This window comes from Neolamprologus brichardi, chromosome 4, assembly GCF_056152115.1.
Source record: "Neolamprologus brichardi isolate AB-2024 chromosome 4, ASM5615211v1, whole genome shotgun sequence".
NCBI classification, from domain to species: domain Eukaryota; kingdom Metazoa; phylum Chordata; class Actinopteri; order Cichliformes; family Cichlidae; genus Neolamprologus; species Neolamprologus brichardi.
The window spans coordinates 19970396-20225602 of NC_142107.1; the positions used below are offsets into that span (position 1 = coordinate 19970396).

General features: G+C 40.2%; 2 protein-coding genes across 2 annotated transcripts; one reads left to right on the plus strand and one right to left on the minus strand.

The window, feature by feature from the left end:
* Positions 1–24724: 24724 nt before the first annotated feature.
* Positions 24725–40445, plus strand: LOC102792032 (neurexophilin-1). The gene is made up of 2 exons (XM_087839993.1): positions 24725–25253; positions 37813–40445. The coding sequence occupies exons 1-2, from the start codon at positions 25197–25199 to the stop codon at positions 38584–38586; spliced, it is 831 nt and encodes a 276-aa protein (XP_087696119.1). The 5' UTR covers positions 24725–25196; the 3' UTR covers positions 38587–40445.
* A 71415-nt stretch (positions 40446–111860) lies between these two features.
* spop (speckle type BTB/POZ protein) lies at positions 111861–217559 on the minus strand. The gene is made up of 11 exons (XM_087839999.1): positions 217495–217559; positions 202337–202472; positions 169727–169930; positions 166266–166387; positions 162673–162824; positions 151645–151772; positions 133157–133334; positions 121518–121573; positions 118420–118542; positions 116543–116685; positions 111861–113916 (listed from the first exon to the last, which is right to left on the minus strand). Exons 3-11 carry the CDS (start codon positions 169811–169813, stop codon positions 113772–113774), a joined length of 1134 nt encoding a protein of 377 aa, XP_087696125.1. The 5' UTR covers positions 169814–169930; positions 202337–202472; positions 217495–217559; the 3' UTR covers positions 111861–113771.
* Between the last annotated feature and the right edge of the window lie 37648 nt (positions 217560–255207).

Here is a 255207-nt window from a genome sequence, read left to right on the forward strand (position 1 = left end):
TAGTTATGATGTAACATCACCTCTTCTGCCTCATCTCTTCTGCTCATTATTCCAGAAGACTTGCTGCTCGGATGAAACTTTTCAGTTTCATGTAATTCATCTTATTCCATGCAATATTAGGGGATACAGCTGAGCTGTCTGTCTGGTAACTCAAGTCACTGATGCTGACTAAGCTTCTCAACTGTGTTTGCAGTGGAACATTTGCAATTATCTAACAAAGGGGGGGGGGGGGGGGGGGGGGGATTTAACTGGATTACTGGAGAACCATCCACGAAGTCTATGCTCCAGTTTTAGGATGCTGTAGTATTCTGCTATATTAGTATATTGCTTTACATGTACCTGTGTCCGTGCAATGCACCAGTGCAATGCACTAGCCAAGCTGTTAGCCTGTTAGGCTTAGACCAACTAATGTGTGACGTTAAAGTGGAACTTCTTTCACATACAGTCTGTGTTTTTTTTCTTTTTCTGATGTTCTGGTGTTTAGAGATAATACAATTAACTTTCTTTTTTACTTTAAAGCTCTGGTTTTGAAGGATATTCACTTGATTTGGCTGATTCATACAACTAACTCATACCAGATTTACATGAACTTTTAAATGGACTATTGCTCTGAATGATGGATATGGATTTTCACTCAACAAGTCACTTAAGAAAGCAGCCAGTATAAACTCAGGGAATGTTTATGCCGAGTAAAAGCAGGTTCAATGTTCATTTAGGTACCTGACTTTTGTTTTAAGATAGACTCCAAAAATGTTGAACTGCAATTTAAACAGACTGAGAGCACTGATGGAAGTCTACACAGGCATTAAAGTTAAGGCTGCCCTCAGTGTACTCAGTGGTTCCTCACATATTAGTGACTATGAGGTTGTAATTGGACCTCAGATGTTACAGTAAACACGCACTGAGCACACACCTTAATAAGGTCTTATGCACTTACTCACACTCACACACACACACACACAAAAGTACACAAATGTAAGTGTACATTTTCACTGCAATGTACAGACGCACACACCTAAGAGCTAATTCTGCTGGGAATTAATACTGTATAATATTACAGTAATGCATTACATTGATATGTTAATATGATATATGATGGATGATGTTTACATTTTTTACGTGATATGATCCAGGAGACTAGTGCTACACTGTCTAAATGGCTTTGGATTTCTGAATCGAGTCTCTTGAAATCAACATTTTTGGAGAAATGATTAACTGTGTAACAAATTCAAGTAAAAGAATCACTATCTTCAAGTGCTAAATTCTACTGAATCTACCTGCATACACACAGCATAGAAACTAAAGTAATAGCGTAGTATGATCGCGAAATTAATGCCACCCAACACCAGAAACTGCAGAAGTGTGTACACCTAATGTGATTTTAAAAGTACAGTGGCGCCCAGCAGTCAGTGAGCTAAGCATTCGATGTATGAACATGTGTATGTGTATCTCCACCGGGTTGCCCAGATGGATTTTTCTAGTCGCCATAGATTAACACACAGAGTTGAAATATCAGCCGAGCCTCAGGAGAACACCTCCCAGCACTGCCAACTGTGCAGAGCTGCTAGCTGCAGAGCTCCAGCCGAGGAGATCTGCAGGCTGTGGTATAACATTTCACTCTCATGCAGCAGTGGTCTGGATTGCGGTCGTACCCCTTAAACCCACCGGTGACAACCGTTTACATACCAGCCGAATCGACTGCATTATCAATCACACATGTTAAAACTGGATCGCCCGCTGTTGTGACAAGCAGCAGATGTATTGTATCTGCAAAATGGCTGCGGGTAACAATGCAAAACTCTGGAAGTTGAAATAGAATCCAGAGTTTAACTTTAGTGAACTGCCTTTGCATTTTTGACGTGGTTTCTTTTTTTTTACTTATGCAGACAAGGTCGAGCCATCCTACTGGTTGTTTTCCAACAACAGCTTATGCTCACAAAGAGACACATTCAGAGCTGAGTGCTTCTCAGTGCAACTACGGACCTCAGTGAATCGTTTAGCTGCTCCGCTGGAGCTGTTTAGTTTGGAGGTGTTTTCACACTTGAACTGATTAGCATGTTGTGCACTTAAGATCACTTGAGAGGTGTTTTCACCCTCAGAAAATTGCTTCCATGCACAAGAAAATAACTGTAAATCACATCACGTTTGTGTGTATCTCTCCATGTCATCAAAAGCACTTTTTGTAATTTCACATCGCAATCACTGAAGAAAAAGATGATAGATGCTATTTTTTCACACAAGATTTTATTACAGTCAATTTAAAATCATGTTACAGTTATCGTATGTGCTTGGCTCTCTATGCATGAAGGTGTGCCTCCAGAGCCCAAACGTGAAGTCAACACAGACGTGCCAAACGTTAGGGTTCCCAGAATGATTAGTTGAGGCCTAAAAAGTAAGTCAGTCCTCCTGACCTCTCATGTTAAAGCTGACAGCTGAAACAAACAAGTTTATAGCTTGAAATAAAATAAGGATTTGGTTGTTGCTTCATGACAAGAGTAGAGATGATGGGTTTTTTATACTATTGAAATTTTTTAAGTTAGGGAAGTTGTTGCTCAGACTGACAGCTTAGCTTACATAGGCCATGTATTAGCTAGCTGTCTGCAAGACTTAACATCTGCTAAATAAACTAATTGAATTGGATTTCTCATGTCTGTTTATCAACCTATCAACCTGCATTCAACTCCAGGCTGCAGCGTTTCTGTGTAAACTTGGTCTCCCCATGCTTGTGTGGGTCTTCTCTAGGTACTCCAGCTTTCTCTCACAGTGAAAAACATACGGAGGTTAGGTGACTATAATCTGGCCATAAATATGAATGTGAGAGTGAATGGTTGTCTGTCCCTCTGTATCAGCTTTGCAACCTTGCCTTTTGTCCCATGACAGCCAGAATGCGCTCCTGCAACCCTGAACTGGATAATAAGAGGAGATGCATCCAAGTTTATGTGTTAATGGCTTTCAGGGTGATTAATCGTACTAACAGCTGTCACAAAAATCTGTACTCCACTTTTGGTGAATGAAATTAAAGTCTCATTTGAATGTTACTTAGAACTAATTACCTAGTATGTGTGTGTTAAGCAAGCTTGCTCATGACTTTGTCCACATAATCATCCTGATACAGTATGCCCACATCTGGTTCCAAAAGATCTAGGCTTCAAGATGGAAATCCACAATTCCACAAACAACATTGTGACTACATCCATAGTTTCAACACTGTAATCTTTTACAGTTTCATCCTCTAATGCGTACGCACACTGCAAAACTTTGCAGTACCTCAAAATATTACGCACAGCTGCTTTCATCCACGCATGTGGAAACGGCGTTAAAAAGACGCTGGCTACACCACAGCACCCTTTTATTATCAAGAGTTTTGAGACCAACATACACACAGACTCAAATGCAAAAAGCACCCTACAGAACTTTGCTCAAAGACACCGGAAGGACAATTCAATTAATTTCCCCCCACCTACCTTTAGTCTGGAGATTCAGACACAAAACCATCCAGTTACAAGCACTCAATTAAAATAAATCAAATTCTCTAATGCATAATGCAGCAAAGCACTCACTTGATTAGTATTACACTTCAGTAAGACCAGTGCTATGCATTAAAACTGTCCCTTTTGCATAATTAATGAGACACTTGGTTCCAAGTACCAATTACGAGGGGTACAACGGCAGAGTCCAACTGAACACTGCAGCCATCTGGTCCAGAGCTCGCCTGCCTAACCAGGAGAGAGGCATAAATAAAGCTGGAGCAGCCGGCCCACATGCAGACTCACACCAGCTGTGTCTTTGTCAATATGCAGCCATGAACATGATGTTTCCGGCTTGGATGCAGGGACAGGAGGGAAGATGAGAAAGAAGGGGAATGTTGAGACAAATAAATGGAGAGAGGATAGCAGACAAAAATTAGATAGAGTTACAGTAAGGACACAGGAAATGCAGTGGGGGGGAATTACTAAGAGAAAAGAGAAGTTTTACCCACGTTGAACAATTATCAAACAGAATGCAATAACACTGTGGTGTGCCGCCAGCATCAAACCGAGGATTTCTTTGACACTGCTGTTTAGACACAAAGAGAAAAATATGCATAAAGTGCCACACTTGTGCATTTAAAAATGATGAGTGTTCATGAAATGCAGGTTTTCTCAACATCCAATCAGAGCAGTTCATGTGGGAACAAACAAAAAAAAATAAACAAAAGCACCGACATACACATATCAGCTGAAGCATGTGGACAAACAAGCGACGGAAAAACAAATACTCCTGAGGGCCACAGAAAGGCCAGACCGTATAAAAGTACCCTTGATTACAGACACGCTGATGAAGAGTGGCTCACAAAACACAAAGGTCGACGCTGTGGCAGAAGAAGAAAGAAGGTAAGAAAGAGGGGAAAATACAAATACGCGGCTCTGTTGGGATACATCAGTGTGTGTTTTGGGGGTGGGTGCTGGAATGTGTTTGACAGTAAGGCAAGGCAAGTTTATTTGTATAGCACAATTCAACAACAAGGTGATTCAAAGTGCTTTACAGAGACATTAGAAACAAAAACAAATAAAAAGCATGATTTAAAATTGATTAAAACAAGCAAACAAACTAACTAATTAACAAACAAACAAACAAAACAGTATATAAAATCAAAACAGATAAAATCAGAACAGTAGATAAAATCAGTAGTTAAAATGTAAGTTTTGAGTGCGGATTTGGTGCTTTATTCAAATGCAGCTGAGAACAGGTGAGTCTTCAAGCTGGATTTAAATAAACTGAGTGTTTCAGCTGATCGGAGGCTTTCTGGGAGTTTGTTCCAGATATAAGGAGCATAAAAGCAGTAAATCACTTCCTGTGAAGGAAAAATGAAAGCGTTAGAGGATCGGAGGAGAGAGGAGACAGCTGGCAGGGAGTGCTGAGTAAATCAGGACCATCTTTTTTATCATGTCTCTCAACAACTGTCTAAGGTACCTTGTTAAGCAAGCAGAACTGCAGTGTGTACATACACTGAAACACGGCAGTGATGCTTTGTGTAAAGGGAAAGAAATTAGATGAGTTTAAATTGAGATAATCAACTATAATCAGTGTTCAGCAGCAATCTTCTTTGTCCATCAAACAGCAACCCAAGTCATAACACTGCAAATCCAGCATGTTCCAATCAAAGAGGAGGCTTGGGAATTAAGCTACACAATAGTCATGAAACCCATTAATCTGTAATAAACTTCGACCACCTACGACTGAGATCCATGCTGAGGGCCACTGCAGTAAACAGACAATTACAACAATCACAAGCAGAGCTGTACTATTGTGCAGCATCAGGTATTTAGATCAAAAGTAGTCTAATATATGGAGAACTAACTGGACTGGGTGATTTTTCACAAAACAAACAACTACAATAGATGTTGCTGCCAGCTAAGGGTTTTCTATCCTTTTTTTCTCCATCCTTTTTTCTTCTTGGATGGCCGCCTAGCTCGGTTTAAACAGAAACAGAAGCCTTTAATGAGAGCTGACTGCCTTTTACTAAACAAAAGCATGAAATGAAAATAGTCTAATGTCCCTTTTTCACTTTGGTTTTTTATCATTTGAAATCTAACGCTGACAGAAAAATTTTACACTCAGCTGTGAAAAATCGTGCGTATGCATGTGTGCTTTCACGTGATTCTTTTCTTTTCCCCCGATTCTTGTGTGTGTTAGTTTCTATGGTGGTGTTTTGAGCATGACATTTAAATGTGTGTGGAAGACGGAGAGCACCATTAGGTGCTCTGATGCACATCCTAAACCTATTGTCTAAGCCTGATCATCGTTCACTCTGATCGCCCTCTACAGCAGAACCTTGTGAGCCTTTAAAAACAGATTAATAAAAATAATTTTCTCCTTCTTCTGACAGCAGCCTGGAAGGCATTACAGCAGGCAGACCCCGGACGATCTCCAGGAGCAGGATTAGCAGCATTAACCAGACAAATTAGGGTCTCAGTGCCTTCACAAAGCCGAAAGAGAAACTCTCCCTGATGTTCATAAACAAATCTCCCCAAGTTGTTAATCTAACTGCTATTCCACTTTGAGGCCACCCGTGCTCAGCATGCCCTTGCCACCTCTGCATATTGACTAGCTGGCTGAGCGTGGCAGAGTCAAGGTTGTGTTAACCTATTGGAAGTGATGGAAAAACAAACAGGGGAGCACAAGTATATAGAACAAAAATGGATGTGAAAATAAACAACAACAGTGCTTCAGTTTTAGCACTAATTGCACTTTCCTGGTCTTATTTGCTTTATGAGCCAACGTTTAAAAAACTCTCCAAAACACCACAGATGTGACACTGAAAGATTTTAAGCTCAGAGCCATTTACATTTGCAGTGAAAGGCCTGCGCGAGTACCAAGAGGTTGTATTACGGCACGTATCAAAGAACATAGGTCATACCACATCTGCTGGTGTTGCTGCTGCAGATTATGTGGCTCCAAAAGAGCAGGAGGTTTGTTTCAGCAAGGTTGAGTTTCTGTGGATCACAGTCAGCGCACCTAAGCTCTATCCATCATGCCACAGGGCAACACTGCTGCTAGAGCAGGGCAGAGGCCTCGACCCAAATAACACCAGATAACAAAGTATAGGAAGCCTTGCTTGTGATGAATAACCCTGGTGAAAATCTTCCCCTCTACCAGTCGGTGGCTTGTAAATAAAACTTCACCCTTCGGCTTGTTTCGCTCCGTCCAACATACCTCCTTCATTCAGCTCATTTGTCACATTTTCACTCTTAGTGCTAACAGAGTAACTAAAGTTCAGTGAGTGGTTTATATAAGCGGAGAAACTTTGCTGATCCATTAGATGCTATGAAGCATATTTTCTTTGCATACTTTATACTTTAATGTAATCAAAATGCAAGCAAAAACAAAATGTAGATAAAAGTTGTCGTACATGTATATATACCTAAATTAAATCTTATGAAAGCAAAACTGTTGGCAGCGAAGATTTGAGTTGGTGTTTGGAAACTAAAATCTACAACAAGCAGGTACATAAACTGGAGTGACATGCACATGTTATAGGTCATGACCGCGTACTGGCAGGATTCTTACATAATGGGCTTAAAGCAACGCAAATTACAGCTCTCAATACCTGCTGTGATAAAAACATATATTTCATAAATGTTTTCCAGTTAATACTTCTCCCATATATGCTGTTTTTCATTTCCTCCAACTCCCTCAAGCTGCTGTTTCTACACTGAAATCGGGACAATTGTCTAAAGACGAAAGTTGCATTTTGCAAAATCTTATGACAGTTCTGACAAATTCCAATTTGAACGCTGACAAGCATGCAAGTGGGATGCAGACTTTGGGAACCAATCTTGTATCTTAATCCCCTATGGTCCAGATGAAAATATAAAATTAGCATATAATCTTGAATGTCACTTTTCTCCCATTAGAAAAGAAAAGCTCTGTCTCAGTTTGACAGACGTTAACAACTTCTCTACAGTGTGTCAGAAATAGGAAGTCGCTTCTTGTCTAACATTATGAAACTATCTCATTTGGCATTTTGGTGCCAGTTTAGCCTTTTATACTAATAACCACAAGTCGTGTACTTTATACCGCCAGATGTTTAGGCATAACATATTTTTTTAGGGGGGAGGTAACAATGTTTAAAACAATAACAATAATAATTTATAACAAGGTGCAATAATAATTAATGTGCAATAATAACAGTGTGCAATACAAATACACTTCTTCTTCTTTTTTTATTACTAAGTTAATATACTGTGTTGTGTTTTTGTGTTGCGTTGTGATGTGTCGTATCGTGTCGTGTTGTGTTATATGTAGTGCCGACGTAGGACAGTTTTCCAATTTCATTGTACTACTGTACTATGTATGACTGTGCAATGACAATAAAGAGTTATCGTATCTTATATTATCTTATTGCACCCCGTTATTATTTATTTAACAAAAACTAAGTGAAAATGCAGAAACATTTGCATTTTCAAAATGCAAAGGTCACCCCGTAATTTAACAGTAGAAGCAACTAAAGCAGTAATGACTTGAAGGTTTTCTGTATGACTTTATCAGTCTCTCACATCGTTGTGGAGGATTTTGGCCTGCTTGTCTTTACAGCATTGTTTCATTTCATTAAGGTTTTTGGGCATTTGTTTATGTACAGCTCTCATAAGGTCCACCCACAGCATTTCAAATGGGTTGAGGTCTGAAATGTGACTTGGCTGTTGCAGTGCCTTTCTGTCATTCTGTTGTAGATTTGCTGGTATACTTGGGATCATTACCTTGTTGCATGACCCAATTTTGGTCATGCAGCAGGACAGGCATCCCAAACAGATGACCTCACATTTGACTCCAGAATACTTTGGTGTACAGAGGAGTTCTTGGTCAAATCACTGATTGCGAGGTCCTGTGAGTGCATATGTTCCTTTCTGAGAGAAGAGGTTTTCTCCTTGCAACTCTTCCAAACAAGCCACACTTGCGTAGTGCTTTTCTAATTGTACTGTCATGAACTTTAACATTTAGCGTGCTGAGAGTCTGGGGTGTTCTTTGAGTATTGCACAGGCTGACCTTGAAGTGAGTTTGCTGAAACATTCCCTTCTGGGAAGGTTGGCATTTGTCTTGAATGCTTTTTTGAAAAAAACATTTTTACTGTAGAATAATAGATATCAAATTGTTCGGAAAGCTCTTATTAACGCTTCTCAGATTGACAGGGAGCAACATTTGCTCTGCTACCACTGCTGATTTCCTCCTTGGCGTTGTGTCGACACACACATGAATGCTCCACATCAGCGAACTACCAAAACTGCTGCATTTATAGAGGTGGTCATACTCACTGATGATCATTTAATCAAGTGGATTTGATTAATTGGCTGCTACTGATCCTTTTTATGGAAACAGTAGAGGTGCACTTGGTTTTTCATAAACTCTTTCTGCATTTTGATTTGTGTTAAATAAATAACTGTGTAATATGTCATGTTTTGCAGTTCAGCTGAGCTTGTATTTACCCAATTTTAGGACCTGCCAAGAACCAGATAACTTAATTTGTCCTGATAAAATCTTATAATTTAAAAAACCATGTCCTTTATTTTTATCATAACAGCAAACAAGAGTGGGTTTAAAGGATGTGAACATGGAGCTGAATGAAGAAAGCAGAAATAACATTTAGTGGACAATAAATTTCACAAATTTGTTGGAGAGTAAGGAATAAACTGCAGACTTTAAGAAAGACTCAGTGATGAATAGAGAACAAAGTAACTGTGACAAGAAGAAGGTCATAGGAGAAGATGGTATACCAGGGTCTATGTGATGCATATCCTGCCAAAGCAGAAGAATTACATTGATAAGACTGGTCTGCAGCAATAAACCACCCCACCCCCCCACCCCATGCCCTAAATGCAATCAAATGACTCTACAGCCACTTTGTATTCTTTAAACACAGCCACACTGCAGTTGATTTTTGCTGTAGGATTAATCAATCACACTTGTGAGTCACCGTCAGCATCATAAGCACCTAATGAGTCTCACAGTGACAAAGTGCCTAGATAACATAACTCCCATAAGACAGCAAGTCACGTACAACTTTTTCATTCATCACCACGTGGAAATTGTTCAAAAGCCACACCAGAGGCCTATGTTTAGCATCTGTATGCACACAAACAACATGTACACAAAGGTAGAAAGTCAAGGGCCAAAACTCCGCTCCTCAGATTCTCTTCCATCACTGCTGCTCATGAAGAATCACTGTTTCTGAGCAATTTTATACTACGAGAGCGAAACATTTCACATCCTCTTATGTTGCTCACCAGGTAATCCACCTGTAATCTAGGCCTGAGAGCCATCAAGAGGGCATCTCTGCGGGATCTGGATGCTGTCGTCATGCTTGACTTTATCACTCGAGCCACTTTCATGCCTGACATAGTGTGGAATGCAGTGCAGATTGCTTTAGCTACCATGCAAGAGACAAACCCATCTTTGCGACCACAGAAAATAAGATATATATGATGATGTGATATAAATATAAAAAGCAAATTATATAAGAGGATAATATGTGAACTTTGCTGCACTGCACTTCTTTGTCCTTTGTTGGAGTAGCTGTGTTTACCCTGGAATCATCTGTGTGCAGTTCAAGGGCAAAGGTTTGAAGTATAAAATAGCTGCCAGATATACACATGGTCAAGATTAGCACTCTGGGAGAAGTGTGTGTGTTAATGATAACAAGGATGTTGGAATAGAGTAAGACTTTTCTTCATTTGTTTTTTGATGTGGCTATATTGGCGAGGCACTTTGTGAAAAGAGTGAAAATACGTATACGCATAAACCCACTCGCAGAAGTGAAGAAAGGCTGATGATCCAGTGTTGACAGTAAAATCAACAGCTTGGCATTTTAAATTGTACTGGGCAGCTTTTCAGATGAAACTTTCACAAAAACAGTTTCAGCTCCACTAAAAATTGTGTAACTCGTCACTAAACTGTAAATAACAAGTGGGTGTACGTAAATGAAGCATTTACTGCGGACAAACATCTGAGGAGACCAACTCTTTTGATATGGAAACTAAAATTTTGCAAACAGAGTATTCTCATTTTGTCACACATGCACTTGCAAAATAAGACTAAAGTGAGCAACAGGACATACAAACAGTCTCAAGGTTAGTATCTTAGCTGTTTACCTTCTTCAAAACCAATACCACATTTTAAAAATAAAGTAAGGACTGGCATAAGGGGGACCTATGTAGGCTAGTTTTGCAGCATGGTTTTTGGGAAGAGTATTTCTGCTTCTTGGCACTTTCAGCAAATTGTAAAACCGCTAATAACAACATTTATATTTTAATGTTCTCACTGCAGTCGGTCCAGAATCGTTTGCACCCAAGTGAAGAATCCAGTTAAATAAATGGTCGCTTAGACATAATCTTCAGTTGTTATATAAACCACTGTGACCTCACAAGCCTGTCACTTAACCACTTTTACACATATAAAAACAAAAAACAAAATAAGATTTTAAGAAGCAGCTTAGCTACATTTATTTATCCCGTAGTTTTCACTGATGCTATGATGAGCAATTTGCTGTTTATTTCACTTTATAGAAGGATACAGTCTTTTCCTTTTACTGTTACCATTGCCAAAAATTCAGCTTTATAGATTTCGGTAGTTGTTTGTCTAAACAAATATTCTTTTATCTTGTTCTTTAGAAAGCCAAATTAAACTTCACAGTGTCGTGAGCATTTTTGATTAAGCCTGGAAATATGCAAAGTGTTCAGCCAGGCTGAGTGGTTGAAGAACGATCCAAATCAGACACAGCGTGTGCATTTGTGGGTGCTTTGAACACAGTTCACAGCCTATACTATGCAGTTCTGTGAAAAACTAAGTGAACAGGCATGACCGAGACTATGAAGGCAGATGTTTTGACAGTTTGATGGTCTGGACCATTCAGGTTACCAGGAGAAAGCCTCTTTTCTCTAAAAAGAATATGACAGCATGGTTTAAGTTTGCAAAGTTGCAACTGAACAAACAGCAACACTTCATAGATTGGGATAAAAGTGGAGCTGATTGGCTAGAGTGCACAGTACGACATCTGGAGAAAACCAAATACTCATACGCAGTATATACGATGTTTTTAACTTTGGGATCTGTAAAGAGAAACCAACTCTGAAGAGCTTTAAACCAAGAAAGTGAAACATTCATCTCAAGGACTCAAAACTGGACTTGAGAAACCAGTGGGTGACATTAGAGTAGCTTTGTTCAACTTTTATAATGTCAATGATAATAATGTATACATGTTATTTACCAGAAAAAAAGGAAACCACAATAGCTCCATTTTTGATCCAAAAAGTCACTGCCAGCATGGTGAAAGAGAGCGATGAATTGAGTTAATAATTCAATTTTATGACAGTCTTCCCCCGTTGAACATTTGAAAGGTCACTGGTTGTGATTGTGCATTGAACTAAAGACTAAACTCACAGAACTCATCTCAACATCGGTTAGATGCCAGCGTCGTGTTTTGGTCCAGGGAGCTGCACGGGCAGATGGAGGACATGTCCTCCCCACCGACCACGACTCCACAGGACTCAGTGCACAGCATGCTGGGACAAAACACAAAGATCTGACCCTTTGAAAAACTTGGCAAACTATTTCTTTTTCTCCCCAGCCTTGTTCAGTAAGGCTGTTTTGTCTGCAGAATAAATAAATACACTTCAGTACTATCGGTTTTCCATACAGCACAAGTCCCCTGGTCAACAGAAACATGTCAAACCAGGCAAATAAATAGCTCCCCTGTAACCCAAATAAGGTAATTGCTCGAATCCTGTACCCCTGCCTGCTCTTTTCCTGAACATGAGAACCAGTGTAAAAAAAACCCAATCCCCCACCTGGGCCTGAGGACAGGAGACTCAGTCTGCCCTAAGCACTTTAACACCTCCACCTTTATCCACTCGCTTATCCTTTTCCCATTTATGGAGCAAGATAGGCTACTCCAGTCGCCCCACAAAATTCATGCCAAATACTGTGCAACATTAGTTTAAATGAATGCTTAATAGATATCCACAGGGAATTATGGTCATTCAAGGAGCAGATAATAGGACACAGTAAAAACAAACAAACAAAAAAAAACATACACACACACTCACAAAAAAACCCTTATAATAGCATTGCAGTAAGTAGGATTAAACATACAAAAACCCGCAATTTAAAGTGAAGCAAATTACAGTATATAAAGGGCACAAATTAAAACTATGTGTGGTTTAAAATATGATGTGCTAATTGGCAGCTTGCAATGCTGCATGATTACACAAGCAATGAGGTCAAGACGTTTTTTAAACTTGAAATCTCAAGCGCAGACATAAAAAACACATTATTACATGCTGCATGCCAAAAAAAAATCCACATTTGTACTTTCGAACCAAAAAAAAGCAAACGTCAAAGCTCAGCTGCCCAAACAGCATAAAGCCTGACTGCATTCACAAGCTTGTCACTTGTAGTTGAATGTAAATAAAACGTTACGATGGATAATGAGCGTAGAGGTAGAGGTTGTCCAATGCGCACACCTTTAACCTCAACCTTTCTTTAACACTGACCCTTGCCTGAACCCAAAGCTCACACCTTCTCCCCCCTAAGTCGCTGCACCAACCAGTAAGCAGATGATTCCCCCACCCCCCACTTCTCCCTGGCGGATATTCAATAGGTTCAGTGGAGATAAACTGTGGTGCACAGTAGTTGTACACACCGGGCTCGGAGCTGTTTGACTCTCTGACCTCCTCTATATGACCCCAGAGGCCACAATAACGTAGGTCTGCTCCACTGGACTGCTGCGAAAGAGTGGAATCATTTACCTTCATACAGGGACAAGTGTGAGAGAGTGACGACTGGGGTGCTCTTCATTTCGGGGCCTGAGGAAATGAAAAGTGTTTTCAAATGTTTTCACAACCTAGGAGGAGGGGAATGTGGTGATGCTGGGTGGGGAGGATGGGCACAGTGGCGGTGGTGGTAGCGAGTGGTCAGAAACACACTCTATTACAGTATAGTCTCAGCTGTACGTATGCCAGTGCCAAACTCTTAAACACAAATCTGTTTTTGATCAAATAACCAAAATCAGCTAACTTTAATTTTGTGTACTGGAGCCACTGTGTAATATAATCCAAACTTCTGTTTTGCAAGTCCAAAATCTCATTTATACTATCCTCTAATTCAGCCTCTCCCGTGGCTCTAATGAATATTTATGCGTTCTAGTGTGTTTAGATTCAAATTTTACACGGTTATCACTTGGGGCATGTCCGAGTCTTGTAATTGTTTCCATCCACATACAAGTGTTTACGTTACAGAGCTTTGCCAGCAAAGTAAATGTTTTCTATGCACATAAACAGAGCCTCTAATGGCATCAAGGATGGTTCAGTAGTGTTATGGTCAGGCCAGGTATACAGTAGTGTGCCACTTTAGATAATTAGTGCAAAATTGTGAAAACTGTTGTAAAGTTTTGTCTGAATCATGGACATGCTGGTGAGCAGTGACGTACAAGCTACATGCCCTCAAGTTAAAATCTTCTAAATACACTTTTTCTTCTTTCTTCTTGTATTCCACTATATACAAAACCTGATTATAAAATAAGATATTTTGGTTTTGTTTGTATCTGTGGTTCGCATAACCCCCTAGGAAACCAAGTTTAATGCCCCTTCATATACTGAGCCATTTACTCTTATTTATTTACTCTTATTTTTTGAGTATAGTAATTTAATTTTTGCTCAATAACAATTCCTGTTTTTTTTCTTCTCTCCAGAAGCCTATACATCCTGGACTTTTTGTTGTCTGAAGAAATTTTGTTAAGGCTTTTCACAGCCTTGCTCCCATCTAAGAATTCAGATTTCTGTGACTTTAAAGTACAACCCTGTTCACTGTTAAGGATTGGCCGTAGCGATAAATGGTTGTTCTACAGAACTTTCAAATTCTGACCATTTCAGCTGCCTGTTACAAAATTTTACTGTTTTTTTTGTTCACTCTCGCAAGTCTAACAGCATTATTTTTGACTGCAGCAAATGGCTGTTTTCAGGGAAAAACCACACTGCACGCTATCTGCTCACCACCGAAAAAGCATTCAGACACAGTTAAGAACTTTCAGTTCATCACAGTGACTCATTAAACAGCTAAAGTGATGTTTTCTCCAAGAGAAATAGATAGAGACCAGTAATGGGGGTTAAAAAAATGACCGTTGGACTCGCTTTATCCGATACCCAGAAATTATAATTTTGTTCTGCAACAGCCAGCTGAGAAACACAGTCGGCATACACAGCTTTCACTGCCCTAATGTGACCTAAAAAGGTTTATAGCATACATCACTTTCAGTTTAGTCTTGATATTTTAATATGCATTTTCAGAATAACAAGCTATTCAGCAAGGAGAGGCTCATCATGTTCCAAATAACTGTTTAAAAAGTAGACATGCAGTCAGAGGGCATCACATTTTCTGTCATTTTTCCAGCATGCCCATGCAAGATGAGCTCTTTTTTCAGCAATCAGTAGCACTGATTAGTCTGCTACTCGCACCAGCCCAGCATCGCCCCCACTGTGGTCCCTTCAGTGGCACGCCCTTCTTTAAAAGCTTTTTTAATTATGGCAGCCATTAAAGCAGGCTGGCTCTGGGCTCTAACTGATGGTAGTGCATGCACCACTGCTCCTCTGAGCCAGCCACATGCTTACTAGCACTTACACGACCATACACACATACATGTATAGTGCACACAATGACTTGCACACATGCATACAAAATGCACTTATGGGGACAAAATGGTTTGACCAGACAACCGAACAGGCTCCAATGTCATTAAATCTGTCAAGTCATCTTTTTTTTTTTAAGGCTGCAAGAGTGATGGTGGCATGGCCTTATCTACTCAAGAGACGTGGAAAGGAAAGCAAGAAAAGAGCTGCTCCCTTGAGCCAGACACATGCTTACAAGCACTTATATGGTCATACACACAGACATGTATCGTGCATACATCAGACTTGCAAATGCACTTATGGGCACGAAATGCTTCGACTGGACAATCAAACTGAATTATGACAAACCGATAAGGTAACTAAAAAGCAGCAAGGAGCAGTGACATAAAGCACTGATGTCGAAGTGCGTGTCCGCTACTATTCTAGCTGTTCCACATCAGAAAGTATAAAAAATAAATATAGCACTAAGATAGAAAGGGTAGCCAGGTGTACTGGATGTCTCATCCACAATAAACACAGCACACTTTCAATTATTGATCTCCTATCATGAAATAAAATTGAAGAGCCTGACATCATGTTCTTGATGAGTTGTAGTGCTATTGCCAGAATATCACAGGGAACCCCAAAGTAAGCTTGAGTGCCTCAGAGCCAAGCAAAGAAAAAAACATGAGCAGTTCTTGCTTGACCATGTAGAAGTGCAAGTGTAAGTGCTCCCAGGCCAGTTCAACCTATGTAAATGCGTCTGAATGTGTCTGGGTTTATAGGATCCCATGACTGTCTGGTCTACATAAGTAACTAATCCAATTGTCACTGTTCTAAGAGACATATTTGACCCTGGGGCTTCAAGGGGTCACGCTTGCTTCCTGTTTGGACCAATGGGAAGTCTCTAACAGCGGTCTGACAGGCTGCTACAACCACTCTCAGGTTACGCCGCCACGGTCTGTGAGCCACGGTGCTCCCGAAGGGTAGTTTTTCGGAGGCGTCCATATGTGATGTGCAGAAGAAGGGTGGGGTTCTGAGAGGGTTGCACAGAGCTGCAACCCTACCCACTTCAAAGGGTCACTGTCATTCACGTCCCTGAGGGCATCCTGCTGTTCTCTCTCTGTCGCTGCTCTACCGATCTGCCAAATGCATAAAGGCGTTTACGCAGGTCCAGCACAAAGGCCTTGAAGTTGGACACCTTCCCACTATTCCCTCTTGATGGCCTTCTCTCTGTGTCCCTGATTCTCAGAGCATTTCAGCTGATGGTGGCTCCACTTTGATCAACCCTAAAAAAGCGGTGTAACTTGAGGACACCACATTAAGATCTATGTTAGCCCTTCAGATAAAGCTACATAGAACATATGGAGCAACCTGCTGGGGCTATACTCTGTGTAAAAGTGCACTCATTTTATATATAGGTTGAGACATATTGCAGGCTTGTCTGTAATAAGGGTGGATAGAAGAAAAGAAGACGGTCACGACAAAGCCTCTCTTGTTCGTGGTTTTATAGTTTAGCACATGGAAGAGCATGCTGACTGATAAGACGTTAAGAGGTTAGACTGACGATTTACATGGAGACAACATTCAGAATTTAACACTTTAGGTCAACTGTGTGACTTCAGATGGAACTATAACCTTGACAGAAAATGATATTGATTCAATGGAAAATAGAATCCTGATTTTACCACTTACAAGTCTGATTTATTGCTGTTTCAGTGTGTCAGTGACAGCACCATAGGATGTAACATAGAACAGACGTACGAGTTAATTGGCCATAACTCTTAATCCTGCTTATATGCTCTTTTAATCTCACGGTTTCCAGGTGATGGATGTGTTAAGCAAGACAAACCACTTAAAGACGCCTTCGTTTGGAACACTGGGGGATGACCTTCTGACACAGCTTCCATTTTTCTCTGTTGGTTAACCGATTCTGATGGCTAATCACTCGTGCTGATTAAGTAAACCTCAGTGTTAATAGAAGCAGTTCTGACAAAGGCTCAAATGTATTCAAGCTGGGCCCTGGAGGCACTCTGGCATAATACATTGCTCTAGTAATGATCCAGGAAATGTTTGTGAGTGGACCAACTGGCTTGTTTAAGGTCAAGGGTTATATAAAAGTTGGATTGGTTTAAAATTTGTAATATGATGGACACAGGAGAGTTTCAGTGAATGTCATGCATCTCAGTGGGTAATCCTAAGCCGGCCCTCTGGGCTCCCTGAGATGTTTATTTTTAGTATTCAAGGGAGGTTTATCATTATAACTAAAGGGAAAGTGCCAGAACTGGAAACCAGCGGTGTTAAAGTTTAGCCACTCTCACCTCCCATGTTGTGAAAACCCAAGCAAACCGATACACAACCCTGAGCCACTAACATCTTTAGACATGCTTGCCCCCAAACACATGCTGCGAACAGGTCAGGTGGCGCTCTGTCACCAGTGATCAGGAGCATATGAGCAGATCCCAACGTATCCTGACTAAAACCATGAAAATGGTTCATGGATTATTCCAGAGATCAGGTGACATCCAGTCCAAGCATAACACTGTACCTGCTTTCATTTAAACTACATCCCTGACAGTTTGGTTTTATGTTGTAACACTTTAAGAGTTGCCACGAAATATTTGTAAGTTGTCATGTAGTTATGGTGCTGCTGTTTGGTGTGTAACAGTTTGGTTTTAATCTTGATGACAAGGCATTTTTGACAATTTCCAGAGGATTTCAAGAGAGTTTTATGGAATAGAAAGTTTAAGGAGTTTCCACAGCTATTAGAGAAAAAATATAGCTCTTAACACTTTCTTGGCAGTCATAGAAAAAGCCACTTATAATTCACCCTAACAATCTGAAAACATTGTAGGAAATAAAGAGTAATGACAAGAAAAGTTCTGTAACGCCTTAATAAACTCTGACAAAACAGTGAAGTAAACCATACAAAATGACAAAATCTAAAAATCGCTATGGATCTATGAAACTTAGACTGTAAGTGAGGCAAAAAATAAAAAGCTCTACCAGCTGGTGGTGACAGACCACGCCATGCTGTCTGCTTTGTATCCATTTTAAGAAATGTCAGTCTCGCCTTGTTAGCATCAGCTCTGTGATGCTTTAGCAGATGTTACATCAGTAATTTTTTCTTTTGTCTTTTTTGGTATTTAATCCTCTCAGTCAGTTCTCCTTCTTACATGCCTTGTATTTAAAACAAAATTAAATATTAGTGATTAGTCATCTGACTGATGATGTTCCTTTCTTTGAGTCTTAAGAATATTTTAATGGCTTCGCTGAGAGTTTCCCCTGTTGCTTTACCTTTCTACCAACAGCAACATTATTTGTACTGAATTCAAGCATTGATGTGTAGCGTAAAAATGGCCTTATAATCTTTTAAACAGTCAAACTTCAGTGCACTGTATACAGCTGCACAACTTTTAAAGTAAACTGTTATTTAACCACAAAACTGCAGCAAACATTACACACTGCTTTTATACTGAGTGTATCATTTCATTATCAAAAGGCATAAATTAGTCTCTACATCAGGGGTGTCGGACTCCAGGCCTCGAGGGCCGAAACCTGCAGGTTTTAGATCTCACCCTGGGTCAACACACCTGAATAAAATGATTAGCTGATTACCAGGCCTCTGCAGAACTTCAAGACATGTTGAGGAGGTCATTTAGCCATTTAAATGAGCTGTGTTGGATCAAGGACACATCTAAAACCTGCAGGACACCGGCCCTCGAGGCCTGGAGTTTGACACATGTGCTCTACATGGTTTTGTCACACGAAGATTTAAAATAATGAAACAGAAAAATTAATCAGGGATTTCCCTGCCTCAGCCTGGTACTGACAGAGATTTCTTCCTGTTAAAAGGGAGTTTTTCTTTCCCACTGTTGCACAGTTCTTGCTCATAGGGGGCTGATTGTTGGACTTTTCCAATACTTTAGGTTTGATTTTAAAATATTTATTTATACAGCGCCAACAGAAAACCCCAACAATCATATGACCTTCTTTGAGCAAGCGCTTTGGCGACAATAGGAAGGAAAAACTCCCTTTTAACAGGAAGAAACCTTCAGCAGAACCAGGCTCAGGGAGGGGCGGCCATCTGCCGTGACCGACTCGGGTGAGTTACAAGCTCTTCACCTTATAATATAAAGCGCCATGATCTGACTGTTGTTGTGAATTGGCACCATATAAATAAACTTGAACTGAACTGAACTGAATTGAATGATGGATTCCTAAATCCTTTCCTTTTATATCTTCAGATGTTGTAAAAATATTACAACCCTGACTTGAAAGCGTGCTACATGATATTATTTAAAGATTGGTGTGATCTAACAACTCATTGACTTCACAGTTAATGTGATCCCACTATAACAAGGTTCCTAGTTTTCATTCATGGTAGAAGCCTTTACATAATATGATCATAATCACTAATAGATTTTGGGGTTTTGTTTTTTTATTTAAAACATCTTTTAATAAACTGAAGTTCTCAACAAGTGGAAACGTTGGCATGTTTGTAAGACTAAATGAAGGGCACAGCGGGAAGAAAATACTTCTCTGGGGATCATGTGTTGTACCAAAGTTCATTAACATACTGTATCAGTGTGGACTGAAATGCTGCACCGAAACACCGGCCAGCAAACCGCACCGCAGTGTGGCTAAAAGATTTGAAACATTTGTACTGAACCAGCCTCTGTGTCTGGGCCTCCTCGTCATCATCTGGAAACAATCAAGTAATCCTCTTCAATAAGGAGAAAAAAATGAAAGAAAATTATAAATCTGACAAGTCCCAAATGTGTCTCACTTCCCTTCAGCAACTCAATTAACCCTCTGTGGTGCATTTAAAGTTTACGTCGGATCTCAAGACAATCCTGGAAGGAAAAAGGTCATCTTGTGAAAATATTTTGGTGAAAATGAGAAAGAGAATTCAGAAGCATATTTAATACTGTACGATCAAATGGGGGATAAAAGATTGGTATATGGGGAAATATCCAATAAATGTAAGAATGGAAAGGAGGAAATGAAACATAAAGAACGAGGGATTTATGTGGGATTAATGGGTCCTGAGAGTGTAGACCTCCCCAGAGGTAAGAATTTAATTCCTTTTCATCAATCCAGACCTCTTTTCTTCTCCACATCTAAAACTCTCTTTATCTGGCAATTTCATATTTTTCTACTACCAGCATCTGTCATCACTCTTACTCTGACCAGTTCTCTTATTGTGACCTAGCTTCTTCTCAGTAAAGACAATGATTAGCATGAGACGGAACGACTTACTGCACTGTCACAGAGCAGATCAGGAGGTTCAATCAGCCTGCTGTTAGCTTGAAGTCCCTCATATATTTATGTATCCAAAGATTTAAGATTAACACTGGAGAAGAGAGTGTTGATGTTGATGGGAGGGGCTGAGAGTAAGAAGATAAACAGAAAAATAAATCTTTGTGTTGACTTGCCATTTCCTTATAGGACATTTTGCTCCTCCTAATGATACCACTGCGTTATCTTCTTTCAACGAACGGAACATCCAGTTGAGTCAGACTGAAACAAGATAGAGACTCAAATATACGTCAGACTTGAAGCCTGATGTTATCGGTTTCCTCTAAACCGCCAACAGCAGCCAGAAAAAGACTCCCGGCAAAAGTGTTTCACACAATAGAGCAAACTGTCACAGTGAACAAACACTGACACGGCACCGTGTTCATGATGCCTCCACTGGTGGATTGATGGATACTGATATCAATGCAAGTGGAGTCCGGACAGAGCCTTAAAGTGTAACCTTTGGTAACAGCACCCCATAGTGGCAGCTGGTGTTGCTCATTCCTAAATCACAGCTGGGCCATTGTAATATGTGCTTTTTATCAAGCACATCTGTATTAAATCAGAGAGAGGGCAATTAACAAATATAAATATGTTAATGCGACCTGTGTAGTTTGGGTTATATTTAAGCAGTTTCTGCCATACTAACATAAAGACCTAAATGTGAATGACATGAAAAAAGTCCCCAAACGTTATGATAGTGCTTTTTTTTTAAAATCCATGTTTATTTATTTATTTTTTTTAGATTTTGATGCCCACAATTCAAAAAGGTGTTTTCACAGTCATTTTGTGAACCTTCACAAAGAGCTCAGTTCTTTTTTTGGGACCCTAGTCTCTATAATATCTCTGTTAGAAATGTGAAATGTGTTAGAAATGTGGTCAGAAGACTCGGATAGTAATTCATGCATCCTTTGCTTTCTTAAAAATCTCTTATTCATCATTGGCACCAAACAGACACAGAGATGAGCAAAAACAACAAAGAGATCCAAAGAAGATGAGGACAGGGGTGGGAAGCCATATATGTTAGCACAGCCATGTCTCTCCATATTCATGATTTGAGTTTAAGATAAGATAAGATAAGATAAAACTTTATTAATCCCTCGGGTGGGTTCCTCTGGGAAATTCGGTTTCCAAAAAAAGCACAGCACCGACAGAAGTTACAGAGTTACAGAATATTATATATATATATATATACACATATATAAATACAAAGACATATATAGATAAAATATACAAAGGGGATAAATAGAATAAATAGGAATAAAATAAAACTAAAAATACAAGTGGAATTGCACATTTCAAGTATGGAAGTCTATTGCACCGTTGACTATTAACAAAAGTATTGCTCAAAAGGTAATTGCACAGTGAAGTGAAGAGGCACTACAGCTTGCTTGTTCCCCGCTCCTTTGTCCTCCTGTTTCCCCTCCCTCTCCCCTCCAGAGAGGAGTTAAACAGTCTGATGGCGTGTGGGACAAAGGAGTTTTTAAGTCTGTTAGTTCTTGTCTTGGGGAGAAGCAACCTGTCACTGAACAGACTCTTCTGGTTGTTTATGGCCGTGTGCAGAGGATGCCCAGCATTGTTCATAATGTCCATCAGTTTTTTTTAGTGTCCTTTTCTCTGCCACTGTCACCAGAGTGTCCAGCTTCATGCCGACCACAGAGCCAGCCTTCCTGATCAGTTTTTCCAGCCTGGTTAAATAAGGCCAGCCAGCCCAGTTTTGCCCAAATTACATTATTTTTGTTATTCATAAAACTTGCATTTAAAGTTTAATCATGCATGACAGCTCAGCTGTCAGCCTTGTTCAGAACTAGATATAAGTGACCTTCGGGGATAAATGTGAACTACCTACACAAAAACTGATCAAACTAAAAATCTTAATTGATCATTACAGTCTGTAATAGGAAGACACGTTACGATCACCATGTCTCCATGTGTGAATGAACAGGACAGAGTGCTGGGCTGCTCTGACAGCTGATATCTGCTTCTGTCTTCTTGTTTAAAAAACAACAACAAAGCAGACTTAGATCAGGTTTTGTGTAGGTGTTTCATATTTATCAGAACACATGGAATGTGAATATTTGCAATGCCTTTAAATTTTCTTTACATGTGTGGTTACATTCTCTTCTTTTCACCGGCGTCAGCAGTAGTATAACCTCAACTGTGTGGGAACCTCATGAACTAATAAAATATGACTCCACTCATTAAAGAAAAAAAAAAAAAACAGAAAATGGGAAAAAAGGAAAAATGTTTAAATATGCATTCAGGTGAACTGACCCTTTAATGACCTCTCCTGCTTAATGAAGCTTTGTCTCCATTCTGAAGGTCCAGAACTGATGAAAGACACTAGAGGGCAGCCAATACTCATCTATAAACCTTTCAGCCTGGGTCTGGACTGTCTGTCGCCTGCAGCTCCACATTCAAGCTGAATTATACTGTGAAATAGGATTACGTGTCAAGCAATGCAATGATTGAGCACAATTGTTGGAGTTTGCCAGGAGAGAGGAATAAAAAGGGAAATACACAAACACAAATTCCTATTTGTCATGCTGATGTGAGTCATGTGTGAAACAACATTAAGATAAGTCGATCCTGGGTGTCAAATGATGGGTATCTTAGCATCCACAATGCTTCTTCTGTTTTTTTTCATATGAGTAAAAAATAGCAGCAGCTCTCCCGAGAGAGTATACAGGCTGAGTTATGGCTCCATAATTATGTGCAGGAGTGAAAGTGTGCGTATAAATGAACGTGCTGCGTTTTAAAAAGGAGTTTTATTATGGTTGCTGTTTTTTCAGATTGTGGGCTGGGGAGCAGATCTCCCTTTATAGGTTATGTTTCCTCTCCCAAAGACCCCGCTCATACCTAGGGTAACTGAAGAGGCTTGCTTGAATTATACAGAGGCACGTTTAGTGTTTGAAATAATCCAATAAAAAAGGGAGACAGATCAAGAAACCTCCTCAGTTGATGAGCTCATTCCCACCTTCCATCAGCATTTCCTGCATCATAATGAGCAGCAAATCTGTATGTGTGCACACAGGCAGATGGCTGGACTAGAGCGGCTGTCTTAAAGAATTTATTTTTGCCCTAACTCTTTGAAGTTTCAGTCACACTAGATTGACAGGGCTTCCTCTCCTCCAGTGACCCCCCAGGTATTACCTAGCTCCTTTAGGGGTCAGGTCCCACAGAATGCATCCAGTTGAGCCAATTAACCCCATGAACTGAGATCAATAAACCCTTTTATTGTTGCACACAACACCATATGCATTATTAGCAGGTAGTAAAATAACATTAACAAAGGGTTTAAATGGCTAAATCCGAGATAAAACAACACAGATATAAAAAGATCTGACCTAGTGACAAAAAGATATAGAGCAGGTCTTCCTCTGGTGCTGCAGTGTGTGTAGAGATACAGGGAGGACAGCTCACGTAAAGCTCATCTATAAGTGCAATTAAGCAGAAATCGAGCCGCTGGGAGCCAGGGGACCTGTGTAGTGATATCACGCATTTCAGTCCATTAACCTGCTTCTAATGAACTGAGTGTTATTGGGGAAAACTCTTTATTAATCACACCGGACTGAGGTGACGGTCACTGGTTCATCTGTGCTCGCCGTGTACGTCAATACCCTTCAGTGGGGCTCCAGTTCGGTGTCCTTTGGGGAGGACAAACAATCTGACGATACCGTGTATGATGTGACAACAATGTGTGAGGATCAAATGCATTCTAGGAGATCCACAGCTCAGCATTAACCTCCTCAGTTACCATATGGCAAGAGTTGTTTTTGTTGTGACAAGTGCAGTGTGAAAAAAAGATCCAGTCTTTCCCAATCAATGATTTTCACCCACCCACAGTGATGATTATATTTAATGACAGGGTTGCTGGTGAGAAATACCCACAGAGCTGTCAGTGGATTAGTAATGCCAACTGCTGTAGGCTAAAAAAACTCATGTCAGAAATACTCGCAAGGGAATGGAAAACACTCAAGCCCTCACACAAGTGGGACAGATGTTTATTGTTGTGTAACTACTGGATATTTAGGTTTATTGTAACTTATTTAATTATATGTTGGATCAACTGAGTAAAGAGAAGGTAACCGAAAGAGGGAGATGCTAGAGAGGTGGGAAGAAAGTGAGATAAGGGAGGGGGTAAGAGAGGGAAACAGAGATTGGAGACTGGAGAAAGAGGGGGACAGGCACAAACACATGGGTAGGGGAAGGGAGTGAGGTAGAGGCAGAGAGAGAGAGAGAGAGAGAGAGAGCTGTTAAAACGTCTGTTTGCTCTTGCCAGTCTCAGCATCGCTCAGTTTCTGCAGGAGGCTGCAGCTCCATCCCTCCAGGATCTCCACTGGCACCAGTGACCAGATATGATCTACCCACCACTCTGTGTACCCGTTTAACTCTGTGCCGGAATCGCTTCATTTTTGCATGGATGATAACAGCCTTCCGCATGTTCATGGATTTCTCACACTATATGTAATCTGACTCAAACACGGGATTTGTGAGAAAAAAAGAAAAGACAGTAGAGAATCACTCCAAGTGGTTTCCTACGTTTTTTAGGTCTGTGGAAACAGCACTTTAGTCAGGCATGGGCATGGGACCGTGCGCCAGCCGAATGGGACCGGGTGCAGTAGGAAGAGCATCTTCCTGAAGGAGGAAAAGCCCGTCTTCGGGAGTTTGTTGTTCTTACCATTAACAATTTATATTCTTTTTTTCTTTTTCTTTTTTTTTTCCTGCCGGGGCAGGGGACTGTGGGTTTTACGCGCCGGAATGATGCGTCCCAACCGAGGCTTCATCCTGCTCCTCCTCAACGGAACCGCTTGTTTGGTAAGAAAAGAGTGGGAGTGTGCAAAAAGAAAAAAGAAAAAAAAGTCACACTGGGGTCTTTATGCATCTTTCTCCGAATTACCTCAAAATACCTTCTGCGTCAGAATATACCGTAGAGTACAAACTTCCAAACTCCGTGATATACGCTAATCAAAGGGGAAATGTTTGCGCAGACGTGCGTGGATAGCAACTGACAGCTGAGATTAATTTGATGGAAATGATAAATTACGAGACGTGCAGGTCATTTGTGCTTCTTACAAAGATGCAGAGATAATCCTCGACTGCTGCACGACAGCACTGTGTTGACCGCAAACCAAATTCTGCTGATGTCTGGTTTGTTTGTTTGTTTTTGTTTTTTGTATCACTAGTAATTGTTAAGACAATAACATTCACTCTGACCCCGCTCGTCTCGGGTACGCCGGGCGCAGTGTCACTATTCTCGGGGGACACTCATGCTGGCAGCGTGCGGAGCGCACCGTGCCATCGGTGTTTGTCACAAATCTGTTTTACTCTGTGCGTCTTTGGAGCCGCTTCAGTCCTCAGCTGTCAACAAACACTACATGGCCATTAAAAAGTTACAGTGTTACACATTTATGATTTACTCTATCAATTAAACTCCAAAATATCAAACGCAAAACTATGAATCGACTGCGAAAAGTTTATTTAACCTTCCGTGAAAACCAGGCGTTATAAAAATGCATTATACACAAAATATAAGCCACATTTCAGCACTCTTTAAATTGTGGCTTTGATTTGATATAAGCTGTAGCACCTTTACACTACAGGGCCATGCCCCAAGGTTCTTGTGTGTGAAACGGTACAGCAGAATCAGCAAGACAAAAGCTTGAATACTTTTTCATGTGAAAGATCCACAGAAAGATAAAAGCGCTGGTTTGTTTTTGTAGTCTTTGCTGTGAGAGCTCTTACCTTATTGAACGATGTGATTAAAGACTGAATTTATACAGTAGGTGAGGAGAAATTTATGAGATCTAATTCAGCAAATTAATGCTAAATGGATTCATACACAACACCCCTGCCATCCTATAATGGATATGTAAACACTGAAGTTTCTGCAGCTTAAATAATACTTCCAGCATTGCATAACCTTACAATTTAATTTGGATCACCCACTCCTCTTTCATGTGCGCTTCTAGATTTATTAAAAAGCAGCCTTTAATGAGAAGTCAGCTCTTAAATCGCATGAGAAAACTTGAAAACATCCTTCTGTTCGGAAACCCCTAGGCTAAGGGGAGCTCAGTCATCTCAGGGCCCAGGGAATGAGCCAGATCCACAAAAAAAAAAAAGAAAACATGAGTGACTGAAATACTGAAGTGAGGTTGAGTGGCTGTTCAACCCGTCTGTGACGGCATTCCTTCAAGGATGACCTTGTGGTTTTCATATTAAGGTATTATTCAGATACTCAGAATAAAGTGATAGCTCTTTTGAGGATCTGAGGTCTAACAGACAGTGGTTTTAAGTGACTTAACAGACTCAGTGATATTCTTGGCTGAGACAGAGCTCTTTCAACGGATTCTTCTGTTCTCTGTGAAATATGAGACCACACGCTGTCTTAAAATATGGGGGACGAGTGCCTTTTCAGCTGTTGTATAACTAGATACAAGAGTGGGGATAATAGGCTTAACACTCACTTGTTGTTTTGGTTCTGGAAGCGTTTTGTGAGCTGCAGGGCCGCAGCCTATTGTAACCCAGAAGGTCTGTGGCTAAATGATAATGACATTAATTAGAGCCTTTTTTTCCTCCCTCTCACCAGACCATGTATCTATGAAAAACGTACACGGCATCCCTCAGCAGGGAATCTTGGGTAATTCATTAGCCCTGTGACATTGATAAATTATGGAGCAATTAATAAATTAAGTAACTTTTTATTAAGTAATGGAGCAGTGATTAATAATTAAATGAGCCTGCTATGCATTAAAAATTTGATTTGGATGATTTCTGTTGTAATAGCGCTGCAATTTTCAGAGAGGGTTCAGTCTCGAGGGATCTTTTGCAAATGGCTACTAATACAGACGACTATTAACACAAGGTGCCACTCTGGTTGTTGTTTATGTGATGAATGATGTGTCTCAAATGTTAATTATTCCCTGAATTTGAATGAAGGGTTATGAATAATAAAAGCCATCTCAGTTGTATAATTGACTGCTTGAGAAATTATGTTTATTTTTGGCAGCAGTTGGAGTTATTTTTCATCAGTGAAGCTCAGCAATCTGACTGCATTTGTTTCACTAAACTAAATCGCTAGCGTGAATTTTCTCAAGATAGTCTATTGAATACTTAGGATGAAAGTGAGTCAGCTCTAATGTGAAAATGTTTAGTTTTGGAAGGGAAAATAGACAGGTGTAGGCAGATGTAAGAAGAAAGAATAGAGATGGAATGAACCAAGATATTGGTGCTAAAAAAGGAGTCAGCTAAACATCTGCCTCAGAGGTTTATACCCCTAATTGACAGTCATCACAGATTCTGTGTGATTTTCGCAGAATTACACATGTTAATCCACGTGTAATTACAAACGCAGCCGTGTGGATGAACCAGGGTTGATGGGATGAAATCTCAGACCAGCCAGTGAAACCTGGGAGGAGTGAGGTCAACGAGATGTGCAGCTCTCTCTTTCAACAATCTCAGGAACTATCAATAAAAGAATGAAGTGTCCTCGAAAAGGGCATTGAACTCTGCTACTCCGGTGAGCTGCAGAATTTCTTCTCTGCAATTGTTTGAAGAACCTTGTGCTTTTAAATGCATTACTCGTATTCAACATGGCACATTTGTGTTATTTTAGACTTGAAAATGCAAACCCAACTATCATTTTACTGACAAGGAGAATCGCGTCTCTACAGTTCAGTAAATGGAGATATTCAAAATGAGCTTTTTGTTAAGTCATTTTGTGCTGTAACCTTCATGTATTAAAAATCTCTGGGGGAACGTAGGCTTGACTATTTGTGAATCACAGATGCTCATTCTCACCAGATTTTTCTGGAAAGGGTAGCCCCAGGTAGCCTTTCTGTGGCCGTGAGAGACAGAACCGCTTTATGCTCACACTGATTGCTTTCTGCACAGATGAAGACACTGGCCATCATGCTTGATAACTGAATTTCACTTTTGTAGCTGAGCACCGAATGTCACTTTTTACAAATTGAATTTCTGTGGAGACATTCACACATATTTCAAGGTCTACATGCCACACCGTTCGCTCTGCGTGTAAGTAATTTTTTAAAAAAAAAGAAAAGAAAAGAAAAGAAAATGTGACACTTTGAAGAATTCACACTGGGAAATTGGGAAGTAGTGCTGTTCTGTTTTCTCTTTCTTAACTTTTACTCACACCCTCCATTTGACTTTGCCATCAGCAAGGAAACACTCACTCAAGACGGCGCATCAATTAATAACAAATTGCGCTGTTACATTTAAAGCTGGAGAGCCAAAATCACTTCTGTGACAAAGACGAGATTTTACATCACAGAAGCATAACAGCACAAAAACTGAGACAACAAAAGACTTTATTAAATCCAGGCAGCATTTGCTGCGTCTGAAACAGCAGAAGACAGCGTGGTGCGACAAACGCACTCTGTGCAAACCTGAAGATTTGTGCGTGTAGTTAAAGAGCAGAGGCTGCCTGACGCTAATTCTAACCACATCAGACTCCTCTCTCCATTCTGGCCTGTCACAAACTCTTAGATTCATGTTTCTTAGATACCTGTCCTCCTAGCAGGGTCACTGACCTTGTCCACCCAGATACATACCACCTCATCTTGCAAAACAAATAGAAGAAAACTCAGTCCGATGCTGCACACATTGCATGTAGTCACAAACGTGCACAGCCGCACCAGACCGAGCACAGTTTTTTTCTTCAGCCTTCCCGCTCTCGTCCTCTTTGCCATCGGTGTTGCAATCGGCACGTCAGAGCTTATAAACTTTCACTCTGCGCCTCACATCCCACACAGATGCTGGAAACACAAAAACTCATTCATAATTGTCAAATTGCTATCATAAGGGAAGGTCGGCTCTGTATCCATGCAAGCCGAGCAGTCTACTGTGCTGAGGGTATGTGCCGTATAGTTATGAATGTCATAACTGGGTGACGTGAAGAGGAAAATGATCATCTCATTGTATCTTTATCATCAGCAGCAGAAAATGCGCATCATGTTTTATCCATCAATGTAGAGGAAAATGACAATTCAGGTCATACCCTTCAAGCAAGCAGTAATTAAATAACCAGAAAAGTTTACTCAAATATCTCAACTTCGGTATCAATAGGAGTCTTTTTTTATTCAGGAAACTAAAAATCTAATGGACTTGTAGATAATAGTGTTTTTAGGCTTAACCACTTCCACATAATTCTTAATTCTGGGGTAATGATAGGAAGATAAGTTAAACAATATCCCCTTGTTACTGATGAAAACAACATTTCGAGTTTATTGTTATTACAGCATCAATCAGCTTCAGCGTTTATTTACATGAGCTTCTGGATCTAGCACCATTTGTATTTTTTCCAGATCATTTTGTAAAAAATATGCAGAGTACTTTATCATTGCTAAGATTAGTGTCTTTTTATTAATAATGCATTTAGAAAAGTAATTGGTTTTCTCAGATAATTCAGGCATCCTTGAATATGGCTTAAATTTGATGTCTTTGCTTTTTGATTCTTATTCTCTTCTCGTCACCTTACTTGTGTGGCTCTGGTGCTATTTCCCTCTTTGTTTCATTCGAACAAATTAAACAGCTAGGAGCAGTCGCAGGACATATAAACAACATAAGACGCAGCAGCGGATGAGCAGTGCTGGACAATCTTTGTAGCCTATTGCCTGCAGGGTAAAACGGCTTGAGTTATGAACATGCACAGCATGTAGGACCCCAGAGGTGCACCTCCTCCACCACCCCCGACCACCCAGCGAGCCCCTCCCACAGGCTCCAGGCAGCCCCACAGCAGAGACCCAGACAGACAGAGAGAAAGCACACACCCTGACACACTGACAGCCCTTCATATTGAAGCGCCAAGCTGTCCTCAGACAGAATACGTTGTCTCCTCAAAACCAGCACAATTTACTGTGGCATTGCTTTCTAGGAGACTGCAGGGAAGACAGAGCAGACCCTGAAAGAATATCTGTAGGTTTGTCTACTGGTTCAGATAGTGAAGTGTGGATTACAGTGCACAGCTTAAAGAAAAATGACTCGTTGCCTCGGGTATAATGAGTGGGTGTAACTCCCCGGGGATCCAGATAAAGATGCGCATGACTTTCGCACAAAGGAATAACTAAGGATGGGAAAATCCATAACCGACATTTTAATTTCACAGAGCTTCTGCGGGAGCTAACAATAGTCAAAGTTGTTTGAATGTTTTCTGAAAATACAAACTGTTATAGGAAGTATCAATATAAAGTGAAGCTTTCATTGTTTTAAAATCTGTAGGCATCTCAGCAATAGTGGAAAAGGCAATATGGGACCAGGGGATTTGGGTTTATTTGAAAAGGGAACACTAGGCTGTCAGTGTAGTTTAACACTGAAGAAAACCAAAGCTTTCATGCTGACCTCATCATGGTGTTGCTTGAGCTGCCAGACCAGACTGAAACCAGTGTGCAGAAGCCCATTAATATTTTCATTTCTCTCAAAATCTGTAAACAGTCTGTTCTGCATGACTGACCATCTAGTATGCAGTTTACCAGCGTGCCGACCAGTGACGGTACAGTGATTTTCAGGGTCAGAGTGGTGCACATCTCCAGACAAGGCCTGCTGAGAGTCTATACAGGGGTTTCCAATTATAGGAAATGCACAGCCACGGGAATGCAGGAATAAATAGATAATGGGAATGTTTTTGCAAAGCACATTGATTTCTGATTTTTTTTATTACATTGCTACATGAAACATCAATTTGAGGAGTTACACAGATCACACAAGTCATCTCAAAAGTGACACCTAAATGTCTATTAACTGCTTAAGCTAAGGTAACTTAATTAATCTATCCATTTTTTCAATAAAAGAAACCAAAATTGATTTTTAGAGAGCTTTATCATGGTCATATTATTTATATTTTATATTTACCATTTTATAGTTGCAGGACACGACATTAATGTTAACAACTGTCATTCGAGCAAGATATTATGCAAGAATGGTTAAAAAAATGATAAAAATGATGGTTAAATGTTCAAATATGCAAATCATATTGAAGTAATGCACATACTTTTCCAAAACAGACATTTAAAAATTGAACAAAGCCAGGTTCCCAATTCTTCCTGGCACATTAGAGTCAAAGGGTTTTCATAGAGGTGCCTTTGGCAATTTCCTTTCATCACTTCATAAATCTAAAAATGCTCTCAGTTATCAGTATGGTTGTAGGAGTAAAATGTACCATGAAGCAGGCTCTTAATGATAAAAAAAAAAATGAACAAAAAAAGAAAATTATCTTCATCGATGGATAGAATAAAGCTCTATCTACAGGGCTACTTTACCTATAGCATCTCTCCTTTAGAAACTGAATCGTGTTTCTGTTCCTCTGGTGACATTTCCAGATTGTATCCAGTCCAGCTGAGATGGACTGCAGAGTGTCAAATGTCTTACAAGCAAGCACTTGTGATCACGTTTCCCCTTCCTGCTTACATTTGGTTTAATCAGTTAAAACACCGAAAAGTCTAAATTCAGCTAGAAGACTGCTGAGACAGCTGGAACTTCAGACATCTAAGTGTCTGACCTGTTTGTCATATGTAAATGAGGTTTACATATTCACTTTAGCAGCTTTATGTGTGTGCCACTCGTAATGCCAGACAGAACCTCAAAGCAGTCGGCTAGGCGTGCGCATTTACCATGCTAATGCGAACACATCTAGCCCACGTATAAATTAAATGACAGTGACCCAACATATTCTCAGTTCAACCACAGCTGTCCGCTAATGAGAGAATCCCAAGATTCAGTACCTTTTTAGAGCTACTATAAGTGTAAAAGGAGCCCATTCACACAGTTACACACTTTCTCAGCTGGGAGTTGCACAGCTAAACCATTGTCTGATTTGGCCACTCAGCACCTCTCCACTGAAGCAATTTAACAGCCTCCCTCGGGAGCATATTAATGGTGGTTGTGCAGGAATGACAAAATAATTTTCATTTATATGGGTTCAAAAATTAACAGAAACTCTGTCGCACTGTATCTGACAACAGCCCTTAATAAAAAGGGCATTTAACTGAGGGTTTTATGCCTCCATGAGACAATCCTGCAGTCCTCCCAGCCTTTACCAGACAGGTATGACTACTGTAGCCGTGGCTTTAATCAGCTGAGTCTCCCAGCCCTTACTTTGGTCCCCACTCTGTGGGGAATAACTGGGGACAAATCATCCCCTGCTGCCACTTTCCATCCTCCCTCGCACTGCCAACTTGTCGATATCTTATAATGTAAAAATTTGATAGCCAATTCAGAGTCTAGCTTCAGTCTGAGCATATAAAATGAGCCCAAGTCCTCTGGGACCGCACAAGTGAACATGTCCAAAATGGGCTGGAAAAAAGAAGGGTGGAGGATGCAGAAAGACAGAGTATGGACGAATAAAAACTATTCAGTGTATTGAGTTTGTTCACGTACCGCAAATCTTAGTTCCAGTGACCCCAGAGAAGCTGGAGTAAATTATTCATTAAGAGTCAAATGGCTTGTTTCTTGTGAAATTACCTTTCTCTCGCTCACCTCTTCTTGGATCTACACTAGCTAGAAGAATAATTAGTTATAAGGGCACAGCCATTTTCAGACTTTAATCATGTAACAGAGAAATCTCCTGCAGTGAGCATATTACATCTGGAGATGGGGAAAGGAGGCGCGGGTGGGGCGTGGGTAAGGTGGTAGTGTGGATGAAGCATTGACTAACACTTAAGAAATCTGAGCTGCCTCGGTCTTTAATTAAAAATTGATGTCATATTAGAGATGAATATTTCAACTCAACAGCCAGAGGAAAGTGGAGTGCTTATTGAACTTGTCAGCTCTGCAGGACAAGCACATGCTTAAGCCCCATCGGGTGGCCCCCACTGAAGGATTCAGTCAATAAGTTTACTCTTTTCCAGCTCATGCATTCATATAAGATACATATGCAAGCTACATTCAGCTCAGGCGTCCCAACAAAAGCTTCACATAAACCCTATGATGAACACTACAATGGCAATGCCACTTTAGCTAATAAGGCAATCCATTGCAATATTATCATTCATTTTGACTGTTTGTTTCCCACTGATTGCATTTTTATTACATTTTGGTCCCTCCATTATAAAACATCTAATTCTTGAGCTGCAGAATGTGCCACTGTGTTCATGAGATCTGATGCTCAGCAGCAAGTGTACAGTCAATGGGATTTGAAGTGTTTTCAATGGGAACAAGTAATGCTGTGACCGAAAACAAAGCCTGAAGATCAGTGAGAGAAAAACGCACTGAAAACGCAACAAATTCTCATCTCAAAACGTAACATACGACGCCATATGACAAACTGTCGGTATGTTACGCGGTCGGAAACACGAGGAACGAATCTACACGTGCATTTATTTTAGTTTCTCATCATTAATCGCTTTGGAAAACACTATCTAATATAATTAGGGATAAGATTAGGATTAGGATTAAGGTTAGGCCTGGAATACACGGCTGGAACTTGTGTTACCGCCGGGAGTGTCATTCTATTGGATTCCATCCGCAATCCGGCGCGTATCATGGTGACATGGAAGATTACCTTTCGCGTTCCCATGGGATGTCTCGGGACGTGACAAATCGTCGGTATGTTACACGCTGGGAATGAGAACGGTCTCGAAAACCAAGACAGTCTGCTGAAAGACAATAAGACGGGCGCAGTTAATGTCGTTTTGTTGCTACAACTCCTTTTTACAACAGTAGTTGATTTAATTATTTGATTTTGTTGTTTTGAAAAAAATATCAGCAAAGGTACAAAACAGAAGAAAATCCAAATCCTCATTGAGAAGGGAAAAAAAATCTGAAGTTGATTACCTAATCTGTTCACAATAGAGATGTGAAATCCATGTATCGCTTCATCTGTGAAGTATATTTTGCAGGATATCTCCAACAGTCACACGTTACATCAGAATGTGTAGACTACTTCTTAGAAACAGTGGTCTATCACCAGTCCCTTACTTCTGTGAGTTATGGTGGAGATTTTACTTAAGTCACCCCATGATCTCTGCGCTATATTATGGCAACAGAGTGTTTCTGTTACCAGGGGAAAGGGGTTAAAACGGTGTACCTGTCACAGTAACAGGCTGATTATTGCCTGTGGAGCAGCCAGGCTTCTGAGGATCGCTCCCCTACCATACGTCCTGCTGCTAGAGAGGCTTGGGGCCTGTGCTCACTGAGGCTGAATGACTCACAATTACCACAGCGACAGAGCCCGCAGCCACCTCCCATCCTCTCCAGCCGTTTCACTGACTCACTTAGTGCACATGACAAATGACAAAATCACCCCGAACCTCCACCCCCTCACTAAGACCCGATTGCCCATCGCCCACACTTTGCATACAGTATTAAAGCTGGGATACATCTTGCCAAGCTTCATGAAACAAAACAAACTTACTCTGAGAGAAACTTCTTCTGGTTTTTCAAAGCAACATTACACTATATGTTGCAATATATGGCTGGTTCATGTTGTATATTTTAGGATGACCTAGTGAACAATAAGACTTTGGTATAGTGGCTAACAGCCCTGGAACAAGTGCGCATTTTCTAACTCTTTAAAACACAAAATTTTATGAAACTGATCATTAAAAAAGGCAAGGTACTCACAGTACATCATCATCTGTTAGATTAGATTATAAATCTGATTATTTAAATACCCAAAGCAGATGGCATTTAGTGCTGGATTGTTAACAAAACAATGTTTTTGTTTCCCAAATATAAAAACATTCCCCTAAATTGAAGGAAAACGGAACTAATTTCAGTTATTCTACAATATCTTAAATCACAAGCTTCCTGTACTTTCATAGTTAAATGCAAAGGGGATAAGAATTGTAGCACTGCAATGTCATGTGCTACCATATAATGTGTGACTTCATTTACCTTTAAGATACATCAGTGAAACCACAAACAGTAGTATCCATTTACTGCCAAAAACACAATTCCAGTTAAAGGCATTGTGTTTGGACTGGTGCACACAGTGTGTTCTGTTACTCTAGTAATCGTTGTCGCTCTAACTCAGGTTTTCTTCAGAGCCAAATTAAGCTTATTCTTCCATTTGCCTTTGACAATGATGCTGTACACTGGATCTGACACTTCCAGCAGTGCCAGACATTTAAATCTTCTGTTTAACAATAGCACAGTGTTTACTTCATCTCTACTCCTGCAGCCCAGCCTCTCTGACTCCCTAATGAAGACTGTGCAAAAGAGGGGAAGGAGGAGGGATACTTTGCTTAATGTGTAAGCTACAACAAAGCATGTTGCAATATGTTTCTGCTCAGATACGAGCACTGGCACCATCTGAGAATTGCTGGCAAAGTGATGAGGATCTTAAAACAAATGGGCAGTTTCATAGAAACTGTAGGACACCGCAGGGGCTCTTGAGTGCTATCTGGGGAGGCAGGCAGATTGCTACCCTCTGTTCCCAGCAGCCATGGGCTCACTGAAGAAGAGAAATCAAACACAAACTAGTCCTTCAATAGGAGCCATGGGTAATGGTATGTCATCAAAGTCATCCTGTCTAGCCTCAACTTTCTGGTCTAAAAAGATAAAATGAGAGAAAAAGAAAAAAAAAAAAAACAAAGATATGTTTGAAAAGATTAAAATCAATAAGTCTAAGCGCTTTTAAATTTTGGTTCATTATTAATGAGTTTGGGATTCTCAAAGAAGCTATCTGTTTCAAGAGGAAGGAGTCTTTGTCAGGACTGTTATCGCCCCCCGTGGGGAGGCTGAAGGATCTAAGCGGCAGTGTAGCGTAGCAGCAGACAGGTAACTAGACCAGAGGGCATCTGGCCTGTAACAGCCCCATGGGAATAAAGCCAGATTAAGGGAAAAATGGTGTCCTCTCATCTGAGTCCACACACCAGACCACAACCACATCAGTGGGAATCCTTTCAAGACAGTTGAAATGCGATACACGTTGTTATGAAAGGAAATACATGTTTTTAGAGAGACAGAAAAATCAATATCACTGACTAACTGCAGAGCAAGTGAACAAATCTGAGTGAGCTTGAAAAACCTGCATAAAATGGAATAAAAATGAGTCAGACTTAATAATCCTGACTAAGCCCGTATAAGGAAGCCCTGGCAGTCAAGACAGTAGATGGATCAGAGCACAGACAGAGATCCATGCATTATGCATCACTGTAAAATCTCTCTGGGTAGAGCGCACTCACACACACGCACACACATACACAAACTTACCCCAGCGCTCGCATTTGCATCACTTATTGTTTGCATTTACCACAACTCAAAATTCACAGACGATGTGAGCGTGTGTTCCTTACTGTCAGATCCAAAGGACACAACAATTCTAGATACCTCCATGGCACATTAGACAGAAGCTACCTGTTAATAGATCATTACCATTGAATAATTACCCATTACTTTGCAAGCACATTCACACACTCATCACAAAGCTACTGCTGAGCACAGCAGCACTATGTTATCTCCCTCCTTCCTCTTCCCCTCCCTTCAGTTGATGTTAACATCTGACAGCTTTGTGTGTCTGCCGATACAGATTTTTTCTTTAATTAAAACACTGAAAGTCTTAATTGGACATTACACTTTATTCTCAGGCCCTCCCGTTTGCCCACCTCCCCACCCTCAAACACTTTGATCCTCCAACCAAATGTTTCGAGGCCATAACAGCTTCCCCATGCACTCATACCGAAGTGCTTAAAAAGCAAAAAGCTCACTTTAAAAAAAGAAACAGTCTCTACTTTCCACTGACATTTTTCCTTTAGGATTTTAATACGAGGAAGAAAAAAATCTTTCCAGATGGATTACCTTGCAGTTTAGTTCTGGCGAAAATTAATTAATTAATTCTCAACTCGGAAAAAATACTTTATAACAGTTAGTATGAAGGCAAATACTTGTGCAAAAACTCCACTGATTGTTGGAAGAAACAACTTCGGGACACATTTCCTGATTGCAGCTCTTCATTGTTTCAAATCCTTTGCAGAAAAATATCCACTTTCACAAATATTGATTAAACTGTTCAAGAACACAGGAGTCACACATGCCACGTGAATTCATTTATGATGTGGATTTTGTGTTTGAATCTGTTTCTTTGATCCCTCTGGCCTCCCAAGTAGCTGATGGAGCCTAGTAAGCTTAGGGAATTACACTGCCTCTGTGAAAACGTGACATAAGGGAGTATTTCTTTCTCAGCCAAGGTAAACAAAAGATTTTAATAATAGCACTACGTGTAAAGTTATATAAATGTATATAAATAAAACATTGATAGAATGTCAGTTTAAATCTCTCGAGGTATGAACAGTAAATTAAGTATTGATCAAACTTAATTTGGTTTCTGTCTACATTTTTTTCTACCTTGCTAATAATTGCTTATACCTTTTTTTCTTCTCCGTTTACCTTCTCTGATCCCCTCCTCCACAATACTCTCCAGGTGGCACTGAGTCAAGAAGATGACTCCTCAAACTCCAAGAGCTCCTCAGATGACTCCTCCCAGACAGTGGGCCTCCTGGGCGGGCAGGCTTCGCTCTCACCCCTGAGCCGCTGGATGCTACACAGTAAAAGCAGAGCTGCTAACGCCACCTCTCTGGAGCTGCCCTACCACTCTCCGGTCCCTTTCTCAAAGCAGGAGTTTTCAAAACAGGAGTTCTGGGAGATGTTGGGCAGTGATCTGCTCAAACCCGACGCCTCGAACCCCAGGGTCAAACGCCGACCAATTGTTAAAACCGGCAAGTTCAAGAAGATGTTTGGCTGGGGAGACTTCTATTCCAATATCAAGACAGTAAGGCTTAACCTGCTAATCACCGGCAAGATTGTGGATCACGGTAACGGCACATTCAGCGTCTACTTTCGACACAACTCCACAGGCCAGGGCAACATCTCAGTCAGCCTGGTACCACCTGTCAAGGCAGTAGAGTTTGACCTGGAGCGCCAGAGTGTGGTCTACCCCAAGGACTCCAAGATCTTCAACTGCCGCGTAGACTATGAGAAGGTGGATCGCCAAAAACGCACCTCGTTGTGCAACTATGACCCATCCAAGACCTGTTTCCAGGAGCAGATCCAGAGCCACGTGTCCTGGATTTGCTCTAAGCCTTTCAAGGTCATCTGTATCTATATTTCCTTCTACAGTACGGACTACCGCCTGGTGCAGAAGGTCTGCCCGGACTACAACTACCATAACGAGATGCCCTACCTGCCTTCGGGCTAGAGGACCTGTAGGCGGGGAGGAGAGGCAGGAGGAGAGAGGAAAAGGGGGATGAGTGGGAGTGACTGCAACTCGTGAGGAGGAAACCAAGGCTGTGAATGTCATAGCGGCAGCGAGACACTTTAAAAAAAAACTCTCTGTAGCCTGACTGTTGTAAGATGTATAAACATATATGCAAAACATAAAGTACAGTATGCAGATAATGAGGCATTCGGAATGCTTAACTGCAGTATTCATTAACTGGACTGGTAGGGAAAAATCAAATACCGCCAACTTGCACATTCTTACCTCAGACCAGTTTCTATATGCCAACTTCTCGCCAGCTATTTCTCTCTTCCATCAAGTCATTTGTTAATGTTGTCTTAATGTCCTTTTAAACACCCTTTACAAAATTCTTCTTTTTCAAAGTCACAACGCAGTGTTGTATCTTTGATATGATCCACTGGAGAGCTGAAGCAAAATCCAACTTTATAAATATGGTAAAGTTCCACACTGACTGAAACATACCACAGGGAACATAAATCATTTTTTTTTCTCATAAAGAGAAGATGAATGTAAAGTGTAACCAACCATAGGACCATTCGGGTTACACTCTCAGTCTTTTTAAAGGGCATATATTTAATGTGAGGGAACGTCCACCCCCCAGAACAATGTTTAAAGTCCCTCCTCACACTCGGTTTCTCTTTTCCCATCTGCATTCTCTGATGCAGCCACCCTACCGTATCACTGATGTGTAGTCTTTACCTGCGAAATCTAATCATAATATATCCTTCAGTTACATTACCCCAGTTCAATAAAAGAGAAATAGGAGGTGGAGAGAGGAAAAATAATAAAATTTACCAAAAAAAAGAAAGAAAAAAAAAGAAAAGAAATTGCTCATTAAAGATTCAGGGCCGGGGCTTAAGACAAGTTCAGTGTGAGGAAAATAACTAGATTCTGCATAGTGATAAAATTGGCCCTTCACTCTTAAGAGAGAAGGTAGGGGAGTGAAAGACGGGGAGATTCGGTGTGCTCTTTTAATTAAAGTGGAGAAGGAGACGTAGAGTATGCAGCGCCTTCTATTGTCCCCTCTGTATGAAAAAGATTACATTTTGTTGCCGTCAGGATTCCTGATTTCACGCCTTGATAACTTTGACTGTGTGAGGGAGATTGCTCTCTCACGACAAATACTGTGTTCACTAAAGTCAGCCCGTTATCTTGAATAAATGAAAATATTATCATAATAATTACATGTAATTTAATCTCCTTTAGAACTAATTATGGTTTCAATGAGAGGGCAAAATGTATTCCTGAAAATCAAGTCAGCGGGTAGGAGGATAAGAGGACATTCACAGGGATTGCTGTGTTTTTGTATGGCGGCAGCAGCCAAAGCTCAGCCCAGAATTAACTGCTCTCATTAAGATAAATGGCCACTGGCTGGCCCATCTCATGTTACTCTCACAAACAATATCAGTGGAGAGCAGCCACAATGGAGCTATGAATTAAATAGGGTGACATGTTGTGTGCTGAGAGGTTACCACTGTCCTGTTTATGAGGACACAATGCCTTCTTGGTTCATTAACGACGAACAGTCACAAGACAGGTGTGAAGAGTCATTAAACACTGATGTAAGATAACCAGTTTGATGCTAATGTACTGTGACATCAGTGATGTAGCCAGATCTGTGCACACACGTGTGACTGCAACTGCACAGCAATCTCGCAAGTGGACCCAAGCAGCAGTAAAGTCACCGTGAAGCCGTCCTCCTGTGGGGGGTAGCATAAGGCCAGACATAAACGCATCGCTCTGGCTGCGCTTTATGAGCTTGGAGAGCAAGAGTAGCAGGTTAAAAAAAAAAAAAAAAAAGACCATCGTCAGCTAAAGATAGTAACAACGAGCTGTACATCTGCACGTCAGAGCTGGATTTTTAGTTTAGAGTGGGGTGATTCTTCTCTATATGCAACACACAACCTGTGGCCCGGAGCAAATGTCAGCTGTGCACAAGCATGTCTGCAGGTGACAGATAGCTACACCACCCGCAGCCATTATAAATGGTGTTCATCTGTCTGAGTCAAACCTCTGTCTCCTTCTGCATGTTATTGTTTTATCTAAGCACATATTTCATAAATGCTTGGATGCCCTGCTTGTTGACAGCACACTTATCTGTCTGCTGTGCCTCTTATTCCATACGTTTCACAATCAACAATCACTGAAGGGATTTCCCTAAAGAGGCTCAATCAATCAGAGCTCCAACTATGTGGAAGCAAGCAGAGGCAGATTTTGATTCAGCCACATCGCAGTTACAGTCTGAGCTGAATCCCAGTGGAACATTCAAAACAGGTTTGACAACAACTCAAACTATAGACCTGATACTTGTCTGAAAGTATACTTGTTGTCTTAAAGTCCTTTTCCTTGAATGGAGGAAGTTTCACCTGTTTAAAGTACATCCAGCAGCATGAAAGAACCACTGCCTTCTGCTCTGTTCATCCATTTCCTCACCCACCAGCTCTCTCTGCCCCTCTCCTCTCCAGACACCCGCATGTTACTCAGCCATGAGCCCCGCCGTCTTCATGCTGTTGTCTCCTCCCCACGTGTGACCTGGCTGACTGGCTTCAGCCTCTGTGCCCTCCCTTATCCTGAAGTTGAACCCTGCTGCGGGTAGTTCCTCACTACTGCCCCGCCTGCCCTCCAGCACACTGTGCTGAGCTGAGCTGGCTAATCTCTGCGAGCTTAGTGTCGAGCCAAGTGAACATCGGCGGCGAGAACTCCTGTCTCCCCTCTATCTGTTTCTCTCTATAGTTATATCCCATCAAACAAATGCGTGCGCACACACAGTCTTAAGATGTGCTGGTTTAAGTATTTTCTTCTCTGCTGTTCAAAGCAGAGTTCTTACATAAACCCCTGGATTGTGAGGACGTGAAATCTCTTGGAGAGCACGCCATTGTAGTGCCCATCACAGATACGGCCCAGTAACCTTGATATTCCTCTCCTCGTGTCCCGCAGGGCATCTGGAGAGAAGTTGGATACTCATATATGAAGGAATCAAACTGGTCAACATGAGCCCTCAACACTGTACCATTATAGAAAATATCAAGGACACATGTTGGGCTACCCACTGAGAAGAAGCTCCTCACTCTGCTCCTTACCGATCCTCTGACATCTACAGCAATACTCTCACAGAGACTCCACCCTCTCCGCCTCTCCGGGGCGAGATAAAGAAAGGCTGCTTGGCAAAGCTGAAGAGAAAGTCGTGTCGCTATGGGACGGTGTTGTTGGTGGCAGCAGCCTTATTGTTGACCCACCTGGTGCCAACAGATGTGGATTTTTTTGGCCTTAGAGACTGCAAGACAACACTGATCCACACGACAAACATTAGTAACAAATTCAGACTGTCAAAAAAATAAATATACATATAAATAAATAAATAAATAACTAAATAAATATATATATATATATATATATACATATATATATATATAAAGAATAAGAGTCCTCAGATCTGAATAAAGTTGTATTTAAATGTGGGTCATGAAGTGAAGGTTGTCTGTTTTACCTTTTTGTTGCTCATGGTTTTGTCATGTGGATGATATACTGTATGGATGAAATGATGGAATTTAATGTGGTTTTCAACATTTTAAAAATCAATAAAGTACACAGAAGTACTTGAGCCACTTCAGTTGTAGAGAAACAGGCTCCGGCATTAATATCTGGTTGTACTCTCTGTGTAGGAAGAGTGTGTCAACAATGCTGAAGTCTCTATTTTATTGTATTTGCATACCCATACTGTGTGCCAAAGGCAAAGAAAAGATGTGACAAAAATTTTTTGCCAAGGGCTCTTGCAGGTTTATATGCAGAGAGAGAAAGAGGAAGAGGAAAAGAGAGTAAGGAGGAAAATGGGGTTGAGAGAGACCAAGGAAATATTTCAACTGGAGTGATGCATGAACATAACTTCATCCCCTAATTAGCCTCCTCTTTTTTTTCGTTTCCCCCCCTCTCGTCTCTTTCACTCTCAATTTCTTTGTTGTGCGTCTTCGCACTCCTCTTTCATTTTAAAATACAACTGACGTTACATTCATTCGACGTCTTAATTAAATCCCAGAGAACTGTTAATGAGGAGACAGGTTCAAATATTCGGCTCACAACATCCCTTTAAACACAATCGATTAAGGCATGGCTAGCGGCAAAGCCAGGCCCTCCACCCCATTCCCTCCTCACCTCTATGTTCCCATAAAAGAGCTGTGTGCCTCAGGATAACCTTGCCAGAAAGAATGAAAGGGAAGCAAATAAGTCAATGTGGATAGAAAAGAATAGCAATCTTATTATAGAAGAAAGCAATTGAGGTTAATTTTAAAACTTTGAGCAGAATACTGGGCCAAACAAGCACATGGACACATATGCTGCAGGATGTGCACGGACATGTACGGGATGGAAAATTCAGGCAACAGTCACTGATAATACATTTCAAAATTTTAAAACAAGTACAGAAAATTTTAGTTGTCCAAAGAGAAAAAAAAACATCAAGAGTATTGCTTCTCAAAGAGGAAAGGGCATTTGAGCATGAGTAATGAGAAACTGGACGATAGTCAATTGAGAAAATAACTAGTTGCGGCACAGGGAGGTGGGAGAAGGCGTGCAAAGCTTAAAATGATAAATAGACATCCAGAAAATAACCTTGAGTTATGAAAACGTGTGTCTGAGGGAAAAGAAAAAACCCAGACAAAATATGAAACAAGAGACCAGGAGCGAAGACAACGGGGAACGGCACACTTTGTTTTGAATAACAAGACTATCAGGTCTGCAATTTTATCCTGTGGAGTAACAATTATGAGTCATTTTACTTCATGACAGGTTACATCACAAAGTGTAGTATAAGTGTAGTAATATCCACTCTGCTAGTGGTTATTGCACTTTACAACATCATCCCTTACTAATAGTGTTGACAGAGTCGAAGCTCAGGCAGCACGCGCTCATTTCTTCACACTTTGAAATTATCAACAGGGATTAGATTAGTATACACGCATGCTGATAGACAAAACCAGAGTACTACTGATGGTTCTGATTTTATCAGTCGTCTGTTACTAATGTGTTCCTGGTTTCTCCTTGGCAACACTCACATCAGTCTGTAAATGGTAGAATGAGACTAATTTTCTCAGAATTTCACATTGGTTGTTTTTTTAATATTTTTTTAAAATAATTTTAATGTCTTTATTCCCCCCAGGATCTCTTTTAATATCAAAAGGACTTGATGGTTTTTTCACCCTAAGAAAAAACTAATCTGATGAAAAAAAACATGCAAGGGTTGTAAATATGTTTCATTTTAAAAAGACCATGTCTTAAAATCTGTATGAACACCCTCGCCCACCATTTAAGTGCCTGTAATCTTGTCCTACATCATGTTGGAGACCACAACTGCAGATCTTATAGAAACTGATTAGAGCTTTTGTTACCTGGATACCAACTCCATCCAGATGCAATTTATCATCATGCATTACCTCGCTGCACTTGCTGAATTTAAATGCACTTGATGTTCTTTGATATTCTGGACTGCATGCTGGGGTGGTCATGGTCATGCTTTTACTACGGGCACAAATGTAAAATGCAAATGTACACACGCACTCCTTTTATGCTAAGGAACACACACACACGCATTCACATAAAGCAGTTTCATGCACCAGCATCCTAATAGTCTCTGTGCACTGCTATGCCAATCATGTAACCCCAGGTAGAGTGGACAAGCAGGTAGACCAAGTCTGAGCATCGTGGGAGACAGGGTACATCAGACAAGGACAAATACAGGATCAGCCACTCAACACCCCAAGCTCCTTTCATGAGGGAGAACTACAGCTCCCCATCTGCAATTCAGTGTAAGTCTACACAGGACTGGACATACAATGCAGGGCAAACACGCTCAACAGAGGCCAGAGAAGAGGCTGGAAAATTATAGTGTAGTGAAGGGGTTGAGGAAACAGCGGGGGGGTAGTTGAGAATGTGAAAGCTTGTTGCGAAAAAAGCACAGATGGCCTAAGGCTACAACATGGTGGGAGGAGGAAAGAATAACTGAATAAACTAATTAGAAGGGCAAAATTTCACACACACCTCCATCGAGTCAGCACTCCTTATTTTCCCTTGAAAAATATGTTTTATCTATAAATCATTATTATGCAAAGAAAATAAGGCTTTAAGCTGGAAACGCAATAATCAAAGCTCAGGTTTTTACACTTGATTGCATTGTGTAACACAATAACACGGAAGTTTGGGTTGCGGCGGGCGACGGCAGATAGCTTCACGCGTCGATGTCAACACGGAAATGCAAGCTGTGCATCTGTGTCATGCAATGTGGCGGTATTAGCTGAAGGCCACGAGGAAGACATCAGGGCCATGATCTCTGTATTAGCCTGAGAAGAGGACACTTCCACTTAACTGAAGGAAGCGTTAGAGAGGAGGGATGATTTAAATTCAGTGACAATTCTTTAAATACCAGCCAGGGATCACAGTTGTGCCCTTTGGCAAAGTAATTATTCACTCCCTTAGAAGACGATCAGGTGTGGATGTGCGGTCGTGGATGTGTGGTCGTGCATGCGCACGTGCTTTTGACGGGGAGTGCGCCAGCATCTGTCTGTGTGCGTGTGTGTGTTCGAGTGAACTGTGAGGCAGCGAAGGAGGTGTGAAATGCTACAGTTTCTCCTCTTTTCATGTAACTGAGAAGTGTTTATGCCAAAGTCTTCAGAGGAGAGAAAAGGGGTGTTCAACTACCGGCTCGATATCAGGTGAAAACCGTGAGAAGGAAAAAGGAGGGAGACATAAAACAAGAGTTATTAAAGGTTAGCTTTCCACCTCTCCATCACTGTCTCTTGCCAGCCTGCTGTCCTCCCGTCCATTATTTTTCTTCCTTCATAACCTTCAACCACAGGCATCCAGATCTCAGAGGGAGGAGCTCTTTCCTGCTGAAGCAAGACAGAGACCCAGCCCAGGGGCTGAAGTGATGAGACTCATTCAGAAACTGTCCTTCAAAAACTGTAGTCTGATGGATTTTTTTTCCCCCGTCTTGTTGTGTTTCTGCTTCTAGATTTCCTAACACATCTTCAGTCCTTTCCTCCTGGCAATGCTTCATCTCCCTAGAGCTCCATCCACTGCTCCTAAGTTATCAAGTAGCCTCAACACACACACACAGCCACACTCAGATATCTGCGGGTGTGTTTCTGCTGACAGTCTAGCCCTTTGTACTGCAGGGCCGTTGTTTGATAAGTCAAACACATAGTTAGGGGCCATGAAGCTTCTCGTTATCTACCCACCCCCCCTCCCCCACGCACACACGTATACACATGCAGACACACATACAAAGTAATTTCCCTTCTCAGGCTTGTCATGGTAACAGTGTAAAAAAAAGAGTAAAAATACAGTAAAAAAGGAATTTTCCATATTAGTTATTAATTAACTACTGCAACGCTTTGTGTGAGCAAGGAGGGAAAAGTACCAGCGAGGGCAGCCATCACACTGACAGGGTTCATTTGGATTTTACTCTGGAGCTCGAGAAACCGCCTTCATATTTCTGTGGTAAATTAAAGCTTATAGTTTATTTTATTAAAAGAATGTTTCCAAAAAAAGTCAAGAGGAGGTACTGGTCCGTGTGTGGGCTTCCGGTAAACTTCGATGTTTTGGACATTGAAGAGAATGGCAACCTCAACATCAAAGTTTACCGGAAGCCCACACACATGGACCAGTACCTCCTCTTTGACTCCCATCACCCTCTGGAACACAAACTTGGAGTAATTAGGACCCTACACCACCGGGCAGAACATGTTCCCTCTAAGCCTGAAGGGAAAAAGAAGGAACACACACATGTAAACATGGGGTTATCCTAATTGGGCATTCATAAAGTCAGCAAAGAGGCACAGAAAAGAAGATCAGACACCAGCGAGGGAGGATAAGAAGGACAGATGCAACAACATTGTCATCCCCTATGTAGCCGGTGTATCAGAAAAACTCAGGAGAGTTTTCTCCAAGCATGACATCCCGGTGCATTTCAGACCCAGCAACACACTCAGACAAAAACTGGTTCACCCGAAAGACAAAACTCCAAAACACAAACTTAACAATGTGGTGTTTGCTGTACAGTGCAGCGAGGAATGCCCAGACCTCTACATTGGAGAGACCAAACAGCCACTTCACAAGCGCATGGCACAACACAGAAGAGCCACCTCCACAGGACAAGACTCAGCTGTCCATCTGCATCTTAAGGATAAAGAACACTCTTTCGAGGATGCCAATGTTCACATTTTGGACAGAGAGGACAGATGGTTTGAAAGAGGAGTGAAAGAAGCCATTTACGTCCACTGTGAGCGACCATCTTTGAACAGAGGCGGTGGTTTACGACACCAACTCTCTGCCATCTATAATCCAGTTTTGAGTTCCCTCCCCAGACGACTTAACGCCCACTCACATCCTGGGCCATCTGACCTCAGGAAATCGCAATAATAAGGTGGGGTCAGGTTTCACAATGAGCTCACCCGAAACCCTGGCTGATTGTGACACACACCCATTTTCACACCTTGGCTCAGGTGATTAAAGGATCATCAGGGGGTCCTTTTGTCCCTCTGTGGGGGGAAACTCCCACTGGGTTTAAATCTGGGACTCTCCGCTATTTGACCTTAGAACTGAAGAAGCTTCTCGGATGAGAGGTAAAACGTCTTCAAGCAACTTAAAGAAGTCCAGACGCTTTTCTTTGCAAGCTCCTTTGATTACTTAGAAAGAAATGTTAATTTATTTGTTAACTGGTGTCTCCTCTAAGCACAAAAGTCAGGAATATTATGCAAAATCATTTGGAAAATAATCGTTGTTTAGGTTTAATATGACTTACTTTTTACTGAATACCAATATTATTTTTCGCTATGATATGATATTTTGTAATCCAGTAGACAGGCTAGTATTCACAAATCCAAAATGTAGCTTTCTGCTTCTCTCTGGGCTTTACACAGCTGTAACTGCTAGCTAGCAAATGAGCTAAAGTCAGTGAAAACCTCATGGTTCTACCGATATATAGTCAGGAATTTTAAGACTCTAACAGCACTTATGTTTTAGTTACCTCTACTTTGGACTTTAAAAGGGTTTCAGGCAAAGTTACACTAACTCCAGTATCACTGCGCGAAGTGACATCAGAGTGACATGTTTTATATGTCATTCACGGGCTAACTTTTCAAGGTCAAACGTCAACTTATTATAGACATTATAGACACAGTTTGCAAAATGTTCGCATCGATAAAGATTGCCGAACGGATAGTCCAGTTCATACATACACACAAACTTTTCATACGTTTTGTTGCAACTTCTCTCAGTCCTGCTACCAGCCACAACTGCAGTCACTTCCTCTTACAAAATTCTTTACAATAAAACAGGAAACTTGTAAAAATGAACAGTATATAATGCAAATGTTCATTTAAGCTTATTAAACACTTTTTTTTCAAAATACTTATTAGTTTTCATTTTAACATGGATTTTTATTATTTCAACACAGTTTAATAAATGGCAGTTTTAATCTGGTCACAAACAAATAAATTAATTCACTGAAATTAATAAACCAGATAAAGAAAACAGGAACATGTAAAATAACGAGAAAAACCAACCCAAAATAAAACCAACATTTACTGAATAAATCAATAACTTAACACATGATGTCTGGTCTTCATGACGTCCAAATAGTTTGGACATCATATAGATGTTTAGAATTGGTCGTGGATCGGCAGACCCAATATAGACATGATCTGCACGTCTATCCAACGTCCACTCCTGGCTGATGCTAACAATTGCTAACTTTAGCCTCTGATTTGGGTTGCTAAAGTGCACTAGCTAGCTTACCAGCACAGACTAATCCGCTGGTTAACAGGCCACAGTGGTGAGATTATTGAAAGTTTAGTTTCACCTCTGCATATTTATCATTATGTCCATGTTTTTGCAAGGACACATTTTTGAGTCAATGTTTGCAGACAGACACATTTTCCATGTAACTGTGTCTTCGCTCTAGCATTTGTTGAAAATGTAATTTATGTCATGCTGAGCAGGTTATTTCAAGTATGTGGCATATTTTTGTGAAACTGTTGAGCTAATGTGATTAAATCATAACCATATCTTTATTAAAGTATAATATAAGCTTTTTTCAACATTCACGACGTTAGAGATTATTTGAAAAGTGTATCACTAGCTATCACCAAAATAAGCACTCTACACATTGCACTGGAAAAATATCCCTTACTTCACCTGTGATCACACAATTTGGTTTTCTAGACTGCAGTGAGTGAAAAAGGATAAAAATACAAGCTGGTGATGATCCAGTGCAGCTGGTCTCCGGAGATGAGCCTGATCACCTTCTCTTCAAAAACAAGGTGAGTTTAATGTTGTTATTGATTAAAGTTTTTCAAGGTAGGTGTGGTACTTTAATAAGAAAACTGCTTATATTGCAACTGAATGCTGTTATGTGTATGTAACTCGATGTATTATAGGAAAATGAATAATGATAATCCACAGCTGATCTGATCAAAAGCAAAACTGTTCTTTCTTGCTAGCTTTGAATGCTAGCATGTTCAAATCCATTAAATTCATATTTTTTATTTTTTATTTTTAGCTTCAAAGTAAACAACAGCAACAAAAAAAAAACATATTAAAATTTCATTTTCTTCTTCTTTTTTCCTCTGAATAAATCCTGACCGGGTTCAACAGTGGAGATGGAGGAGCAAAACAGCTTCAAGTTCACCCAGACTGCTGAAGTTCCTGTATGAAGGAAAAGTTTTTCTTTAAACTTGATGCACTGAACATTCAGACTACAGGCTGCATTCAGGACTTCATCACACTGGTACATGAAGAGAGGTACCAAGAACACGTGTGCACACATGTACAAACACACAGTGTCACACTTTGTGCTTGCTCTTCCCCTATCCCCAGGTGTCACTTAGTCTTGTCTTATCACTGTCTTATTCATTGTGATTTAGAGTTTGTTACACATGTCGAGGTTTTTGCTTGGGAAATAACCGTGACCTTGTTTTCAGAGACTTCTCAAACATTTTATGGTCGTGAAATATGTCAAACCTTTCTCCCCTCCCTACAGTTTAACAGCTGAGAGCATCTTGAGCACAGCGGAGAAAAGATGTGCACTGAGAATTTGGAACTAGGACGTTTAAGCGTGGTCACCGCTGAGGATTTTTGGACACAGGTGTGATTCATATAGCACCACTTAACAGTCAATAAATCTTGTCTCGAGGCACTTTATATGGTAAGGTAAAGACACTACAGCGTTAATGTAGAACAATTGTTCGCTCGGATCCATTGATGAAGTGAGTTTAGTAATCAAAGGTGAGTTTTTGGCCATAACTGACTACATGTGAATACAATATCATGGGTGAACAGACGATCTGGGTGAGGCAAAACAACCACACCTCTAGCTTAAAGATACTCTGGATATTGTTAAATGTGCAAATATTGTTACATTTCTTTGTTAGGTATCCTGTTTGAAGAAAACACTCTGGAGCCACTTGAATGCATGTATATGAACACATTTACATGAGGACAAACTGACTTCGAGGAAAACAAAAATGCTCAAATTTTAAAGTTTTTGAGTTATGTTGTTCATGTATTAGCTGTGTAGTCATTTCATGATGAGATGGATGCTGTCATTATATTTTAGTGTAGTTTCTGAGTCGAAGAGGATAGAATAAAAGAATATTTAACATAACTAAGCACAGATTATTTTAAATTTAAGAATTTTTGAGCAAAGGGTGTATTAGGTTTTAATTGCATTAAAATGTAAAGGTAATTGCATTTTACCATTTATGAAAAAGTCTGTGAATTTACGTAAAAAACAATGTCCTGGCAGAAAATTAACAGGAGATGTTCTGTTTTTCTACAGATTTGTTTTTAAATAATAATAATTCATTATCAGCTCAGTTCATCACAAACCCAATGACAGGCATATTCAGCTGCAGACAACACACAGCTCTTAATCAGTCTTCATTTGCCTCCTTTTCTGTTTAATATATGACCATGTGTCCTCTTATTTAGAAAAGAGGAACTCTGTTTAAACAGTTGAATTTTGCCTATCACCTCTTCCTAACAACAGCATGTCCTCCTGCAAAAATCTATTTTAACTGGCATATACAGGCATGTTAAAACAATGAGGCTCCTCACCAGAAACAAGATGTACTAACAGTAGTTTCACCTCAAGAGTTTTCCTTACAGAAATAGGAAGAAATCCTATAACTGCATTTTTTTCCCCTACAAAACCAAAAAGTCTGGTCCTAAACCATCTGTAAAGTATCCGGGAAAAAAAACTTTTTTTGCTGCAAAGACCTCATTTTATTACACTGAATGAAGTGAAATTGGTGACTGGGCTTTGCCATTTACTACTCAGTAAAAAGAGAAAGCTGCAAGAGCAGGATCATTGCAGGAAGGTAATTGGAAGACTAGACTTTAACGTGACCTCTCAATGACAATGGACGGTCATGCAGTAAGTCGCAGTCTGACATTTTAACAAATTATAAGGGGATCAAAGCACACAGTTGATTAATTATTTCATATATAGTGCTAGAACATCTGAAATGCTGGTCAAAAAGAGCAACAATTAGACGGCACCTTTACAGCTTCTCTGGTGGGTATCATCTAAAAGTGGTGGGAGAATAATTTATATTCTTTACTTAAGTAAAAGCGGCTAAATTAAAATGAGAAAGAAAGAAACAAGACTTTCATGTTCCGAGCCTTACTTAAACCTCCATTAATCAAACCTTGTCCACTTAGGGCCATTGCAATATGTTGCAAACAAATTATTACCTTAACCTCATGGGGCAGAAACTAGCAAACACTGGCTGAATCCAGTTACAAACAAGTAGAGGCCTATTTTTGCCCTCTGGATGAAATAAACAAGGCATTCATTATTATTTTATTTCTATTTGTGCTCTGCTGCTTCCTGGGTAAATTTTTTGACTAACTTCCTTGTTCTTTTTAATGCTGCTAAGGGGGTGAGATTGTGCAGTTAACTGGATCTGGATTACCTTTTGATGTTGGCACAGACTGTATATAAAGGATGAACTTAGGCTAAAAAACTGCATTCTATTAAATGGCCAGCAGGGGGAGAGTGCTCTTGATCCATAAATATTTATCTGTTGTGTTTAAAGTCTTGTTTGCTAGTCTTATTAAATACATACATTTTGTAAATTATGATTTTCTTTACTGTAATCAATTTATTATACCATTCAGGACCGCTAACATGGGTCAATTCAGACTATAGAAATAGTGAAATAGACTGTGGACTTCTTCTTAAACTACAGTTCTTTGGAGCAGTTTTGGAGCTCCTGTGATTATAAATCATACAGACTTCACCTGTGACAGTTAATCAGAACAGTAAACAGTTGTAATAAAAGTCAATACACTAAGCTGAAAGACTGTAACGTCTTACCCCGCGCTATATAAATAAAATTGAATTGAACAGAATTAATTCTCTGTGGGTTCAATCTTAGGCCTCAGTTTGATATTAAATAAAATTAGCCACATCCTAAATTGTTAATATAACAATGTTAATTAAATTGGTAAGAAAAAGTTTAAAAGTACTTTTTAAGCAGACTAGCTTGGTTCAGTTCAGCAGTTTTGATTTCTTTCTTATTAAGCTGTTAATTAACAACGCAGCTTTAAAAGAAGAAAATAGCTAAAAGTATAATTTTGCCTCTAAAACATAGTGAAAGAGTGGAAAAAATACAGCTGTTGTATTCTAGTAATTATTAGGTGACCTTCACCAAACTGTGCTCCAGAAGAGTCAGTCGTATACAAATGATTCATCGCACAAATTTCTAATGCGCACAAACACACTGTAATCAATATGCATGGTCTATCTTCCACTTAAACGTATTTACAGCTGAAGTAGCATTGCCATTGTCTCTGTTCTCAAAGGGTGCTCTCTATAATGTGCTGACACGTTCATTTCAGTGATAGATATCTCTATTCAGCAAATATTTTTTGCTCATTACCTGTAGAACAATGTCTCCTGTACCTTCTCAGACCCCTACTTAAAACAAAATTATGTTTTGACACCAAGTCAGTGCACAAGTCCTAAAATCTTCTGAGTAGCTCACGATTTTATGACGCACCTTTTATCATCCTGTCGTGTGTGCAAAGTATGACCTCATCAAGAGATTGCTGTGCAATTGTTGACGTTAGCTAGAAAACACTGCCATCGGGGAACAACAGTACACCAGGGAGATGATGTCTTTTGCCTTATATTCCTGTAATATGATGACCTTCACCTTAAAGACTGAAGTATACAACTGAAACTTTTTAAAAACAATTAAATTATTGAGGCTGTATGGGCAAAGGGATTCTAATTCATCGCTGGATGCCTCCTGCATTATGGTGTCTTTTGAGACACATACACACAATATTTTCTACTGTGAGATTTTATAGGTAGAAAGGTGGATACATGGATAGATGGATGTGCACACTAGCACATGATAGAGATGTAAGGGTAAGACAATTCCTTTCACGCAGTGGGATTTTTTATTTTTTTGCTGGATCAAACAAGTCAGACGATTGGAATTATGAGCGGGGTCAGTGCTCCAGATGAAACAGCAAGCCTCTTCTCTTCCACTAAATTCACTTTCCACCTATCCTCACCCTGCCTCTGTCCTTGACTCCTCTTGACCCTTCAAATTCGTGGGGAATTGAGTTATTTGGTGGTTCAGCTATCACCCTGCAGCCATACCTTTAAAAGTCGACCTTCGCCTCCTGCAAACATGATAACCTGAGCACCGGCTTATTGATGAAGGCTCTTTAACATGGTTCTTTTGTCTCTGCCTGGGGCGTAAGGAAATAAATCAACCTTACCAGTGTCTTTTTAATCCTCTTCCTATATCTCTAGAACACAGAAAGAGCTGACAGTTACCTGGGTTCAGGGGCAAAGGGCTTCCATGGTCACTGTGTATACACATTGTGACATGTCACTGCAGAAAACTGACACATAATCTGATGTACGGCTCGCAGAAATGTCCAATTGGGGCTGAAGGTGTGCTGCTCTCTCGCGAGTCCCTCTATCATTATTTGTATTCCATAGAAGGAAATAATCAGGTCACTTTTGAGGCAGATGAATACAATTGCGAGCACAAATACACAAATCCAAATGTCTATCCATCTAAACACACAGGCATCCGAGTCCTAAGACTGTTAACATTTGCCAGGGACTGATAAGGCAGCAGTGGACTGTGGGTGGAGATTTACGGAGGAAGGGGAGGGTGATTGTGGGAGGGAGGTGTTTGGGTGATGTGGGGGAGGGCAGCACAGGACGAGGGCGGGAAAGTGGATGTTTTATGAGGCCCTTAACATTTACTTCCCCAGCGTTTCAATCCGCCGTGTCTATTAAGGAAGGCTGCTCCTCCTACGTGTTCCCCATCCATCAAAGACTGAGAGACACGAGGCCCCACACTGACGGACAGCTCGATATGATGGAGCGAGAGAAAGTCGACATAAGGCAATGGAGGGAGAGAAAGTGAAAATACTGAGAAATGAGGGAGGAAGAAAATGAGAAAAAGGGGTCAGAAAAGTGGAAAGTAACTGAAAACAGCAGAGAGAATGGAGACGGAGTAAATGGTCGAAGATGAGTTCCATGCAAACAGCTGAAGCAGCGTTTTGTCCCGGAATATGCTTTGTTCAAGGTGGGCCGCTGTCTCTACACAAGAGCGGGAATATTGTGACTCTGCATAATAAACAAAATGCATGCTACCTGCCGAACAATATTTTGCAAGAAGCAGTGAAGTCAAACGAGTGTAAATATAAAGGAACCCCGAGAAAATAGATGAGGTCTCTATTCCCAGTGACAGAGTGTTAGAGGTGTGTGCGGGTCAGGGGGGTGTCCAGCTCTGTTCAGACTTTAGTAATACGTATAGCCCCTGCAGGTCGCTGCTATTAATTGCAAACTTACCCAGCTACACTTCCATTAATCTAAATTTAGGGTCTAGACTAAGTTCCTGCTTGACGTTGTCACTGCAGACCACTGTGCCAACCAACCAATCACATGATAGATTTTCTGCCCTCTAGCTAACCGAAGACAAGGCCCACTATCTGCAAACTAATCATACCCCCAGTCTGACACATTCAACCTGCTGGCAGCCAAGGTCAGCCAACCACTGACCAGTGCAACGCAAACTTCAGACGAAAATTGCTACAAATCACAGAGGGAGACGGTGTGCAGCTGAGCAATCCGACCATATGAAATGCGTAAAATCAGACTTGTTAATGAATGCATGCCATTAATGATGATTCCAGTGATGAACAGCTGGTTTACGGTGCTGTTCATCTGTCTTTGGCCTTTTTATCTTAATTAACAGCACACATATGTGCAGCAATGTTCCCACTTTGAGGCAGCCCTGACCGGTACTCACTGACAACATACGCAGGTCAGAGAGAGAAATGTGGGGATTTTGTTTTACAACAGATATACAAGGAGTCAGGGGAAAATGAGAGGGTAAATGAGACAGAGATGAAGAGAGGAGAAAAAGAGAGGAGTTGCTGAGACAGAGAGATAAAGGTGGAGGGGGAAGAAAAGAATGGGATGGAGAGTGGAGTGGGGTTACACCATCGCGTAACCTTGTGTTCCCCCAGCCATACTGCCCCTGGGCTGCTGTACCCCCCTCTAGCAATTAATCATCTGATACTGAGCTTACTCAACCGACAACCAGCTCGCCCACATCCTAATTAAGCGAAGGGAGGAGGAGAGGAGAGAAGAGGGGACGAGTGAAAATGGATGGCCGCTGTTAAAAGAGAAAAAGAGAAGAACAGGTAAAGTGCAGTACGGGAGAATCAAGGAGTAATTTTGAAAGAAATAAAAGGGAAGAAATCCCAAACTCACGGCCAGTTCCTATGGAATGGTGATGAACTTAATGAAAAGCCCGTGCCAGCCTGTGCTGAAAACCATCTATCTACCAGACTGCCTGAGCAGGAACCATGCTGGTGCCAAGGTTATTCTACGAAGCTCAAAGACTGTGCTTGTGTATGTGTGTGCTGAAAAAGCAAAGCGAGGGAGTGTGCATGCATACAACTAAAATATATTAGATCCGTGTGTTCAGAGCAAATGCTGCAAGACGTTTAACTTTATGGATGTGCACGTGTATGTGTTACAGCTTGCGCTGTTTCTTGGAGTGTGTGTGCATGTGTGGCTGTGTGGGCATGACTTATTTTCATGCCACAGAAGCCTTTTCATCTTTGATCCAGGATACAGGGAGACTTGATGTCCTGACTCTTCTTCTCCCTGGCTGAGAAACACTTGCGTTGTCCCGGCCACCTGCCAGCCTATTAGCTGAGCGGGTAGAAGCAGCTGCCCAGTAGCAGGTGGAAGTCCATCCCAACATCCTTTCCACATGCTAATGCTAATGGATATGATCTCAGGGACCACAGGACTAGACTGCCAAGGGAGGTAGGTCAATTGTGGATAGAAATCAGGCTTAAGTGAAATTTTATGGAGACACTGTGGAACAATAGGCATGTTAGGAATCCAGCATGTGCTTTACCTTGTGTAGTTCAACTGCATAGTGTCAAGTCCATTGGGAATAGCAAACTTGTATCACCCTTTTATGTCCCTTGCAGCAAGCAAAATGTTTTCTAAGTTTATTTTTGATTTATTGTTTAAAAACAAAAGGAGGCTTATGCATTTAATTAAATGAAAGGACCAAATCAACACACACTTTCTTCCTACTGAGACTGAAAATTTAGAAATATAAACTGCACATATCTTTGATGAAAACTGCAGCTGTTACCCCGAGCACAATCCATATAAGTAATTATAACTTATATATTGTTCTTATAGGTTTGTAGAATAGAAGATAAACAGTGAAACTGATCAAAAACATTCATAAAATTATAGAAAAGTAAAGAAATAAAAAGAAATAAAGTATTTTATTTCTAACTTTAAACATCTTACCTTATCTGTGTTTATGGTGGTCACCAGGAATGGATACAAGGAACCAAAGACCTTAAACCATGGAAGGGTGTCCTCTGGATCGCCTTTGAAAATGACACCTATGTCCAGAGTAATGCAGCTGATTGTTGTATGTAAACATTACAAAAATTGTGCCTTTTAAAATGAAAACATAGTAATGCATACGTGGATAAATGTGTCACCAACTTGTCACCAATCTTCCGTGAACTGGGCATAAGGGACTTGTCACGGCAAGTTTTTGGATTATTATTTGTTCCTCAGTCTCGCTATCTGCATCGTAACCTTGTCCCCACTATTGATTCCCTCTTTGCTTTCCATCACTCTGCACGGAGAATAATTACTGTAGCTGAGTCCACAGGTGGGGGCAGTGATGCAGTAGCTTTTGAGCTCCAACCCAAAATAGGCCTGCTCCTCTCCTCCTCATAAAATGTCTCAGCCACAGTAATATATGGCGTTATTTACGAGGACAGGGCTTGACAGATTTAATATTTTAATTCGGTTTTACGACCTGAACATAGGGTCGCGCAGAACTCTTTATGAGCCACCGACATTAATGGACAAAGCGGCAGAGACCACCGGGTGGAGACAGGAGGGCAGAAAGTGACAGACGCAACCATTCCTCATGTATCTCTGTCTAAATGTCATGCATATCTCTTCCTGCTCTGCCCATACCGGTACTCCACTACGTTTCTCTATCATCCGTCCTCGGCATCCCAAACCCTCCCCTAACTGCAACAAGAAGACATGGCCATGGAGCAGATATTGCAAGTCTAATAAGGAAGAGATTGATGGTTGAAACGAGTCTGGGCTGATACTGCGAGGGGGGGGGATTCATGCTCGAAACAACTCGTAGCTATTGGTTTAGAGACTGATGAATCACGAGATACAGCTCAGAACTTTTCAGGCTTTTCATGGCTTCAGCAATACCCTGCCGATACTCTACAAGTTCAGGGTTCAGACTATAACAGTTGGTATTAGAGCGAGACATAGGAGAGTTGATTGATGAATGCAATGATTCAAGCGCTTCTGTGTAGATTGGTGGTCATTTTAAAAGCACAAGTCAAATACTTTTTCACAATGAAAAAAAAAAATTCCCACACCCATCTAGTACTATGAAAAGTTTGATTACTTTTAATGGAAATCAATAGGGTTTCAGCACTCGCTCACAGAGAGAATTTTTTAATCAAGAGAAATTCATTATTTTACCGTGCCATGCACACACACATGCATGCACACACACACACACACTGAATCAAGAATAAGAATAAAAACCAAGATGCCCTATGCCAAATGTTGTTTTTTTTTTTTGGTTCACTTTTACCACCAATTAAAGCATCTATTAGTTGATACAAAATTAACTGCACCAGCGGTTGATTTAGTAAAACTTATAAAACTGAAACTTTAAGAAAAAAATCAAGCAGGTCTTTAAAGCAGCGTGTCCAGTGGGATTCAGAGTGGTTCCCATGGGAACTGGCAAATGAGCATCTACCCAGCCTCACCCCTCGAGCACAGCGCCTGGAGAACACAGTGATTATTGATCTGTCTGAGGGGGGAACAGCTCCACCAATCAATGGCTCTTTGAGTCCCTGAGGATTCTGGAATAGCCAAGGAGTAGTGTATGTGTGCGGAGAGGAAGGTGGGGTGCTAAAGTGGCAGTGTGAAAGTGATTTCTGTTCAACACGAATCGCCAGTTTAATTGACGTGTTAGAAATTGGTTTAAATGGGTTAACAGCCTATCCCGGGCTGGCATTAAGTAAGGGTGCCTTTTTTTAGGTGTGAGAGCCCTCCTGAGGGTGGAGGGAAATAGTTGGTCAGGGGCTGACCACAATGTGATCACAGAAATCACAATACTTCATAGTGTCTTGCGGTTTAGTTCACCCACACTCACTGACCCTCATGTAGGAACAGGTGTTCTAACATGAGGGTCTGTGTAATACTTCACACTTCACTGTGTCACTTCCCATCAACTAGATGGCTCCAATTTCTAATTTAATTAAATAAACAAATGATATGAATTTTTATTTTGCAATAAATTGAAAATTGAATTGAATTGAAAAAACTGCAAAATCGAATGTTACTCCTCAGTGAGCTATTTTTAGCCTTTTTTTGTTTGTTTTGTATTTTCCCACCAAAAAACAGAAAACACAATAATTTTTACTTTTCAAAAGTCACAGGGAGGTGGTAATCCATATTAAACTGGTTGCAGGTAAGACTGCAGATTTTGTGTAATTCAGTTAGTAGGTTTTCCCTCTCTCATATCTCTTATAAAGTTCAGTTTTTCCATTTAACTAGCATTCGCCAAATGTTGTTTATGCATCAACACAACTGCAAGAACTTTGCTGTTGTTGTATTTGTACTCATCTCCATTCTTCTTGTTTTTACAGTTTCTGCTTACTGCAAACCTCACATGAAAAAAAATGAAAACATACCTATCACTGCGTTTACAATTCGCAGCAAAGCTTTCCAAAGATCAAAATATTATCAATTCAAAATGTATTTATATATCAATTTGTAGATTATTCTGCAGACACTAGTTTTTCTTTCATTACACTTGCCCAAGTTTTTTCCATTTTCTTTGTGGCAGTTTTCCCAGATTGTGATGGATTATTACAATAAGTGAGATAGAGCTGATAGCCAAAACTTCACAACAACAATCATACATTAGTTATCCCGAGAAATGGGTTAAAGAACAAAGCAATTACGAGGGGCAACACTACAACAAAAGTCAGATTACATCGCTTCACCTGTTAATGTTCAGTCTGTTGAGAGTATATGTGGACTTAGTGATGTTGAGCTGTGGGCCTTCTTTTACATTCTACAGAAGTCTCAAACTGATCAAACTGGAAAGTCAAAGATGGTTTCACCCCCTGGAGTGAACTAAATAATTAACAGCGCTATAATTGCACCTATAAGCAAGCAAATGACCCCAAGCCCCTGGAGAGATAAGGATGGCTGAGGGGGAGTAGAAATGTGTACCCGTGTGCATGTGTGTGTGTGGGATGGAGATCAGATTATAGCAACAAACAACGAGGAGAAAGTGGCCTGATGAGCACAGTCTGGCCAGCTCATTTACTTTGACATTTGAGCAGAGCCATCGCCGCAGGAAGCGACTGTAAGGAGGCAGATACAGGGGCAACTGACTCACAGGTCTGACTGACACTCTGAGCTCCAACCATCTGAGCCCAGGTGAATAACAGGAGAGAGGTCAATCAATAAGGTAATGGTTTGATAGCATGCAAGTGACTGTATTTCCAACTATTGAGCTCCCTGCATTTCTAATAAGGGGGAAGATTTATAATGGCAGCCAACTAATGACTGAGAACTTGAGTCGTGTGCTGACACATTAATCGCTTTCACACATGCACTACAGCCTGGGACTTTTTTCAGCATTACCCGACAAAGATTTGAAGAGAGTGCAGATGTCTTATGCCGTCAAGTCGAACATTAAAGAGTCTTTAACCTGCCAGATTCCTAGTACAAAGTCTCTGTGAAGGGCTGATATAGCCCAGTGAATTAATATGAAGTGAGAAGACATTCTGACTCCTGCTTCTTAAACGCTCAATCAAGGCAGGACGCTCAATAAGTGCCCCTTCTAAAGAAGACGTTCTTGTATGCTATATATGAAAAAGGGCGATTTCCGCTGATTTCGCCTGAAATTTTGAATTTATATGTAAAAATTAATCAGTGGAGGTAACGTCAGATTGTCATGATCAACCAACAACGTGCTGAAGAGGTGGAGAATTTTACATATCTTGGCAGCATTATCTCGAATGACGAGGTCTCTGATCGGGATGTCGACGCCAGAGTAGGGAAGGCAGTTGGTGTCCTGCGACGTCTCCAACCTATTTGGAACTTGACCTCCCTGAATGTTAGGGTCAAGATCAGACTACTGAACTCTATTGTTTTCCCTACTGCACTTTACGCTAGTGAAACCTGGCGCTCAACAAGCGCAATTATTCAACACCTGAACGTGCTTCAACAACGTGGCCTGCGGCGAATCCTGAGAATTTCCTACTGGGACCGAATAACAAATGAGGAGGTCCTACGAAGAGCAGGCACCCGCCCATTAGCCGATGTTGTTGCAGAAAGGCGCTTCCGCTTTGCGGGCCATATTTTACGCCTACCCCCTCATCGCCCAGCTAAGATTGCCATGACATGGCGTCCACGCACTGGAAAGCAAGGCCGACCAAAGACCACATGGCGTCGAACATTCATGGACGATCTGAGAACTGTCAACATTGCCTGGGACGAAGCTGAAGCAGTCGCTGCTGACCGACATCAATGGAGATCACTAGCTGCCCGATGCGCTGCCCGGCGTAGGAGGAACTAAGTCTAAGTCTAAGTAACGTCAAATTGAAACAATAAGGATACTGGAGGCACTCTTTCTGTTTTAATTCACAAACAAAGACACAAATAAACGCTTTCTCTGATTGTCACGCATTAAATCTCATTTATGAGTACAATTCAGTTGTTTAAAAGTTACAGAATGAAACGTCAAGTAATATTTTGCCAAGCTGTATGTTCTCGTGTGCGACGACTGGTGATTGGCGATAGATTTACTCATCGTTTAAAATTAACTGCTTAAAAAAAAATCCTGCCATATCGTCCAATTAGTTATCTGCTTCCTACATTTCTAATTAAGCTCCCTGTAATGTCAGACTTCTCTATTCCACCAAATATTGCAAGACACGAGGCAGAAGATCTAAAAATGCAATCATTTTCATCAGCCTAATATTGCAGAAATAGGAGTAAGATGATCTTTCTCATTGGTTACAGTGACAGCACTCTAATTTAATCAAATTAAATCTCAAGAAGCGTGTCACACCATACACCCCCTACATATATATACTCTTTCAGACACACACACACACACACACAGATTTCAATCTCCCACATGCCTGCACGCACTTAGTTTCTTTTGCTTTCCAGTGGCACCAGCATTCAGAGATCCAATCAATCACATCTTTGCTCACAACACAAGCACAGCAGTACACACAAATATACACACGGGGCAAAAGGTGCCTACGTGGACTAGCTCTCAGTTCACTACCTGAACAATGATAACCATTTTTTCACCCATCAACCTTGCGGTTTGAGTGTGCCACGCAGCAGAACCGATCACTCTCTTTCCCTCCATTAAAGCAACTGCCAACCCTGAAGCATGCGCTTTTTTTTTTTTTTTTTAAATGGAGGTAAAAAGGAAATTAATCTCTCCCTGGGCTGCCGTGGCAGGATATTAATCTAGCAGCTTCACTCATCTCCTCATCTCTTCTCTCATTGCCTGATAATCCCCTCCTCATCAACAGCATATGCAAACCACAGGTGGATGAACAGTGTAATTGATTAGGTTGTGTAACTCCCCTCAGACCTCTTCTCTCCACGTCTTTTTTTCCCCTTTTTGTCAATCATTCAGTCCATTGTTGAAGGTGTATAATTTGCCCATCAGTCCTTAATAAGTTATAACAAGTTATTGATGGGACTTTTTTATGTTGTTGTCAAAGGGGAAATCAGTTTTGAACCGACTGCAGCCAAGTTTGAACCTTCAGTTTAGTTGCATCAGTTGCTCAAAAACCTAATGTAATTATTGCTGTAATTAGAGTAAATGGCATTCAGAATTAATTACTATGTCGAAGCCCCTTTCATTACCCCAGTCTACTTGCTTAATGATCAACACAGACATCTAAAACAGCTACACGACAAAAATAAACATGTTCCACGAGAATGAATCTCACTCCCTCCGGGCCAGTCAGCGACAAATGCGTCACCTTGTTTTGATCTGTAATTATAGCTTCCCTCCTGGGCTGATCAATATCATTTTGAAAATGCTTCTACGCTGTAGTGGAAAAATGTGGCAGTGAGTTTGATATCACAGAAGCTAAAATAAATTAATAAATAAATAAAATGTTGTAATGGGAGATACATCGTCCTGTAACTTTCAAAGAAATCCACTTTGGGTCAGTTTGATATATCACATGTAACAAATAAATGACTCTTATTAAAGTAGGCAAAGTAATCCATCACAAATAATGCTTCTATAATGTTTCCAAGTGCTTCCTAGGTAAATTAATAGCAGTTTTTGTTTTTTCAAGTGGCTCTCAGCTGAGAGGCCTCCAGTGAGAGCTGATAAAGCAACACGATTCTTATCGGAGCATTAACCCTTGCCGCTCTCAGAGTGTACACTCGGCGTAGCAGGGTGAGGCCGCTGCTGTGTGGACCCTCGCGGAGACAAATGGGCTGATAAAGCTAAGTTCATTATCTGTTACTGACACATTTGGCCAGGGGTCAGGCTTTACCTAACCCCGTGGGAGCTTTGCCGATTGGCCACTGTGCGACCTGGCTCTGCTACAGCCCTGAATCCGATTGGAGGTTAATGACAAAAGCAGCACAAGAGGAGAGAAAGTGGCTCTTCGCCTCACCGGGAGAAAATAGGCACCCTCTCGCTCTCCCTGGAGAGCCAACACTTGGCCCACACGACTGATCCGTGACTCAGAAGAAAAAGAGCATGCTGCAAAATAAATATCATTAACCCACAATTAAAATCTTGTTCTCTGTCCTGACATCCTTTATTGTTCTCATATCTCTGTCCAATTACAACAAGCTGGAGTAATTATGGCTGCATTAAAAAGTAATGAAGTTATATGAGCAGGGATGTTTCTACAGGGCAATCTGACAGAAGGTAGGGAGAGAGAGAAAGGAAAGCTGCTGGAGGACCTGCTCATCTTTGCCCATGAGGTGAAATGTCAACTAGATGACTCTGCAACACCAGAGAACTTCCACAGTTCAGCTGATTTTCCCTCATGGCAAACTGCAATCAATCACTCCGCGACCTGGGTAGCCATTATTTTTTAGCTTTTTAACAGGTCAACACGATCTTGTAGCCATGGAGACAAGGGCTTGCCCAGAGGGCACAGGATATAAATTGCTGTCTGGCATTTGTAATATCTGTTAACAGATCTGAGTCAGTAACACATCATGCACTGGTCAAATAAATGCAGTGGAATAAAAAATACATCTATATCTCTTTTGTTAAGGATTGTGAATATTGTAATATTTATTTTACCATTATCTCTCCATATTTCTTTTGTTTCTGTGTGTGTGTGCGCGTGTGTGTGTTTATGCATGATGTTGTGTAAACACACTTGTTTTTGTGTGTGAGAACAGGCGATGAATTGCCTGGGTGAGGCTGTTAAGTGCAGGTCAGAGATGAGAGCAAGGCAATTTGAGGTTGGAAATGAGTGATGTCCTTTCTCATTTGAGTGCCACAGAGGCCTCGGCCTCTCAGATGCCACCTCCTCTTATGTGTCAACGTGGGCATTGTGTTTTAGCTTCCCTCTGTTGTGTTGCTGTCTCTCAGTACATTGAAGACAAAGACAGCGAAAGGACAGAGATAAAACAATGGCTGGCCACAGTGGTTTGAAAATGAAACATTAGCCTCGGCCCGTGAAGAGGAGGTAATCTCACTACAGAGGAAAAGACAGCGGATGAAAAAGAGAAGGGAATCGGGGGCGGAAAAAAATAAACAAAGAGAGAATCTGGGTTGTGGGAAAGATTGAACTTGTATCTAAAGTGCTCCACACATGAGCGGGAATTTGACACTGACGCATCACCAGCCTCGTCCTGCACCGGGAGATTTGCTCTGAGGGAAACTTTCAAATTCTCATGGATGGAAAAAGCATGGACAGTGAACAGAGTTTGGACTGGGTAACAAAGGAAGATCACTTTATAAGTGTTCTGTGACTAAAGGTTGTTTAATTTTGTTTATGTAATTATATCTACAAACACTTAACAGTAGATACAGTAGAATAAAGAGGGTAACAATTAAAATACTTACAAGAAAGGAGAAAAATGATACTTTAAGTAATCTTAAGTGGTAATAAACAACCAACAATTTCTCATCTTTTTATGGGTGTTTTAGTGGTTTAAACTATTTACATTTGGATTATTAGTGTGAATGGATGTCACACTGTTCAGCTGTTCTCTTATACTACATATATAATTGCAATCATGACTGTTCTCCCTTTCCTACCTACAAAAAAAACCATGTGATCTTATAATGATGGAGCTAAGTCAAGCTTGATTTTAGTCTTTTACAAACACAGTTTAACCATCAACCAGAACTTTCAAAAGATTAATTGTGAATTCAGACTCTGGTGGAATAAATAGTTTTGAATTCGTATGCAAAACTTGAACTGAACACAATGACATTAATAACAAACTGTTAATGCTGTGAATATTTTTATTTGTACAGTTTAGTTATATCTTTGGTTTTTGGGGGCTTTCATCTAAAAAGTGACTATTTAATGCCGTTGACGCTCCTATAACTACAGTATTTAAAGTGTAAGATGGGGAAATTCCACTAAGTTATCCATCCATTAAGTTAATACTTGTTTATTTTGCATCCCCATTTTTGCGCTGCTATAAAACTTACAATCAGAGGTTAAAGTTTGCTGGAACTATCCGGTATTCTAGCACCGTAAATCCGATCTTACTACAAAATACTGTCAAGCAAATTAAGTGTTCATGCTGCAGTCTGGTGCAACTTTCAGCAATGCCACAGAGGCAATTAAGTCACCACATGGTCCTATCTGCACTCTGCCCATCTCATCTCTGTGATACATTCATGGTTCGGATGTAAAGTTGTGTTCGTGGCACTTCAGCATCTTGCTAATTGTGCTGAAAAGAAGCGAGCATAAACAAGTTTTTAGAAGTGATGTTTCGAACAGCTCATCTTACAGCCAATGGCACACAAACTGCTTCTCTGCAGTCTGGAACACAATAGCATTATTTTAGCTAGAGGTAGGGAGCAGTTACTGAATTTCCTGGGAAGAAAAATTGGTTTCTTAGTTTATTCTCAGGTGGAGAAAGACGCAAAAAAGAAAAAGAAAAAAGACAAGAGTACAAGAAAGGAAGATGAGAGATTCTTTTCTCAGCAATTGACATAAAGTTTTTGAAATTTTAAGCTTCTTAAATTAATTAGCATTTTAAATTAAATCACATACATGATAAATGATGTGATGCTGGAATTTTCTCATGTTTTTGAACAAAAGCAAAATTACATCTGAGCTAAATCCAAATCCAACTTTTACCCAAGTTTTTTCTCGTTTGCTGTAACACACCTGACATTATGCAGGACTTAAAATTACTTACTCAGCACATAAAATTACTGACTGTGTAATTATTTAATTGTTTCTGTTCAAAACCGAAGTTGAAATTCAGTTGAATTCTCAGGGAATCACATCCTTATTCTTGGGATGTATTGTAAGGTTCTCTCAAAAATGGTTAAAAACTCAATAGAGTGTTTTTTGTTTAGTTGTATTAGTATGAGTGTAGAAGGGCAGGAACGATGTGAAGCAAACATGAGCATGATAAAGGCAAAGTCAATTTTGAAGTGAGGGCACTACAGGTTTATGGCAAGCGCTTTCACCAGATGGCAAATTTTTTTAAGACAAAATGCAAAATAATTCCTTTAGAAAAATCCGTCCCTCTCAAAGATATTGTTGACTATCTACACATGATATCAAATTGTTTTACAGATGTGTTTAGAATGAGATCACAGCTATTTATTCGATTTTATTTTTCTACAGCCTGAATTGTTTTCTCCAAATATCCTCTTGATCAGACCTGGACATTGTACGCCCCAGACCACATCTGGCCCTGTGGTTGTCCCTGACCAGCCTGCATGAGGTGATTGGGAAATTATGTTTCAAATGTAAATATGAATAAATCATACAGTGTCTCCCACGTCAGCCACCAAGCATTCATCGATAAGCTCCCCATCAGAGAATGGCTTACTGCTTTTTAGAGTTTTGTTGGATATCTTGGAAAATCTGGCGTGTCAGGTGAAAAACAAAGGGGGACATTTTTTGAGCAGCTGGCAGCAATATGCTCAGTGAAAGGGACTAAAGCAGAGAATGATTTGTTCATGGAATTAACGACACGATTGGACAGGCTTAAACTGAAATCAGAAAACAGGTAGGTGTTCGGACCTGCCTGTCCAAATCTAACAGGGAAACATGAAACATCACAGCAGATGCAAGATAAAGTGACTGAAAGGAAGGAGAACTGAGATTGTTATTGTGTTATAGATCAGGAGGTGCTGTGTACATGTTGTTAATGAAGTTAATTAAAAGTGAACTTCTTCAGGGCAAGAATCACAGACAGTCTGTTGCACTTTTGGAAGAGATGGCGGCTCAACCTGTGAAAAATGCTTAAAAGAATTTGGGATCTGAGAGCAGAACATTGAGAGTATTGTGAGAAAAAAGACAAAGACACTCTCTATACACTGGTTCTGTAAAATTTCACATTTTGTTAAAAATAGTTTTGGGGATTGTTTATCTCCGGTGATAAAATGTTGGTGTTTTTTTTTTCTTTATGTCTACTTTTTATGTTTTACATTTTCATTGCCTAATCGTAGCATCTCCTATTATTAGTAGCACTTTATATATAAATAGAATTAACACTGAGCAGAAATAAGTTCAGCTTCTTGGCCCCAGTTTCTCATGCGCCCCCTGGAAAAGAATAATAGCCCACCCCTACTCTAGATGGATTTGTGCAGTGCAAATATAACGTGATGGTCAATTTAGCTCCTCCTTTATTTCCTGTTGAGACGTCAGTGTAAACCACCTACAGCACAAAACTTGAATTGATGCCATTTCAAGTGAACTTTCTGGCTGTGCAGCGCACTGTAATCACATTTCACCTTTTTCTACCCGAACTACTTCAGATTTTATGTGAAATTAGTGCTTGCAAACTATTACTTTAAAAAATAACGTTAAAAAGAACTTACATAAAAGTCTTCGTCTATGTTGTTTTGAATGTATTTTCCTGCCACCGGCCTTCTGTGGCTTCCGTAGCTTTGCTAGCTCCAATGTTTATCACTGAGGATTTGAAACTTCATTACTCTGACATAAATGAGGGAATGTCAGCTTGTCATGGTTGTCTGGCACACCTGGCACTGTCTTTTATTATTGAAGATTGCTTGGTATAGAGCAGGAACAATATCTGGCTAACAACACTCCACTACAATACAGTGAGAGACATGCAATGACAGTAGCACAGATGACGACTGAGGTGACAACACAGGTCAACAACAATGGATTCTTTGGTAAGCATCAATCAAGTTGCCGACCCTCTTGGGGTGTGATCGAGTGGTTGTGTGTTGTTGTGGAGAGGCTAGTTGGGGATGGAGGTTGGCGGGGAACTGATAATGGGCTTCAGTGAATCACAAGAGATGAACCCCCGATGAGAGATGGAAGAGGGGGAGGAGATGAGAATGAAGGGGGAGAGCAGCAGGGAAAAGGCAGCAGACAGCAGAAAAGGACAGGATGAGGAAGGAAGCTCAACTTGGCCGCCTCCTGCAAATATTTTCCCCCAGTCCTCTGCTGGATGACCAACACGCAGACAGCCAGGCACCATGACGGACACTCTCCTCCTCTAATGAGTCCCAGTCACAGCTGAACACACCGCTGTGCTTAACAGCACCAACAGAAGGGCCTGCCACCGTGAAAAACTGAGTGCCTGCTACAATCACAAACACAACAACAACAAATGCACAATCAAATGAGGTCCTCCTGCACTAGATCTCCAATAAAATTAAGTTTGTTTGTGTCGCTGAATGTGGGTAAGGACTTTCTCTTTTCTTTTTTTTTCACTCTCTCACCATTGCAAGGAACCAGGACACCTGCTGTGTGTTCTCAGCACGCACACACTCTGCTTTGCTTTCGCCTCTTTGCCACCTGTTCTGACTTCTTCCTGAGTGGAGTCATCCAAATGCCTACGCCTGATAGCAGCATATCACATAGGCAGGCTCCTTTGTGCCAGGAAGGGAGAAGAAAAAAAAAAGTAGCATGGAGTGCTCACTCACATTTCACATTTACTAAATCCATTCAGTAATCTTCTTATGCGTGTGACGTGGTGGTATCAGAGGAGGTTGTTGAGGTAACTGTCAGGGAATTTGATGCGAGTTCCCTTGTCACAGTCACTTTGGCTCGCTCCCGTCACTCAGCCCGCTGTGCCCCGCGGGGCCCGCTGACAAGAGCAGTATCAGAAAGCAGACGAATGGCTGTGAAAATGTCCTATAGAGGGCACTTACTCTGGATACCAGAGTCACAATGCAAATCTGCCATTTCAGACAGGAAAGGCATTCGTGCACATTCTGCTCTGGCTTGTGTAAACAGTCTTTGATCAAATAAGTGGCATTGATTTTGTGGATCCGAGTCCTTGTTGCTGTACGTATATTGATTTTGCCCGTCTTTGACAGGTCTGACGGGTGGTGAGCTGTAATGTGAAAAATGACCGCCATCTCTGCCAGAAAGCCAATGAGGCAAGGCCAAAACACAACAGGGAACTCCACCATTAAAGAAACACCCTCTGCTCATCCACATTATAGTCTATTATTTTTAAACTGGTGTCTCTTGATGCAGTTGGCACTCACAAAAAAAAGGCCGTAGCAACTGCAGCTCTAATTTTTCTCAACACCCTTTACGCCTCAACACCTAAAACACATAAACACACGTGCACGCATCTGAGTGTGTAAATGTAATCTAGCCCTCACCCAAAGTCTCCTGTGGGTGTCTGTGGTTTGCTGTGCCAGTGAAATGAAAGCAGGCCTCTCTAATAACAGTGAATTTAATACCAGCACTAGTCCCTTAATGAGAGTGCCCTGTGTTTGCTCTAGGCTCATATCTGCAGCACCAGTGGGAGAGAAGGCGAGGAAGGGAGGAAGGAGGGAAATGTAGTTAAAATCTCCCATTAGCATCACCTCCAGGGCAAATATGCGCCCTCCCCAGGCGGCGGTGGGGGCAGCGGTTTGCATGTTGAGCGTGTGGTGGCACAGGGGGGCCACTCGATGCCCCGTCCTCGCCTGTGCACAGCTGGAGCTCGCCCAATGACAGCGTGTGCCACCATTAATAACATACAGAAATTACTGTGGCGCTTATTAGAAAACAGCATGACACTGGAGATCGGATGAAAAACAATCTGCTACAATAAAGAAGAGAAGCCCTCAGAACGGACAGGAGTGATAAATGATGTAAAATGAGGAAATAGCAGATAAATTCAATGGTCCTCCGTGCTATCTGACAGCGGGTGAGGACCTAGGCATAAAAGATCAAAGACAACTGTGGGAGTGTGAAATGATTCTGAGAGCATGCATGTGCGTATTCTTGGTGGGCGCGTGGAACTTTAAGCTACATGTAAACAAGCGGGAGGGGAAAACAAACGGGGAACGTGCAGATGAAAGTGTAACATTCCGTCAGGTGATAGAAACGGTTCCGTGATGGTCAAACAATTAACGAGCAACGCTTTTGCAATTAGCACGTCGGCCATATCAAGGAGAAAAAAAAAAAACCTAAACAAAAACAAACCATTGCAATCATCTCTGCTTTAATAGTCTTGGTGAGGTCCCCTGAGTGTTTACTGAACAGAGTGATTGCGGTGGAGATTTGAATATTTAATAACAGGAAGAGATTGGAGAGGAGCTGTGTCTGGGGAGAACAACAATCCGTTTGGATTCACTGGGCAAATGAGGGAAACTAGGCTGAGCTCATTGAGTTTGTCCCTGTGGTATTAATGAATTTTAAATGAATTTTAGGGAATAGCCATAAATACACTTCGAAAACAGTGAGCGGGAGTGCTACTCTGCTTCATATGGTGACAGAATAACTGTCTCTTTACATTAGAAACTGGTGGTCTTTACAATGAAGGTGCCCTGCAACTACAGCTCTGGGTATTAGGGAGCAGACAGACATATGTAAGACTTATCAGGATTGGAAAAACTCTCCGAGGTAGATTTGATAGAGACATTTATTCTCCGCCAGCTACAGTCGAAAAGCCCTCTCCACTGGGGCACACATATTTTCAACTCAATATATTCCTCAATCCAGCACATCCATCATGTTGGCCACTTACAGGGATCAAACTCACCTACACATGTAAACTGGGTTATAAAAAACACCCCACCAAAAACAAAATATGAAGTTGCACAAGTTTTAAGTTCACAGTTCTTTTTGAACTCCTATCAGACCGGCGACAGATCCACGACACCCATTAAAACATCAAAACACCGCCAGTGTATAATATCTGCAATCGGAGGAGAGCTCTGTACCTTTAACCTCAGTCCAGGGATGTTGCCATAGAAACGGTTTAGATATTTTTTAATTACATGCAAGTGCCTCGCACACAGATCAGCACAAGAAAAGGTCATGCGTCGTTCTATTGTGTTTTCAATTTAAAACTTCTCAGCTTTTAATAAATCACTTTACAGGGAAAGCATGTTTTGACAGTAATTAAAATCAACTTACAAACATATTTGCACATCATAGTGCTCGAAAACAATCTATTCAATCAGTATTTTTCACATTTTCAAATGCACCTTAATGGTAATGTTATGACATATCAAAGGTGTTGATTTGCATGTACTGTAAACTGGAAGATTTCCCACATAGTCTTAAAGTTGCTTTTAAGTGGATGTGGCCAAGTTTGCAGTTATTCATAGTTTTCAAGTGATGTCACATCCTTATACAGAAAAAGAATGTCGTTTTCCCCCCACTTTCTTCTTCATTCAGTTTCACAACTACACGGAAAGCACTTCACAAGAACCCATTGCTTAACCCTGACATGCAGGTGCGCACTCAGCTCCTCTTCATCAGCCACTCAATGCCATCAATGCTGGGTCATTTAAACTGATACTAGATATACATTTGTCATATAACTTATCCACTGCATTGTACTGGACTGTCACCAGTGCCAGAGTACGGTAAATATAAAATTAACCATCCACGATAGCTAGCCAGTTTCAGCTAATAAGCGCTAACCATTGATTTGATACTAAAGAATATCTTACCGTTTATTTTCCAAAAGGCAAATGTTGTATTTTTGAATGGTTTCTTCTGATGACAGTAAATGGGGAAGACTCTTAACAATATAAAATATCACCACGGTGAAGTTCAGGCAGGGATTGCTGTTTTCAGTAATCAAAATGCTGCAGAAAGGTTGTATTTGGCTAGCAGGTGCTCAGAACTTGCAGACTGCGACATATCCTTATTTTATTTTTTATTTGTATCTATTTATTTATTTTTTTGACGTTATGTAAATACAACCAAAAGCTTGCATTGAGGAGTGAATACAGCTGCTGATCTTCTGTATAAAAAAGGAGCTTTTAAAGGTGCTTCTGACATCCGGTTAGAATTCTTCCTGGAGCTTTCCTGTGCACCCCCAAATGGGAGGTCACCCTGGAGTACACCCCAAAACTCTCCGTACACATGATATATTTCGTCTGGCCTGGGAATGCCGCAGGATTCCCCAGGGGGAACTGGAAAGTACTGATGAGGGAGGAAGACATTTGGGATACACTGCTTGGCCTGCTGCCCTCATGACCAAACTTCAGATAACCATAAGACAATGGAGGGATTACATAAAATACTACCCTTGAATTATTTCCATTAACAGAGTAGAGCCAGCATTGTTATATATTATCAGTAACCTTTATAAATCATTAGTCATTTCAGTAAATGCTCCAAAATGAAATATATTTATGTTCAGGTGGTACAAATACCTATGATAGGAGCAAAGAAGGAGGTCAGAGCTCAAGCTATAATGGTCAGGTTAGTAGAGACCAGTGTTTGTTCCCTGTTCAAACCTAATCCACCTGTAGGGTGGATTCATAGTTGATGCACTGGAGTATGGCGACGCATAGCTTTTGCGTGGTCCATACGGTAACAATGCATTAGAGGGCTCAAGGATATCCACAGGGAACCTCTCATTCATATTTCCTCAGGTGCTGAATGCATAACACCAGCTCCTGTAACCATAAATTAACATTTAGCCAGTGTTTGTTACTGCATGATCACGACAGCCCTCTAAGCTTATCAAAGCTCTCCTTTAAACACGTGGAGCATATCTGTTGCTTCCAGAAACTCAGACAGACGTTGACTTTTAAATAACACAGATTCCAGTAGAACACAGTTAAATGTTGGACGTATGAACAGCACACACTGCCATATGTGCACAAACACATACAGACAAATTCCATGCACACACTCACTCACACACAGAGTGAGGCGATTTCTTGCAAGCCCAGTCCAGGTCTATTAGTCAGGCATCAGGCATTCGCTGTGGGCCAGGTCTGGCTGGGCTCCCAGGTTAGAGGACGTCTCCTCCTGGCCCTCTCTTACCATCTGCTCTGTCCAGAAGGCCTGTACCACTGGGGGAGGAGGAGGGAACTGCCCCACCAGATACAACCCAGAGGAGGAGTAGGGAGGGATGGAGGGTGGTGTGAGGAGAGATAGGGATGGAAGTGTTCAAAGGGCTGGAAGAGGGCTTGGAGGTGGTTGGTGGCAAGGCAGGTGGGGCAGGGCAGGGCTCATGTGCCATCAGGGGAGGCACAGGGTCGTCTGTTACCTGTCCACCTCTAACTAAAGCCATCTGCTGCAAGGAGAGGGAGGAGGTAGGGGGCAAAAAGCAGACACCTGGAAAAAACTGGCGAAAAGGTGAAAAAAAGGTGCTGATGTGAGATCTAAATTTGTGTTACGCATTTAGGGTTTAATTGGTATTTCATATTGTTCCCAGCCTTTTCAGTTTTTCTAACAAGGCAGGCTAATTAAAAAACAGAAACGTAATTGAGAACGGGAGGAAATAATATTAATGATGGATTGAGTGGGTGAGGGAGTGAGGGGAGGAACAAGAACGCTATTATTCTTTCTGCATGGATATGAGAGTTTAATTGGACACTGTGCTTTTGACTGGGCAGATGTAGGTGCGGATGCTGACGCAGGGAGTTTTGGAAAAATTGAGTTTGAAACAAGAGGCAAATTTCTTCGCTGAGAGATGGAGTGATATGGGAGAGCTAACACCAGACAAAGAATCAGGCACTGCACTTCATCTGCACATTACTTTCTACCCACGAGCTGATTCCCATTCCAAATTACATGCACAGAAATACACAGAAGTAGCAAAAAAATATGACAGTATTACATACAGGCATCTGATTTCTCATCCACATAATGCCCATCTAAAGAATGTACACCTTACAGCTGTCTTATCCTATTGTCCTGCTCATCTGGGGCACCGTCTAAGTCGATCACAAGGTGATGGTTTAAACTGATACCAAATACGAAGCTGCTGAAGCCGTTTAAAAGCTTTTAAGATCTGCATTGCTGGAATGTGTAGTTATATTCCTGGGAATATATTCCCACCCTCTACTTGGGGTACAGAGCTATGGTGTAAGCTACGCTGCAGTTTTAACACAGTATTATAAATCAAGCATTAGAGATTTAGCATTTAGCCACTCATCCATTTAATACTTAATAAGTTGACATTAGAAAAGCATTATGTCCTCTGCAGTGACTGTATTGTCATTAGTGTTTACATAAACTTCCCTTTTATTATTTTAATTTTTTCTCTCAAAAGGCTGATTTTGCAAATACAAGTATGCCACATGTCACACAATTTGTAAAATTAAATAAATAAATAAATACATTAACCAGTCTTGTTCGTCTTCTCTTGGCTGATCCCTGGATTATCTGCCTCCATCTCATCCCTCCTCTAGCATCCTCTTCTGTCACACCAGTCCTCTACATGTCCTGTCATGAATCTTCTCTGTGGTCTTCCTCTTTTCTCCCAGCCTGGCAGCTCCATATTCAGCATCCTTTGTCCAATATATTTACTATCTCTCCCCTGCACATGTCCATGCTATCTCAGCCTTGCCTTCCTATTGTAAATACGTTGGCTAATAAAACAAAAATGTCACTGGTAATAGAAATCTGAAGAACAAACATAACAGAATGATAGCAGGAAAGCTATCTAAATTTCTTCAGCAGATCAGAATGCAAGTATAGCGTTTGTGTGCAGTTCTCGTCATGGCTGCAGACATCATCACAGTTTGTTTTTTTTGTTTTTTTGAGGAGCAGGAAAATTATGTGGCATGTGTGCCGCTGTCCCTCCAAACCTGACAGACTGGAGTGTGACAGGACTTTCACTCACCAGCCACATTACCACAGGCACTACTTCTACCCATTTCTCTAAAAAATGAACAGACATTGATGATACTCTTTGAAATGAGTCCCAAGAGAGATGTTCGTCATATCATTTATCATCGTAGGACAATTTTTGCAAAAAAAAAAAAAAAAAACCCTCAACATGCACAATAGCATTCATATTGCAGGAGTGACGATCATTTTTAAACAAGTAAACATGATTTATTCTCATTTTTAAAGCAGATTGTTGTTGTTAGTCTGCACCAAAACAATGGCTCTCATTTACTAACACTGCATAAGCACAAATCTGTGATTTATCAGTAATTTTGTACTTGAATTTTCTTGCACTGAACGTTACAAGCAACTCAGAAAGGCCTCTGATTGCACATATGAACAAATGAAGACTTGGCTTCTTTAAAATTAAAACTACAGTACTACTAATAAGAAGCTACTTTTGGCTGCACACTTCATTTGCCAGGATTTTTACACTGGATGCTCTTCCTGACACAGCAGAAAGGAATCTGTGGGCGTGGCAGTATGCAGAGTCTATGCAGATTGCCAGGGCCAGTTCAGAATGAGTCTGGTTTAGTGAAACACACACAGCGGTAAGAACAAAACAGGGCATTGCGCACATTTCATAATTCCAACAGCAATTTTGTGTACGCTCTTGTTTTTTGCGCAGGGTAAGAATGTTTCCACGCACATAGTAGTAAATGAGGTCCAATGAACCTCATTCACTTGTATTTGCATGCAAATTGCACGAGCTTGTCCACAGCTTGTGCTCGCGCACAGATTTGTGCCTACACGCTGTTTATGAATGAGGCCTAATGTAGCATGTGTACAAAACGGGTCACCATGGTCTGTCTTATTTTGAGAGTCTGATGATCTTATTTTACCATGCTGTCATGATTTCTTTTTCATTGATGTCACAGTTCACATACTTATCTGCAAAGAATAGAAACTGACTATATTAAACTGTAGAATAGTCTTGGGGAGCAGCTGGGAAGTCAAAGCTTGAGTCAGCATTCTTCTACATCAGGTAGTTAGAGTGGTTTGGTGGCTGAGTTTTAATTGGCCACTCGAACGCCCTACACAGTGAGCTTTTATCTTCTGGATAAAAGTTTATTAGAGAACAACACAGTGTAGAAGTAGTTTTGTTCATGAAACAATACAATTCTGTGCCAAAGTCTTGAGCTACTCCTCATTTCTGTAGAAATGGGAAATAGTTAAATAGTAGGAGATTAACAAATAATTACTACTTAATAAGCTGATTTATTAAAACATCTACAAAAATGTATGGAAATATAGTATATAAGGCAAAAACTGGATTTTTACAATTCTAACTAGCTTGAAAGTTGATATTTAGTACAAGGACCTTTATTTTTCAAGAAATTTCTCAGGAATAGTTCTCTATGCTTCTTTAAGGACATTTGAAGCTCCCCTTGAATTGTTGGCTCTCTTTTGTTTGTTTTTTTATTGGCCAAGATGATCCTGCAGTACTGCAATATTGTTAAGGTCCAGGCTCCGGGGAGGCCAATGCATTACTGATGGTGTTCCACTGTGTGTTCGTCCAAGGATGCTTTTACTGCGTTGGCAGTGTGTTTGGAATCACTGTCACGCTGAAACGTGGTGAAAGATGAAATCAAATACATTCCAGATGGTGGTGGATCAAAATCTGATGGTATTTTTCCGCATTCATAATTCCACCAGTTTTAACAAGATCCCCGACACCAGTGACTGAAATGCAGCACCAAAGCGTGATCAAGCTTCTGTTCTGTTCTGTTCTGTTGTTGTTTTACAAATGTAGACACTTACTGTTGTACTCTGTTATGACCTCCTCCATAAATACTGATGATAGTTTGAACCATAAAATTCAGATTTGGATTCATCATTCCACAACACCTGTTTGACTGAATAATACGGTGGCCCTGAGAGACCAAATGGACTGCAACTTAGGAAAACACCAGCAATAAGATAAATGCTGCAAAAGCACACAAAACACAACGGAAATAGGAAAAACGACAATGGAAATAAGAAAAAACGGATTTCCAAAAGCACAAGGGAAGTGTTTCTGGGGAGACAATGACCCGACGGACCAGTTGCAGGAACCCAAAACATGGTAGGTGTGTTTTATCATGATTCATATAATACTGATGATGGATTTTTAGGCTAATAGATGGGCTAACACACTGACCTCTCATCTTTTCTTTTCTCACAAAACCGATAGATCCTTCGCTTCTTTTAAGTGTCTCCCAGAGTGATTCTTAGCATATTTTGGTTACTGCAACTGGTCCGTTTTTGTCCGTTGTCGTTTGCTTTTGCAGCATTTTTCTTATTGCTGGTGTTTTCTTAAGTTGCAGTCTGTTTGGCCTCTCAGGGCCACCGTAAATTAATTGATTTTCAGTCCAGTTCTAGTGTAACTTGGTGTAGCTCAGTCTTTCTCTCTGGTTACCTTCCTTGGAGGGTCTTCTTCACAGCCATTCCTCTATTGAGACCATTTGTAATGAGGCTTCAGCAAGCAGTAGGAGTAGCAACTGAAGGGCCAGATGTATCTCTCAGGTTCTGCATCAGGTCTTTGCTGCATTTTCTTCCTGTTTCTTAAGAAAATGATTTTCAGACACTGTTCCCCTCTTCCAGCCCTTTTGAAAACTTTAAGGACATACTGCACACCACTCCAAGATGTGCTGCTGCAAGTTTTCAGGTAATAGCTCTTTGAGAATCACGTCACAGAAATTTGAACAAATATGTTTCTGCAAAAGCTGCTAATACCAAAGTGCCTAAAGATACAATTGAAAATTGGTTTCTGTTTTGGTTGTTGTATTTTTATGTACAGACACAACACTACCTCATCCCTTGAATAAGGTGGCTGTTTTTGCTTGAATGACTCATACTTCATTGTGAAGTGGTTTAAAATTCTTCTTAACGTAGTCAGGTACGATGTCTGAGTTGACAATGAGTAGAAAAGAAGCCAATTTTGAAAGAAAAAGCCATTTAAAAAGACTACAGAACTTTTGCTCAAGACTAGTTTAAAAATCTTTGAAAAGTTTGGGGTTTTTGCAGGCAAACTACAGTGGAACCCCGACTTACGAAATTAATTCGTTCCCTAGGGTCTTTTGTAAGTCGAAAATTTTCATGAATCGAAGCACCCATCGCGCCTTTTGAGTGAGGCGATGCTGAACGATAGGCTATAGGCTAATTGCTAACTAGAACAACAATACGTCGTTCAAGTGGAACAGCGAAGCACAAGTACGAAAGCCAAGGGGTTGTCACATGATTCGGAAGGCATTGTGGGCATTCTGGGTTCGGCCGATCAGAGCCAGCAGATTTCATAACACGGGCAGAAATATTGCCGTTCAGTCCCTTCGTAACTTGAATTTTTCATTTAACGGGTTATTCGTAAGTCGGGGTTCCACTGTATAAAGAATTTTGCACAGTATTATATATGTGTATGTGAATTAATTTTTATTTGACCTTTTCTTTAATAAACTGAGATGTTCAGTACCTTGAGTCCTTTTGCATAATGCTGTATTACGTTGGCTGTGTTATTTGTAAAATGTTTACCAGATGATGATTCAGCGACTGCAAATTAAATCTACTGATAGGTACAAATAAACCAACTTGAACCTTCAGTTAAGCAAGTGCAAGTACAACATGGACTGGAGGTGCTCTTAAACTGCTTGAAAGTTTCTTCTGAGGAGTCTTTTTCTGCTTTATTTCCTGGAAGTAGCATTAGTGATTTGTTTGAGATGCACATCTGCTTTAAGTGACTCTAAACTTAGTCTAATATGCCATGTTTCTCACAAAAAATTGCTTCAGAAGAAATATGTTTATGGATTTACTCAAAATATTTAGAAGTGTAGGCTGGTCAGGGATGGGAAACGGCACTGAACAGTTAAGCTTTAACATATTCTTTACACTCGAAAAAAAAAAAAGAAGAAGAAGAGAAAAACAGCATGAAAATTGGATTTTACTTCAGCCTTTAAGGTATTCAAAGACTTGATTTTCCTCCTCATTAATCTGCGATGTACATGTTTGATTTAGATTTTTGCATTTTCAAATATCCAAAATTCAGTGGGCAAAGGTGGAGGTCATAAAGAATAATGTGTAGGCAGAGGTCAGGCCTTTTGATACTGCAACTCCCAGTGATCACCAATAGAGGTCAATAACAGACATATTTCATTTAATGTCCAGTTCAGGGTAAAAATCCATCAAATGAAAAGTTTTTCAAATATTGCACAGGTTAGCACTCTTGAGTTTAAGTTTTATTAAAATGAGCCTGCCAAGAAGTAGTGGTGACCCACACAAATGATTTTTGCCAGAGCAACAGAAGAAAAGTTACAATATTTAGTTTCAAGAATGCATCAAGGTCGAAAAACAGGGCACTATGAGTCCCACTGTGCAATTTAGAGAACTTTAACTTTCTTTACTAAGCGTCTCACTCTTAATCAATAGCCATTTTCTCCCATGCATCAAGTTAGCAACACAGTCTGTGGTTCATCTGGACTCCTTCTTGTTTGGTATTTTTGGTAGGTAAATAGAAAGATGGGGGGCGTGAGTAGAATGAAGACCAGAGGTTGACGACCAAAGGTCTACCTTTGACCTTTTGTGTTTATATCTCTGAGCACATTAAGAGGATGTGCAGTGACTTCAATTTCACTTTGGGAAGGCTGCAGGTTGTAAATAATGAAACCAACAGTGTTTAGTGTTAAAACTTCTAAGACACTACTTCTGTGTGACCACAAATCCAAAAACTTACAGCGAAGTGAGGGAGATTTGATTTTTTTAGGGAATTTCATTGCAAATGTGCAACAGTTTTAGTATGAATTGTCCCTTTAGCCATGATACTTATGTAAACATTGTTTTTCAGGCTGCCTTCCCAAACACACAGAAGTTGAGTCAACTTCCTGATAGATGTAGCTAACAGATGAGGGGCCATGAGCCTCTCAGCCGGCGGGCAGTTGCATTGCCAGGCACGGCTGGTGATATCCAGTTTTTAGCATCTCACCCCTGCCGTGCCACAATTAGCAGTCATTAGTAGCTCTGGAGAACAGGGGGGGTGTGGGGGATTGGGGAGCACCGAGGTAGGGGACAAACTCCAACAGCATGACAAGATCTTACAGCGCTAATCAGGTCTGCTTCTCCATCCCTAAATGCTACTCTTTCACGCCCCCACAGCAAACAGTCCTTTTGATGTGTGTCTGTGCGGCCATGAATGTCCACAGAGAAGCATATCGCAGGCAGTGCCACACACAAATGACCAAGTATGTACACACACACGCACACAGTCTATATCTGTCATGTAACTGACTGAAGCCAGTGAGATTGAGTACTTAACACAGTCTAGAAATCCCACAGGATCAATACTTAGCCAAAGTTATTACTCGGTGTATTACATTTGTAATGGCACCACAGCTTTAAAAAAAAAAAATTACTACCCAAGATGAACCATGTGAAATTGATGTCAAAGGTGACTCCACACCCAAAGAAGCATAAAAAATAATGAGGAAGTAAAAGCAAATAAAAGCAGAATGCAGACGACAGGTTAGCATCATCAGTATAACGGAGCAAACATTGATGGCCGTTCTAACAGATAAATACTCATTCGATGGCCATACACAACAAGTGAGACTGTGAAAATGACATTGAATGAAGGTGCAGAAGATGAGTGCCTTCTCTTCCATGGCAAAAGACTGGCAGCTTGTCCTTTTGCTTGGCCCTCCCTGGCTCTCTGAGCGGCGGGACGGCACCATTTCGTCTATCCTGCTGTGATTTGTGCATCCGATCACAGAGGCAGCCACTTTTACAGCTGCTATATTGTCAGGACTAAGCAGGATGTAGCATGTGGAGCCACTGCTGTGTGTATTTCTCCGTGTGTGCCGTGGTTGTGTAGCTATTTGTGAAAGGAGAACATTAATTTGCTGTATCATTTCATGCTGGGACAGTCACCCCCCCCCCCCTCCTTCTTCCCCACACTTTTTTCTGCTCTAAAGCTATAGCATGGCTGGCCTGTCTGCCATAATAAACAGCTTGTGCTGGAGAACTGAATTTAAACCAGGGCCATATTGCATATTTCTGTACATGAGAGGAGGGGGGCTGAGAGAGAAACACATCAATAAAGATGACACCGTTTAAGAGGCAGACAACCTTTACAAAAGAGCGGCGGGTTTAATGGGCTGGCCGTGTGGCTCATAAACCACAGCCGCATCCAACTGCAACAGAAACCAAGAGCCAGCTTTACTCAAGGCTGCAGCAGAGAAATGGTACCACTCTAGATGCTAGACCAGCTGTTTTTCTATGAGTCAGGCAGCTGGTCACAACTTCAAGCTATCACACAATCAAGACCCAAGTAATACCAAGCTATTAGCTAGGTGAAGCGCTGCAACTGCATGTCTCTGTGTGCTCAATTCAATTCAGTTTTTACTTATACAGCAGCATAGCTAGATTTGCTTGTGGATAATAGGGAGCAATCAGAGGAATTGTGGACAACTTAATACTATTACCTTACTGCATTTCTACAAGTAGATTGTCCTTTATGAGTATAGATTATATCTAAAACATTCAGGCTAAACTTAATCTTCTATGAGTAGCATGCTAAAACCAGCAATAAAAGTCAACGTTTTAGCGTTGGAAAAGTTGACATTTAAAATAAAATTTCATCTAAACATTCCTGCTCAGTGTTGCACACGTGGACAGAGAGAACCTTCCAGGCACGCATAAATTTTGAATAACTGCCTTTGCTTGTTTTGTTTTTGTTCAGGAAACACAAAAACACAAGCACATCAGTACAACGTGACTGCACTCTGCAGGCTGCCTGTGGAGCAAATGACACACATAAATGTTCACGTTCCTTCAGAACTGTATCCTTGTAAATCCACTCACACGGGCAATATTCTGCACACCCGAAAACTCGGATTCAGGATATCCGAGTTTATAGCAGGATACAGATTGTTACACTGCTGGTTTTCTTATTAATCAATCACTACATGAAGCATGTTTGACGCAGTATGTTAATGTACGCCGTAATGTTGTTTTCAGATTTGTGATAGTACATTACTCTAGGACACGTTGGTAAGCTTGTACATCTTTTTATCACTTCTGCTCACCTGGCAGGCTGGCATAAAAAAAGAATACAAGCACATCAGATCAATATAGCTGCACTCAGCAGGCTGTCCATGCACGAAATGATACAGGCCCCCTTAAGCTGCCCCAAGTGCCTCTATAAGAAAATCATAGGTAACCTACTAAAATATTACAGTTGTTATTGGAAGAGGTCAGCGGGAGGCTATAATGCCAGCGATGATACCTAAAATTATGTCCCCAAATAATGAAGCTGCATTGCCAGTGGAAACACATTTTATAACTGCCACAATTGTTTGTAGCTTATAAAAACAGACCTATTTTAACCTAAATTATGAAAATGAAGTTTAAATTTAAAATATAACATAACAAAGTGAACACACATTAGCTGTATTATACATTTAGCCAGGGTTTTGTGAGTGGCCAGGTGTATTTAGTGTGGGAGGGCTAAGACAAAATAGGTCAAATGAGACGAGATTTTGACTGTACTTACTTATCTGCTGCTACCTGGATCTGATGCGCAAAGCAAAATTAATACAGTTTACTGGTTTTACATTCTAAGACCAATACATTATCATAAAGATCATCGCTGATCATTTACAGCCACTCAAGGTTTATTTCTATAGAGAGGGACATCGCTACATTGGCCAGAGTCATCGGATAAGCCATTTATAAAAGACACAGTGTTTCTCTGTTAGTGACAAAAACAAGGGTTTTTACAATTGGGCGATCAGTACATAAATTCAGATAATTGAAAAGGAAACAGTGGCTGCAAAAGAGACAGAAAGCCACTGGAATATCTGCAAGTATATCACATCATTTAGATGTAAATGCATGCAAATACATGCAAAACCAGACACTGACCTCAACTCACCAGACACAAGAGCAGTAAATATCCAAATTTCCAAGTTTTAACCATCTTCTGCTTTGCCACCTGCCAAAAACACTCAACATTTTTTCTCATTAATATGCAAATGTGGGGAATCAGATTTGTGTGTTGGATTGAATTAATCCCCGCCACCCCTTCTGCTTGTGCTGTAATCACAAATTACAGACAGGCGTCTGACGGTAGGCTAAAGCTTTGAATCCTGTCGGAGGGTCTTTTACCTCTGGGGAGAAATCCCAATCAACACAACTGGTCAGACACACAGATACGGCAGCAGCATAGTAATTTGCCACATCCGCTGTCAGTTTCAAAGGGATATTAATTTTCCCTTTTCTCTTTTCCTTATCTCTCTGTTCTTGTAGCGTCATTGTGGTAACAGCTACAGTAGGCCCACGCTGTGGCCTGACGTGTTAATCAGTGGACAATTTGTTCACATTTAGCAAGGGGGATGTTTGAAGAGATAACATACCACAGGATTCTCAGTGCACTTCCTTAAAATTCAACATTAATAAAGACAGTGCATGTGAAAACGTATCAGATTATAGAGACGTGCATGCTATTCATCCTCCTTCAAAGTTATCCAGACAATCCAGATGCTCTTAATTGTGTGTTTGTCTTATATCACCGGTTGCAAACATATTCATAACATATTTTGATCCTTTTGTGAATCCTAATTCAGCTGAACATGTGGATATTGTCTCTCTTTAGGAGTCTCTCTCAGACCCAGATGGTTGCATGATGAAATAATAAATAGACATGAACATCCGCCTGTAAGAAGAGTGTAAGCTGTGCAGACTGCTGAGGCATTCATAAGCAGAGTCACACTGAAGAGTGAAAGTGTGATGTCCCCCGTGAGCAGCATCAGTAGTTACATCTGTGACAGAGGAGACACAACAAGAGGGGAAATGTAACATGCCTCATTCAGATGACAAAGAGGGACAGACAATGGGTGAACAGGCATTATTTCAGCTCCCCTCTGACAGTACTCTAATTTAATGAGGTGCACTGTGAGAGTGTGCAGGTGAATCTCTGTCTCACTTTGTCTGAAGCAAGGTCAATCTGCAAAAGCAAGGGCACGCAGAGGAAATAACAACAAAACAAAGCCAGGCCTTGTAAAGGGTGGGAAAAAAAGGAAAAGTCAGATTACAAACCACCAACAGTGCAAACAAGAAAGCCCGCACTGGCAGCCCAGAATATCCCAATAATTAAACTGTAATAGCAGACATGCTGTAAACAGCGTTTGCAGTGCAGAGAGTGGTAATAGCATTTTACAGAGAAGCGGACTGGGCCAGATTATTAAACAGCGCTGTTCACCTCCCCTGATGTGCTAAAGTGCAAGCCTGCAAACACAGCTACCACAGCCGAAGCGACAACAATCTTCCAAACAAACACACGCACAGACTTGGAGAGACTGTAACTCCAGCCTCTTGGCTTCACCACGTCCTTCCTCTCTCCATCTGTCTGTCACCACAGACACGCACGCCATTCTAGGCAGCAGTCGCCTGGCAACATGGCTCAGCCTCTGAACATATTTCCCAGTTCGGGTAAGATATACACTTTCAGCTACAGTGTTATTTCATTAGAACAGAGCATGTGGGTTTGTGTTTCTGCATCTCTGTCTCCAGCCACCTGCTTTTATTGGAGCCTGCCCCCGGAGTGTTTGCTGGGGGAATATTAAAAAGACGACTGCCGTTGAACGGGATATTATAACATAATTAGCAGGGGTTCCGGGCTGGCACACCACACAAAAACAGATGGCCTGCTAATTCTATTAGCAGGGCAAAAATGACCGCATAGCTTTTAGCAGTACTAGAATGCTGTGACCTTCAAGACCCTGGAAGAGGACCAGTGCGCAGAGCCCCAAACCATTACAAGACACTTTCAGTGACCCCAGACACTTCCTATTACACTTTTTTAGAAACTGGCAGCGCTTGCGTGGGAAAACCTTTACAGTGAAGCGAATTTGAGGTCACATGATGTAGTTTTCAAGCTGTGTTATTCATAAAGGTTTATGCAAAGATAACTAATACTTTCTCTAACAGACTAATTCTGCTCCACTGCCACAAAGACCGATAAAGTAAATGTTTCACATGTAAGATAACCTTGTTCCAAATGTTCCAAATAAAGGAAAAATAAAGGATTTTTCCTATTCTCACCCTTTAGCAACCTCTTCTTTTTCCTATGGCATCAACTACTGCCATACATACTCTTAAAGCCAGTGGCATCTCACAGATACACACAAGGTGTCACTTGGAAGCTGCGTGTTGTGACAATACCAGACTATGAGAGCAGACAAAACAAAGTTTGCATAAGGATGCAGGGGATTTGGCAATATCTTAAATTCACTTTTCTCCATAGGGTGCCTGGGCTCAGCCTTAAAGATGCGGTAAGGATGTCGGACATCTGGAGAAAGCTTGGAGGAGATGAACTGCTCCTCTGTGTCAGAAAGAGCCAGTTGAGGTGGTTTGGGCATCTGGTTTGGATTCCTCTGGGCACCTCCCACTAGAGGCTTTCTCAGCATGCCCTAATGGGAGGACACCCGAGGGTAGACCCAGAACTTGGTGGAGAGATTACATATCTCATATGGCCTGGGAATGCTCTGAGATCCCCCAGGAGGAACTAGGAAGTGTTACGGAGTAAAAGGACATCTTTCTACTTAGCCTGCTGCCACTGCAACCTGACTTCAGGTAAGAGAATGGATGGATGTGGTTCTGTTTTATGTATGGAACCTTTGTTTTTACATTTACTTCCTGTATATTTTCTTGTGTTATTAAATGTACAAAACTACTTGGTTAGATTTAGGAAGAGATAATTTATGTTAGGTGACACCTAGTGACAACTCAGTACTCAGTTTATTCAAAGTTTATTTGTTGCCATGATGCCAGGTCTCTCTTGGAAATGAGATTTTTAATCTCAATGAGATTTTTTACCTGGATAAATAAAGGACTAATAAAAAAAAATGTGAAGCCTGCCCAGGACTCGTGACCAAGGGTTTTATATGCCAAAGTGAGATGAGACCAAGCTTGGTTAACACCTAAATTTATATCCCCAAATGTGTGATTAAACTTAATGTGCACTATATTTATTAAATATAAGTACTGGCTGGTTGCCTGTCATAATATTGATTGGCATCACTGTCACCACTGTAATCCACACAATACTTATTTTCACCTGTCATTAAAGACAAAGCACAGGTGTAACTGAAAGCATTGATGAGATGCAAAATAGAAGTTTGCAGCCAATCACAGGGCTAATGGTAATGTTTAGTGCTGCGCGATACTGCACATTTAGGTATTGATCTTTAAAATATTTTGCTTCCAAGGACCCAGATTTTCATGTCATTTCTTTAAGTGTTGTTGAGCAATAGTTCTCCAGACTTTCTGAAAGTCTTTCAGAGTTTTTCTTTGGACACTGGCTGCTTTTCCCACTCATTCTCAGTCCAGTCCTTGTACCTGACCATTTTCAAAGGATTTTCTTTTCCTCTTTGTTGATAAAGCTACCTAACATTGACCTTTCTGTCCACCAAGCCTTAAAAAAAGGCACCGAACCCCAGGGATGAACCAGAATTCCAACTTTAAAGATCAAACTTTAAATTGTGTCTTTAGGCCCTTTTTAATAGCAGCCTGTTGCAAAAAATACAAATTTTTAAAAAACATCATAAATAAGTAATAGACTGTATAAACTCTAATTATATTCATAGCCAATTCATCACCCATATGTCATTTTCATTTTAGGAAAAGATAAAGAAATGAGTTGTAGGTCAATACTTTTGCACAATACTTTATATACTGTTTGTTCTTTGTTTTAAAGTAAAACAATATAAAATGTGAAACAACTGGTTATAGCAATTTGAGCACTTGGATTATATTACAGTAGTTTCTCCTGTCCATTCTCTGACAGGTCAGCACCATCTCCTGACAGTCAGCAGCACAAGATTGTCAAATCAACTTTTCCTCCATGAAAGGAGGATGCAGTGATCACAGCAGCTCCTGTTCAGTTAGGATGTGTCATCAAACTGATGCGACACGCCTTCTGGTAATGCTGATAATTTGCTATTTTTATAATGCAGCTTTAAAAAAAAAAGTATAATAGGGAAGATAAAGCACATGGGTTCATCTATTTAGCATAAAAATGAACAGTGGAATTACATATTGTATATTACCACTGACAATCCTGCTTCTCAATATATTTAATCATCTTTCTTCACTTTAATATCCCCATTTTGGGTCACAAAAGTACTAAAAGCAGAGCTTTAGAATACTATCAGACCGTGAACTATTACATAAAAAATATCATCTTTTATGTTTTTATTAAAAAAAAAAAAAAGCGCTGCAGACGACATTCATGTGCATGAATTTTTAGAAACACTGCCTGAGCCTGGTCAAAGCATTTCTGTTTCTATATTCAAAGTATTGAATCACTACAGTGGATCCATGGTTCTAAAGCAGCTGAGCGCCATTTGACTGCCCAGATCCAAACCTCTGCTCTGCCCCGAATACTGAGGAGCTTCAGCCTTTGACTGTCATTCTCACACCCACTCACTTTTCATCTCTACCTCAGACTTAACGTTCTCCCTCCCAGGTTTCAATATGCCGTCCTTCATCCTTCATTTCTCAGAAGATTCCATTTACCTTCTCTATATATTTCACTGACACATTTTCAAGCCCTTTTCGCTTTTTCTTTCAGCCCCCTTCGCCACCCCTTCGCTGTCCCTCTCCCTCTAAAGCAATCATCCTTCTTCCTTTCTCTCTTTATTTACATGACACCAAGGTTCTCTCTCAGGCAGGTGCGGATGGCAAAAGGCAGGCTTTTACAAAACGGTTCAGGTTTAATATCTTCCCCTTGCTTTTCATCACAACCCAAGAGCTTCATAGCAGAACTAACAGTCCTCTCGTAATCGCATTGTCCTTCTGTAAATATCATGGGCCCAGTCTCATCTTTATTTTATTACCACCTCTATCACTAAAGACCCCCAGTGAGGACCAATATTGTCTAGGCTTGAGGGCCAGTCGACGTCAATCTTATATCACCCACCCCTGCCCTGTATGAAATATTGCATGTGAAACACAGACGACTTCTTCAGTATGGCACGATCTATAGGAACCGTTATCATTAGAATATATAAAATATCTGAAAATAAATAAAAGTGGTTTGGAGAAAATATTTCCTGTCAACTTTTAGTTTAAAAGTGTTTGTATTATCTGACAGCTTGTTTGTGACTCAGCGTTTGAATGGTTTAAACAATGCCATTCATTCTTTTTTTGAAATGCACAGCTTCAAAACAATTACAGAGCAGAAACATTCTCCTCAGACTACTGCTCAATTTACAAAGAAAAACACAAACACTGTGGGAAGGTATTTTTTTTTTTAATCTTTTATGGCACATTTTGTGAATAGATGGATTGGATGGACTGGGCACTTTGGCTCCACAGGTAGACTGTGCTATCTACTAATTGCACAGTTTTCAGTTTGATTTCCAGCTTCAGATTTCAAAGTATTTTTTAGCAACTTTAGACACAGAACGCCAACAGCTCTTGATGCTTACATCAGTGCCTTGCATGGCAGAGTATCATTGCATGAATTTTTTTAGCACTTTATATGAAACAAAAACATAAATACAGCCCATCAACAACCTTTTAAACCTCTTAAATTGTATTAGATGTTGATCAAATACATAGGCTGCCCTGCGTTTGTGAAATGTAAATTTGCCTCCGTATCTTTGTCACATTAAAGAAACAAAAGATAAATGTAGAGCTATATATTGAAATGAAGATGCTTCTTAGAAAAGATTAAAAAAAATGTTTTCTATTACATAAACTTACGGATTGTGTGGTAAAGAAAAAGAAAATCAAATCAGCATCTGGTGTTCGTGACCTTTAACTAAAGCAGCACTCGTTCTCATACACTTATGCAGATTTTCAAGAAAGTTTGTTCCAACCATCTTGAAGAACTTTACCCTGTTCGTCTGTGGATTACAGCTCTTTCGATGTCGTTTCACGTAATCACCAAGTGGTTTGATTAGAGTTGCAGAACTCCCTGTTCTTTATTGCAGATAGTTAGCTCATTAGTTCTCTGGCTTCACTGTTATGTTTTATATTTACATTGTGACATATCAGATGCATCTATTATGGCGAAAATCCAAACCCCTAAAGCACTTACAACTTGTGCATAGTGCTGTAAATTCCTCAAAGTCAAATATCAGACTTTAACAAAGTCGGGAATGAACGATCTATGGCGTATTGAAGTAGAGCCCAGTTTGACATTAGCTTTTGTAGAGTAGTCACAGTCATTTTAAGTTCCGTTTTTAATTTTTCTGTAAAAACTAAAATGACCATTTCTGTTGGATCAGACACAGGGAGGGTAGCAAGTGGTTCACTCATGCAGAAACTTGGCCTAAACTTTACCTACTGGAGCAGACCACGAAGGTCCCAGTGCACACTTTTTATTCTAAAGGAGGTTTGGGAGTCTGCAGCCATTAAGTCTGCAGAGCGTTGGTGACTTTTGCATACTGCATGCCTCAGCACTCAGCCACCACTCTGTAACGTTATGTGGTTTGCCACTTCTTGGATCAGTTGGTGTCATTCCTGCTTCCACTTCAGAATAATCATGGAAAACATAGCAGGGGAGAAATTTTACTGAAACTGAAATTTTGTTATCCTATTACAGTGCTTGAATTCAGTGAGCTCTTTAGAATAACCCATTCTTTTAAAAATGTAAAGACAAAATGCATGGATACGTATTTGATCTTATACTTCTGTGTTAATGGGGCTGGAAACACCTGAATGGGGTTCAATATTTTTGTCCATATGCATGTCTGGGTGCTGGGGATGAAAGACTGAAAATAACCCATTAAGTTATGATCACAAAGCTCATCTGGATCATGAGTCTTCATATTGTTAAAAAAAAAAAAAACAAAACTTCATTCTGCTGATTGACTTCAACTCTTTCCCCCATAATGATGACCTTTGATACCTTCCCCAGTACCCTTATTAACAGGTTTTGACAGGTTCTTTTAAAGGTAGTCCTAGTACACCATAAGGCAGACATCGCCCTCATTAACTTTAATGCACACCGAGTCATTTTGTTCTGGTATGACGCCTTAAATTTGACTGAAACTACTAATTTCTGAAAAAGGAAACAAGGGTTACCGCTACCTGGCATCCAAGGGGGCAAGAGTCAAATAATTATTTAATGTAATAATCATCTGGAGCATTAATAGGGCCACATATGCAAATCCCTGTGCATTCAAAACTAACTTGTAAATAAAAAGCTGCACATGCAACACTCACAAGTTTTATTTCACACTCCTCCTGAACTTCCACAGAGGCTGAACAGATGTTTAGTCCAACAGAGATCTGAGCTACATCTTTTCCTCGAGACAGAGGAGAGGAGGAGGAGAAAAAGTTGGAAGAAAGCAGAGAATCCCCATCAGACTCCATGTAAGCTGGCCATTCTGTAAACAGAAACTACTCACACCCACTGCTGGCCATCTAAAACGCAGCATGCCATTATAGGTAGCTTTTTTCTTTCTGAGAGGCTATATATAAAATATCTTTGCCAGTGTGCAGTCATGAGATATGTTTCTGAAGTAGCTTTTGTGAAATCCTTCATTATAATCAACCAGCACAATCTCTCCCCACCGGTTCTGGTTTATAGCGTGTGTCATGTTGTCAGCTGTGTATTAATGGATTCCCACAGGAGCAGCACTGATTGCCGCAGCACAAGAGCGATCCAACCTACTTACCGTACGACCACTTTATGAAAACCTTCACATTGACATTTACCTTTCTGGGGTTTTTTTGTTAAGCACATTGTGTTGGATTTGGGAGAAATGATGGAGAGGTTGTTTTTATTTTAACAAAAAAAAAAACTGCAAAGAAAGAAACTTAGCGATAATGTCAACATTAGAAGTATGAGATGTAATACTCTAAAGCTTTAATCTGTGGCGAAATATTTGTTTAAACTCCAGACACACTGCAATTACACACGCTATATTAACAGCGATAGAGCGCTGCAGCACATTGTACAAGGCATCATGTTCATAGTCATTAGCTAAAGCGACAGCACAATGATTATTATTATTATCCCCATCATTGCACACATACCTTTGTGGATCTACTGTAATTCATTTATTTTTCTTATTCACTCTGGATTTCATAATGATGTGGTTCATTAGCAGAACGCAAATCACAATGCATCACGTTTTTAAAATAGAAAACATATCCCACAGAATGACCGGCCATGGAGACATCGTAAACTAAAATGAAAGTTTGCATGAGCACGCACCTGCATGGTGGAGAAGTCTTCATTCGAATGAAAAAGAAATTGGAGTTTCTGAGGGAGAGAAGAGTTTGTTTCACCATCATAATCTGCTGCTTCCATTGGAATGATTTTTATCATGAAGCACTTTGGAAAATTGTTTTCCATGTGATGCTTATTATCCATGTCTTGCCCTAATGAACCTCGACCAAAGACAAAAACATGCATGTGTCTTTCTGTTTCATATGTAATCAGAAGGAAACAGAAGCACCATGGTATTTTAAAAAGATAATGGAGGTTATTATAAAGTTCTACCCAATAAATAATGTCACACAGCATTACTAAGGTATTAGTAAGTGCTTAATTGATCATTTATAAAGCATTATTCAGCCTTAGTATATAATTTATAAATAGAATAGAATAGAATGCCTTTATTGTCACTATACAGTTGTACAATGAGATAGAGAGCATCTCCTACTCAGTGTAAACATGCTGGGGGGGGGGGGGGGTACAGTTCTGCAGCGCTATATACATATGGACATATATGTCCATATGTATGTATATATGGACATATATGTCCATATATGTAAATGTCCATATAGGGAAAAAGATATATCTATATATATCTATATATCTATATCTACATATCTATATATCTATATCTATATATATATATCTATATATAGATATATATATATATATAGATATTAGGGGTGCAACGATACTCGTATCGATATCGAACCGTTCGATACAGTGCTTTCGGTTCGGTACGCATATGTATCGAACGATACAACATTTTTAATTTATTTTATCAACTTTCCTTCTGACGGTGCTGTCTGTGTTGAGCGCTCAGTGGATCTGCGCTCGACAGTGCAGCCTAGGCGGAGTAGTCGAACACAGATTCACTGAGCGCAGGGCAAGCTAGCTAGACAGAAGTTAAGCTCGTTGCAACATGGCAAATTGAACCTCCCCCACCCTCATTCAGATCTGGCGTTTGGAACTATTTTGGTTTTCATGTGACGTATGACCCTGAAGGTAAGCGTGTCATGGACAAAAGTAAAACAGTATGTTGGATGTGCCAGCAATGCTTAATTGGTGGGAACTAGTGTGTTAGCGCAGTTAGCTCGTTAATGTGTTGACGTCTTCCAGCCCCACTCATGAGGCGATCCGCGGTAGCTCGTTAACGGAGATTTGCCGTGTTGTGACCTTAAAGTCATTTCAGATTAACGTTGACAGCACTAGTGGGAACACAACCAATATGACTGCACATTTACTCCGACATCATCCTAGTGCAAAGACAAGTGGAAGCAGACAAAAACAAGCACGCATGCTACAAACTTTACCCCAGTCATTTAGACAGCCGTTAGCACATGATTCTCCTTATGGGGACCTGATATGTTTAATATGCTGCTGAGAATATAGCCCAGAAGAAGCGTATAGTATAGCTTTTATTTTGGAAAGAGACATTTCTCCATAATAAACTCTCTTTTCCAAAGATGAGTGATTCCTCAATCAGATACAGGGCTCGCAAAATCGCTAGCCCGACGTCCTGGGGCTTTTTTCCAGTCGGGCTACCAAAATCTATCTCTGCCCTGCCCGTCGGCCTATCGTAGGAAGGAAAAATATATGTCAGTGCTTTTGCATTCTTTCGGAAATGTAGCTGGGTAATTATGTCATTGGCATCGGCCACTGTCAATATGTGACATACTGAAATCGCGTTTGAATTTGCGCTTGTTTTTTGCTTTCACTTTGCAATCGCGTGAACTGTGTATAGAAAGCGACAGCACTGATTGGTGAGTGATGATAATTTGCGCACCAATTCCTCTGACATCGTCTTATCAATCGTTAGCTTACTATGCAAACATGACAAGTGAAATCTCCTGCAGCTTAAACATGTGAGAGGTTGATCGCGCAGAGAATCGCTGAGCGTTATGTTAGTGCGTGTGTAAAAGCAGCAGGATATATATTTTAGTTCTGCTGAGCCAAATAAGACAGGTCAGGGTGAAGAAGTGACAAAACGGAAAGGTTATGACAAATCAGACTATAAGGCAAAAAGAAAGTGCAGCTTTATGGTTTCATGGACAAAAGAATTTCTGTGGCTGCAATATGACGAGCTAAATAACCAGGGCTGCACATAAGTGGTCCGCAGGTGCGCATTCGCTGTCAAAATAAAAACCCGCACAAGATAAGAAGTTGCAACGCGTGTTTGCGTACATAAGATTTTAAGGAAGAGGACAGACATTTGTTTAGAACTCTTAAAGATGTCGAAGAAGCTCCTTTAAGCAATTACTGTGATGTTCCTCCACCTCCAAAGAAATGTCAGAAGGAGTCCGAACCACAAAAGAAGCGCGTATTCTCGGAAAAGTGGTTGCAGGAGGTGAGCTGGCTTCAAACAAATGATGAACGCACAGAGATGTGGTGCAGAATGTGCCGTGAAAATTTAATAAATGACAAATTAATAAAAAGGCATGAACATTTTTTTTGTATCGAAAAAATATCGAACCGTGACACCAAAGTATCGAACCGAACCGAACCGTGAATTTTGTTGTATCGTTGCACCCCTAATAGATATATCTATATCTATATCTATCTATATAGATAGATATAGATATAGAGATATAGATAGATATAGATATATAGATAGATATCTATATATCTATATCTATCTATATAGATAGACATCTGTATATCTATATCTATCTATATAGATAGATATCTATATAGATAGATAGATATCTATATAGATAGATATAGATATATAGATAGATATAGATATATATATAGATATCTATATATCTATATAGATATCTATCTATATAGATAGATATCTATATAGATAGATATAGATATATATAGATATCTATATATCTATCTAGATAGATAAAACTTTATTAATCCCTCGGGTGGGTTCCTCTGGGAAATTTGGTCTATATCTATATATCTATATATCATATATAGAGATATAGCTCTCTCTCTCTCTCTCTCTCTCTCTCTCTCTCTCTCTCTCTCTCTCTCTCTATATATATATATATATATATATATATAGTACTAGTGTTGTGTATATACAGTTGAGTTATTGCACATAGAATAGATGTATATATAAATGTTTATTCTTGCTTAATGAGCTCATATATAACATACAAGTCTAAATAAGTGATTAACAAAGTATTTGGAAGCACAGTCATATATATAATGATTATGATATAAGCTCACTGTGGGAGTGTTAATATTGTAATTCATGGTTAATTCAGGAAGTTACAAGTTATGTGTTAAGTACGGATATGTTTGCATCTGCAATAAATATTTGTATATTCTGTATCTGGATTCTGTATTTCCACTTATTCCTGATCATGCGATGGAAAATGATTAGCTATGTGATCTGCAGTAGAAGGTAAATGAGCGACGGCCCTAGTGCCAAAATGTAAAACAAAGTTCACAGAAACAGACAGATTGTGTAATTGGGCCAGTGCAGATATGATATTTGGATTTTTCCCACTGAGAAATAACCGCACCCCCGGAGCACTCGTGAGAGAGGGAATGAGTGAGAAACAGAGAAAGACAAACTTGCAAAGCCTTACAAGTCAAGATAATTCTCAAGTGCAGTAGGGGGGAAATTGGCAGATTGAGAAGGTATAAGTGAGAAAGGCAAAAATCCTTTGCATTTTAATGAAAACTTTGAAGTGAACGTAAATAAAGGAAGGAATACAGCGGTATATAAACAAAAGGGGAGAAAAAACTCAGCGAAAACCGCATCAGCTTTGGAGGTTTTGATGGAATTTTTAACCGAGCGGGAGTGTGTGTGTGCGTGTGTGGGGTCGGGGAGTGTTACGCTGTCATGATGAGGAGGACTGACACACAAACTCACCTCACCCAAGTGTGAGGAGAATGTGTGATGACTTCAGCTTGGACCCATCAGCTCACCTGAATGATCGGGGACTTCTGCAGAAGAGGGCAATCGGGTGTTTGAAGAATTCATGAGGTCTCGACAGCAGCGTCTCATAAGCAGCAACTATTTCACAGAGTCAGCTGGACAGAGATATTTTACAACTAATGAAGGGTAATAGCCAAAATGATGGACCAACATTCCTCACAGTGACCTTTCAGGTACACAGAGGCTTGTTTGGGAGGTTGTGTGTATGTGTGCGCGCGCATGCATGCGGATTTGTGTGTGTTGAGGGAACAGCAAGCCTGATAAAAGCGGTTAGAGCAAAGCTTCTTGAAGGACGAGTGACCTCATACATCACGCTGGCATTCCTCTGCACTGTGGTGAAATGAGGGATTTTCTGTCCCACTCCCTTCTCTCTTCACATGTGAGCACACTCTCTCACACACTCACACACACACCAAACAGATTCCTCTATACTTGTGGGGATGGTCATTAATACATTCTCCTGCCTGTCACTAGTCTCCCACATGGCTAACCCCAAAACTTTGCTTCAACCTAAACTGAACCTAACACTGACTGTGAAATCAATTTTACCTTCCTCTTTACTGAATGTCATCCCGGGGCTTTAAATGCTACCACTCAGTCAGATGCCGCCAGCTTCACAGAGATACAGACAAAGTGCACTTTGCCACCAGCACCTTGACACACTGGCCAGGGCAATATTAGACACCAAGAGATTCCAGCCCTCCTTAAAGAGCTGCAGGCAGTGGTTGGAGGCTGGAGGGGTGGAGTAAGTCACAAGCTTCCCACCTAATAGAATAAGGTTCATACTCGAATCTCCATTGCTTTGTTTTAATTTACTTATATGTTTTAAGTTGCTTTTTACTTTGACTTTTACACACCAGTTTGGTTTATATAGAAAAATCTAATTGTTTAGCAAAAGGTTGTGTGTGGAAAGTTTTTTTCACTTTTCAATGTTACAAACTGGGTCAAACATCCATGCCAAAAAAGATGCACAGATGCCAATTATAAGAAACAAATTAAGTTCATCCCTTTCATTTAAAATAAACAAACCATGGTGCGTGTAGTCAGTACAATTAGTGGTATAAATGAGCGCATGGGTGAACAAGTGGTGTAAGCAATGCTGTTTAGTGCAGAAAACAAAGCCAAAAGGGTTTCTCAGAGAGGAGAGCCACGCAGAAACGGATCTCTCGGGGCTTTTAGAGAGCACTGGCACACTGGGCCTGGGTGTGGCCAGTATTAATGATGAGAAATGAGCCACACCACCCCTCCAGCATCTGCAGTTGGGACCTGCCACATAAACTGGCTGAAAGGAAGGCAGGGTGGATTGGGTCATCACACCCAAAATGAAACCTGCGTGGCGTAAAATTAGGCTTACCCACCAAGTTTAACTGTGACATCAAGGGGTCCTTTATAAGCATCTATATGGGACTAAAAGACCAGAGGGGTATACTTCAAACAAAGTTCAACACAACCAAGATTTTTATAATAATTGGCTCAATAACACCTAAAACCCCAGGTATTGTGGCGATGGTTATCAACTTTATCTGTTATACTGGTTTTTGCGCTACAGGCTCTGTGAGTGCTCACATAAAAAGGGGGCGTTTCAGGGGTCACGTGACACTTTCTTGGCACAACGTGATCCCTATGAGTGCCGCCGACTTCAGAGATGTTATCGGATGACGATCGTTATAAAACGGTGATTAAGAATCTACAGTATAAAGAACATAAAAATAATAACAGTAAAATGCAACACTGTTGCAAATAACAAGAGATGAATGCTTCAGAAAATCATTAATGCTGAGATTTATTGCGCAGAGCTGTAAAAAAGATTAAATTAAAGTTTATGTATCGCTGAGCGCACTCTCAGTGCTGCTGTTTATTTCTAAAGTGACAGCTGCATGTTAGAGCTCTGAAACTCTGAAAATAGACACCTTTAAACATTAAACGTTACTGTCCTATGGCCTAATAAAGGAGATATGGAAATCCCTTTAGTTGTTGGCAAGTCAAAGTGAAACTACTTAATAGGTATTCTGTATTCTACTTGCAGCAACTCCAGCAGGGTAAAAGAGACTTAGCAGTAAATCAGAATAAAATATAAAAAACAATTTTAAAATAACAATAAATGAATATTAAATTAATACACAAACATTGCCATGACAATGTGACACACAGTTTGCACTTAAGTGGTTTTAGAAAGGTACCACTTAACATCTTGCACATTAAAATTCATAATGCACTTAAAACATGCTGTAAATGAAAGAATCTGTGAAAATGTGCAGCTTCCTGCAGATTTTAAACTGAACTCAGAACATAACCTGCTGCCAACCCGGTTAAGTGTTACCACAGTGATTTAGCCCAGTAAGAAGAAAGCCACTTTCATATCACTGAAAACTCTCTTTAAGCTCGACGTGGTTTGCCAAGCCATTAATCTTGCTTCGTAGTACACGGTCTGTTGCACTGTTACCTTAACCCAGTGCATTAGATACCAATGACAAATGACACAGCCTAATAATTTTAACTTACTACCAGTAATATCATTGTAGAATAAACAAGTCACATTATGAACAATGTTCGGTTTCACTTTAACCTCGTTTTTTTTTTTGTTAATGCAGACATATAGAACATTACAGCTACAATTATGTTGTTATTGGCATTACAAAGGATCCTCAATTATCTTCCTGATGGTGCGACAGAAAAGAAAGGGAAATTACTTTTCTCTTCCAACACACTTGAGCTCCAATCAGCTGATTTCAGTTCATGTGCAGAGTGGAGGAAAATGGAGTGGACAATTTTGAGGGGTGGAGACAGAAAGGACTGCATTATGCTGCCAACACAACTTCAGCTTGTTGCAGATATCTTCACAGACAGATGTTTGCACTAACACAAAGCTAGCAAAGAGCCCAGAGTGATGTTAAAGCTTAGTCTGCCCACCACAGCCTAGCAGCCAGAGCCTCATCTTCAACAGGTAGTAAAGACAGTGACGAGCAGTCAGACTTGCTGCATTGTAGCCTTCATTTTTACCTCTACAGTGGAGTACAGTTTCTTTAGGGCTGGTTTTCAACCTTTGTGTTGTCAGCTGTGAGTTCAAACCTAAACGCTAAAAGAAAGATTGCATGTGTGTCCTCTTTAGGACAGGGATTTGTGTCAGTGTGTGGGAATGCAGCTTAAGGTTTACACTGCAGGATGCATTTCAGAGCATATTATGGAGAAACCAAAAGCAATGTAAAGAATAGTGTAGGGAATGATTTTCTTCGGGGAATAATTAAGCTACATAATGCATGAAAAGGAAAGAGGAATGTTTAATATCTCATCTCTCTCCTTTCTTTTTTTTTTTTTTGTTACAACCCCACATTGGATAAAGGTAATCCTCGCTCTGGCATAACAGAGCCACCAGATCCCCCACTAAAGAGGCCATGGATTTTTCCTTTAATCTGTCACCCGTGCGGTATGCTGAAACCACAGACAATTAAGAGGCCGCTGGTCTCTGCCCGTTTCCATGACACTGCCAACCTGTGGTCTGCCCTCAAACCGACTATATTTCATCAAACCATAAACACGTCCAAATGACTGTATAAGTGGACGCACGCACACCTACACACAGAGATTAATCCATTTTGTCTCGTCAATGAAGCTGTGTGACATTAGTGTGCAGTGTTGCTATCTGTCAGTAATCTGGAGATGTAGCAGGAAGCTCAGCAGTACTTCATCTGAGAAAAACCTGCTGATTAGCACTGGAATTATCCCATTAACAGAAATGATTTCACAAGCTTCAGCATACAAATGAGTCACTTACAAAACTTTCATCTGATACAACTGCAAAACTTATTAGATCATTTAATTGTGAGATTAAAGTGGGCTAATTTGACAAACCAGCACTAATCACAAATGACAATAGGACGGCCTCGAGGACTGAGCGGGGAGCGTGCAGCCTTGTGCTTATTTATATATTTCTAATGAGAGCGACTAAAGGGATACAGGGATGTCGGAGAGAAAATGAGGTAAACCAAACAGCTGAAACTGCAACGAGGAAGAGAATGAACAATTAATAAATGCTTAAAGGGAAGAAGGAAAAAAAAAAGAGTGTGTTTGGTTGGCCAGTTCAGAGCTAAGCTCCGAGACAATCACAATAAAGGCTCAATTGCTGCACGGTGAAGCAGACACACATGCTCAAAACAACGTGAGAGCCAGAGATGGTAACGCTGGAAGTAGCGGACTGTGATTAATCAGTGACAGCTAACCACTAATTACAACCCCCAATCAATTACCTCAACGCTCATTATCTAGTCAACACACCACCTGGAGAGCACTAATGCGCTTTACTTGCTGTGGGCAGAATCAGACTATATACTCGGTTTTTTGAAAGCACTGACACTGAAAGTGAAAGCTAGCTTTGCTGAAGAACAACATTTGACAAGTGTGCAGTTGGTGTGTGTAATCCAGTGCGTTCTGGTAGACTCATGCTTGAGTAAGGGAGCAAATGCATAATCCCCTATATGTTTTTAGTGCACTGTGTCTTTATAAAAGAAGGTGAATATGCAAACGTGTGTGGTAAAGGGAAAAATCTCTGCTGTGTCCCAAAGCCTCCGGCGTTTGCTTTACATTTTAAGCGAGACTAAAGATTAAAGCTCTTCTCCCGGCGGTTCGCTTATAGAGAACAACCCAATTACACCTCACCAGACCTGTACCTACAACCAAGAGGGGAAGAAAGGCAGAGATGCACAAGAAAGAGAAAAGAGACAATGAAGACGCTGGAGACTACAGGGAGTAATAAGTGAGTTGCAGGGGGGGGAAAAAAAGAAAAAAGGTAGATGACTGTGGAGGGGAAAAGGACACAGGAAAAGATGTAGTTGATGTGAGAGAAGGGCAGTGTTGAAGGGATGAGTGCAATGCAAAGGAAGGTGTTAGAACAGAAAGTGGGAAGGGGGATTGAATGTAGAATATCAGAGGCGAGAGGAAAGCAATGTCAGACGTCTCCTTGGGGGGAAAAATACTGCGTCCAGTTAAAAGCTGGGACTCCGAATGACAGAAAGAGTTAACTACTTGAAACTTGAAGACCTCAAAAAGCATGAATCATGCAACATGACGTCAAGAAGTAGACAGTTTGCTCATGTTTCGCAAGCCAACTGGTCTGTTGGCTTCAGGTCACGGCTTGCAAACGAGAATGGACCCACAAAATGTGCAATGTTCATTTCTTTCAATTTTTTGTAAAGCTGTTTTATGGGTATAACTCTAAAGATGGCAATCTCTGGGTTTTTATTGGATAGATTGTCATGAGGTTTTGTGCAGATATCCAAAGTGCGCTGCTAGCATACTAAACGAAAGGTAAAGGTGAGGGAACGGATCGCTATTCAGATCATGCAAGCATGGTGATATTGGCATATTATTCAGACAACTGCTGTAGAGCCCTCACACAGCAGGATTGCTCTTCAGTTTTTTTTCTGCTCTTCTTTCGAGCTAAACTGTTAAATTGTAAAAATGAACTCCACTATTTTAGTATACATACGGGGGAGAGACAGAGGCCGGACTTTAAACAGGGCTCAGCCTATCTTTCCTTTTTTCGTTGAAAGTATACATTTCAAGAAGCGCCTTTGGTTTTTACTGCTATTCCAAATTCATCAGTGCACAATTTATTCTGTGTGCAATTACTTTCTTGACATACACAGCATCTATCAAAACAGCCACGCATAATTTATTTAGCTGCAGTTTATCCAAATCTGATAAACCGTAGAAAGGCTAATTTAGATCTTTAGTCTTAATAAATACCACACTTAAATGAAAAATGGCATTAACACAATATTTTGCACTCTTGACAGAAATTCCAGGCTTAGTAAATATTCCCCTTGGTCTCGTTTAGTGGTGCCCCCTGGAAGTCGATGCTTCGAAGCATCAAGTGTAGATCCCACATGGCAAGCGCGCTGTGCTTGGGGGGGTTGATTCATGAAAGAAGATAAAATCTAAGGCAGAGTAATACTTACCAACCGAGCCCTTCCCTTTAAGGGACCCATATCAGACATGAATCCAGTGTTGTAAGGAGTGAGTAGTAATGTTACCAGCAGCAGGTTTTTTCCCCCCAACTTTCACCTAAAACATAGTTTTTTGCATGAATGGGACCTTTTCTTTCCTGTGTTTGTGTGTGTGTGCTTAGGTGTGTTTGTGTTGTAATACAAAGGCTCAAATGAGGTAAAAAGAAGAACACAAGATATTTCTAAAAATGCAATCAGAGGACAAAAAAAGGAAATCCAGTTGCTCAAATGAAGAAAAAACTATTTCCTACTATATCTACATTAGTCATCATTTTCAGCTGAATAAAGCAAGATAACTCTCTTCTCTTTGGTTGGCAAAACATGAAAAAATATCACTCAGTGAATCAGATGTCAACAAGGTAGGTCAAAGGAAGGTACCTGAAGTTAAAAGAATTCAATTAAAACATGCAATCATAAAATAGTTTGGATTTCTGATGCTGAGAACATTTTTCCAACTGAATATGAGAGAAACGACACTCGCCGTTTCTAAAGCTAAAATTTCGTGTAGGCAGCATGCTGCAGACTGAATAGACACGTGTGATTTTATGAAGAAACCCATTTTTCAAAGTGCTTTTGTTACAACACAAATCTCTAAATTCTAATCCAGAAATGACAGAAACCTCCTCTTCACTTTCCTCCCTCTTAACATCCCCCCCAAAAAATGTTCAGAGTAATTATACAGGTGATGATTGTAGCTGTCAAAGAGTTTTACACAACAAACCCAAACAGAGAAGAAGTTGAAGAATAGAGATGAAACACAGGGAGAGATTAAAAGTGTGTGTCTGCTGTCTCCAAGCTTTACTTGCTTCTGGTAACAGCTATTCTTTACTCAGAGCCAGCAGAGTTTATCTGGTCTTCTGTAGCTGACTGATGATGTGAGTTTTTAGAAGCCAGCACCAATTTATCCCTAAAGTTGCAAGCTGGCCTTCGTGTGTTCCTGTGAGCTGGATGAACATTTGGACCCTGGAACACAAATGGATTGAAATCAGATGCTTTAGAGTTTTTGGGTAATACATGGAAAATGTGTATAATTTAACACACACACACACGTAAACATTTCATTGTTGTCAATTTGATTCGTATGTGATGCAAAAAGAAAAAAAGTTTGTATTTCATCCAAATCATCTTCAATTAAAGACTCAGATAAATATATTGCTCGGCATTCCACCTACTGACCGCAAGCAACCTCTTGCAGCCACTCGCCAGTCGGGTTGGGGAATACATAATTATTCCTAGCAACCGGCTGTTACCGGGGGCCACTGAGCTGAGCCACTGACTGGGGCCTTAGCAGACCTCTAGCAACCACTCACAACTGGTCAGAGAATGCAGAGTTTTCCCTAGCAACTGGTGGTTGCTAACGGTACAGTCTGCTGCAACTGGAAGCAGTCACAACCCAAAAATGAGGAGCCACTGAAGACGACTGCATAATTCTTAACGGTTTCCGCTGGTTTTCTCACAATCTATAATTCCTTTCACAGCTTTGATTCATTCGATTTATTCTGCAAACAGATATAATACTACCGTGTCTGTCTCATTTCATTTTAAATCATAAATCAGACTTGAATAAAAGAAAACTAAAGTAGTGAGGATTCATCCTTTTTTTTTTAAAACCAAGGAAAAAATAATCTCATAGATAATTTGAGGCACCAGTGTGGATCAAAACGAAGGATCTCACTTTGAGACATGTGGCCAGCAAATATTGATTAGTACAACTTTAAATATTTGTTCAGCTACTGGCATATGAGGCAATTGACTTTCAAATTTAGGTGTGGATAAATCTGACCCCGTGGAGCTCGTCTAGACTTAAAGACGACTAAAACCACCTTTTTACTGGAAACTGGAGTGTTTTCCTGCATTTGAGTTTGGTCGCTGATTTCTGAGTTAATAAATGTAGTGGTCCCAGATCTAGGGGTGAAAAAAAATCAGAGTATAAAATTAATCAGCGGAAGCTATTTGAATACGGCTTATCAAATAACTTAAAAGAAAAAAGAGAGACAGCCATTGCAGAATCAAAGATGGAGGAGGATGCTTGTATTATACATTAAGTGTATGAGAGAATGAATCAAGATTTTCTCTCCTCCCTCTATCTCAGCAGAATCCAAGCTAAAAAGCTAAATAAATAAGGAATGGCAGTGGGGGTCGCCGAGCCGTGACCTTTCGGCCCATTTGCTTTAAGAGTGCAGGAGTGCAGCCTCAGCTAGACGCTCCTCCAAACTCTAGAGGGTAAATTTTAATCAGCGCCGTGCCAACGGCCGAGGCACTGCATCATGCTTAACGAGGCTAGAAGAAGGCTCTCATTTACCCATGCACAGGTAACAAATGGACCAGTGCTCATAAGACAACCCCGTTTCCCCTTTTTTCTGTGATGTCCTTCAGTATCTCTCTCCTCCCCCTCTAGTTATGTGCTCACTTTTCCTCACATTCAAAAGGTTTATACTCCGTAACCACACCGTTTGATTTTTCTTCCCCATGTTTTTACCTGAAAACAACTGCTTTAACTCGGATACAATTTTCGTTTTATTTTGAGCAAAGCAATTCCGGAGTCTGCCATTGTAAGGATTTATCTGAGCAAAGGCTGCATCCATTTCCTACACATTTGTTTTATGTGCGTTTTCCACGTTGTGAGTTACACCCAAAGCAATCTAAAACAACTGCCCTCCAAAAGAAATCCTACCGCCTCAAACTTTATACATAAACTCTATGTATAGTTTGTATTTTTTTAACAGTAAAACTTTACATTAAAAAACATAAAAACCTGCTTAGTTACTAAAGTGGGAGTGAGAAATGAATAGGAAATGACCAGCTCACTGCCTTAAAAACTTCTTGATCTTATATCTCAATATTTGATGGACTGCTGTAACATCTGATAATGGTATTCATCATTTGTTTTGTTTTTGGGGGGTGTCTATATCTAGTATTCCATTTCTCCAGAACATTGGCTTATGATCACATCACTATGGTACTGTAGACAGTGTTGGGGAGTAACGGAATACATGTACCGCCGTTATGTATTTAAAATACAAAATATGAGTAACTGTATTCCGTTACAGTTACCGTTTAAAAAGGTGGTATTTAGAATACAGTTACGTTGTTGAAATAAATGGATTACACGGCGGTACTTCCCTGTTTCATATTGTGGCGGGTCAGGCCTGTTTGGGTTTTGTTTGACAGCTACGTTCTGTTGTTCCAGGTGGCAGCGTTACGGTTGCCATGGTTACAGGGTGACGCTCTCTCTCTGCGTGTTTCCTGGGTGAGAGAGCAACTTTTTGTTGTTGTTGTGCTAAGCTAATAGGCAGAATGCTACAGGTATAGCTCTAAAGAATGTAGCATCATAGGCAGTGTAGTCCGTGCTGCAGGGAGAATGGACTGCCATACACGTTATGTGTCTGTGAGTGAGAAAGGGAGAAAAAGGAAAAGTACGAGCTGTCATCGAGCAAAAACGGGAGCTGGAAGTATGTAAATATAATAATAACCACTGCAGCCAAGAAGAGTGCCTGACGAGCCCAGTTGTAAGTAAGCTATTAAGACTCGACTGTACACCGTGTTCGTGTTTTCCTCCCAAAACAATAAGTTCCGTTGGAGCAGCCTTTCAACGCCTCTCTCTGTCTCTCGCTAGCAAAGTTGACCCAGACAACAAAGTAAAGCTAGTTTTCGGCTACGAGCCCGACACAGAACCCACCGTATTAGTCAGAGGTCCGTTTACTACGGTTCGGAGCCACGGACCTTCAGTAACAGTAATAAATCACAACAATAGTACATTCATGTAGTTGTAAAAAGTATGATAATATATTAAGTAATCCAAAGTATTCAGAATATCTTACTCTCATTGAGTAACGTAACGGAATACGTTACAGAATACATTTTGGGGCATGTATTCTGTATTCTGTAATGGAATACATTTTAAAAGTAACCTTCCCAACACTGACTGTAGATCTGTAATTTGTCCACTCTATTCTTTGTATTCACTGTGCAAAAACCAAATAGTTCCTGTGAAACATTAAGGCACTACTCTTCTCACACCCTCTTTAATTTTCACTCATCTCTTCTTCCATTATGCTGTTCATCCTCAGCCTATTTTTACAGGATTAAAAGTCCAGTGGAAGATGGGTAGCAAAACATTGTCCATGCTACTTATGTATTGAGCTGACAATTCTGGGTGGAATTTCAGTTATTGCTAAAGTAGACGACGTAGCTGCAGAGTAGAATTTAGGTGGAAGAATGTTAGCCCACTTACCAGCAAGATTTTAGCTCTCTTGAAAACATGGTGGGTTTAAACTGGTTTGAAACCCCTGATTAAAAATAGATCTGAGTAAATTTAAGGCTTCTGACAGCAAAGATCAGGTTGACAAAAAGTGTAAAAAAAATGCATCGCTTATTAACCTAAGAGTTTTGCACCTTTTTTTCTTTCATACCATTCAGCTTAAATCTCTCCCTCTCAAAGTCTCCATCACTTTTGGCTCCACAGGTCTCATTAGAGCCAGGCCAGTAGGGGAGATTCTAATGAACAGATGAAGGGGACACACACACACACACGCACGCAACCTTGAAAAAGATTACACCAGGGACAAGCACAAAATAAAAACCTTGCACTTGATTATTTCACGTAAAATAAATCACAGCCCTCAGACACACACTCTAACCTCAAAGCAAGAAAAATGGCGATACAATAACATTTGCCATGAGAGCACGAGCAAACATGCAGCTATAGATGACAGCGCTCCTTGTTAAGGAAAAAAATGAATGCATACACACACGCACACACACATGCGCATTCAAACACACCCTTGGATAATGAAACGTATACACCCATGCACCTTCCTCTGTTGCACTGTGCACAATAAGTCTTGCTTCATTAAAGCCAAATCTCATCCACTATCAGTTTACAACCACAGAAGTCGTTTGAACCGCCAGGGAAATACAATTCCATTCCGTTTCAGGGTTATCTTAATATATGAGCTTGTCTCCGCCACATTGGTCTGCGGTTATGAGCCGGGCAAACACCCACAGCAATGCAATATTGCACCGACACATTCACACGACAGATTGGAGCACACAAAGCAATTAGCAGCTCATATATATGTGTGTAATTGTGTCCGCGTGTGACTAAACTCCCTTGTCTACTTCTTATTTTACTCTAATTTCTACATCCGGTGTTATGAGCAAACAGTTCATTATGGATTGCAGTTTATTTGTTTGTGTCCTTCCCGTAATCCTGAAGACAACTTTCAGAGCAGAGGATTCACCGAATATGGCAACTAGTTACATTATGCAAAACTACACTGCTGCGTTGTATCATCAGAGCTTTATGAAATTTAACTCGCCAAGACATGGTTGAAAAGAAGAACCAAGACAAATGGCGTTCAAAGAAGACAAATCTCTCAACGCTGTCAATGTCTGAGGTGCTTTGGCCATCCATCCTCGATCTCTCCTTCATTCGCTATCTGTCTGGCCCTATCCCACCTGTATGACACCCGATCACTCTTCATCCCTCTGTACATCCATTACCCCTGTCACTTCATCCTTCCATTTCTCTGCCCCAAGGCCTGAGCTTCCCTCGCCTGTCACAGATGATACTATCAGTGTGGATTACTTGGGATATCATGAGGAATATATGGTCAAATATCCCCTTGCAGAGGTCATAATATGTTAAATAATGACATTGCTATTTATAGGTAGTGTTGTTTTGTCTAGATTTTATAAAGTGACTTAAAAATTCTGAGTACTGACTTACTATAAAAGAAACAGTGAGTGAGTGAATGATATTTACACTTTTAATAAGCTATTCATAATAAATATTAATTATTACCAAATCATTGAGAGCTGCTCAGATACTCAACAGGTCTTTTTTTACAGAAGATAAATAGTCATATTTTCCATTATATAAATATTACTCATACTTTAATAGCTGCATATGCAACCTGATATTTAAAATGCAATAGTACAGCTGTCATTGTTTTTTTTAATTTTGTGACTGCGTATGCAATCGCAGTAAAATGTGTTTGGGTAATCATGCGCTATCATTTAGTTTTAAGCTCTTGGTCAAGTGTTTGTGCGTCTGTCTGTGTTTGTGGACAGACTTTTTCCAAACACAAGCATCAGGGAAGGATCAGCCTGTTGTGTGTGCTTATGCACCATGCAGCAGCTCAGAGCAGTCAGACTTCCCGCAGTCTCGGGTGGCCTCCTGAAAGGAATTCCATCTGGGGCACCAGATTTCAGCTGTAGCGATAGGGCGAGGAGCTTCGACATCCAAAACAAGTAGGCAGTAGAGCTGCTGGTACTTTGAGTCAAACACAGCCAGCTGAGCAAAGCTCAGGTGGTTCGGGAATCTGATTAGGATGCTTCTTGGGTCTTTTCGTTCTAAGGCTTTCCTGGCATGTCCAGCTGGGAGAACACCCCAGGGTACGCTCAGAACTTACTGGAGGGATTGCACTGCTCCTCTGACCTAGGAATGCCTCAGGATCCCCCAGGAGGAACCTGGAAACATAGCTGTAATACCCTGCTTTGAATTAAGGAAAAGAGATAGATAGATGGATGGATGTGTAGCAGAAATTCTTCCCCTAGGGTGAGACTATCAATGAAGACTTTAAAATTCAGTGCAAATAACCTGAACCATGAAGCGTGCCATAGTGCACAGCACACAGTTAATTGAAAATGCATATATTTAGCTCGAGTCATAGACTTGGTTCTCGCCGACTTTGTCCTCCTCCCCAAAATGAAATTGAAGTTGAATGTGTGTCATTTCAATACAGTGGAGAAAACCTACTGATGAAAGTGAAAGTGGTCATGAGAGAATTTAGGAGCAGTCAAACAAAGGCAACCACACTGGAAACTGTAGCGCTACTCAAGGAGATAATGTAAGAAGGAGGAAGACTGACCAAATTTGAATAAGGCATTGTTTTAATAAAAGTCAGTTGAACCTCCTATTTTAAACTGCTGCCATGTGTGTATAAAGTCAAAGGCACTGATAAACAAATAGCTGAGGTTTGAATTCTAGGCCCTTAAACTGAAAAGCCCAACAAGGTCTGACCCTCTACTCGACACTTTACTTTGCTATCTCCTCACTGCTATCCATCCTCCTTCCCCTCCTTCAGGCCAGTGCAGACCAGCAGGCATCAATCTCAGCCTTGATCTTCCTTCTCTTTATTGATGGTGGGGTGACACAGATGCAGAGCTTGTTACAGGCTTTCACAGCACTGACCTGCCACGCCTTGCTCTCCTTTCTCCTATAAAAGGAGTGAATGATGGGGAAGCGAAGGAAGGGGGGGGCGACAGACTTATACAGCATGCATAACAACTGAGTACACCTCTCCACATGCATCATGCCATCCATCGCCCCCTGACTGTCTCATCTGAGGCCAATGGAGGTGCACACACACACAAACACACACACATTTACAAAGACACCGAAGGTTGGCTGCAAGCTGCTACCCAAGCTGACTATCAAAGCTAAAAAGAAATCACACCCCGGCGCCTCAAACTCCAGCTCACATGAAGAAGGTCACACTGACAGGCTCGACTCCAGCTAACAAAGGCTTTTCCTATCTCAGGGACATTCCCCAAAAAAGCAAAGTGCTGACATGCACGCCCACTCAGAGAGAACCATATGTCTGCCATGTTCGCACACTCTCAGTCCGACACACATGCGCGCACACACACCGTGACCTTTGCAGCAAAATTCTCAAACTCTGAAATATTGTCTGGACAGCTTATTCTGAGGGTTATCAAGCAATATAAAGTGTAAACCATCAAGTCTTGTTCTCCACTTTTGGCATGCAGTTTAATTCTATAGTGCTTATCCCACTGCACCACCGTGGGATAAACACATACTGCCAGGTCTGAGGTTTAAGGTGGCATTCAAACAAAAGGCATGTTCTCCAAGGAATATAAATGGGCTGGTTAAAAAGCATAGATTGATATTACTCATATCAGAAATTTTATAGGAATATTTATTTTATTTCTCAGACTTCAGAACCTTGAATCTTAGAGTTTTGCAGACTCTTGTTTCCAGCATTTCCTTAAAAACAGAAATTTCATTATTCCTGGAATTTGCTGGTGCCATTCATTCAGTTTTTCGGTCACTAATCCCATTGCCCCCGGGAACACTGGACGTTACCTTACACATCTGTTCGAGCTCTTCGTTCAGCATCTGGTGATTCTTCATTTCCTTCCTTCCTTTCGGATGTTACTATCACCTGGGATTGCCACATCTATCACAACTGCCCTCTTCTGCTCCGAGTTACCACCACTATATCCGGTTGGTTAGCCAGCAGCTGTTTGTCAGTCTGGATGCTGCAGTCCCAGAGGATCTTAGCGCCGTTTCTCTCAGCACCTTTAGGAGGTGTTCCTCATGACGACTTCAGATCCATGGGCAGTACAGATGTTTGTGAACACTAGCCAACTATTTTAGTCCCAAAAATATATCTGCATTTGCAAATATTGTGAATATATTAATATAAAGAACATATCCTTTTTTGCCTTAACAAAAACTTTTAAAAATCTCTTTGTCTCTGACAGCTTGAGAAATCACACAAAGCACAAAGTGACTGGTTAAATACAATATGCAAATTCAGAAAAAGAAAAAACAAACACCAATGAATTGAGTCTATGTTAACTGAAAAGGGCACCTAAATGACCCAGTTGTATAAATTACTTTGTGGAAGTAGGGCTGTGCGATATGACCAAAATCTCATCCCGATATAAGACATTTATCGTCCTGACAACGATATGAATACAAAAATGTAATATTTTCTGTAAATTCTGTGAATCTCGGGCAACTCCATTTGCGTGAAGTTTTTCCAGCTGGGCGTCCTTTACCTGGAGTCGAGTGTTTTAACCGATGCATGAAACTATACATTTTTAGACATAAGTTGTAACGGCCACCATTTTCTTTCAAAAGTTTGAGTCTAAGGTTTATTTTTATAGCACCTGACGGCTCTTTTTTGCTTCTCATCAGTAAACTCTCTGCATACTCTTTCACGTGATTCAGTTTATTTTGAAAAGTCTCAACAGGATCTTGAGCTTTATTGTGAAAGGTTTACGTGAAAAACAAACGGTTTTACGTCATTGTTGCTAACGACAACACGTAAAAACAGGCGCTTGTCCGTCTGTAGTGTAGTTATATTAAATATAAGAGAAAGAGAGAACTTTAAGAAATTAATATAGCCACTACAGTGACCATCAAAACGATGAAAAAAAATATTGCCGTAAACAGTTTATTTTGCGACACCACGAAACAAACGATAGCGTAATAGGAAACGATAGATGTTTTTATATCGTCATCCAATATACATCCAGTGTTGGGGAGTAACGGAATACATGTACCGCCGTTACGTATTTAAAATACAAATTATGAGTAACTGTATTCCGTTACAGTTACCGTTTAAAAAGGTGGTATTTAGAATACAGTTACTTTGTTGAAATAAATGGATTACATGGCGGTACTTCCCTGTTTCATATTGTGGCGGGTCAGGCCTGTTTGGGTTTTGTTTGACAGCTACGTTCTGTTGTTCCAGGTGGCAGCGTTACGGTTGCCATTGTTACAGGGTGACGCTCTCTCTCTGCGTGTTTCCTGGGTGAGAGAGGCCTTTTTGTTGTTGTTGTTGTTGTGCTAAGCTAATAGGCAGAATGCTACCGGTATAGCTCTAAAGAATGTAGCATCATAGGCAGTGTAGTCCGTGCTGCAGGGAGAATGGACTGCCATACCCCTTATGTGTCTGTGAGCGAGGGAGAGAGAAAAAGGAAAAGTACGAGCTGTCATCGAGCAAAAACGGGAGCTGGAAGCATATAAATATAATAATAACCACTGCAGCCAAGAAGAGTGCCTGACGAGCCCAGCTGTAAGTAAGCTATTAAGACTCGACTGTACACCGTGTTCGTGTTTTCCTCCAAAAACAATAAGTTCCGTTGGAGCAGCCTTTCAACGCCTCTCTCTGTCTCTCACTAGCAAAGTTGACCCAGACAAAGTAAAGCTATTTTTTGTCTATGAGCCCGACACCGAACCGATGTATTAGCCAGAGGTCCCTTTACTACGGTTCGAAGCCGCGGACCTTCAGTAACAGTAATAAATCACAGCAATAGTACATTCATGTAGTTGTAAACAGCATGATAATATATTAAGTAATCCAAAGTATTCAGAATACGTTACTCTCACTGAATAACGTAATGGAATACGTTACAGAATACATTTTGGGGCATGTATTCTGTATTCTGTAATGGAATACATTTTAAAAGTAACCTTCCCAACACTGTATACATCGTCATATTGAACATGTGGAAGTGCTTTTACACACACAGAGATGACTTTGTTCACTAGTTAAGATCATAATTTTATGCATGTATTTGTCCAGCTCTTCTTCTCAATGCTGGTTTGCACAGCTGATGTGTAATAAAAAGCCTGCTAATATAAAACTGTCCAGTTTGAAATTATTGCTAAATAAATATTTTCTTTAGAGAATGACTCACAACACAATAAGAACCACCGAAGGTTCATGCGTGGATGCTCTCCTTACAACTCTCTTCTCATTTTTCTACTCGCACAAACACTACACTCAAATAAAGGCGTAAAATTTGTTCACCGTGACTCATAAAACTGTTACATAAACTTGCATCATAACTTGATATCTGATGTATGTAGTTGAATCAGTTCTACTCCCATGTGCCCAAACATTAAGCCCCTGTATACTGTCTGTATCACAAATAATGGCCATTTGTGTGTTTGATGAGCGCCAGCACAATGCCAGATTATCCCCAAAGACCGGCGGCCACGGCTGACTGTTTGATGAGGAGTGATTTAAAGGGCTCAGGGAAGAGCTTCCCTAAAGCTCCGAGGGCCTCTACTTTGGTCAACACAAAGAAATCCCTGTTAAAATACAGTCCGAGACAAAGGTCTGAGTCTCTGAAGTGATTACAACCTATCTGTTCTCTAAGCAAGAGACCCATTCAAAGAAGCCTGAGAGCTAAGTCTACATGCTACACAACTTGGTATGAGACCCATGTGATCTGCTAAGGTCGACAACATCTGCACAGGAGATTGAACACTGATCACAGCGGGATTACACTGGAAACTAAAATGTGACAATGAAACACAGTGACCTAGCACCAAGCTGAAAGAAGCTGTGCATTAATTAGCCAGTAACCTGTATATGTGGTCAAACTGCATAATTAGAAAGAAAGAAAATATGAAGTATTAGAAAAAAAGACACCAAAATGCTGGGCAAAAATTCAAAAATATATGTATTTTACTGTTTTAAAGGGCAAAACGGTGAACAAGTCAAGGGAACACATTAAGGCATGAGATATACTTGATTTTAACTATACGCATGATGGTGAGTGTTTGGAGCTTCAGTTGTGAATGTCATCAAAAAATAAAAATATGCGTTTCAACCAGAGTCTGTATAGGCATGCTGGCATCTCTATGATGTGCTGTTGCCTCTGCACAGAGACAACTACACTTCATTATCAGTGTTATCTTAGGAATATGTAAATTAGACATAGGAACAAACAACTCTGATCATTTTGGAGCTCTGGATGGAGGTGGCTCCATAGTTTAGTGGTTTGCTTGCCAAGCAAAAGGTCGCTGGTTCAATTCTAGCCAGAGAGACAAATTCCCATTGTGGTCACATGACGAAAAACATCAAGAGCTTTATCAATTGAAGTCCCACTGAGAATAAACTTCTTAAAAGAAATGGGCAGCCCTGATATTTACTGTTTTAGGTCATGCAAATATGGAGGCCCTCTGGTGGAATCCTCCACTAACACGTGTAGTAGGGAGTCAAGCACATAAAATGTTATATTATCACTGCAAGCGGATGTTTACGTTACTGCGTGGTTAAAAAGCAAGTATCTCTTGCCTGAGGTCAACAGGTTAATGTAAAACATGTCATGTTTTGAAACTGGCAGATACCTTCTCTGTTGTGTTAGCTGGCAGCGCTCTCCTTTACATTTCATTTATGCTTATGTATCGTATGGATCAACTGACCACCAGCAGGAGTGTAACAATAAGCAGCCAATTTTCTCAAGTGACACTTCCAACACAGTCGAAACGAATAAGAAAACAAAATAATAGGATAATAGAATAATAATGTGTTTTTAAAAAAATGTCAAAAAAGCATTATTTTGTGCAATTCGACAATGAATGGAAAATAAGAAGACAACATAAAAAGAGCAGATACTCTGTGGCTGTATGGTCTGTCAGCTTTGAAGCACAGTTAATGTCACAAGACAACAAATACTATGCCAATTATATTAAAACACTGCCCACTAGATATTAAAAGATTGCCCACTATATGCCCACTATAGATTATAGTGAATACTTTGATCGGACTCTTGTAAAATTACTGTCATGTCCTCAGTCGTCCAAGAGCTGTACTGTTATCGATGTTGTTATTCAAACAGAGCGACTGCGCCTCACGCTACTTGCTAAATGACAACAATCTGGCAGAAGTTTGTCACCAGTCGGAAATTAGTCAAAATCTGAGCTAAACATCTCAACGTGCCCGCCTGATTTTAACAGTTAAACAGTTTACATTTGTATTCTTTCATGGAAAAAAATATCAAAACAATTGTTCAAGCCTCAGAAAAACAATAAACTGAACACCATTAAGGTCTCCAATAATGGGAACAACAGTCCTTCACTTTCCTGTTGGTTGATCCTCTTCACTTGTCTCTTCACAAGCACAGTTTGGGTTACAACACTGTACAAGACAAGACGTCACAGACAAATATTTTCAGGGACTCAGCGTTGACTTTTCACTTTCAGACAGGAGATCAGTTCTTTACGTGCCTGACAGGCAGGATAGAGTTGTAGCCTTCCAATATCATTGATGATGGATATGGAATAAGCAAGGCTTTGGGCTTGCAATCCTTAAATATCCAGGTCCAGGTCTTATGGTATTCACTCAGTTCATCTTACAGTGATGTGTAGTACCTCCTCTATAGCATTAGTCCAATAATTCTCTGTGCTGCCCAGCTGTATAGCTGCCCTAGCTATATATGTACCCAAGCCCTAGGCGTCAGTTGTGGGCATCTTGGGATGCTATAGGTACAAAAGTAGGATTGGGAGAGAGGAGCAGTGAGGCTGCTGGTACAGGAAGAAGCAGGGTTAGGTCGGGAGAATCGCTCCAGACCACTAGGACTGTTTCAGCCGTTTTCTTGGGGGACCCAGGAAGGGACACTGGGCCGAGGCCAGAGAATGATAGGCCTCCGCAACCAGGTGTGGGTGAGAGATCACCATGGATTTCCATCCTGATGTCTCCATCACATCAGCAGCGTGACTGAGAGAAAAAAAGGGAAATGAAATACAAAGGAAACGGAAAGCAGGAAAAGATGTTAAATTAAGAAACTAAACAGATATCCAAACAAAGTACACAAATGAATCTTTTTTTCAGAGAGAAAGAGTTTGGGATTATAAGACTCCATCTGTGTGGAGAGCAGCTTTGAGACATTACAGATTTGTCATACCAGCTGGTGAGGCTGTTATTTATTTTATATTTTTAAATATTTAACCTTTGAGGTCATCTTTGTGATAAATAACATCACACAAATAAAAAGGCATCATTAAAGTTGCACAAATATACAGGCATGCGATAAAAAGGTTAAGTCATAATGTTTTTTTTATATCATATCGTGAAATAATTATTTGATTAATCAGCTAATGAACAGGAAATTATTCAGGAAAGATTATGATCATTTGTTTATTTATGCGAGTCGATTTTTAAACAAAAATGTTAAACATTACCTTTTGTTAAGTTTTAATTGTGAGGATTTGCTGCTTTTCTGGGTCTAATGAACTAAATCTTTTGGTTTTTTGGACTCTTTTATACAATACTATTACACAGTACTCTTAAGATGTACTATAATTCATATATTATAGTATATATAGTATACAGAACACACTATTAACAGAAAGAAGGTTCGTTTTAGAGACCACATGAAAATCTCACTGTGGAAAGCAAAAAAAAAGGCACACAAATGATGACTAGTTCCCATTTTTAAAGCATTCCACGTTTAGGTTTCATTATTCACACCTGGTATTGTAATGAGGAGAAATAAAGATGGCTAGCATGTGCCTATTTCAGCTGAATTCATTCCATTAACTGTTCATTTGTTTGCTCTTGAAAGATCCTCAGACATTTAAACTAAATGGTTTTTCCTTAGTTGGGGAAAAGGGAGGAAAAAGTTGGGAAGGTTTTCTAATTAAGTGCTGATCAGTTTACTTGTGGTTGAGCTTACACCAGCAGACCCTGTGGCAGTCTTCAACCTCCTGACACCCTCAGGGTGCTGGGATGCACTATCACGCACACCGCTGTGTGGCCTTTAATGACATTTTTCCTGTTTTATTGTGTGTAAATAAACAACCGCATGCGTGTGCGTGGACACGTGTGTTTATGTTTTGGCGCGTCTACTCCTGGCTGTTTGTGTGTGTGTCTGCGTGAATGTGTGGCCCTATGGTTTCCACACAGCAGCTCCAGACCTCCAGCCAACCTCTGACCCTATTCTCTGTGGAGGAAGTGAAGCCCTGCTCACAGTAATGGCCAGTACGCTCAAGCTGAGGGCAGCGAAAGGGCACAACGAGAGCAACCGCAGCAGGAGGAGGAGGGGAAGGGATGGACCGATGGAGACGGCAGCAGTGACAAATAAAGAAAAGGGGAGGTGACAAAGAGTAATCAAACGTCACGGAGGGAGATAGGGAGAGAGTGACTGGGAGTAGAGCAGTGATGTGAAGCTAAATCAAACTATAGTCTCCAGTCAGTGGTAATTATAAGTTACCAAAAAAATCTACTAAAAGGCATTTTGTCTGTGCTTCACATTACTCATGTTGTGTTTACATGCTGGTCTAAAAAAAACTCTGTAAGCTTTTCTGTAAACAAAGTGGATTAGGAGAGTTTAGTTGCCTTTCCTCTCTGCTGCATCCCTGGTGAGGACGAATAAATGAGACAGAGGAAGGATAAAGAGGACTCTTATTGTCTCAACTACATGACTGTAAACTGCTTGTAAGGACTGGTGTGGAAAGAGGTTAAGGTGCTTCTGGGGGTAGGATTATTGGTTTCTCCATGTCGTCCGTTTTCGATATTTGTCCTCTAAATTGATTTTTGTTTTGCTGCTCTTGTTGCTGTCGATTGTGTCTGCAGGAGCTGGGTTGATAACGCTTTGCTGGCCAGGAATCCCCTGTGGCCAATTTTGCCACCACCACAACAACGCTGTCGCAAATTAAACTGTCATAACGCCCATAACCACAATTAATGACTGGGATTAGTGGGAGAAATCTGCATTACTGAACACCTTTAGGCACACACGAGCTCTTAAGCACAAAACAGAGGTGGGAGACGGGGAGAAAAGGGGGGAAAGGAAAGGATAATGGGAGCGAATGGAAAAGAAAGGGAGGGAGACGAAGCCCAGGCAGGAACGAGGAAAGGACATGAAGCTGTAAAGAGAGGACAGAGGAATGAACAAAGGGATGGAAAAAGTGTCTGGCTCTAAGGCACACAGTTTGAACAAACACGGGTAAGGTGATAAGCAATTCAGGTAGCGACTGAGAGAAAGCTTTTTGTTTCAAGTGGGCATTGAAACACTGGATCAATCACCTGTCGGTGGACATAAATAGTAGTCATTGATGCTAATAGGCCCCATCGTACCTAAACAGGCTGCACGCAACACGATTAACAGCAGCAGCTGAGGTTTATTGCTAAATGGACCAATATGATACGGCAGCAAAATCACCTGATCTGGAGATTAAATTAAATTTCCTCGCGAGACAAAAATTGCTCCCACTGAAAATTAATGACATCCCCTGACAAAAAGCCGAACGCAGAAGCGCGCGTGCGTCGGTGAAAAAAATATTTGCATTAGTGTGGAGGTAGTTCTCAAGATGGATGAACTCAGCGCGAGCGTGTAACTCACTAGTTGATGAAGTCCACAGCCTGCGTCTTGAGCTGATCTGCACTGTGCAGGTCGGCCAGGATAAGGATCTCTGCGGCATTCTCCACAGACAGATTCGTGCAAAGAGCGTCCTCACACATCACCTTCAACCTCTCCAGAGCATACTACAAATGACAGAGAGGGAGGATAAACAGCAGGTAAACTAAATTACTTAAACAGCGCTGCCACCGACAACTGTAGCAGCGGTGTGTAATGATACGGTAACACAGAATTACTCCACCGCAGTGGCAACAAGCATTAAATTGAATAAGAAAAAAATATGGCAAAGAGAAGGGTAAGTGACAGATATGCATACTGAGTTGGAACTGATGATGGAATAGCATTACACGAGAAGCAAAAAATTATTTCCACGGAGTCTGATTACAAAATTGCCAGCTACAATAACCTTCTCTCATATACACACACACGCTTCAAGATGACTCGTAGAGGTTTAGCGGAGACTACAGTTTAATGTCGCAGTACTTCCTTTTAATTTAACAAGTTACATTCTCTGTTTATCTACATTCAGTGACATAAAGCAGTCGATTTAAATGATTTGTCATTAAATAAGACGTAAGTAAGCACGTGGAAAGATTTAAATAGGGCTACTGGTTCATGAAAATCCCAAAACTACCAGTTTCTATTTATTGTTGAATGCAAAAAAGACAGGAATTATCTGTCTTGCTCCAAAGACACAAGTTAGGAACTAGTGATGAGTTAACCTCCTAGGACCTGGCGTCCACATTTTGGGTTATTTAGACCAAAATACTCAATTTTGCTCCACAGGGGCCTGATATCCACTTACGAGGACATTATACTGCTACTGTTCTATCGAAATTTTAAATGAATATCCTCATATGTGGCTCTGATTTTTCTTAGAAACAAAAATCAGGTAAAAAAAAAAAAAAAATCTGGTAATTCTTTGTTTTTACATTCATCAGGTCCCAATGTGCCCAAATATCAAAGAGAAATTAAAAATGCATGCCGTGGAAGAGTTCGGGTCTTAGGAGGTTAAATGTTTTATGGTTGCAAGTGTTTTAAACCCTTTGGAAAAATTTCTACAAAGTCTAAGATCATGGGAGCAGTGAAGCTATGCTGAGTCACATGGTTCTTTGAGACAAATTTGCACATTAAGCTACGACTATTAGATTATTAGATTATTAATATTAGATTATTAGATTTCATAATCACTTAAAATCACTTAAAAAGAAAAGAATTTGAGCTATTAACTAGCTCTAATTAGTCTCTGATAAAATGATACATTTACCGACCACTATTTAACAAGCACGGAAAAATAATGCATTAGTGATCTACGATAACCAAGACGAGTAAAACAAGTTCAACCAAGGTGAATATAGATGACTTGGTATAAATACTAAAAAAAATACAAAGGTAGACACTACTAAGGCCTTTACACTGCTTGGAACTCCTCTGTGAATAAATTAGTTCATACAAAAAGAATCAAACAAAAATGGTATCACATGCAAACTTTGCCAGCTAAAGCTCATATATCATAAGTTTACCACAAGATCCTTCCGGTGCAGATGACTCACTCAAAATGTGATTTTACAGAAACAGACGGGAAACACTGAATATCCGGCGTGAGTACAAGAATAAACAATGAGGAAAATGATTCATTGGAAGTGTGTGCATGTCTTTACCTTGCACAGTTGGGTCGGCTTTATCCTTTGCTATAAAAGTATGTTTGGATGTGTAAGTATGTGTGTTTAGAGGTTGAGGAGCATTTGGTGCTTCCCAGGTGTATTTTTGGGAACATTATCATGCATACCAGCTTGTGTGTAAATGTACATAGTAGCAGGTGCAATGCACACACACACACACACACACTCTCTTTGTACCTTGTCAGCTGCAGCCAGCAGGTCATCAGCCATCTTGTCCAGGTTGGGGGCCTTGCCTGTGTAGATGAAGCACATCATCTCTTTGAAGACATCTGGCTCCACGTCATTTATCTCCACACGGTTCTGAACGGGTAGAGAGGACAGGAGAGGCGAATACACGCAGGGTTTAACAGAATAAAAGAAAAGAGAAGAAAAACAAACGCTTTGACAATCCTTCAAAACTATGTATGGCAGCAGTGTCTTTTTTATTTCATGTAAATTTCCCAAAACCCACCTGACTTAAACTCTCTCACCTTGTTTAGTACACACACACACACACACACACACACACACACACACACACACACACACACACACACACACACACACACACACGGAGTCAGCCATGCAGTGATACAACAAAACATGTTCCAAAATCACAACAGAGAAAGAAAGAAAAAACAACACCTTGAAGAACCTTCTGAGCAGTCAAAACACGTTTCAGCAAAACTACATTCTAGGAAATTTATTTAACTCTTTTCAGCAGATTCAGGAGAATTAATCCTGAGCATTCATTCCTTGACGGTGCCTGCAGCAATCAAAGTAGGCTTTATCGCTCTATGGCACAGTGACGGTAACCTGAACCTTTCCCCTCCACGCTGACGAGAAGAACAAAGCAATAAACCAATTATAACAGTGCTTTATCGTCACCACAGTGACCAGCGGCGTTTTAGCAGGGTCAGACTGGGTGTACCAACAGTTTAGTGCATTTGTGTCAACTCTGACCACTCAACACCAACATAATCATACTGAGAAATAATCGAAGCAGAGTCTAAAAGCTTCTGGTCTGAGCCTGCAGTCTGCCATGGTAGCCTTTTGCAGGAATGCACAAATCGCACAAACACATGAAGACGTGAAAAAATTAGTAATTCTAACAGACATGCATAATATCAAAAACACACCTACTGTTTCTAAATTAACCTCAAACTCATCACAATCATTATATTTCTAATTCTTTTCTATTTTTTCTACACTTGACCAATTTCATTCTGCTAATTTCTAACGTGTGTTGGAGCGTTAATCAAATAAAAAAGACATACTACCACCAAACTACCTTGGAAATCACATGAAAAAAAAAAACATAACAGGACTTTCTCGCGTAATGAGAAGCCAGTGCCCAACCAGGTCTCATAAATAGACAACTCCTGTAGTTACAGTGTCTGAAGCTCCCGTCTATTCACAGAGCAGTCCTCTATCAGAGTGCTTCTTTATGAGCTCATTTGTCTCTTTTCTATAGAGTGCTGCAGAGGAGTGTTAACCCACCTATCTGTTTTCCCTGAGTCGTATGGGGACGTGGCCCACAATCTCTCCCTCTTTCTGATGAAGACGCCTACTTAAACAGCAATTAAGATGCATTTCCTGGCTCTGTGCTTTATAATTTCCCCATTTGAGCTCTGCAGGCATCAATATTCCGCTGACATGACGGCTAAATCACCACAGTTGAATCTCACCACCTCCTATCAGATCAACACAACCAACTGTGGCAGAGAGACTCAGTGCATCACACATGTGCAAGCACACACAGACACAAACACTGTTTTGTTTCCATCACGTCAGACCTGAACTTAACCCTATTTACACTAATTTCGTGACCGAGCTTCACTAAACCATGAACTAATTTAATTATTTGTATTATGAGGACTGGAGGGGGAATGGCATCAGAGACATTATATTTATGGGATTTATGGGAGAATTCTGAAACGCTCCCAGAGAGCAAATCAACAACAGAAACAGGAAACAAATGAGCCAATCATGCTGTTACACTGACACACGAGAGGTTCACGACCCTTTCAGTTTTCTGGTGGCAGATGCATCTTTCTGCTCATTATTGTAGCAAGGGTGTAGCTACTTTTTAGCTCCTGTATCCCTAATGTGCATTAGAATGGAAAAAAGCAGAGACACTGATGGTGCCACCACCCTGTCATAAAACTGAGGGGGGGCAAAAACCTTTATAGCTTATTCTGGGACAGGAAATAACTGCAATGATTCATTCCAGGATGGCTGTTGAGTTGCGACACTTGCCTCAAGAGGAACTTGGATTGCATTTACCTAACTTTACATAAATTTGCACATAAATCTTCAATGTTTTTTGCATCTCTTAAAAGTATTATCAAGCTATTCGCATGCAGAACTGTAGCAACAGGAAGCTTGAATCCACACCATCAACCTGCTAATAACACTACCTGCTAATCAGTCCCAATAGTTCTCAGAACTATTCATACCTCCACAGTACTCACACTTTAGTTCTACATAATTAAATAAGAAGTTATAGGAGAGGCAGGAAGTTATCACAACTAGCATCACCTTTCCATCATCTCCACTGTAAATAGGACGACGTCAGACAGGTTATTTAAAATACACCCTTATGACACCGACTCCTGCCTTATAACTGTCTGCAAACCACTTCCCCTCTTTGGAGCAGTTAATATTCCCACTAGACTCTCTCTACTTTCCTTTAAAGGTCAGTACTGTCAAGACATTTTGCTACTGATCAATGGCACCTATGCATGTGTTAAAGTTCACTAAAGTCAGAACTTGTATAAAAAACAACAAATTGAGCAGATTTACTGTGCCCATTTCATTAAATTAATGAATTTTGATGTGAGGTATGAACATTTTGAGCAGCAGGCAGAAACTGCAGCCCAAAAATGGCAAAAAAGTATGTATATTAAAAAGATTAAAAAGAGATATCAAAAGGAAAACCATTTCCCTCATGACATTGCAATTGAGTTCCAGGAACAGAGTGATCATACTGAAAGCAACAGAGACTTCAGTCATTTTGTCTGATACCGTCTTGTTAAGTCTACAAATAACACGCTTTATGCCATCAAAGAAATACCAAAGATTATACAAGTGATAATGATATAATCACTTAAGGATTTTTTCCCATATAGTAGCTGTGATGACACCATATAATAGTCAGCAAGACATGAAGGAACATGTGCAGCCACACTTGTTTAAAGAGGCGAGTGCTTCCTGATGCAACAGAAGGAAAGATTGAAATTTAAACATTTGACTCACCATGCACTGAGGGAGCAGGAGCGACGGAGTCAACTCACCTTCTTACTCTCTTCCATCTCGTGCTCAAACATGGCACTGAACACCGGCGAGCGAGCTGGGACAGAGAGAAACAAAAAGGCCAAGACAGAGAAAAGAGCGCTTGTTATTGAGTGTAATGTTGATACACGGCGAGGTCTCTGATATCCGTTAACAGCTTGCCACAGGGCCGGAGGAGAGCAGGGACATGACTGACAGCAGTGACAGCAGTAGAGGCATCATGTGGAAAAAGTCAGCTCCTTTCTGCTGACAGACTCTTGACAGCCTTTCTCGTTTGTTTAGCCAGTATTCAACGTTGATGGGCCGACTTGAGTGTTGCTTATCTCATATATTATGCCCTAATAAAGATCTGTTTTCCTCTTTTAGTTGCACTTTCTACCACTCAACTGCTATTTCTTCTTTTTTCCTTTCCTAGATATGGTTTTTCACACGGCTTTTGCATCACAGCACAGTCTACAAATCCTCTCAAGGAAAGTTCAGACTATTCTTCCATTTATAGAAAGTGATAAGCCATGAGAGAGAAACAATGTAAAAGAGCTGCTGGTTATTTGCCAAGTCACAACAAGAAACAAAGAGGGTTTGCAATGAAAAATATATTCTTATAATCCAAGTTCACACAGATTTCATATTGTATATTTTGCAAAAGACATTTCTGCACATTTTGACAATCTCCAAAATAACAAATATAAAGTCTAGTAGGAAAAAAAGAAGCAAAAGCAATGACCCAATGGCCCTGAAATGGACATATTAATGTATTTAATGTTTTACGTATTTAGTGAAAGCTTAAGCGCAGTGTTTTTCACTGTTGTTATCCCAGACGTGACCCCAGCTGGAGAGGTCATGCTTAATCTCCAGTACAGGCAGAACATGACGGCCCAAACAGAGCTCTTTAAAATTTCAAATTACTGCTGTCTAATAATTCTGCAGGCTTAAAATAATCACTGCATCTTGTCCCTGTAGTTCTGCTTAAGGCAACAACACTGTATTTTCTCTCTTGTCGTCCCAGTGGTGACAGTGGTTAGTTCTGGCACAGAATAAAGCACAGCCTCACAGATGGAGCTTAGCCTCTACTTGATTTCCAGCTACTGTTATTACTAGTAGAGTAAGAATGTGTTCCTACAAAGGTGGATCTTGGCCTTTTACTCAGAGTCGCATATATACTATAGCCACGCTTTTCTGACATGGTTCGCTTAGTTTGATTATGCACTGAAAGGGTAACAGTTCACATTAATATTCAGAAGTGAATGCCTTATTAGCTAGTCATTAAAATCTAACAAATGTTGTAACACATTATTAAGTATGTGTCAAAGTCAGTGATATAATAATTAATTCAGACACTTAATAATGAGTTATTAACGCAGAGCTATCTAACCATTTAATTACTCATTGGGTTACACGGTGTCATCCATTAAAACTGCCAAAGCCGCAAATAGCTATAATACTGTATAACTGAATAAGCTTTAACAATGGACACTGAGGCTTTAAGGTCAGAAACTCACTCGCTACAGGAGAATCTCAAATCCACTAAATAAAAATGGCTAACAGTAAGTCCCTTAACATTTTCATACATGTTATTTACGACACGTTTAGAGTTTTAGCAAAGGTGGGACAAATAAATGGTGTTCATTTTAGTTACTTAAGTTGTCACGGTCATTTTACTATAGCAGAGAAGATGATTTGATGAGACTAACATAAAAATACACTGTACAGACAACATCTTAATCTTTGAAGTCCCATTGCCACAGGTTTATAAAAAAAAAAATCAAGCACCTAGCCTTGCATTCTGCCTTTACTAAGTTATTTTGTAGGCGTATGGGACATTCTTTAAAAATAATGAAATGAAATGAAATTGCTTCCCATGCAGATATTCCATGATTAACTGTAAGTCATATCATTGCAAAGTGGATCAACAGCAACACAGCCAGGGAGCAGCAAACCTAGGGCTGTTCGATCTATCGTTTCCTATTACGCTATCGTTTGTTTCGTGGTGTCGTAAAATAAACTGTTTACAGCAATATTTTTCATTGTTTTGATGGCCACTGTAGTGGCTATATTAATTTCTTAAAGTTCTCTCTTTCTCTTATATTTAATATAACCACACTACGGACGGACAAGCGCCTGTTTTTACGTGTTGTCGTTAGCAGCAATGACGGTAACACCTTCACGTGAAAGAGTATGCAGAGAGTTTACAGATGAGAAGCAAAAAAGAGCCGTCAGTTGCTAAAAAATAAACCTTAGAGTCAAACTTTGAAAGAAAATGCTGGCCGTTACAACTTATGTCTAAAAATGTATAGTTTCATGCATCTGTTAAAACACTGGACTCCAGGTAAAGGCACAGCTGGAAACACTTCTGAGATTCACAGAAAATGTTATATTTTTGTGATTTATATCGTTGTCAGAACGATAAATGTGTTATATCGGGATATGAGATTTTGGTCATATCGCACAGCCCTGAGCAAACCACATAAAATTCAGAACACTGTAAATGAGTGCCGACACTTAACAGTCGCCAATGCTCTGCAGAATTCAAAGCTTCCTTTAACATCAGCACAAAAACTGCAACAGGAGTTTCGTGGCATGTGTTTCTGGGGCTGAGCAGCCAGTAGGTGTAATGAGCAGGCGGTCCAGAACTTCTTCTGATACAATGTAAAAGTTTGTTCAATATCAAAGGAATTGCTCGTGTTCTCACACCAGTGAAAATGTTGAAACATTAAATAAATGATGGATAGCATCTTAACTATCAAGCTTGTTTAGGTGATAATGGAAATTCACATAACCTTCAAATATTCCTATTCTCCCGTCTCTTAGGAAGGATACTTCTTTTGTGTATATATGAGGTAAGACAAGCTAACCACAAAATGTTTTTTGAGCAAATTAAGTTTTAAGAGAGTCTTGCTGTCCACAGGATATTAAGAAGTGCCATGTTAAAGACTTCAGCAAACTTTATCTATTATATATATGGATCCATAACTGAAGACTCAAGACTAATATCAGTACTAGTACTATCAGATATTAGTACTGAGTCTTTTGACTCTTAGATGAAGTTAGAAAGTTTGGTCCTGTTACGCATCAATGACTTGATCGGGAGTCCGCCGAGCCTAGACATTCTCTCTGTCTTAGGCTACGTTCACACTGCAGGTCTTAATGCTCAATTCCGATTTTTTTGATCAAATCCGATTTTTTTGTCTGCTCGTTCACACTACAAATAAAATGTGACAGCAAACGCTCTCTAGTGTGAACGCTCAAAGCGGCCCGCATGCGCAAAAGAAGACGTCACACACAACGCGCTCTGTTTAGACCCAGAGCAAACAATATTGTTTGACTGATGGCCCTTAATATAAAGACTTCCTACTTTACGTTTCCCAATTTTTGCTTTAAGTTATTTTGTTATTTACATAATAATGTAAATAACCTAATAATGATCCTTATTGCTGTTTTAGAGGAGCGCTGCTTCAAAGGATAGTTGCAGATTTCTGTCAGAATCTGCAGATTATACAGTACAAATAAAATGTTCACGTTTCTCCAACGTTGTCTTCCCAACAGTTTCACTGACATCTATGCTGGATGGCCAGGAAGCATTCACGATGTCTTCTCTGGCGCTGATAATTGGCGTCTGTCTTGTGTCAGTGACGTAAAAGACAGATTTAATGCGACTTGACCATTCAAACAGCAGTCGCTTTCTAAAACATCGGATATGTATCGGATTCAGTAACACATACGAAAGTGACCCAGATCGGATTTGAAAATACTGGATTTGTGCCGTTCACACTAGAGGTGGGAATCACCATACATCCCACGATACGATATTATCACAATACTTAACGCACGATACGATATTATTGCAATTTTTTAAAAATATTTTGCGATATTCAGATTCTGTACATAAAGGTAAACTTTATCAATATTCATTTTATCTAATATCAAAGTCTCACACTCAGTCTTTCTCTCATTTCAGTTTTATTGTTGACAAACTGAACGGTTTGTATTACAGTCTAGTCCAACTTAACTGAACGCAACCATCTGGTACAATTATAGCTATTCTGAACTATGCAATTTATGAAAACTATGCAGCCCCTTCAGCAACTGAAGAATTTGAAAGTAAATTAAAACAAAATATAATTTTACATTAAATAAAAAAGTTTTAAACTTAATTAAAATAAAACATGTCTTAAATTAAAATAAGTAAACTGTTATGTTTATTGCTGCAAAAAAAAAAAAAGTTAAACACATTTGGACAGTGAAGGAATGTCAGGATTCTTGCTTAGAAAAAGGATCAACATGCTCTGAAGTCAGTTCCAGTCCACAAAAACTTTTTTTGTAACAAAATATCGATTTCTGCTGTCCCTGTATCGATACATTATTAGCAAACAAAATATCACGATACTACACAGTATCGATTTTTTCCCCCACCCCTAGTTCACACTGTCATACCATGATCGGATATGGGTCACATAGGGTCAGAAAAATTGGATTTGATGCGCTTTCGCTTGCAGTGTGAACGTAGCCTTTATGTCTGCATGGAAACTAAGCTTTGCACTGAATGGCCTGGTAGGACTCTGGGAACAAACCTACACCAAGTCTGTCTGGTGCAGCTGGTGAGCTCATACTGCAGTAGCAAAGCGAAAGGGTGGGTGAGAGAGAGAAAGAGAGAAAGAATAAGGAAGAGGTCACAGTAAAGAAAGCATGGAGAGGAGAAAGGAAGGAAGGAAGAAGAGGGATGGACATGGGGAGAAAGCGGAACTGAGCACAATTTAAGGGGAGAGAAAAGCATGAAAACCACTGGGAAGACATTTAACAATCAGAAAGGCGCAGATAAAAGACAGGGAAAAGGAGATAAGAAAAGAATACAGTCAAAGGAAGATAATAAAGAAGAATAAAGAATAAAAAAGGAGCAAAAAATAAAAAGCCTGAGTGAAAGAGAAAGAAGAAAAGTAAGAAATGTAGAAGCGGGTATAAAATTAAGGTAAGCGACGGGAAGAGAGTGAGTTGTACAAAGATCACATGGCCAATGCACAGCCAATTTGAGTTACTCTCCCTACGCCGTTTGATCCCACTCTGTCCGTCTCCACGGCGATTAACGGACAGCAGAGTTGTCACGGGAACAGCCTAGAGGGGGAGTAACGCGGAGGAGGTACGTCATCTGGACTGAGAGGAGAGAGAAAGCGCGGTAGCAAGAGAGAAAGGGGAAGACCCCAAACCACAGCAGCACATAATTAAAATGGCTCCTCACACACACATTTCAACAAATCCAATAATGAACAGCCTCCCCTCATCTCCACGGAGACACACAGTTCACCAGTTTCTTCAAACTTTTCACTAGCTGATGCTGGCTGTCATCAAAGTGCCAATATCTGAAACAAGTTTATGCTTGTCTGCGTGAGAGTGAGAGAAACTTTATTTTCATCAATATGGATTCCTGAAGGCCAATGAAGACACACAGGTGCTGAAGGTGTCAATAGCAAATTCGGATATTCAATGTATTCAAATTTAATCATCCCCGTGGCGAGCGAAATTATTCATCAAAATTAAAAATTTGATGAAGTATTTCCCCCAGAATTTAGTTCTCGTCACAGTGGAAAAGCCTCTGTAACAGCATTCACACCGAAACGAAAACTCTCCAGTGAAGCCTGGAATAATGACAGACTCCTCTATGAATAATAACAAACTCCACCACCCTCATAAAACTTTGAATTCAAAGTATTTTAATATAAACGGTGGATTAGAGTGCAATGTCAATGAACTACTTTTTCATCAAATTTTAATATTTCAATTCAATCTAAATACAGACCGATTTTAACAAAGGCATTAGGTGTTATATTCTTTACCATCAGAGTAAATAAAAGAAGAATTGGTGTTCATCTGAACAACAGACTGGACTGGACTCATAACTCAGACGCCCTCTACAGTAAAGGGCAGAGCAGGCTGTACCTGTTGCTGAGACTCATGTCGTTTGGAGTGGAGGGCCCACTCCTGAAGACCTTCTATGACTCTGTGGTGGCCTCTGCTATCTTTTATGGTGTGGTCTGCTGGGGTGGCAGCATCTCTGCTGGGGACAGGAAGAGACTGAACAGGCTGATCCGAAGGGCCAGCTCTGTTCTAGGATGCCCTCTGGACCCAGTGGAGGTGGTGAGTGACAGGAGAATGGCGGCTAAGCTGTCATCCCTGTTGGACAACATCTCCCACCCCATGCAGGAGACTCTGACAGCACTGAGCAGCTCCTTCAGTGGGAGACTGCAGCACCCACGATGTGGGACGGAGAGATTTCGCAGGTCTTTCCTCCCCACTGCTGTCAGACTCCACAATAAAGACTTTAACTGATCAAACACATCCACAAACGTGCAATGACACTAATGTGCAATAATCTTTTCTGGCATCGTTGTATTTTTACTCAGTTGTATATAGCATTTGTATTCTATTTTTTTCTTATTGTATATTTTATTCTATTTTATTCTACTGTATATAGTATTTTATTTTATTCTATTCTGTGCAGTTGTGTACTGTATTTATTCTTATTGTATTCTAATCTTTGCTTCATAACTTTTGCACTGTCCACTTCCTGCTGTGACAAAACAAATTTCCCACGTGTGGGACTAATAAAGGTTATCTTATCTTATCTTAAAAGAAACAAGGTGCGACTAAAAACTTTTGAAACATTGCCCATTTAAAAAAATAAAATAAAACAGACCTTACTTAAATCAGGCCCTTTTCCCCATTCGAGGCCACTTCTTTGTGTACCAATGGACCACTTTACATTTGGTTCTGACTATTTGCACTTGTGCATCTGCAATCTCACCACTGAATTCAAACCTGCTTAGACAGCAAACCTGAACTTCTGTGTCAAACTGACCTTGCATATATTGAGGGGCAGCAGTATGTCTTCATGCTGAGAAAGAGCACTACAAACGCGATGTTTGCTTTGAGAGTGTTGATGAAGAAGTATAGAGAAGGTCAGAAAGAGCTCCACAGGGTCTCTGTAGGCCATGAGGAAGCATATGGTAGGGTGCCAAGAGAGGAACTATGGTACTGCATTAGAAAGTCAACAGCAGCAGAGAAGTATGTGAGGGTGGTGCAGGACATGTATGAGTCAAGCAAGCCACTGGTGAGGTGTGCTGTAGAAGTGTTAAATATGGAGCTGCCAGACAGAAGTAAAAGAGAAAGACCACAGAGAGGAATCATGAAGTAGGACATGCGAGGTTGGTAAAACACATATGGCATGCTAGGGCCATGGTGAGATGGAGGCAGATGAGCTACTGTGGCTCCAAATAAAGGGAGAAACTAAAGAAATGGAAGCAGCAGCAGACTGGTGATCATGGCAGGTTTGTGGCTGAGACCAAGAGACCAAACAGCAGAAAGTCTGAAGGGAGAACTCAAGTCACAAGCAGCGATGGGTACCGGTATCTGTCATAAACGGTAGTAACCAGACCGAAAGGCAGCGCACATTTCGGTGCTTTTTTTTCCTGAGCTGTGATACACTTTAGATTCTAGCCAATCATTTTACGTTTCCGAGGATAGTAGGCGGGTCCAGGTACATACGTTCTTTTAGAGCAGAGCTACAGATTAAAAATGCCCGAGGCAAAGCGGTCAAAAGTCTGGCTGTACTTCACAGCAAAAGATGCAAACTCAGCAGCCTGTAACAAGTGCTTTAAGCTGGTACTGTGATACTGTCAAAGGAGGTAACACCTCAAATCTGAAGAAACACCTGGCGTTTTTTTTTTTTTTTAAAGCCGAGAAATGCGCCGTATTTCCTAGCTTGCTGCAAGACCTCACACCGTGCACATCTACTGCGGGTGTGGTGCCTGTTATCGGACCCAGAGTTAGCAAGATCCCCCAAAAACCCGAAGAGTAGAGTCCTGGCCCGTAGCCCTGCCAGTGTAGCAGAAATGATGACGGATGATGATGGCGGCAGCAGCCGTTCTTCTCTGCGTGAGTAGCTTAATGTTGTTCGTGTGTAATTTACGTTGAGTAGACTAACCACATTATTACATTAATGCACAAGGTGAACTAGCAAACATCATCATAGCTACATGCGGCTGTCTTCTTGTTTGATGGCAGATACTCCCTTCACCCTGGCTAAAAAGGCTAAAATGACCAAAGAAAAAGTGGAAAACAGCAAAACAAGAGAGGTTTTTGGACAAAGTTGGTGTTTTTTCCATTGTTTAAGCTGCTTCCAGCCAAGAATGATACCATATATGCCCCATAGTTGCAGAAAAGGCTAACATTGTTATCTTTTTACAAAAAAAACAGCTGAATATGAGACGTTTTTGGACCAATTTTGTGTTCTCCATTCTTTAAGCACCGGTTTGAGCACCGTTTAAGCACCGGCACCGTTTCAAAAGTACAGGTTTGGCACCGGTATCGGATAAAACCTAAACGATACCCATCCCTAGTCACAAGTCATCAGTTGACCTGAAACATGGTTCTTGTAGTCTATAATAACCTAAGGCATGGCAGAAATTTACTAAATCGGAGTGTGTGCCATAGCGCACCTACATCAGGCTTACCAAAAAGGCTGATTTTTGGGGGGCTACAACAACAACAGGGTATTAGACCCCCATTTATATCAATGCAACTTCATCCTCTTCTCTAAAATTAAATTCAGCTCGGGGGTGACCATCTTCATACAAAGAGGAAAAGAAAGCAAGCATCACAAATGTGATAAATGGTAAGAACTTCCAGGAAAGAATTTAAAAGGACACGTTGAAAGTGGTAGAGAGCTGCCCAAGTAAATAATCTTGAAGGAAGCATCATGAATGACTGCATGTGCGACCATCAAACAAAACAAAAAAAAAAAAAAAAGAGAATCCTAAAATGAATTTAATGCATCAGTGTTTAATGTGAAGTACTGTGCACAAAAACACATTGTCAAAAAGAAAAGACAAGTACAGTGGGGCAAAAAAGTATTTAGTCAGCCACCGATTGTGCAAGTTCCCCCACTTAAAATGATGACAGAGGTCAGTAATTTGCACCAGAGGTACACTTCAACTGTGAGAGACAGAATGTGAAAAAAAAATCCATGAATTCACATGGTAGGATTTGTAAAGAATTTATTCGTAAATTAGGGTGGAAAATAAGTATTTGGTCACCTCAAACAAGGAAAATCCCTGGCTCTCACAGACCTGTAACGTCTTCTGTAAGAAGCTTTTCTGTCCCCCACTTGTTACCTGTATGAATGGCACCTGTTTGACCTCATCATCTGTATAAAAGACACCTGTCCACAGCCTCAACCAGTCAGACTCCAAACTCCGCCATGGCCAAGACCAAAGAGCTTTCGAAGGACACCAGGAAAAGAATTGTAGACCTGCACCAGACTGGGAAGAGTGAATCTACAATAGGCAAGCAGCTTGGTGTGAAAAAATCAACTGTGGGAGCAATCATCAGAAAATGGAAGACATACAAGACCACTGATAATCTCCCTCGATCTGGGGCTCCACGCAAGATCTCATCCCGTGGGGTCAAAATGATCATGAGAACGGTGAGCAAAGATCCCAGAACCACACGGGGGGACCTGGTGAATGACCTGCAGAGAGCTGGGACCAAAGTAACAAAGGTCACCATCAGTAACACACTACAACGGCAGGGAATCAAATCCCGCAGTGCCAGACGTGTTCCGCTGCTGAAGCCAGTGCATGTCCAGGCCCGTCTGAAGTTTGCCAGAGAGCACATGGATGATACAGCAGAGGATTGGGAGAATGTCATGTGGTCAGATGAAACCAAAGTAGAACTTTTTGGTATAAACTCAACTCGTCGTGTTTGGAGGAAGAAGAATACTGAGTTGCATCCCAAGAACATCATACCTACTGTGAAGCATGGGGGTGGAAACATCATGCTATGGGGCTGTTTTTCTGCCAAGGGGACAGGACGACTGATCCGTGTTAAGGACAGAATGAATGGGGCCAAGTATCGTGAGATTTTGAGCCAAAACCTCCTTCCATCAGTGAGAACTTTGAAGATGAAACGAGGCTGGGTCTTCCAACATGACAATGATCCAAAACACACCGCCCGGGCAACAAAGGAGTGGCTCCGTAAGAAGCATTTGAAAGTCCTGGAGTGGCCTAGCCAGTCTCCAGACCTCAACCCCATAGAAAATCTGTGGCGGGAGTTGAAAGTCCGTGTTGCTCGGCGACAGCCCCAAAACATCACTGCTCTTGAGAAGATCTGCATGGAGGAATGGGCCAAAATACCAGCTACTGTGTGTGCAAACCTGGTAAAGACCTATAGTAAACGTTTGACCTCTGTTATAGCCAACAAAGGTTATGTTACAAAGTATTGAGTTGTATTTTTGTTATTGACCAAATACTTATTTTCCACCCTGATTTACAAATAAATTCTTTACAAATCCTACCATGTGAATTCATGGATTTTTTTTTCACATTCTGTCTCTCACAGTTGAAGTGTACCTCTGGTGCAAATTACTGACCTCTGTCATCATTTTAAGTGGGGGAACTTGCACAATCGGTGGCTGACTAAATACTTTTTTGCCCCACTGTATACTCCTGGGAACAATCAACCAAATGTTGCCACTAGTCTAACAACACTGGCTGTTAGGATTAAAACAAACATTGCAAAGAAAGTTTGCCCATAGTTTGCCTATGGCATCTCACTGTGTACTTTAGACAATGGTGTGATTGTTTTCTCAGCCCCCGCTGATTCCAAAGTCATATTGATGCAAAGTTTGATTAAAACAAGTCACTTGAATGTTCATAAAATGAACATGGCAGCTCCAGGCAACAATCAGTCATGTTTTATCTAACGGAAACCTCGGCGCTGTCAAATGAAGCCAACGTGTTGCAGTTTCTTAAAGGGGCACTTGTGGCTGGTTTAAAAAACAAAAATAAACAGTTTGTAATACAATTATCTGACAGACAATCCAAGAATTCTTCATGAAATAACACACAGAAGAATACATCCTGGTAACCAGGCTTGCCAGCCTTAGCTGAAAACTCAGACTCCACCCTCCTGTCCAATTATTGTCACTTCTGGTTTCCAAAAAATAAAGATGACAAGCTGATGTTGAAGCTTCAAAACATTAGTTCACAAATTAATCAGTGTCAATCAATGACTATATCAATAATTTATCTATAGTTGGGTTGGTGTTACACACAATATATTGGGGTTTAAACTTGTTTCTTGTTGGTGGTCACCAGGTATGGATATATTTTAGGGGGGATTTTGCTCCACTCCCAAATCTCTAAATCCTTCAAGGTTTTTTTTGCTATTGCTTGGCAACTCAGTTTCAGTTCTGTCAATTAATTTTCTATAGGACTAAGATCTGGAGACCTTAATGTGCTTCTTCTTTAGGCTCTACTCTCCCTCTTTTTCCAGAATTATTGTCTGACAATCTTAACTGATAATTTGTCTCTCACCAATAAAACGAAACTACTATAAAAACTATGCGCATGAAATGAAACCTAATATATGTACTATTGCAAAGAAGACATTAAAGTTGGACCGCAAAAAATTCTAAATGTCTTAATTTATTTATCAATCATAAACTTCATTAAAAGCATTTTATCTTCACAGACAACACAAAGCAGTAAGTGTGTTGCTTTAAACAACATTTCCAGCTGGGTTTTAGCACCTGAAGGCTAAATATAAAGCTGTAGCAATAACCTCTTACACATGTGACAAAGGATATTCTCACCTGCCAATATGGCTTTGTGTGCCTGGAATTTCTGGCCAGCAACACACAGGGAGCAGTCAGTGAATCTGGAGCTTGCCCACAGATCTCCAAGTTCTTCCGCCAGCCTGCAGTCAGGAACCCTCACCATGTTCATGGTGTTCTGGCCTGAGATATTCACAGAGTCTTGCACTACGCTCACCTGAAAAGACACACACACACACACACACGTCGTAAATTTTGCGCCCTTTTTATTGTGTAAATCGGAATAACTTGTTTTAGAGTGAATAGTTCCTTTAACACACTGACTGGTTCACACAGAGGCAAATAAACAGCATGCAATGTTCATAAAAGGCAAATAAATCGGTAAATCAAACATGCTGTGAATGCTTAATGTGGGTTCACTGTCTCTGTAATCAATACATCAGCCACTCAGTATGGAAGTAATTTGAAGAAAACCTATTGTTCCTTCTTTATCAAATCAGACTGGCTACACTCCCAAACAAGCCAAAAAACCCGCATTGAAGTCAAATTGGGAGTGCCAGTATGTGTGTGTGTGCACGAGAGTTGTCTGTACGTCTTCCCTGCTGACTTCACCACCTGTTCCAGACAATGTCAACCAGACTCATTTATCTCTCAACAGGACTCACTGCAAACACACACAAACAAGCAGGCTCATGAGCACAAACACACCCACATATTCACACACACACTAATTACTAAGTAATTTCCAACAGACTGGATTGACTGACTTGCAGTTTTTCACCTGCCTGGAGTGCAATCTAATCAAAGAGAAAAATTAGCTAGCTATAGCCTGGTTTGGAACATTCTGTAGTTAGTTAATTAATTAGTTAGTTGTCTGGCTTTCAATTCATGACAGATTAGTCTAGTAATGACGAAGTCCAGAGTCATTCTAGCTAGCATCCGCGGAGTGAGAGTTAAGTTCCAATAATAAACTAAAACTAATGGTCTAGTTAATTTTGTTAAAATTATTGGAAGATGTCCTGTTCTGATTGGATTAATATAATCTTGTGACGATTGAGTTTTTAGTACAAGACAAAGACTGCATTGACAAAGTTACCAAGGTTACAACTTTGGTGTCGAAGAATTCATTTCAAAGAATAAAGAATATGGCTCATAATACCAATTATGATAAATTGTCAGTGTCAGTGCTCAACAAAGCCTCCTTTAGTTCACAACTTGTAAATTAATGTGTTTTAAATTGTCTAGCTGAGGGCTCAGTAAATTGTCAAATTAAGATTTGGCTAGTTTTCTGTTATTATAAGACATTTACCCCACACTTGCTTCCTTTTTCCTTTAAATGAGGCCTTTAAAGTTTGTATCTGTCTTGTATGAAACTTGTATGAAAAGCATACAAGAGTGAAAACAGATATAAGATCCCTTGAAAAATCAAATAATGAAACTTGTATGTTTTGGATACTTACTAAAAAAAAATATATGAAAGTAATGAGAAAGTGGCCACTTTCATGAGTAAATCATGTAAGCCTTATATGATTTATATATGATTTACTCATGAAAGTGGCCACTTTCATGAGTAAATCATGTAAGCCTTATATGATTTATATATGATTTACTCATGAAAGTGGCCACTTTCATGAGTAAGTCATATATGTTTTTACTATTTCTTTTCCATATGGGTTTAGGGTCAGGTAAGTTTACGGACACTGTAACGACACTATATTATGATTTTTTGAAAAGAAGTGATCCCACTCGTAGTTTTTTATACTTGTAACCATTTGATTAAAGAAAAGCTGAATCTTATTGTTACTATTAGTGTATTATTTTCTAAAATGGAACAGTGGTTAGCACCGTCACCTTATAGCAAGAAGAGCCTGGGTTTGAATCCAGCCTGAGGCCGTTCTCTGCAGAGCCTGCATGGGTTCTCTCCAGTTAATCTGACGTCCTTCCACAGTCCAAATAATGTATGGGGTTGGGTTAACTGGTCATTCTGAACTGGCTAAAGATGTAAAGTAAGCATAAAAGATTGGCTGTCTTTGTGTTAGCCCTGTGATAGATTGGTGACCTGTCCAGGATGTACCATGGAGCCCTATGACATCTGGCACAGCTGAAACTCTGGATGGATAGATTCTAAACATGATTTCATTAGAATATTATTGATTTTCAGGCTAAGCACTCTTGCATTCAACAAAACACTATTCAAAGACTTCTGACATGGTTTTTCTATCAACTTAAATAAATGTATTTTGTCATAGCTGGCAGTATTGGTGGTGGATGGAAAAAGAAATTTGCAGGACTTGGTTTTCAGTTACATTTAACACCACAATTAAGAGCTACGAGGCACCTGACACCTGATAAATAAAAGGACGCTTGTTCTCCTGTTTTTCTCGCTGACACCTTCGAATAGCTTTCAGTAAACTATTGTCAAGAACAAGGCCAAAAATCCCAAAACATCCCACAAAGTGACCTTGCTGTTAAAGCATCAACAACTGAGGCTGACACCAAAAAATCCATAAAAAAAAAAAAAAACTAAACTAAATTACAGCCCGGTTCCCTTCTCATCCATGCCCATTCAACCATCAGCCCACCTATTCGTCCAATGCCACATCCATCCACCTATTCAAAGAACACAAAAAGAGTCCTAGAAAAGGAGGAAAAGTGCATACAATAGAGAAGTACGTGGCAAGCAGGAAATTGAATGTCAAGGAGCCTTGTTTGCTCCTGATGGAGGTTTGAGGGTTCGCCTGAAGGGGACAGAAAGACAGACTGATAATAAAACAGAAGAGTAAGAAAAGCAGGAGATTGGGGGGGAGGGGGAGATATAGAGATAAGAAAAGTGGAGAGAATACAGATGCAGAGATACCAAGCGACAGACAGACAGAATAGAGAGAAGCCATCACACACAAAAGAGCTGGGAGTGAGTGAGCCATTGGTGGGATCTACAGTTGAAGATGACCTCTCATAGTAGCAGCTCATTTCTGGTACAGAAATGACAGGGACAGTGTGAAGAAAATGTGACTATCCTGAAGAAGGAGAATTCAAAGTATTCCTGTGTGTGAGACAGTCTGGTTTCCACAGCTGGGCCTCTTATTCACACTCCTAGGAGATGCAGGTTTGACTGACATATGTACATCTCAACACACTGACAGAGGAGCACTAAAAATAAAGCCACATTCACACGAGAAAGAGACATTCCTGTGCACAGACGTTGGCATTCATAAAACACTGATTAGTAATATAGAAGGCCTGGTAAATAGGGATTTGCTGTGTATAAGGGAGGAACAGGAGGAAAAACAGAAGAGAGAGACAGACGCACGGGCAAAGACAAACAGGGCGGAGGACAGAAGTTCACCGAGCTCAAGCTGGAATGAAAAATGGCTTTAGGAGGAGAAGAGGAGGAGAGAGGGGAGAGTCCAGAGCTGTGTCCTGAGTACCCACCGAATAAAATAAACAAGTGCTGAAAAGCGAATTGGAAGGGAAGCCTGGAAGCTTGGTCAGTGCGTTTCGGTATAAATAGCCCAATTAGTATGGTGGAGCAGTCGTTGGGCTTTTAGATGCAGTGCTGCAGAGCCGGTCTAATTACTGGCTAACTTGACCAATTATTTCACTGTTTAACCAGGCAGAAACTAAATCGCAGCACCTGGTTATTTAGATACACTGGCTGCCCAGACAGTCTTCACACCATTAGCTGTCATCTTCAGTCATTGTCAGCTTCCTCAAGCTTGCATTTTCCATGTATACACTTGATCTTAATTCAGTCTTAGTATACTTTGTCATCTTAAGTCTTCACTTATTTTAGTAGAGATGGGCGAATGCTTTGTGATGAGTTATTTGTCTCCTGACAACAAAAATGTAAGTCCTCCCAAGAAAAAGGCATTAGTGTTCAACATCTTAATAAATGTCAAAAACACGTATACAGACTGTGTGACTCTTTCCCATCAAGATTTCCTCAGTGAAATTATAAACTCCACTAACAGACGGTATATAAAGATGAACGTAGCCTCCAGGTCTGTGAAGCCAATGCATTAGTGAATTAAATCCTCATTGTTTCCAAGCAGGGGGTGAGTCCCTTTATAGACGTCTGAGGACACAATCGTGCTGCTTGTGTGATTTATGGGTTTTATTGTTAGTTTCTAGTTTTTTTCTTAGTACAGCATCACATTAATTTTCTAAGTTGTGCTCCCCACCTAGCAGTTGACAAGTGCCAACTGTATGAAAGCTCTCAGTCACATCACATCTGGCTTCAGCAAAGCAAAAGCTCAGGTACAAGCTTCAAAACAGCTGGATGATGTCACACTAGTTGTTTTATATGTTTTTATATGAAGTCCAACTTATTATAAGAGAGTCACAGTCATGACATCCTCCCATCCTCATATCGTTTTTAATTAATATTAGATTGTTCAGGAAGATGTGTGGAGGCATCCCGGGTAAATGTACGCTAAGGGAAATGTAAACTTTGCTCGCCAGAAGGAGGTTTTTCTTTAAAGATACCTCAGTAATGGAGTGTTAACTGAATGTTGGTCAATATCACAATTTTAATATCGACTTTGATTCTAAAGTTTGAGTTTTGGTGTCAACGAGGTCAATAAGAATGATCCCTCAGAGGAAAACTCCATAGTAACTCTGCCAGCAGTGCAATTCAATGCAATGAAAGAACTGAATTAACCAACCAACTAAATGATTGACTGATTTGTATTTATTACCCAGTAGTTATACCGATGATTATCGTGATGATGATGACGACAGAAACCACTTATGTATACAACCTTAGGTAAGAAAATAACAGTAATGAAGAATCATTGCAGCTATATCACCACAATCATCATTTGTTTTGGTAATTAAGTTCCAGAGATAAGTACTTACTAAAGCGCTTGCCTCCCAGTTAGTTGCTCAGACATCAAGATGAATCTCATTGTAAACCCTCCAGGCAACGCAGAGTTAATATTGAGTTTCAGCACCCAGATGATTTATTCATAATGCATCAATCTTTTTCTGCCTGTTTATGTGTTTGTTTATGGATTTACAGTGTTTTGCCATGCGTGAAATAGTTTGAAAAAGGAAAAAAAAAGAAAAAAAGAGAGAGATTCAAATCAAATGAAATTCATTAAGTTCTGGAACACTTGTTCCTTTACCTGCCAAGACTCATTTTCTCGGTGCGGTCCTTTGCATTCACAAACACGTAAACACGGGCCGAGATGACGGACGAAGCAGACAGACATATGGACAGATGCATGCATACATACACTCACCTCAGCAAACTACACACTTTCTCACACATATGACAGGACACTACTTGATGCTGATGTATTATTTTAAAAAGTGTCATTTCCTTCTTTCTGTTATTTTTTTTACCATAGATCATTTGCATAAATATTATTTGACTTTCCACACAACATAGTTTTAATGACCTGCTTTGAGTGAAGGCAAACTTCTAACCTGAAGAGGTGCTATCTAGACAGACAGCACTCAGGATGAGAATAAATATCCACTAGTTCTATGCAAAATAGAATTCCTTAATGCTGCTTTCTCCCAGACGTCCTCACCACACATTTTCATGACTGTCCTTCCGATTCGGCACATCATAACCAAATATAAATCTTTCAAACTCTTTACTTCTGAGATCATTAAGGATGCCATTCGATAAACAAAACAAGTCTTAAAATTAAGAGTATTTGTCATGTGGTATTTTAAACAATAACCTGTTAAAGGAGGATGTTTTTCACAATTATTCAACAGCTTAAATTTGTTAACTTTTTGGGTCATTCTTCTAAGAAAAAAAAACAAAACCCAATGAACATAATGGGAAAAACAAATTCTGTCCATCTCTGCAGGCGGAAGCAAAGTCTGACAGTAAATGGTTCAGAAATGGTTGCCAGGTTGGCAACGAGCCGCTGCCAAAATGGTAGCCTTATTTTAATTGTTTGGAATTGGAACAATTATGTCCATATTTCGAAAATAAAACCTGATACCAAGATCGTCTGAAAGCAATTTACATAACACAGATGTTATTTTTTAATCGTCTGTATGCGTGCGACACACACATACAGAGGAAATGTTACCATTGTGCCTTATTAATTATGCAAATTAAAAATATCAGTGCGAGGCTGAATGCATTTGAAATCACACATTTGCAAGTTTTGGGTCATTTGCCGCCACTGAGGGGGAAAAAAGGCAGATAACAGTTCCATATTTGAAAAACTGCATTAAATGAAACCAGAAACTGATTTGCTGCATGTTTTCCATCCTCCTCCATTTATTAGATCAGTGTTGCTCGCAATGAGTCTGTCTTTTAGTATCAGTACTCTCACAATGATACACTTTATTTTTCTTTAAAGTCAGTTTGTTGAGTGTTATATATTGTTTTGTTCAATCATTTCATTCATCGTTTTATTCCACACCTCACTTTTGCCTTTAGATGTGACAGCGCGATGTAATGCAGCTCTAGCACACTCATTTGCCTTGACAAAGATTATACACTGAAAGTACTGAATAGACATGAAAAGTGCTTCCTACAGTGGCAACCACACCATACTAAATGGCTGACAGTGATCCAAATCTGGCTGCCTGGGGCCACTAAAAACCTACTATTGATCTCTGTGGAGGTAACTACAGAAGCATTAACAAATTAAATCAGACAAACATCTTTTACAGCATTACCCACATTATATCACCGCTGTGTTTCAAATCAAACACACTGCTAGTCTGAGGATTCACTACTAGTTGCGTTTCTACTGCTTCAGTGGAACAAATGTGTTTAAATAAATCATTACAAATGTATTACGAGTTAGTTCACAGTTCATAGCCACACTTCAGAATTTCATTTATCTGTTATTTACATTTTTAATGGAAATTCGATTGCAATTGAACCTGAATCAAATGTCAGGGGAAAATATCGCACATTACGCATTTTATAATTGATTTTTAAGACGCAACAACAAGGTGAGTGCATGCTATCTGAGGAATAAATCTAATAACAAAGTGCATGCAATTTCAGTATTTTTCAATAAACAACATAAATACACCCTCATCATGTACACCTACTCATTTCATCGACAAACTCTCAAAAGATCTGTGATCTTTGAAATTGTCATTTGAACCCCTAAGCACAAAAATTCATCACCATCTTTTTATGATGTACAACTTGCTCTCCACTCTCTAGCCAGCTAGAGTAAACAGGCTTGATGTCACAGACGCGCTCTGCAGCTCTCGTACTCATTCCCTGCATCTACTTTTAGATTTTATTGCTCACAAAAATCAAAAAAACAAAGCGCAACGACAGGATGTTGGAGTTTGGAGACAGTCTAATACACGGGTCTGAGTTAGTGGCCCTCCGGCAGCTGCAACAGGTGACAGAACTGATTAAAGCGGAGAATAATAGAGGAATCTGATTTAGTCCTGACACCATTAAACAAACATAGCCCTAAATCCCAGAGCTATTAAACAAAAGTCAGAAATAAACACTGTTCACAGGAAGGCGACAGCTAAAACCGCCACCTTCTTTAATTAAAGGCTATTCACTTCCTCCCAGCTGATCATTGTTTTTTTAACCTCCTTATTCCACCCATAAGGATTTAATGGAAGCTCTTATATTTCCAGTGTTTGCTCCGTCTTCCCTTTGGTGAACAAAGAGTAATTAATTTTATTTCTCTTTTGTTTGCAGAAAACTTAGGAAAAAAAGAACCAACCACTAAATACTGGATGACTAGTCTGAGCAGCTATAGACACGAGCCCCAATCAGACAATGAACACTGCTGCATAACAACAAAAACACCACTATAGCTGTTTTTGATATAGCTTGTGTTTACTCCTACTATGCAAGACCATAGTGCCATAAGATTGTTAGCAGTAGAAACCACACTTTCATTAAAGGTGACCTATTATGTCGTTTATTATTCTTGGAGATACGACACTAGAGCAGCTTTAAATGATTCACAGTTTAAAATATACCTTATCTATCTTATACCAACTCCTGCTGCAGCCAGTCAGTTCATCCTGTCTGAAATAAGCCATTTCATTTCCTTCCCCACCCTCCCTTTATGATACCTTTCTTCTAAACCAGCTGCCCCTCACAAACAAAAGATTTCGACAGCATATGAGTGGGGCTTTGTGCGGAGAAAAAAAAAAGTCATGTTAGAGATATCTCCTCTCACTGACACTGTACATAGCTAAGAAAAGACGGTCAGACACAGTGTTTGGAGCATTTGGCTAACAGGGATCACGTGCACATAAAGTAACGGTTAAGATTAACCTCAATATTTGAATCTTTGTTTAATGTGTATGTTAACACGTATATTAATATCTTTAATATTAGTTTACACACTCACCGACCACTTAATTAAATACACCTGTTCAACTGCTAATTAACACAAATATCTAATCAGTCATTCACATTGTAGTAACTCAATGCATTTAAGGCTGCACACCTGGTCAAGACAACAAGCTATAGTTCAAACCAAGCAAAAAAATGGGGAAGAAAGGTGATTTCAGTGGCTCTGAATGTGGCAAGTTTCTTGGTGCCACACTGGCTAGTCTGAGTTTTTCCAGAAATTGCTGATCTACTGAGATTTTCTTTCCAACCAGCTCTAGAGTTTACAAAGACTGATCCAAAGAGAAGAAAATACCCAGTCCTCAGGGTGAAAATGCTGGAGTATAGGCAGACTGTTTGGAGCGGAAACGAAGGCAATAGTAACTCAAATACCCACCAAAGCCGAGGATCTCTGAATGCACAACACGTCTTAAAGCCCTTAAAGCAGATTGTCTACAGCAGCAGAAGACCTAAAATTGGCACAGGCTCAGCAAAACTGGACAATCAAAATGAGGAACAACACTGCCTGGTCTAACGAGGCTTGACTTCTGCTTTTATATGGTTAGAATTTGGCAAAAAACCCCAAAACAAAACATGCAAGTATAAATCCTTTCTGCCGTGTATCAATGGTTCATGCTGGGGGTAGTGTTGTATGGGTGTGGGGGATATTTTGTTTGGGCCCCTTAGTGTCAACTGAGGATCATGATAGTGCTGACTACGAGCATCCCCTTTCATTAAAGTGCATGTGTCTTCTGGTGGTTACTTTCAAATGACCTCTATAGTTAATAAATATCAATCTAAGACCGCACTTTCAGGATGTGGTAGAACAGCACATTGCATCATGCCATCATGTCAATATGGACCAAACTCTCTGAGAAAGTTTCCAGCAACTTGTCTCTATGCCAAGAAGAACTACAAAAAGACAGCAAAAGAATCCAAACAAGTACAAGCCTAATACAGTGGCTGCTGAGGGGGCATAAAAAACAAAAAAAACAAAACACACACAGACTACCCAACAGTCCACTGAAAGCTCAGGGCATAGTTCCATCAACGACATGATAACAAAATATCAATATATTTGGGCATTTGAGTTTATTTCTAAATGTTACAAAAATATACTGAACACTCGTTATCACATTTACTAAAGGAAATATGGGAAAATGAGGAAAACTACTTTGCCAGGTGTAGCGCAAAATGAGAATGCTGTTGCTAATTGCATAATGGGAAAAGCTGGATTATTGATAGCAGTTTTAATCCAAGGTAAGAATAATTAGTTTTTGGCCAAACACAACAGTAGCTCTTCTTTTCCAATTCCGACCAACAGCACACTACAAAGTTAAGCCAAGAAAGTTAAAGTTTTCACAAAATATTAACTATAGGTATCCATCCTGGTCTTACAGTGGTCACTTCACTGGCTGTGTGCAGGGATCCCGCTGTGGGAATTTCTGTGACTCTGCTCATAGACATGCCTACTGCCCTGCCAGTGACATGGTGGTATTTTGGTGAATCTACACAGACAGAGGCATATTTCATGCATGATTTGAAGTCAAGCTGTTGAACGAGTATCATGGCTCAGGTCCTGATTCACAGCCAAGTGTGCTGAGCCAAGCCAACTTTGTTCTTACACATGCAGGCACACACACACACACACAGACGCAGTTCCTCTACACACATGCACGCACAGACAGACACACACATATAACCAACACACGCTCAGTAACACCACTAGCTGCGAGCATGAGCCTCTGCTTTCAGTCTATGAGAACCAGCCATTTGGGTCTCCTTTTAAGTAGCTTTGTTTTCTCTGCTGGAAGATCACAGACGCCAAAGTGATAGCTTTGAGACTCTGATGCCCGATCTAAGAAGCTTGAAGGAAATGTTTGGACAAAGAAAATAAATAAACAGGCAAAAGTTGCCTGTTTGTTCAATTTTCTGCAGTCTTTACTCTGGGAGAAGCAAAGTGCTTTTGATGGGAAATGAAAGAATATTTATGTGCTGTTGGTGCGAAAGCACTGCAAAGATAGTATCTATTAAAGGATCCACTGTGGCTCAAGTCACATTGTGAGATGGAGGGGGGGTCAAGCTTGCACTCTGTTTGCTTTGTTGTTTCACCTTCAATCAGCAGTTTTACATATCAGTCTTTGATTAAATCCAAATTTACACTATTTAGCTACTACAAAACAGAACTATACAAATATATTTCACCTCATTTCCCTTTTGCTTAACAAAAAACAATTCTCTCTGTGCACCCTTTCTCCCACGCCCCTTCTTCCTTGTGTCTCCCACCGCTGCCTCTTTATCCTGAACCAAGTGCTGCTCATGTGTGTGAGTGTGTGCATGCCCGTCTTGTTCAGTGTGCAGGGAGAGAGCAGCTGGAGCATCTGCAGTCGTCTCCTCTGACAGCAGCACAGCATATGGCAGGGCCCTGTGAAGGATGGGTGCTGTCACCCGGCAAAGTGCTTACCCACCGATGGGAGAGGCGAACCGCGCTAACACCATGAGGAAGAGGAGGAAACAGCTGAACATCAGCACCCCACTCATTTATTCTCCCACCCTAAGAGAGGTGTACCGGAGGAGCCTTGAAGAAAGGGCTTTTACTCTAGCTATGGCCAAAGTCACAAAATAGTATTATACTGTAAATCGCAACAAAAATAGTTATTCTGCAGGAGTTTCAAGTTTCAAGAGCAAAAAAAGAAAAAGAACAGACAACATATTGAACCATCTTCCAGGTAACACATGCAAGTGCTGAGCTTCACATATGAACTCATTACCGTTTTAGGACTCACACAAAAGTGCATGAAATTTTGTGCAAAGTTGCATGTATAGTTTTGTAAATGATGATAATAATAACTATTATTATTATTACAATAACAGTATTATTATACTATTATGCTACTACTATTACTACTACTAGACACTTAACCTTTAGATTTGAAAAATTATTGCAGCCTAGGTCTTTCCTGCTTCTAAGCCTCTGCCCTTTTGCTTGAGTATCTTTCCCATTAATGTTGCTTTTGTGCTCAAAAGTTTGAGCATAAATCTGAAGAAACTTGTTCATTGGACATGTAGTAACAAACTAGATAAAATGGTTCATTTCTGCATGGGAAGAAAATCTTCTTTTCGTAGCTTTTCATGGCTAGCACTGGCTATGAGAAATCATACGCAGGTCATTATATTTCTATTTGTAAGTCATTAGTTGCTCTCTGGACTTCTTTTTCCGTTTCATTTTGGCTTTGTAATAAAATATAAACCTTGTCCATCAGGTTGCACCAATATTTTCAGCGACCACAAGGAGAGCTGAGTGCTCAGTCAATCCAGTCAGAACATTTATCAAAGCTGATGATTCATTTTTAGTGTCTCAATCATTCAGGAACACCGAGATTCTCCGATTCTGGCCTCATCGGAGCCCAGTCTGACTGTGACTGCTTTTGTTTTCTTCCTAACGTGGGAATACTCCTCTCTGGAGGGGAGAGGGAGGGGAAACAGGAGGACAAAGGAGGGGGGAACAACTAAGCTGTAGTGCCTCTCCACTTCACTGTGTAATACCTTTGTGCAATACTTTTTGTTAATAATCATACTTGAAATGTGCAATTCACTTGTATTTTTATTCACTTGTATTTTTATTTTTATTTTTATTCCTATTTATTCTATTTATCCCCTTTGTATATTTTATCTATATATGTCTTTGTATTTATATATGTGTGTGTGTGTGTGTATATATATATATATATATATATATATATATATATATATATATAATATTCTTGACTCTGTAACTTCTGTCGGTGCTGTGCTTTTTGGAAAACAAATTTCCCAGAGGAACCTACCCGAGGGATTAATAAAGTTTTATCTTATCTTATCTTACTGAGCACAGAAACAAGGTTTTGATGATGCTTTGTTTTCTAGGCATTCCTGTTGTTTTTCTGCCTCTGTCGCCATCTTCCAGTTCTCTGGATCCAACAATGTGACCAACTGTCAAGCTTAATCCTGTTAATGATCCATTAATTTTGTTCTGCCCATTGTATTTAGATAAGTTTCCTGGTTTAGCTTTTGTCCGTCAGATACACAACAAAGCACTATTTTTGGTAGCGCATGCTAGCGGGCCGTCGTTATTACCGTGTTGTTTGGAAAATACGGCACACTTAAAATCAATCCTTTGATTTTTCTGAAAATCGACACTGCCCCTTATAATCCCGTGTTCCTTATGTATGAATTCTGGTTGTGTTTACTGACCTCGAAACGATTTTATGTCGTACACGGCGCTCGAAAATCTGTCAAATGTTTTAGTACGACTTTGCTAAGCTACAAACCCGCACCGCTTGATGGATTGTCGGAGCATTACGGCTATCGTAGGCAGGCGCCTCGCGGAGTGATACGTACTGTGCTTCAACATAATGTTACCGTATTGTGTGTGTATAACCTCTTTTTAAGTTTTGTGGATATTATACATGGTTATGCTGAGGATATGTCGGCCAATTTCCACTGGAAATGCCTTTTGGTTAAACTGTCAGCGAGGAATTTGCACTGTTACATTTTTATATAACTTTAATGCACATAAAAAACAGCTGCTTGTTTAAGTGAAAATACATTGATGGGTTTTTTGCACTAATAAAGTTGTGGAGTTGTAAAGCATTTTGTCTAGTGTCAATTATATCGTCAGTTATATCGTTATCGCAAATTTTCAAATGTATATCGTGATAAATATTTTTGGTCATATTGCCCTGCTCTAGTTCCAAGTTTCAAAAACTGTGGTCATAGCCTGTTTTACTAATTTAATTTTCCTCTTCTGGATCAAACAGTGTGGTTTGGCTATGCTCTTCCTCAACTCCTTTTCACTTCTTATCTCTCCGCAGCTTTCTTCTATGCTATATTTACTAAGCAGCCCACATTTATGATTTAGAATCTTCTTATAATTAAACCCACCTCCATACATATTCTGTTTCAGTTTCAAATATGTCACTCCACTGCTGATAAAGAAGCTCTAACTTATTAAACAAACTTGCTTTTTCTCTTTTCTCTGTGGCACTTTCCAATGATGTTTACAGAACCTGAATCTCCAGCTTAGGGGTTAATTTATGTCTAAATCAGACAGCCGCCAAATATGAAGTAGTTCTCAAGTTTACGAGTGGTTGGTGCTTGAATGGAAACTAAAATCAATGCCAATCCAGGTTTTATCAACAGTCATTTTCCCTCTGCATACTCCCCAGTGAATTGAAGTGATTGTTGCAGGGGCAAAATACAAATCCTGATTGTGGATGGGGGAAAAAAAAAAATCAACAGGTTCCAGTTTGGTTCTCACACTTGAATCCTGTTTTTCACACGTTTTCCTTTCTAAAATTACATTTGTCTTTTTAAGATTTGACATTTTGACCACAATGGTAGCAATAAAGAAGTTTGTGTGTGTACAACAAAAAAGGTCAAAAATATTACATACTGGCTCATCTCTATCCAAGGTTAAGACAGAGAAAATGTACAGTTTCTGCATGGTGGAAACACATGCTGTTGTGGTTCATCCTGTATTTTGCTCCTGGCGCCACTTCAGGAAGCTGGTATAAGCTAACAAATCTGAATTTGTTAATCTTGAGACACCAAAACTCCAGTTTTCTGCTTCAGAAAGAGAGTTAACCTAAACTCTGAGCTGGTTACTGAGTTAACAGACTCTGAACTTAACCTGCTTGCTGGCAGGTTTTCTACAACAAACTGAGTTTGACTATGTCTGTGAAGGTTCTGAGTCATCCAGGTCATCGTAGTCAAAGGAGCTTGCAAAGAAAAGCGTCTGGACTTCTTTAAGTTGCTTGAAGACGTTTCACCTCTCATCCGAGAAGCTTCTTCAGTTCTAAGGTCAAATGGTGGAGAGTCCCAGATTTAAACCTAGTGGGAGTGTCCCCCCACAGAGGGACAAAAGGACCCCCTAATGATCCTCTAATCGCCTGAGCCAAGGTGTGAAACTGGGTGTGGGTCACAATCAGCCAGGGTTTCGGGTGAGCTCATTGTGAAACCTGGCCCCACCTTATCATGCGAATTCCTGAGGTCAGATGGCCCAGGATGTGAGTGGGCGTTAAGGCGTCTGGGGAGGGAACTCAAACCTGGATTATAGATGGCAGACAGTTGGTGTCGTAAACCACCGCCTCTGTTCAAAGATGGTCGCTCATAGTGGACATAGATGGCTTCTTTCACTCCTCTTTCAAACCATCTGTCCTCTCTGTCCAAAGTGTGAACATTGGCATCCTCGAAAGAGTGACCTTTGACCTTAAGATGCAGATGGACAGCTGAGTCTTGTCCTGTGGAGGTGGCTCTTCTGTGTTGTGCCATGCGCTTGTGAAGTGGCTGTTTGGTCTCTCCAATGTAGAGGTCTGGGCATTCCTCGCTGCACTGTACAGCAAACACCACATTGTTAAGTTTGTGTTTAGGAGTTTTGTCTTTCGGGTGAACCAGTTTTTGTCTGAGTGTGTTGCTGGGTCTGAAGTACACCGGGATGTCATGCTTGGAGAAAACTCTGAGTTTTTCTGATACAACGGCTACATAGGAAGTTTGACTACTCTCCTCCTGCTGTACCTGAACCAACTGATTGTGGTTTCGATTCCTCATTCATAAAGTCGCTGTCAAAGCTCGATGCACAGCAAATCAACTGCACAAGTTTTTATTTTCACAAACTTGAAAATCCCAGTACTTAACATAAGTGCTAATCAGTAAGATGCTAATTTAAGGATGAAGTCAACTATTACGTCAGATTTTACATTTTAACACTTATTGAAACCTATTAAATATTTACTTAATCTTTAAAAAAGGTTATTTATATTATTTTAAAAAACTGCCTGAGGGTGGATCCACCCCAGAGTTTATTTCTATCTGGATAACTAATGTCACGGGTCAATTAGTAAACTGTCTTATCTGTTTCTCTCTCATTTTTTTCACCTTCATTTTGTCCCCAGCAGGTTGAACTTTGAAATAGGGATTCCAGCTTCGATTGAAAATTCAAGTTGACCAGTATTTAAAAAATTATTATTTTTGTATTAAACTTTTATTCTATCTATGTTTATGATAGAGCTATACAAGCTAAGTCTCATGGTGCACGCTCTTTTGGTGCGATGGATTAAAATGTTGGTCCGATGATGGCTTCCTTTCTCTAGTCGTGCACATGCTTAACTCAGGAAGAAAATACTCAGAGCTGTCCAAACTTACTCTGACCCACCATACTGGAGCAGGACACTCAGAGTTGCTGAACTTTGAGTTTAAAAATAAACTCAAAGTTTGTTGAATACACTTCCTGGAATAAGGCCCTGAAGCCACAGCAGACAGGACAGGAGGAGAAATAAACCATATCTGTGCAGCAACGTCAGTTCTGTGACTCTAGTTCTAACGGAGTAAAAGGGGACCACTGTGCCTCTGCTTTTCAGTGGCCAATTTACAATGACTGACAGGTACGTTTCACTACAAACTTTCCAAAACAACCTCTTCTTTCCCCTTTAGTCAATCAAAACAGACTTTCTGACTAACTCTTACATTGTCAGTCAACACGACTCTGCCAGCAGGCAAATAACGGCAGCCCAAAGTTGTTGGGTTTTTTTTTGAGGAGCCACTGGTCCTCCCCAGTGAGTCTGGCATTACTCTAAAATTTCTCTTAAGCATCTGCATTACCTGTAGCATGAACAATAGGATAAGCAGTGGTTTGACCTTAGAGCTAGAGGTTGAAGGTGAGTTACAGAGAGAGAGGGTTTAACCTCCCTTACCTCAGCATCCCATTAGAGGAGGAAGCAAAATGAAGGTAAAAAAACAACAAAAACAAAAAAACAACTCCAAACCAATCTCGGCCTTTTGTTTTTGTCCTTTATCGTTTTTATTTTTCCATCTTCATCTGTTCTTTACCCCTGCGGCTTGATGCCACCCATTGTGCCCACATTCGCAATAAGGCTTTTCCTTCAGTCTCTTCTCTCTGTGCCTTCTTCCCCTCCTTTTTATCTCCCCCTGTCCCTCATGCTCTCTTTTGACAGCCAACGCAGCACCTTTAATGGGAGCTATCTCCTCATTAAATACCTGCAAGGTGTCTGCAGTGGTTTGGCAGGGATAGAAAGACAAAAAGAGATGGAGACAAAGGAAGAGACAGAGAGAAAACACATCAGCTATTGTTTAGGCACTTTCTGACATGACACATAGACAGACATAGACAGATTTCACTGTGTTAAATTTGAATTACTAATGTCTCTGGAGGCAACCGAACCGAGCAGAAAGACCAGGGGGTCAGGAGGAGCGGCTGAGTCAGTTCCCCCCTCCAACCTTAATCTGGCTTCTTTTCATAGCCTTTTTTCCTCTGACACTCTACTAGAAATACTAAAAGAGGAAGAATTAAGGGGGGGAAAAGAGGAAGGAAGTAAAAGTAGAGACGCTCAGCAGACGGGAGAGGCAAGGGATACGAAGCAGAGGTGAAGGTAGAATGAGGAGAAAAAAAGTAAGAAACTGTGATGCTCCAAGTGGGAGGCAGCAAGACATGAAAGGAAAAGGGAAAAGAGGAGGAGGAGATTGGGTCTGAATGAGAGATAAGATGGAGGGGAAAAAGAGGAAGGAGAAGAGATGAGAGAAGAGAGAAGAGGGAGCGGGCTGGGCTCTGGGGCTCTGGGGCTCTCTCAGATGCAGGATGGGACCATCTGGACGAAAGTGGAGCCAGGTCTCTGACAGTAAACACTGGGCATCACTTTCACATGGAAAAAGACCAGGAAAAGAGATCCAAACACCCGTCCACACTTTCTTACCACCATCCACCCACTATGCTCCACCCAGTAACTAACTCTGCCAACCATTCTTCACACATGTTGGTGAAAAATACTGCCACTCCCCTCAATATTGGCAATTTCATCACTACCGCGCAAAACACCCCACTTCCAGACTGCCTTTTTTCGAATAACGCACTCCTTTGCAGTATTTTTTTTCTTTCAGAATTGATTCTAAAAACACTGCTGCCTGTCTATATATCACATCTGACTTTCTCTGAGAAAATAAACTCTGTGCGCCTCTCAGGTCACCTAGGGACATTCCTCCAAATGTTTCTAGAGTTTAAAAAAAATGTTTGCTGTTATGCTGATGAAAACTTCCAATGTCTCCATCTTCCATTTATCTAATTTTCATATATAGCACTTTTTCTCTCTAAAATGTGCTATATAAATTTCCGCCGTCCTGCTTGTTCATCAGCAGAGCAGGCTAATTACAGCAGCAACAGATATTTACAGGGGGGGAAGTGGCCACCGAGGACTTGAACCAGCAACCCCATCTCTTTCCTTTCAGGAGAGTGGATGAAACCAAACACACACACACACAATATGTATACGATACCACACACACTCACACTCAATTCTACCCCCTCCCTCATGGCTCTGGAAAAGCAGAACTGCCCCTCCTACCCCTCTGTCGATAAGCCCGGTTTGGAAACACTTTAAACAGACTTGCACACTGCACCGCTACAAAAAGGGAAAACTTCAAGACATGCTCCCCTCCATACCCGCAGGGTTAATTAGAATTGTTTTAAACAGCCACTGCCATGCTTTTTAAACATTTATGGGGTGCATGCATTACAAGTAAGGCATTAACATATCCGGAAAGTTTAACCTCTTCTCTGCTCCCTGGCTCCATTACGAGTAGCAGAGGGGAACGAGAGAGAGAGGACAGTTGACCTCTGCTGCCCCCTGTGTTACAGCTGAAAAACAACAAGGGGATTTTCAATGAGGAGCAGCAGCCAGATTTGGATCAGAGGAATCGGAGCCAAGCCACCATGCAGGATGAATGACAATCAGCTTGTATGTTAGTGATGAAAGAGAGAAACCCAGAAAGTATGTAGTAGCAATAAAAACATACATTATTAACTAAGAGGGACATAGAATAAGTAGTAGTGACGAAAAACAACTCAGTGAAATAAGAGTTGTGATCACTTGTGGGCAAAACCACCAAAACACAGGAAATGTAGGTATTTCAGCAAAATTGTATAATTATAGGTTTGGCTTAATAAAAATGATATATTCTGGGTTAATCCAAATAGCTCAACTAATAGAAACACAGCTCAGAACATGATGTCAATGTTGAAATATCCCATTTCATGAACAATCATTTTGATGATAAGGATTTTCATTTTTGGAGGTGCAGCCTGTACTGTGAATTTCTACTGGGAATGCTTAAAAATGAAGACACCGTGAAATTAGTTCAACAAACAACATAAGTTTTAATGAACAGTTCCACCTCTTACCTCACAGAAAAGAGTTAGTTTGTCATCAGGCAGCAGACCGTTGGCCTCATCCAACAGGAAGTCCCTCCTTATGAACTTCTTGAAACCCCAGTCCTTCCCCTGGACAAAGCGATACGCCCTCTGGCTCTCTGGAAAAGAAGACACACGGACAAACAAGGAGAAACAAGATTACTTGAAGACTTTCGCAACGTGATTAAGCTCTGCGTGTGTGAATGTGTGTGCGAAAGAGAAAGTTTGTTATGAGTCATGGCCATAAGCAGCGGAGAAACAATGGCAAAAGAGGCTGGATGCAGGAAGTAATGCCTGCAGGGAGCTTTTAACACTTCAGAAGAAAACAGAATCTCTCTCTCTCTCTCCCCCGTTTCACTCTCTCCATCCTCTCTCGCTGCCACATAAAGACTAGTGGTAAACATGAGACAGAACTGCTGTGCCTCTTTGGCCAAGAAGTGAGAAATTGCAGGGATCAAAGCAGTCCAATTATCATGTGTTTATGGAGTGCCAATTATCTCTAACAGTGGCAGGAAGGATTCTGTAACACTCAGTTGCACTACAAAGACACAGGAAAGGTGGTGGAGTTCTTGTGTGTACAACAGGCACACTGTGGAGGCGGTCGCAGCTATCTACAGTCACCTAACAGTCACAAATACTCACATACAAGGTCAAAACATTAATGGCTTTGAACTGCGGCAGCTACAGAGATCACAGCAAATTAAAGCTAATTGCAGATAGAATAAGGCCAGCCGCTAACACATAAATTTTGCAAGTAACTGAAGCTCTGTTGGAAGAATAAGACACCATTCTTTGGAGAAATTACATCATTCACCATTTTGCTAATGAGAAGAAAATGCTTCCTTGAGCACTGTTCTGGGATTACTGAGCTTAAGCGACAGACTCTTTTTGTGCATGAAGCCATCACTGTCCATTCCTGTAAGCAGAGACATAACGATACGACATGACACGGTAATATATTAAGGTTTTATGTCTGTTTTTTTGCGCGCCTGTAAAGGATTAGATGACGCGACAGGAAAAAGCTCCACAAGCTACAATGAGAGTCAATAGAAATCCGTTTATTTGCCAAGTCCTTGTCATTTCTTCCCCATTAAGATCTTTCCAAGGATGCTCTGTAAGACACAATAAAAATGTAATCATCCATGCTTGAATTGTGCTGGCACTAAGCAGAAACAAGAAGAAAATTTAGTAAGGACATACGGATAAACAAATTGGCAAATTACCAGATGAAATTGTGCAATGCTTGGTCATACTGACAAGAGTATAAAAGCAACGTGTCCCCAGTCTCATTATAGTATATTAGAGCCACGCAGTTTTTAGGCAGTAGCAGTGAGAATTATTTCTTTTAATAAATCATAAACTTTTTTTTACATCTTCTATTAATATTTGTTATGACAACCCATTTTGCCTTCAAATTGCCAGCAATTCTCCTGGGTACACTTGTGCATAATTTTTCAAGATAATTGGCATATAGTTTGTTCAAAGTATCTTCTGTGCATTCAGATTGTTTCAGTGACTTCTTCCCCTTCATGTAACCCAGACTCACTCCACAATACTGAGATGAAGGCTCGGCGGAGTCTCTGTGGAGACTATTACAGGAATCCTTTTCTTTTTTCGTGTCACTGAAGATAGTTCTTTAGGACTCTGGCTACAGAGATGTACTTGTTATCATGCAACAGAACGAACACAGGACAGCCAGAACGCTCCCTGATGGCATTGGATGAAATACCATCAGGTATTGCAAAGTGCAAGAGTGTTTTACATGAACCTAAATAGACACATAGATTGTATAATCCCCCAAATTGCTTTGATAGATGTGGCTAGTTTTGCACCGTTTTCCAAACACAGTCAGAGTATGTTCAGTTCATTATGACCCAATCTGCCAAGAGCTGCGTATTGTCACAAACTAACAAGATATTTAGCTGGGGGTCGTTTCTAACAGGGCAGGTGCAGCTTGTTAATTGTAAAACGCATAGAAATGTAGGTCATACACATCTATGTTAATTGTAGGCCTACAGTTGCAGTCTGGTAGAAAGTTGTTATAATGCACACAGGATTCAGGAACTGACAGGCAGGACTGTAAACCAGCCAACAATAATTGAATTCTTTTGCATTCTTCTATAAAAATAAATTACATCACTTTAAACTTGAAATGCCTGATTGACAAACATTTATTTCTATACAAGTGTAGAATTTTTTAATCCACTGGATTTGTTTAGTATGGTCGACCACTTATGTGAACATGGTGAAAAATGTACGCACTGTCCATGGTCCTGAAATTGGTTTATTTAATACAGTGGTCCCTCGCTATAATGCAGTTCACCTTTTGTGGTCTCGTTGTTTCGTGGATTTTTTTTTTTTTTTTTTTTTTGGTGCAATTATACGTTGTGTTCTGCCTCCTGATTGGCTGTAGACCATCGTCAATCGATCTCCTCCGTGCCGTGTCTCCTGTACAGTACAGAATGCTTTCAGCTTGTCAAATTTACATAAATCCTTGATTGCTAGCAGTGTGACTCTGAAAAGTGCTGTACTGTATGTTGGTAGGTTTTCTCCCCAACAAACACAACAATGCAGACGAAACATTTTGCAACGTCAAAGGCACCTGTGGTTGCTAACTGTGCTAACTGGCGAATTTTTGTCCCAAGCTTTGAAAAAATAATTCTTCCACTTCTTAATGTGAGCTGTTCAGATTTATTTCTGACTCGTACATACAAACAAAAGATGTCACGGTCAAAAAACTATTTGCTGCTACCGCGCACATTTCCATTGCCATCCTGGCTCACTCTAACCTGCTACCCACATGCGCTGTAATGTTTTCTTACCCGACACAAATTAAACACGCAGCATTTATTCTCTAACAACATATTATACAAAATCAAACATGTAACATAATAACTGAAACAGTATCAAAAATATTTCTCTACAGATTGGCTCTAACACTAACCATCGCACAAAAAGTTGGACTTTACCTTATTTTTCAGACCATAAGGCACACTGCATTATAAGGCGCATTAAGCAAAACAAAACAGTCAGATTTATCAACTCATTCCTCATCAATGTTGAATTCTCTTGCAGCTGCTCTATTTCCCATGTTCTGGACCTGAAAACAGGGTTTGATCTTTGGTTTCATTCTATAATACTGGACTTTCTACGACGGGTTGAACTTTGGGAGTGTTTAAACAGGAGAGAAAAGTGTGAAAAGGTTCATGCCTGTCTGAGAAAAGTGTATAAAGTGTGTTGTGATGAGTTGTACAGCCTTAAAATATCTATGATAAATTGTAAAAAAAAACCCATAAAGCTGGCTACTTCGCAGATTTCACCCATCACAGGTTATTTTTAAAACTCCCGCGCTAAATGAGGGACCGCTGTATTTTGCTTCAAACGTTTGGACCAGTTCAAAACATCAATATGAAAAATGGGTCACTATAAAAACTTCCCATGCTTGACATCCATCCAAGGCCTTATTATTTTCAGGATCGGGTCCAAAGTCAACATTGTCATCCCTCTGTTCTCCTCATTCTTCAGCCACTTTGAACCCCACAGCACAGCCTGTTGAATTCTTGCCACAGAAGCCCCAACATGTTTAAAAGAACCCGACATAAAACCTGGCCCAGAGTTGGCAAACCTAACAAATAATTTTAAGTTGTATGAGTTGAGAGGTGGACCTGTGGCACTTCCAACACCTCTTTATCAAACTCTGTTGGTAGGAAACCACCACTATTAACCAGGATCTACCCTCAAGCTTTTGCTCTTTCAGGCATGCTCTGACACAGCTGGTTGACAATAAAAACCTGACCCTAGCCAAAGTCGTAAAACTTTTTATACCAACAATGAGAACCATCAGCATCTATTGTCCAGACCTGGCCATCCATTTTCATTAACTTATCTGCGAACAGGTGACAGGGGCAGCAGACTAAGCAAGAACGCCCAGACCAGCTACCTCCTCCAGCTTATCTGAGGGGACACTGAGGTGTACCCAGGCAAGCCAAGAGACACAATCTCTCCAGTGTGGGTCTGCCCCGGGGCCTCTTTCCAGTGACCTGGACATATTGCATACAATGTTTATTTTTAAGAAAAGCAGAGTCAGAAAATAGTGAACAGAATCCACCAATGCTTGAGTTCTTACAAAACAACTTCACAAATGTTTTTAATCTCAATCCAATTAATTTATTCAGTACTTTAACCCTTTAAGACCTACCATAGAACCAAGTCTGCCAAAGCTTATATTATGTTTTTACATGTTGTAGAGCCATTTTTGGGAGCATTTCAAGTTGCTATACATCAATACAACCATTACAGCCTAAATTTTAATAATATGTCTGCATTAAGTGCATAGTAATTACATAAATTGCAAAAAAGTGCAATAAACTACAAAAACATTGAAAATCGTTTTTGTTTTTTTAACATATATTTCTAGTTAGAGAAATTTAAGAGGCTTATCCCTCAAAAGTGTAAATACAAAAAAGTTGCACAAAATAGTTTCCCACCACAGGAAATTTATTTTGAGTGCCTTCATAGTTTTATTTTTTAAATACACCAATTTTTATATACTGCAGGAAAAATGAAAATCAATATTATAGTGCAAATTTGCAAAAAAGCAGCATGTGCATCAAAATAAACTATTTCCAGCAGTGCGATATTAGCCCTAAGTATCCCAGAAACGACACAGAAAGTCATAAAGTCAAATATAACTTTTAAAAACACCAGTATAAGCTCATGAGGCCCTGATGGTAAAAAAAAAACTACATTTCCGCGAAAATGACGTCACTTCCGGTTTTGGGCAGGTCATGGCAGACATGCGATAGTTACGAACAGCTGATTGGATCGGCAAAAGTGTTTCTGGAATATTATGTTTTTGTTGCTGCAAGTGCTTTTTATGCAGTTTTTGCAAAGCTATATGTGGAAGGAAACCGTGACCTAGGACAAGCTGATGGCATAAGATGTAAGTACAACTTCTCCGGTTTCATATGCAAAAATAATTATTGCGCTAGCTCACGTGGTTGCAGTGCTACCGGGATTTAAATGTAGTTGCGCAAAACGGAGCGTGCCCGCTCCGACCGGTTTTAAAGGGTTAAAAGGGTTCAGGTCATCACTGACATTTCAGACTTCTGTTGAACTTCCAGGCATATTACATCCACTTAAAGTCAACATTAAATTTAACTTTTAATGTCAGATGACGAAATATGCTAAAAATAACCACTGTATCACTGAGATCTGGTAAAACAACACAGTGAAAGTCTCGTGTTGATTCCAGCTGACTATAAGATACACAATTGTTTTTTCAGGCGTGGGCTGCAGCCCTAAACAATTCCAAATATTAGTCGAACTGCATGTAAAATCAAATTTTCAAATCTGTCTTTTTCCTCACAACTGCCCACTGCAAAGTATGTGTGATGTCCGGTCGAGCCATGAGTAGGTATCATCATCCTGTATTCTGCATCCACAGTCAGAATCTCTTTTGCTGATGTTAAAAAGCCTAATTCCAGCTCCATGTCCAGCCAGACTCTCCCAACAATGTCCAGAGGTTAAATGTGAAAAAGGCTACAGCCACCCCATAAAAGATCATGTCTAAGGCTCATACATCTGCAGAGTGTGTAAACTTAATGTGCATACTCTTGCCACTTCAAACAGACTCCTCTCTAGCCTACTCTTGCGTAGAAACCCCAATAGGAGATCTGCTGACAGTTCACAGTAGGAAGCACTAGGATGAAGTGTCAATGCTACTGTAAGATCCTGTGTCTAATCCCCTGTTTGGATCTGAGAGAGCAGGCAGCCAAAGAGGGGATAGGCGGGGGAGTGCAGTGCATATGCAGTTATTCCCACCACTGCTCATGCAGGGGGTCCTTCACTGTAATCCTCTGCCTCTAGAGGCTGTGTACGCAAAAGAAGCTGACAGGAATCCACATGCAAACCGATACACAAATAAGCTTGACTGAAAGTCAATTCACAAAATGTATTTATGCACTTTACAAAGCTACTTTATTCATTGTTCTCCCAGCTGAACAGTTATTCTAAAATCGACTGAGGGTTTTTTTTAAACCATCGGTATCTCCAGTAAAGTCTAGCAGGTTTGAAGACGGTGTCAAACTTTTGGTACACTGTACCTTTTGTGGCAGGGCTGAGACAAAGCATTAAACTTAATGCAGGTATATTTCACAGGCTCTCAGTAAAATCTTCTTTCTTTAGTGACTTTCACCCACTCTTATGTCCTTTAAACATGTCTGATGGCTCTAGCATGTGTGACCCAGATGAAGCCCCAAAGCACAGAAGCTACTTGTGAAGTTGTGTTATTTGGGTAAGTAACAAGACCAGTGACGAGTGAATAGTTCCCCAGTGGCAGTATCTAAAGCTAATCTAGGGGGTGAGGAGAAAGGCTGGCAGCAGGAAGAGATGGGGGGGCAAGAGGAAGAAGTGAAGAGAGGTGAGAGGGAATGCTGAAAGAAGCCCCAGCAGACTCCGTGAAAAAAGAAAGAGAAGTGTGATTTCTTCAGTGTTCAGCTGTGACAGTGAGATGACTGTGGGTGCATGTGTGGATGTGTGCATGCATACAGGCACCAATGATGAGGGCTTTGTGTGTGCTGAGCTCAGCTAATGCCATGCTATCATCTCCACTGGGGCATCAGAACACGGCACTGGCAGAGAATCAACTGCAGGTCAGATCGCTGGCGCTCACTCTTTCAGTGAGCTGGCCAAGGTGGTGGGAGTGCAGCCACTCTGCCAGAATACCAAAAAGAGCAGGGCAGCGGTGGCGGGAGGGGGGTAGGTAGGTGCAGCTGAGAGATCCGTACACATTTAGTGGAGCTACACATACCTCTTAATGTTCGGGGAAATTATAATGAACTTTTATGAAAAAACAAACAAACACTTATAACAAGTATGAATCAGCGACAAGTGGAGATAATTGTCAAGTTTTTAACAACGCCGCAGTTGCACTTCGATATTTCACTACCACTGAAATTTCTCACCCTGCCAAAAGAGAATCTAAGGTGATGCTGAAGGTGAGAAAAATGATGTCTAAACTGGCGACAGCGAGAGAAAGACTGAAGGGGAAGCCAAGCCAGACTATTTAGGTGTGCAGGACATCCATATTCAGGCAGAAAACTCAAGGGTACGATTGGCACACAGAGAAGAGAAGGTCGCCAGAAGACAAGCTGGCATGTAGAAAAATAGCAGCTGACAGAGCAGCCAGAGTCAACATCTCTCTTGGTGTCTGTCACTTTTCTGGACTTACTTTTTAACCACTCAATTTTAGCAAAATCCCACTAACCACAACTTATAATTAACAACAGACTATACTGATCCATTTTTCATGCACCGACTGTTCAAGGACAATTAGTCTGGCCTTCAGTTAGCAGTAATTGGCATTCTACTAGCTTTTAAAAAGCTGAAAAATCGAATGTAAAACGTTGCTCCCATTTACACACAGATTCAAACTGGCTGGCATAAAGAGATATAAACGTGACAGCTGTTCACACAAGAAAATCTAACCTCTACTAAAGATCGAGCTCTATAAGCTAATGTCAGCACAAACTTGTCTATTGACATTCTTGCTAGCAATGTCAATACAACCTGATTATATAAAGACTGACCAATAACTTCTACTCTATTACACGGTGCTCCACTCCCCCCCCCCACCTGGAATGCCTGATCGCCTCTATCAGTCACTGAGGGCAACAGACTCTGACAAGTTCACATCCACAGCTTCAGTTAAATGAAACCAACATTTCTCATTCTTAAATTACAATATAAAGCAGACCACAGCCAACACACATGAGCTCACTTAGCCTTTGGCTACAACACAACAAAACCATTGTCTGTAGGGGAGATTTAACATGGAGACCATTTGAATACAAAACAGCTTGCGGCAATGGTTGAGAACTTTCCATCTCTCCTCTCTGAGCTGTCAGAACAGGAGTCTGCAGGGGGGCGGCTGTTTTCTCTGGCAAAAGGAGGAGGGGGGAGGAAGGAGTGTGTGTGTGTTGGGGAGGGGGGGGGGGGGTCAAAAGACAACTTACAATCCACCCAGTAGCCTCAGAGGGGAGAACCAGCACATTAAGCAAGAGAGAGAAATGATGTGGCCAAGTCTGGAGTAGGAAAGGAGGGGGGGGGGGGGGGGGGGGGGGGGGTCTGCCACTGATGTTTGAATCCATCTCCATTATTAAGTACAGACCATCAGAGGATCCACAGACAAACACTCTCTCTAGTGAGAAGCTCAAGGGCTGACTGATGCAGATCAGGTGTTTCATTAGATAATGTCAAGCAAATCCGTCATAGTATATCCTACACCTCCTCTTATGTACTGCAGGAATATTCATATTTTCCATATAAACAAAACCAAAACATGGGAATGAATACATCTGTAAAAATGGAAAATCTAAATATGTCTTTACTTCTCCAGTAAGCTAAAAAATATATATAAATGGAAGCAAAGTTAAGATACTGGAGTTACTCTACTTTAAGTTCTCACTAGTTTTTCTAACCATTTCTTTCTTCTATTCAACTATCCACATTAAAAGAAGTATAACCCAATAACTATTATATTAAATATGGTCCCTACAGGAACACAGTATAGAGGCAGACAAATCACTGTCCTGCCACATAAACAGTCCACAGCCGCTCAGCTTTCCTAATTAAGCCAATTTGTTTTTATTTGACTTTTTTTTTTCCTAGAGGCCTGGATTAAATTGGATTCTAAATGATCCAGAACCAATAGAGCAATCTTTACTACCATATTCTTAGACACAGTGCTTGCTAAAGTGTCACAAATATGCTGGCAGTTGGGTAATTTTCTCCATTGACAATGCAAGTGCAGTGGAGAGCCCAGGTTTCCCCAGGGGGAATGTGGGAAGATTGTAGGAGGGCATATGGCAAGAATGGGATGGGGTGTGCACCGTGGAGCATACCATTTATTACAGAAAGCCCCTTGAGACAAAAAGAGAGCAAGAGAGTCAGAAAAAGAAGATTCTTTTTTACTTCACTTGGCATTCCCAAAATTCCGGTTTTCTCTGGCGATTTAAGGGAGCAATATTACCAAAATTGTAAGGCCTTGAATTTATACATATCCGCAGTGTAATTATTACTTCTACCAAAGAAAAATCCTCCATGCAAAACTAAACTATAGATCACAAAATACCTAATATCCCGTATAAGCACCACAAGAGAAACTCTTCTTCAGTCGGCCACTCAGAATTAAGATTTAGTTTTCAAATAGTGATGGAATTAAAAAGGATAAAAGAGAAAGAAAACGAATTTGTGAGTGAGAAAAACGACAAAGGTCTAAGTGAGCAAATGAGGTACCTAAGTTCACATGGGGGAATGTTTCTCAGCAGGAAAAATGATTTCCCTTTCTACACAACCTGCACCGCAGGCTGTTGTACACAACTTCACTGCATATGCCTCTCATTCAAACACATTTCCGCCTCCCACCTCTTCTCGTCTCTCTCTACCTCCCTACCCACCCGCCCCGTCTTCCCTCCTCCATGCTTCCTGTACAGTGAGCTGCAGGGTACTGGGAGAGAGGGAGGCAGCCAAAAAGCCTGATAACCAGGAAGCGGTCACATCTGGCCCTCACTAATTCAATTCCACACAAGTTTGCTTTTCCTCCCCATAACATAACCTAATTAAAAAAATAAAAAAAATTTAAAAAAGGAATTGGAGGTGCATTCACTTTCAATTTATCAACAGGGAGTGAGGCTGTCGAAGACTTCTAAAAAGGTTGGGTCTTTTTTAATTAAAATCAAAATTGCCCCACGCTACTTTGAATTATATATTTACCAGAAATGAATCCAACCGGCAGTGATTACACAAGCCCATATGGCTATCAATACCTTACGTTATTAGACACACTTGGGGTATTAGACACACTCTCCACCTTCTACATTACAAATTTCAGTGCCCCAAAGACACAGGTGTGACAAGAGTTTTTCATTTTGAAACTCTTAAACTTTGAGATATCCCTGGCTTTGTGCTGAATATAAAGTCTATGAGGACAGCTTAGGTTTTCAGTAATGAATTTGAATATATTTTTCAGTGTCAATTAGAACAAGTTAGGATTTCAGAAAATAAATAAAACTGTGGACTCCCATGTATTTTTAAATGCTTCTTAGTCTTAACTTCTTGTGCCGGTGAGGGGGGTCATGTGTTTATCATCATGTCAAAGCTCCTCATATAAAACAAAATGTTACCATCTTGATCACCTGTATTATAAATATGTTTTCTTTCATCAATGTGTGCAATGAACTTGCAATTTTGTTGCTTTTCAAATAGTTGCTTCGAGGACAGGGTGTAAGATCCACATGCAGACAGTTGGTGTCTTTAAAATAACTTGACTGTGTCAGCTATTAGTCTCAGTTTGCGATTGAATGGGGTCAAGCAGCAATGGCATTTAATGGTGATCAATTAGATCAGTGAAAATTGCAAATATGTCGCCATCTACATACACAGAAATTCACACTAACAACTTAAATTGGGAGTATAGCCAGAACCTCATTCAGAAATCCCTCCACAAATACTGACATAGTTGCTAGAGATTGGCCATTTAACTGCAGACTATGCTTTTATAGGAATATAGCCAAAATGCAACCAGTTGGCAAAACTGGTGTCTTATTGTAAAGAGATGCATCGCAGATGAGTTGTGCCCAGGTAGACCAGCTCAGATTGATTGCAATGTCTTGCAATCTGTCTGTGTTTATGAATTAAAAAGGAATTCCATGCTCTTCGTCAATCTGTCTGAATGTGGCTGCAGTCAGTCTGAGTCAGACTGTGACTGTTTGGAGACAGGTTTTCTTCTACAAAGTGATCTGTGCAATCACCTTGTGACCAAAAGGAGTCACCTAAAACTCTCTGGTAAGCCAACAGGTCGTCACGCCTACTTGAAATCAGTCACCAAATTTGAAAACATTCACAAATCAACGATTTTTTTTTTTCCAGTCCAAGGAGGTTTTCCTATATTGACTGAGCCATAAGGCTATATAAATAAAACTGACTGCCATTGTTTAGGGCCTGGTGATTCTGACTTACCCATGGCTTTGGTCTCCTCTCCCTTGGCATTGAGGATAGAAAACTTAAACTTGGCACGCACTTCACTTTTTGGGCAGCTAACCAAGAGGAGGTAAAGTGATAAATAGTCTTTGCTTTCCTCATCCAGACCTTTAGGATTCACACGCAAACACCTAGGGGAAAGAAAGGGAAGAAACACACTAGTGAGACCAAAAAAAAGAAGAAAAAAAAAGACAAAAGGGGGAGTATCAGTTCCTGGAAGTGTCTGCAATATTTGTAAGTGACAATCTGATTATTCTTAGATGAAAAGTACTGGAAATTATTGACAATGATTTTTACTTTTCATCTGACATGTACTTAAACGGTCACTTCTATGCTCCACTTCAGCTTTTAAATGATGTGTTTTATAATGGCACAAAAACGTTTTCCTCATCAAACACGAATGTCCTTATTCACAAAGCAACATTTAATTGAAGCTTTAGACTACATCAAAGCACAGAAACCACAGCAGTTAAGGCTACTAAAGATCTGCTTAGCAGCAGTCTCAGACTACTCTTCATGTCCAAAGCTATTGTCACCACAACCCTCCAGTATCAAAGGAAATGATGCTCAAAAGTAAATCTATAATCTGTATGGTGCACTATTATGTTACTCTGACAATAAGCCAGACAGACTCACACTTGTAACATGGTTTCAGGGACAGTGAGACAATACCACTGTGAGGTAACCCACTGCTGTGCCATGGTTGGTTAATGATCCTATACACTTAAACAAAGCCACAACAGCAATAACGCAGTATTATAACTCATAAGGATCAGGATCCGTCACAATTTGCAGGTTATTGCAGGTAAAATGCCAAGCACGGTTTGGATGAAGACCTGTTAGGTGATCACCGTGTCTATGTTTGATTCGATTCTGACCAGGAGGAGTAGCGATTCTTGTGACATGTGGCTGTATGGGAAGACTGACAAATCTCCAGAGGCGCTGTCACGGCATAAATTCATCAGATAAGCTAAAAACATATTTTGACATTATGACACTTGTGAGTAAATAAAATACATAGGATTTAATATATTTCCTAGTCACTAATTTACCACGGTATGGATTCAAGTGGAAGATATAGCCATTAAAACTGTATTTTTTTTAACACAATAGGAAGCAAAACCAATATAAAGTTTCACTGTACTCACAAAAACCCAATAAACAACACCTGATTCTAATACTCCCAATCTCCCCTCAAGAACAACAAGAAAGTCTTCTTGTTGTTCTTTGCTTCCAGCAAAGCTACTTTTATTACAATGCACCTGAAAAGTCATGTTCCAACACCTCACACGTGTGCATCAAGAGTTCCACCTTTGATCTCAAACTTGTGCAGACTTCTGTGGCAAGCTGACACAACCTTTATGTCAAGGATTGTCACTACTAATATGAGCCATTTTCAGTAGAAGTACACAGTGTCCATGGTGAGATCCGTGATCAGCAGTAAGCTCTATGGGTTTTTTTCGTTTTTTGTTTATTTTGGGTGGTTTGGGGTTTTTGTTTTTTGGGTTTTTTTTTTAGGAGGACATTTAACCCAAGATCAGGCCGACTGTTGAGGGCTTCAGCAGTAATTGAATAAGGAGCCTGAGGGAGAGCATCCAGTGCAAACTCATGACCTGTGGTGCGTGTCAATTGTACACCAATGCACACAAACTGAACTTTGGCCACACAAGCACAGTCATCACTCATCACCCGCCATACTTGCCAGATCTAGATCCTTTCGATTCTCCTTTTCCACAAAAACAAATGCAAGTTGAAGATCTAGAATCCTTCACAGATGTGAAATTGGTCTGAACAGCAAGAGTATCCTTGAAAAAGTAGTGTTACAGGCGCTGCCGAATTTCACAAGCAGACTGGAATCGGCCAAATTGAAATGAGGGTAAATCCAGCAAGGTTTTATAGTCAGTAGTGGTACAACGTAGTTGAGCAAAGAGCAAAGAGTCTGAGCTTTCCTAATATTTCAATCTGAAACAGTAATAACTATAAATAAATATCAGAAATCTAAAATAAATCACAGGAAAAAAAGGGCCCTCAGCAATGCAACAGACACCAGTTTCACAAAAGAATCATAGCTTTGTGTTTGCAACATATGGATTGTTTTTGTTGCACAGCCTGTTACAGTTTAAGTAGCATCAAACACTTTACCATGGCCATATGGACTGTTAAGCATCTGGAAACTGTAATTCTGGAAATTATTTTAGACAATAATATTTTACGACATCATATGAATTACTGTAATAATCCTGGCATCACGTCATAGTCAGCTGCCAAGTAAGTCTTACATTTTTCAAATTAAATAACCTCTACTTAAAAAGTATTATAAGGTAAAATGAACTGAAAATTAGATTTTTAGTTATGTTAATATACTACAGAATAGCCATTTCAGTGCACTGGAGAAAGATGCAACTGAAAAAGAGTTATGCTACAGACGGTTAAAATAAAAATAAATAAATAACAGAATCGTTCACCCGGAAACACAAGACTAATTAAGTCATCATTCTTTAACATGACACAGTTTGCATCCAATTTAAACAAGCAACTTACATAACCCAATGTGACTACTGCATTGTTTTATCTCAGGACATAATCATTACCTTCATCTCCCTAAAATATCTTTGGCCACTACATAAATGCATGAGATTTTAAATGAGTGACCCTGACTTATGTGGAAATGAAATCACTGGCATGTCATACTTAACACAAATCTTTGATGATGTGGATCCAAAAAGTACTCATCAGTTCAGCCATCTACGGAAGTCTAAGCATGACAGCCCACTAGCTGTTCACTTAGCCAGTTTGTACAGCAGCACTCTCGGCAATTAGGTACATTTCCAACACCGGATGGAATAAGTCTGTCAAGTCATTTCAGGGCAAACTAGTACAAAATCAAATCATATTACTGCCTTCAAAAATTTAGTCTTGACAAGGAAGGATAAGCACTGTAGCACCTTAAACATAACAGTTTTTTCTTTGAACATTTTTTGCCACACTTTGCAGGAATCAAACAAATTCCAAAGCTACGATCTGGAAAATTCACCATACAACTATCCATTTTCCACTGGTCAGACTGTGAATAATAGCGGACGAAGAATTATAGAGCAATTTTCTGTGTACCTAGCCACATCCTCCACATCCCTCAGTTCTTCCTGGGGAGTTGCCAAGATGTTTCAAGGAAAGATGGGAGGTGTGAGCTACACATACTCAACCTATAATTTTAAAACACGACAAGCAGGAGGGTGCTCATCTCAGAGCAAAGTCCCCTCATCTCAGAGTAAAGTAATCCAATTTAAATGTGGGTTTAACCTCAGATCAATTCATGCATACTAAGGTGTCATGCAAGAAGGTTAATTTTAATTTCAAAACATATGCTAATAAACACTGCAAACACAGACACGTTAAAGGCACAGAGCAATGATTGATACTCCACGTGTAGAAGCACGTAGATCTACCTTTCAAAGGTGCGAAAGTTGAAAATCCTTAAGACGACTTCTTGAAAGGACATTCTCCAAAAGCACTCTTAGAGCAGGAATGCTGTACTTTATATGCGATAGCTAGAATGATGAGACTTTACTAACCATTTGAGTTTGTCATTGGCTCCTGAGGAAAAAGTGGAGCTTTTGATGACCTCTCCCATCTCCTCACGACAGAAGCTGAAGTTGTTGATGGTCCACATGTAGGAGAACTTCACCACTTTGATCTGCATAGAAAAAGCACAGGATCGGCTGAAACCAGATCTCCTTTTTTATATATTTATCTATTCTATATGGGTAAGTGGTCTTTGGTCAGCCTGGACTTCAAAACCGCACATCAAAACTGCCTTTCATCTTAATAAACACTGACAACAAACGAAGGGAAAGAAGAAAGGATAATGGAAAAGTAGGAACGGGAAAAAAAACAAAACAATTTTGCAAGGACGTAGCAGAGATGAAAAAACAGACATCATCAATGACATACTTTATCTACCTTTGCTCTTAACGGGAAAGTGTTATCTGAGCTAGTAAAGCCTACACTGCAATAACTATAACAAATACAATTTCATAGAGCAGATAACCATTAAACAAAGAAAACATGTAAAATGACATCAATTTTTATTTAAAAAAAAAAAAAAAAAGTTTGGCTGGTAATGTAGAAGCCATCAGGGAAAAAGTATATCAGCAAGCTAGACTTAATATTGCACAAATACCAAAAAAGTAAAAATAAAAAAAAAATAAAAAAGATTCACCATTAAAGATTAGCAAAAGCTGCACCAGGCTGATTAAAGCAAAGGATACATATTGTGTAACACTGTTCAAGAACACCTTTATGGATGAATTACTCCAATTTAACACTGCACCTTGTAAGTTTAGAGAACTTTTTTAACATTCAAAATTGATGCAGCAGAAACAGCGATATCGCCACCTTGTTAAAACACAGAACCTAGTTCACTCGCAATATAGGTCAACGTCTGACAGTTTATCTAGTAATCTGGGTGTAAATTATAGTAGTAACTGCTAATATAGCCTTGAGCCTCTAGCCTCAAGCAGAAATAAGAAGCAGGCAACAAAAATCTCTTACCAACAAACCAACAGTGTTTGAAGAAGCTTGAAGCAATTTGTCAGACTGTGCATAGCCATTTCTAAAGCAAAGATTGCACTTTATAAACGATGAAGATAATTTTGCTTGCATGAATCAAACTGACATTTGATAATCTACGGGCAGAAAAAAAAGAGCATCTCAACCTCCTGACTGCATGAAAGCATCCAACGAAAGGGACTGATTACCAAGTAATTACCAAATTACTAAATTCAGAGTTCTTCTGGTAGAAGAGTTCAGTCTGGTAGAATCAGATTATTTTGCTAAATCCAGTGATACTGTGCAAAAGTCTTGAGTCAGGCCTCAATTTGTTCTATTTTGCCTCCAAGGAACCAAACGTTCTTGTCATTTTTAAAGTGGTCTTGAACAGTAGTTCTCCTGGCTGGTTAATCATAGTTTCATTTAAAAATTAGCTGCTTTTTAACTTATTTTCAGACCAGAAAATATGAACATTTTCACCAGCATTTTTTTTGGTTTGTTTGTTTAGTAAGTCACTTAACTTGACTCATTCAAGCATAAAAAAGGAACTTAACAAAAGGAATAAAGCAGTGTTGTATCTACACATAACAGGAAAAATGGCAACATAAGGTTTTTAAAGGTGCTCTGTAGCAAACGGTCAGGTCAGTCAAGTTTAACCTGTAAGAAATGCAGCAAAACACAAACAAACAAACAAACAAACATTGTTTTACAGGCATAATATAGTGTTTTTGCAACACCAAGTTGATTCCTAAAGAGCTACTGGCCATAAAAGTGGCCAGTCTAAAGACCACTTGCAGCCACCAGTGCTAACCCTCAGCCCCCTAGTGGATACACCTATGGTATCGATTTCAAAAGTGACTACATTCAGAATTTGCCCTGTGACCTTAAGATAAAGGTCACCGGGATTCAAACCTGTCTGAGAATTTTAGCAGATACACCTATTGGTACCAAAGCTCCTATGCTACCTCGTTATGTTATCACATTTGAAAAAGCAGCTTGTCCACGTTGCCTGCCCATCTAATGGGGTTATAATAACAATAACTAAAAGTCATGTTATTCAGCAAAGACCAGACACAGGACCTGAGAAATGTATTTGGTCCATCAGTTGATTTGATCTACTGTTTGCTGAACCCTTATCAGAAACAGTCTCAGTGCAAATGTACCTGCAGAAAGCCATTTTTTAAGGAAGCGAAATGAGAAGAAAAAGCTGAGGTTTGCCAAATTACACAAGAACTGGGCTGAAAATCAGTAGCAAAAAGTCTTAATGAGTGCTAAATCCAAATTTCTAATTTTTATATCAAATCGTTTCCAAAATGTATTAAAGAAGTCAGAGGAGATGTACAACACAACAACACAGTCATCCTTTGGTGCTGCATTTCAGCCAGTGATCTCGTCAAAAACGATGGAATAATGAAAAAAGAAAATACTGTCAGATTTTGATTCATCATGCAATACCATCTGGAAACTGTCTGATTGGCAACAGCTTCATTTTTCAGCATAACAATGATTCCAAAAACACTGCCAATGCAAAAAAAAAAAAAAAGCACCTGGATGGAAGAACACACAATGGAACACACAACTATCAGGCATGGATTCACATCCCCAGAGGCTGGACTTCAAAATTATCTAAACAGTTTGGGATCATCTGGACAGAAGTGAGCAAAAGGCAGATGACATCCAAAGAAGATGTCTGGAATTTCCTGAAGAACTATTCCTTATAACTACTTAAAGACATTACGAGGAAGCTTGCCGAAGTGAGTTCGGGCTGGTTAAAGACAAAATCTTATAAATCCTCTAACATCTTTAAAGACCACAAATTAAATAACCTCAGCATTTACACGGGGTGAAATTAAAATTATGGTTACAAAAGTAGTCCAGTAAAATATACCCCATTTCTTATTTCTCAGTTTGTACATCTTCATTTCCTTTTCTCGCACTTTACCAGAGTATCAAATGAAGGAGGTGATAAAGAGATATGAGGAGAGAAGAGCTGAGGCAACAGGCGTTGAACAAAATTAAAAATCACTGCTTCAGAGCCTCATTTAAAATGGATTTCTAGCGAAAACAACTATTGCCACAGGTGTGTCATAAATTGCTTTGTTATATCCCAACTACAGCTGTATTTGTTTCATCTCAGATGGTCAACGGTTTTGCAAATCAGCATAATATTTTTATTAAATTAAAAATGTGGTGCAATGTGACCAGATATACTTCTTTTGTTAAATGAAACACACACAGATAATTTTCACTTCAGATGCATTTTAGGAACTGAGCATTGTGTGCTGAGATTAATTTCCGGGCAAAAGGACAGGAGACACAGGAGACTGGTTAATGCCACTGGTTGGTGGTTACCGACTTAAGTAATGCCTGAGAATCTAACTATAATATTTTAAGATGCATTCTGGCCTGATTACGGTTCAGTTTAGTAAAACACAAGGAAGTGAAAAAGTGAAACACAAAATATAAAAAGTCATGCATTACTCACCTGAGTATAACACCAGCTCTCAGCCACAGGACTGCTGGACATTTCTGCCGGTGGTGGGGGACTTGGTACTCTGGACATTGCCAGCATTGATGCTGAGAGCACCGAGTTGGGCAGTGGCAGCAGCCAGATGTGGGATGAGGTGGTATGAGGTGTATGAGGGAGGAAAGGTCCAATAATCAGTCAAGCCGGCTGCCTCTTAAACCCCTGCCATACAGAGAACAGCAGAAAGTTGAATTCAGTACAACAGACTCTAAAATAGCTACAGGCTCCCTGTAGTGTCACAGAAATACAGCCATTAAAACAGTTTGACTTTTAAAGCAACAAAACCGATAACTAAGAAACCTGTGACCTTGTGCATCCCGTGTGTGTATGTGCCTCTCTTTGTACATGTCACGGCAATTCTTAATTAAATGTTTGGTCTAATTGAGTGGTATTTCCAAGTAAGTAGGAAGCCAGGGCTCTGGATTTATTTGTTTTAAAAGAGTCTTTGGCAGTCAAAGCACACCAGCAGCGTGCACTCGGCTTCACTAAGGGAAGCCTTCCTTTATCTGCGCGTGGTTTCGTCTTTGTTTTGCTTTGAGATGAACAGAGTGCTGTGCCAGCCATGTGATTCCAGCCAGGCTGGACCCATCCGCTGTGGCTGTAAGCGAAGGGCAGGACTTAAGACTTTCATCTCAAGCAGCCAGTCTGTACTCACAACACACACAAGGTCACACTTTACTTTCAAACGACTAAGAAAGGTCAAAGTTTTGTTTGATAAGCACCTGTTCCAAGGCTGTTTTTATTCCAGAATACTGCGGTTCAGATTTAGACTGTAATGGCTACATCACCTCTCCGCTTCCATTTGAAGCCTCATTATTTTCCTATTCTAATTTTTGGTCCGTTCTATACTAGCAGTCTCAAATGCCTGAACATCTTACTGAAAAATAAAAAGGAATATGCGCGGTTTGGTTTCAAAGTGTAATTTCTCTGCTGTCTAAATCTCTCATTTCCTCTCGTCTCATTCCCTTACGCTCCTTTCAAGTTCCTCTCCACAAATTTCATACCTAAGTCATCAAGGTCTCAAGATCTGGCTTTTCTCACTCAACCTGCAAGTCCCCCTGATCTCCTGCCAGAGAAACCCTTCCACTCCATTGCTTAATTAGTGTCTGATTGAAAGAGAAGTTTAGGACCTAAGAAAACTTGGCAGAAACAGTACTGGACCAAGAATCCAGAGAGACAAAAAAAAGGGAAGGAAAGGGGTAAAAAGTAAGAGGAACCTCTGTCTCTTGGTGAGTGGATTGGAAACAGAAGAGGCGACACGCGGACCTCACCGGCTCTAGAACCAGACAACTTAATTAATGTTTAGAGCCTGAATCTGATCATCTCAATTCAGTGGCCCCTTTTCTTCTTTTGTGCCACTTGTATCTGATGAAAACACTGGTGGCATTTTCGCTCAGTAAAACAATAAAATATTAATCAAAAAAAAGTCGGGAGAAAAAAAGCTGTACTCATTTGCAATTTAAATTACCTGAGACTTCCTGGCAATTAATTACAGTCTATACGAGTGAGCGAGGGTGATTTTTTACATGCGCGTGTGTTTCCTCGTGTCATCATTCTGGTATTGTATCACAGTGTATTCAAGGCACGATTTACCAAGTGGCTTTCTTGTATCATGTCCCTTAAAGAGCACCATGAATGCCTGGTAATCACAGGAAATCAATTTAAGAAAACATGACAACACTGGCAGCACTGCTAACAGCCTCACAGCTTTCTAAATACACCCAGATGACACTTAACCAGAAAAAAGCTTGGGATTTTTTTTTTCCCTTGTTTTTCATGACAAACATCAAGAGCAAAGCAGTAGGAGAAAAGCAACAATAACAACTGAGAGACAGAGGAGATGCGCGCTAATCATAGGACTCCCTCAGGAGAAATGTCTTCAGACAGTTCATTTGTCACAGGAATCTGAAGATGACGGTGTGAACGAGAGGAATGGCTAATAGGTGATAATGCATATGATGTAGGGAAAATAAATATTGTCACATTACAGTGTATGGCAGGCACAAAGACTGTGCTCTCCCAAAGGCAATTAAAAGACAAAGGAGAGAGGTAATCGAGGTGCTGTGGTTCAGATAAGGACTGAAGAACTTTTTGCAGCTACTTGGTAGCCATCAGCACTTCCAAGGTTGGATAAAAAGCAGTGAAAATTAGGATGAGGATAAGAAGTGCTTAGAAAGAGAGAGAGCAATACAGAAGGACAGCAAACAAGTTCAGATTCTGCAGAGTATACATCAAAATTTCTCTGCCTGTAAATACAGCAAACTAAAGAACTAGACAACAGTTTACTATTCTGTAACAAAAGCATACAAACGCTGTGCTAGGGACACTGCATTGTGAAGACTAAATGACCTGTCCTTCTTTACCACTACAATTTTTGAGGGCTATTGTTGTATTGAACACCACTAAAGTAAGAGGTTCTATTTTTAAATCTGAAAAACTAGCGTCACACGTTCACCAAAGTATTTTCTGCATGGTTTTCACATCCAATTTACAGGCCATATAAAAATGAATTGAGTCACAAAGATGTCACCACCTGGTTTGTAAACTGCCATTTCGAAGACTCTGTTTTAGCATTGTGGCATTGGCTCTCCTTTTTTGTTTGTTTGGGGGGTTTTTGTAACTGTTAAGTTACAAGATAAATGGTAAATGGTAAATGGCCTGTATTTGTATAGCACTTTACTAGTCCCTAAGGACCCCAAAGCGCTTTACATATCCAGTCATCCACCCATTCACACACACTGGTGATGGCAAGCTACATTGTAGCCACAGCCACCCTGGGGCGCACTGACAGAGGCGAGGCTGCCGGACACTGGCGCCACCAGGCCCTCTGATCACCACCAGTAGGCAACGGGTAAAGTGTCTTGCCCAAGGACACAACGACCGAGACTGTCTAAGCCGCGGCTCGAACCAGCAACCTTCCGATTACAAGGCGAACTCCCAACTCTTGAGCCACGATCGCCCCAGGCGATAAAACTACAGAGCCTGGTTAACAGTGCTGCGATGGACTGATGGACTACATCGCACAGTCACAGAAGCCTGCTAACGCTAAGCGACTGTTAGTCATGATAAAATAATGCTAAAGGGTAAATGTTCACAAAAATGTGTACAGGGGAGTTATTTAAAAGTTTGCCCCCGAACAGCTGTTGCAAAAATTGTCATTTCTGCTGGGCATTTTAGCATAGAAGTCCATGGGGACTCATCTTCAGAGCAATTTGTCATCATTTGAGTAACTGGAAATGAGGAACTGTTTCTGGCACTTCTGCATGAGCCTTATTACAGTCTTGGATGTTGCCACTCTGGTTTTAACCCATTCTGTACTTACAATAATTACAGTTTAATCAAAAACAGAAAGTGCACGGTAGAAAAGAGAAAATGTTCTGCACTCCTGTCCTTCAACATCAGTTTTTGCACATCTTTATTGAAAATGTCACCATCACAACATCTTGACTGACAAGACACATCATTCTTGATTTTCTGCACAACAACCTCAGCACTAAAACCTCTCGCAACCATTCATTTTTTAACCTATGGTTCGTTTCAAGAAGTCATGTTTTAACAAATGTTCTTACTTTACATTCACATAAGTGTCAAAATGGTTTATGTCTCTCCACATACTTACACTTAATGTCTCTCAACACACACTTAATCTTAAATGATATACAACAATTTATCAGCTCTTTGACATTAGAATTTCCTCCGTTTTTTACATTTCAGGACGACAGACAGTGAATAATTAGAAAAAGAAATAGTTTACAAACTACATAAGCAGAATAAATGTACCCTTCAGATCAGAATTCAGTGCTATGTTGGGTTATAAGTGTAACTTGTGTGCTTCCTTAGGGCATGTTGTAATTTTTTACCTTTTACCTTGCAGAAGATTATGTTCAAGATGCCCCTTTCAAATGACAGCATGGCACAAAACAAGTTTGATCTTCCGTTTTCTGCATGTATAATGCAGAAGATGTGACTGTGTAGCAAAAGGAAGGAGGAGGATGGGCCAACTTCAACCCACATTCTCATCCCATGGCTGCTTTCAGAAAGGTAGGCCAGATGAGGAGAGTGAGACCTGGAGCCCATTTATATTCATTACAGAAAGACAGTCTGCTCTCACTCTACCAGTCCAGTCACCATCTCTCTCCATCTCTCTGTCACATACTTCCACACGCCAGGGAAGAGACTCTGACAAACCAAAAGACAGATAGATTCAACTTCTTCTGCATAAACAAGAGGTAAGCGAGGTGATGCTGCGTCTGCCTCTGCCATCGGGATGAGAGCTAGAGGCCACCAGCTGTCCAGGCTGTTACAGCCCCACGGTATACCGGTACCGCATCACTAACATGTTACACACTAAGTCAATACATGACACTCGGCTCATGGTGTAATAATTCCTGTGCTGCGATATTCACTCCATCTGTACATTTTACGTGGTGATAGCATATTCTGCGCATATGTTACCTCCATCTGCAAATCTGATATTGTGAAGAGCTTACAATGCATATTTACACTCGAGGACACATTTCTGTTCATTTGTTTTTCCATCTGTGCTTGTGACAATCTGAATAGCTGGTGATGCACATCGCTTGCACAGCCTTCCCAACCCAACCTCAGTGTCAGTGAGAACAATGCATATTTAGCTTGTTTACTTTCAATATGTCTAGCTGTTGGAGTGTTATCTTTACTTCATTGCAGGTTAAAATATTTATTGGCCCTTCTAAAAAAAAAAAATCTTAACAGCATCAAAGAAATGCCAAGTTTGCCAGACTTTTGATATTTAAAACATTTCCAATCATTTAACTGGACTTGCTTGGGTTTGCCAGATAAAACGTGTAGATCACCAATAAGATCTCCATGCAGGATCCATTGGTGCACAGGTTAACAACCATGGTGTAGATAGGAAGAGAACTGGATAATGTGAACAATGTTGTAGAGGTGAGGAGAATATCAGCCAGGATCATGAGTTTGAAGGTGGAAACTGAAGCGTTGATGCTGAATGTTCTTCGATGAAGAAATGCAAGTAAAAAGGAACAGGTGTGATGAGGTGGTGCTAGATAGATATAGTGTTAAAAAGAGAAAAGCAAAGTACAGATGGGAGAGAAAAGGATGGATGAGGTGAACACGTATTTCAGGAAGAGGCAGGAACATAGGGTGACAAAAGGTAGGGAGGACTGGGAAAGTACAGCTGAAGTGGTAAGGTAATTTGCTAAGAAGGTGTACCCTGTGGACAGAGTAAGGGAGAGTTGGGTTTGAATGAGGAGGTACAGGAAAGCATTCAAAGGGTTAGCAAAGAAACAAGAGGGATAGTCAGGAGGATGAGTAAAGTAGACAGAGCATTGGGAGGCTAGGTGGCAAAAGAGAAAAGAAAAGGTGTGTAGTGATTTCTATGTGAGGCTGGACACTAAGGAAAGGAGCTGAAAGATGTTGAATATGGAGCTGCCAGGTAGGAGACGACAGAGAAGATTCATGGATGTGGTCAAGGAGGATATTCAGAAGGTTGATGTGACAGAGGAGGATGCTCGGGATAGGGTGAGATGGAGGCAGATGAACCACCGCAGTGACTCCTAAAGGGAGCAGCCGAAAGAAGAAGCTCATGCATAGAAATGCTGAAGAGTGCACATTGTTAAGCTGCTGGGCTGACAGAGCATACATCAGTTGTAATTTTCTCTGAATTGTTAGCCTGACATCTCCCAGATTGTGTTCTTTTAGACCAACTATAAAACTCAAACAAAAAACATCTTTGACAAAGAACATTTGCTCATATGGTTTCCTCAATTACACTGAACAGCCATAATGCTAAAACCACTGAAAGTGTAATGTTCTGGGAAACTTCAGATCCTGATATTTACTTGGATGTTATTTGACATGAGGCACCCCCTAAACATCCTTGCAAATGATCACATTCCCATAGCAATGTCACTGACAACGGCCTGCAGTACAATGCACCGTACCACACAGACAGACAGACAGACAGAAAAAAAATGAGTCAACAAACATGACACAGTGTTGACTTGGTCTCCAAAATCCTGAGATTCTAATCCGATCTAGTACCTGCAGGCTTTGTCAAAACAAAACCGGTCAATGGAGGTTTTGCCTTATAACCCACAAGACCCAAAAATCTGATTCTAACATCCTGGTTGCAAATACCACATGGCACCTAAGAGGTAACATATTCATACCATGGTGGGAGCTGCAGGAGGTGAACCTGTATAATATTCAGCAAGTTGGATCATCGGCCTATAATATCTTCACAGATCAATAATTTGCAATTACGCCGGTGACTGTGGCTACAGAGCCAGCTGTCCTAACATAACATTCTTGGCAGTCCTGTTTCAGTGTAATACTTCACCTAATTAACTGATAGTTACAGCCAGGGACCACTGCTGCACTGCACATTTTCTCTTTATGCTGCTTCTGCTGTCATGGCTAAATAGTAGCAAAAACACATGCAGAAAAAATATTTAGCTTTACTATCCCTACATATAAAATGTCGTTGTTGAAAAATTACAATCTACATTTACCATCACCACGAGTTTTTGGATTATGAACACAAGTGTAGGCGGTGTTCATATTCTAAAATTAATACTTGTTCCAACATAATCTAATGTCACCTACTCTAACTTTACAATATATTGCCATTCTAAAGATAAACGGATCCTATTGTGGTTACATAAGTTCTGTAGAGTTATAGCAATGTTTTTGTATGAAAAGGTTAAGTTTGGTTCAGTATGACCATATGGCAGGGACTTCAAGCAACCTGGTCTACTGTGAAATAGGAGTGACAGAACAAAACAACAAAAAGCCTTCTGGAATTCATTACAGCTATCGCAGAGTCTCAAAAACAGAAAATATATTCATTATACAAAAGAAAAGGAAAAACACATTCTACATGCAAGCACACAAACACACATCAATACACAATTAGCCTGTCACTATCTTAATTCCCTTTACACGGAAAATAAAATGGAAATGTCAAAAATATTAAGTTGCCTACTATCCTCTCCCTCAGAGAAACAGGTGGCAAGGTGCTGAGACATCGCCACCAGGTGGACAGGGGGTGGAGGTGCGTAATTTGGCCGCTACAAAGAAAAGCCAGAATCACAGCAGGGATCCTGGAGTGTTTAGAGGGTCACCTTGTGCAACAACAGGCACAGACCAAACCTGTGAGGTACACAGACGGGCTGCAGAGTTGAGAGGGACAGACTACAAACACTGAAAACCTGCCAGAAAACTGAGGTTAAGTGACAAAGTGCTGCAGACTTCAACGTATGTGTGACGCATTTCTGAACGGAAATCAAATGCCCACATGCTAGCTCATCTTTCCACAGCTTAGAGCCAGGCCAACTCTCTTTCCTCCAGCTCTGGTGAGCAGTCTGACAGAGGGTTAATCAAGCCTGTTCATTATAACGTCAGATTTCAGAAAAAGCTTAGGCAGTATGTGCAGATCCATCTGGGGGGTTAGCAAGATTGATCAAGTAAAGTAGCCGGCCCTCATTTCTAAAACTCGCAGACAGATGGCTGGAGGTGCACATCCTGTCAAATAAGTACATGCACATGGGTCATAAAAAAGGAAGATATTCCAAATATTCGTTATGAGAGATTCTGGATTTGTAGCAGGAATTAAGGGCAAGAACACTGAAAATATGTAAGCTTGCTGCAGGAGACACTGGCAGGCAAAACATGAAAAGGGAAGGAGAAAAGCCTCTCAGTGTTGAGAGAAAGAACAAGTCTAGATGTGGAGCATGTATAAAAACACTGTAAAACAGTGTCTGTCCATCTTGCCCGAGGCAGTGCTGATAGCCCTGACATTCACTCGGAGAAAGAAAAAAGAGTGAAAACAGGGATAAGAGAAGGCCAGGAGCAGTGGGCACACATGCATGACAGAGCTGAGCATGAATTCATCAGCGGGTTGGGAAGACGCTGGAGTGTGTCGGATCCAGGACCGCAGGAGGTGTGATGGATTAAGAGGCACTGGCAGAGACAGAGGTCCTCCCTGAACCGTGGAGCAAACTCCAGCGAAACACCATCACTATCCCTCTCCATATCACCAGTCGTCTTCTCTCACTCTCCATTTCTCACAGCTTCCTTCTCTCTCCCCTTTTTAAATCACCTAAACTCTCCGTTTTCACTTCTCTTAATCCTTCTCAAGACTGCTATAAAACTGAGCAAGCATGCCTTACCACACACCTTGCTTTAGATCTACTAATTCACGTGGCATTTTCTACTTTAGATGATTTCAAACGAGAAAGGTATTACTTGCAGCTAAGATAACAAAACTACTATGATGCTAGCAAATAAAACGAGATAGCTTAGCTCAAAATATATCCCCAGCTGTACTGCAACACATAACATACCGATGCATGTACTGTGTGTAGTGTATGTACTGTAAGTACGTCACAGTGTTTGCTATAGTCATACCAAGAAATAATTCCATTTTCAATACAGTAAGTGAAGTCAAATCTTCCAAACTGGAGGAGTTCCAAACCTCCTCTGGCATCAACATAAGCACAAAAAACATTTGCTAGGAGCTTCAGGTCATGGGTTTCCATGGCTGAGCAGCTCCTGTCGGTGTAATATACAAGTAGCCCAGTACGTTTGCGCATCTAATGTAATAGTAAGGCTGAAAAGACAAGAAGAGAATATTTTGACAGCATTTGACCTTTTCCATCATCCTCTCTTAAGTCCTCCCACTTCTCCGTCATATTCTGATCTTTACCAAATCTCTCCATTGGTCTTGTGTTGCAGAGCAGACCAGCTGCTACATGACTCAAGAGCACATAAAGGTTATATATTTAAAAAAAAAAAGAAAGAGCAGCTTGTACACAATTTAAACTACAGTTAAAACGACTTGAGAAGTTTTAACACATGCAATGCAGTCCAGAATTTACACATGAATTACAGGTCGGGCAAACCTGTAGGTGAGAATGTAAACATCTGATTCAGTTGGAAAAGTTATTAGATGGTTTTTACCCTCTCAGCTCCCTAGTATAAAGTGTACATTGTGTTTCCTGCATCCTATACACTCTAGAAAGGTAGCAAACCTTGTCTAAATCACACAGAGTAGTTCAAATCTAAAGCCAACTATCTCATGCTATACAGTGTAGCACAAAAGTGTTAAACCACTCGTCTTTTGTTTGTTTGTTGTAGGAAATTTTGAAAAATGTGCAGTCAATGATTGAAACACATCCAAACATACATAGAAATATATTCTATAAGGGAAAAACAGACTAGTATGTCCACCTTTGTTTTTCAGCACAGCCTGATCTCTCTTAGCCAAGCTTTCTTCTAATTTCTTTAAGTGGTCTTCAGGAATAGTTCTCCAGACTTCTTGAAGGACATTGCAAAAGTGCTTCTTTGCATACCAACTGCCTTTTGTTCCATTCTCTGTCACGCTGATCCCACGCCGCTGATCAATGTTGCGTGCTCATGTCCAGGCGCTGAGGAGGCCAAACCATGACTGATTGAAACACGTCACTTCATAAGACCAGTTGCCACCAATTTTCAGACAAATTCTTGTGTAATTTGGTATACCTCAGTTTTCTACCCATTTCCCCTCCTTTAAAAATGAAAGAAAAACAGGAGAACTAAAACTCAAGACTACTTTACGAGTGGTGGCTCAAGATTTTTTGCACAATAATATATGTGAGAATGGGAAACCTCTTGATTTTCCCCAACACTATTCAAATTGTGTGTGTCAAAACACCTGCGGTCTGTTCAAAGTTCCCATTTTTTCCCCACACAAAGTTGCAACATGTGAATAAATATATGAAAGTGAATGGCCTGGTATCCTTACACATGCCAACTGCTTTTCTGCCTTTTAGGATTAGAAAAATGCAAATTAATCTGTTTGCACACTGGCAATATTCTTTTGCCATATTTTGCAAACTCCGATAGAAACCATTCCAATGTAACATTTTTATCAGTCAAATTTGCAGGAAAGATAAAGGACTTCTCTCACATATGGGGTACCTTTTGCAAGAGGTACGGAAATACAACCCCTGTAAATAATGCGCCGTGCTATGCTGGATTTTTATGGGCCACATCTCAAGCCTCTCAGTCTGCATTCACACAGTTTGTCCTTGTACACTTCTCCAGTGTGATCAATTAGCTCTATATACTTACTGACAACAAAAGTGACAAACTAATACTCCTACTAAGCGTAGACGCACACAAACAAACACACACAAAGACACACAGCAGAAACAGTCAAACCCACTGTGAAAATTTCAGCCCTGAAAAAATAAAAATTATTATATACTCTGAGACAGACATCAAATCATAGTGGGCCCATGTTGCCAAGATAACAACAGAGAAAAGCTTTCTAAATGACAAAATGATATTGGCTGCAGCAAGTCCACAGGTTTTTCACCGTCTTCTTTTCCAGTGCCCAAAGCAAAGCCTGCCTTACTATCGAAACAAAAATCTTCTTCTGGCAGTGTATTTCTTCTAAACTAAACTGATACAAACATTATTTGTATAACGTTTTCATACACTCACTGAGGCAAGGCTTCATTCAGCTTCACCAACTGTTCTCTTACATATAACTCTCCCTCTTTAATTTCTGCCCAGCAGAGGCTCTCCGCACGAAGTTTCGGTCTCGTGAAGTGAGCTGAGCTTGAAGCAAAAGGGAGGAGTGAATGGAGAGAGGCAGAGTTGTTTTGTTACCGCACTCGGTGCAATGATGCAATTTATAATTAAAATGCAAATGGAACGACAGGGAGTCTCTCTTCACCTTGTTTTCACTTTACTCCAACATTCTCAGGGGAGGCTGATCTCTGCCCGGGATCTATGTATCCAAGTCAGTAAATCAATTTTTATATGAAGCACCGAAATCAATTTGAGACTTAGGCTATACAAAAACTCAAGTACAAGACACTGTTTAGCTGAGAAAAAAAAACTTGAGATGCATAGATGGACACATCCAGCCTGTGGCTATAAAACAGTCTTTTGCTTTCTATGATGATGTGAGGGATTTTTAAAAGCTCAAATCCCTAAATTGAAAACTAAAAGCAATTATTCAGCAACAAGAAAACACAGACCTGTCTGACACGTCCACCACTGACCTGTCTCTGTTTTGACTATAGCTTATCACAAAAGGTGGTTCAAGCATCCCCTAAGCTTTAATCTCAACAAACAACAAAGATAAACACTGAGGAATGAATCATTTGAGAAAGTTTTATATCAAAAGTGGGCCTTTTTTAGTGGTTGTCCTTCAGCATGACTTTGTCATGTAACACATTTCGAGCTCAATTATCTGCATCCAGTGGATTTCAAACACATTTAGCAAGGACCAGAGAGCTTGGTAATTAGCAGGATCCCTGGCTCATAAGGGGACCAAAAACAAAGCCTGTCTTTAGCTCTATCTTTATCCCCTTCGTTTGTCTAATCTCTTCTTATCCTTCTCTTTTCACAAAGGGTGTTGGACATCATGTATGCACTCTGTCAGTTCCTTTGTATGCCAACAGGTTTCAGCGTTTCTGGGCCAAAGCATTATGCAAAATGAGAAACTTGGAGTAGGCCTGAAAATTAGTAAACGGGGACTATTAAATTGTATCCCACATAAAACAAATTCAATTTAAAAAAAAAACCTATATATTGAATTACTCTCCACTTCGTTGTTAGGTACACTTTACAAATACTGGACCCCTTTTGCCTTAACAGGTTCCCTAATTATTTATGGCACAGATTCAACAAGATGCTGGAAGCAATCCTCAGAGATTTTGGTACATATTAACACAATAGCTTATAAAGATTTGTCAGCTACACATCCATGATCCAAATCTCCAATTACCAGCAGTGTTGGGGAATAACGGAATACATGTACCGCCGTTACGTACTTAAAATACAAAATATGAGTAACTGTATTCCGTTACAGTTACCATTTAAAAAGGTGGTATTTAGAATACAGTTACTTTGTTGAAATAAATGGATTACACGGCGGTACTTTCCTGTTTCATATTGTGGCGGGTCAGGACTGTTTGGGTTTTGTTTGACAGCTACGTTCTGTTGTTCCAGGTGGCACGGTTACGGTTGCCATGGTTACAGGGTGACGCTCTCTCTGCGTGTTTCCTGGGTGAGAGAGCGCCTTTTTGTTGTTGTTGTTGTTGTGCTAAGCTAATAGGCAGAATGCTACAGGTATAGCTCTAAAGAATGTAGCATCATGGGCAGTGTAGTCCGTGCTGCAAGGAGAATGGACTGCCATACACGTTATGTGTCTGTGAGCACGAGGAGGAAGAAAAAGGCGAGTGGAAAAGTACGAGCTGTCATCGAGCAAAAACGGGAGCTAGAAGCATGTAAATATAATAATAACCACTGCAGCCAAGAAGAGTGCCTGACGAGCCCAGTTGTAAGTAAGCTATTAAGACTCGACTGTACGCTGTGTTCGTGTTTTCCTCCAAAAACAATAAGTTCCGTTGGAGCAGCCTTTCAACGCCTCTCTTTGTGTCAAGCAAAGTTGGCCCACACAACAAAGTAAAGCTATTTTTCGGCTACGAGCCCGACACGGACCGTGCCGTATTAGTCAGAGGTCCCTTTACTACGGGTTTGGAGCCGCGGACCTTCAGTAACAGTAATAAATCACAGCAATAGTTCATTCACGTAGTTAAAGCATAGTTAAAACAGTTTTTCACATAGTAAACAGCATGATAATATATTAAGTAATCCAAAGTATTCAGAATACGTTACTCTCATTGAGTAACGTAACGGAATACATTACAGAATACATTTTGGGGCATGTATTCTGTATTCTGTAATGGAATACATTTTAAAAGTAACCTTCCCAACACTGATTACCAGTACGATCTATGGACTGTGGAGGCCATCACGGTCATATTCAAGAAACCAATTTGAGCCATTTGCACCCATCAGAAGTTGGTTACACTCGGGTCATAAAGGGATGGAGACGGTCAGCAACAATACTCAAGACAGACTGTAGCATTTAAACGATGCTCAATTGGTACTAACAGCCCCAAAGCATGTCATCAAAAATATCCCACTAAACCACTGATGGAAGGCAGGATTGACCATGATGATGTTTACAGCATTTTCTGATCCTACCACCAAAAATCTGAGACTTTTGCATTCTTCTATTGTCCAATTTTGGCGAGTCTATGCAAATATTAGCCTGTTTTCCTGTTGTTAGCTGGCAGGAATGGCACCCAGTGTAGTCTCCTGGTGCTGTAGTCCATGTGTTTCAAGGGTTGATATCTTGTGCATTCAGACACACTCTTCTGCATACCTTGGGGGTGATGAGTGAGTTTGTGAGTGACAGAGTCTGTCTCAAGTTCAGAGGAGAGTGGCCAAACTACCTTTCTCCTGTGAACTCTGATGTCAAACAGGCATTTTGATCCAGAGAACTATTGAACACAGTATATTTTCTCAATTTCATACCCTTCTCTGTAAACCGTAGAGAATGTTGTGTGGAAACTTCCAAGGAGATCAGCATTTTCTGAAATACTCAGACTAGCCAGTCTGCCACCAATAACCATGACACATTCAAAGTCACTTAAATCACTTAGTCCTCCATTCTGATGCTCGGTTTAGACTTCCCTAGGTTGTCTGAATCATGTCTACACGCTGTTGGTGACTGGCTGATTAGTTATTTAAGTAAAAGAGCAATTTAAAAAGGTGCAACTAACTAAGTGGCAGGTGATTATATACTCACGGGACCCTGTAGCATAGCACAAAATGTCATGTATAATGAAACAAAACTTGAATAAGCAGGTGAGTGCAGTAGTTCAGTCCTGTTTTTTTCAGTTAAGACAGCTAGCCAAGGTAAAGCCATACCTCCCAGCTAACGTCTTTGAGCGTGTTATTCACCTTTTCCTTACTTGCAGATTAGACTACTGCAATTCATTGTATTATGGTCTAGATCAGGCCACCATCCATCATCTTCAGATGGTTCAAAATGCAGCTGCTCACCTGCTAACTGGTACCAAACGGAGAGAGCATATAACCCCAGTTTTAGCTTCTTTACACTGGCTTCCTGTCTCCTACAGGATCCAATTTAAACTTTTACTTTTTGTTTTTAAGTCACTTAATGCCCGAGCCCCTCCTTACCTGTCTGAGCTCCTCTCTGCCTATGCTCCAGGAAAAACCACGAGGTCTAGCTGAAAACTAATGCTGTCCATCCCACGGACTAATCTCAAACAAATCTCAACAATTCCCGTGGTGATAGATCCTTCTCTGTGGCAGGTCCCAGACTTTGGAATAGTCTCCCCTTAAATATTAGATCTGCACAAACACTTGAGCAATTTAAATCATTACTAAAGACACATTTCTATGCCCTGGCCTTTAACACACTATGACCCAAGCATTTTGGTCTTATTTGAATTAGTTTAGTTATTGTTTTAATTATTTTATTGTCCTATTATTGTTTTTTATTGTTATTATTGTATTACATTGTTGCTTTTTAATACCATTTTTATATTGTTAAGCACTTTGTGCAGCATCGGCTGTTTGAAATGTGCTATATAAATAAATTTGACCTTGACCTTAACAGACCTCCAAATGCAGCATTGTGTAAACTACAAGGAGTATTGAATATCTGATAAAATATACAGCCTGAAATATTCCTACAAACTTGATAAAGTACTAATAACTACTGTGCAATTCTGATTTACAGATTTCATGACATTGTTAAAACTCAAGGTATTAAAGTTAAGACCATAGCACACTATGAATGTCCACCCACTTTCCATTTTTTGTTTCCCTTTTAATTATGGCTTGAAGTCCAAGCAACTTTGTGCATCTCCAAACACTCATAAGGTTTCATTTCAGCAAGGAATAATTTCATTATCCTTAACAATGTTCACTATGGTGCTCTGTCTAGAATGGCTGCCTATGCTTGCATTTAGTAGCTTTGAGTTCGAATTCAATAACAATCATTCAAGACAATTATACTTTTAAGTACCATAAAGCTACAAATAATCCTCTTTCAGAGAAAAAAAAAAATGCCGATTCAGGGGTTTGCTAGCGATTTTAAGATAACAGTGGTGGGCTACATATACAGTAATGATTCCAAAATCCCACAATAAACTACCGAGAGCTTAAAATATTTACTATGTAGAAACAGTGGTGTAGGAAGGAAGCAATTTCAGGCACAATGAGATTTTCTGCCGTTTTTTCCATTTATTTCCTCTTTACCATTCCCTCCTTACTCTCCAACAATTATAATGATGAACTGTGCCGGCAGCAGTACAAGTTACTGAATTTGTGGGATGTCATCCTCAACAGAGCCGTGTGTCTGCAGAGTAAAGGAACAATCACAACACATCATGTGAATCCACTGATATTGGATTTGGGGGGGGGAAAGAAAATATTGTAGAAGTTTGAAAGCATGTCTTCAAATACCAAGTGCCACTGACCATTCACCAATTTATCTTTTCTTCTTGTATTGCTCTCATAGGAAAAAAAAAAATCTGTGAAAACCATCAATGAAGCAAATATTAATGTAAAGTATGAACGTCTTTTTGTGAAGTATATGTATCCCTACTGTCTTTCCATTAGCATTACAAAGGACATAAATCCCAGTTGGATACACACCAACACCCACACACAAGGAGCCAATTAAGTTCAACTGTTCGCTTAATGTGTCATACTGTCACATCACTGTGCAGCAATATTGGGATCAAGGGTGCTCCAATGTCCTCGATGGTCTACGCTGGGATTCTCTCACACTACCACTCGTCTTTACCTTGGGGAACAATATTCCTGCTTCTTACCAGATGTCATCTCTAATCTCCTTCTGCCTGAAGAAGTGAACAATGGAGACCATTCAGGACCAACCACTGAAGCAGGCAGTTAAAAGTATAGGGTCACCATAAGCAATGGTCCGGGGTAATCTTTTCTTGAGACTGTCCTCACAAAATAACAATGGAAAGCAGTACAATTGGGGCCCAAGAACAATTCAACAAATGTTAACAAAAAGTGTCCAAGACTGTGTAGCTCAACCAAGGCTGAAAACTACTGCCAAACCATGAATGATTTGAGTCCCAGAAAGATATCTGGATGACTTGTGTTTCAATTTTCTTCAAAACAACAACAACAAACAACAACACGTCTTCTAATCTTTCCTGTATCAATTTGATGCGATCCAATATGACTAATTTTATCTCATCCCTAAAGATTTCTTCCCAAAAATTCCTAGATTCAAATCCAAATATGGATCAACTCCAAAAGTAGATCAATACATGAAACTAATAACAAAACCTGGAAAATGAAATGGGGGAATTAAAACAAACACCACAGCATTTCTCTCGATTTCTCCAACTGTTTTACTAGTTACTAGTAAGTAACTAGTAATACTAGCAATACTTTCTCTTGTGACTCTTAATCACAGTAGTATAACATCACAAAACATATTTTTTCTCCAATAGTGACTTTTTTGGATAGTCAGTGATACAATTCCCTGCTGATTGGGCATCTCAGAAGTATCATTTTACATCGTCTAAAGCAGGGGTAGGCAACTCCAGGCCTCGAGTGCCGGTGTCCTGCAGGTTTTAGATCGCACCCTGGGTTAACACACCTGAATCAAACGATTAGTTCATTACCAGGCCTCTGGAGAGCTTCAAGAAATGCTGAGGAGTCATTTAGCCCTTTAAATCAGCTGTGATGGATCATGGACACATCTAAAACCTCCAGGACACCGGCACTCGAGGCCTGGAGTTGCCTACCCCTGGTCTAAAGGGAGCAAAATGACTCAGACAAGTAAGAAATGCCACACAGAGACTCAAGTCACTCGCATCTTACGTTATGTTTTGAATTTGCCCAAGTCTGTATCAGTGAGCTCGACCAAATAAACTGGCTTCCTGAATCCAAAAACTAACATCAACAAAAAGAGTCAACTCTTAAGAAATAGCCGAAGCAAGTCGTGAGGCTGTATTTTAAAGTACCTACAGATGAGAACAAAGAAATACACTTAGTACAAATGTACTTCCTAAATTTATACAATCACAGGTATTTTATATCCAATAAGAGAATACATCTGAATGTATGATTTAATATAAACTGTCAACAAAGTAATTCTAGGAGATGAATGAACCATTTAAGAAGGTTCATTCCTCTCTTTATTTAATAGAGCTACAGAATTCACAAAAACATCCTGAAACCAGGCAGTCTCACAGACCATTGATGAGATTTGGAGACAGATGCAGTGCTCTCTGTCTTATTGCTTTGCTGTTGCTCTTTTCAGTAAAAGAAAGGAAAAGGTAGTTGTGCTAATAAGTTCAGTTCCATCCATCGGTTACACGTGGTACGACAAGGGTTGCTCCTTTGTGTGCCCCAACGTCACTCTGCTTCCCAATTACCACGCTTACACACATACCCACACCGACACCCACACATGCATACACTCATTTATATTCAGGAAGAATTTTAAATGCTCTTCATTAAATTCCTAAAAGATGGACCAATTCTTAAATCCAAAAGTGATCTTCTCACCTTTTACACATTGTTATCTATACATTAAAGAGCACAGATATTATACAGCGAGGGCTGAAAATTACCCATCTCACTCGGTAAAGTGCCAAACCGCAGCCCTGATAATAAGAATGGAAATGCAGGTAGCACTAACAGATAAAAACACTGTTGGTCAGACTAAGCATTAACAGCGAGGATGCATAAACTTTGAAAGAATAGACCGATGCTTGTTTACCTGTCCTTTATTTCTCTGACATTTCTCTTTTAAAACTATATTCGCTCTCGTTTTTCGATCATTTGCATAATGAAAAAGCTGAATGTTTCATTTGTAACAAGTATGGTTTGTTAATGTAGCTTCAATAAATTTTTTGGCGTTTTCTCTTTCATTAAAAAAAAAAAAAAAAAAAAAGATATGACATTCAAAATGCTAAAATTTCAAAAGTTTCAACTTAAATGTAATTTTGAGCTGACATTTTCAGTATTTACTTGGAGGAACCCCAGTCGAGATAGTGGTGAGCGCTGGGTGCCTGCAGACGAACATCTCTGTTTGTCTCCTGACACCTAAATGCCAACCTCTATCCTTGCACCACTGAAGTGGAAGAGACTGCAAAGTTGCAGCCAAAAGCTGATACCACCCAGCTGGAAATGTGTCATATCATCTATATTAATCAGCCAGCATCCTGATTTGAGATCAGTTCATTACCTGCACAAGGGAGCTCACGGAAAGTTGGCACTGGCAGAATCAAATCTAAATTCCCATGAAACTATTAAGATAACAGCTGCAAAATAACTGCTGGTGTTAGTAAAGGTGACAAAACCTTGTGAGTCACCCTCCAAATCTAAGCCTTTCTAATTTGTGTTAAGGTTACAAGTGTTCCCCTTAGTATTCTCTGCAGCACTGAGCCTTTTGGAGGGTCATCAGATGTAGCTTGGTACCACAGTCAGTTCTGAAAACAGGAAATGCCAGGCAGATAAAGCTGCTAGACTACCACAAACACACATTCACACACAAACACACTCTCTCTCACACACACAAACACACAGTGACATTTCAGATCTTCACAGTAAATCTGGGACCGTAACCAACAGTTATGCTCTGAATTGAAGCTTCCCTAATTCATCTCCTTCTCTTTCACTATCTCTGAGAGCACTCCTGCCACTATCAAACTTTTAGCACTAAAACTCATCTTCCTCGCCTGTTCTGCCATTTGAAATTACTCACGTTAACCATTTCAAATGTTTTGTCTTTTGTCTAAATGGCCTTTGTTGAAGAATGCCTTTGGTGAAGACCCCCTCTGAGATTATCACTCTCTCTAATGAAGTCATTTGTGTCAGGCAGGCACATTCCAATCTCTAAACAGCCAATCAAAAGCACCAGAGAGACTTTCTCTGCTCTGGCAGATGCCAGGATGGTGGCAACAGTAGACAGCGATGGACTTAGAGATGGAGGCAGATAAAAAAAAAAAGAATGACAAGCCTAAAAAACAACATATAAGACAGCACTCATTAAAAAAAGAAAGAAAGTTGTTAAATATATAAACATAATAAATATGTAAAAAGTTATTTAAGATGGTAATGAATGGGGAAAAGGATGGATATAAATGGAAGCATACATGCAGACACAGAATGAGTAAGGGAGAAAGAAAGCAAGGAATGTCTTTACAGACAAAAACTAAGAATACAAACACAAAATCCAGATGTCAAAACAAATCAGATTTCAGTCTCTGTAACTTTGGATAAGCAGGCTGGACATGTCTGGATGAGCCATTTTCTTCATATTTGCAAAAAGAATTTTCAAACACAAATATTTCATTGCAGTTTTCACAGTGAGATCTCATTCACTACATAACTAGAGACATGATGATTCCCACAAGAGTTGCTCCCAAAGTAAAATAAAAATTAAAAAGTACTCTGGTTTCTAGTCTGGTCACTTTTTGTCAATAAAATATCTCGAACAACTTTTGTGCCGTTACCCAGAGAGATGTGTGAAAGAAACAAAATCAGACACAGTGAAGAATGGAAGATGTAACAATAGAAGAAAAAGGAAAGCGGTGCTGGACAATAAACAAGCATGAACCTGTCCAGTCACACAGTATGTGAACAGTATTGTACTGGTTGGTATTAAAGTGAACTGGGCTACCTGGCGGTATGCAGTCAGTCAGATCATTGGCATCTTACCATTTGCCAGTCAGTACACTAATTAGATAGGCTGAAGATTATTTCGTAGTTCTACTCAAGTACATTTTACTGATTGTTAACTTTAACAAGTAGTAAGATTTAGCTGAGATCAAAAAAAGAACAACACACTAGGACAATTTAATCTTTTATATTTGAGTTGAAGTAATGTGTAATCATCTCCAAGCAAGCAGAAAACAGGACTTCAGTGGGTATACAAATATATATCAAGCATTAAAGATATATCAGTGAAGTACACTGGTAAACTGCAAAAAACATATTTGAAAAAATAAAAATAAAAAGGAGACCGCCAATGCTACCCTTCAGCCTCCAATTAGGCAGACCTATCGATTTCAAAATCCTACGTCACCGTGTTCTTCAGTTATCGCATTCACAAGATTTTCAGAAAACTTGACCTCTGACTCTGACTTTGAGGTCACTGAGATTCAAACCCATGTCAGATTTTTAGCTGATACAACAACAACATCAATCTTAAGCTCCTACATTTCTTTGTTCTCACATTCACAAACTAAATTGTCCATGGCACCCACCCAGCATGGTGACAACATTGGTTTTGACCATTTTCAAGTCACTGACTGTAAGTCCCATTCTAATCAAGTGCACATGCTCAGAGAGTACACGTCATGTTCTGTATCATACAGACCAAAATTTATGTCATGGATCATCACTGGTGATAAGAGCTAGGTCTTCAGGGATGACTCAAAAATCAAACACCAGTAGTTTAGTAAAACAGGCCACATCACCGCGCCTGAAGGATGCACATCAGCTCAAGCAGTGCAGCAAGGAGCATGCTGTGCTACAGTTAGACTGTCAATGAGGAGTTCTACTTTAAACATCCTGAGGTGTGTGAGTGAGGACATTTGGTGAAAACAACCTGAACTGCTTGGCTTGATACTGTGCCATCATAACATTGTGAAAGTTTTCTAGCCACCCCAACACAACAGCTGCTCACCACCTCCCCTACTCAGCATATATGGCTGCCTTTCCATTCTTTCCCTAGTCTATAAAGAAACTCAAATTAAGAGGTCAGTATTTCAGCATAGCAGAAAAAACTCCATATGCTCAGCAAATGCCAACATGCATAAGTGTATCAAAAAAAGTAAATGAAAAATACAGTAGTGGCTCAAAATGCGCAAGAAAAATACAGCTATTACTGGATATCTTTAAAAAAATAATAATAATAATTATGGAGTGAATATCATGCACGTAGGAATGAGTCTGATGAACTCAGTGGCAAAGAAAGGTTTCACATTTGCTTAGAGAAATTAAAATATGAGCCTTCTCCACATACATTTTGCAGTCATAGCTGCTCCATAGTCAAATGCTTTAATATGGTTTTTTCAGTAGCAAAAATAAAGCTGCGAGACTTGACCTGCGACCTACACATTAAGATTAAAGAAAAGCTGTGACTCAATTAATACAAAGATAAATTGAATACATTTGTGGTTTATTGTTTAGTCATATTAAAGTAAATCTATGCAAACAACAAATAATAAAAATCAGAAAAAGTACAGGTATTGGTTCTCATCTGTTTTGGGAGGTTTCTTTGAACTCCAATCATGAACTCAGAGTTCAACGAAACTCTGTTTGCATTTATGTAGATCAAGTTTAAACAATCATACAAGGCACACTGAGCAAATTAGTTTGCATCCGAGTACGGCACTGCATTAGCAGTGAGAGTCCACCTCGTGTCCTTGAGAGACGGTTTTCTTGCACGACTGACGGCTAACTGTTATGAGAAAAACAAGAAAACACAAGACAGCCAGCTACAAATCAAAACAGGAAGGAAAATAAAAAGGCAAGAAAGAAAGCAAACGAGTAAGCGAGAAAGAAATAAAATGAAGATACAGGACACACTATAAAGCCAGGCTTATTCAAGAGTCAAGGCATGCGTGCCCTATCAAAAGGAACCCTACCGCAGGAAAAATATAAATAAAACACAATCATTAACCAGCTCTGCCACACTTAACAAGGAGCTCAGAGAGATGAGGGAGGAGGCATAAGTGTAGGGAGCCGCAGGGTTACCGCAGCAACTGAAATTAGAACCTAGGATAACAAGAGAAATGAGAATGTGTGGGATGACCCAGGTGAGGCAGACCAAGAGGGGGAACAGACAGAAGATGAGAGGCAAAGGAAGAAAAAGGATTCAGAGACAAAATAACAGATCCGCCTTCATTTTGTTGAGCAACCCTTACACAACAATGTAATAAATTAAATGCTGGTAGGTGTTGTCATTTAAAATCTTAAAGCGATGTCAGCACCTTATTCCTCTGATGCATCAGACAACGATAAATATGCTCTCCTGTAGTGTGACGTTATCATCATTTTTTCTTAATTGTACATGTTTACATATAGCTAAAGAGTTATACAACTGTGTGGAAACTGATGCTATAAATAGTGTATGATAAATTATTATAACTTTGACTTCCAGTTATTAATTAAGTCAGTTTTATTTGTATGGCCCATAGTCACAATGATTCTCAAAGGATTTCTCAATACCCACACTATAAAAATACATTTAAAAAATGCCTTAAAAACTCAGGCCCTCATTGGAAATGAGGCAAATCTCCAACCAACATGAGAAAACTGGCAGCAAAGGTGACACTATAAGGATCACAAGGGGCCACAACCACCAGTTTCTCACTGGCTGTGCTCACGGCTAATGTGAAACTGATGGTTGGTGACATTCATTCACTAAAATCTCAAACTCGACAGTCCAAGTGCTAGACGCTCTGCCCCAGAAACAGCATCACCAGCCCGTTCCTAGACCAAAAAAAATAATTTGTGACAGTGCATACCAGATAATCAAGTGAATGGTTACAGAGTAATGTTATCTGGGTAAACAGTAATGTACAATCTTGACACATTATGGCAGTTATCACAATATGTACAGTAAGTTTAAACCAAGTTAGGAGTAACATCAATACGAAATAACGCTCTCCTATTACAGTTCACTGGGAGCACTGGGAGGAAGAAGCACTCCGATCTTCCTCTTCATTTGACAGCAGCAACAATGCCATTTTAAATATGTATACGATAAAACACACACATTTTATATCTATCTATAAAAACAATGACTGTGAAAAATGTACATAAAAGAATCAAAGGCAGTGAATTGTAAAATCACTTCGTTTTGTTTTTTTTCAAAAGCACATATGCTCATTTGAAATTTGAAACCAGCAATGTGATGCAAAAAAGTTGGTACAGCAGCATGTTTGCCACTATGTTGCATCATCTTTCCTTTTACCGAGACTGTTAGACTGTTGGGAAGTGAGGAGACCACTTGGGAAAGCAAGATGTTTTCCCATTGTTGTTTGAGTCAGAATTCAGCTGCTCACCAGTCTGGCGCCTTCTTTGTTGTAGTTTCCATTTCATAATGAGCTAAAAATGTATTCGATGAGTAACAAGTCTGGACTGCAGGGATGGCTGCAACATGACTGAGCAGCAACTACAGGGCATTAATGCAGAATGTGGTTTGGCCTTGTCATGCTAAAAAAGCTAATTATTTTGATGTGGACTGGATCACAGCATGCGCTGCTGTAGAACCTGCATAATATTTATATTATATATACACTCAGCATTAATGGTGCCTTCACAAATGTGAAAGTTATAAGCATATATATCCTTTTTTTTTTTTTTACCTGTGATTTGTTCCTTTCACAATAGTTTTACTTTGCCTGTAGAAGCAACAATAAATGCGTTCCCTAACAAATTGTTCTTTAACATTCCTGTCTTGCCCATGCACAGATTTTCACAACAGAACAGAGTCGGATTTTAATGCAGCATTGTCTGGGGGCCCAAGAAACATGCTTATTCAGCATTGGCTTTCATCCCTGTCCTATAGTTGGGGGGAAAAAATCGATACTGTGTAGTATCGTGATATTTTGTTTGCTAATAATATATCGATACAGGGACAGCAGAAATCGATATTTTGTTACAAAAAAGGTTTTTGTGGACTGGAACATGCTCTGACTTCAGAGCATGTTGATCCTTTTTCTGAGCAAGAATCCTGACATTCCTTCACTGTCCAAATCTGTTTAACTTTTTTTATGGCAGCAATAAACATGACAGTTTACTTATTTTAATTTAAGACATGTTTTATTTTAATGAAGTTTAAAACTTTTTTATTTAATGTAAAATTATATTTTGTTTTAATTTTCTTTCAAATTCTTCAGTTGCTGAAGGGGCTGCATAGTTTTCATAAACTGCATAGTTCAGAATAGCTATAATTGTACCAGATGGTAAGTCGGACTAGACTGTAATACAAACCGTTCAGTTTGTCAACAATAAAACTGAAATGAGAGAAAGACTGAATGTGAGACTTTGTTATTAGATAAAATGAATATTGATAAAGTTTACCTTTATGTACCGAATCTGAATATCGCAAAATACTTTTAAAAATTGCAATAATATCGTATCATGCGTTAAGTATTGTGATAATATCGTATCGTGGGATGTATGGTGATTCCCACCTCTATCCTATAGCACAGCGGTCCCCAACCCCCGGGCCTCGGACCGGTACCGGTCCGTGAGTCGTTTAGTACCGGGCCACGAGAGTTGAGGCTCAGGTGTGAAATGTATAGTTTTCAGGGTATTTAAAAATCGGTTTTCAACGTTATTTTGTTATCGTTTACTCGGTTTTCCTGGGTCTTTTCACGTGTGTTATGAATAAATTTTCTTTTTTTCAGTACCGGTACTAGTTTTATTTTGTTGTATTTATCCGCAACACCTTAAAGGCCGGTCCATGAAAATATTGTCGGGCATAAACCGGTCCGTGGCGCAAAAAAGGTTGGGGACCGCTGCTATAGCATACAGAGATTTCTCTTGCTCTTCTGGATCTTTTAAATTTCAATTCTAATTTTATTTACCTAGCACCAACTCAAAACAACAGCTACTCCGAGGTGCTTTAAATTGCAAGACTCTACAATATTAGAAAGCAAACCCCTCAACAATCACACAACCCAATTGCTACACACTTAGCAACAGTGGGAAGGACGAACTTCCCAAGAGAAAAAAGCAAGTCGAGTAGTAGAGAAAAGTTGATGGCATTCAATAAATGAAATGTCATGCAGTAGAATAATAAAGAAATGCTCAGTGCATCAATCATTCAATTATATTACATGCAGTGTATAAATGAAAAGGGTACATCGGTATACAATTCCAGTATTGATGTAGTTTTCAGCAAAGCTATATACATAATCAAGGCATAACAGAATTAATTTAATTCAGTGATAGATTTTGATGTCGGTGTGCCACCATGAGATTTTCAGAGCCCCCTTGTGAAGCATTAAAACATTTCTAGAGTCAACACTGCTTACAGGAGATACTTGCCTCTAAACAAATATGCAACATAATGATCTGTATAATCCTGATAGAATTTAAGAAAATCATCTAAGCACAACTGACAGTTATAAATTTAGCTGTGAGCCTTTATCTAGCACCTTTGTTAGTCTGCTTGGAAGTTGCCAAGAGACAGATAATGCCAACTGGAGGCTGGCAGTTTATAAGGTCTGAGTGTTAAGACCTTAAATGCCAATATTTGTCCCAAGGGACGGAATAATTAAGGCGTAAAGATTTAAAAGGCTTGTCACATATGGCTGGCCAGCTGTCACATCTGTCTATTCATATTCATACCGGCAACAACTGGGCCTATACTAAAGCAGCAACAGAGGATGTAATGGCTGAGCACTAAATGTCAGCAGACTGAGCTACAGTATAACTAAAGACTTCCACAAGAAAGCACCCTGAATGAGTAGAAGCCTGGCATTTAAAACAATTCACAAGCCCCACTTCTCATTTTAGACATTCGCTCCCAAGTGAAGTGTTTCAAAAAGATCTATTCCCTATGGCCATACTGCACACATTCCCAGTTTTCAGTGTCACGGGAAGCAGCACTTCAGAACCAGCAGAGGGGGCACATTATTGCAGCCTCAAGTAACTCAGTAGCAAGATGTAAAAGATTGGCAAGTTTCACTTTTTACAGCATCAGCCAGACAATCTCTCAACTGAGTGATTTCTAGGTGCAAATACCTGAAAAATATCTGCAACACCATAAACCACTGAGCTTGCTTGTCCCAGCAGCACACTTTCAGCTATTAAATTAAACCATGTAAATGCACCCTTTGTTGCATGCAACCTACCTTTGTCGTGGTTTCTTTCAAAGATAACCACAAACTTAAAAGAGTAATCTTACTTTAATTGTATAAACTATCATATTCTTTCATTTATCTATACCATGCAGGACCAATCTGAAACCTTCTTTGCCGTTTAGGTATGATTTCTTGCTGGTCAGACATCAAACTGCATGCTGAGGCAAGAGAAAAAGAGAATTTCTATGTCTATGAAGGCGTGACTTTATGGCCTTTATGAACTTCAAACAGCTTGTTTTGGTCCAAATCATGGAACAAGTTGTTTCTTTGTTGCATTTATAGAATGGTTACTTTATGATAACCATAGATAATTTTCAATTCAGCCATAATTTATCAACAAAAGCCATGTGGGAGACAAATTATTCAAAACAAATCCAATTTTAGTCCATGTCACTTTAGCTGAGCTTTGTGGGCTTGAAGTCTTGGATCTCTGTTTATACTGAGTTTTAACACTTTTCTTGTGCTCTTTCAGAGTTTAGAAATACCCATGAATTGGAAAAGGCCTTTTATTGCATCTCCAGTCCACATTTGCCCTTTTTTCATTTTGTTATGCTTGGCTTTTCAAGCATGAGTAAGTACAAGCTATCAGATGACAACATTCTCCTTATAGCTATAAAACTGCAGTTCAGCGTCACGTCTTGTAAATGAAGGTCCAACTCATGAAAATCTGTGTTTCTGCTCACTTGAAGTCTATTTTCAGACCTCTTGGTATGTTTTTAACGCTTTCACTTGACTTTAAAATATTTTGAAAAAATGAACAAAAGAAGTTTGCAATAAGTTGCATAAATGGTGCAATCATAAGATTCTGAGACTCTATGATACCAGAATAAAATCTTTCCACTCTCCCCTTCAAGATCAAGATCTTCTAGTCTGAATCCAGCTCCAATGCTAATTTTAGATATGTTGCAGTTCCCTTGTACATCTCCAATTTCAATTTGGACCCAAATAAGCCCAAATTTGACTGAGGATCATCAATGCTGATAAGAGAGCAATTTTACATTGGGTTTGGAAGCTGTACACCTCAAAGGTGGACCTTCCAGTCAGAAGCATAACCAGGACCACTTCACTGGGTTTTTGAACCACGAACATTTCTCACTTTGCCTTTACATTATTATCTAGGCCTTCAAAACACCAGAGTAAAAATGGTGTTTTCTTGGTTGCACAAGGGTCATTTTTACATGTAATTTCAGTCAGTCTGCAGCTATGAGTGCAACTCGTCTGCTCATCAAAAAGTAACAAACACACAAACCTGAGTTACTAATGTTTGTAGCAGACAGTTTATTCTAAATTGTGCTAAATTTAACACCAAAACCCATCTTACATATCTTGCTGAAAAACCTAGAGTGATGTGTGGTTTAACAGACATGGCACACTAATAGTATCTTCACAAAGACATGGATGGCTCGGTATCTCACATGAATAATGTTTTGTGTTCCCTTTTTACATTTCAGCTGTTACACATATAATAATTATTGCACTGTAATAAAAACACACTCTGGATAAATCATGCACTCTACCAGAGTCCCACACCACAGGACTGCATACAGTGCTCAGCAATTTCTAGCAGAAGGGTTCACCCTTGTGTCATAAAAATATTGATTCTTATGCAGTTTCGTTTAATTTATCTGAACCGTTTGCAGATAAAAGCAATGTCTAGAACCTGTAGTACTTTTAGTATGTTATTCACACTCTCAGTTTTGAGCAATAAATTTGCACTGCTCTTGGTAAAATGCATTAACTAGCTCTGTTTGTTTATAAATGTCTAAATTGTAAACTTATACATTTATTTAGTATTCTGAGATTCTGCCTGGTCTGCTGGTGGTGAGTTCCCCACTGGCTCCCATATAGCACTACAGCTCTGTAGTAGATAGATTTGCAACAGATATCACGTCTATCACAGCTAGTCTCTATATCAAGCCTATTCAAATGGCGGCCCAGAAGCAACCTGTGAGTGGCCCTGCCTGTGGTCCTGGCAGAAACACAGAGAAAACGCAAAAAATTAATTAATTTTAAAACATTTTTAAAAAATTAAAAATTCCTACAGCGTAGTGTAGACTGTGAATGCAACACTCCTAGTAGCCTAGCAATATTTAACCCACAATGCACCGTAATGTAAATATATTAAACTATCATTGTACTGTATGATGCGACAACAGCATGTCTTTCTCAGTCCAAAAGCTTAAATTCACAATGAAAACCATCAGTTTAACCCTGCCCGGACTGACAAATACTTATTCATTTTACCGCCAAATCCAAATGCCAAACCTATGTGTTTAGTTTGGAGTGAGTGTGTTGCAGTACTTATGAAGGCCAGACTTTCTGCACAAACTTTCCAGAGCGATCTCAGGAGAGGGCTGCAAAAGTACAGTTTAATTGCGAGTTTAATAATCTTACAACCGGAGTTGTACTACCATGGTGAGGGCCCTGTACAGCCCAAGAGAGAGCTGCAGCAGCTTCCCTTGGTGTTTGCTTCTTGGCAAAGAAGAAAAGGCCTTTCACAGAAAGTAAGTGTGACATCTGCTATTAAAAACGTACCCCTGTCAGACAGTTCAAATATTCATCGAGTTGAAGTTCTGTGAAGTTTTAGCGTCAGACGAGTTTGAAATGCTGTTAGATGACCTGAAGAAAACTGATTTAATGTCTATAGCAGGAGATGGGTTCACAGACAGAACTGATAATGCACAGTTGTGCCTATATGTCAGTTTTTTGGATGGAAAATTGCTCGGCTTACTACCGTTAGAGGGACACACAGCTGGCGAAATAATGTTTGAGAAGATTTCAGCTCTTTTTGAGGAAAATGGTCTGGATATGAAGCGTGTCTGTATACTTGTGACAGATGGGGCTCCATTCATGGCAGGAAAAGTGAGTGGTCAGCAAAATATTTATTTTAATTTGAAAGGGAAATATCAAAATGTTTTAGTATTATTATTATTATTATTATTATTGTTATTATTATTATTATTATTATTATTATCATCATTATTATTATTATTATTATTATTTCAAATGTGCAAAAAAAAAAATAGTTTAGTTATACCTCCCTTTTTTTTTTTTTTAAATAAATGGACCTTTCGGTGTGCATTTTTGAGAGGTCACCACATTTACAGGGGGAAAAGGAATAAAAAAAAATTACTTGTTTTTCCAATACAGTTGTGTGGGTTTGAAATTGATCATGATCTGCTGCTTACTGGCTGCAAAAAATATCTGACCCAGATAAACTCCTCTGTTTGAAAATCTGGCCCAACTAACTTCTTAGTAGTTGAATAAGATAAGATAAGATAAGATAACTCTTTATTGTCATTGCACAGTCATACATAGTACAATAGTACAATGAAATTGGAAAACTGTCCTATATCGGCACTACATATAACACAACACGACACGATATGACACATCACAACGCAACACAAACAACACAACACAGTATAATAACTTAGTAATAAAAAAGAAGAATAAGTGTATTTGTATTGCACACTGTTATTATTGCACGTTAATTATTATTGCACCTTGTTATAAATATAAATATTATTATTGTTATTGTTGTTTTAAACATTGTTACCTCCCCCCTAAAAAAGTCCAGGGAGGTAGCCAATCAGGTCAGCTATTTGCATTGATCAGGGCTATTGCCCTGTTGTAAAAGCTGTCCTTAAGTCTATTTGTTCAGGACCTCAGCAGCCTGAACCTCCTGCCGGACGGCAGCAGTAGCCATGCTATATATTATTGTAAATAGACTGAAGGAATCAAAAACAGATGCAACTGAAAATCAATAGCAGATTAAACTGATGAAACAGCAATGAGACAGTCAAAGAAGGCAACTGACTATAAGTGGTTTCAGAACTGCTCCCTGCCTTTGAAGCGACCATTTAAAGACAAGGTGCTTGCACATGGTCAAAAAAGAGTTTTGGTCGCACCATGGTCAGCTACCACAGCCATTTAGTGTAATTAATTCAAACGATGGCACATGATAGCATTTTCACATGCTAGTATGTCATCATACTAGCTCACCACTGTATATAGACAGAGAAATAGAAAACACAGGAGCCTTTTGGCTAGACTAACACTTCTTTAACCCTACTCACCACATAAGCCTTCGTTTTAATCCTCTTCACTTGAATAACATTAAAATGTTGTGTGCATCACAGAAACACAAGTAGTGGCCATAAAGAGACTACCAGAAGGAACCTTAAAATAACAAAAATAAAAAGCAGCAATGCTAAAGGTATGAAACACATGAGCAGATGAACTCTAAGGGGAGATCAGCTAAATTTAACTTTAGAAAGGTGTTTTATACTCATGGGCAAAGTCCCAGACCTTTATGATGGCACCTGATACAATACAACAGACCTCAGCTCACACATAAACTTAAATGCTGGGAGAATTGGTTCATGGCTTTGTTTAAATTTGCCTTTTTCCAATATGTCCTAGACAACATGTTATGTGCCACATATTGTAGTACATTCTCACCACATTTGCTCTAGCCAGAATGCTTCTGATGCATTCTCACTACAGGAAATACTCAAATTTGTGCGACAGAGATGCCGCGATATAAATCACTTGATGTAAATTTGAGACAATTATGTGGTTTTTCTAACAAGATCCATCAAACAGACATTGTACTAAGGAGCTGGCAAGTTAAAAGTCTGTTTACTCCAAGATCCCAATATGTTGGACATTTGCACCTGTCAATTTCCAGTGAAGTGGGGGTTTCTTGTTTTGTTTTTTTAAGGTAACTGTGTGCTAAGTATATTCCCGGGATCTTTGTTATATCCTGGGTTTGTAGACGATCATGTGTTGGAAAAAGCTTGTGGGTGAAGCTGCTGACAGAAGTGAGTGACAGGTCAGGTGAGTGCTGTGGTCTGTTCAGGCATGCAGATCCAGCTCCTCTGAGTGATCTGAAGTGGCTTCAATTAACTGAAGCAGCCAAGTGTAAGGAAGGGGACTGGGGAGCATGGGCCCCAGACAAGCCTCCTGACAGATTTGGGAGGGGGGGTGGGGATAAGATGAGTGGAGCCTTCTGACAGGTCCTCTAATACCCCACGAATTCCAACCTTTCTCCATCTCCTCTTAGCTAATTACTAAGTATCCATATGGAGACACTTGTCACTGTGATCACAGCAAATTGGCTGTAACTACAGGGTCAGCAAAGACTGTTATTCACTTATATACAAACACAAGACTACACACAGAATCCAACCATCTAATTTTGCAAGAAAACAGAACACACACAATACTTTTCTTCATCTCCAATACTAAAACTATTTTTAGTTTCATGGGAGAGCTGAAGTTACCACCGAGAAATCTAATATCACCGGCACTGCTTCACAACCATCTGAAAAACCACATTCATGTTGATTTTTCATGATGCTCTTTCTGTGCGATAATACAGAAAGGAGGTGATTAAAATATCCCAGCATTTCTCAACAAATCCTACACAGAGATTTAATTTTCATGGGTATACACAGCAACACCGATGTCAAGAGACACTGCCAAATGAAATGTTAAATAAAAAAAATACTCTGAAATTCACTTCTGAATGTATGAAAGTAAACCACACACCAAACATGTGGGAAGAAAGAGAAAAGGTTTGAACTGTATCTTGGAATTTCTTTTGTATTAATGTCAACACCAACCTTTGCTTTGAGTTTAAACCCAAAGTAAAAAAATAAATAAACGTCTTACCTTACATGTGACGAAGGAGTGGAGAAGCAGACTGATCTGTACACTAGTAGGGCAAATTAATGTATTTATCATTTACCATTTCGTCATCTCAGCAAATACAAAACAAGTATCTCATAGCCTCTAAATGGAAAGAGACTGCTACTTTACACTATTTTCACCAAGCTTCCCCCCCCCCCCTTTCTTTCCGTCTTGCTGTTCTTGCTAGTTTTACACTACCTAATTAAGAAGTTTGGTGGGGGATGCATGAAACACACAGGACCACATACTTTACCCTCAAGGATTTATTTTATTGTTCCTCTGTTTTTTTGGTCTCCAATGTTGGCACATCCTCTATACCTCCACCCTTATTTCCCCTTCTAAAAACCCAAGCGTTTCCTTTTTTCACCTTTTCAGTCTTTTATTAGAACTGGGTCCAAATTCTGCTTATAAATGACAGATGAATACTACCTGAAATGTCTTATCGAGCTGCCGTTTATATGATCAAGTGTCTGCTGCTGTCTCTATTCTCTTGCTATTTGGTATTCCTTCACTGGCAGCCTTTAGATCTTCTTTCACCTTCATGCTTTTTGAAGGTTTGTGTTTTCTATCCAAACCATCAAGCTTATTTCTTATGCTGGACCATCCACTTCCTCTTACCCATAATTTGATTCAAAGTTAGCCTTATGAGAATACTGTAGGTGTTGGTTTCTTAAACAGCTAAACAAAATGTAGTTTACTTTAGAAGAAATTAAATTTTTTTCAAGCCAAAACCTGTTTGGAGGGGGGAAAAACCCCACACTTGAAGACAACTGAAGTTGTTCAGAAGTCAAAAAGGCAGCATTTCAAACTTAAATGAATGTGAAATTGCCTGCTTTGAAAAATGAGTACAGAACACGTGAACACAAAGACTCCAGTACTTAAACAGTCGTTGAAAGTTAGCTAAAAACACTTGGTTTAATAGTGCTGTCATCAAAAGAGAGATCAAAAGTGGTCATTTTAATGTTTTATCGTCATAGACTAAAATTGCCTCCAACAAGCCCTCTTCTCCACTTCTCCTCTCCCCACCCACGGCAGATTTGCAATTTCCCAATATTGGTACAGACCGATGCCCCCCCCTTCCCTCCACCAGATCCACACCTCATTTGGTACTCACCTAGATCAAAGTACCTCGCACATCTGTTCCGCTTGCAACTGCCATAACTAGCCAGCTGGACTCTCTCCGTCAGGTCTTGCTGTCTGTAGGTGTGTCAGTACTGCTCGTCTGTCCAAAGCCAGAGCTTCTTGGCAAGCTGCAAACACAAACAGCGAAAAGAATCAACAAGACTGTAGTTGTGAGAGTGAGCGTGGGCGTGAGCCAGTGCCTTATCATAGTCTTGCAAGAGACTCCTTGTCAAGTTGACTGTTTGTGTGTGCATCTGTTATGTAGGAGACATGAATGCAGAGTATTCCTGAGATAGAGCGAGTGTGTGTGTGTCTGTGTGACAAGATATTACAAAAACACATGTTTTACAGAGACTGTAGTAAGGTTTAAACAGCGAGGCGGAACAAAGCGGGACAGGGGCCCACCTTCCACAATTACACGCAGCTTTAAAATACTAATCCAAGCACAAACTGTATCTGGACTGTATCCAAACAGCAAACCAAAAAGCCACAGGTGTAAACAGAGCAATAAAGCAATGCAATCTCAATCCCACAAATGAAATAGCGCTGCTTATAGCAATAGCATTCAAAGCAGGATCACAGCAAAGCAGGCTTAATGCTTCCCTGATACTTTTTATGCTATATTTACAGTGACCCATAAAAGTGGATAAAAATCTTTGTAGATAAAATTCACCACGTTAATGTGATGCATAAAAGGGCCCACACAGAGCCCGATAGCAAAACAATCATCTGACGGAACAGACCCACGGTGGCTTCAACTCTGCAGTGTCATTAAAATCCTCCAAGTCTAATTCTCTTTCAAACACCACCTCTACCTAAATAAACATGACCAAGGACGCTTACTCATACTTCACATGCCTGCCAACCACAGATGAACAGGATTTCACAGAGCAGACTGGGTGTGTTTTGCCAACCATTACTGCAGATTGTGACAAAATGTCTCGAGCTAAACAGCCACGGTGATGCACTTTGTTCTCATAATAAAGCCAATCCATAAAGATGTCTGACATTTAACATGCAACTAGAGAAAGCTGTGTGATTTAAGTCAATTTACTTTGACACTTGGATCATAAAGAATAAAACAGGCGTTGAATGACTTCAAACTACGGCAATCCAGGGAGTGACAAGTTGCTTAAATTGCTTAAATTTAATTTAAGTAGACTTAAATTTGGCTCAGAAATACTGCACCGAGAGTGTTACTTTTTATATTTTGATGCTTTGTATTCACGACCGGCATTCAAACTGCCTGTGGGCTTTTACCTCAGAGAGAGAAAAGATGATCTGCATGAATGAATGAAATATCTTAAGATCCCTGTGTTTACACATATATACCAAGGAAATGTCAATCAGATGCAAAATACAAAGGTTGAGCCCTGAAAGAAATGTCAAAAAGGTAGTCTGGCTCTGTGATGTGTGAATGGGACCAGCACCATTTGATCAATAGCTCACCTGAAATGAATACAAGATTCGTTCTTACCGCCTCAAAACAGCAGATGTGGACTCCAACTCCATTTGTCACAAACTTGGATGAAACCGTTTCAGCTGATAAAGTGGAGATTGCCTAACATAACACATTTTTAAATATTCGTTATTGGTTGCTTTCCATTTGTGATGTTTATCTGATGCTCTTCTGAAGTGTTATGCTGAGTTGTTACCACAGGAAATTACATGAAGTATAACCTGAAACAACCCTGTCAGGAGTATGAACAAACATAACGTTATGTGACCTTCGTGTTCTTCCTGTTTTTTTTGGTCTTGTATCATTTGCCCTGCTCAAGTCAAGTGGTCAGATCAAACAAGAAGCGATAACAATAGGCAATACAACCAGCCGTGCCACCAAGACATGTCAAGCTGACCCCAGCAATGCTGGGACACCATGAGACAGCGAGGGCTGTCTCAAAAAAAAAGAAAAAGAAAAGATTGAGGAGGGAGTTGACAGATGAGGAGGTGGAAAACAAAAAATACAAGATGGGAGAATAGAAAGCAAAAAAAAAAAAAGTTGTCGACAAGACACAGAAGAGGGAGAGGCAGGATGAAAGATAGGTCGATGTACCACAGGCTGATGAAATAGAGCGAGAAAGGCAAAGAGAGAAAGGAGCGGAACAGCAAGTCAGACAATAGTCAAACAGAGGAACAAAAAAAAAGACACTAAAGGAATAGGAGACAAATTAAGGAGAGGGCATGGGGGGGGTGGGCAGAGACAGGGGGAGCCCAAATATAAAGACAATGTCAGATTCAATACTTCTCTTAAACGAGACAAGAATTAAGGAGGAAGAAGAAAGAGTGGCTGTTCTCTATCTCGCTGCTCCTGAAACCTGAAAAGACCAATACGTAGAAAGGAACAAAACACCGGGGGGGTTTAGATCAAGCGCTTGACTGCATTCAAAAGAGCCACAGAGGGAGTATAAGTGACACAATTAAGAGCATAACTGTCATTACAGCCAATCAACCCAGTGCCACCCACATGGCCACTGAGCAACAGAACCATCATGAAGAGGGATGAAGGACTGCTTATTCCCCCTAGCAATGCAGCAACGACTGTTAATACTGACTAGCACACATACATAAAAGCCCTAAAGGCCGTAATGCATCGTAATGCAACAGAAACACAAGGCACGTGTACAAAATCGTTCCATCAAAACATGTTCTTGTCTCATTTGCATCTTGAGAGAAGAGCTGACATTTAAATATAATCCTGCTGACATGCAAACTAAGTGCAGCCAATTCCATAAACCACATGTGCATTAGAAAAGGAAAAAAGAAACGACGTGTGAATCTGAAACCAATCACAGTTTGATGTATACTCTCACTCACTAAAATAAAAACCAAATTTAATGAGCTTTCAAGCTCCCCCACAGTGACATTTCCTCTCCCAATTCTCCATCTTTTACAACCATCATTCACCTTACCTCCATTTCTCTTCTTCCCTGCTACCGCTTGCCTTCCCCCAAACCTCCCTCACTTAGTTTTTCATTTTAAACCCACTACTTTGCCTCCATCTTCTTCGCTCTCCATCCAAAACAACGGCCATTCCAGAAAGAGGGCCATCAATCTTCTTCAATGAGACCAGAGTGCGAGAGAGTGCCAAGGCTACAGCAGATTACTATCTCTGCTTACCTCCACTCAACACTGGATAACATATAGAAGAAGAGAAAGGGCAAATGGAGAGTCAGGGAGGGTCGAGAGTGAGTCGAAGAAACCATCTTAGATAGAAGATGGACATTAGATCTTAAAAGCCTCAAAAAGATTTATAAAAAAAAAAAAAAAACAACTTCCACTCCTGTCACCAGCAGAGGCTTGTCAAGAAAAGACACCCAGCAGCTGAAATTAAAACCTCTAATCCTAAGTGGCAACTTCAAACCTGATCCTTGATTTACTTCCACAGAGAGCTCTGCTTATGGAGAGACATGAGATACAAGTCTTCTGTTAGACTGAACATGAATCATACTCTGCATCCAAAACAGAGTTACAAATTTAGAATCAAAATGTGGACTGTTACTGTAACTAATTTAGTTGTTAACTACGGTACCAACAGGTCATTACAGTTCAGTTTGAACGGGGAAGAAAAAGTGACGGTGCATGTATAGAAAGGAGGTGGGAGAACATGATGGACAAGCGCTGCTTAATTACTTAAACACTACACAGAAATTGTTGTTAGTGCATATGCGAATATTTCTGTGTGTTTCACAAAGTCCTGTAAGCCAATTATCCCGCCTGATGATATTTAGAGACTTCCGAAAGCAATGTGCGAATGTTTGTTTGACAAAGAACTGACACAATGGTGGAAAAGCCAGAGCTGTGATCTTGCAGCAGAGAGGGCTTTTTAACAAGCTGCCTCACTGCCCTGTGTGGTGCAGTGGCAATAATCTGCACGCACACTGTGCATCACAGGTAAATCCAAGGCTGAGGACGTCCTTATGTGAGAAAAAGATTGGTTACATGGCAAAGTAGAGTTTTTGCATAGAAAAGTCTGGGTATTTTTGTTGTTTTTTTGTAATGCAGTGCAGCAAACGCTCAGTGAACTCTTATATTTATAAAACATGGCCTTCTCAAGCAGTCTGCAACCAAGGACGCGAGACCACCAGGCCAGCTCTGACAGCTACATCCACAATTGAGCATGATAGGGCTAATCGCTATGCAGCTTTCTCACGGAGGAAAAAACTTTGTGGGGGGAGTTTTGTCAGGCATAATAAACTCTCCCTGCATTGTCACACCGCTGTTGAGGAGGAAGGTTAAACTTAGAGCTGTCTGTAAAGCTGTCCCCCTGCAGCAGCAGTGCTCTGACTGGGGATCAGCATAGTGTGGCTTCTGTGGGCCACACAGCAACGAGTGGGAGGAGGCAGCAATGGAGCTCAGCCAGGCGCTAAAGACTTTGACACTAACATAATCACTGATAATTGATTCTGCTGGTGAGGAAGGTTTAACATTAAAGGATAAAAACAGCAACGGCGGTGGCAGCGCGGCGCTCTGGCTTAATACGAGCTGATGGGACTGACGCCACCTGTCACACACCATCTAATCACATGAAGACGAGATTCTCTAGACGAACACATATCATCAAATCACTACCGGCCTTGGACGCGCTCGGCACCCTCAAAGCAGCTTTGATCAGCAGTGGGTCGAGAAAATCGAGGGGGCACGGAGGCTAAGGGCGGCGGAGGAAGAGGAGGAGGAGGATGAGGACAGGCAGACAAATAAGACAAACGTCCTTCACTATTGCAGGACAACAGCCCTGAGATATCACATGACACGACAGAATAAAAGCACAGTGCTTCAAAGAAATACATAGAAGAAAAAAAAACTGCGCACTAAACCGAATGCAGTTATTACAGGCAGTGTGAAACATTTGTTCCTTACTCGCGGTAATGGCAATTGAGCTACAGTCAGCTGACACTGCAGTTATAATTCGGCTAATGTTATTCTCATTAGCTTATAATAAAGTGACTACTATTACACTATAATAATCTTCCAACTGCCTTTTATTTTTAAACTGCCAGCCTGTGGGAAACACTAATAAATCTGCGGCAATAAACCCATTTTAACCCGTTTCACCTGTGATCTGAGCAGACTGTTTTTTAAGATGGCTAACCACAGAACACTATTTCTAGTCAGCCTCACAGATTTGTTGTTAAAGTATAATGGAGACACATGAGCTAAGTCTAGTAGCAGTGACTGGGGTGTGCCTATTTGCTGAGTGAACTGATGAAGACGGAGGGCTCCCTGTAGCCTTACAGTCAGAACACTGATAAATTGGCCAGCATCCACCCTTTCCCCAACTGCAAGAAGGATATGTGTGCATGAGAATAAGTATGAACGCCTGCTAGACTGGAACTGACAACATAAAGTGGCAATGCAACTGATTTCATGAACAACACAGGAGCACAAAGGAAAAGGAAGACCTCCATTATGTCACTAGCAGACGTGTCACCACAAAGGAGACAGTCGGACTATCGGTCCTCCAACCTAGCAATGGCAGACTCACCTTCTTAAATTAAAGGGTGCTTAATACAAAGCATGTCCCAGACAGACAAACACAAATTTCCACCTTGGGCTGCAGACATAAACACACATCGCTTCATGTCGAAAATGACTGTGTGGAGATCAAAAGGTTTAAAATATGCGAGGGTCAGATATCTTGCAGGGAAATAAAGGAGGAAAGATTGAGGCTGAGAGGGGAAAAGGTAGCAACGGCAAATAAGAGATGGAAAGGGGACCAGAGAAAGCCCCAGGCTGATGGCAGCGGGGAGAGAAGAGGCAGACTGGATGATGAGCTAGTGAGAAAATGTAAATGAGAATCTGTCATGCAAAAAAAGGAAAAGAGGGGAAGAAAACGTGAGCGATTACTATAGGAACTGTTCGGGGAGAAACTGAAGAGCAGAACAAAGCTCAAAGGAGGGAAAAAAAAGGGGGTGGGCAGTGCACAGGAGGAAACAGCAATCCAAGAGACATGACAAGCATGCACTACGCAGCCTTTTGCTGTTAAAATGGGCCACATAGTTTCTAATATGTCCTTCAACATGTGGTGAAATCAGTTTTGGTCACCACGGAAAGAAAATGCAAAAAACACAAAAGCTAAGAAAGGTAGCAACAAATAGTGAGAGGTAAAATAAGAAGACAGAGATGGTCCCTGAAGAGGCGACTCATGGCATCCCTTTGTCAAAAGTCAAGACCACAGGGAGGAAGAGTAGGAGGAGTGTAGGCAGTAAAAAGGCAGCTCTTTTTCTCAGTCGTTCACTCCCTGGCTATCCTCCACCAGCAGCTGGAGGCTAAACTTAAGCTCCAGCAGCCACGAGGGAGAGAGGAACGGCCTTGGGAATAGGTCATCCACAACCACAGACCAAAACAAAACTCGAGCATCTGCATCATTAGCAAAGGAGCCCAGAGTCCCCTGATGTCTACCCACTGCACAACAGATCCCTCAGAAATGTGGCCACAACAGTCCCCATGCACACAATCATCCGCTGCACAATCGCCATACAGCGATGTCAGCCTCCTCTTCATGAATATTCATCTGCCTCATTAACACTCAAGTGGGGAAACACAGCATATTGCAAGAGACTCCCGTTACTTGGAGAGAATGAAAGTTAAAAGCAGAGAGGAAAGGGGAAGAAGAGATGGGACACATGGTGACTGCAAAGGAAGGAAAGGGGAAGAAAAAGAGTAAGAGGCAAAGGCTTTGTTTCTTTGCCTTCAAACTTTTTTGAATCTCAGGAGAAGAGGGGAGGAAAAATGTCCTATATTGTTCCGGGAGCTTATACCCTCCAGTCGCTTTTCCTTATGAAGCCAGATAGGGCAGTATGAAAGCAGCGTCAGCAGCAGGGACATCGCAGCGGGAGCACAGGCTAAGAATTACAGACCGTTTTACCCTGTAAATCCTACTGCAATAAAGGCTTTAAAACAGCTGCAATTTCACCACTAATGTCTGGCTGCTCGCAGTAACTGCTAAACTGTGGGGGATATGTGTGAATACACCTCAACGCAAGCTGCAGCTGAACAGACACTCATGTGACTCCCCCTCCCTCTGTTCGGTAACAAAACACACTTACAGACGTAAGAAGCCAGGCTATATCGTACACAAAGTCTGTCAGTCCACTCGGCCACACGCTTTCTCTCAGAGCCGCTTGCCAATAGAAAGACACACAAGCGCGCACACACGCGTGCACAGACACACAAAGAGAAAGGATTATTTTCTCTTCATGTTGTAATGCTAGTGAATCTCTTAACAGGAACTGCCAACAGGGGAAATCTTCCATCCTGCAGCTGTGTCCTCAGAGAGACTCTGGAAACTGTAGAAATTTCCTTGACTCTTTTCTCGTCGTGGCTTTGGTGGCAAAAAACAGCTTGGCCATTCGGGTATGAGGAGATGAGGCAGAGTCAGGTGCTTTTCTATAACGTTGCCCCATCAGAGTCGCTCTAGTCCTTTAAAAAGGGCAGCGAAGAAAAAAAAAAAAAAAAAAACTTGTGGTACCAAAATTGGACCAGGTCTGTGGAAATCAATACTGCTGCTTACATGAGGGGCCTCCACTAAGGCTATTTCATATTTCACCATATATACACAGTTTCTGAGGAGAAAGAAAAAAAAAAAAACACAACCCCTCAATTTCAGAACAGTATGAACTATCGATTTCGCAGTCACGATTCTTACTCTTTCGCTGCCTATTTCTGTCCTCTCTCTTTTCCATTCCCCACCTTTGATGTGGAACTCCTCCCCCCCAACTTCTGTTAAATGAAAACTGTTTATTATTAGGCTTCTCGCGACGAAGAGGTCGTTACCGTCACATTTTTACATCTTTCACATTTCTCCTAAAAGAAATGTTTTTCCCATTGACATCACGAATCGATCGATCTGTAAGGTGTAACAGAAAAGCTATTTCTTGACAAAAGTGAATACCTCTGCCCTTACCTTGTACACTTTTGAGATATTAAAAGGTGGGCCTCACAGAGTCACTTCCAATGGCACACCGTAACGATGCACTGCCTATTATAATGACTATATCGTGACTTGAGATGCATCACGACATCTATTTATTCACTGCTGAGGTCTGTACTGTGTACTATGGCCTTAGTGAGGTAACTTGAGATTTAACCCTGGGTTTATTTAGTGCTACAGAGGTGGTTCACTCTTACCCTGGAACACCAACATGATAACTTAGATACATTTTTTTAAAACGTCCCTGAACTTTTTTTTATTTGAACCAGTCTTCTCTTAATTTTTGAGTTTATCACGACACCTACAAGTGATATGAATTTTAAATGCCAAACACTGTTGGAGCTTTAAAAAGAGTTGGATCTGATGTTCAGAGTATTTGGATGGGTCGCTGTTTTCCCCAATCTAATGCCAGTGTATCAGCAAAACTGAATCTGACTTTTGGGCAGTGGCGCTTTTAACCAACTGTGTTGTCATTCATTTATATTCATACAGCTTTCCTGGGTCATGCGTTTTGCTGAGCAGTCTGGCAGAGACCGGGGACCTGGCCAGTTCAAATCACAGGTCCAAAGTCAGCATGCATGCATGATTTAAATACATCTAAATGGCAGATGGTGAGAGACCTGGCTGGGATCTGGCTTCGAGACAGAAGCAGTAATGCAGGAGAAGCAAAGGGATTAGAGTGAGGGATGGCTTGGCTTGTCTTTAAGATTACTTTTCCTCTTAAAACATTCACTTCATCTGTGTCACTTCTGCTCTCTACTTGTTATTGGAAAATAGCTTCATGCAAGAGAGGTGGAAAACCATTCGATGCCGGCTCTGTCTGCATCAGTCACACACTGACACGCACATACACAAAGAAATACATTTCATCCTCCATATCCGAAACAGCCAAAGCACTGGCAGGCATTTGCGACCCCAATCCATATTTCAATTTCCCTCCTCTCGTGCAAACTAATTCAATACTTGTTGCCTTCCCTCACAAGCGATCAGCAATATGAGAAATGAGCTTCTTCGCATGTTGCATCTAAAAAAGGTCCAATCAGAGACATTTTTGAATGCCTATATTAATTATGTCTTAGTAGCGCCGTGCATATGCAAATTGTCCTTAGGAGTAGCATTGCAGGATAGAAAATCTAAGCTACAACGAAAAGGAAATTTTTTTTTTAATCAAATGGTGTGCCATTTGAAACTCATACATTACACCACTGCCTGTGTTTATATCAACAACTTCATGTTTTCAAAACATTTGAATAAACATTAAGCTAACAGCATCGAATGAGTCAACCGAATGAGTAATTTGAATATGATGTTCATATATGGATTTCATTCCCTTAGTTTTTCCTTTAAAATAAATCACTTCAGCTTTTCACAAAGCCAGAATAAGAAGTATCAAAGCTGTATGCTGTGATGTGATCAGCCAATACTTTTTGAAATTGATCCAACGACACAGCTCAGAAGACTGGACGGTATGGGCCTGGTTTTAGAGGAATTTGTGCATGTTCTTTTAATCAGGCTCATTAGTGGGATAAAATCTTCAATTCTGACATATTAAACATTTTCAGTAACACCCAATTTCCTTACCGAATAGTATTGATGTATTGACCGATTACACCGTTACACTCCAAACAAATTCACACATCTTGACATCTCCCACTGCTGCACACACCAAGAAAGTAGTTCTCAGAAGAGCAAATAAAAATACAAATCTGAAAACATAGGATACAGTCTGAGCCTGATGGAGAAATGGTGCAGTGCTGAAACATTTGTTTGTTAAGGTCCACCACACTCTGCAGTAATTCACTTTTCGCTTGACATTATATAGTGGATAGTATATCATTGATCCATGTTTCAATGCGCTCTGCATTTGACCCTGAAAATACACAAGCATGTGCGCACACACCGACGTACTCATTTGGTGTTGAAATGAGCAAAGATGAGTAACAACATCGTCTCAAACTCAGGAACACGGGTGCACTCTTTGCCCATGTAAAGAGAGAGGCAAGCAGGTAATAGCGACAAATTTAGGGGCTTAAACAGCGACAGCTTTACGATGCCTGAGCGGCCTCTATGACTCCATTCCTGTCAGATTCTATTAGCCTGGCCTCCACCGTGTGCTTCGATTGGCTCTTGGCCTATTCCCAGCAGTTACAGAAGCACCACCCGTAAATAAACCAAATGGCTGCATCTTGTAGTATATGAAGGGGCGGGGGGCTCTTTGCAGCTGGGCGCTTGTGTGTAAAGAACATCTAACAGAGTGGTTGAATAGTTTAATATACAGCAGCGAGCTGAATGGACACAGTCAACTAGAGGGAGAGCGCGACACACATCACTGTAAGAGTTTAAATTTGAGGAATACGAGGAGCCAGAAAGGCACTTTTAAATCAAGACAAGTGGTCTCAGTCCACACACACACACAGCTAGATACAAAAGGAAAAAGTGTGCCTATCTGCCAGCTGCCAGGTGGAAGTCTATGGAAAGGCCACCTGTCTAATAACCACTTTTGATGCATACAGCTCAGCAATATGAAACACAGCATCTGGCCTGTCCCCTCCAAACTGATCTTGTTAACAGCCTGATCCGTGTTCCTCTTACATAGAATTTATTTGGGCAGTTCACTCAGATACAAAAAAAAATAAAAAACAAAACCCCACACAACTCACACAAACAAGAAACACAAAAACATAATTTTGTGTTTATAAATTCAACCACTACAGGTTTTAGGTTTTTTTTTTTTAATGGCTTTTGAAGAACTGTGGAAAAATAATAAATTTCCTCGTACAAATTAAAAAAAATAAAAATAAAAATAAAAAAATGCTGGCCTAAAAGTGAAGAAAGACTGACGCTGGCACAACAAAGTCACAATTACCTACATGTTTAAATTAACAATATTATATCATATTATATCATGCATACTAGTGGAAAAAATATAAAAAGAACATCTACAATAGTAACAACATAATGATCTCAACCAAATGCTAGCTTCATTGCATGCATATATTCACTGAGCATTCACAGCTAACTATAAGAAAAGGTATAATTAACACAATCTTTATAACCCAAACCCATGTGACTAAGGAACCTGTTTGGTTTTCTTTGTTTAGACTCAAAAACATTACTAATTATTTGTAATTAAAATAAAAGTATATTTATGCTACTGATTCATACAGTAAAGCTTCAGCATCACATTTGAGTGAACTGTATGATTACTGTAATAAAGTGCTTTAATCAGACAATGTAACTGGAAAACAGAGTGCTTGTCTTCAAAGAAATAAATCATAGGATTATTGTGTTTATTGCAACTTGGGAAATATCTGTTATACCTTCAAAACTCTGAAAAGCTGCTCCTCTGTGCCTGTCTGTGGCAAAGTGGCCTTCGGCATTAACAGGCTATTACTTGTGAAATGTAACCAATCAAATTGGAAAGGACATCGCTCAAGACCACAGAGCGGCGGCTAAAGACAGACTGAGGCAGCTGCACCACAGTGAAAGCAAAACTTTTTTGTTTGTTTTTTTTTTAATGGGACACATGAAATAAAAAATGTTTTACTTTATTTATTGTAATCAAAATGGTTTTATTTTAATTGAAATAGGTTTAAAAAGTTACAACAATAAAATGTAAGAAAAATATGAAATATTTATGACTAAAGGGCCATTAAACTAGCAAAGAAATTGGACTGGACACCTGGTTGATTTCATTTATACATCTACTTTCATTTATACATCTATATTGAAATATCTACCAAAACTACACTGTTAGTTTCATTTGTCTTGTTCTTAAACAGTAGATTAGTTCACCTGCATTCAGAATATGAACTGAAAGTTTACCAGTTTGTATCTACTTCCTTTTCTGACAGACACAACAATGTCCAGAGAGTGAACAAAACACTTCCATACCAACACAATAAAAACAATGATGTGACATCACATCTTTTACAGTCACAGCTAGACAACTGTGACTCTAGTGCCAACAGCTGTTACACAAAACTGACTGGATGTTGAAATTCAGATCCTGAATCTGCATAGTTCGACCGTATTGTAAGCTTGAGGAATGAAGTCAGTATTTTATTTTGTGCAATGAGCTGCAGTTTAATAAAAAAAATTTCAATTTCCCTGCACACCAAAACAAGTCACGAACTTGTACATCAAGAATCCGTCTTTACCAACAGATATGTGAAGAATGTGTGGATGTGTCACGGTTTAAGAAGATAAAATGAGAAAAATGCTAAGCCAGTCAAAGAGTTATCTTTTGGGATTCAAATTTGTTCACCATAGACTCTTCTGAATCAATCCAAACTCCCATTCAGAGCTTTTCTGAACTCCCACATGCCCTTTGCTCATGCATACAATCGCAGCACAGCTGAGCAGAAAACTCTGTGGGACAAACCAGCTGAATTTTTAGCAAGCGCTTAGCAGATCTTTTACTAGGAAATTCAGCTTTGCAGAAGTGTTCCACCAACTTTTGTCACATCACTAATAGAAAATACGAAATGAGACATGTTTACCTGCCCTTTCAGATGACCACCTAATTATTTTAAGGATGCACTGTTAGATCTGGTCATTTATTCCAGCATGATGTGTAAAAAACAGCTTTTGGTGTCCTCATAGCCACAATAGTGAGTTTTGGGTTTTAAAACATGAATCCAGCAAGGAGAAGGGCCTTTACAAGGATACAGGATGAGAAACCCTTAAGCCTCTTAATAGAAACAACTGGGGATAAATTTTATGCCATTAAATGATCAGGATCCACAACCACACATTTTGGTCTAGATCTCAAAGGTGAATTGACATTCAGCACCAATCAAGTCCAGTGTCACTTAGCACAGTAACTGTCATGTTTTGTTCCATTGGGAACATGGTGCAACAAGAATTTTACTTCTTCTTTTGGCTGCTCCCTTTATGAGTTGTCATAGTAGATCATCTGCATCCATCTCACCCAATCCATAGTATTCTACTCTGTCACCAACCCTCTGCATGTCCTCCTTCACTTCATCCATTAATGATCTCTGTGGTCTTCCTGACAACTCCATCTTGAACATCCTTTTTCAAATATATCCCCCATCTCTCTTCTGCATATGTTCAAACCATCTTAGCATTGCCTCTCTGACTTTGTCTCCAAAGAGCTCAACCTGAGCTGTCCCTCTGAAGTAATTATTTTGAGTCCTGTCCATCCTGGAAAATCTGAGTTTCATCAACTCTGCCACCTTTTCTTTCACTTTTGCTGACGTGTTCTGTCACAAATCACCTCAGGCACCCATTTAAACTCTTTCACCTTCACCGATATACCTGTGTCCTTCTCATTCATACACATTCTGTCGTGCTGCTACTGACTTTCATTCCTCTTCTCTTCAGTGCATACCTCCACCTCTCCAGGTTTGCTACCACATGCACACTACTCTCACAACAGACTTCTTACTCCCATATTCTACAGGAGAATCTTAATATAAAACATACATAAATATAATACACCATAATGCACTACACCCACGTTATCAGAGCCCAAGGAGCTAAACTTGGCACACTAGTAAATCTTGAGCTCTGTCCACACTGGAAGCAATTTGCATCACTTTGAAGCCGACTGCTCGTCCCTGACAGACATTCCAGGCTCTAGTTGCCTAGGTAACCCACTAATGTATTTACCACCAGGTCATATGCCAGTCAAAGGTATTCTCTGCTCTTTTTGATAATGCTGTCCGTCGCTCGCCTAGAAGTTCAGAAAAGTTGAAACCAGGTTATTTTGCCTGTAGTCACTTAAGTTGCAAAATTTCCCTCCCTTTCTATGGTCTCTAGTCGTCACAACGCTTCCAGTATGGACACAGCTTTGGACCCCGGAAGGCTCTTACCTTTATCAGATATAACAAGGTTGCCTAGCAACCACCAAGCAAGGGACTTAAATGCCCTGTTTTTAGCAAGTATGCACCTATGAAACGCTATGAAAGCATCTGATCATGTTTATTTTACGGCGATAACATCTATTAACTCATATTTCAATTATGTACGAGATTTTATGATGCCAACGACTGAGCAAAGGGCTAAAATTACCCGTTTCTTGCCTTTCTGCAGCTACAATATTTTATGAACGCATCCTGTGGTTTTACTTTCACGGCCAACAGCCCAAACAGTACCGTAGCACTGGCATGTACTAGCGTCAGCACAAATCCATCTGGTAGTTCCTATTAGTACTTTGTTTCAGTGGAGCTGCACAAGTTAATAATTATGAAAGAAGCAGGCTACTAAATTAGGTAAATGAAATAACAAAATTCACAAAAAAAGAAAAGAATCCCTGCCTTCCTCCAATGGCAATGGACTTGGCCAATTAGCAGTAGATATTTGTTCAGTCATCCAACTCTAATGACTGCAACAGTTATTGCTATTACTGATTAATCTGATCATTATTTTTTAATTAAACTTGGTCTATATGTATCAGCTAAACTAAAAAAAAAAACATTAAATTTAACAAAGCAAAAGATAAAGTCTTCTCTCATTTTAATAAAAGCCAAATCCACCCTAGGGGTTTCTATAAGGTCTACTGAAATCTTAAAGACGTTTTCTGATTTTTTTTTTTCTTCACAAACCAAGAAACTACTAGTTTTTGTAGCTCCAGTACCAAATGTTTGCCATTTGAATGTGGATATCACAAAAAAAAAAAGTTATTCATAGAACTTTGAGTTCATTACTTTATCTAAAAGTCACCAGTTTTTTCCCAGCCACCGTGCAGAGGTACTACAGCCTGCATTGCAGTAGCCTTCCTGCTTGACTCTCTCTTTTCAGATGCTTTCTGGCAGACTGAAACCTGCAGCTGTCCTGCACTGCGCATTGGGAAGCAACAGAGGGGAGATGCCGTGGTCACTATTTGGCAGGATACTGAGGCATGATGAAGCATAACATGTTTTTTTCTAACATGGGTCTCATTATTTTGCATATCCATGTGGAAACGTTCAGACTGATAACTTGCCGTGACAACCCAGACGTGACAGTCATGGCATAAAATTGCACAAAAAATCCGCGGAAAAGTGAATCAGAAACGGAAACAGTATAAATAAGTCCCGAGCCGCTACCTACCTGCTAACAATAGCCAGCTAGCGGCTAATATTGAAGCTCTGTAAAAGTGCTTCCAGCGTTAAATTACGGCCAAACTTTAAACGCACTTTACCATAGAGGAATCAATAAAATTCGTAAATAACAGGCATATGAAGAGCTCATTTTACATCTTTTAAACTCACCTTTGTTTCGCACTTGAACGAAAGAGATGAAGGATTTTTGACAAGAGCTGTCACTGCACTTCCGGGTTAGACTGTGACGTATCCGAACGCCCAATAAGCGACTGGCCATGCTGGGATTGTTTTGGTTTTGACTCTGGGTGTCTGTCTGTCATCAAAATCAGTAGACTAGCACATTTACTATCACTCGTAGACAAACTACATTTTCTTTATTTTGTTTGGTTTAGCTGTAGGAATTTCTTTTCGTTTTTTAAGATAAGAATTAAAATAAGCAAAGGGCACATAATAAGAATAAGCCTCAGATAAGAAATTCACTGAGTTATGGTAAAAGGTTTGTAGTCTGAGTTGCTCTAAATTAAAAATTGAGTCTTTCAAACAAGGAGCTTTTCCCTTGACCTCAAAATAATTTAGTGGCCCTTAATTATAACCAGAATAAGAAAAGAAGAGAGGACATTTTAAAATAATTGTTAATTGAGAAACCAGAGATTGCTGAATCAAACCATCAAGGATTGTCATCCTTTATCTCCAGATTATTATTAAACCATCAGGCAGAAACCATGAGTGCATTTTGAGACAACAAGCTCTGTTGTCCTCACACGTTATATCATTGCTATAGCTAATATTTTCTGTATAGTATATATAAATACTTATAGTCACATTAGATTAAGTTTCTATGGATGTCATATTTTATATGCACTGATGTGTGAGATTCATTATATTATTAGCTGTAAAATCAAAAAATAATAAATAATATTTGTGATATTATGTGTGAAATTCCAAAGACTTAACACAATATGACAAAACCCTTTAAGTATTTCAGAAGTCACATTCTGTACAACAAATATACATAACATAATATATATATAAAAAAACATATCTTCAACTACTGCATCCCTTCAGCTTATTATCCACAATACATTTTGATCATCATACAATTATATATAATTGATGCTACATCTTTCTGTCTTTGCACCTTTTGCTAATTTTAAAAAAAGCTAAACACTATCAGACATGCTGCCTTCACTTACCCAGAACTTAAAATGAAAGGCATCTACCATACAGTAAACAGCACCAAGTATCATCTCAGACTTCTTATTGCATTGTCTGGATGGGTATACAGGCTGTTATTATGAAGGAAGTTTATTTTTAACAGGCCTCCAGTCTGTCCTGCTTTAGCAGCTCTAAAACATATTCTCAATTACCATATACTGTAAATAAAAAAATGGTCATAGCTTCCAGATATAAAAGGTGAAGAAAAAACAAGAGTGTCTAATAGCTGTCTAATAGCCATCAGGTGGCATCTCCTCTGGTTGCAAAAAGACATTTGGCTATAGAAACTGGTACTTGGCTCCCACGATTCATGACCTCAGCAACACTTTCCTGAAGAGTCATCCTCAGTAAAACACAACATTCATTTTATAAATTATGGTCCAATTAAAGTAAAAGAGCAGGATAATTTGGTATGCTTTACTGTGTGACTGACAATTTGATACAGTCTGAGTATGCAGCATCCCTTTGTTTCTCTGTCCGATCCACCCCTTACATATCACAATGTGTTCAAAACATTTGAACAGCAAAAACACTCTGCTTCAGTGCCATTCTGTAAGGACAAGCAAGGCAAGCAGTGCTTCTTTGTCTACCTTTAACAATGACTTGAGGTGAGCAAGCTAAGAGGCCAGTAGCTGTTTTCTGGTTTAGGAAAAAAACACTGATCTTTCATTGTAAACTGATGGGAGACCAGCGTGTGAGGCAAGCTGCCGCTGGCTCCACTTTCACTGCTCTGAGACTAATTATGATCTGCACTTTGTGTGGAAACCCAGCTAGCATTAGCAAAGTTGTTAATAACTCATTTAATACACTAGTGAGGAAAGTAGATGATGATGGAGAGGGGACAGCAGCTCTAACTATGTCTGGCCTAATAAAACAGGGAAGCTGAGCAGGTGCAAGTTCAGTAGCACTTTCAGATTAGCATCTATGAGAATGTCTGATTGTACGTTTAACCAGCTGCTTTGCCAACACTTCATTTTCCATTCATATTTTAATAGCCCCTGTAGATATTTACAGTTAACTGTGTCACAGACTGCTCAGGCCTTTTAGTTCAGCTGATTTATTTTCATTTTTGTTGTTTTTACTATACTATTTTAATATACTTTTTAAAAAAATAAATATATAGGCATGTGTTTTGGAGCTCATGAAAACCTTTTTTCTTAGAAATATGTGGTCCTCATCGGACAGGACAGCCAGCAGAAACAAAAGATTTCAAGACTGTGCTTTGCATTAAATCAGAGGTGTCCAACTCCAGGCCTCAAGGGCCAGTGTCCTGCAGGTTTCAGACGTGTCCTTGATCCAACACATCCGATTTAAATGTTACCTCTTCAACATGTCTTGAAGTGCTCCACAGGTCTGGTAATGAAATAATCATTTGATTCAGGTGTCCTGACCCAGGGTGATATCTAAAACCTGCAGGGCACCTGCCCTTGAGGCCTGGAGTTTGACACCCCCGCATTAAACAGAATATAAAGTATTTAAAATGAGCTCAGCCTTAAATATATACAGCAGTAATATTAATATGTTTAGCACAAATTCTTTCCTTAAAAACAACAGAATCGGTGACAAAGCAATCCAACTCCCACAGGAAATAAGTCTGACTTACTGCCGGCAAACCCAAGCTTTTGCATCAGTTGTACAGGGACCGCATGGCCCGTAGAAATGGACCAGGCAGCCCATACTGAAGGGTGGCTGGCCTCTCTGTTAGAGATAGGGTGAGGAGTTCAGTCATTTGAGAGTCATGTCAGAGTAGAGGCGCTAATCCTCCACGTTGAAAGGAGCCAGTTCAGGTGGTTCAAGCATCTGATTAGAATGCCCCCTGGCCGCCTCCTGGCTAAGGTGTTCCAGGCATGTCCCATTGGAAGGAGGCCCAGGGCAGACCCAGGCCAGCCAAGAGATCATATCTCTCGGCTGGCCTGGGATTGCCTCAGTGTTCCCCCAATAAGCTGTAGGAGGTGGCTGGGGAAAGGGGAGCTCTGGGCCTCTCTGCTTAGACTGCCTCTACGACCTATTCTCAGATAAGCAGAAGAAAATGCATAGATGGTTGGCTGGATGAACTTTGGGTGCACAATTTTCCAATACAGCTTTAATTGTACTGAAGTATTTTCACGATGTTTTGGTTTGAAAAATTCTTCAAATTTTTTTTTTCTTTGGGGGGGGGGGGGACCTGTCCAGGGTGTGCCCTGCCTCTCGCCCTAAGACAGCTGGGATAGGCTCCAGCCCACCTGCGACCCTGTCAAGGATAAGCGGAAGACAATGGACGGATGGATATAGTAGATATTTATTTAACTATAGAAGTGTTATTATCCAATGTTGTCAGTGTTTGTTTTATGTGTGACTCCTCCCACCAGAGGATGGCTGTGGGTTTTTTCCCCTTTCTCTCTTAGGAGGTGGACACCTGGTTGATCACCTCCAGTACTTAACTACCGGATGACAGCCGCCTGGCCCTCTCTCTACTAGCCTCCACCATCCAACAAAGAGCATGTGTTTTTGAGTCGTTGTTTCATAGAGTGTCTTTGCCCATTTATTTGCAAGTATAACCGTGTGTGTTTGACTTGTGTTAGTATCTTAGTTTTGTAAATAGCTGTAAAAAGATTTGTAAAGTAGCAATTGTGTATTTTGTTCATCTAGTATATATTCTTCACTGCAGCAGCCTAGTAGGCGTGAGAAGCCATTTTTGTTTAAGTTTTCTCCTGTTTTTCATTCAGGAAGTTAGGTAAGTGAATAGTCTTTTGGTTGGTTTTTTATTTGTATAGGAAAGCATAGGGACCGTTATTTTTTGGCACTGCTCACTGCTGAAGAAAATAAATGGCTGCTTAGCACTTTAAAAAGATATTGCTGTTTGTGTTCTTGCTTGGGTGGTGTGTGAGTGGGCCAATTTCTTGTTGCGTTCAATACTCGCCTAGACTAAGAACGTAACATTTTACAATTCTTCAACCACAAAGGACTGCAGAAAGACATCCATGTAGGGTGCCGACAGACAGGCAGGACAAATAGTATGTTTTAATCTGATCCAGTTAATCTTGTGAAATAGGTAAATAGTGGTGGATGTTTTTGTTGGTGTGTATACGGGTGGGGGATCGTCTCTGCTTGCCTTTCTGTAAAAGTCACCACACTCCACTGCTCAACTTGGCTTGAGGCTTCACAAGGGTGGCTGTGTTGATCTCTTATACACAAACTCTGTGAATAATACTGTATGTACAGTAATAATACTGCAATACGACTATTTATTTTTTGGGATATAATTATATTGTTCGAGTTATTTGATATTATATTTGCACTATCCTACTGTATATTACTGTATACTAGTATTCTTATTGTATAGCTTATTCCTCTGTTCCTCTGTCTCTCTTGCTGCAATGAGCATATGTATGACAGAAGAATTTCCCTCGGGATAAATAAAGTTCTTATCTTATCATATGTGTTTATATGTGATGTTGTATGTGATCTATGTGTGTGTCTGTTTATGAAGTTTACTTATGAGGATTAAGACTCATGAAACTTGGCAGATCCTGGGGTTGAAATTAGTTGTAAACCATATATAAAAGGCTATATTTATAACTGAAGGGTTGTGCATCAACGCTGTACCCATACATGGAATAAAAATCCATTTTTTTTTATTGCAACATGCTGTATCCTTTTTACCTTTGAGACTAGGTGCTCAGTGACACGTCAAGCACACACACAGATGTACTTTAGTTTGTCGGCAGTGATTGCCTTACTCTCATCCCTGAAGTTCAGTCAATGTAGGCACAATATTGTTGTGCCTACATTGACTGAATTGGGGATTTGCTGTTTGTTTTTGTTTTATTTCTGTATGTGTGTGTTTGTTTTCAGGGAAAATAGTATTAAATGCAATGTATGTGGTATTAGGGAATTTTTGGCCCCAGGAAAGTGGGTCATCACAGCAGGAAATAAATGCAAGTCAAGAAAGAATTTAAGAGATAATGTAATAAGCAATTAAAAATCTGTGCAGAATAATACAAGCTAAAACTTACAGTGCACTGTCTTCATAAAATGTGAGCTTTACTAGTTTGATCACATTGTGAAAATATGTGCAATAATGAGATTATGATCTTGATGCCAACATTTAAAGTGACTTTGAAAAAAAAAGGTGCTTGTTTATGCTGCAGATGTGAGTAGGCAGTGTTGCAGATACTAAGTCATCACTCGTGGGTAGCTGCCCATGTAGGGTATCTTGGCAATTTCACTGTGTTATAAGAATATTGTAATGTGATTTTCCTCTGTTGAAGATTCAAATCACATTCATCAAACTTTAACAAAAGCGCTTGGGATGTACTATGAATTTGCTGTGAAGCTCATCCAAAAGGTTGTCTGATGGGATATTTAAATTAAGGCAAAGCAATTTGAAAAAATAAACAACAAAAACACTGAAGACAATTGGCAATTGAATAAAGGAGAAAAGAGACGAGTTTTTATGATACGTGGATGTTTTCTTCCTGGGAATGTTTGATCTGAGAAACACAACGCTATGGGGATGCTATCACAAGATCTTCTCACAACAGGAGTTTGCTTTTGTTTCCACAGTTTTTAATATGGACATTGATAAAGACTTTAATATTAGAGTTTGAATTATATGTGGGGGGTTTTATATATAGATTTTAAAATTAAAAAAAACCTCTAAGGCAGTCTATTTAAAACTGCATTTATTCTCAACGTTTGTTCTTGTGAAAAACAGATTTCAGCACCTGGGGTGTTAAATAGATTTCGTGGAAGTAACCTCTCTTTTTACCAGTAGGAATGCTCCACCTGTGGCGTTTTACCAAGAAGAATCTTCTAGGAACTTCAACAAGGACAAAGTTTCATCCATTCTCTTCCGCTTATCCTTGCATAAGCTGAAATATCACTAGCTGAAAGAATATGAATGCATTTCCACTGAGGAAAAAAGTCTGCGTTCACATTTTATACTTGTTCTCCAGTGAATTCAAGTCGAGACTCATTTTTCAGCTGCTCCTTGTTTAATGTACAGTGCATTCTTATGCGGTATGTTGAATTTTCCTAGTCAGTGGGACGTTGCAATACACGAAATTGTATTACTGCGTGACAATCCCAGCTTACTCCACAGGTCTGGCACCATGTTCAGCCGTGGCTCAGCTCTGGAGTTTAATGCAATTATAAATAAATAAGCATGTGGTCGGGAAGAAGACAGGGCCCTATGGGGACAAGCTGAGAGAAAATAGAGGAAGTTTAATTAAAGCTGCACACTGCACTCCTACACAAACACACACAGATACACACAGTAATATGTGCAAAATCCATATACTTATGTGTGTTTGCGTGTGCACTTCACTTGCCATTATCCAGCTTTACATGCTCAAGTGTGTCTACAGCTACAGCTACACAAAAGAGGAAGTTGTCCACACGCTCACTGATGTGTCTGCCACAATGTGTGCACATATCTACAGGTAAACCAAGACACAGGGAGGAAATTTTCAGCACAGAGAAATCCCATGTGGTATTAAGATAAGATTCTCTAAATTCCTTCATCACACTGAGGATTGGTGTGTAACCTTTCTGACAACAGACAGGGAGGCCTTTTTGTCTTGCTCAGTATTTCACCCCCAGTAACCCAGCTATCACACTCCACACATCCACTGTAAAATTATGTGGTGTGCGCCGCTACATTTTTGTAACATTATTTCCTGCAAAATGATTGAACTGCCAGTCTCCTTGTAATTACCTAAGGGGTGCAGGCAATGGCACAGCCAGTAAAAGGCTGATGAGGGAGTATTGAATTTGCACTTCAATTAGAGTGCTTATAAAGTGTGGATTACACAAGGACTCCAGGGCCAGAGCTTTCACTCAATTACCACAGTGCACTATGGGAGGAGGGACAGCAGGCAGGAGGGGTGGACAGCAAAGACATGGGGGTGAAGGAGCAAGGTGGTGGAAGAAGACCTAAGCCAATACTTTAATCAGGATAGATTCATGCAAAGGCAAGTCCAGAGAAAAGGATTAAATGCGGAGAAACAGTTGGAGGGAGGTCCATTCATGTGTAACTCAGGTCTCCGTCCCTGCGCTCTAACCTTGGGTTGAACAAGGATTTCTGAAAGCACAAAGCCATCTGAGTTATTAAGCTTCCCAGCACCATGCTGATTTGAAATGCCTGTGTATGTGCATTCATTTCCATTTTTTTCTGTTGTTTAAACAAGTCTCCTTCAAGTTGAAGGGGGTACACAGAGAGATCTGTTCAAAAGGAGCAATAAAAAAAAAAACGGAACAATGTGTCTGAGTCCCTGAGTAAATTCTCAAATGGATTATTGAGCCAACGAGTGAAAATCACCGGCCATTTAGAGTGGATTTGTCTGCAAGGCAGCGATAAACGGCAGCTCGCCTTGCTACGGCTTAGCCTCTCGATTCTGGGAAGGAGATGCTTGAAGGACACGCTTTTGGAGTAAACAGGGCAAGGGAAAATAATAAAACAAAATTCAATTTGATTGCTTGGCTGAACTTATAAAGACAATGTCAGATGATGTGACTGTGAATGATTAATTGTTTTAGATTCTTAAGAGGAGCTACTGGTTCTCAATTACTTGTTGTGATTTACAAAAGAAGAATGAAGGGAGCAGAGTAGAAACACAGAAACAAAGAGGGGCTGAAGAAATCCCTTTTAGGGTAAAATAAGTTAAGTGGGCTAAGAAACACATTATGAAATATCTCGGCGAAGTATAGGTAGGTTACCTGAATATAATTTGACAGCCTTATAAGATGTAACTGGCAGTTAGTGGAACACAAACCTCATGCTAATTGGATATGTGGACGAACAAATAAAGGGAAACCTAACAGCTAACTGCAGAAAAGGATTTTATATCTGCACGTACCTTTAATCTCCCAGACTCCATCCCCTTTTCTGTCTGTTTAGATCATCTCCTTCCCCTCTACCTTTCTCTCCCTCTCTCTCACTCTCTCATTTCTACTGTCAACAAAGAATGCGCAGGCTTCCCACAGGCCCTAAAGGAATCTCTCACACTGCACTCACATAATCACTTCAGACCCGGCTGTTTAGGCCGACATCTCCACTGGGACTTACCAGCCGCACACTGCAGGCCAAATCAGACCGCTGAGTAAAAAAAAAAAAAGCACAAAAAAACCTCCAACTGCAACACTGAAACAAAGAAGTGCAAGTCAGACAGAAGAGCGCGACCAGTCTGAGAACATCAAGGACTGGTCTTTTGGTGGCTGAGTGTCATACTCTCTTCCTTCAGTAATGGGATGATTTGGTGCCCTCCTGTATGGATAGAGCAGACTTAGAAGAAGCTTCCTTTGAGCACACAATAAACACCCACGCATGTGTATGAACAGAGAATGCATGCGTTTACGAGACTGTTTGTGTTTGTGCAGCAGGGCAAGCACCATCCTTTGGCTGTCATCAGCCCAGTTCAAAATCCACCATGCTTTCCAAAGACTAAATGTGATCTAGCGCTTCCTCTACACATTTAATGACATGTGTAATGACTCCTTCCATTGGCAAATGGGCTTTATTTGAAACCTCCAGAGCCGTCAGAAAGAAGAATTCTCTCCTCCAATTAGAGGCATTCTTTGGAAGACAGATTTGCTGTTCTTGGCGAGGATCATTTTTTCAAAGATAGAGAAAGAGGAGCAGTTGACGCTTTGTCCCCGGCTAATGACGGGCTCGAGCAGGCTGGAAATGCATTAAACTATCAAGGTGGGAAAATATTTTTAACAAAGGTAGGCAACTGCGAAAGCCTTATGGGAGCTGACAGCTTATGAAAACGAGTTAAATGCATATTGTGATTGGTTTCAAGCTCTCGCTACTGTGTTTAATGGTTGGTATTGTCACTTTGTATTACCATAACTTTCCCCCACCCCTCCACTTTTTCTGTTTGTCTCAGGTCGTTTTCAAATTTTGTCAGGATCCACACTTGCTGCAGTAAAGCTTAAAAGTTAACAAAATAATTGTAAGTAGATAAATTGTTAAAAGTAGCAGGTTTTTGCTACGAGCGTAGATTGACTGAGTCGACTAAATTATCCATCCACCCACTTTATTCCACTTATCCAGCTCAGGGTCGCTGAGCAACTTAGCTGTGACGGTGAGAGGTATGGTACACAGGTTGCCAGTCTGTCACAGGCCCAACAGAGAGACAACAACCATTCACTCTTATTTTCACATCTACAGCCAATTTGGAAACACCAGTTAGGCCAACCCATCATGTTTCTGAACTGTAGGAGGAGCCTGGAAAGGTACAAAGAAGGTGATGCAAACTCCACATAGAAAAGATCCAGCTTGGATTTAAACCAAGGCAGCAGTCCTAACCATCACACCATCGTGCCACCTCGACCAAGTTATTAATATCTTAATTAACAAATACAATACAGAAGTGTGAGACATAAGGCTCATAATGCTTGTTCTCATAACAAAGGCTGTGCTCAAAGCTCTCGAAAAAGCGCATTTTGCTTCAGTTTTGTCTTGTATACGAATATTTGTGTATTAAAGTCACGTTTAGAAACTGAAAGGTTTTCAGAGGAAAATGTCTGTCATAATAAATGTGAGTTCAAATAGTTTAACAACCTGGCTCAAAAGCAGTAATATAATGTGGAAACTAAAACCAGTTTTAAGAAATGTGGCTTTCATTTTAAATTGCTTAATACACTCAGCTAAAGCGGTTGCAAGCCAGAGTTTAAAGGCAAGAAGTGCCATCTCCCCAAAGACAACCTCAGGCATGCCTTTATGCACACATCATCAGTTGTAGTCAATCAGCAATTAAACCCAGGCAACACCTGAAGACTCTTACACTGCCACTGCAAGGCAGGGGTTGCAAAGGAGTGTAAAAATACACATTTATTTTTAATAAGAAATATTTAAATCTAAGCAAATGCATTTCTTTGCTATGGTTTCGAAACTGTCTTTAAAGCATTATCTCAGCATTTGATAATGTTCTTGTTTAATGCTGGGGAACTCTGAAAGGCAGATTAAAGAAGACAAATGAAAGCAGCAAGTGTGACGTTGTTAGTTCTTAGTCTCACAAGAATGAGCATAACCATGCACCAATCCAAAATATTTTGATTCCCAGCTGTTCGCAACTGCTGTTCGTTTCAACAAAACTATCGTTAGTAGAAAGTAGGGTACTAATGACTGCAGCGCATCTTACTGAGATGTGAACACAGTGCATGGAAACACATCTGTGGAGCAACGAACTACTTTTTTGCAGACTATAGTGGTTTTCTTCTTCTTTTGACTGCTCCCTCTACACTGAAAAAAAGGCCATGTTGGATTTACTTGATTCAATAGTGGACATTTGTTGCACACAAATGTTTTGCTTTGGCAGAAACCTAAACAACTGAGTTAAATCAACACAACTTTTTCATATTCAGTAAACCTGTGCATTTTGTGTTCATAAAACACGATTGAAACATGTTCAGATGAAGTAAGTTGAGCTCTTGGAATATTTTAATCCTTCACAATTTTGACATTTTATTTCAACACTATTCAATAACTTTTATCCAAATGCTACTTGGTCACTTAAATACTACATGTTGTCTTCATATTACATAATGTTCAACAAAATCTACAGTCTGGTTACCATAAAAATTGAATGGATTTACAATGACTACCATCCTCCGGGTTGCAGGAGGGCTGGGAAATAACCCTGAAGTGATAGGTTACAAGGCAGGGTGCACCCTGGACAGCTCACCAGTCTATCACATAGAAACAAACAACCACGTGCACTTACATTCACGGGTAATTTAGAATCACCAGTTAACCCTAACTCTAATAACTGCATGACTTTTAACTGTGGGAGGAAACCAGAATACCCAGAGAGAAGCCACTGCAAACTAGCCAGACTGTGGATTTGAACCCAGGACCTTCTTACTGTGTAGCAACAGCACTAACCACCATGCCAACAATCTAGGAAATACAGGAAAGCTATGATTTCCTGTATTTGATGCAGAATTTTTTTGTTTTTGTCCTCGACAGGTTAATCCACAATAAATAGCAATAGCATGCACGTGGTGTGTGTGTAGTTGTCTGCCTCTTATAACTCCACTGATTTTCCTGCAGTTTGAAATCTTGTGCGATCTTGTGAATTTCATGAGTTCAGCAACTAACCACTCTTACTAGATTGTATCGTGTCATCTCAACAAGAACAAATTAAGTTTTTGAATTCCATGCAAATCCTACATGATTTAATTACGTTCAAAGAAACATGAAATTATTGTGTTCAAATTACAAGGTAGACTTTTTTAATGTAACAACCACCCAGAGGTGGCTGCTCGACTTGACTGAGATGGATGCCTTCCTGAAACCACGACCCAAAGAGTGCAAGACTGAAATCCCGTGCAGTGTCGCGGGATTTAACATTGCTATATTATTGACTTACTTCACTTGAACATGATATGAACAATTTAATCTACCCTCTCTGCATATCATGTAGTTTCTACACTATATAGTTACACTTAACTTTAAAGCATGAGGCAATTGTGTTAAATACACGCAAGATGCTTACGTAAATCCAAGAGCTGGCCAATCCCTTTTTTTCAGTGTAAGAGTCAGTGGATCTTCTGCCTCCATCTCAATGTATCCACAGCATCCTCCTCTGTCACATCAAGCCTCTGCATGTCTTCCATCACTACACCCACAAAATCTCTCTGTGGTCTTCCTCTTTTCCTCCTCCTGGCAGCTCCATCTTAAGCATCATTTGCCCAGTATATCCACTATCCCTCATTTGTACATGTCCAAACCATCTCAGTGTCTCCAAACGGCAACCTCGAGTTGTCCCTCTGATGTACTCATTTCTAATCCTGTCCGTCCTGCTAAAAACAACTCCTCAAACCAGGTAACTCGAAAGAAAGAGAAACAGAATTAATATAACAGAATACATTTTGAAAATGTACTTAATGCATGTTTAACTGCAAAACAAAACTAATGATGTGAGGACATATTTTACCAGTGTGTGGCTGAGGTCGTCACACCCAGGCTATAAAAACTTTCCCACTGGATTCAGTAAAAGCACTTTGCCTATATTTTATATTTTGTTTATTAATGATATATGATCTAATTCATTATTAATTCATTTATATTTATATAGAGATGTGGGGTGGGGTTGCAGCAAGGGACCATTACAAATTCCACATTTGTGTACAAACTTGCAATAAAACTGAGGAGGCTCCGGTCCATTCGCACCAGAACCTCTCGCCATAAGAACAGTTTCTTCCCCTCTGCTGTTGGACACATGAACAATAACCGTATGACTGTTCCCACCACTAACACACAGTGTTGGGAAGGTTACTTTTAAAATGTATTCCATTACAGAATACAGAATACATGCCCCAAAATGTATTCTGTAACGTATTCCGTTACGTTACTCAATGAGAGTAACGTATTCTGAATACTTTAGATTACTTAATATATTATCATGCTGTTTACAACTACATGAATGTACTATTGCTGTGATTTACTGTTACTGAAGGTCCGCGGCTCCGAACCGTAGTAAAGGGACCTCTGGATAATACGGTGGGTTCTGTGTCGGGCTCGTAGCAGAAAACTAGCTTTACTTTGTTGTCTGGGTCAACTCTGCTTGCGAGAGACAGAGAGAGGCGTTGAAAGGCTGCTCCAACGGAACTTATTGTTTCAGAGGAAAACACGAACACGGTGTACAGTCGAGTCTTAATAGCTTACTTACAACTGGGCTCGTCAGGCACTCTTCTTGGCTGCAGTGGTTATTATTATATTTACATGTTTCCAGCTCCCGTTTTTGCTCGATGACAGCTCGTACTTTTCCTTTTTCTCCCTTCCTCACTCACAGACACATAACGGGTATGGCAGTCCATTCTCCCTGCAGCACGGACTACACTGCCTATGATGCTACATTCTTTAGAGCTATACCGGTAGCATTCTGCTTATTAGCTTAGCACAACACAACAAAAAGGCCTCTCTCACCCAGGAAACACGCAGAGAGAGAGCGTCACCCTGTAACCATGGCAACCGTAACGCTGCCACCTGGAACAACAGAACGTAGCTGTCAAACAAAACCCAAACAGGCCTGACCCGCGACAATATGAAACAGGAAAGTACCGCCGTGTAATCCATTTATTTCAACAAAGTAACTGTATTCTAAATACCACCTTTTTAAACGGTAACTGTAACGGAATACAGTTACTCATATTTTGTATTTTAAATACGTAACGGCGGTACATGTATTCCGTTACTCCCCAACACTGCTAACACATGACCCTACGCTGTGTTCACTGCATCATTCCTTGTTTGCACTGATCACCACCTGCACTCATGTATATATCTATCTACTTAGCACTTTTAATTCTTATTCTTATTTTTATTTTCATGTCTATTTAAGCGTTATATGACAGTATGTTTGCACTAAGTACCGCAGCAATTTCCTAATGTTGTAAACCTGCTCAGCATTTGGCAATAAAACCCTTTCTGATTCTGATTCTGATTCTGATTTTGATTTGATTCACCCTTCTACATGCCTCCTTCTTATTCACATACATGTATTCTGTCTTACTGACACTGGGGACTGTGATGGTAACAGGAGAAAATTCCCGTTTGGTCAGAGAAAGGTATTCTCACTCCTAAATATGGCTGATGATGCCAGCTCAGAAAGACACACCAGTCACAGCGATAGTGAGAGAGGTCTCCCTCATATTTGGTCTCATCACATATGAATCAAGACCATATTTTGCTACATTTTAACAAACTGGGTACTTAGTAATGTTTAGCATGCAGGATTAATGTAATGTAAATAAACATAAAAATATTACTGGTGCTTATTTTAACAATCAGAAAAAACAAATAATGAAGGAGAAGTGCGAACACAAAGCTTTCAAGCAGGACACAAACTACAGTCCTCTCACTAATAATCTTGTGACTGAAGCCTCTTCAAATTCACCGCTACCTTATACAGACTTTTTCAGACTGTTTGCTCCCAGAGTCGAGTACTGCCATGACCAGAGTGGCACAAACAACAAAGAACATCTTGTACATAGCTTTGTAATGAAAGCTCCTGATAAAATGATGTATTCTGACATCTCAGGAGAAGAACAGGATGGTCAGAGCTCGCAACAAACTGTGTGTATCTTTGAGGTAATTTGTTTGAACAGCCCCATTAGTCCCCGGTGAGCCCAATTCCCCAAATCCCATAATCCAGCATTCCTATAATTTAACCTCATAGCATCTTTTATAAGATCTTCACTTTGTCCACACCTTGAAACTCCACAACCCCACAGGGTAAAACTACTTTTCTCTTTTCATTTTAAATTCTCAATCCCAAGCTGAGAAATGTCGAAGACATCATTAGAGGTTTTTAAAAATTGATCACTCCCTCCTGAGCCAAGGAAGACATTAAACAACTTTTTTCACTGGCGGCATAGCAGCCAATAATTAACCTCAAATTTGTTTGTAAAATAGTTTGAATGACCCGTTTAAATAATGCTCATTTAACAATAACCAGATGCAACAGCAAACATTTATTTCTACTAACAGAATAAAGGAAAATTAATGAAAAATCTCTTACAAAAGGGAAGAAACAGTCATATAAGTTCAACATTTTTTAGCCAAAAACCCATAGTGCAAAGACACATCCTTGAAATCAGTATTAAAAATTGATTCTCCTACAATTACTCCAAAGGCCCTCTCTGCGTCTTTCAAACTGCATTCATTAGCTTCAGCTAAAGTAGTTTCTGAGACAGAGAGGACATTGGATGTCTTTCAAGGCTTTGGCACACTTGGCTTCATCTCAAACAAGCTTCACTATTACTCTGCATCTCGTTCAGTAGATAAACAAGGACATGAGACAAACCGTCAAAAAGTCATGGTATGAAGAACAAACCAAGCAGAAAGCTGTCAACAGCCATTTGATTTGTCATTTAAATTAACCCCTTCATCACCGTGTTGGTGGGGTTTCTCTAAAAAGACTTCAACTGATTATTCAGCAGCTATTTTCTGCTCACTGACCAGCAGCCAGTGCACACTGGAAAAGTACAAACTGGCTTATCTGTTTTCCTGACACAGCCGGGGCATAATGACCTCGTGCTACAGGTCAAAACATTTTTCTGTCCGCCATCCCCCAAATGAGGCTGCCTCTGGTCATTAGGGAGCCAGCGTTTTAAAAACACAGAAAAACAGCCAGTGCTGTGGCCATTAAAGATGCCATCGACTTTTTAATTAAGTCTTATAAAGGGTCTATCAGTGCGAGGGGGATAATGAACGACGGCATAAAGCCAATCCCATCCCATTTCTATGCTTTTTGAGGCTTTAACAGATCTGTTCTCATTTCACGCTATTAGAGGAGGTCTGGGACCGTAACACTTAACAACTCAGCAGTCTCGGGTCTAATTTCTCATCATGTGCTATAATCCAATTCTGCGATTTCATGCAGCCGTTTTTGGGGGGGTTTTTTTCGTCTGAAGCTCAACAATCAAAGCAAAGAAAGTTTATCTAAATAGCCCTCTTTTAAAGATACCAGCAAAATACATTAAGGTATGTGTAGGACATAAAAAAGCTTTAAAGCAGCTATAATTGCAACATATGACTACAAACTGTATTTTCCATTACCTTTGAATCATGTTTCTGTGTTGTTTTTCCAATTTCCTGCCAGCAATTATACAGTTTTGCAGAAAATAGTAATAACATAAGGAAAAATAAAAGGCACCACAAAGTTAAATACTTAGAAGCTCAAGAGACCACATTTTTCAGGAGTTGGGGCGGTGAAATTAAGCTCAAATTGTTCATATGCCTCAGTGTCAGAGTTCTTTTACTAGCTTTGTTAACGGATGCCCAAATTAACTTATGGTCAAGTTATTAAAAAGGCTTAAAAGTAGCATTCAAAATACAGAGAGAAGTACGATTTTTACAAAGTAAAAGCTTTCAAATTCAAATTCAAATTTTATTTGTCACACACACAACCATACACAGTATGACATGAGGTGAAATGCTTGTAGCTGTGCAATGCAATGCCCGACCATTAAATGACAGTGGTTTTACAGTATTTACTATTTACAGGTTATTACAAAATGTACAGATTTAACTTAGAAATTTACAGTAAAAAAATGATGTGCAAATAGCAGAAAGAGATTATAAATTATAGGAAGTGTGCATGAAGAAAAACCAGAGTGCGTGTGGTGATGTGATGTGTTTGGGAGAGTCCAATCCTACACCTGGTTCAGGGCCTGAATAGCCTGGGGGAAGAAGCTCCTCCTCATTCTCTCTGTTTTGGCCTTAAGGGAGCGGAAGCGCTTCCCAGACCTCAACAGTGAGAAGAGTCCATTGTTGTCCATTCTTTCAAGTGCTAGATGAAATATATTACTCTTGTCGACGTCAACAGGTCTTCTATCGGTGAACAGAGTGCTGTTCAGTGGGCTTCTTAGACTTTTCTGCATAAAAATGTCTTAAAAGCATAAAAAACAATTTCAAAAAATCAGATAAAAAAAACATATGCAGCTACCTGCCACTTCATTAGTTTACACCGGCTGCCTTTATTTTTCATGGTATAGATTCAACAAGATGCTGGAAAAAAAATCTTTAGAGATCTTGTTCCACTTTGACATGAAAATTTGTCATCTCCACATCCATGATAAGAATCTACTGTTCCACCCGTATCCCAGTGGTGCTCTATTGAATCAAGATCGGGTGACTGTGGAGGTTATTTGAGTACAAAAACTCAAGGTCATGTTCTAGAAACCAGTAAGAGATATTTAAATGTTGTTACATGGCACGTTATCCTGCTAGTAGAAGCCGTTAGAAGATGGGCACACTCTGATATTTTCTCTTTTTCTGATCATTTTCTGTAAAAACTAGAGATGGTTAGATGGGATGATCCTAGCAGATCAGCAAATACTCAGGCCACTCCTTTTGGTTCCAACAACCATGTCACATTTAAAATAACCCAAATAACCAATTTTCCCCAATCTGATGCTCACTTTGACTTTGGGTCAACTCGATCTTGTCTACATGTCTAAATGAGTTGCTGCAATGTGATTGGCCAGTAAGATATTGGTAGTAGCAAGAGTGATTAAGTAATTTATTTATTGAGGGACATTTACTCAACATAAAAATAAACTGAGTGTGGTTATACATACATTCATCTTTTATGATTTTCTTCTGTCAATTATTAAAATGTGTCTAAAACTGGATCGGGCCACACAGCTTCAAAGTCTGCTACAGATATGCGATGTATAAAACAGTAAACACAAAACCGTAAACAACCCAGTCCCAGACAGCCTGACATGGCTAGAAGCCGGCTGCAGGTCATGAATGTACATTTTGTCTCTAAAGCTTTTAGCGTTCTGTAAACAAGTATTTTAAAATCAGTCCACTGGCATGGAGTTAGTCGCTGCTGTGATCTGATAACTGTCATACTGTGCTTTGCTTTCTTAGCCTGATAAAGTGTTCCAGCGCTACCGGTCTGGCTGCTTTGGAGAAATCTGTGAAGACACTATTATACTCGTCACAGATAAACTTTTCTTAGTCGTCCATCCTTCCTTATTTCATGTTTTTCTCTTCTTTTTTATTGCATTTTATCAAGTTATTCAAAAACTGCCTACAGTATTTCTTATATGTCTGTTTCACTGAGTTACAATTAAGATCATGACAAAAATGTATGACCTGAATTAACAACTTCATTTTCCCAGAACACCACACAGACTTTGAAAGACTTTATTTCTTTGATTCCTTCTGTAAAGGACTCATCCAGAGGGAAGGTGGCATTGGAGAATGTTCACTCACCCTTACTGAGGGCACAGTGACCTCAAATCTCCACAGAAAGTTCTGAAGAGCACTCGGGCTACCAGTGCGCAATAACAGAACCGACCTCCTTATCTCCACTTGGCAAAAGATATTCGATCTGTTACCCAGAAGATGTTAGAAAGTCTGAAACTGGGTTGGATTTTGTTGTGAAAGTTCAAAATTATTATTATTATCAGTAGTTGGAGTTGTAGTATCAAATAAAATGGTTTTGAACTCTTTTGTTAAAAATGTTTTTAAAAAATTACATTAACTGTTCAGGTATAATCACCATTTTTACACATAGTCCCTTATTTTCAGAGCCTTAAAATCAAGTGGACAACAAATATAAGGATTTATCTCAATCTTGAATGAAAATCTTCTGCAATCTGCCTGAAATCTACAACCTATAAATACAGTGTTTCATCTCTTGAGATGCTCTGCTAGACCTCTACTCTATTAAATAACTGAAAAGCATGCTCTGTTGGATTGAGATCAGGTGACTGATTTGGCCATTGAAGAATGTCCCATTTCTTTGCTTTGAGAAACTCTTGGATTGCTTTTGCAGTACGCGTTTGGTCAATATCCATTTGCACTGCGAAATGCCATCAGATCAGTTTTACAGCATTTGGCTGAATGTAAGCAGAGAGCATAGCCCTGTAACACTTCAGAATTAATCCTGCTGCTTCTATCGCAATCATCAATAAACACTAGTGACCCGGTTCCACTAGCACCCATACTGTACATGTCCATGCTATAATACTGCATATCCGTGTTCGACAGATAACGGGATCTGCATCAGATTGTTCTCTTCCCATCATTCTGGTACGAGTTCACATCGGTTTCATTTTCCTAAAGTCGTTTGTCCAGAACTTTGCAGACTCTTTTAGATGCTTTTTGGAAAAGTTTAATCTGGCATTCTTGTTCTTGAGTGTAACCAGTGGTTTGCATGTTACAATACAATGCAATACAATTTTATTTATATAGCACATTTAAAAACCCGAAGGCACACCAAAGTGCTTCACAGTAATATGGAGAGTCAACATAAGTCAATAACAGAGTACAAATTGGGCACTAGCACAGACAGGATAGAGGCACTAACAGACCAGGAGAGTTAGATAAATACAAAATATGCTAAGACAAAAACAGCAGTAAAATTAATAAAAAAAAATAAAAAAAAATTAATAACATCTAATAAAAGATTTGAAAGTTTAAAATTTAAAAGAGTTAAAAGGGTATTAACTGGTCAGGAAAGCCAAGTCAAATAGATATGCTTTTAATCTTGATTTAAAGGATTGGATAGAGTCCAAGGCTCGAATAGAAGCAGGGAGGCTATTCAAAAGGTTGTTTGTAGCTGAAGCAAAGGCACGATCGCCTCTGGTCTTCAATTTAAACTCAGGTTGGGCCAGGAGTAATTGACCTGATGATCTTAATGCACGACAAGGAGTGTACAAATTGAGGAGGTCAGTGAGGTAGCTGGGCGCAATGTTATTCAGGATTTTAAAAGTGAGTAGCAAGATTTTAAACTCAATGCGATATTTGATTGGTAACCAGTGTAGATCAACAAGAGCCGGAGTAATAGGGTCAAATTTTCTAGTTCCGGTAAGAAGGCGAGCCGCAGCATTCTGAACGAGTTGCAGCCTTCGAAGAGAGAAGGCTTGGAGACCACAGTAGAGAGAATTACAATAATCTAACCTGGAGGTCACAAAAGCATGGATAAGTTTTTCCAGGTCCCTGTGTGGTATATAATGCTTAGCATTGTTATAAACCCACTGCATATTCATTCATAAAAGTATGTCTTGATTATAGGCTTTGATAATGATGCACCTCAATAGTGTTCTTGGTTAGATGTTGTGAAGTTGTCTTAAACATCAAAATAATTCTGTTATCATCCACTTTCATTGTCTTGTGTAGGTTTTTTTTTATTTATTTTTTTAGACTTTTTGGTGTTGCTGAGCTTGCCAGTGCATTTCTTCTTTTTAAGAATGTGCAGGATTGCTGAGTTAGCCATTCCTGATGTTTTTGCTATGTCTCTAAAAGATTTATGTTTGTTTTCTCAGCCTAATGATGATGCATCAGCGTTTCTTTGGGCCTCATACTGAGGGCGCCACTGAACAGCTACCAAGTCCAAGTTAACCTCTCCTGGCCATAGATTTGTCTGTGAGTCTAGTTAATTTTGAGCCTTTAAAAATAGAGAACTATGTACAACCACAATTCCAAAGAATTTTGATTGCTGTGGCAAAAGTAACTAAAAACAGAACAATAACAAATTTATGAGATGTATTTGCAAATCTCATAAACTATGTTTTACTCACAATAAAACACAAACAACATACCCAATGTTGAAATGTTTGAATGAAAAACATGGGCTCATTTTGAATTTAATGGCAGCAATACATCTCAAAAAAAGTTGGAATGGGGGCAACAAAAGACTGGAAAAGTAAGTGTTACTAAAAGAAACAGCTGGACAAACAGGTTAAAGCTCCAGCGTGCAAAAAAAAACAAAACAAAAACATATGTGAACATGATTCAGAAACCCTGCTGCCGGGCCAGAGCTTGGACTGAGTCAAAGAGGAAAACTATTCTGTGGTCAGACAAATTGAAATTTGGAAAACATGGACACTGCGCTCTCCAGAGAGGGACTGTCCAGTTTCTTATCAGCGCACTGTTCAAACTCTGCATCTCTGATGGCTTGGAGGTGTATGAATGCCTGTGGCACCTTTTACCAAACGAAAACATTTGATGCATTATGGAATAAAAAGAAGAAGAAGAAGAAGAAGAAGAAAGAAGACTCAGGACTGTTGTGCAGTTACAATCTTATTTCAGACAATAGTGGGACAACATTTCTCTCCTAAAAGTCCAAAAATTGATTTCAGTTCCCAGACCTTTAAAGACCGCCGACTACTGTAAACATGGAACCTTTTACCAACTTTTTTTGAGATGTGTTGCTGCCCTCAATTTCAAAATGAGTTACTTTTTTAAATAAAAGAGCAAAAATATATTTCCAGAGTTCTGTTGCGAATAAAACATGGTTGTATGAGATTTACAAATCATTGCATCCTGCATTTATTTTAATTGTAAAAAATAATTACAGATTTTTTCAGCTGGTGTTTTATAAAAACGGCTGTTTAAAAAAACAACAGCAGTTGATGCAATACTAAAACCCTTAAATTAAAGCTGAAAGTCTGAACTTGAACTGTATATTTATTGTTTAAGTTAAAATCCACACTGGCAAAGAGTCAAAAATGATGTCATTGTCCAAACACTTCTGGATTTGATGCAGTTAGATCAGAAAAAAACTCCCACATTCAGACCTTGTACGGTAACACTGCTAAGGTAACAAAAGCAAAAAGCCACTTAAGCCACTTTGCTGCACGTCATTTTGATTTCACACACATCACACAAGCAGCAGTAGAGGACATTTGGAAACAGCCACCTTATCGCAGTTGCCTTTCAGTCACAACCAGCTGCTTCTTATAAATACAAATAAGCTTTCGCATTGATTTTACCGTGATACTAATGACTTTTTGAGTTGTCTTTTTGAATCATTAAGGAAGGATGCCCTGTTGCAGTCACTCTTAATGCCTTAAGCAGTCAATCAGCAAACATTTAGCAGAATGGTTGCAGTCTATGGACAAACTTGTCTTGCATATGAGAAAAACAAAGAGATTATGTGAGTGGCTGTGGTGATTTTTACAGAATGGCAAGCAGAGACAATGACAAGTTAAGCCAGATTCCAACCATAGCCAACTTTGGCCAGGTTGAGCCTCTTTTAGCTCTCTTGGTGTTTTGAAACTGAAATTGTCAATCACGAGTCATTTTAATGAAACGATCCTATATAAGCCCCCTTAATGACTCTATGTCATTGAACTTCAAGTTTCATCTAGCGTGATGTGAAACTAAAGACTGAGCCCATAAAGTAATTGACTGATTACATAGGAAGCACGTTCTTTCAATACAACCAAACAGAATGGCTGCGCCGTGCTATTACACAGAATGCAGGCTTAAGACGCCTGCGTGCTGGCCTCACTTTTCAGACCCAGATCCACCTTTAATAATGTCTGTGGGCTAATACACTCTTAAACCATTAGCTTCAAGCAGGTGTGAGTAGGTGGCTCTGAAGATCTGAAGTTACCTCCACACCTGTTTATTTTTTAAGTGTTTTAAACTGTTTTCACACATGCACTGTAGCACTTAACTTTTGTAGATATTACACAACAGCGATACAAGTGAGAATGTAAATGTCTGCAGTCGGATCAGTCATTAAGCACTCTTTAATCTGCCAGTTCCCTTGTACAAAGTCTGTGCGATGTCAAATTGGTCCTTTGTGAGAACAGTGCAGGTAATTATCTGCTGAATTCACAGACAGCCAGTGATTGTCCAGCGTGCTGCCTCCTGTGCGCTCTAATCAAGCAACACCCTTCCCTATGTAAATCAAACTTGAGTGCTTTCGGTGGTGAAAACACTATTGTAGTTGGAAAAAGGCAACTCTAGTCTTCAGCACTAGATGCTGCCTCAGATAACATTAGGGTGAGATTTTCTAGAGCTCCCTCTAGAACCACAAAATAATTTATACAGTCTCCTCGTACATAGAAACATGTACAAGTCCCATTAGCAGCATTTAATGTGTAAAACTCAAGGTGATTTCTTTTAGCACGCATGCACAAACGCCCTTCCAGCTTTAAACATGTCGCGTTCTGTCGCCGGCTCGTAAATATCTTTCTCCATGCAGAGGTTCAAACAGAAATGCTTTAGACAAATTGAAGAGATGTAATATAAAAGAACATTAAAGATTATGAAAACACACAGACACATCTTAAAACACCCACTTTAAGCGTTGCCATCTGGGAACAAATCTGATTTCTGGACTGTTACTCAACCTCCACTATTATAGGCATTCCTTTCCCTTAATGTGTGAAAGTCCGGGTGTGCAACAAAGGGTATAATGAACGAGCGAAGCAACAGAACGTTGTGTAATACAGTAGATACCACTTTGATGGTTCCTCGGGAGGATCTATGAATTAGGACAGCCTGACGATCAGCAGCAGAAGATAGGAGGAGTCTGTCAACAGGAGGAGAGCAGGAGGGAATATGTGGCGACGTGGCAATGAATTTTATTGATATTTTCCTGACTGAGCCTGTGTCTTTGCACATGAGTGTGTGCATATGAGGCAAAAAGTGAGTGTCTGAGACATTGACCATAGACACCAGCCCACTCTGCTGCCAAGTCACATTAATTGTATATCAGCGGCTGCCTTTCATGCCTCCGAACTGCGGCATATTTGGATGCTGCTTCAAGTGATACCATGATTATTTCACAAACCACAGTGAGAGAGAAATCTAGTGATTTTATTTTGGTGTCAGAGGAGCTTTAACTCAGTTTATTTAAATGCTCACCCTTGTAATTAAAGTGTAAACATCCAAGAACATGTTATTTTGTCTAGCTTTAAGCTCCCTCATTAGATACTTTACATACCGTAGGTGGTCACTCCTAAGGGTATACTTCTTCGTAGTGTATGTCATGCTGTACAGTGGGTGTAAATCCCATAAATTCCTACACACATGTTTTCCCCTAACCTGGCTTCTGATGACTGGAAAAGCTAATGTATATTCATGAGCTGGGAATAGGTTATATTGCTTTTATGTGATCTAATCTCTGTTACTGATTGATGTAGTCAGGCAAGAAGGTTCATGTTCAGGAATAGATGGACTAGATATATGAGTATTTCTTTTCAGAGACAAAGTTGCCAAATACTCCTTTAAACTAAGCTTGTTTTTCTTTCTGTCCGATGGGTGAATTTGAACAGAACATGTTCCCATGTTGGCTCGCTCTTACTGTTTACTGACATCTCACTGGAACAATAAGGATCAGAGTGTGTCTGGCTGTAAAAAAATCTCTGCGCTCTCATTTATAGGCTGTACTCCTCAGTTGTACTATTACCTGTCGCTGCTTTCTCCTCCGTGCACACAAATACACACTTGCTCTGGTTATATTAGCTGACGGCATGCTGTCTGGAAGCCGTTAAAGCACTGGGGACCTGCTCCTACTGTCCCCAGCTGTCTATATAAATTAGTAACACAGAGTGCCACTAATGCTCGCAGATCACAGTCTGAGGCACGGCAACATCTGTGCACATCTGAGCACATCAGTGTGAGTGTGAGAGTCCTTGAACTTAGCAGGGAAGTTGCCCTAAGGACACTTGCAACTGTCAGACAATCTGTAGGGGTGCTCCCAGGTTTAACCTAAAGTAAAGAGCCACACGTTCTTTTATTTACCCATCTGACTGCTGCAGTTTCTGTGTACTCAAGTAAAGTCTTGAGCTTCTAGCGTGCCAAAGCCCCCCTTTCACTACCAAACACCATCCTCGCTAGGCTGTCACTTCACCCTAGAGTTCTGATTTGGTATCTGCCCATCACTTCTTAATTGGTCCCTTCCATCTTCTTTTTCTATTTTAGCTTCCTTGTGTTTGTTTATCTCTTTTTCTTTCTGAAACCACATAGAAAAAAATCCTCCTGCAGGCAAGAGGAAACATTGCCAAGAACAGCTCTGTTGGCCTGCTTAGAATTTACATATGTAAATGAGAGCCAGTGTTGCCCGTAGATCTGCAATTAGGCAAACAGCTGAAGCTTACAAACAATGTCGGTCCCCATTACTTTACCAATAATAGAGTTTCTTGTGCACTGATTTATATTGCTAACCCCATTACCTTCTTTCTCCTTCCTTTATGCAATTGGTTGAAGATAATGTGCTGGACTTGACTCAAGGTCTTTGATTAGTGAAGCCGCACAATGTGCTAAGGAAGGAAAGAAGCTTCCCATTTTCTTTGTAAAACACAAGCTTGGCTTACTTTTTATGCTATAAAGTTAAAAGAGCTTATCGGCTTGTGTTCATCAAAGCACTGTAAATCTATTTACATACTGTGTTCTACAAAGAAAACACCACTTCTAATAAGTTGCAGAAGTCAAAAGTCATGACCAAGATTTCACACTTATCACACATTATATCCTCAACCCCAGTTAACATTATGCAACCCAGATTGGTGTTGGCATTATTTTGCATGTTGAGCTGGCCTCTTAAAACTTCCTGACTCGTCTGACATAATAATTGCATAATACTTACAGTTAGGTAGCTTACCGCTAAAATGTGACCAAACTCTGCTAACGCTAATATATCCAGCAGACACAGAACCACATGTGCAACCTCTGGGAGTGTTCCTTTTTTTTTTTTGGTCAGGTTTTACTCCAACATTCAGGATTCAAATTTGAATCCTGGTTTGTCTGCTCCCACCAGGATAATATCGGAGATTTCGTTTACTGAGGATATATATGTGGTTTTCCACGAGGGCATGCAAAGCCGGCTGTGCTTGTCCAGTGAAATCTAAAATTATACATTAATTAAAGAATCCCCATCCTCTAAATTGAAACTCTGGCTGATTGGGACCCACACCCAGTTTCACACCTTGGCTCAGGCGATTAGAGGATCATCAGGGGATCCTTTTGTCCCTCTGCGGGGGGATATTCCCACTAGGTTTAAATCTTGGACTCTCCACCATTTGACCTTAGAACTGAAGAAGCTTCTCGGATGAGAGGTGAAACGTCTTCAAGTAACTTAAAGAAGTCCAGACGCTTTTCTTTGCAAGCTCCTTTGACAACGGCTACATATATTGTTTACGCTTTATTAGCCACTTTACTAGCATTACATTATTGGCAAAGGTCACGTTCCATTGTGGGTAATGTTTTGAATGCTCATATTTTATAATGCTGGCACACTCTTTCAAAAGTAAAACTAAGGTACAGTTTCTTCTTGCAGTTTCAGTCTGCAATGGACAAATATGTAAAACAGCACCACGGACAGCTCCACTCTGGAATTTGTCAAATGACTGAATCCAAATAGAATTAAAATTCTGTTCAACTGTGCATTTTATTGGGTCAAAGCGGGGCTACAATGAGCATGTTAAGCTTCTACAGACAAGCGTGAATCTTGGATTCCCTGCAAAAACACATTCCCTCTCCGAATCAATAATCCAATATGTTCAGTCAGAGATAACAGATGATCAGAAGATAGGTACCACACAGTGCCAAGAGGCGCCTCCATCACGCCTGGCTCACACATTTCAAGCAAAGAGGGGGCTCGCCAAAAAGGATCTCGAGGGACTGCCAATCTCCTCCAGTAATGATAATACCGGAGACAAATGAAGGCAATAACTACCAATGGGATTAGACCTTTTATAAAAGTGTGAAAGGGGGAGATTTGGGACATCTGTCTCCTCCACTACGGTGCAAATATGGCAGCGCCGAGCAGTGCAGTGACAGCAAGTGTGAGACTGTTTTTAATGGGTGAGATTTTGCTGATGTTATCATTTCATATTTTTAGTGTATGCCTATTAATGTCTATTTAGAAAACCCTAAACTAGACTAAGAACTGGATTTTTTGTCAGCTTTGCAACAGAGATAAGGACAGCATTTTGTACATCTTTCTAAATAGAGACAACACTCTAATATTTAAACAGTGTAATTATTTTCTCTCATAAGACGATTTCAAGGCCTGTGCTGTAGTCAATCCAGTTATTGAATTTCCATTTACATGCACAATGTTTTGTGGCTTCCAAATTGGTGTTTCATATATTAACCAAAGTCTTTTCACTTTATGCTAGTAGAAACTAATGTCCATGTTGGAAACATGTGCACTCTGTCTCCAAGAAGATACCTAGTACACGTCTGTCATTTCTAAAACTCTTTCCTCTCTAATATTCAGCCTATTGTCACTTCATTTGTAACTTTCCCTTTGTACTTTTACCTGCAGGAGAAATAGGATTCTCCAAAGCATTTATAATAGCACCATGTGCTCACAGAGGCGTGTTATCACACCTTGAAATACATATTTCCACCTCATTTAACTTCCACTGACTTCAGAATGTGCGAGCTGGTCACATATCATTTATTACTGCAGCGAGCATTATCCAAGTTTTTTAAAACCAGAAATCTGACGTTTCTGAGTCGTTAATTTTCATCTAATGAGTGCAGTCTTGTGCATTGTGTTACCCATCTCACATGCTGCTGTGCATATTTTCTTTCTTTTCTATAAAAATATTAATTTTAATTCTCTAGCTAAAAAATTGGTTTATAAAGTCTTATTGCCTGAACTTGCAATTGCAAGCTTTTTTTACAAGCATTGACAAATCCAAATATAGATCCTTAATACAAGAGCTGCATATTAATACACACTGTCTGTCTGTGTTCTGTGGGCGCTTTTAGTCATCATAGAAGGAAACCTTTCTGACTGTAGCTTAACGCATTTCATGAATGGTTTAGTCAACAAACAACTTGTGTCATCAAACAGAGCCCAACTGCACATCTGTTAAAGCTAATGATTGTGATCAGATGGACATTGGAGTCCACAAAGAGCTGAGATTAAACGCAGCAGGCAGCAGACACTTGAGCAACTACATATAAAAATACAACAACAACAACAACAACAAAAAATCACAAGGAATATTATTTTGTGCCGAACATTCATTCATCATTTTTGCGTGACCGTTCGTGTTTTTTGGATGATTAATTTACATTTGCTCAGACAAGCTGTTAATAAAAGTAGCACAAGTGATAAACTGCAGTATGTCCTGACTTCAGATAAAAAACTTAAGCTTGTTCTGTCAATTAGTTTTTAATTTCCTCTTGCGATGTAAAGGCAAGTTTGGATTTCACATGATGACATGAAAGCAATATATAGGATCTCATTTGCATGTTTTTTTTTTTTTTGGGGGGGGGGGGGGGGGGATGAGTTACCAGCTTATGCTGCTCCCTCTAAAACTTATTAAAAGCTTACAGGAAATAAGGAGCATGCTATTAAATTGGCTGCTTCTCTTTTTTTCCAAGGGAATAAAACTCGAGGGATGTTATTTACAGTGAACACGGTATTAAAAGGCTGTAAACAAAAGAAACATTTGTAAAATATACCCGAGCAATTTATTTTCTATGGATTAAAATGTCTCTGACCACAGAATCGGTTCAGCAATAATGAGCAACATTCCAGTCAAAGTGATCAGACGGCACACTGGACGTTAACACTGAATCGGTTAATCCTCTGCTTCTCTTTGAACCTTTAAACCTCATGGACATTGTTACCATTTTCTATTTATGTCAGAGAGCTAAAAGTTCAGTGTGCCTAGAATATGTATCTCCTCTGCAACCAAACTAGTTTCATATTAGCAAATCAGCTCATAAACCAGACGCTACATCAAGATTACATTTAAATCTTGGACCTATATCTAACGCAAGGCATAAAACTGAACCGAATAATGGATGCTGGTGTGTTATGATTGTGGCTCAAACTGTAAATCTACAAGCTGCATTTTGCCCTTTCGGTTTTATTGCTCATCTGCACTTTAAAAGAACCTTAAATCTTACATGAATCCGATTAAATGTACCAGCATGGGCATAATTATGTTACAGGACAGACGAAAAGCTCTCCAGTAGGCTAATGTGCCTGCAGTTGTTGCTCTCTTGACTTCAGATGGAAGCCAGTAGGCCTAATTGGCTACATACAGCCTAATCAGACTTGTTGGATTGTCTTGCTTAACATTTTATCCCCGTTCTTGTATCAATTTTCGACTAAATTAGCCTGTTTCACCAGAGATATTGCAGAAATAGGAAGGGGGAGCTGCTAGCGCTGCACTTCACAGAGTGCCATGATGGAAGGCTTCACATACACCTTGTGTCATTCAGAGGCAAATGACTAAATGCAGTCTTGGGTGAGTATACATCCTATGGTACCTGTTGTAAATGTTTCAAAAATTTTGCAAGGCTTGGTCCTGCATTATTTAGAGGGGGTATATTGCCCCCTTATTCAGGCACGGTGTCATTACAGCACTGTGCTGGGCTGCGGCTACAGTTTTGCCTCCTTGGGTTAATCCACTGGGGGTATTGGCGACCTGCAAAGCTCTATAGTAAAGTAAACAATGACATTTTAGCAAGCCAGCAAAACCTTGTTCAAATGGCACATTTCATACTAGGTGAAAGCACAATGTGCTGAAAAAATGGGGAAATAGTCAGGAGATCCATAAAATGATGTAAACAGCGTAAAGGTGAAACATTTTTTTTAATTATTTGAATGCTTTAAACAAGCATGTAAATAAAAACCATTAAGCCCTATAAAATTAACACCAGTGAAGAAAAATAAATAAATAAAAAAAATAGTTACACTCAAGAAAAGATCAATAAAATACAAGCCTGATAAATTAAAATGTATAAAATGGGCAGAAAATCATTTGTTTGACCATTAAAAAAAATACAGCTGGAGTCATCAAATAGTGTCAGGCATGCGGCGACCTAGTGAAAGTGAATGTAGCATTTGTTGTGTGTCATTTGTGTTACATCAATTTAATTGAGTATAGCAGCAGTTTTTGGAACACTGAGTAAAATCGATGTCGCCGACTCATAGTTTTATGGCTGTTGTTTGCTTTCTAATTTACAGTTGTAATTTGTTGGGGGATCTCAGATGGGATTCTGAACTAATGATGAGGAAACCTATTCCTCCCAAGTGTCTCTTATTGATAAAGCCCAATGTTCATTTTGGCCTTACAGTTTTGCAGCTGCTATTTACTAAAATTTGGGATGTTTTTAAGGTAGGAATGTCAATTGATAGGTAAGGAAAACTAGACTACATTTAGCCAAGCTGATTAAGGTATCTGATATATGTAAAAAGAGCCACGTATTTTCCAAATTAAATAGCACCCAGCCATAAATAGGATCCTGTGGATAAAGTCAGAGTATTAAAAGATGTTTTTTAAAAAAAACATAATTTTTATCATTCTACATGGAAGATGTTGCCAGACATTTCTATAAAACAAATATATACATAATAAAAACCTTTCTCCATGGGATTCTCTATATAATGGCGTTTGTTTGCAGACTAGGGGGGCACATTTTCACAGTCCAATCGTGATATAGCCACATAAACTCAACTACTGTTCAGATTTCCCACTGGGCCTTTAGGTCCTTTAAACAAAATATATGAAGAATCTTAACTTGTAGGCCTTTTTTCCCCTTTCTCCACATTTCAGTTGTCCCAAAACATACAAATCTTTTTCTAATTTGTTTTCTGTTTACATCCCTCTGCCGACTCCCCACGCTTCATTTTTTCTGTCATTGATTTAATATTGAATCTAAGAACTGTGAACTTCAGACAACAGCAGCAGTGGAACAGCTCAGGCAGAGAGCATCTCTGATCTGTTAAAGCGCAGAGAAAAATATGCATTTCTGATTTTGTTGTGCAACATTGTGAAATTACTCCAAAAAAAGCGTAGAAGGTGAAGAAACAGCTGACTATGATGAGAGAAAACAAGAGGCTTTAAGCTGTCTGAGAAGTGATGATGAGGAGGCAGGAAAGTTATCTTGGCTGTGGGCAGATGCTGGTTGCAGTGCCAGCTGGTGGGAGGTGGGCCCACCCGTCTCAGGCTCTCCCCGTCTCCCTTTTCTCTGTTGCGGAGAAAGCGACAGATGGAGTCCGAAGGTTCCATTCTGGTCCCAACGCTGCTTCTTCCGTCCTGCCTGCTTTTTCCCACCCCAGCCTGAGGGCAACCTGCCAGGGGAACATGCAAGCCATGCCCGGCCTCAGCCCTCCACCGCCGCAAGGGTCAACTGCTTACAGCGAGGGGTCGCCCTGCCTCTCGATCTCCCACAAACACTCTACTGCCTCCCAGTGGATGTGAGCATCCCCTGCATATTTGCTTTGAAGTCCTGTGTGAGCTGAGGCGTTTCTTTCTTCAGACAAAACATGCCCTCTCAAGGTCTCTCAGCGATGCCTGCTTTGAAATTACCAAGACTCCAGGCGTCATTTAAGCAGCGAATGTTTTACTAAGACATAGAGAGGGAGAGCAGGGAGGGGCCAGATTTGGATATGTTGTACATGTTGATGTGAATGCGTGTTTTCTCTAAGGAGTGCTTTGGATGATGCTTGTGGATTGCGTGACAACATAATAAGGGGGAGATTGAGATGGAAGGTGGAGGTCAAAAGGTCATGTCAAAACCATAAAACATGAAGTTCATCACTTGGTGGACACTGACCTTTGTGTCAACGGTTTTGTGAACAATCAGTGCGCAAGGTAGTGGGGAAAAAAAGCAGAGCGAGCTCATTAGGGATTCTCTAAGGAGTGAGGCACCTTCTTCAGTTGTTCGGCTGGACCTCTTATTAACCTCCTGCTCATTTGTTTGTTAGACGCACACAGCTCTTGTTAAAAGCAGCTCATCCAAATAAAAGACAAGATTGGGCATGTTGTCCCTATCTAAGGTTTTTTAGACCCCATACCTGTTTTCTATTTTCTTTTGCTCCTGCTTTTACTAGAATCAGCTTGATATTTGTGAGTATTTGTATTCATTAACAGCAGAGCTGAATTATTACTACGGTCCTCTCTTTAAACTCAGCATAACAGAGCTGTTTCTCCTTTGAGCAGCCCATGCCGGTCCCTGTGGTACCTTTAGAGCACATTAATGGATTTTCTGCTATTCTACAAGAAAGTTATGGTTGCAGCAAAAGCTTCCTTTCAGTGTTAAAGATAGTTATCAATATTTAAATAACAGACTTCTTATATTGGGTATTCTACTGTAATACTGTAACACTGGCCTCCTTTAGGCTCTAAAGAGTGACAGAATGGATGATTAAGGAATGACCTAGACCTCAAGGGGGAGAGCCAAAGTTCCTCGACAGCCCTCTGATGAAGTGCAGGGTTTCTTGGAGGTCGGTCTTTAGTCACAGGAGAGTATAGTCTCAGAGCACATTGCACTGGCTTTAAGGTTTCTGTTAAAGCCGTGTGGTATGGTAATACATTGATTTAATGGAAATTGTCTGGAGATTTTCCAACAGCACGAAGAATGAAATGAGTTTTCCACTGGCCACAAAAAAGAAAAAGTCAGCTGTGAAAATATGAAGACTGGGGGATGTTTAAAAGCTGTCAGATGAACAGTTTGGTATTATCCAGGCTGAAAAAGCTTCTCAATTACCACAGAACATGAAATGAATCTAAAGAGAGCAATTCTAACCAAATAATCAAGCCATTATCATTCATGACTCAATCACAGTGGAAATTATCAAGTCTCTGCTTGTGCCCAGCAGTGAGAGAAGATAAAAGAAGAGCAATGTAAGGAAACAAAAGGATGGTAATGGAGCTCAAACCAGTCTGTGGCTCCAGTGGGACTAGTGTTCATGTGTGTCACCGGGTTTGACGAGATATTGGGCGCTCTGCCACATACATGAGCCTGATTGAGTGCAAATTAAATTCTGTTTCATCATTTGATAGAAAGGCAAAGGTATGCACACAAACTAGCCAACAATCCATTTGGAGGCAATAACTGTAAAGAAACTCCTTTCAGGGGAATACTCCGGGTTTGTGCTCTCTCTGAGTCATCAACAACTGGTGGGTTATGTTGAATATTTTCTCACATTAGCAAAACAAGAAAATATTGTCAGTATTCTGTTTTTTTCAAAGAGTAGATCTGAAAGATGCTCTGGAAGCTAAGGACAGTGGTGTTTCTAAATGTTATTCAATGGAAAGAAAGGGGCAACTTGGGTGTTATCTGACCTGAACAGTGGCACGGTGCAGATTGCAGACAAATTTGGGTCTAATATAAATACTTTGGGCCCTTTGGCAAATGTTGGGTGGGCCAGATGTAGCAATAGATTCATGACCCAGGGCTGACATGGGTTATGGAAAATGTTGAGTGGGCCAGATGTGATAATATTGTTATGACACCCTTGACATCTATCAAGGAAAAATAGAAGTCATAAAGGAATGAATTCATAGAAATCTATAGGAACAGAAATCTGTTTGCAAACAGCAGTATCGCCCCCTGTTGGCCATTAAAAGCAATGCAGGTTTAAGGCAGTTCAGAGTTGGCTTCACTTTTCAGAGCCAGAAGCTATATCCACCTTTTATACTGTATGTGGGTGCGTCCCACAAACCTGCTAACTAGTTTGCCTGCTAATTCGTTCACAAGATACACACACACACTCACACACACACTCACACACACACACACACAAGCATAGGCTTCTTGGATACACAGCAACCCATGTTTGCTGTAATGGCTCAGTCACACTAGAGTAAAAATGAGATAGCAACTTCCTTGTGACTACAAAAGCATACAACACCTTCAACCTTCTTGGCGAGTTCTTTCAATAACAAGGTGATTGCACAGGCCTCCCGGTGAGAAGCAGTCTCTCCCCAAACAATGTGGCTGGACTGACTGCAGTCATTCTCAGACAGATTGAAAAGGGTTTGCAAATAACTGCCGTTTAATTTATGATTGCAATTAGTCTGAGCGAGACGGCACAACTCATCTGGGGCGAATCAGTAGGGGACTTGACTCAACTCGTTTCCAAATGGCTGTATTCTGGTTATACTTCTGGACGTCTGTCATTTTCTAGTTACAGTGGGGCAAAAAAGTATTTAGTCAGCCACCGATTGTGCAAGTTCCCCCACTTAAAATGATGACAGAGGTCAGTAATTTGCACCAGAGGTACACTTCAACTGTGAGAGACAGAATGTAAAAAAAAAATCCATGAATTCACATGGTAGGATTTGTAAAGAATTTATTCGTAAATCAGGGTGGAAAATAAGTATTTGGTCAATAACAAAAATACAACTCAATACTTTGTAACATAACCTTTGTTGGCAATAACAGAGGTCAAACGTTTACTATAGGTCTTTACCAGGTTTGCACACACAGTAGCTGGTATTTTGGCCCATTCCTCCATGCAGATCTTCTCAAGAGCAGTGATGTTTTGGGGCTGTCGCCGAGCAACACGGACTTTCAACTCCCGCCACAGATTTTCTATGGGGTTGAGGTCTGGAGACTGGCTAGGCCATTCCAGGACTTTCAAATGCTTCTTACGGAGCCACTCCTTTGTTGCCCGGGCGGTGTGTTTTGGATCATTGTCATGTTGGAAGACCCAGCCTCGTTTCATCTTCAAAGTTCTCACTGATGGAAGGAGGTTTTGGCTCAAAATCTCACGATACTTGGCCCCATTCATTCTGTCCTTAACACGGATCAGTCGTCCTGTCCCCTTGGCAGAAAAACAGCCCCATAGCATGATGTTTCCACCCCCATGCTTCACAGTAGGTATGGTGTTCTTGGGATGCAACTCAGTATTCTTCTTCCTCCAAACACGACGAGTTGAGTTTATACCAAAAAGTTCTACTTTGGTTTCATCTGACCACATGACATTCTCCCAATCCTCTGCTGTATCATCCATGTGCTCTCTGGCAAACTTCAGACGGGCCTGGACATGCACTGGCTTCAGCAGCGGAACACGTCTGGCACTGCGGGATTTGATTCCCTGCCATTGTAGTGTGTTACTGATGGTGACCTTTGTTACTTTGGTCCCAGCTCTCTGCAGGTCATTCACCAGGTCCCCCCGTGTGGTTCTGGGATCTTTGCTCACCGTTCTCATGATCATTTTGACCCCACGGGATGAGATCTTGCGTGGAGCCCCAGATCGAGGGAGATTATCAGTGGTCTTGTATGTCTTCCATTTTCTGATGATTGCTCCCACAGTTGATTTTTTCACACCAAGCTGCTTGCCTATTGTAGATTCACTCTTCCCAGTCTGGTGCAGGTCTACAATTCTTTTCCTGGTGTCCTTCGAAAGCTCTTTGGTCGTGGCCATGGCGGAGTTTGGAGTCTGACTGGTTGAGGCTGTGGACAGGTGTCTTTTATACAGATGATGAGGTCAAACAGGTGCCATTCATACAGGTAACGAGTGGGGGACAGAAAAGCTTCTTACAGAAGACGTTACAGGTCTGTGAGAGCCAGGGATTTTCCTTGTTTGAGGTGACCAAATACTTATTTTCCACCCTGATTTACGAATAAATTCTTTACAAATCCTACCATGTGAATTCATGGATTTTTTTTTCACATTCTGTCTCTCACAGTTGAAGTGTACCTCTGGTGCAAATTACTGACCTCTGTCATCATTTTAAGTGGGGGAACTTGCACAATCGGTGGCTGACTAAATACTTTTTTGCCCCACTGTATATCAGTATCCTGTAGCAACTCAGCTCAGAATGTAAGTAGCTCATGTGATTTTCTGTTTAATGTGTATAGGTGTATTATCAGTAAGCGATTGCTCATAACTGCCAATATGAAACCCATTCAATTGCAAACTGACAGCACACTGATACCATCTTATTGCAGCATGGTTGTAGCACTGTTAGCACTGTTGCCTCACAGCAATGTTTGAATCCACCAACTGGATGATGTGGCATTAGCATGTTCTCCCCATCCTTGTATGGTTTCTCTAGGGGTACTACAGTTCTTTCCTCTGCCCAAAGACCTGCATCAGGTTAGGTGAACTGATAACCCAACCGTGGGAAATACCTGACAGAAAAGCTAGAGAAGACATGGAAGGTGAAGAGTGGTCCCAGTGGTAATCACAGGGCACAAACTAGGCTAATGGTTCCAGCGAATCCCAGAAACAACAGCCAAGATTTCTCAAACAGCAAAGATACTGCCTACGGTCAAGCTCCCAGGCCTCTGGTAGGTAGAGGACCTGAACTTGAAGGATAAAGACCGCCTGTGGAGATTGGGGAATTTATTATATATGTATGATAATATTATTTACTTTGAAAAACCTGGCTATTTTTATATATTTCATCTTTTTGGCAAACATGGGGAAAAAGCTTATTCTAAAGTGTTAAAGTGTTGTTTTAAGGCCACTTCATGCAAAACTGCTGGGAGGAGAAATGTTCGATTCTGACTAATACAATCACTTTCAAGTACTCGCCAATTTTCTCCAGCTAGTCTCAATGCGGAAACAGATGTTTTTAATGCAGAATAACATTCAAAGGCCGTGCTAAAACACTGACTCTTGTAATCCATTAAAAGTCAAATTCTGCATAAGTGTTACCGCGTCTGAGTTGTTGCTCAGCATGAAAATAAAAGCTAAATGGCTATGGGAGCCTTTTGCTCTCCTTCAGCCTTGCTGCCAATCTTTAGACACGCTGCACACACTGATTTCGGTTACTCCGGTGCTGTGGGCTTGTCTCCATGTCTGGTTGCTCTTTGGATAGTTTATGTGGTTGTTGGTGATGTGTGGGATAAGCTGTTGGGATAGGTGATGCTGGTGTAGCTGCTGGTGTGTGGAAGCGCTGTCTGGATGTAGTCTGGTTGCTGGTGTCAGCGTGGCTCTAATCAGCTGTTGGCAGGCGGATAAGCGGGCGGTCTCTCCCCGCGGCGGCACCCCGGGTCGAAAGCCGGTTTGAAGTTTAATGATGCCAGCTGCCAACTCCACCAGGCTGTGAGCGCTAACGAGCTGGCACTGCCGGCGGACTGGGCCGCAGCGGCAGCACCTGGAAATGTAGCACACGTTTCAGAGGGGCGGGGCTCCGCCGGGGCTGTTGAGGGGCCTGCTGGAGACCCAGGACGGCTCCATCTCTTTGAAGAGCGCCCCAATTTCCATATTTCATTACGCACTGCTGACTGACAAGGCCCAGCCAGATGTTCTATTTTCAGCTATTTAAATTTTGACCTGCTTTCCTACCATGGATGCAAGAAAAAAAAAAAGGGTGGAAAAAGCAGATTTCATCAAAACACAGATGCCAAGAATGATGAGAACTTGGATTGGGTTTGTTTGCTAGTTTTTCTTGCAATACTTCATTCCTTTCCATCCTTGTCAAGCACTGATAGAATGATCACAGATTAATCACACTTTAGCTTACATCCGTTTTCACTGCAGATATTTGGTTGGCAGTCTATCCTGAGGGGTGCACTGTCTTACTCAAGGACAACACTCACTGATTGTTTCAGCGATAAAAACCTGAGACCTTGTATATATGAGACAGTCTCTAACCATCCAGCCAGTCCAATGCTGAATTGGCTCCAAACTGAGTGATGCATGCTGTGAAACACCACATAAAGCATGCTCACACAGCCTCTTTGTCCCTGAGATATCGGAGATGATTAATTCCTGCAGTATTCCTCTTGAAATGGATGTTAAATTGCAGCATCCTTACTCAATCCCTCATGCAAAAATACATCGACAACCCTGACCTTTTTGTGCATCTGCTGAAAATGGCACTTTGTCATCCTCGGTGAGCAGACTCAAGGATCAATGTGATTTTATTCAGGGGAGAAAAAAAAAACGTATACAGCAAACTCCCTCTCTGTTGGCTATGTGAGCATGTGTCAGTGTCTGAGCTTTATGGAAGTGAAACTGGAAAAGTCCAAAAAAAAAGGAAAAATGATGAAGAGTAAAGGAGAAATGGTCACAGAGAAGGATAAAGCAGGGGTGAAACAAAACAAGAACAAATGGAGAGCAGATCCGAGTTGAACACCAAATGGTAAAAAAATAAGAGGCACTCGCCCTGCAAGAATCAGAAGGAGAAAGGCTTTCACTCATTACTCAGCACAGCTCACAGCAGGGGAGGGAAAGCAGTTTATTCTTTCAGTAATGCATCTGTGAGTGTGGATGTCTGTGTCTGAGTCTACTGAGCCAAAAACAGAGTGGTAATTGAGAAGTAACTAAGACATTACTGAGGCAATATTGACACAGAGATAAAAGTGGATGAAATCCATCACGATGTTTGTTCCTTTTCAGCCTGAAGCATTTGTTTGTTTTTCCTCACAGTCATTCTGTATGAAATATCTATAAAATGTTACACAAAAAAGTGTGTTTGGGGGATTTTTGTGTCTGCGTGTGTGGGTACTTTAGATGTTGAACCTAATGTATGATTGTAGAGTCTTTACCTTACACTATAAAGCGCCTTGAGGCTGTTGTTGTGGTTTGGTGCTATATAAATAAAACCAATTGAATTGAAATTGAATTGAATTGAAAGTGTCTCTACTGTGTTTAATGGAGGACATCTAAAAGAATGTTTCTCATTTGCATATTTTGTGTGTACAGACAGTTACTTGAATTACCTCCCAGCTTGTATATAGAACTTAGTTACGGCCAA

Bases quoted from the DNA above. Each gene is read 5' to 3' on its own strand.
- spop (XM_087839999.1), bottom strand. From the start codon at position 169,813: ATGCTGGCAATGTCCAGAGTACCAAGTCCCCCACCACCGGCAGAAATG. The intron at 121,574-133,156 runs GTGAGAATATCC...TCTCTGTCCCAG, and splicing joins ACACAAAGCCATATTGGCAG to CTCGCTCGCCGGTGTTCAGT. The intron at 118,543-121,517 runs GTGAGTTGACTC...CTACCCGTTCAG, and splicing joins AGATGGAAGAGAGTAAGAAG to AACCGTGTGGAGATAAATGA.
- LOC102792032 (XM_087839993.1), top strand. From the start codon at position 25,197: ATGATGCGTCCCAACCGAGGCTTCATCCTGCTCCTCCTCAACGGAACC. The intron at 25,254-37,812 runs GTAAGAAAAGAG...AATACTCTCCAG, and splicing joins TCAACGGAACCGCTTGTTTG to GTGGCACTGAGTCAAGAAGA.